This window comes from Corvus cornix, chromosome 1 (genome assembly GCF_000738735.6).
Source record: "Corvus cornix cornix isolate S_Up_H32 chromosome 1, ASM73873v5, whole genome shotgun sequence".
In the NCBI taxonomy this organism is placed as follows: Eukaryota; Metazoa; Chordata; class Aves; order Passeriformes; family Corvidae; genus Corvus; species Corvus cornix.
In genome coordinates this window covers 48,408,351-48,695,966 of record NC_046332.1, presented here as the reverse complement: position 1 = coordinate 48,695,966, position 287,616 = coordinate 48,408,351, and the positions used below count along the sequence as shown (strand labels likewise).

The window sequence follows — 287,616 nt, the reverse complement described above, 5'->3', positions numbered from 1 at the left end:
GTCCGGCCGGCCACACTACTCCTGATGCAGGCCAGGATGCCATTGGCCTTCTTGGCCACCGGGGCACACTCTGGATCATGTTCAGCTGCTGTTGACCAGCACCCTTTTCCACCAGGCAGCTTCCCAGCCACTCTGCCCCCAGTCTGCAGCACTGCCTGGGGTTGTGATCCAAGCGCAGGACCACACTCTTGGTCTCACTGAACCTCACACAATTGGCCTCAGCCCTTTGATCCAGCCTGTCCAGATCTCTCTGCAGAGCCTTCCTGCCCTCCAGCTGATCTACACTCCTGCCCAGCTTGGTGCTGTCTGCAAACTTACTTCCCACCCCTCAAGGCCCAATTTTGTTTTCTGTTGAACAGCACAGACAATTTATTTTTTTAGAGCTCTGTCTGACTTGCACACACTCTGGGTGGGCAGAGCCAGCCATGGACAGCCTCAGCCTGCTCAGCCAGGCTGGGCAGCTCCCTCTGCTTGCACCACAGCTCTGCTGGGTGCATATTTATATCTGGGTATATTTTGTTCTTTTCTTTCTAGAAGCCATAGTACGCATTTCTTTCTGAGGCATACAAATCTGACTAATCCCTCAGGAATGTCTCAGGGGAGGAACCTCCCACAGAAAGGCACAGTTACTTGCAGTATAAACTCCCACCAGATGCATCTGACCCTGGGACAAGACTTACACAATGTCAGGGAAAACTTTACTTACTCCTGTTCACCTCTTCATAGATACAGTCACAGATCTCATCACACTTTCCTTCTGCAAGGAAAAAAAAAAGCCCAATCCACTCTCATGTATGTCCTCTAAACGTTTTTGAGTTTTCCAGAAATTTGCAAACTGCTTGCCCCTTTTCAGGGCACTCAGATGGCGCCTGCTGTTGTAACCCCCTCTCTTCAGGCCTCCATCTCTGCCTCCTGCAGCCAGCCTAGCACAGGGCTCAAACACAGCCTTCTCTGCTGCAGGCACCAGCAAGAGTGCCTACAGAGGTGTAACCAATAGAAAAGGAAATGTAGCTTCACCCACTTCCATGGAGTCAAACAGGTGATTCCTGCCCCTTTGTGGGCATCAAGGAGCTCAAATAACTGCTTTCTTATTTCAAAATCCCACACTTTAGTTGTCTTAAATAAAATTTTTAAAAAATTAAAGGAAGTTTGGACCTTGAAAAGTAGCTCAAAGGATCTTCTGAAATTCTCACCCCTTGTCCCCACTTTCATGCTCTGGCTTTCTTTTCTGTTGAACATCATGGAAAAGGCATGTCCTTATGTCACCTTTGCTCAGATCTCTGGTCCCTGGCCAATACTACGATGCTGGCCAGAGGGTGAGTAGGAACTTGGATCTGTGTGTCTAGAGGCTGCATTTAAGCAGCCACTGCTGGGCGGATAGCTGCCCAGGCCCAGGCTGTGTCACCCTGGACACTGGTGGGTGTCACAGGAGAGGACAACCATCACATAATTTGCAAGAGCTGCTCTGTGCTTGTGTTCAGAGCACATCCCACCCTCTTCCATTGAGGGATGGAGAGTGGTGTTGCTAGCCATGTTTTAAGCCTGTGTCCAGTGATTTCCCACAGTCCCTCCTACAGAAACTGCTCCTATTTTTGTGGGAGCTACTCAGATGCTTCAGAGGAAGGCTGGAAGTCAAGTCATTTTAGGACAAGGGACTGAGGCCACCTTGCAGGGATGTGAGAGCCCAGTGAGCACCATGCCAGACCCTCTATCTTACTGGCAGTCCTCCAGGGCTAATCTAGTGGAAACTGCTGTGGCAGTATCCAGCACAGCTGCTGGGTCTTACTGGCACTTGAGTCATTCACCCAAGGGAAAGCCCACTGCAGGCTCTGGACTCACACAGCGCGATGGGAGTGGGAGCAGCATAAATAACAAAGTCATGTTCCTGGGGGCAGCTGCTGAGAAGATGCCTGGGATGTGCAGCTAGAGAGTGGGGTGTTAAATAAGCACAGCCTGTGCCCCCCACGCTGCTGAGGGAGGGAAGCATAGAGGGAGGGACGGCAGGCTGTGCTGTACATGCCCCAGGGAAGACAGGAACATGTGTAGCTGCTCGGCATCAGTTTCCCAATACATTAAGCAAATAGGACAAAGAAAGACAGGGCATCAGTGGCTCTGAAAACAGAGATAAGGGCAATGAGGCTTTTAGTCCTTGCAAGCAATGTGCTTCTTATCTGCCCCTGATATGGCATTCCTGCTGTCATTTTTGAGTTGTGCTCTCACAGGCTTCGGGGGAAAAACCCCAATGCAAAACATCCTCTCTCACCCCTTCTCCCCAGCTGCTCCTTTCCTTATTTTTAAGAGAAGAGCAAATGTATCCTCGGTAACACAAAGGGATTGCATGCCAGGTACATAAAAGCAAGCACAGAGCTCATCCCTGCTTGTCCTTGCACAAGTTGAAAACCAGCAGCTCTGGAAGTCCACAGAGAAAAGAGAAGGAAAAAAAGCTCAGCCTGCCTAGGGAGGGAGGTGGGAAGTGGGGTAAGAAACACTCTGTTCTTTGGAGCGTTTACAAGATGCAACTGCAGTGATAGCTTCAACACTGGCATCTCCCAGTTCCTGAGTACTTCAGATCTGTAAATGCCCATCCACTGCCAGCAACGGGCATGTGCTTATTTTTTACAGATTATATATGAGTTACACATTCAGATACTAAACAATTTCAGGAAATCTACATAGAAAAAACCAGATTATTGTATTGATGCCTTTTCCTGGTCTTAAAATCAAAAGTCAAACATGGTTAGAAGGGAAAAAGGGATTTTACCTTGGTGTTTATTTTAAGGATCCTTAGGTGCACACATCCAGGTCGAATGCACCTTGATGCACATCACAATGCACACCACAATGCGCACCCCAAAAGATCTGGTATAACACTATAGGTCTCACTAATTAGCATATCTATCAAAAATTCCCCAATGAGAGGCTCAAGTGAGCCCCCCTCTCCAAGGAACCTTCCCCTGGATGGTTCTATCTTAGTTTACAGAATGTGTTCTGGAGAGGGCCTTGGGATCTGGGGCATACTAACTCCTACCTACGAAGCTTCTAAAATGTTTAGTCTCCTAGCAGAACAAACAAGTCCAAGAGTGTAGGCAAAAAGCACTAAGAATACAGAAGTTGTAAAAAGGTATAACAGGGGTATAAAAGAAAAGGCAAAAAATCATCATGGCATCAGTATCAGTAGCTTCTACAGACCTCAACGGTGGACATATACAATATTTGATATAATCATTCTATGATTATATGATTTTAGCATCTTTAGATGTGTGAAGGTAAAAGATGGGTGCTATATGGCTTCTGATGTGCATGCCTGCAAATTGGCTGAAGTTTAGATCAGAACAGCTTCACGTTAAACAGTTCTTATATAAACCTGTGAGTGTCTTACTATGCCAAGTTAGATGTAAAGGTCCCAAGGCTCCTAACACCCGTGTTTTACAGAGTGAAGCGGTGAGAGTTCCCTCAGGAAGGTTTAGCCAGCAGAAGCAACCCTTCACTGAAGGAAGGCAGAGGTACTGCAAGTGTTTGCCTGAAGAAAGCAGCCCTTCCTGCTGGTTAGTATTGCTCTGTTGCTTCCTTGTGCCCCATCTCTGCCTGCAGTCAGCTCCCCTACAAACCCAAAGTCATCTGTGCTCCTGGCCTCCCCACTCTGATTGGGACCCAGCACATTTGTAACCAGGTTTGCAAGTGCCTTGGTAGCATATAGCAGTCCTGCAGGACCTTGCACAGAGTTGAAAGACCTGTGCACCTGGGAGCATCTGTGTGGAAAAAAGATGTTGTGGGATTGAAAGTTTAGGCATGAAGAACAGCTCCAGGCAAGTTCCCACTGAAAAGAGTTTGTGTTTCTGCAAAACATTTCTTTATAGAAGTGATTTTACCCTGGGGTTTGTATGAGCAAAAGAAGTGCTGTACTGAGAGCAATGAGCTGCTGTGCTGTGCCCTGGAGTGTCTGGCCATGTCTGAAGCAGCGCAACAGAGCTCACAGACAGCAAAGACACCAGTGAGTCCCTCCCTGCACTGGCAGCCAGGGCACCACAGCTCTGCACCCAGCTCTGTGCTGGTGCACCACAGCCCCTGGCCCAGCAAGTCAGGCACTGCCCAGTGCCCTCCTCCTGTCACAAGCCAGTCATAATCCTTACCGAGTGCAAATGCTTTTACTGCCTTGGGGGTTCTGAATACGGTCTGGTCCCCTGAAGCTCTCCTTGGAGGAGCTCTCACGGCCAGCCTCAAGGCTTCCCATTTCCCCTTCCTCTCCTTCACCTGCAGCTCAGTGTGAGGACCACCAATGGTACACCCTGGAAACCACCCTGAACACAGCCAGGCAGCTGCAGGGACCCAAGCCCCTGCAGTACCAACCGCCTTTCGTGAATTCAGCAGTGTGATCCTGAGTCACTGCACATTTCTCTTTTTTAATTTTAGAAGTACTTAACTCCTCTCCTTTTTATTATCTCGATGTATTCCTCCTCTCATACCCATAGGATTTCAGTGACTGAATTTCCCAGCAGCTGGCACAAAACTCTTTTTCTCTTTCCTAAAGCGTGACCGCAACCCCAGCTTACTGGTTCTTTTTTCACCTTTCCTTGAACTTCGTCAATTTCATTAGTGACTGTTTTCCTAAGCAGCAAGGTGGACTGTTTGCAGATTTGCTGGTGTCTGCACATGCAGAACAGGCACAAACTTGTCTTGTGCCAGCAACTCAGCAGCTCTGGGCAACGGGTAGCAGACGGAGACACTGTAGGGACCAAACGTTTCTAGAGAAAAGTTAGAAGTTAAGACAAAAGCAAACAATTTTCTCGTCTTGTGCCAAAACCAAAATTGTTTTCCTACTACAGGGAAAGAGGAGAAAGAAAAGCCCAGGACAGCTAGAAAGCAGCACCACAGATGGAGCTGAGGGCCTCTCTTCCTCTGTAACCTGGAAGCTGCACAGAGGCAGATACGGTATGTCTGCAACTTGCTGCTACCAAAAGGATTCCAGAAAACACTGCCACAGAGCAGAATAATTATCTATTAATAACTTTACAACCTTGAATTAGGCACACTCTTGTGGGTGGTGAGCAAGTGTATTGTGCATCACTTGTTTTGTATATTATTATTATTATTACTGGTATCCCTTCCTTTTCTGTTCCATTAAACTGTCTTTATCTTGGCCCACAAATTTTACTTTTTTTCTCACCCCTATCCCACTGGAGTGGCAGTGAGGAGCAATGTGTGAGTGGCTATATGGCCAAGTTAGCTTCCTGCCAAGTTAAACTATGGCATCAGGAAGATGAACTTTGAGACTGAGAGCAATAAGTGTTCACGGTCAGATCATGAAGCAAAAGTGTAGTTGTGATTGTGCCAGTGTCAGCTCCGTAGAAATCTTTATGTCTGCCTGCTGTCTGGTGAAAGGAAACCATAGACAATGTGGTATCAGCCTTGTCTCCGGTTACCACATTTAGGTTGAAAAAAACCCATAAACTTCTTGACATTTATTGGTTTTGGAGTGTAAATGGACCATTAACCTTGTGCACATCGTGCTGCACTGACAATAATATTTGAGTAACTCACAGTGCCGCTGTAAAGTAAGAGATGTGCTTTGCTTTGAGCTTACTGAAGGGAAGGTGCTATTCTTGCATATTATTACAACAAGAGATTTTGGGTATCAAAACAGCACCATTTTTTTTCTGCTGAGTGCATGGGGATGGAATTCAGGCATAGGGGCCTGAATTGGGAAGGGAAAGACTGAACTCCAGAGGTTTTGGGTATTCCATGTTCTTCATGAAACCCATGATTTTTAAGAGGTGTTGCTCATGTGGTTAGTCAGCAAAGAAGGTCTCTAGGTCACTGAAACATAAGGACAGTAACCTCATCATAACTGTTGTTCTGGATGGCAGTAAAGGATAGCTTAGGGAAAAAATATGACAAATATTGCACAAGCAGTTAATTTGCACTATTTCCAACAATTCAGCTAAGCCTAGAGAAAATAAATATATGGGTTAAAGATGGTTGCTATAGAAACCAGAGGAGATTTTATAGTTGCTTATGAGAGTAAAGAAGGCTCTGATTGATAAGACAATCACATTCAAATAGTCACTATGGAAACCCAAGGTGACCTGGAGGAGACGTGATTCCTCTCATTTTGTTCCTGTGGGCAGATGAAGACAGCCTGGGTGGGGGAAGGTCTGGGCTGAGTGATAAAGAACACCACAGCAAGGCAGCACAGAGCTCACCATGATGCTAGAGGTGCTCAGTGCTTCATATCACAAAGCTCTGTGAGCATTGACCTCTATATCTGTGAAATAAATTTATTTGCTTACCTTTGAAACAGCGGGGGTTTTTTCTCATTGAAGTCAGTAAGAACTCTGCAATTGATTTATTTGGGGGCAAAGCAGATTTGAGAGACCTTCTTATGTCTTCAGTGCATCAAAGCAAGGAAGCCCATTTTGCACATCTCTGATGGAGCTCAGTGCTCAGGAGCTGCCTGTGCCTGGCTGAAATGGGGCCATGGAGTTGCTGAGCACTTTTTGCCTTCACTAACAACACCTTCTCCCAGAAGCAGGACAGAAAAAGCCCTGATATATGCAAGCCTTCTTCTTGTAGACTGATTTTTCAAGGACCAAGGTGCATCAGTCTGCACATGACATAAACCAAAAATTGAGTAGTAGCTTTAAAATACCTCAGTAACCACTTGTCATTTGCTTCCAATATCCATTTTTTCAGACAGTGATAGAACGTTAGATTAAAGGGCAGGTGCTCAGCACTCCTGGACACAGATGGAAACTAAATTTATCCCAAATGTTTGGTTTTGTTAATGCCATGGATATCAGCTCCAGGTGTTTGAAGTACACCAGTTCCTCAGTAAGGATTCACTATGGGCCAGACCCTGCCTGGTTCCTCTGCCCAAGACTAGCCGCACTCTTTTCCTGTATTATTTAGAAAGTCCTGGATTCACACTAACCACTTTTGATCAAATCATAAATATATTAATCATCAGAGATTTTTATATCTTTATTATTTCCAGAGAGGTAAAAAAACTGGCTGTCAGTCTCAGGAAAACATCAATATTTCTGTAATTTCACCAAGTTTCCAGTGTAAACATGCAGATGGGGGAAAGAAGTCATTTGGAGAAAAAACCTGAGGATGGAAAGAGCAGAGCACTGAGCAGCACAGCTTCCCTGAAGCTCTTGCTTTCCTGGGTTAGCTGCCAAATCTGGTAAAAGTGACCAGGAAATTAGTCCAGCCCAACTGCCAGGTTACTGACTTTTCTAATAAGCTTTGATGGGTTTGGAAATTGCCTTCCCATGTAGCAAACCTAGCTGTGCTTGTACATTGGGTAATCTATAATGAAAAAGAAAATAAAAAAGAGAATACTTCAGCTTGCATCATCAAATGAAAAGTTTAAACCTGAGGCTGCTTCTAGAAATGCAGATAACACTGACAGACACTCTGTCTGTGCTCAGGCTGGAAGCAGGGAGAGCTGCTTGGACACATTATCTTGAAAGAAATTCCTACAGGTTTTAAAGATAAGTAAAGTTGTTACCTATTATTAAAGCTGTTGACTCCTGGCTGGAAATAGAAATTATTGCTTTAATGTAGACATAATGATTCAGATACAAGGAAGAGAATGAGATTAATATTGAATAAAAGATGCTCACAGAAAGGTGCAGTCTGTCAGGTAAGTTCCTGTTTAGGCTCTGTGTCTGTAGAAAGGAAATACATAGGTGAAATACATAGGTAAATAAAATGAACAAGTTAAGCTCTTTGCACAGAAGAAATGAGTGTAAATGTGTAACTGAGCCTTTTATCCTCAGCACTGCTGCTCACACTCTCCATCACCCCATGAGAGAGCAGATGATTTTTTACGTGATTTTAAATGATGTAACTCAATCTCTATGCACCTTTCAGCAGATATAAGTCACACTGGGAGAGAGAACAGCTGTAGCTGTTCTGGGAAAATATTCAGGGTGTAAAAGTCTCCCAAAGCACACATGGGAACCCGACAGCTTTCTACACTCATCAGTGGCCTCCTCACTGATAGACAGTGCTTCTCTACCAGTGCTGGGGATGGGTTGGGAAGATGCTTTTCTGAGAGCTTATTACCCTTTTTCTCTGGGCTGAAGAGGTCTCAGAGCACCCTTCCTTGAAAGCACATGCTGCTCAGTATTCCCTGCAAATCATCCCAACTTCATCTGGCTCCCCTGGGCCTCAGCAACTCCATTCCAGAGGTATAACCTGTCCCTTACAGCCTGCTTCTGTAAGCTCCACTTAAAAACCCATCTAAGGAGATGGTATGACTTGCTTTCTTCCTCTCTCTTTCCAGTTTTAAAGAAAAAAAACCCCAACAACAACACAAACCGCACCAATTATTGTGATAGCAGCAAAGCATCATTTTGAGAAAACAGTTCATGAAAACATCCAAAATCGTAGGGAGTTGAAATTCTAAAGCTCTCAACATTGTGGGATGTGTTTTGCTTTCAGAACCCAATCCTTCATCTCTCTGAAAAGTGACAAGTAGCTGTGAGCCTTACTGCTGTTCCCTGGTAAATACCATAAACTAACTGACGGATAATGTAGGGTTTCTCCAAGAAATGTGCAAAGGCAGTAAGCACCATCTGCTGGCTTCAGCATGAAAGAGAAAATCAGGAATTTTTCATCCAGTTGCATGTCTCTACAGCTCTTCTGCCTCCAGTTTTAGGGCAAACTCAAAGGAACTAATCCAAAAATATCAAAAAACCCAACCAGGATGAGTATGCCTAACCAGAACAAGACTGCTCAGGGAACATCAGTTATCCTGCAGACAGATCAAGGTAAGATAGGACAAGGAGAAGAAAGTTAAATGAAGTGAAAATTCACAATAATTTTGCCAGCATTCAAACTGAGCATCATTAAAGGCCCTAACTTTTCACTTGGCTTTGCATTGTGTTTGAAACACAAATGCTTACCTCTGCAGAGGACATGAGCCAAATATTGACACAGCCTTAAAAAAGAAACAACCAGGAAATGTTTTGCATGAAAATCATGTATGCAGACTTGTTTTGCCCCCTCAGTCCCTGGTCTCAAATAAGGATGCGGGAATTTGGCACAAATAGAGTAGGGCAGCATTTGGCAGATGGTTAATTCTCATTGTAGATGTTGGTTGCCAAAGGACCAACCAGAGAGACCTGAAGGCACACACTGGCTTGGCAAAACTTCTCAGCAATTTGCAAAAATTGAACCCAGAGCACCAATAAAATTAAAAAATATATGAGAATTGCTGGTTTCCAAATAGCCAACAGAGCCAGCCTCCACCTTTTACATTCAGAGCAAGACAGAAAATGCCACATTTCTGGTTAATTCACAGGAAGGCCCAGTCCTGCAGCACTGAGCCCAAAACCATGGCACGTGCCTGGCAGTGGGCATGCAGCCCATGCACTTGACCCATGTGGCAGTGGTGCCCCTCTGGTGTGAGGTGCCTTGTCCCCCTGCCATGGGGGTTGCACGGGCCAGCCAGGCCAGCATGCAGCAGCTCGGGAGAGATGAAGGGCGTCTGTGTGTATCAGAGGGGTATACCCCACTCCATCCCTCCCCAGGGAGTGCTGGGGTTTGTGCTGGGAAGCACTGATGGAGGAAGGCTTGCTCAGGAGCACCAGACCCGCTTTGCTCAGCCTGAGCGCTGTACACCCAGCTTGTTCTGCCAGGCAGGGATAACAGGAGCAGGACACCTATTTTGCTGGCTCTAATCAAGGGATAATTCTTCCCCAGAAGATGCTTCAATAAGCATTTGGAGTTGCCTCCTCAGACCACATCTGCAGTATGAAAATGTTGAATTTTAGTTGTTTTAACCCTACTCTATCTTTTGATTTCAAGATGAAGCACGGTGAGTAAGTCCATCCCAACTAAGTTCGTCTTGACAGCCAGCCATGGAAAATGGTGGCAGTGGCTGTCCCATGCTTGCACAGCACGAAAATTTAGGAGATGACTTAGCTCTCTGCAGTGCTGTGGTCAAGTCAGCGATCGCTGCAACATCTCTGCTCTCTGGTTTGATTATAATGAATGTCTCAGAGTTCCTTGCATCTACATCCTCTGACTTGTTGAGGATAACATGAATGACAAGTTTTCGAGGTTTCACCTCAGCACAAAACCCTCAAGCCCCTTAGTTTAGTCTTTAATTTGCAAATTAGAGAACGTAATGGTGTGAGAATGCCTTACTGAGACCATGAGCCATTATTTCAGTGTTACTCCCAGCACTCAGGACATCTAACATATCATTAAATACAGCTTAACCATACCAGTATCTTTAAGCACTATTTTTCAGCAAAATCCAGCTTCATTCCAGTCTCTGCTAAAACATCCTCATTAGTCCATGACTGTAGCTCCACAATAACGTGTACAAGCACTGCAAGGTTTATTGCTTTATCATCCCACTAACCCAATCTTTTGTTTGGCAAAGGTCCTGCCCTTCTACTTGTTTACAAACAAATAACACTCAGCTTCCCAGGAGCTTAATTGCTTCTGTTTGCAATACTACATCTTAACATGGGTGGTTATTTGTAGGTACTTATTATGTCTCCTCACAGTACCTGGTAATAAATTGTGAAACATCATGTGCAAAATTAGCTTGAACATGGCTTGTTAATTATAAAAGCTGTCATAAAGTACAAGTTTCATTTAACAAAATTATTAGTTGTAAATATTTTATTGGAATGGCAGGCTGTTTGGTACACCACACAGTAGTTAAACAGGGACATTTTCTTGCATTGGGTCCAACCCTACTTTTTGTCACTTGAAAGTAAACCCACTTACCCAGTGCTTGCCTCAGGCAAATGGACCCCAACTCCTGCAGCAGAAGGCAAAATGCCATTCTGTGGGAGATGTAGCACATTTTCCTCCATCCCCAGTGTAAAGCAGGGAACGGATAGGCATGAGGAAACTGGTATTGTCAATCAGTGTCACCTCCCATTTGTACTGAAAATGTCTTAGTGCCAAATATTTCGGAGGCAGGCCCTCAAAAGGCATTAGCTGCATTTCACGTTCACTCACATCAAGGGCAGGATGCACCCATACGTTACCATTCATGTCTGACTTCAAGGCCAATAAACATCCAAGCACAAAATGTGGGTAGAGTGATAAAATTAAGATTATAATGAAGAGAGACAAAGTGACCTATTTAACGATACAGCTTTGTACATCCAACAGCATATTGTGGAGGAACATCACATAAGGCTTGAACTGATGTCAAGGCCAGGGGGATCCCATAGTGCAAGCACAAACCACTTGCTCTCTTCCCAGAAGGAGTTTGTTGCACTGTGAAAGAGTGAGATTCAACACCCACTTTGGCTTCTCCTTGGCAGTCTTCTAAAAAAGCACATGAGGAGTTGCCACCCCCACGCTCCATGAGCAGACAAGGTGCTGCTGCTAGGACAGGTCTCTGTATGGGGCTGTCCTCTCTTGCAGCCGAGGGGATGCCCCAGACACCTTGCAGAGAGGGAAAGCAAACAGTATGCGACCACCACCTGAGTGCAGCATAGCAGCATCCCATTAAATACAATGGAGAAGGAAGAGACATCAAATCCACCTGGGATGAGCACCCTGCTCATCGCTTATGGCACAGATAAATCAGTTATTCCACAGCCCCCTTTTGTAATGGTGGGGCTGACCCTTGCCTCAGGCCTGCACAATGTATGGCTGCATTTGGGAGTGCCATGGTGAGGCTCCTGTGGTTTTTGGAAGAGTCTCCAGGAAGTGACTATTGCTGCACTGGGGAAGAAGCAGAGACAGTGATGTGGATCCTGCCTTTGGGTCAGTTTGGGCAGGATTAGGAAATTAGGATAATTTTCCAAATATATTGCTCATTTTGTACAAAACCTAAGCAAACTCACATCTAAAATAGAATGAAAAATTGTATATTACAGGAGAATTTTAATGTGACATTTGAATCTCATGTAATACTTCCTCTCTTTAATATACCATAAGCCTTTACTAAAATCCTATTTATGAACTTCTGAGGTTGCAGTTCTTATTCCTGAAGAACAAGCCTGAAAAACTTGTCCTCCAAGTGAGAAAAAACAAATTACAAGACCCCAAAGCGGTCCCACACACACACACACACACAGTCTGAATTCTTTCTGTTGCAATGCGGACTTTTCCATGAAAATCTTTCAGCTTGCCTATGACTTTGCAAAGTGTGTAAGACACAACGTTGCGATAGACGTGTTATGTGAGGAGTAGTTGCATTAGAATGCTTTATTTTCATGGCAGATTTTGACTCAGCTGGAAATAATAGGGTTTTGCAGTCTTTGTTTCCATGTTGATTTCTGGACAAGCATCAGAATTTTAGGAATAACTTTTTTTCCCCAAATATGGATCATCTTATGGTTCATTTTACATAAAAATGTCATATCTGTCAAGACCAAGCAAATATGAATGTAGCCCAATTTTGTTCAATACTGTTTGCAGAGTTATCCCACAGTTTTTGCTTAAGGCAAGCACCTCGCCCTTCCCCATTCCATAAACTAGTAACCACTCTGGAGAGAAAATGGGGAGAAAATGTATGTTTAATATATAGGTTTTCCATACTGCATATTTCTAAATTGCTAATATTCTGAGTTTCAGAGTATTCTGGGAGATTCATTGTCTACAACATTATACAGCTGTTGAAGGATCTCCTGTCCTCAGGATTAGGTCCACAGAACAGAGCTGTGCTTTAGCAAAAACCAGACATGTTTTTCAGGCTTTTAACAACTGCAGTTCATGGACAGTTCTATGTGGACTCATTTCTTTATTATCCACTTGAACTTCTCCACAGGCATTGACCTACAGCCTTTTCTTCCAACTCCTGGGAGTGGAAGACACATTCCCGAGAAAGGCTATTTTGGGTTTGCTTAAGGATCATTCATGACTGAGTGTGTTAATGTGAGCCTCCACTTCTGAACAATTCTCTCTAGAAATACAATAATTTTATTAAATCCACCATGACTTCATTATTCCAGTAGTTGATAAAATCCAGCTTTGCACTGTCTTAGGATCTCGGGAAGGATCCTCTCACCTGAGTCCAGCAGATCATGGCAATTGGGCTTAATTCCCTTCTTCTTTTAGCTTGACTATCCTATTAAATAAAGTGAAAACATATTTGGCTACTTTTTAGACATCTGTATACAGTGGCATAATTATTGTTTAATAATGAAGGAAAACAAAAGACAGGAAAGAAGCCTAGGGCTTTTTCTGCAGTACAAAACAAATTACGGTTTGCAACTTTGCAACTTGTGAAAAGTCTATGTACATATGGAAAAGTGCTTTAAAAGTATCATGGATCAGGTTAAGTTATGGATCTTTTGTGTACAAGAGTGGGACAATTTTTTCTGGACACCCAGAAAAGCCCATCCTGGAACTTGTGAGGTGAAGAAGAGCAGTTTACAAGCAGTGGTTGGCAGGTTAGACATGTCCCCAAGCACCTGGAAGTGCAGAGCAGTGCTCCCACTGCAGCCCCCACCTCCCTCTTGCCACGATACTCTAACCTGAACGTGGCCAACTTGTTCACACTCTTCCACTCTTCTGCCACCTCTGAAGCTTGCTGTCTGATTTGGGCTGATTTTCTTCCTTCTTGCATATCTTCCCTGGCTTCTGACTCTTCCTTCTCCCTGGCTCCTTGGGCTTGCTCCTTTAACTCATCTCTCTGTTCCACTTTTCCCCCATTCAGGTCCTCATGTCCACTCTTTTCTCATTCCTGAGGCTCAGCTTGTTGCAGAGTCCAGTCCACAGAGCAACTTCCCCGGAAAAAGTGGAGAAACTGGGTGAGCACTGCATCCTCTTCCCCCAGTCCTGCCCTCTGCACAGCCCATGTCAACTCCTCAGGCAGCCCTTGTCTCTTCCTGTCTTTGCTGTCCCCCGTGGCCATCAGGGCAGACTGAGCCATGACTCCATGGGCCAGTTTTGAGAGGTGTGACCATGTCAGGTCATACAGAAACCAGGCTGCCTATTTATTATTTAAAGGGTTGCAGCACTATCCCCAGAACTCCACAGCAAGAAATTTGCCAAATTAAAACCCTGCTCTTCTCATCACTGCCAAAATTCCCATGCTGGATCAGCATCCTGAGCTGGAACATAGCCGGGAGCACAGGCAGAGGTTTCGAACACCCCTGGTCTCCCCCACCCACAGTCATGTGGGAATCTCCCAGCACAGCTCCAGCCTTTCATCTTGTGAACAGTAGCAGGAAAAGGGATGTATTTAGCTGCCTGATTACAAACAGTTTGGAGGGTGAACAAAGGAATAGGACTGCCTCTTTTGCAGTACTGCAGCCTGCTTTGTGTAGGCTACCCAACCTACACCTGCCTTTCTAGGCAAGTGCCAGGCTTCCTCTTCCAGCAGAAAGGAACTTTCCCTTTTGACAGCTGTTGTCTCCTTCCCTCCTTGGCCCACTCTGGGCATTTGTTCTAGTACTCTAATACAGTTAATAATTTTGCTGGCAAACCCATACCTGAAATACAGAATTCAGCCTCTGAAATTCCTCAAGAGCCATTTACTGTCCAAAATTGCAAAGTAACAGAAAAAAGCAAGTGTTAAAGACAAAAGTCACCCATGGTGCTGTTAGTCACACTCACAGTGACGCTGCGCAGTACACTGCCCAAGCACCTGGAGTGTGTGCTTCTAGAAGGGGCAGGTCTGGATTAGTCACCAGACACTTCCTCTCAGATTATTTTCTTAAATAAATTTACTATACTTATGCAAGCAAGATCCCATTTATACATACTCCCTAAAAAAGACAATGAGCATACGACACTTTGAAGGGAGCATGCTATATTTAATCCACTGCTGTCTCCTCATTTCAAGCTGAGTGTGTCCTGATAGCTGCTGGAAGCACACTACACCCACAGAAACACAAAATGGGTCGGGTTGGAAGGGACCATAGTGGGTCATCTGGTCCAGCCTCCCTGCTCAAGCGGGGTCATCCTGGAGCACATGGCACAGGATTGCATCCAGATGGTTCTTGAATATTCTCCAGTGAGGGAGAATCCACAACCCCTCTGGGCAATCTGTTCCAGTGCTCAGTCACTCTTTAATATGTATATAGCTCCTAGTAAAATCAAATATGATTCCAGAGAAGAAAAATATTTTCTGTACCTTTGCAGTTACCCAAGGAAAGTGCTTTTGTCTATTTTCCCCTCCCTTTCTTCGGATCAGGGAGACATGGTGTTTGCTGCAAATATTCCATGCACTGTTATTCATTCAGCAGAACGACAAATATTTCAAATTTTCACAGAGCTGCTTTCATCAATAATTTACTGCACAAATAAGCTCCTTGCAGTAGTAATTAACAAGATACTGAGATGGTAAGTGATGGGGCAGAGCAGCACTTTGCTCCATTATCAGCACACATACCGCTGGTGGCATCAGCAGGGATCGATCCAGAGCCATGCTGTCAAATTAGTAACGTTGTACAAACAGCCTAGAGCCAGGATCCAACTGCTGAACCAGGAGCTGGGTAGATCCTGCAGGAGAGGCAGCAGGATGAAAGCAGACAAAGGGCTGGCCACAGCAGACATTTTTGTATTCTGCACAGGAAACCTTTGGGAAGGGATTTGAGGCGAGCAGGAAGTAAGAGGGGCAGTACTGGAAGCGATGCAAATTTGCTCAACTCTCTTCTCTTTCCAAAGGCAGTCCCAGCAGGATTGTACAGGCATCTCCAAGTGACTGCAAAGCCCAGCCCTGGCAGCTCCAGCTGCTGCTCCTGTTAGGTTTATCCCCTGCAGGAGAAGATCCCAGGCAGACTGGACTTTATTTTAACCGTATGTTATACCCATCCCAGCCTCGGCCCCCTCTCTTGCTGATACACTCAGGTAGAGTTGCTGGCTGGCCCCTTTACCTCTCTTTGTTGCATACCCTGACTGCATCAAAGCTAATTGTTGACAAGACAGGGCCCTGACACAAGCAGCAGCAATGCCTATTTATGCAGCCATCATAATAAGAGCATGCAATACTTAACATGCATATTAAGAATTTTGCCTCATGAGTAACAGATTAAAATTCTAATTCTTTCTCTCACCCCATCCTGCTTTCTTGAAAGTGAATAAATAATTGGCTGAAGAAAGAGATGGCATTTCTTTATTCAGAGAGGTCTGGCTTGTGGAAATCTGTTATTTATGTCATGCATGCTCAGGTCCTGCACACAGCCTCAGGATTGTTGTTCCCCAAGAAGCAGCTCATGTCACTGTGTCCTCTCAGAAATCCAGCCTGACTCAGAAGATGAAGCAGCCAACATTCCTGGACAGAAATTTCCTCCAGTTAGTAGTTTCTTCTATGCCTGTCTAGCTGTGCCTGCTGCCAGAGGATTCGCATCCTCAGTAGCTTTTCTTTTCTTCAGACAATCCTGTAGGCTCCAGCATCCCAGCTTCTCTGTCTCAGTGTTACTTCTTGCCCATCCCCACATTCTTTTATTTTCTCCTCCATCACTTGGAGGCTGAGCTCAGTCAGGAAAAACAGAGCTTTACCTCAGCTCCCCACTTTGTGGGCTCGTTGGCTTGCGGCCTGGCTGACACAGGCAAGTGTCTGGGAATGGCTTGCCTGAGCAGCAAATGCCCATTTGGGAAGCTCATACTATGAAAATGAGAGGTTCGATTCCTCTGTCAGATCAGAGCTGCTCATTGCAGAGCCAATATCTTGGACTATGTGGAGTTAGAATTGCATAGCCACTTAGATATGTTTTTGGCTTATACTCCATCTTCTACCTGAACAGCCAGCCATGTAATTCAGCATGCCAAACCCATGTTATTTTCACACATTAGTAGGTAATTAGGTTCTCCCAAACTGCCTCTGACAGCTCTGTGTCTGGCTGTCTGGCTCCTCTTTGCCAAGTCCTATTCACAGAAGAGGCATTTAGAAGTTGAGGTATGCACAGTGCAGCATTCATCACACATTTCCTTTCCAGAAGCTCTTTGCAGGCTTGAAGTGAGGCTGAGCACTTGTACTATCTGATGCGTTTATCGTGAGAGGCAATTCACAGGAGCATGTAGTGACAAGACAAGGGAGAGTGGTTTCAAACTGAAGGAGAGCAGATTTGGATTAGATATTAGGAAGAAATTATTTACTTTGAGGGTAGTGAGGCACCAGAAGAGGTTTCCCAGAGAAGTTGTAGACGCCCCTGGAAGTGTTTGAGGCCAGGCTGGGTGGAGCTCTGAGCAGCACAGTCTAGTACAAGGTGTCTCTGCTCATGGCAGGGGGGTTGGAACTAGATGATCTTTAAGGTCCCTCCCAAACCAAGCCATTCTGTGGTCACTAAGCTTGTTTTATTTGTATTCCCACCTTTACCATATAACATAGGTTTTCTTGTACTCATGTATGTGATACGTACCTATTGCATACATGTAGGAGCTTTGGTGGGCTGGACGGTCGGGACGGGAGATCTCTATAGTCAGATCTTGGAACATGTGGTTTATTGCAAAGGGCGTGGGTATAGGGGCACTGCTCAGAGCTGCAGCTGGCAGCTCTGAGCAGGCCCAAGAGAGCAAGAGAGTAAGCGGGCAAGAAAGGAGAGAGAGAGAGAGAGAGAGTGTAAGAGTGTGCGAAGAGTAAGAGAGGAATGGAATGGTGAAGTCCTGGTTACAATACAATAAATCATCTTCTGTACTGAATATTCTAATTGTCAGTAACCAATCTAATACAAGATACAAATCCTATAGTGTAGGTTACTGACGGGTTCGGTTGGGACGGTCAGTGACGGAGACGAGAGATCTCTATAGTCTGATCTTGGGACACATGGGGTTTATTGCAAAGGGCGTGGGTATAGGGGCACTGCTCAGAGCTGCCAGACTCAGCTCTGAGCAGGCCCAAGAGAGCAAGAGAGTAAGCGGGTGAGAGAGAGAGAGAGAGTGTAAGAGCAAGAGTGGAAGTAAGAGCAAGAGTGGAAGAAGTAGTAGGGAATGTCTGAAGTCCTGGTTACAATACAATAAATCATCTTCTGTACTGAATATTCTAATTGTCACTAACCAATCTAATACAAGATACAAATCCTATAGCATTTACATACAGCCTATAAGAGTTCTTATATTACCATAGAGTGTTACATCTTAACTTCTAAAAACTACTCTTTGGACCCCTTCTGCTGAGCTAGTAGGGTCTGCTCTGACCCTTGGACCTGCCTGCAAGCGGAGGGTATTGTTCAATCAAGAGGGGATTACGTTCAGTCGGCCATACCATTGTTTTCCAGTTGTTCAGTAACTAAGACTTGGTATTTCAAAAGTGGCTTTCATTTCGATGTTGCCTGTAGTTTTCATATTCCCAAAATCTTTTGTCAGGCAATCATATTTATAAGGCTTTCCTGTTTCATCTTCCCCAACATCTCCCCCTTTCTGATGAACAACTAAGATATTAGACACAGTCCTACTCGTCATTTTTTGCACACACTGAAGTATACAAGGTACTGCTACTAAAACTATAATTATTACTACTAGAATAATCAAGCCTATTTTACAGAGTTCCCTTAGCCAAGGTGCAAAGCTCCAACCATCAAACAAACTGTCTAGCCAAGACGGGTTATCTGTTGTAATTTGGTTAGCTAGGTCCCTTAGGTTTTGTAACTGTTTGTGAATGGAAACAGAATGATTGGATAGGTTCATACAGCATAATCTTTCAAAATCTTCACAGCCATGCCCATGTGCTAATAAAAGATAATCAATGTAAGTTTGGTGTCTATGGCTGGGAGTTGGAGAAATGTGATGATTATCATATGGCTAATATTTATCAAGAGTAACATTACCAAAACCTTCTGGAAAAGGCACTCAATAAGTTGAGAAAGGTTTGTCAGGGCTTGTGTCAGATAGACAGATGGTATCGGAGCCTGCAGATTTGGCTAAGGCAACCCAGACATTTGTCTTTGGTTGATTTACAGGTAAAGCTTCACTACAAAAACAAAAACAAAAGGTTAAAAGCAACATGCATCTACACAAATAATGCTAAAACTCCATTCTTTTCTTGAGCTGTTTCTAGCAGACAATCTTCTCTCAGTGGTTCTGCCTAGTTCACATTTCAGTGCTGGCTTCTCGGCTTCCACTCGCGGGGTCACTGGCTGAAGTGGAACCGACAATGGGCTTTGATGTGTGGTACAGCTTCACGTTCTTTGCTGGAATCCACTTGGTTCCTTCACCTGTGGAGAGACATGCAAATCCCTTTCCCCACACATACACTTCAGGTGTAAACTCCCATGGTGTAGCTCATCATTTAATGGTTTTATGGAGTCACTAGCTCAGTGGGTACCTGCTCCAGAGTCAAGGCTCCCACCTGTCACAGCAGCTACTATCAACAGGAACATGTTAACGCTGAAAGCAAAAGAATGATGCCCTGCTTTTCTTCCCAGCATGTACTCTATCTGCATCTATGAAAAACACACGTGAAAACTAAATTAGGGGAAGAAGAGAACTGTGATATAAAACACAATCCTGAAAAATTAGTTTTCAGGTGACAACAATGCTCATGCTGTGAGATTGCAGAAAAAGAATCGGTTTTGCCAGAAGAAGAGTCGGTGATTTCTAAAATGTTAGTAATCAAACACACTGTGTAGCTGAGAACAATATGCATGTAGCTCCAATCCCTATAATCGAAAACCAGCTTGTCTCATCCAGGCTCCAGCATGCAGGAAAACAAAAAAAATCCAAACATCACTGATACACACTTGAGCAGAGATTACAGCTAGCAGAACACTTAAAATCCCTGCCTCCTGTAAATCATGCCCGTGAGCATCCTTACAAAACTGCTTGATGGAGCTGTGGTCCATATTCCAGGTCATGTGTGAGACCATCCTGTAGCACAGTGTCACGGCTGGTCAGCACAGCTGAGCTTGAGTCAGTGAGGGGTTGCCTGGTTCGTGCATTACAGGGATTTTTTGTTATCTTTTGCAGCCACAGAGTGAGAATTATTTCTCCTAACACACCAGCAGTGGGGGAGAAGGCAGAGGAAGGCTGAACATGACTGCCACATTGAGTTGTTAGCATGAAATGCACACGTAAGACTAGAAGCAGGCCAAAAATCCTTGAGTCCTAAGCTGTTGTCACATAGGCTGGAATTTGTGTCACGTCCACACAGAAGCCAGTTACCAGAGTTACTTGAGCTGCAAGCACAACAGGGAGGTACCAGGAGATTTATTTTGTCTTTGACAGTCTGTATTGCTCCGCTGCCTGAGGTGCTACAAAGAGCTTAGAAAATAAAAACAGGGCAGGACAGTAGGGACAAAGTGAGGGAGAAGAAAGCTGGTCCAATATTAAATATTTTAGTGTTAAGAAGTTAACCAAATAGCACCAAACCCCAGAAGTGTCTGCTATGAACTGTATTTGTCTGCTGCTACAGTGCTTCAGCAAAAGTAAGTGCATGGCAGGGTGAGGAGAATGCTCCCTATCAAATTAAGCACGGGAGAGCAATTTCTTATCCTGTAGACGTCAGAAATTTCTGCAGATGTTGGGATTTTGAGGAAAAAAAAGCTACTTACAAAGTCTCTCGGTACTTTCCTTCTGTCCCTGTGCACCACTTCATTTCACAGCTCTTTGGTGTGGTCATACGCAGCACAATATTTCCCTCTGAATAATTTACAAGCTAAAAGCACTTAAGAAGGATATGACAACGTTTACAGAGATGCAAAAATGGTTTTCACTTGGCCATTGCAAAGTACTCTTTTTTGGGACTTATTGCCAAAGGAAGGTTCATCTTGCAGTGAATAACTGCTTTGAATGCAGATTAGTTTAATGAAATATGAAGTGTATTTTATGCTTTGTTCGGATCTCCAAACCTGTCTTGCTATTTGCTTAAATCTTCAGAACATGGGAGAAATAGGTGGCAAAATGTGTAAACTTTCAGTCAAGCAGTCGGCGTTCAAGACAAATTCCAGCAAATGGCAGCAGAATTAGGGGAATTGGGGGGACACGCTCTGCTGCACCCCAAATAGTCAACAAAACACACTCTTACTGGGACAGGTAGCACAGGTGGACTCTTTTTTTTTTTTTTTTAATTAAAACAGTTTTAAATGCAAGGAGAAAAAAGACAGAGTAGGAAATACATGAGGGTTTAAGATGATAGGTTTTTTTTTTAAATTTAGACATTTGTAAAGAATACTAATGGCTTGCTTAAAACGATTTTCTCTGTAGACTTCATGCTCACCGTGGGTGGTGAGCGATAGAGCTCAGTTAAGCAAAATATCATTAGTACTGCTATCAGCTACTGCTTTGGAACAGAACATTTTTTCTGGGTTCGAGTGTGTGCTGTTTTTTTTTTTTAAAAAAAGGAGCCCATATTTTATGTGAAGGAAAACAACATGTAATTAAGTGTCTGTTACCTAAAGCATCCCTCAGCCAAACTCATACAGAAATGGAGAGGCTTAAAAAATCATTTAAAGTTACAAAATTATTCTTTCCAGTTATCGATGCAACAGCTAAATAGATGAATAAAAGGCCTTTGATGAAGCTGTTGTCCAGCTTTATCCACCAGTCTTTGAAAATCTTCACAATACTGTTAATTTTTTTTTCCGGCACTCAGGATGTTCTTGTTATTATACATGTAATATATTTGATATTAGTATCAAAGGAAAATGGAAAAAAAACCCACTTCTTCCATTAAAAAGCAAGTTCCTTGTCCTTGTACCTACAAGGAAAAACCTGAAAACATGATCCAGATTACTTAAAAAGGAAATAGATTTTCAGATTAAGTCATTTGGAAGAAATTATTTTTGATCCAATATTATGATTTTTGTTATCTAATTTATGTTGTAGAACAGCTGCCACTATCAATACCAAATTTATTTTTAGGTAATCCACTAATTCTTTACAAAAAAAGATCAGCTGGAATGAGTGAAGTGTAAGAAAACTTTCTCCTTTTCCCCTCCCAACAAACAAGATGCAAAAATGAATCAAATAAATAATGCTCTAAATGTAAAAGATAACAGGCAGAAGAAAATGCTTGATGACTGAGGCAATTTAATATAATCCTTGTTGTATTTTACCTGTAGCTTATAGTTCACTCTGAAGAAAAAGTTGTAACTATTTTTCTCTATCACTTCTGCACAGACTGTTATTAAAGCCAAGCAGAATGAAACTGCAGAAAGAAGCCTGTAAAAAATGCCAATACTAAAACAGTCTGCTACTCTCACTTTGAAACAAATGATACTGATAATTTCATGTGCTGTATCATTTGTTCAACATTTTTCCAGCCACATACAAGCTTTTCATGATAAGCAGTGATTATTATAATGATATCGTTTATAAGAAAGAGTAAAAATAAAGATCCTTGCCCATAAAATACTGATGTGGTGCTACATCTACACCTTTTGCTGACAAACCTGTAAAAGCACAACTGAAAAAATACACATTTCCTGTGCAACTCTTCCAGACTCTCTCATTTTCGGTAATTCCTCAACAGCTCCCTGTAAGAACAGTTTCTCAATGCAAGGAAATTTTAGTGGCAAGACTAAACCCCAAAACAACCTAGATTCTTGGAAAAATCATCTAGAGAATGATAATCCTCTTAATGAGACACTTTTTTTTTAAGTTGCTGTTGAATGGTTGTAGAATATTGACTCCTTTAAGAAGAAAACCAGGTCAATGGGCATGGGGCTACTCAACAGTGAAACTGAACCTGTAAAAGCTCCACTAATGATGACTCACATTTCTTGACCACTTTGCTGTGAGACTGTGGCTTTCAGGAATTAAAGCATCAATTTAGGCTGCTGCCTTTGTGTGCACAGATAAGTGGTTGCATGTTTAGGTCTCTTCAAAGAGTGCTCTCAGTTTCAGGATCCAGAAGTGCCTTTAAGGCCCAGGTACCCATCACAATCACATCCTGGCTCCAACCTGGAGTGAGTTGTGCTGTCTGATGTGTTCTGGCCAAAGGCAGAACTTCACCTGACTTTGGTGATGGGAGACTCAGACCTCAGAGCACTCGTCCTCCCCACCATGTGACTTCAGGAAGTGGAATCTGTTTAAAAAATTGCTTACAACTTGTTGTAGGTTACAATGAGTGGCCTGACATTACTCTGTGTAACTGCTGCACTAATAATGGCAGATTTAAAACACAGACTGCCAGCTTCCCTCCTTTACCACTGCTAACAGGAGCAGTTTTTCAGGACATGAAGGTGCCATGGAAGAACATGGAACATAGAAGAGGAAGCTGGGGTGGGTGGTGAAGCACGAATTGCACACACATTTGCATGAGTAGAAAATCCCTCTGACCATGCTATTTCCACCCAGCTGCCAAAGACAGGATCCAGACAAGGGAAGGCAAGGAATTATTTTTCCCTTTGAGACTTTTTGATCTCATTGCTTGCAAGGAACAGCTGCTGTGCTCATGCCATACAAGACACATACAATGCCTTTTTATTTAAACTTGTACAACACAGTCACATCTATGGAAAAAGCGGAGTCTGAAGAACAAGCAAAAATAGCAGTTATAGGTTTAATATAAAAGCATTTAAATGTTTCATGACAGAGTGAGGACAACAAATCAACCTACCCCGCTCCAAAAAACTCTGTCTCTCTAGCCAGGGTCCTAATGCCAAACATGAGTGATGAAGTACGTATTTAGGGGCCGTATTTTCAGAAGTACTAAGAAGCCACAAATTCCATTAAGGTATGTAACAGTTTTGAAGATTAAGCTACTTGTATTTAAGTGCTTTAATGGATATTTAGCAACCTAACTTCATGAAACAAACTTTGAACGTTTCATTTACATACCAAGGGCAAACTATCCCAGTTTCAAGAAAAGCCTGGAGAAGGTGCTAAAGGTGTTGCTCATCCTCCGACCTGAGCAACTGGGGTGGCCAGTGCAGGGCCCTCGGCTGCCCCCAGGCATGGGGCTGCCTGCATGCAAGTGTGCAGCTGACGCAAGCAGGTAACCAGGAGAAGGGAGAGGAGAACAGCTCGTCCTCAGAGAAACAGTGTCAGCCCTGTATCTCTGAGCAGGTTGCAGCAGAGGTGCTCTGTTTCCCTCTACTGGTAAAATTTCAAGCGATCTTTTAAAAATTATTTCTGCAGGAGGCTTTCTGCTGGAAGTGTCCCAGGGCCACCATGGACTGTTTTGCTTGTGAGCCCTACTCAGACTTCTGTTGTTCTTCCTAAATCTCCCCCTTGGCTGATGTCCTTTGCTGAGCTCTGTCTTACATCCAGGTCTGTTTAATGTTATTGGCTTCAGCAGGGCTGGTCGGGAGTTTAAATTATTAAGAAATATTTCAAGGTGATTTATGGATATTTGGAAAGACTTCATTGATTTCTTAGCATGAAAGCCATTCCACAACACTGAAAATATTCTAGTCAACTTAACAAGTCTTTTAATGAATTGCTGCTCTTTGGTCGTGTTCAGAAGCCAGAACAGAGGTTCTGTTGTTGGAAAGTCTCAAGATTACGAGGTGGTAAGAAGATGCAGTAATTGTACCCTGAGTGCATTATCCAGGTGTTTCAATTGCTCAGCTAAACCACACAGCCCACAGCTGGCTCCAGTAAGACTTCATGCATGATCCCCTATTTGCGGCTGCCAGAGAAAACCTCTGTGTTCACATCCATTAGTGGCCTCTGGAAGTGTGCAAAATTAATTTGAGAAGGAGTTTTCTGAGCTTTCACAGAAAGCATCTTAAAGAGGTGTGGGTTTCCCATCTTACAAACCTCTGCTGCCTTGGAGACTTTCAGGATTTTTTCTTCTCTTCCACATGATCTCCCTGATGCCAGAGGTTTCCCATGCGCTATCCAAGCAAGTGCAATTTTGGTTTGCGGTAGCAGTAGCAGGAGTGATGTTTTAAACTGAGAACACACTTCAGTATTTCCATATGTAAACTTCAGTTTGTAACAAGAACAAGTGGAGAATTTTAACTCCAGAAAAACTAACTTATGGCTATATTTACTCAGATACAGAAATGCCAGCACTGTTCTTGAAACATCCAACCAGTCATGCTCAAGTACTACAATTTAATGTGACTGATAGACTGATTGAGCTACTGGACGTGTCTTGGCAGTATCTTTTAACCAGCTTTGGTTTGGCAAACTGTCAGGTGCCTTGAGTAAAACTGTAACTAATGCCTTACCAGCTAGTGGGTCTTGCGGGGAGTAGGAATTTAAATTACAGTTAAAGAAAATTATGGAAGAAGGAGAGGAAATTGAGTGCTCTGGGGCAAAGTTAGTCTGCAAATGCCTAAATACCCAATTACAATTTTCTTGATCATTTATGAACACATTTCTGTTACAGCAGCAGTTGGAGTTTTTTAGAGATACATTTATAGCTTTTGTGTGCACACTGAAATGTTAAAAATGTATCATAGGTTTTAGGTTCCACTGACTCTTCTAGTTTTCACATCAATTTGTAGTTATTTTAGTTTTTCTTTTTGATTTAATTGGAATATATAATTTAGGAGTGCAAATTACCAGCTCAGATGAAACAGAAGTTTAACCAAAAAGAGGAAAGTATTTAGTGGTGAGCAGTGTACACGTCCCTGCCGCAGCTGCCATGGTGTCCCCAGAGGCCTGTGGCTGCGGGCTGGGAGGTGCAGGCAGGTGGTGCTGGGGTGGGAAGCCTGCAGTCTCCATGCATGAGCAGGCATTTTCCTATCTGGAGTCACTTTTGGAGGTTGTCTGGACCGCAGGCTGGAGCACTGTGTTCTTGCAGCCCTCACGAAGGAGCGGGGTTACATCTGGACTACTCCCACTTCAACACACATACCTGCACCAGGACCTCACTGCTCTAGCTGTAAGAGCTCCAGTTTCTGGCCTTGTTCATGGTCAGTTTTGATCTGTTCAGTGATGGCTTGTATTGATCATCTTTAAACCAGGTACTTCTGCACTACTGAAGTTCAATGCAAATGAGTTTTGTCTGCTTGCATTGCCCTCAACACCCCACTTCTGAGCACACACATGCCAGCTGTCAATGTAGCCATGAAAACATGCACTCCACTGAAGCACAGAATCCAAGCCGTGTTGGAAAGTTGTTAACCCTGGATATTAGCCCTGCAACTTCAGTGTGTGGTAGAGGAGGAACTTGATGCAAAATAACTGCTTAAATCAGCCTAATCTCTACTGCTGAAGATAATGGGATTCCAGTGACATTACTCCAGATTAGCTGGAAGATCATGACTGCCTGCAATAACTGTGGGCATAATTTAGCTTCCTTCTGCACTGTTGTTAATGTGCAAGAAAGCGTGAGCTCAGACGGATGAGCTGATCTCTGTTTGATCTGCAGGATAAGTCATTAGAAGAAAAAACAATCATTTCATAGTAAACTGAGCACAATTAACAGGCATTTGGGGACAATAGACATTTTTCCAGAGACACTTCTGAAAGCAGAAAGGGCCACAATGGCAAAATCACATGACACAGAAATTCTGTAGGGAGCACAGTGTGAGAAAGAATGGTTCTTTTTGTTAACCCTCGGTAAATGATGAGAAAATGGGCAATTTCAGATCTCACTGCAATTTGGAAATGAGAAAGCTGAGTGATGTTGGATCATACATCTCATTACTCACAATTTCTCAGTATTCTATAATATATTTTGCTTGGCTGGAAGTCTCAATTTTTGTCCTCTTTTCCCCACTGTGATGTTAATGAACATGAATGCTTTAATCGTGGCAGAAGGACTGTTCTCTTCTTGCCTGATTCTGCTCCTTTTGGGGGTCAAACGTTTGCACAATGTGATCAAGCCTTATGTAATGAAAGGGGGAAAGGAGACACTGAGTCTTTTCCATTTAACATGATCTGATTCCAAACATGCCTAAGTTCAGTATCCAGAGTAGGACTCCCTGATGAGAAGTGCTAGACAACAACAATACCTTGAATACACATGCAGTAGTTTAAAACTTCTTCTTTCTCTCCATCCTTTTCTCTTTATTGCCTCTGTGTTTTGGTGCATGGAAATTTAATGCAGATTTCTATTAGAACAGGAAAAAGATAATTTGCAGTTAAAATTTGTCACAGGACAGAAAGACTTGGTGGGTGGATATGACAAGTCATGTGGTTTTACTCTCAGTTTTGCACTGATTTTCCATGTATCTGTTGTCTTTATTTCTGTGTCTGGAAAAAGGCAGGATTACCTAACCCTGTCTGTGAGGTGCTTGGTGCTAATGGGGAGAAAACAGGTAATATGAGCTCATATTCTCCATTTGTCAGTAGCAGTAGAACCATAAAATGAACCCAATGGAGGAATTCTGTGCCCAAGAAACTGAAGGCCTCTTCCATCCTGTAGGGTAGGGAAAAACTCTTACTCTCTTTTATGGTTTGCTATTGGACCTAAACTACTGAATGTCTGAAAAAACTTCTTTAAAAATTGGCTGAAATATGATTCAGCTGTTAACTAAGAAAAAAATGCGGGGGTCTATGTGTGAGAGAGGAATCTCAGCACTTATTACAGTCTGTGGAGATTATTTGGTACCATCAGCATAGTCTAGACAGTGATTCTAATGGCCACAACTGCAACCTGCCTTTTTTGCCAGGCAGGTTTGTTGGGAGAATGCTTGGTGATGCTCTCAATTAGTAATGAAAGAACACAATGGACTTCGGTTTAGGACAGGGAGCAGATGTCCTACGGTCAATATATTCACTCATTTGATGAGTTAATCTTTGATAATTTCACTCCGGTATGTGATCTAATTATTTTTACACTTTTTAGTCACAAATGCATTTAGTCCATGTTTTCCTCTTCTGCCACTGAAAGCTTCAAGTAAGACAGCAGAGATCTTGCTGAATTCTAGATATATAACTTATATTTCTTATGTTTCTCCTTCACTCACAAGACCTATCACGCAGAAGAGATGTGGATTAATTTGACAGATTGTCCTTGACAAATTCATATTATATCTTACTCATTTTCATGTTTAAAAATTGATAATTTGTTCCAGACTTCTTTTATTTTTCATAATTCAAAGTTTAAAAACCCCTATCCTATTGTGCTGAATTTGACTGGGCTTGATTTTCTTCAGTAGCTGGTATGGTATAGAGCTGTGTTTTGGATTTGGGCAGGAAACAGAGCTGATAACATAGGAATGTTTTTGTTGTTGCTGAGCAGGCCTTACACAGCATTCAGGTCTTTTCTGCTCCTCACCCCACCCAGCCAGTGAGTGGGCCAGGGGTGCACAAGGAGTTGGGAGGGGACAGAGCTGGGACAGCTGACCCCAGCTGACCAAAGGAATATCCCAGACCATGTGGTGTCATGCTCAGCACATAAAACTGGGGGGAAGAAGAAGGAAGGGGAGGATGTTAAGAGTGGTGGCTCTTACCTTCCTAAGTCACTGTGATGGAGCCTAGCTTTCCTGGAGATGACTGAACACCTCCCTGACCATGGAAAGCAGTGAAATACCTCCTTGTTTTGCTTTGCTTGCATGCATAGTTTTTACTTTACCTAATAAACTGTCTTGATCTCAACCCACACGATTTTATCACTTTTACCATTAAGATCCCCTCCATCCCACTGCAGTAGCGAGCAAGCACCTGTTGGGGCTTAGGTGCTGGCTGTGGTTAAACCATGACCCTTATAATTCTGTGGTCCTTTTTCTAACTTTTTTCTTTCAGTGACAAACCTGTATAAATCAAGAGCTACCCTATTGAGTAAGTATAAATATTCTGTTATAAAACCTGTATAAGATTAGGAGAAGCCAAGGCCATTTTCTTAGGGAACTGGTTGTGCCAGTACCCTAGCATCATTACAGAATCTGAAAAAAACTTTGCATGAAAAGCAATTTACTGAGAAAAGCATGATCTGGAATATATTACAAGAAGCTTTAACATAAATGAATTTGTTATTTAATGTGTTGGGAGTGACAAGAAAATGCATCAGCTCAGCTGGCTGCTCTCCTATGAGGGATCCTGTAATGTTTTTAACAGGATCAATGTGAATACAAAGTGCTGGAAGAGCAAAACACAATTGGACTTTCTTTGCCAGCCATTTTGCACTGTATAATCTTAAAACCCACATACTTTAATTCACAGAGATTATATGATGTAACAACATGGCAACTGCTAGAATTACTTTGCTTATATAATGTAAGTTGTATATGTGCTAAAATTACAGCTCAGTCCCACGGTGTTTTTGAGACTAACCATTCCAAGATGGTGCGAAGTACAAGAGGTTGGGTGCTTTTTACCTAACTTTTTACCTAATTCTGTCTTTTACAATTTCCAGTGATTTGGAGAAAAACAGCTCAAATTCTGTGACTAGGAATCTGAGGCCTTTGGGACAAACGTTCCATCTCCTCCAGTGGCTTCTACAGACCTTTGCACAGTGGGTCATCGGAACAGGAGGGACTTCTGAGTGTTGCTGTCATCATAGCGGGGGGCAAAGCCTGGCCCCCTTTGAGGGGATTCCCACTACTCTGCTTGCTCAGAGCAGCCTTACAGGCATCACTCACTAGGGTGTATAAACACACAGAATGCTGTGTGTTTTCATCTTGGTAGGAGCTACAAGAGGGATGTTTCTGTGTTAATTTTTCATAAGGGAATGCTAAGGAAACAACATTCTCCGGCTCTGGAAATCTCGTGTGGCTGAGACTGCAAAAGTTTTTGTTCATGTATCTCTCCTACAGAGTTCTCACTACATAGCAGCATGCTGGTAACTTTATGCAGATGTACATAAGAGAGGACAGATTCTTTGAACATTCAGGAGGACTTTTTATACTGAGTATTACAAACCATGCTCTTATATGTTTATCATTGTAAACTCATGTTGGGGGAAAAAAAATCACAAAATAAAAATAAAAGAATATAGAGAAAATATTGTCATCTTTTTTCAGACCACAGGGGTTTGTCACCATGGAGATCCTCCTGTTTTCTTCGAGAGTGATTCAAATCTTACAGATGGAGCATATGTGACAGAAGCAAAACAGCATCACCAAGAATTCACGTTAAACATTTCAGAAAGAGGTTTTTGAGCACCAACCAACATTCACAGACTGGTCATGCAGAAAAAAATCGTGCTTCCAATTTTTTTCTTTCTAATATTAAATAACTGAAAGTTTTATTTTTAAACATAGCTGGATTTTAAGGAGCTTGTGATATATGAGCTGAAGGCTGCAGTACTTGACAATTACATTGTGGTTTTATATAAAGAACTACTCTTTCTAAGAGCTGAAGTACCGTAAGGACATTGTGAAGCTAAAACCCCTTGAAAACTTGTTTTTGTATTACTTATGTAAGCAGAGTTTTTAACTGAAGGCAACCAAATTGTGCATGAGATGGAGCTAAGAGCAGGACAAGGTGGTTTGTCAGCAAGCTGCTGGCTGCCCCTGCAGCAGCTGGGGGCACCAAGCATGGGGAAGCTGGAGTGTGCTCGTCTCCAAAGCACTGGCAGCTCTGGAGTCGAGTCCTGACAGCCACGAGCAAAACTGCAACTTCAGGAGCACCTCTGGGAAAGAAGAAAAAGTGGGTATGTTCCTGTTGTCCTGCCTCCTGCAGCATATCAGACTGTGCCGCTCCACTTTAGTCACTGCTCAGCCTGCAGAAATGTATTTTTAAATGAGCGTGGAAGGCATTGCAATGACAACCAAGGACAAACTAAATTAGTCTGCAAAATGCATGACAGACTTTCTCCCTAGCCTGCCTTTCTGCTATGTTGCCCACCTGTCTTTCTGGTCTGTGGCTGAGGTAGAGCTGAACCCTCCCCTTCGTTACTTCCTCCACCAGTATTGCTGTGATGCCAAGCTGGGGCTCAGCTCTGGTACTGCCAGCAGTGCCGCAGGGCAGTGAGGGGAGCACAGGCAATGTGGGGCTCAGTTCAGGGCAGAAAAGAGCCCACTGTGCCTTCCAGGTCAGAGCTGCTGTTCTTAATCAGATTCCTGGAGAGAGGAACATCCTTCCTGTCAAACACCATTGTGTGTTGGTGGAGAGGGGGAGAAAATGCAGTCACACACTGTTAGAGCAGTGGTGCAGCCCTAAGAGATGTAAATCTGAGTTTAAATGGTCCAGTAATGAATCCAAACTCCTGCAGCCACGTAACAGGGAATAGGGGCAGTGTCCCCCCACCCTGGTGGGAGTGCACACTTCACACCTGACGGGGCTTGCTGTCAGCCTTTGTAATTGCATGCCAGAAAGGGCATCGCTTGTCCTTCCACAACACATGAGAAGATTGGGTGAATCATAAAGCCAGAACAAATATCCTGATGAGCTCAGGCTAATCTAATAGAAGGGAAATTGGGTATTTACCCTTAATCAGGATCAGATTTGTCCTGCTGGACCATGCGGTATTAATCAGTGTGGAGCTGCAAGAATAATAGGAAGATCTACTCTCCCAGTCCAGGGAGAAGCCTGGGCCACTCCATGGAGCTAGGCAGCCTCACAGAGGACAGAAAAGTGCAGGGCACCATTCAAGTGGGACAGGCTTTTCTGCAATGGCTTTACCCAAGGAATGTCCAGGACACAGCCCAGATGCTGAGATGGGGCTCTGCTTGGGTTTTTTCCCTCTTCTTTCTCGGTTATCTTGATAATAATGCAAAGGAAAGGTTCAAGGTATTTCCATTATCAGTGAACAAAATAATTATTTAGAGAAACTGAATGCCTTTGAATTCACAGTGTTGCAAACAACCTACTGGGGACAGTGCAGGAAATCTGAGCTGAAAACTTAGCAACATTTGTACTTAGCATACATAGATTTTGGAAAAATATGAACTAGAAAATCACTACAGTTAAGAGATTTTTATGAAGTTCATCAAACCAATGCTTCCTCTGCTTTCAAGAGGTCATCTTCATGAAAGTCAGTAATCAGGTTGTGCTGGACATGGTGAGTGATACCACTTAACATCTCTTTCATGAGTCCAAGATTATTTTGTTTTGTGCTCTCTGGGTTAAAATACTTCAATAAAAAAAATATCAACACAATAGTTCTATCTGACACCTTGTGAAAGTGTTTAAGAGAGAATGTAATGTTTCTTTTACTGGAGATGAACCTCCTTACAATCAGTTTGCACAAGTTTATTTGTGTTGATGATACCACCTGGTCTGTTGCACCCAGTGCTCTGCCCTTGCAGGCACCAGAAATACACTGTCTACGTTCAGGAGTACTTTGAAAAGATTTACATGAGCTAGGCTCAAAATAACTTGACCTACTTGTTCTCACTACCTTTTCTGAAAAATTATTACAGAATCCTTCTTCTGCCCTCTGATATCCAGCCAGGATGCTTTGGCAGCCAGTTTCCCATTTAGAAGAGCCCTTCTCTCTCTTTGTATTTACACCCTGTACTTGTTTCACTTCAGCTGTTCCCTGAAGCTGATCTGTGGGAATTGTACACTGTATTCCAGATAGTTTCTCAACACAGGCTTATAAATGGGTGTTAGTTTTGGGTGCTATACATGGGTAGTTTCTAATCTTTGTCCTGTACTGATTGTAAGCAGCTCCCTTTGCTCTAAGAGCCTTTTGCCATATTTTTATTGTTTTGTTGTTCCATTTCTAACTCACTTTAATATTTGGCAATGCTTACTTCTTCCCAGTACTTCTTAACCAGCAAGAGATGGCATATTTTGTTGTCTGTGTTTCCCTTTCGCTCTCAATAGGCTCTTTCCTTGTTCCTGGTGGTTTTTTTAAAACTATAAATTTTCATCCAGTTGACCATGGTGATCTTCCTTTTGCTTGGAACAAAAACTTATCATACTTAGTGCACAAAGTTTTTATTTCTTTAGAGTAAAGATACTCCCAGCCTTTTCCACAGTCAAGACCTATAGTTCTTAAAAGCATTAATTAACTCTTCATTTTATCAGAACTTATTCTTCTGGAATTAATGGCATTATTATTCCATAAACCTACTTGTGTTCATACGTCCCAAAATTTCAGTCATATCAGTTCAAAGTTATTTGCTCTGACCAGGTATTATGAAAGGTCCCCCCTATTCTCAAAATCTTTGTGTTGTAGAAAAAAATATGTTGACTAGCGTATCTTGAAAAATATATACCTGAGTGTTGTTAGCATTTTTGCACTGGACTATCTCTTAAAACTGAGAGTTGCAGGAGACAGTGATTTCAGCTGTCCTGTTGTGGCCTGAAGTAGAGTAACAGTGCTTAATAGTGTCAAGAATTAAGAAACTGTAATATCCTATTTCCTTCTAAACTCTGGTCCTGTTGCCTGTGGGAATATTAAAATTCTTTCTCAGAAACCTAAAGCAGTTTGGGCACTATCACTTCAGATTTCAGAGGGATATGTACATGAAAGGCTCTGTTGTCATGCTGCCACTTTACCAGTTGAGATTGAAGGCATTGCAGTGACACCTACAGACTTGTTTGCATGGATCCCCGTCTCAGGAGAGTCAGGAATGACCCTTCTTGGAAACATCCTAATGGGAGCTGTTTCTAACTGACTTCAGCACGGGGAGTGTTTCACCTGCTGGCTTTTCCCTACCCTGCCTTCCTGTTTCAAGGGTACTAGGATCCTCAGCACTTTCTTGTTCTGTAGCCATACCATTTCCCAATTTTCCACCTCTGAGTGCAGCTTACCAATAAAAAGGCGCAATCATGTTGATCAGTCTTGGCTGCTGAACCTGATGCAGAGGATAAGAGCAATGGACAAGCATTTGATTCCTGAAATATTTTGGTTTTAGAGTTCCTTAGGGTGTGAAGAGTGTGAGGCATCCTCAAATCTCTTCCGCTGGCTAATTTCTGTTTAAATTCCTGGTGCACATGGCATTCATTTGTAAGCTACAACACGTGAGCTGCAGGAGATAGGTGTATGAGCAGGAGAGAGTGTTCTGAGCACAGGCAGGAAGGGAACTGGCTTGGGGTCAGCAGCAATGAGGTCCACACATGGGCAGGCTGGGGTGGAAACTTGAGCTGGTGGGATGCAGGCATCAGGGATGAGAGATGCAGACCAGCAGTAGAGGAAGGCTGATTTCTGTGGAATGAGGCTGCTGAATCATGGTTCCCACAAAAACCTTTCAAGCAAGAAGGGTGTCCATGTGGTCTAGACAGCCTTATGATGGGGAAGTGCAGACACAGATGCATCAGGGGTTGTCTTCCTCTTCTCATGCCCTGCCCTCAGACATTCCCAGGGAGCATCCAGCTCTCACAGCTCAGCTGCTCCCAAGCTGACTTGAAAGACAGACTTTTGGGTCTTCTTCTATTAACAATATGCAAAAGGGGCTGAGGACGGGGAAGCAGAAATCCCCCCAGTCGTGGGCTGCTTTAGGCTGGAGCTGTACCAGTGAAGCCAGGGCACTGAGAGTTAGGACACCCTGGCTATTTCAGGACCTGTGCCGGTAGGTGGGTCTGGAGTGGCAGGGAGGTGTAGGGCCCTTCAGCTCCTGGGGACACTGAGCTGGGTATTTCCCAGCAGGGCATTTGTCAGCAGGAGGATACTGGCTTGGGAAATGTCTGTCTGGTTCCCTCCCTTTTGCAGATGCTGTCTCTGTGTCGAGTACCTCAGCCCAGCCATGACCAGGCTGCCCCAGGACTACTGTCACTTATGGCTGAGGCTCATGCATGGCCAGTCTCCCGAGGAGCCTGTAGTGGTGGCATGCCCATGACCACACACTCCCTGTGAGCACTGCTTTTAGGACAAGCTGCAGCTCACACTCCATTGCCACGGCTCTCAGTTCCCTGGGTAGGCGGCAGTGACAGCTGTGCTGCCTGAGTCATTCTCTGTGGGCATTAGCTCAGCTCTGCAGGCCTGGTGGCACTGCCTAGCCCTTGCAGAGCAGCAGCTCTGGTGAAGAAGACCCCAAAGGCGAGGGTTCCAGATAAGAAGGTGCCTGTGGAGCCTGCTAGCATCCTGAGAAGGGGCTGGCACCATCATCCTGCAGGCAGAGCTGCAGGAGAGTCCATAGCTAGGCTGGGCATGTGGGCAGCATGGTTGCTCTTGGGAAAGATGGAGGTAGCCGCAGATAAGGTGGCTCAACAGGTACTGAGAAGTGGCTGTGCTCTGGGTGATGGGCAAGGCATAAAATAAGGACAGTTTGCACCACACGGACCATTTTCAGCCAGGACTAGAGTCCAAAAGATCTGTTCAAAATCAACCCAAAAGTTTGGCATAGCTATCAAAAAAAAAAAAAAAAAATCAAGGTACCATTAGGAGAAAGCAGTGAAATAGTTCATCTGTGTGGGGAGAGTCTCCCCCAGTGACTTATTTTCGTACCATGAACAGACTTCTAAAAAAGCAGTAGAATTAAACTGACACTTGAAGCTGCCCTCTTGAGACTTGATTTGAATGTAATATATTTCAATTATTGTGTATTCGAAGTTCCCATGCTAATATACAATCTGTGGAGACTTATAATGTGTGCTGGTTGAAATCTGAGCTAAATTAATATAATCTTTTCATTAAAAAAAAAAAAAAGAGAGCTAATCTACTTGGCTGCAAGTGCCACAAGTAATATTGAGCAGAAAAAAGACAGAATAACCAGGGAGTGATTCAAAAGCAGCCCTTATGGCCAATTGCTCAGAGCTAGTGCCAGAAAATAAGGGAAACCTTCTTTTATTAAACATGATTGCTGTGACCTTCTCTGGTTAACCTACAGAAGGGAAAATGAGCTGTGCACTGTGCATGGTTTGTTGTTCTTACAACCGGGCAGTTTTTCAGTGACCCTGTAGAAGCTGGAATGTTTATTTTGATTTATTTTTGCCTCGTTTTTGCTCAAAAGAAGTGAAACACCTTCTAGGGTTGCACATGTGTACCCATTTCTCTTTGAATACTGTGACTGTGACTGTGAGCCCTGCTGTCACTTCCCCTGTGAACATCACAGCCATGCATATCCCTGGCTCCCTCCTTCCAGGTGTGGACAGACAGGCTCTGCAATAGGCATCGAGCACTGTCCTCCTCTCAGTGCAGAGATGGGAGCTGTACCTGACCCTTGAGGGAGGGCTGGTAAGGAAAGCTTTCTCTTAGCCTTCTTCTTCTGAGGCAAGCACCACTAGTGCTCCTCTGGGGATTGCATAAATGAGATGGAGAGCAGCAATCTGACAAATTTATGTGCAGCAGAGTCAAGAGGGTCCCATTGTGCCTGGGATACTCACGAACAGAGCTCCAGAAAGGTCCCTCAGTGGGGCACCACAGGGACAAAACACAGGCCAGCAGTAAGAGTGGAGGGACAAGGACAGTGCAGTCGTGGGCGTGCTTGTGTATTCTTGTCAGCCTCAGAGGTTTTTGCAGAGGTACACTAATGTATGCAGCAAAATCAAGAGCGTAAGAAAATTCCCACAGAATCCAGACTCAGTGAGCTAATTATGGATTAGGTCATTTTCTATGTGCCTTCCAAGATGACTGCATATACCTAATTAAGATGCCTAGTGTGTTTTGTTTAGCCCAAATGGTGATGGAGGAGGAAGGTTATTGGTCTGGTGTCCGGGGTATTGGCAGGGTTGACTTTTATGTGGGTTGAAATAAAGCAGGCTTTCAGTTTCCAAGGAATAAAGTTAAGAACAAGGCTCAGTCACACAGTTACTTCAAAGAACAGTGAAATCACAGAAAACATTTTCTGAAATCATAAGATTCCACTGATTCATCTTTCTGTGTCATTCCTTGGCCTCGGCTCTCACTTCAGGAAAAATATGCATTTGACTTAATTTTAAAACAAAGTTATTTAAAGAATACAACAATCATAGAATGTCTGAGGATGGAAGGCACCTGGAGATTAACTAGCTTGAGCCCTTGCCTTGCTCAGGCAAGGCCACCTAGAGATGGCTGCCCCGGACCACATCCAGATAGGTTTTGAATACTTCCAGGGACAGAGACTACCCAATCTCTCAGAGCAACCTGTTCCAGTGCTGGGTCACTTGTAGAGTAAAAAAATGTATTTTCTGTATTTTCAGTTGTTCCCATTACCTCCCAACTGTGGATACGAAAATGCTGCTAGCAAGGATTTTCTTGCTATTTTCTAAGTCCGTGAGAGACTTTTCTCTCTCACAGAAGAGGTAGCAGAGTTATGTAAACAACCAAACACCTGCTGCCTTGAAAAGTCTTGTTTATAGTATACTAGAAAAATATTTTAACAATGGATTTTTAGGATTTTAGCCAATCACCCCAAGGGGTGGCTGATCCTTTGTCCAATTAGACTATGAAGAAAAAAGTCTGTGAAAGAGTTTTTAAAATAATTAAATAAATCAATCTTGCTGCACGATTCCTGCCTGCTGGATCTTCTCTCCTCCTCCCTACAGCTTTGGGACACAGTGATATACCTTAGGGCATTTTTTTTATTTTTTAATACCCAACTGTTCATTTAGCACCAACAAGAAAAGTCTGGCTCTGTCTTCTTTACTGTCTTCCATCACCAGATATACATTTATAAGGCCCCCCTGAGCCTTCCCTTCTCTGGGCTGAACACTCCCAGCTCCTTCAGCATTTCCTGATATGTCAGGTGCTCCGATCCCTTGATTATCTTCATGCTCCTTCAGGGGACTCTGTCCAGTATGTCCACATATCTCTTGTGGTGAGGATCTCAGACTGGGACAGAGCACCCCAGATGTGTCTCACCAGGTCTAAGCAGATGGGAATGTTCACATCCATAGACCTACTAGTGACACTCTTCCTAATGCAGTCCAGGAGGTGGCTGGCCATCTATGCCACAAGGGTACACTGCTGGCTTATGGTCAGCTAGGTGTCCCCAAGACCCTCAAGTCCTTCTCTGCAAAGCTCCTTCCAGCTGGCTGCTCCCCAGTGTGGTCCATACCATTATTCCTCCCAAGGGGCCAAGCTTGGCCCTCCTCTTTGCTGAACTTGGTGAGATCCCTGCTATGCAATTTCTTCATCTCTTGAGGTCCCCCTGAATGGCAGCACAACCAGCTCGTGCATCAAACTCTCATCCCCATTTTGTATCCTCTGCAAGCTTGCTGAGGGTGCACTCTGTCCCATCAGTGAGTCCATTAATGAAAGTTCTACAGTGTTGGACCCAGTAGGAACCCTGGGGTACTGCACTAGGGTAGTCCTCTGGCAGGACGTCGTGTCACCAGTCACAGCCCTCTGAACTCAGCAGTTCAGCTGGCTTTCAGTCCACCTTAGCACTCACATGCCTAGCTTGAACTTCATCAGTTCTTCTGTGGAGAAAGACTTGACTAAAATCAGGGTAAACAAAGGCCACTGCTCTCTCCTCATCCACCAATCATCTCATCTTAAAAGGCTCTTGGGCTGGCCAAACATGATTTCACCCTCATAACCCTCATAAATCATGCTGACTTCTTCTAGTCATGGTTTTCTTCTTCATATATTTGGAAGTGGTTTCCAGGATTATTTGCTCCTTTATCTTCCCAAGTGTTAAGGTGACGCTGACCAGCCTATAGTTCCCCAGACTTTTTTCTTGCTCTTTTTGAAGGCAGGAGTCATATTTGCTTTCTCCCTATGCTAATCACCACAACCTTTTAAGTATATCTGAGAGTGGCCTTGTAGCTACATTAGCCAGCTCCCTCAGCACTCACGGGTGCCTCCCATCAGGTCCCACAGACTTCTATATGTCCAGTTGATTTAAATGTTCTCTGAACTGGGTCTCCTCCAGTGAGAGCAACTCTTCTTAACTCCAGACATGGAGTCTCAGGAGGCTGGGATTGCTGAAGGAAAGCCATACTGGAATGACCAAGACAAGGGTGGCATTGAGTACGTCAGCATCTTCCATGCCCGTTGTCACCAGATCCACTTCCCCCTTCAGCAGCAGGCCCACAGTTTCCCCTTTGCTGCCACCTCCCAGTGGCATTTTTCCTGTTCATCTCCATGCTTACCCTTTCACCATGAGATCTGCAGTGTCCAGGAGAGGCAGGTGACCGTCACGATGACATCAGGAAGAAGAGAGGGAATTCAGCCAGGCAGGGCCAGCCCTGCAGTACCCAACTCCCTTCTGCTTCTTCAAATCCACTGAATCCCTTCTCCAGTGTAGAGTAGCAGGTGAAGGAAATATTTTGGTAAACTGTCTCTAGCCCTGGGGCTGTATGTTGCACATACAGCAAAATGTGTACAAGATGGGTGGGGACTCTGTTGGATAACCACAAAATAAAATTGATTTTATATCATTGATGTGCGTGACAATTTAACTACATGTGTAAAATAAAGAGCAGGTAAAAAAGGTAAGTGCTGTCAGAGAAAGAAAACTTTCATGAGAGGAGATTGAGTTTCAAGTGATTTTCCAGAGGGAAAAGCCTGTGACAGTCTGTGAATGGCCAAATGCTTTTACATGACAAGTGGCAGGGAGCCAGTAGAAGTGAGAAGTGCCTGTGGTGTTTGACCAAAAGGACCACCCACACATGCTTTGTGCCCAGTGCTGCTTTGCAAACAGGGTGGAGGCAGTGCCTAAATAAATGTTACATAAACCATGAAGAGTTCATGTATGAAAAAACAGTGATCCTGAATGTTGACTGCTATGCAGCTTGAGGAGCTGTGGTGTTTGATGTCTCTGACAGGGCTCAGCTGCGCTTTCTCAGGCATCTGTAGTCTCATTTAAGCCATCCCGTCCCCAAGAAAGCAGTGGAGACTGCAGCCAGTCAAGACTCTTCGTGTTTCATGACCACTTGCCCTGTTACAGGGACATTTCTGGTGCCCTTCTGACCACAGCGTCATCAGTGAGGTCCGGAGCATCCCAGGGAACCTGGCGACCATGTGCCTGGAAGAGAACAAAAACTGCAGTAGTAGTGTCATTATGAATAGGGCTGCTGCCATCTGTTGGTTGAAATCTCATGGGGAGCTGGAAGAATCCTTGAACTGATGATGCCATACCTAAAATGTGGATATACTGAGAAAGGATATTTTAGTTTTAATGATAGGAGTGATATGCTCATGTTTTGGAAGTCAGAAGGAGGGAACGAGATTCTTGGTCTGCATGACTTTACCTACTTGCTGACCTGCATATCAGTTTAAGTCCTTGCTGAAGTACTGGCCACATTTTTAACTTTTCAAGCTGTAGGTCTACAAACATTTCTCATTGCAGCACTGCCACCATCAGCAGCTTGTGCTGCTAATTGCTCAGGGACATTCCACAGCTGAACATTTATTGACTGCCATCTCTGAGTCAGCAAACTGATATGGACCAGGAATAACCCCTCACCTCTTTGTTTTAAGATTACTAGTAAGCTGGATAAGTTTCCAGGACTGATTTCTATGTCCTCCCACAAACAGCACAACTGAAGGAGGCCACCCATTGAGGCTGCTGAAAGATCCCCTGCTGCTGTGAGAAATTTCTGCCTGTGTCATCAGGGCTCTCAGCAGAACTGAGAGAACACATCAGCCACTGCCCAGATGTGTAAAAATTTGGGACCAGCCTATGAAATGGCTGTCTCTCCAAAGGCTGCAACTATCCAGATTTCTGCCTCTCTCTCCTAAGCCCAGAGCAGTTCAGTATTAACATTCACTTCACGAAACTCTGCTCTATTCTCTGCCTGAAAGTCACAGCTACAAAATAACTGTCAAAAGTAAATCCTATAGATTGAGCAACCCTGAGAGATGACAAATGTTCACTTCTCAGCTTTCTCCACAAATTTGTTAAGCAAATCAACGTGCAACAAACATTTCCAGAGTGAAGGGTTTCTTCAGTGAGTTAAATCGAACCTGCAGTCTCCTGCGTCCCAAATGATGTGGGTATTAGAGGTTAATGCTCACATTAAACATCTCAAGCTGTACAGCAATTTCTCCCCTCTGCATTCTGCCAGGCTCCACTTACAGCTCCATACAACCTGCCTGTACCTCACCTGCAAAAAATTTCTTACAATGTTCAGGAATAGCTACTGAGCATACTGAAAAGGCAGGATACTTACCCTGGGATGTTTCTTGGCCTTTCATTGGAAATGTGCATCGGTAGAAGCACCAAGTTTTCTAGCAAATGTGTTTACTTTAGTCTTGGCAAATTTTGTGTTTGACTTGGAGTGGGGGGTGGTTTGGCAGTTTCCAGATTTCTTTTCATGTAGGTTGAATGGAAAGTGGAGTCCCCCAACCACTCCTGTAGCTGCCACTAATTTGGGTGGATGAGGAATTCTTCCTCATACATGATCTAGCAATTGTTTCTCCTCACACAGCTCAGGTCACACTGCAGCGAGAGATCCAGTTTCTTTCACAGTCAGCCATTCCAGTAAGTTATTGCACTAGTGTTTCCCGCTAACTTCCAATGGCCACAACATGTTTTTGAAATTTTAGGAAGTTCATTTCAATTTTTGTGTGATCTTGGCAGAACTGGTGGAAACCAGACAGAGAAGAACCAATTTCCCTCAGTAATTTAGAACTCCAGCTGAACTCTCACTCAAATTATAGGAAGTACTGAAGAAAGGCTCGCTTTCTGGAAGCTTGCCTGTGGCTTTCAGCAGAGATTTAAAGAAGAATTAGCTGGCTAGGTTAAACACTGCCTTACTCACTCTTGTAAATCACAGCTCTTAATTCTTATTTTGCTTTCTGTGCAAGAATTACAGGCTAAGGATATGTTCTTGTAATAAGGCAAATACATGAGTACCTATAAGGTTTATATAAAAACTATTGATGAATATACACTAGAGACATACACAATGGTTATGATGACAGTGATTAATAGAAGAGCAGATAATGGACCCTGAACATCTTTGACCAATTCACTGCTCAGTTTCTGGCTCATTCCTTCGTTCAGTTTTGCATGTGGTCCATCTAGCTCTTTGCATTTCAAAGCTCAAACAGGGCTCTGAAGAGGGCTCACTACCCTAAATGTGAAGAAGCACTTTTATCTATCTTAGACTAATCTACCACTAGTTTGATCATGCTTCCCCTAGTTCTAGGAATGAATAACCATTCTGCATTCACCTCATCCGCTGCCTTCATGATTTCAGTCACAACCCCCAGTCTCCTTCTCTCCAGAGCCTTCCTTAGAAGTTGCTTCATTACCTTGATCATTTTACTTGTCCTCTCTGCCCTTTCTCTAACTTCATTGCATCCTAGAAAGGATGTAGCTGAACATCAGTAAGAATGCCTTCCATGTGGGTTATGAAGTGCAATTCCCTAACTCCAGACACAGTAGCCCCCTGTGAAGTGTGCTCCAACCTTTCTGCCCCACAGGTCACCTCATCAAGGAAGAGTTTGGCTGCTCCCACCATGTTGCCCTGACCACATCTTACTGCACAGATCTGCATGGGCCAGCATGGACCCTAGACAGAAAGTCCTTCTAACTGTGTGAAAGTTTATGATAAACATAGGTGAGTTCATCCCCCTCATTCCCTTCTACCTACAGTGTGAAGTAACCCACAAAGGCACACAAGGGTGTAAAGAATAGACTGACTTTCTTACAATGCCCCTGCCCTTCTAAGAAGACAGATGAGTGCAGGGCAGTGGCAGCAGTGTCTGGCTGCTCTCTGAGGGATGCTCCTCTGAGGGCTGTGCCCCAAACGCAGGACCGCAGGGACAGCTGCCTGCTTCGTGAGACAGAACAGGTTTTGCAGCTAAAGGCAGAAGCTCTCTGGGATGTTTCATAGAGTCATTTATTTTCACAAGGTAGTATCAAAACCAAAACTCAACAGGCCAAAGAAATGAAAAAAAAAACCCCAAACAAACCCTCGCAGGACCAGGAAAGCACTTGGCGGTTACTGAAGATTTTTCTAGTAAGTTGAATGACTAAGGTATTTCTGGAAACTCCTGGCCCTCTTCCAGCAGCCAGCCAACTACCATGACCACTTGACAGCCCTGCCTTGGCTCTGGGGGAGCAACTGCTCCCCAATGCCCCTCAGCAAAAGCCAGGGGCAAGTGAACCTCCTGCCAGCCAGCAATATGAGAATGTTCAATTTTTCAGAGAGCTTGGAGCTCCATGCAACCCCTGCATGGGGTGTGAGTGAAACATGTGCAGGAAAGAACTGGCCTGGACCCCAGCAAATGTGCCCATGTGAGCCCACGCCGAAGAGCTCTCCCAAGGTCTGGGGTTAAAGCCCAGAGTGTGGCTGGGGTGCTGGGAGGGGAAGTTGTATGGCCACGCAAGCCTGGCTTGCTGGCTCCACAGCCCTTCCACTTTCTATGGAATTCCAGCATCATCATATCCATTTGTATGCGTGCATCCATCTCTGCATTTGTAGAATTGTCTCTATTACCCTTGCTGCAAGGCTTGGGCCCAATGGAGAAAAGAAAAATGTGGTTAGGAGGAAATAGTAATGAGTTCTTACAGATTGCTTTTGTCTGACTCAGCCCATTAGAATCTGTGTTTTACAACTGCATGATGCGAAATACGCCCATCATTTGATTGAACAGAAAAAGCAGTGCTTATCTACCTGCTTTAATGGTGCTCTGCTGAAGGTCTTCAGATGGACAAAAAGAAATTAGTGTCATCAAGAAATATATCTTGCACTTAATCTGTCTGTCACCCTTGCCCAGGGTCAGAGCTGAGGCATGAGATGTTGGGCCAGAAGCCAGTGTCTTTATTCGCTCTTGTGTCCCAACACAACCATGACATCAAGTTTATTGACACAGAAGAAAGGTCAGTTTTCATGAGAGAGGTCAGGTGGACTCAGGTCCATGCTGGCTATACCTAGTCTTTGCTGTGGGATTTAGTAATGGTCACGTCTTCCCAGTCCCTCTTGCTGCAGCTCCATTGCTTTGAGCTCACAACCGCACTCAGCTGGCATACAATGAAAGGAGAATCAAGTGCGGACAAAACACAGGCTTTTTGATCTTTTGGATTTTCTGTGATTATGTTTCTGTTTGAGTAAGAGTCAGTCTGCTCCCAGACAACTTTTGCCTTGCTTGCTGCCCTCCACACATCCCCCAAGGAAAGGCTAATTCCTATGGGCTGCAAACTGCCCAAAAGAGATTTTGCCTAACTTGAGAGAAGAGTGAAGACAGGGAAAGAGGATAAAGCTGCACAAAGGATTGACAGTGGTGGAAATTAAAATGGGGCCAGATACGGCAGCAGCGGTGATGAGGGGCAGTTCATATGCCATACAAGGCAGCAGAACAGGGTGGGGGAGAGCAGGAGCCCTGATAGCCTCCTAAGTCCTCCTTCCCATAAATCTGCCTCCAGCTGATGAAAGGTGATGTGCTCATCTATTTCCAGTGCTGAGGATGCCTTCCTTTTATAAATCTAACCTGATATTTCTTGTCCTGTCCTTGACTGTAAGTAGCTGTGCAACTTTTGTGCATGCCAAGAATGAAAATGGGAGTGGTGTAAAATTCTGTGTGGTGAATATTCGCTCGTACTGCTCTTCGTGCTTCTTTATCCCTCACTTTCCTAGATGCTTAATGCATGTCTTCTTCACAGGTCCTGTGAGAGTGCAGTCCTGCAATAGTTCTCTCTGTCTTCCTGTAAGGACCCTCTAAACATTAACCAACAGGTCTTCTGCAGGGTTTGAGTTTGTTCTTGGAAGTCACTGTTCTTGCTTTAGGATGCTCCTTCAGTGGAACAACATGGTCTGCCACAGCTCTGCCATATCTCAGCATTCAGTCAGGGCAATCAGATGCAATTTAGAACGACTCCATCATTTCATGATGGGTTTTTGCCTTGTCCTGACCCACTTCTCTGTTACTCTTTGTGTATGTGTGTTTGTGCCCTGTCTTTTTCTGGGATAGAGATAATTTTTTTCTTAGTAGCCGGTACAGTGCTGTTACAGTTTTGGATTCAGTACGGCAATGATGTTGGTAACACAGTGATGTTTTGGTTGTTGCTAAGTAGAGCTCACCTAAGTCAAGAACTTCTCAGTTTCCCATACTCTGCAGTGAGGAGCTGCACAAGAAGCTGGGAGAGAGCACAGCCAGGACAGCTGACCTGAACTGGCCAAAGGGATATTCCATACTGTAGAACATCATGGCCAGTATATAAACGGGAGGCTGTTGCCCGGGAGACAGACGGATACCTGTTCAAGGATGGGCTGGACATTGGTCAGCGGGTGGTGAGCAATTGTCTTGTACATCACTCGTGGGTTTTTTTCCAATTGAGTTTTATTATTTTTCATTATTAGTATTATTATTAATTTTTTTTTTTTTTACTTTGTTTCAATTACCAACTGAATCCTTATCTCAACCCATGGGGTTTTTTTCCCTTCCCTAGCTCTCCTCCCCATCTGATGGGTGTAGATAGCAAGCAGCTGCATGGTACCACAACAGTTTGTGCATGTGAACCATCTCCAACACAGTGATATACACCCATACGGGTGGAATAGGTGTATTTCTGATGAAAGACAGGTCTGATAATTGCATAAATAAAGTACCGATAATGGAAATGAAATCAATGTACCCAGGCAGGAAATAAGCACGTGCAATATGAAATGCACATTACACCACCGACAGGTATTTTAATGTAGATTGTGAATAAGGGATTTATTTATAAGGAAAAAAGCTAAGACAAAACCTCAGAGTCTAATTATTTATCCAGCTATGCAATTATTAGTTATAAATCTCTGGAATGGCTGAGAAAATGTTTGGGGAAATGCCAAGTCTGGCTCTGTGTGAAATGCTATTGCTAGGAACTGTGTTATTCCTAGCAATATATTATGGCCAAAGACACCAGAGACTTTCCACTTTCTGGGAGCTCTGCCTTTTTGCAGCAAAAAATGTGCTTTCAGTGATGGCTTTAATATCATGTTGCAGTCTTCAGCCACACAGGGGAGGAGGAATGGGGGCAGTTCCATTTAATCCAGACCTTTCTGGATTAAATGTCTGTTATGTGGTTGCAAGGGACAACAGGAGACCGGGTTTAATGGCCCAGGTGGTCCCTTCATATTCTGTACTCATATCCTCTGCTATTCAAATTGCTCCTTGGGGATCTCTGCCTGATCAAATATGAACGGCACTAAATCCTGAGACCTGTTGGGAAAGCACCGACCTGAGTGATATAAAACGTGCTGAGACAGAAGAGGAGCGTGTGAGTTAGCCCAGCTCAGCTTGTCTTACCCCAACCCCAAAACCACAGTATTTGAAGGCGCCAGACGGTGACAGGTCCTCAGGAGCAGGGGACACAGCTCTGCTTCCCTCGCAGCTACTGCACAGAGAGGTCCTTTGTCAGAAGCTGATACTGGCTCTGTTTCGGTGCTCTTTATATCTTCCATCCAAGGCACACCTACTCCTGTACCCAAAATCTCAATGTCACTAGACTTTTGCCAATGGTAAGCCAACAAACTCCGTAATGTAATCAGTAGGGTCTCCTGGCATAATGAGCACAGTACTTTGCCCCCAGAACTTTGGATATCTGTCATACTTTCATCTTTACCCACATATACGATAAGTACAAAGAGTGAGTTATGTACTTGTACAGCTCCCACAGGGCTAGACCATGACTGAGCACTTATGGTAGTTATGGATAACTTAAGCAAACCTCCCACAAGTTTCTACTGTGTTTTATAAGGAAAGACCAATAAACTGGACCAACAATCAGCTTTAGCTCTCTTGTTAGTGTAAAACCTATTACACTATTACATATAATACACTAGCCAAACATAGGAAAAAGCCAGTTGGAATTTGCCATCTGGGTTAGAAAACCCCACAAAGCAACAGTAAAAAACACTGACATGCTTGGAATGAAACTTTTAGGAAAAGTTGCCCAGCTGACACTTGCCAAAACCCAGTGCAGACTGGTTTGAACTAGGGTTAGGAAGCTGTCCATATACAAAGGCTTCCTGGGATGTCCCGCCTTCTCAGGCTTGGTACAGCTCCACCATAACAAAGAGCTGCAACAGAGCTGTGCTGAAGAAACCATTGCTGCATCACCCTCTGTGTTCTCTCAGCCCAGAAGGGAGGGGAGAAAATATTAAGGATCCTGCCAAATGTTGTCCCAAGATACACTTTCACAGCTGCTGGCCCTGGATTTGTTTGGGCTCTTCTGGAGGCACACATCTGACCTGTGTCTGCCCTGAGCCTGCCTGCCTTTGGTGGCATTTCTGCTGAAGGAGGCTGAGCAGAGGATGCACGGGGTGTGACTGTGTGGGTTTGTGTGAGCTTCCCCAAGTGGACTGGGGATGACAATGGGATGCTTTACTCTGTGGGCTGCTGCTCACCATCACCACAAGTCCCAGGACATGTCCCCTCACCCAAGCCTCGAGGAGAGTGTTTGCACCCACCTCAATGCTGTTACTGCCCTTGGGGCTGCAGCTGTGCGGAGCTCCTGCACAAGAGCTGTGCCATGCCCCAGGCCAGCAGAGGTCTCCTACCCTGGGATATGTTAGGAGATGGCTACTTCTCCACTGCAAGCCCTGGAGCAGATGGGTACCATCCAGTCTTGAGGTCTGTGTGTGACTTATGGTCATCAGGTGGTGGAGAGAGAAAACAAGCCCTACCCAGCTATGGTCTTGAGGGCCTGTGGACTAATCTTTCTCTCATTTACAGTGCTGAATTTTTCATGCTACACTAATAAAAGCCATTTGTACCATCCTGTAGTCATTTGCTGAATCGTTTGACAAAGGACTACATTTGGCAGGGTGTCTCTTAATTGATTTGCTGCATGCATCACCACCCTGTCCGCCTTGCTGGACAGCCGTGGTGTACTTTGCAAAATTGGCTGGGAGCAGAAATTCATCATAACATAAGATCAGCTGCACTGAGTCTGCCCAAAAAATGCTTGTTGATGTGTTCCTACCTCTGATGGTGGCTGAGACCAAGATCCCTGTGACCAAGTGTAAGCACAAGGCAAACAGAATGATACTCCCCAGGCCTCATTTTAATTCTGGCTGTGTTTAAAAGCAGCATTTGAGCCTGCACAGGATGAGCCTGCGCTGATCCCAAGTTCAATACCACAACAACCGAGGCATCTTTTAAGTGCGACTTCAACTACGCTAAGCTGAATACACTGCACAGATGCAGCTGAACACAACTTCCCACCCCGCAATTAATCTTGAAGAAGATCTGGCCTCTCAGGCTCTTTCTGCAGACAGCTGTAACCCTCAGAAATGAGAGGTCTTCTGCCATTTGAGGGGATGGAGTGGTTCAGGGAGAGATTTGCTGAGTGCTGGTGCTGAAGCAGAGGTATGGATGAGACACTGGGACCAGGACTGGGAAGGCAAGGGTTGAGATAAGCACACAAAGTTATGAACCATCTCCTTCCAGTGCCTGCAAGATATCAAATGTGCTCAGTGGTGTGTGAAACCGCAGCCTTTTCATGTGATGTGCTGCCTCACAACTCAACCTTACTTGCCACTCATAATTTGTGTGGTGGCAGCACATGGGAGACCCATCCAGATCCCCTCACACCCACTCAGCAGTGCAAAAGGTTCCCCTGGGGCAGCCCTGAGCATTATGTAGCTGTCTGTGGGTCTGAAATGCCCATGGCCACAGATGAGCATCTCTGCATCCCACAGGAAGCAAACACCCATCACATTGTGCCCAGTGCCTGACGAGTGCTGGGAATGCAGCCCTGGTGGGATCCCCCTGTTTCAAATTAGCACGTTGAGCACACTGTCATCTGAAAGCTCCTCAGACCACACAGGGCAGGGGAAAACCGGAATGTGTCTCAGGGGATCTGGCAGGGCAGAGGAAAGAGAGGCAAGGGGTGATTCAGCATGCCAAATCAGCCCACCACAGAATGAGTGGTGATGCAGGATACTCAACACCTTGGAAACCAGGTCAGACTCTTCCAAACACATTTTAGAGTGAAATGCTGGAGGTAGCTATTACTGAGGTGCAAATGTGGTAAGTCTTGAGCTCTGGGCTTGCAGCATCTGAGAAATGTCAGGCTTGGGGAAGCACACGCAATCCCATAGAGAAGTGCTGGCTCTGGTGGGATGGGGACTTGTCACCTCATGGGAGCAAACAGCCTGGTGGCTCAGGGCACCTCACTGAGATGGCTGGGCTGTGAACAGGTAGGAGTGTAGCACTGTTTATCCACCTTTCTGGTTTTCATTTCTGCTATGAAGGACTGTTTCCAAGGAAGTGTGAATTGTGTGTGAACAGGAAAAGTACAGCTGACTTCTGCCAAGGACTTGGAGCTAACGTGTTATTAGCAACCTCTTTAAATTTGAGCCAAGTCTTTGTTGCTGCCAGCCCTATCAGAAGGGCTACATCCTTCTATTTCAGTCAGAAAAATACCCCCAAACTTACAAACTAAAGACCCTGTTTGGGAAATGGAAGTACTCTTCTGAAATATAGCAGCCCAAGAACAAAACCAGCTGTGGGTGGGATGAGCAATGGCCAGCAGGGCTTTTGGTCCCCATGACACACTTGGGCAGTTTCCTGCTGCTATTCCACATCTGCGAGCAGTGTCACAGGTATGTCATGGGTAGGGTCTGTGCTGTCAGAGTTCTGCAACAGAGGTTGCAAGCTGGGAGAGAACCCCTGGTCAGTCATGTTTTCTGTGCTGCATGGGATGCTGTGTCAATCCTACAGACAGTATGAGGGAAGAGAAGGGGGGTTGGCCTCTGGGTGACTCTGTGTGCCTTGGTGTCAACAAGGGGAAGGAGACCTAAGCCCCATAGGAGCATCTCAAGACTGATATATCAGCACAACATTTACACCACACGGAAGGGGCACACTGCGAGCCCCACAAGGATCTCTGTCAAGGTCCCCACATGCAGCAATGGGGATCAGGGAGTTGAGGTAGATTAAAAACAAGCCAGTAAAGGGGGAAAAAAAGCTGTTTTCAGCCAGATCACATCCCTGTATGGCTTACCAGGTGGCTCTGCCAATAGGTGCATCGATCAGAAGGACGGATATGGAGGGTACAACAAACATGGGGAGGGACGAATGAGTGAGGCTGGCACTGAAGGGAATGCTTGGGAAGCATCCTGAAGGAAGCAGGGAGAGTGGGCACATGAGATTTGGAGAATGAGGTCAGAGCCGAACTGAGCAGTGGGGTCATGCCATGAAAACTATTATTTTCTGCTCTTCAGCAATGCCTCTACTGAAGGCAAGTGGAGCAAGGTACACTCCAAGAAACCTCAGTATTGTTAAACATAGCTCAGGACTGAGCTACAGCTTGAACTGTGATAAATGATGGCCTGCTTTGGTTTATGTCTGAAGCTGCCTAGGCTGAGAGAAGGAGGTAAATCTGTCCACCAGCAAAGGTTTGTGGTCCCCACAGTGGTGGGAGAGCACAGGGACAGATGACTGCAGCCTCACAGCTGCTGGCAGGGACCTCCACCATCCCCTCCCATCTGCTGAGGGCAGTGGGAAGGCTGGCACTGCCTTTTGAAAAGAAATTCCTTCGCTGCAGCAAAACAAATAGCAAGAAGCAGCTGGCCAGGAGGTATCATGCTGTTTTGTTTAATCCCAGAGCACCAAGGGGGCTCTTGCTGGATCAGACTGACGCCCTCTGAAGCGCTGTGCCAAAAGCACAGAAAACATTGTTTGGGGATGAAGGCAGCAGTGGCGCTCTCTTGGGAAAACACAGGAACAATAAATCAATCGTATGCTTGTACGAGTGGTGGCAAATAGCAGCACAGCAGGCATCAGCCTGCTGCTCCGAAGCCTCCCAGAGCATCCCCCGGCCTTGCGAGACGTCACGGCACACACACAAGTCCCTGCCAGCTCCCAAATGGCAGAAACAGCACTGCCATAACTCCAAGTTTAACTCCACTGCAACGTCATCACACCTTTACTTCTTTAGGTGGAAAACACATCCCACTTCCTCTCGGCACCCCACATCACAGCTGCCCCTTTTGGTGTCTGGTTCCCTTTCCCTGAGGATGAGCAGGAAGCTCCCAGAGGACAGCATCTGAGCAGCTCAATAGGCAGCCAGCACCAAGCCCCAGGAACTCCTCTGACTAATGAAATCATCTCACAGTGTGAAGATCCTTGCTGCTGAAATTGAAAAGTTATTTATTTCTCCTCTAAAGGGGAAAAACATCTCAGTCTCTGTGGAGGCTGTTTGTCCTTTGGGGCAGGAACCTCACTTTTGCCAGGTTCTATGTCTCTATGTGCAGGCTGGGAGCAGTGAGATGTTCTGGCAGGCAGGATGGAGCAGAGCTGATGCTCTCCTGCCCACAGACTCCTGCTGCCATGGCAGGTACACCGAGGGGCAGAGTTCAGGCACTGGGTTGAGCTATTCCTGTCCCTGGGACATGGGGATCACAACAGTGCTGCTACGAGCACCCTTTGCTTCACTGCAGCCAGTCAGCAATGCAATGGCTGATTCTCCACCCTCACCCCTTGAGCCACTGAGCTGCCTTGATAGGAACCACAGCTGAGATGTCCTGCACGCTTCCTGGCAGCTCCAGGGATAGCAGTCTTCATTCCCCAAAGGGATTGCGAAGCTTGTACCTGTATCCCAGGTGCTCCAAAGGGATACCATGGCATACAATATCCTTCCCTCTCCCAGGAGTCAGCATGTCCTCTGCAAGGGTGCTGGTGGGCTCCGCTGGGCTCTGCAGAGCCTCTCAAAAAGTGGCTTTTCCATGGGAAACATGGAAACACGAGACCAATTGAAAATCACACAGTGAACGGTTTTATCACTCTTCTCAGTTTTTATTGCCCTTTCACTTATCAAGGGTGGACTATTTCCAAGCATGGCCTAGTCTTGCTCCCAGTGCCATATGCAAGGAGCACACCACTCCCTTGGGACAGTGCTCAGTGCCTTGCAGTATCCCATCCCAACAGGGCATTGGAAAGGTTTCTGTGAATATTAAACCTGCTACTCTGCTAGAAGAAAGTAACCTCAGAGCAGGTGAGAGCTGAAGAAGGTGTCCAGGGCCAGTCTTTTCTCCATGCCAGCAGAATCACTTTCCCAATCCTCAGAGACACATTCGGAAACCTGACTTGGCAGAGGTGTGAGTTAGACCAAGGTGATACTGCACAGGCTGATTTTTCAAGCTCTGGGTAACTGGAATCTAGGAAATACTGCAGGAAACCCTTGTGGCTGGTGCACAGACTTTTCTTATTTCACTTGGATTTTACCTGCTTGCTTGGATCCTGTGCTAAGCAAGACTGCCTGCTTCGGCGTGGGTAAGGGAGGGTCCTGCTTCAGGACTGGGCCTCCTATTTATCAGAATAATAAAAAATAGCATTCAATAGTAACAATACACCTGTTCCAAAATGTGGATGCTTTTGCATTGCTGTCAGGCTTCAAACCTTGAGGGAACAGCTCATGCCATGGCCAGCAGCACCAGCGTGCTGATGGGGCCGAGTTTCCACTAGAGGGTTGTAGTGCTGTACGGAAGCAGATGCGGTTACTGTGGCAGAAATACTGTATGTATTCCAGGCCTTTGTCAGCAGATCAAAAGCAACCTGCGATATCCCGGCTTCCAGCAGTCTCTGCAGTCTCTGATGTACACAGCCTGCAAGCTGCGAGAGGGCTGGTGCCTGAGCAACCTTCTTCCCTGCCTTCCCTGAGCAGCCTCCAGCATTCACATGACTCAGCACCTACAACATGGTTAGAGACATAGATAGATAGATAGATAGATAGATAGATAGATAGATAGATAGTAAATACACTGTGCCTATGCACAGATGGAATATGCACACACGGATAGAATGTGTGTGCACCTGGGATTTCGATGCACGAACAGCCATGAGGTGTGGCAATGGCACACCGTGGCAATGAGCCAGGGCACCAGTGGTGAAGCAAAGCCCACAGCCTGGCAACACGGCAATTGGGACAATTAGCAGCATCAGCACAACAATAGAATCATGGAATCATTCAGGTTGGAAAAAACTTACAAGGTAATCAAATCCGACTGTTATCCCAGGACTGCCAAGTCCAACACTCAACCACATCCCTCAGTGCCTCATCTACACAGCTTTTAAACACCTCTAAGGATGGTGACTCCATCACTTCCCTGGGCAGGCTGTTCCAATGCCTGACCACCCTCTCAGTGAAGAAATTTTACCTCATATCCAATCTAAACCTCCTCTAGTGCAACTTGAGGCTATTGCTTGCTGTTTGGGAGAAGAGAGCTTTCAGGTAGTTGTAGAGAGTAATAAGGTCTCTGGCGCCTCATCAGTGCTGAGTACAGGTGGATGATTGCTTCCCTGATCCCGCCGGCCACACTGTTGCTGATCAGCAGAACTGGGAAGCGTTAGCTGTTCACACGTAGCTGTGACTCCAGGTCAGGAGCTGCCGTGCTGTGCATTGCACCAAACACGGCTGGTGGCTCCTGGAGCTTGCGAGCCAGCCTTAAGCAGGAGCCATCAGAGGGGACTGCCACTTCTGCCACCAGCCATGTTCCCATGCCCAGTGCAGCTCAGTAGGTCCTCATAGGTTCTTGTGTATTTGACCCCAGCGTGCATTTTTACAGTGGTGTTTGTATTTTTGCATGTTTACCTGTTGAATCGTAAAATCATAGACTGGTTTGGGATGAAAAGGACCTTTGAAGGTCATCTAGTGCAACCCCCCTGCAAAGAGCCTGTCTGTGTTTTCTGAGTAGCTGGTGTGCTAAGTGCTGACAACTGTACCAACAAGATCTGGGTGGTTTTGCTGCTGAAAACAGAAACTGGAGCTGTCTAACACTGTGGGAAAAGCCCAAATATCACTGATGTTGCCTTCCTTTCACAGAGAGAGTGGGAAGGCAAATGAAACCACAAGGCTTGCCTGTAATATGGAAAACACAGCATGACATTCACCAAGAATTTACATAGTCATCAATTTATGTAGTACCTGTTTGTCTGATCCTATCACTATTTCCATTTCCAATAGATGGAAAATGGATTTTGCCTACATTTTAATCTCTTTTGTTATCAGAAAGGTTTTGAGGAAGCAAGTAGGAGATATTCTTGCAAAATAAAACATTACAGCAAAAGATGGGCTTTAGGTCCTCTGAAAGATGACCTGACCATACCTAAGTACAAGTATGTAAAAACCAACCACCCATTTGAGAGAGAATCATAGAATATCTTGAGTGGGAAGGGACCCACAAGGACAATCAAGTCCAATGGACAGGCCCCAGAGTGCTGTGATAGGTTATCTGACCTAAAACAGACACTTGAATCCTCCTCCCTTTATAGCTGGCTGGTGGAGAGCTGCTTCTCATGCTGACAGGGGAAGGAGTGAGGTCAAGTGAGCTGCTTCTTGATACAGAGGACAAAAAGGCCCCAGGAGAGACTCAACCAACTGGGGAAACCTGCAAGGTGGACACATAGAGTTGGGAGAGTCACCTTTCACAGGTGATGGTTTCCATTGTTCTGGTCAAAATTAGAAATATATCCTCTGATAGAAGGCAGGTTACAACCACCCCTCCCCCATCAGGTTCAGGAAAAAATAAATCTTCCTCGAAGGAAAGTGAAAGAGATAAAAACTATTTATTTAACAAACACATAGGAAAAGGATAATAATGCTAAATAATAAAACCTCTTGCTCTGCTGAGAGAAACCTGGGGGAAAATTGAGAGTCCTTCTGTAGATCTCTCTCTCCCCCTCCTTGGAGCTGGGACGGGGTGGTGGGCCCCCCTCCAGGGCCAAGGCCTCGGTGGAAATTCCTCCCAATGTATTCTGATGTTGAAACAATCCAGCAGACAAAAAAAAAAAAAAAAGAAAAAACCAAAGTCTCAGGAAAACAAAAGTTCAACTCTCCATCTCTCTCTGGAGAAAAAAAAGGAGCTGAAAAACTGGCCAAAAGCAGGGTGCTTTCCCCACCCTCGCTCTGCAGAAGCAGACATGTTTTTATCTCTGTGTTCTCAGAACATGAAAACAAACTGCTTTGAAACAGTACACTTTTCTCTTTCCCCTCTCAGGCTCAGTTTAAAAGCATAGAAAGGCATATATACTAATTTCTGGGCATAGTGCAGTGATAGGGAATACAACATCAAGTCACCCCAAGACACCAAAAACAAGTCGCAGACCCCAGGGAGACCAAGCAGGCTGGAGAGCAAGGACTAGTGCTGGTGAAGCTTCTCCTGCTCTGAACTGGCCAAGGGTGGTGGGAGCATGAGCCTTTGCTGATCCCAGCAGTGCAGAAGAGCTCCATAGCTCCAAACCACAGGGCTTACACCCCTCTCCTCCTGGGTTGCTTCCATCCCTTGATGAGTGACACCATGGGGCAGAAGGGTAGTGGGACTCCACCAAGGATAAGCAGCTGGCATGAGCTATGGAGAGAGCTACAGCGGACAAGTGTGGTGTGACAAGTGTTTGGAGTGTGTTAGAAGGATGGAGGGAAGGAACATGAGTGCCCTGCCTGGGAATAAGGTGTCTCAGCAGCTATTGATTAGAAGGCTAGATTAAATTTTTTTAATTACTGATTCTAACCAGTGAGAACACTTATAACCATCATGCAACGAATGTGTCTATTACTAATCTTTCACATCTAAGATTCCTGTAGAAGCCAAAAAAAGGAAAAAGATGCATGTGAATGGCCAGCTGCAGAGGAGAGCAGCCTTGCAAAGCATCTCTGCCACATCAGACAGCACCAAAACCCTCCAGCCTCGGTGTAGTACAAAGGCAGATGGCTTTCTGCACCTGCTTTTGTGAACAGCTCTGCAAACCCTCTTCTCACATAGCGAGGAGTCTCATCTCCCCCCCGAAGGAGTCACGAAATACAGCCTTATCCATCCTGCATGTGGCAATCAGGCAGGCCTAAGAGCTTAAGCACTTGCAGGGTAGCAATGTTTAAAAAGTTTGCCGCTACCTGTTTGCCTACCTCGGTCTGCACTGCTAATCAAAGCGCTCCTCAGCGTGGACTTGCGGGGCACGTTGTCAGTGCTGGAAGCAGAGCACTGACCGTGCTCATAGAGGGGCACTTGTTAAACTCGCCCTTTTAGGGCCGTGCCCAGGGCCATCAGCTGCTTGCACGAACAGCCCGGTGCTACTGCCCTTGCTCCGCTCTCTGGCCGGCTGCTGAGCCACGGAGCACTGGGATCATGCACCGGGCAAAGAAGATGGCAGCAGACAGATTTCTTCGCTTTGGACTGTTTTATTAAACAAAGCAAATCAAAACAAAACCAACCCCGCCGGCAACACACTACCTCCTCATTTACACACTACTCCTTTTCCCGGCTCTGGGAGAACAAAGAGGCTGAAGTGTAAATGAAATCAGTGTGGTGAGTGTTACGCACATGAATATTTATCAAGGAAGACCAGAGAGGAGCCAATTTGCCACCCTCCTGCGACAGCAAGAGCTTGGTCATCAACAAGTCGGAGGGAAACGGTAGGTGAAGAGGCTGCTCCATGCCTTTATGCGGGCAGGGGCATGTGGGACGCCGGTGAAAGGCTGTTCTTGTTATCTGAGAGTGACTGTGGGAGCCATCAGTCAGGAACAACACTGAGAGGATCCTGGGTTTTGGGACAAAAGCTAAGTACAACACAGTTACGAAGCAAGCATACAATGTCCCTTCCAGTCATGCAATCAGCTTGCAAGCTGCACTTCAGGGAAAAAATTCTAAAGAGTTAACTGGAAGTTGTTACCATTCCTCGGGTGTGCCAAGTGCTGATGATAAATCATTTTTCTGAAGAAAAAAGCAAGGTTAAATCAAACTACAGAGCCCATCAAGCATGAGATTTACAGAGATCTCACTGGGTTATGGATTCATTTCTTAAACAGTTGAATTATGACAGCTTCTGGGCATTGATATACAAAGCGTGCTGACCCCCTCAGTGCTGTGGGGAGTTAGGGTATGAGCAGCAATGGAGAGATCGCGCTGGTTATCGTCTTAATGTGTATTTCAAAGTCACTTCCGAAAAAGAAGATGAGATAGTAGTTGAGTATTCCAGCCACAGACATGAGGAACAGGAACAAAATTATGCGCTTTCCAAACAAGTAACCAGGAGTGCTGAGGAGACAGAAATGGGGAAAAGCACTTTGTTAATGTGCATCACCTCATGGAACAACCCTCAGACTTTGGACTCTGCTGTTGAGAGCAGCTGAAAGACGTCAGGAGCTGAGAGAGAGGGGGCAAATTTCTTTTCTGTCTTGTATTGCCAGGCAGTTGCGAGGACTTAAATGTCATTTTCAGGATCCATTTGGGTCTGGATTTGGCCTTCTGTTCTCAGAGTAGGCTGCTGCTTACAAGTGTCTGTTCAGAGGGACTTGAATGTGTTTTCAGCCATCACAGGCTGTGGGACAACTCTGTTTCACATGTGTGTAATTTATTAATATAAATAAAATACAAATATTAATATAAAAGGACAATCTTGTGCAAGTAGTGGCACAAACATGCAAACCTGTGTTTGCAGAGTCCTGTGAGCAGGAGCTGCAGGCCCCCTGACCCCAGTGCTGCTACACATCCGACATCTCCCACAGCTACCCCCATTCCTCCAAAAGAGAGGGGCTTTCCTGCACTACGGAATGCCAGCATCTGTTGCAGGCAGCACCACAAGCCAGCAGCTGAGCCTATGGAAGTGGCAGCATCTGGCTGTGCTCCTACCACATTCTGGGTTTTGTAAAGAGGCTCTGCAAGTCCTTACCTCTGAGTCCTCTCCCCGAGGTAGCCCACAAAGTACTTCTGCCTCACAAACAAGTACATCAGGCCAGCAAAGGCAGCAGGAGCTGGGTAAATGATAAAACAGTGCATTAACAACACCAGCCCAGGTCTCACTGTATGTCTCCATCTGCTGCCTGGGTTGGAATGGGAAACGGGAATCTGCAGCCTTGGGTTATGGGACAAGCACTGGAACTGGGATGGAGACCTCTGCATGGGAAACAGAGCACTTGCCTTGCCCTCACTCCAGATTTTCTGAAGACTTTGCGGGTGTAATCGTGCTCACAACTGTGCCCACTGCAGAGCACACACTCCCTATCATCCTCTGAGATGCCTACAAGAAAGCTGGAGAGGAACTTTTTACAAGGACATGAACTCATAGGACAAGGGGAAATGGCTTTAACCTGAAAGAGAGCAGGTTTAGATTATATATAGGAAAGAAGTTCTTCACTGTGAGACTGGTGAGGCACTGGCACAGGTTTCACAGAGAAGGTGTGAATGCCCCATCCCTGGAAGAGTTCAGTGCCAGGCTGGATGGGACTTCAAGCAATCTGGTCTAGTGGAAGGTGTCCCTGCCCCTGGCAAGGGAGCTGGAATGAGATGATCTTTGAGATCTTTTCCAAGCCAAACCATTCTACGGTTTTGTGAAACCCAGTGTGGGTCATACCAGGCTCAGGAAAGAGAGTGCCAACTCAGGCACTGCCCTCACCAGAAAGAGAAGGCAGTTGGTAGATGTACTTCACTAGGAGCAGGTGGAGGATACACTATGGTCCAATACCAACTTCTGAGCATATAAAAAGGGGGTTTCCCCCATAATTCTAGCTTTTCCCACAACTGCAGACAAAATTCCTTCTTCTCCTGGTCAGGAAACACCTTTTTTTCCCAGAAAGAATAGACATGTACCCCAGGTACATGTATTCATCTTAATGTTAGATAAACTCACATTGCGTTGCAGGGGATCACAATTAGAAATGCAGGTAAACAGTCCTGGGTTGCCCTCAGCACAGGAGAGACCTGGCAGTTCTGGCAAATTAATAATTTGAGTCCATTTCCTGTCCCAAAAGTGAATAATGTTGCATCCAGCAACCAAGTACTAAACCCTTCACCCAAAACAAAGGGAACTCACCCATAATGCCAGTATGAGAAATGTCCCTGGCCTGGACTACCCTGAATCATGTCTGGGAACACATCTGTTGGCATAGCCACGTCATGAGTGTTAGCTCCAGGACAGGAGGGTAAGAGAGGTTCCCCTGCTGCAGGAGGGTTGGTCCCTGGAAGTGTAACTTCCAAAGCACTTGCCATCCCTTGCTGATTGTGGTGCCAAGTTGAAGGGAGAAAAAACCAAACAAAAGAATGTTACCTTGGCTGCAGAGGAGGCCAGCACACCAAAGCACAGCGAGAAACGTTGGGTACGCGTGTCCGCAGTTCTGGCTAGAACAGAATTTATAGGAGAGAAATCAGAGCACAGGCAAATAGAAACAAAATCAGTATGTTTCACCAGCAGAGAATGGTGGCAGGTGAATTTGGGCTGCACTAGTGCCATTGACAGTAGACTTTTATCCCAGAGCAGTGGGAGGCTCCTGATCTGCCAGGAGCTGGACTCCTCACCCACATCTGCTTCCCTGTTTCCTCACTCAGATAGCGGATGTCTTTGTGCTGCCTGATGAGGAAAACAAACCATCGTGTGCACCTGTGAAAGCCACTTTCTCCCTAACCTGTTCGATCATGATAGATGCTGTGAGCTTTATTGGCTTAAAGTCCTTTTAATTGAGTCATACTAATAAAGCTATTGGAGGAAACCAACAAATGTAGAATTGCACCACAAATAAGAGTGTCTCACAGAGTTAACATGTGTCTTTGCAGGGGAACAGGAATGGTTTCCAGCTGCCTCCTTCAGCTGGGATTGCTTTCTGAGGGGGAGAAGTGAAGAAGTTGAGAGTGATTCTATGTAGCAAAGAAGTGGAGAAGTGGGGAGCTGTGTGCCAAGGGATTTGTACAAGCTCTGCCACCTACTTGCTCCTCAGCAGGCTGACGTCTCTCTGCTGGCTCTTTCCTTTTGAGCCACAGTGCCCTTGGGACTCTGGCTGTGCTTGTGTCACACTTCCAGCAGGGAAGAGTGAACTGATTCCCAAATGAAGAGACACAGTACTCATAATGGCTGCAAGACCTATATAGATGAAGCACATGGTGGCAAGAAGGGTGCTGAATTCACACAGCAAATATATCCGAAAACCACAGGTCTGAACACTGAGAGCAGAAAGGGATTATGTAAAAAGTCTTCATCTGAGGGCATTTGGAATCCACCTCTGGCCCCTAAAAGGGTTTGGATTTAATGTTAATGAAGAGCATGATGAACCCCACTCTGCCTCAGTTGGCAGTGTCTACTCACTTGGCAGTGTAGACACGGTCGAAGGAGGAGGACCCCTGCCGCTGCAACCCCTTGCTGTTGCAGTGTCTGCTTTCATGCTCCACTTTGTTAGCAAAAAAAGCTGTTAAGGAAACCACAGAGTATTCAGTCTGAGATGTCATCTGGAGATATTGCAGAAGCTGGGCTTTGTGGGCTCAGCTCTGTTCCCATGAGCATCCAAGCTGGGCAGATGGCAGGAGAAGATACAGGTGCATGGAGGTGCAGGATGTGGCCAGTGTGCTTGCTGTCACCCGGGTTTAACCAAACCCTCCATGCATCCCCACATGTCTGTGTGTGACTGATAGCAGGCTCTCACCTCCAATCCCTGCTTCATCCCAACACTGCACTTCAGGCAGCCTGCATCTCTGCTGCAGAAGCCTTGCCCTGACCTGGTCCTTTGAGCTCCCAGTGGGAAAAGAGCTTTCCAGACAGAGCTGCCAACCCCAAATCTTGCTCTCCAACAGAGCAGAGAGACAAGGGAGTCTATTCTCTTTTAGTGAAACCCATTTGCCAAACCAAGGACATGCTGCAGGGCTGGTTCTTTTCCCAGAAAGGCCCACAAAAAGCCTGGTCTTAATGGCTGATCTGTGTGTATCCTCCTTTTAAGCAACAGAGTTGTGTCAGAGTGTTAGCTGCTGCAAAAATGCAGCACCACAAGATAATGTATCATACTCTTGACAAACACGTTTTATCTGATGACACTAAACCAGAGACCATCAATCATATGTCTAAATACACCAGAGAGAGCTCTGGCAGGCTACAAGCTGCAAGCTTTCTGTTGTCGTGCATCCCATCTCAAGTGCATCCAAATCACTCTGTGGCTTGGAATATTAACCAAATATATATACATAAAAGATAGCCCATCTGGAAATACATTATTATAACAGTAAAAATTTAACTACATAAGCTGCAGGATTTCATTCCTTCAATTGGAAGAGTTGCCTCCTTTTTCCCCCTCCATTGATGCTGTAGGTCTTTTGTACTTCCATTGTCTTTAATAAAAACTATGGACTTTTTTGGTTTCCAGTATTGTTTGATCCCCATGGTACATACAACCCTTCTGCAGAAAAAACCTCAGTGCTTTAAGTCAGCACCCCTACTCTGAGCCAAGCTGCAGACCCCCCCACTGCCACCAGCACAGTGCACTGGCCAGCTCTTGGGGGACCCAGACCAGACACCATCCAGTGGCCCAGCCACCGGGAGTTCCAGCACCCACATCTTCCCACCAGCCCAGCCTTTGGCAAGAAGTTACCCTGCCTACAGTGACTAAGAGGACCTAATTGAAGAGGATAGGGTTGATCAGCACTTTTTTGTCCAGTGCTAAGCTGCAGCGATGGGAAACCACTTTCTGTAGGTCTGGGACTGCATGGACTCACTGGAAGCATAACTTCTCCCTTTCTTTTATCATACATGTGAAATCTCTAGAAAATACCACAGCTTCCGAGAAAGCCAAGTAAGCTATTTATCTTCCTCTCCACTGCTGCAGGTGCTGCCACTTCCCAAATATCAGCTTGCTGCTAGAGAGATGCTCCGTGATGCCAGGAGGCAAGAGGGTGCTTTCACAAGCCAGCAGGAGAGGAGTGAGCAGAGCAAGACTGGAGTGGAGAGGTTTAATTCAGCTCAGCTGTTCCAGGAGATAATGTCCTGAGGCTCCAAGGCTGCACAGACTGCCCAGAGCCTGAACAGTGGCAGTCCCACTCTGACCAAGGTAATGTGCAAGGGTTCAGTGTAAGCCTGGTTGTTTCACAAGTCCATGCCAACAGAAACTGGGAACTGATGATCCAACCAAGCCAGTGCTTGCAAACATGCTCTTTTTCTCTCTCCACTTTGCTTCCTCTGTCCTGATCTGCTCAGCAATGATCACTGATTTGCCCTGAAAGCTGCTGGATTGCAACATCTCTCCGACAAAAGAACAAAACTTTAGGCTGCATGCGGCACTCAGTGGTATGCAGCCACATGAGTCATTGTGTGGGATGTGGAGATTTCCTTCATGAACAAGGTGACAGTAAATGGACAGCAGACTGGGGCAGCAACATAGCCCACCTCCATCTTTAGGAATAACAGCATTCACCCAAGTTGTTTTCTAGTCCTGCATCCTATGCAGAGAAGCATATAATCACAAATTTACATGATACTGACTTCATGCACTTAGCCAAGCAGATGCCCAAATGCTTTCCTGAATGAGAGCCATGGCAAGAATTCAGTACACCTGACACCCCTTGACAAACATTTCTACTGCCTTCCTTATTGCATTCACTGCAAGACTTTTCTAGACAGAAAGCTTGGGAAGAGGAAATCAGATGATGCAAGGCTTGAAATCATGGTTTAGGGCTGTCTGCCTCACGTGCTTGGCACACTCTGCCAAGCATCCTGCTTCCCCTTTGTAGCAGTTGGGTCAATAATATCACAGACAGATTTCCATGAGGTAAAAGCACATGGATGGAAGTCTGACATGTCTGAGTGAGAGGAAAAAACCCTTTATATAAAGTCATATGATTAAATAGCAAGAAATGCATATTTGACACATTTTCTTAATTATGGTACATGCTCTGGTGTTAATGTGCCATATTCTGGTGATGTCACACACTGTGCATTTACCAGAGAATAACATTGGGTTAAATGACATGGCATTTAGTGCCTATGTTGAAATTAATCAGTCTGCATCTCCCTTTTTTTTTTGTTCCTTGGCAGCAAGGCTCTCACCACTTCCCCTCTCTGCAGCAGCCCAAGAATAGCCCATTTCCTAGGAAATGTTCAGTGTTTGTGTTCAGTGGGAATCTCCCATTTGTAGTAAGAAGCCTTCACTAAAGATTTCTGGAATTTTCACCAGCCCCCATCCCACTGCTGAATCTCTTTGAACCTGGGCAAATTTAGTGCAGCTGAGGCAAAACTCAATCCTTTCTTTGTATTCTGGGCAGAATTTCCTGCTAAAGTAAGTATTTGTAAGAGAGGGTGATGAAGTTAAAATCAAATTTGCACAGGAGAGAGACTTGTTTTATTTAAAAAATCTTGAAGAATATACAAGGGACTATACACGGTCTGAATAAGACCTAGAGAAGGAAACTTCACCATCTCCGGAAATGTGCAGTGTTCTTGGGACCACAGTTAAAGGAGATTAGTTATACTGCAGGACTCGGAGATGCAGGAAAGCAGGAGAGCTGCCTGCCCACAAATAGCCCACACAGACTCCTCCAATTCTGTCCCCTTCACCCAGCTCCACACAAAGGCCTGACCCATTGCAGCCCCCCCAGGGACTCTTTCCCTGCCCATGGCAGCAGAACTCCAGCTGAGAGTAGCCCTGGCTGACCACAGCAGGGACCTAGGTCGGAAAAGGAGGTCTTAGTCATCAAATCAAAATGCATATTGCCACAGGGTATCCCAGCATATTAGTCCTTACATTAGCTGAAATGTATAATAAACTCACTCTAGAATATCAGAGAGCAGGACCATGTGACTGTCAGGATACTTCCACAATGGCACACAAAATTCCATGCTTAGAAGACCATTTCTAAAGCCAAAGCCATGCCTAAGCATGCATGCACTTATAAATAAAGATCATCTATCCAAAGATCAGCTCAACATATATCATCCTGAACTTTCCTCAGCTCCCTTTTATCCTTTAAATAAATGCTTGTTTTTATCTTACCATTTTGGATAACACTGATCAGGGTGACGATGGCAAGCAGGACAATGCTTCCCAGGGTCTCCTGGTCCATTTTGTGAGCGGGCTGTCAGGGTGGACGGTGCAGCCTCGGTGGCAGCTCAGTACTACAGACACAGAATGAGGAAGTGAAGGTCTTATCTTGAATCATGAAACACTTCCTACGGCTTCACAGGAGAGGGGCAGCACCCTCTGCTCTGATGCCTGTCAGACCAATAACCGCAGGCTCGCTCACTCATGGTAAACAGATGAAGCCCAGGCAAGCAAGAAATTACAGGTCTGTGATCTAAGAGGATACATAATGTGGAAAGATATCTATTGTCCTTCCTACCTGGATATCTAAAGTATGTCTAAGCATTTGGCCAGCTGTGTAGAACAGCAAAAGGCTGGAAGAAACCAGTCAGGCTATCATGGCATTGTCAGCAAGTGCCCTACCACTCCACAAGTAGCTGGGAGGAGAAATAATGTTGACAAGTCTCAGTAATGTTGTTGCTCTCATGCAGATGCTCTCCCTGGTCACATCTCCATCAGTCTCACCAGTGAGGACATTCCAGGCCTGTATGTCACAAGCCAAACTCCTGTACCCCCTGGCATACTGGAATGGGCAATGCACTAATGCTGTGAGCATTGCTGGTGAGCACAGAAATATGTACCAGGCATGGATCCTGCATCCTTCCCCCTACGAGTAACTCCTTGGAAGTCAGTGACAGCTATGTGCATTCAGTGTTTTACAGGCTCAGACTTCACAGTTGTGCCCCAGTTTTAGTGCTTGAAGCCCAATATAGCTGAGCACAACTGCTGCAGCATGTTCACAGCTCGGATCCAATCCCTTGGTGAAGCTGGCCCAGAAGCACAGGCTGCAGTGTTGGACAGAGTGGTGGGTTGACCTTGGCTGAACTTCAGGTGCCCACCCAAACCACTCTATCTCTCCTCTCCTCAGCTGGACAGGGAAGAGAAAATATAACAAAAGGCTAAGGGGTTGAGATAAAGGCAGGGAGAGATCACTCACCAGCTACTGTCACAGGCAAATCAGACCTCACTCTGGATGGGACACAGCCAGGTATGAGTTCCCAGCAGGAGCCAACCTGCAAACCCCATCTTTTTCAATGGGGACACATTTACCTACAATGGTGTTTTTACCCAGTCTCTCTATCATGCAAATTTTTATAATCTGTAGTCTTACATATGGAAAACTCTCATATAATTTGGGTATAAACAAATAAACGGAAATGTAAATGAAACTGGCTGAGAGGTCAGTGATTAACACTGTGAGCTGTGACATAGTTATCTTAATAGGAAAAGGCTGTCTTTCTGGGATACCTTCCCTACAGTCCATACAGATACAACTGTGTGAGAAGCAAGGCCATAAAGAGCATCTAGGTTTAGATTTGGCTTGTGGTATTTTCTTCAGAATGTAAAAATTTGCCAGATTTGCTTTAGGAAAAAACCTAAATCCAAGAACAAATAGAGAAGTACAACAGCTCTTTGAGAATGCTTTTATTCAGACTAAAGTTCTCTTTTTCCCCAGAATATGCTATTTTCTTACTTGAACATCAATGTTTATGTTTTGTGGTCTATTGAGCATAGGATTGTAGCTGGTATTTAGGGATGGTATTTAATGCTAAGCATCTACTAATCTTCTGAGAAGAAAAACCCATCACCTAAAAGCTGCTATGAAATTAAGTCAAAAGAGGAATATTGTCTAAGCAGAGATCAATGTTATGACTGTAAAGAGAGGAGTTGTGCATGGGCATGGGCAAGCAGGAGGGAGCTGCTGACAGGAGAGGGTGAAGGGGACAGCACAGGTCCTCGGGGCATCTATGGTAGGAGGATTCCCAGTCATTCTCCTGCAGCAGGCACCGAGCCTTCCCCTTCTGCTGCCTGTTTTACACCGGTGCAAACCTATCAGGCAGCCTGCAGCTTGCTTTTGATTTACAAGTGGCAGCACAAGCACATGAGCCTGCTCCAACTTGCCAAGAAAACACACATGCTTCCCTGCTATCAAAGACTTCCCAGAGGTGGCTTCTATTCAGCAGAACTCTTGTATAAAAAGGGGTAGGAATCAGGCTGCTGAGGTGTGAAGATGCCATAATGCAAAAAACCCCACAACACACCAGGAGTTTATGCCAGCAGGCTTTCCAGCTGGCTGACCCAAGCTCCCATCTCTCGCCCTGTGTGCGAGGGATCGTGAGAGCTGAGCTCTTGATGCCTTTGCTTTCTCCTTGTCCTGCTCTTTGTTTTCCAGCTCTTTGCTTTGCTGCTGCTCAGTGCCTCTCACCACACACTCGTCCCCACTTTGCTCTTTTGCTCTGCCCCTTCTGATTTCTCCCTGGCACCTCTTGGCATCACAGCACACTTTGGCATTTTGGCATTTGACATCCCCGGCGCTTTTCTGGAAATCCAGCCTGTTCCCTCCTCTTACCCAGTTTTGCTCCAAAGCCATCCCACGTGTATGTGTGGAGAAAAGCAGGGTTTTGCACTCCTCCCTGCAGAAAAAAAACACATGACATCAACTCCAGGGCTTGTTAAAATGATTTCTTGGTGTGCAGGGAGAAAAAAGCTTTGCCACCAAGAACCTCTTTGATATGGCTGCCTTAAGAAATGAACTGCAGAGTTTTGTTTTGCTGGTTTTTTGTTGTTTGGGTTTTTTTAAGTGCAGCATCACTCTGAGGGCTCTGCTTGAGGAAAAACAAGGAAATCAAGATGGCATGTGAGACATGGAAGAAGAAGTCCCTTTACCGTGGCAAGGTAACACTGTTGTATAGCCAGACAGAGCAGAAACCCTGCGTGGGGAGGAATATTACCTTTTCATACCCCTTGGCACTGGAATAGCTGCAGGGTACAAGGAGATTCTGGCAATATTTTTGCAGTTTGGGGAATTGCCTTGGCAAGGGAGGGCTAAAATGACTCTGATAACAGTTTTTTCCATATCTACACATTAAATTGTTCCTTCTCCCTGAGACCTAAACACACACACACAGGAGCACTGTCTGGATAAGACAAACCTGGCACCACTGGAAAACCTGGTCCACCTGGGAGAAAGATCAGTGCAAGACACCTCCATCATATCTCACTTGGCTGTTTGAAATAAGGGATTTTCCTGAGTAGACAAAAAAAGAAAAGGGGGTGTAGGGGGTGGGATACACACTTTGAGGAACAGTGCCTGCACCTTCTGTAACCCCCAGCTGTGGTCAGACCTCTTCAGGCACAGGTAATTCAGCGCTTCAGCAGCTGCTGTCAGACCCCAGCCCTTTTGCTTGCTGCATGGCTGTTTAACATCCACATTGTCCTGTCTGAGGAAGATAACCTTGACACAGTAAGCCATGAAGCTCACGAAAATGTGCAAAGCCAGCTAGCTTTTCCAGTTGCGCTGCAAGGCTTCTGGCACATTAATCTCCTCCTCTGGAATCTTGAACAGCCAGTCAAAATAACCCTTTTGTAGAATTGCTTTCATGATGAAGAGGAAAGGACTGGGAACACAGATCTATAAATATCTTTTGGGATGTTCATCTCTCCTCTCCTCTCATGCACTCTGATCAGTGCTCAGCAGCAAGGACTCCAATGAAAGTGTGTCTTGATAAAATAAAGGCTGCTTGTGTGAACCTCCCACATATAAATGCCAGGTGACACCCAGCTGTCATGCTTTATCATAAATGCAAGGAGACACAAGCCCCTTGGACTGGCTGGTTAATATTAGCACTCTGCTTTGCAAACTTCAAAAGCCACAGCACCACCAAACGTAGTGCACACACGCACACACACACACACACACGTGGGTGACTACCTGCCTCACGGCAGCCTGCTTCAGCATCGCATCCTTGCTGAATCCTGACAAAACCCCCACGGAGTGCATGAACAGAGCTGGAAATGTGAAGTGCAGCATGATGAAAAGGGCAACGCTGCAGTTTTTAAAATGCTGGCTTCCTTTTGCACAGCCCAGAGAATGACATTGTGGGAGCCAGCAGAGCACCACCTCAAAAACCCCTCCTTCTCCACATTTCACAGGCTTCCTCCTTTCACTTACTGTCTCCACATTCCTTTTGTACAAATTCAGCTCAAAACACAGAGTTGGAAGACTGAAACTGTAGTCCCTCCGGACCCCCTGGCACAGCCTTCTCCTCCTCACCCTCTGTGTCTCATTGTCATGGTTCAACCCCAGTTGGCAACTCGGCCCCACGCAGCCACTCACTCACTCCCCACCAGTGAGATGGGGGAGAGAATCAGAAGGATAAAAGTGAGAAAAGGGTTAGGAGAATCCACACATGCAAGCAAAGAAAAACAACAAATGCATTCACTGCTTCCCACAGGCAGGCAGGTGTTCAGCCATTTCCAGGAAAGCCAGGCTCCATCACACATAATGGTTACTGTGGAAGACAGCACCATCACTCCAAATGTTCTCCCCTTTCTCCTTCTTCCCTCAGCTTTATATGCTGAGCATGATGCCATATGGTATGGGGTAATCCTTGGATCTGCTGTCCAAGCTGTGTCCCCTCCGAATTCTCATGCACCCCCAGCCCACTTGCTGGTGGAGTGATGTGAGAGGCAGAAAAGGCCTTGACTTTGCGTAAGTCCTGCTCAGCAGTGACTAAAACATCCCTTTGTGATCAGCACTGTTTCCAGCACAAATCCAAAAGAGAGCCACATGCCAGCTAGTGGGAAGAAAATTAACTCTACCCACAGTATTTCAGAGGTGGCCTCACCAGAGCTGAGCAGAGGAGCAGAATCACCTCTCTTGAGCTGCTGGCAACGCTTTGTCTGATGTGACCCAGGGTACAATTCACCTTCTTGGCCACAAAGGCCCATTGTTGGCTCGTGTTCAACCTTCTGTCCACTAGGACACCCAAATTCCTTTCTGTCAGGTTGATTTCTAGATAGGTGCCCCCAGCATGTCTTGGTGCATATTTCTTTTGTCTACAGCTGCAGGACTCCACACTTCTCCTTGTTGAACTCCATGAGGTGCCCATCAGCCCATTTCTCCAACCCGTCAAGGTCCCTCTGGATAGCAGCATCACCCTCTGCTCTGTCTGCCACTCCTCTGAGTTTGGTACTGCCTGCAAACTTGCTGAGGGTAAACTCTGGCCCATCACCCAGATCATTAATGGAATGTTGTGCAGTATTGATCCCTGGGGTACACTGGCTTCCAACTACATCATGCCACTGATCACCACCCTCTAGACACAACAGCCACTTTACAATCCACCTCACTGTCTGCTTATCCAACCCACACATCAACAGCTTCTCTGCAAGAATCTCCCAGGAGGCAGTGTCGAAGGCCTCACTGAAGTCCAGGCAGACAGTATCCACTGCCCTCCTCTCTTCTACCAGGCTGTCACCTCACCACAGGAGTCTATCAAGTTATCGAGCATAGCTTCCCCTTGTTTGAGCCATACTGACCAACTGCTGGTGATTTCTGTGTCTTTGATGTGCCTGAAGATGGTTTCCAGGATTAGCTGATCCATCACCTTCCCAAGGATTGAGGTGAAGCTGACTGGTTCCCCCAGTCATCCTTCTTGCCCTTCTGGAAGATGGGGGTGATGTTGCTGTACCCCCATCCTTGGGCACTTCCCCTCATTGCCATGACTGATCAAAGCTGATGGAGACTGCAATGGATCTGCCATTTCTCTCAGCACCTGTGGGTATATGCCATCAGGATCAATAGACTTATGTACATGCAGGTTGCTTAAGTATTCCCAGACTTGGCCCTCATCCATCTGGGGTACATCTTCCTTGCTGATTTGGTTTTTATTTGCTGCCATTATCATCTTATTACCTTTTAGGTGACTGCAATTTGATTAATAATTCTGTTAATAAGACTGTTTAGAGCTGAGGCAAGGCTTCCTGGGCAGAGATTCCCAGGTCTTCCTCTCCACTCTGCTTTGAGAAGTCTCTTTTGCCCTGTGTCATTTCTGCCAGTGTTCCCGCTTTCCATTAGCTCTTGCAAATAATTATCAAAGGTCTTTGAATCAAAGGTCACTGTGTGGTAAATTTTGTCTCCTGTTAAGTCTCTGGTCACAACTAGTCCTTTTGGAACTCTAATTATCAGGAGGAAAGATGTTGGATCCTTTGGCCATGTTAATAATAGGGCAATGCTAATTTTTGCCTTCCTCATCCTTGGCAGGTACTCTCAGAGCTTCCTCTTGCCAGCTGGGCTGTCTCAGAGAGCAGCTTTCAGGCTCCTATCTGCAACTGTCCCACCAACAGGCAGAACTTCAAACACTATATTTTTCTGCTTGTCCACTCTTTCCCAATCCCTCAGGAAAACAAACAAAAAAGGCCACAGAGAAAACAAAACAACAGAGAAAACACAAAGAAAAGTAAAGGAAGGACCGTTCTTCAGATTAAAAAAGCAAACAGGCACCAAAGCTGGTGATGAAAAACCTCAACCCGCACACCCGCAGCCCCTGGAAGGAGCGGGCAGCAGCAGGAACACAAAGGAACACAAAGCCGCCCCAGCCAGAGCGGGAATCAGCGGTAACTCGGCGACAGAGCACTCCAGCGCGTCTCTGTGGCGCAATCGGTTAGCGCGTTCGGCTGTTAACCGAAAGGTTGGTGGTTCGAGCCCACCCAGGGACGGGGCGCGACTGTTTTGTGACGGGCGGTGCCTTTTTCCTTCCCTCCTGCCAGCGGCAGGGGCTGTAACCGGCCCGCGCCGCCTTTATACGGGCGGGAAGCGCGCGAGACCAGCTTTTGGCTCCGGGGCCTGGCTCGTCCTGCTCCGCCGACAGGTGTTCCACCCACAGCCGCATGCTCGCGGCGAGGCCGCGGGTGCTCCGTGCCATTGGTCAAGGGGGACTGCCGGAAAACGGGACAGTATGGAGGTTTCCGTAGTGTAGTGGTTATCACGTTCGCCTAACACGCGAAAGGTCCCCGGTTCGAAACCGGGCGGAAACACTCTGTTTTTTCCCCTTCCCGTGTCACTGCGGACGTCGTTCCTGGTTCCTCTTTTGGAACGCGCCAGCGGCCGCCTGGGGGGCACAACCCGCCTTCCTCGGGAGTGGGAGAGGGCGAGCAGTCTCCTGGGCTGCGGCGGGGCCGTGAGGAAGCAGCAGGGGCAGGGCTGGGGCCTGTGCTGAAGCTCAGCGTCGTTCCCGTGCACGAGCCCCTCGGCAAACGCGTTTTTCCCCGGAAAGATCGCCAAGAGGAGGGGAAACGAGCATCAGCCGAAACGGTCTGAACATAATCAGAAAACCTGGGACAAAAACTACAACCACTTGCCTTGGGCATTACAGAAGCCCACTTAGATACTAACTTACATAAGAAGAGTAATATAGACCCAGGTCCGGGGAGAAGCGTCTCCTGAGGGTTTCTTCGGCCTCTTTCTGGAAATATATGCTGGAGACACCTGGCCCCTACTTCCTTACACTCCTTTCCCAGCATCTCCTCTCCTTTGTGAGCCCGAAGTCTCCACCGTGCTGTCCTGGGCTGTGCAGCTTCAGCATCTCCCTCGCAAACAACTACACCATGTTTGTGCACAGTGTAAAACTAAGCATGCCTCAAACTCATCAGCCTTGTTATCCCACTCACCTTCTCTTCTCTCTGGCTCTGTCTGCACACTGTCTTAGATCTTTACTTGGACTGGAAGTTCTTCCACTCCGAGGCTGAATCCTGGTGGACTTTAAATAAAGCACAGCATACACTTTCGAGCATAAGCTGCTCGAAAGGTAACGTGCCTTGCTCTGAGCATGAAGGGGCTCACATCAAGAGCAGCTGTTTAGCTTTGCAAAAGGAACACAGACAAGACACAATGGCTCTCCCTGATATATTGTCAGGAAGAGAATAATTATTTAAAGCAAAAACAGTGATAGAAGAATAAATGGCAATAGCCAGCCATTAAAAACATTAAGATCAAAATCAGATTTGTAATCAGCACCACAGTAGATTTCTAGAGCAGTGCTCTAGCAGGTATGCAGCTAGAAATCCATCCAGGCAACTTTGCAGATGTGTTGGTTTATTGTAGGCAGGATGCAAGAAGGCAGCCCTTTTTTTCACCCTTTACTCTAAGAGGTGTTTGAATATATCATCAAGTAGTAAGATCTGAATCACAGTGCTGTCTCTGCAGAGCTGATTCCAAACTCTGAGTGCCACAATTATGCCTTTCCCAAAGCACAAGACACAGACTAACAAGGCTCTGCAGAGGGATCTGGAAAGGCTGGACTGAAGGGTTGAGGCCAATTTTGTGAGGTGCAACAAGGCTGAGTGCTGGGTCCTGCTCTTGGGTCACAACAACCTCATGCAGTACTACAGACTGGGGGCAGTGTCTGGAAAGCTGCCCGGCAGAAAAGGACCTGGGAGTGCTGGTCAATGGCAGCTGAACGTGATCCAGCTGCGTGCAGGGGGCCAAGGCCATTGGCATCCTGGCCTGTATCGGCAATGGTGTGGCCAGCAGGACCAGGGCAGTGATGGTCCCCTGTCTTTGGCACTGGTAAGGCCACACCTCAAATCCGGTGTTCAGTTCTGGGCCCCTCACTACAAGGACATGGAGGTGCTGGAGCGTGTCCAGAGAAGGGCAATGGAGCTGGGGAAAAGTCCAGAACACAAGTCTGATGAGCAGCAACTGAGGGAGCTGGGGTTGTTTAGCCTGGAGAAAAGGAGGCTCAGAGAGCTTATTGCTCTCTACAACTACTTGAAAAAATGGTGTAGCCAGGTGGGGGCAGGCCTTTTTACCTAGGTAGTAAGGAACAGGATGAGAGGAAATGGTCTCAAGTTCTACCATGGGAGATTAGATTGGGTGTTAGGAAAAAATCTCCTCTCTGAAAGGGTGGTTAGCTACTGGAAGAGACTGCCCAGGGAAGTGGTGGAGTCACCATCCCTGGAAGTGTTCAAAATACGTAGATGTGGTATTTGGGGATATGGTTTAGTGGTGAAGATGGCAGTGCTTGAAGCCATTAGATTTTGGGAAATTTATACTAGAACACTGATAAAACCTCCATAATCAGTGCCAGCTTCTGATCACTACCTGTACTTGCTATATGCCCACCTGGTGTACTTCCAATGACAGAAAACTACTACAATACTTTGTGCTCTCTTTATGGCAAATAATAAGCTGCATTTTAAAACTAGTCTTAATACAAAACATCCAGTAATGTTTCAAATTTCAACCAGTTTCTTTAGTCATGAGGTTTTTATTCAACCTCAGCTGAATTCCCACTTGCACAGGATCGGAGGCAGTAAAACATTTATGGAAACAAACAAATCCATACTGCATCATCTTTAGTTTTCTGTTTCAGAAAAAAAAGGCAGCCAGGAACATGCAGCACCAACAGATTTATTTTCATACCTACTTTACTCTCAAGTGCTATTTGTTTGCTCTTAGATTCTATATGTACCTGGATCCACACTGAATCCCACGCAGCTGCTGACCAAGGACTCCCAACTTCAGTTTGTGGAGGGAGTGCCAGTGGTGACCAGAGGTCCCTCCTTCTGTCTAGGTGTATCTGCACAGCAGGTGTGCCCCCACAACCTCCCTCCTCTGCTATGAACCCCACTATAAACCTCACCATCAGGACCTCCTCATCTTCTAGAGCAGGGTCTCTTCCTCCTGTTGCCTTGTGCATTCTGCATCACCAACCCTGGGCTTGCTGCTTTACTCACCCCCTGGGTCTGTGTTGTGTCCCAAGCTAGTGGTGAAGGAGCTCCCATGTCACAGCTGCAGGTCACTGCAACCCATTCATGGATAAGTCAAACTCTCATTGTGGTCAGCTTTTTTTTTTGTTTTAATTAGGGAATTCACAAACGGGCAAACATTTCACCAGCAGTATGCCAGCTCTTAACATTCAGAATCCATTCATTTGTTTTCTATTGTAACATTACCAATTACAGTATTTGAAACAAAAAACCAGCTCAAGTTCTTCACAAAAACTTACATTTCAAGAATGAAACTATTCACTGCCTGAAGTACCAGTTTGGTAACAATGTACCCAACTGCAGCAGAAATAAGTTGACACCGTGAGTTCAGGGCCAGCGATAGTTTTTCAAACACTTTTTAAACCTAGTTCAAACAATCCAAAACCATTAAAATCTGTAGCCATGCCTTGTAATAGCATTATGTTCAACTGCATGTACTGGAAAAATAAGACTGAGCATTTAATGTTTTGAACTTAGGATCTAAAACAATGAAAAAATGCAGAACAGCTCTAAAAATGCCTGGTATAAAGACTTGCTGATAAAATCCTTATTTCCAAGAACAAGAAAAATGTACAGCTAATCTAACTTGGCATATAATACCCTCAGCTTTGTGTCTATGCATTTAAAAAAGACTCCCATCTAGCAAAATGAAAGCTATACAAATCCTGAAACATCAAGGTGTGAATCCCTCTGCTTACTCACTGCTGTCTTGCCACATTTTTCCATTACTTTCTTCCTACTGACCTTGTCTCTCCTTGGCATCTTACATACGGATGGGGGTGCGCTGCTTGAGTCATGAAAAACTCAAGTGACAACAGTAATAGGCATTAACTTACAGTTAAATTAATTCTTAGAAACCTTTCTTTCATTAAATTATTTTGCAGCTCATCTGCAAGGTACATCTGATAGTGATGCAAACTCCGGACTGAATCTTACTAATTCTACTTTAAAAAAATAACCTGGCTCAGAAGAATATTCTGCCAAGTTATATTCACAGTTGCCCAGGATGAAGACTCAGTACATGCTGTAACTTTAAATAGGACATTTTCTACCATGTCTCCATCATTTTTTTGGATCCAAGGGGTGTATACATCAACAGGAGCTTGTAGAATAGTAATTCTGTAAGGAGTTGAACAGCAACCTAACAGAATGCCAGCTTTATCATTTGTTTATAATGTTACAAATGATCATCTTATCAGAGGATGCAAAATTCCCTAATTACAGAAGGTACCTAAAAATTTTTTTTTAAATGTTGGACAAAATAACTTCAGGAGTTGAGTGATCCCATAAAATAAATCACTACTACATAAACAGTATTTCTTACACCATTACATCATCAAGATTACAGAACTTAATTATTTCTCAAACTCACTAGAGTATGGATGTTTTTCATATTAAAAGCAGCAAAATTAAGACTCATAGGAGCTTTTAATTAAGAATCATTATCGTATCTGACAGCTAAAATAACTGCTTCTCAGAAAAATAAAATTAATTAAACCCTGATTTGCTTGTTACAATAAAATGTTAAGAAAAAAAAAATACCTCAAATGTAAATTGTTCAAGTACAGCCAGTGTGCAATTAAACTAGTTATATAATTTAGTAGTGCTTTGTTCAAAATATACATAATACTGAAAAAATACTTAAACCCAAGAAACTGAGTATTTATCAAGTTTCAAACAGAGTTTCATCAAAATGAGGTAAATCTATGTCACCTGCCATTGAGCTTGGTGCTGAAATGGAGAACAGGTCTTCGAGGATATCATCTCTTGTAGGACTTTCAAAAGGAAGTTTTTTCACACTGTGTTTGTTTATTGCATCAAGCTCCATATTAGTGTCCTTTACAGGACTGTAGTAATTGTGGTCCTCACTTGTCACTGCTGCCTGTGGCACACTGGTATTTTCATCGGACACGGTCGCTGCCACGCAGCTGTCCACCATTTCCATGTACATACACTCATCTTCGCTCTTTGGAGTCTTCAAGGAAGCGACAGTTGAAGTAGGGGACAGTAATTCCGCCAGTATTTCATCAGTGTTATTATGGTCAGTGCACCCTGGCACAGGCTTTGCATTAAATTTAGATTCATTACCTGTGACATCAATCTGATACTGCAGCTCCCTTAAAAAGCTCTGCAATAACTCACTGTCATTTTGAGATTCAGTTTGCAATGGGGTGCTTATGTCTCCACTCACAGGTTTTTCCTCTTTCATCTGTTCCACTGCTAATCTATCCAGTGAAGCCAATTTCTTCTTTTTAGCATTAAGTTTTTTTAACAATTTTAGGCGAAGTTTTTTTGTTTTGTCACTCTCTGACTCTTCTGCCTTCCCAGAGTTATAGCCAGGTGAAGGGAACTGAGTCACTTTACCTGAGGTACCCAGCGTACTTCCCAACTTATTCCATGTTGGACCTGCAATAGCGGTATGATTTGCTGTTGGAAGACAAGTGCTTTGAGAAAATCCTTTGAAATTTGGTAAAGGATGAGTATTATTACTCTGAGGAGCTAGTAACTTCAGCGTCTCAACTGTTTTCTTTGTACTTCTGCTTTCAAATCCACCAAAGTTACTTGCGCCCTTAATTGGCAGCCGTACTTCACTTGTTTTTTGCACTGAGGGAGTTTTGCAACTTCTCTCATTCTTGAGAGCTGAGGCACTTGAAGGCATAAAAGAAGTATTCTTGTTCAATAATTTTTTTACCCAGCTTCCTACAAATACTCCTTTTTTGTCTTTGTGTGAAGGCTGAACCGAATTATTGGCACCAGAAGGACTGCCAACTTGAGAATTAACTACAGTTTTGCTTGCATCTTTCAAATCAGGTGATTTTTGTATATTATTTTCTACTGCTAGCAACTTTTTGTTTAGCAGTAGTTCTGAATTCAATCCATGTTCTCTGTTAGCTAAATTAGTTCTGTCATTTGTTCGAGAAGGCGATGAGTCAGATGAATCAGGGTCATGTTTTTTGGGCACAGGAGGAGTAATATTTACTGGGTTCAACTCTTCTAGAGGTAAGCAAATACTGGAATTTTCATACAACATGGATTTATTGTGCATAGCTAGACTAGTTCCAGCAAACTCTCCTGGATATGGAGTGCTAAGTGAAAAAGCTGGTTCCTGCTGTTGTGGTGTGCCCCATCCATCAACAAGGTTATTTCCCACCATCTGTCCGTTCAGCAGCGATTTATCTTCCGAGTCAATTAGAACTTCTTCAAGCATCAGTGTAATAAGATCATCATCTCCCAGATTTTCTAAACCATGATGAACAATACTTTCATCCTCAGCTACTCGCTGCTGTTTCTTCTCCAGAGTCCTCACAGAATCCTCTTTGCGGTGTTCTGCAGGTGTTTTGCCTACAGTGTTATCAAAACCACAGTGCAACACTGTGGAATTTGACTGCACATTATTAAGAGGAAAATCTTCACTATTTTTACTTTGGAACTGTGAATTCAGTTTTTCTGGCACATGGGATGCTTTCTTTTCCCAGATAACAATATGAATCTCTGAAGGAGGAACTTCAAATCTTTTATGTCTCTTGCAATATGGACCCTTTAAATCATCACATTCAAGCCAAGTTCCTGAAAAATAGCAATCAGTGCAGAGACTCAGAGACTTTTAAAATTTAAGTCACTATCCTCACACTTGTCAAGTATTTTTATTAACCCATTCCCCTGACAAGCAGAAGATGGAGGGTTTTTTCCTCCAGAGAAAACTGGGAGACTTCCACTGTAAAAAGATCAAACACAAGAAGAACTTGCAGCAATATTATTACAGGTCAGAGTAGGTCAACCATAAAACAAAGCTAGCTGAGGGTTTTATCGGCTGACACATCTTGTCTGAAAATACCCTCACAGGTCTGAGGTAAGAACCACCTCTCAAGTTTCTCTGTAGACGTTTTCATTGCCTGGGTGGGAAGCACAGTAGCCAAAAAGAAACTGCTCATTTTAATACTCTTGTCTCATCACCTTCAAACTGTTCACAGATCATGAAAGAATATTTTACAGCTTTAAGAATTTGAAAACAGTATATATATGACACATAGGAGGTTCTTAGCTAGGCATTTCCCAGCTGCTTCCTCTTCCCATTTCTTTTTCGTCTCTGGCAGTGTGACTTAGACAATTTTCATACTGTCACAACACTTCATAAAACTGCACTCCATTCTCTCCACAGAGGCATGAATATCAAAATATCACCTTTTCACCTTCTCTGATTATGGATCTTTCAAATGGTACAAGCACCTTACTATTAGTAATGTTTCTAACATGGATTTGTTCCTCCCACCCCTGAGGTGCCATAAAGTTCAGAAACAAAAAATAACTTCATTAATTGCTCATAGTACCATAGGTTACCTCGCTTCCAGCCAAGAATGGATGAATCACTGGTTTAAAAATAAACACTATTTGCTCCACAGTCATAGTCAGACTGCTTTTTTAACTTTTACGAAGTTATGAAGGGAAAAACTCTATAGCTAAATTACTTTTTCCAGTGAATCCACTGCAGGACAGCACACTGCTGAACAAATCAGTTAAACCAAGCCAAAACCTTCACCATGAGAAACAAGTTCCCCCAATTATTCACAACATTTTAATATGAAGTTTAGAATGCAGACAAAAGAAATCTTTGTTATTATATATCAACGGTTGAGACTATTGCAGTAACCCATAAAACAGTATTTCATGTAGACTCATGAAATATTATGGTAGATAAGAACCATAAACTTTATCTTATCTCTCTCTTTTATGAGGAAAGGCTGAGAGAGCTGGGCCTGTTCAGCCTTGAGAAAAGGCAACTGAGAGGGGACCTCATCAGTGTCTGCAAGCATCTGACGGGAGGTGTCAGAGGACGGACCAGGCTCTTTTTGGTGGTGCTGAGCAATAGGACAAGAGGCAATGGGCAGAAACTGATGCACAGGAAGTTGCACCTGAACATGAACAAGAACTTCTTTACTGTGCAGTGACTGTGTACTGGAACAGGCTGCCCAGAGAGGCTGCAGAATTTCCCTCACGCGAAATATTCTGGATGCCATCCTGTGCCATGTGCTCTGGGATGGCCCTGCTTGAGCAGGCAAGTTGGACCAGATGACCCCCTGTGGTCCCTTCCAACCTGACCCATTCTGTGATTCTTACCATCAGGATTCAAAGACCAGCTTATGAAGTGCTTCTTATCTGTTTGGTATTGAACAATAGATGTTATTTGGTAGGTGTCCTCCTCAAACTGAAACGAGTATTTCTCCAGGTTGTTATGTGGCAAGCCTTCCACAAAATGGAACATTAATATTGAGGGTACTCTGACAAAGAAACAGAAAAGAACCAGTTTATTACAATAACACAGTGGCAAAAGTTCCTAATGAAAAAGTAAGGCATCTCTAAGAGTATGTGGTTCTGCCCTTACTATTCTACTTTCTCAGAGGACTCTTCAAATTGCACAGTAAGTGCAAAGGGAAAAGAATATCCCAACTGGACATTCCATTTCATTATAGATAGGGGGAAAAAAAAGACCACCAAGTAAGGGATTCGGGGAGTGGGGAAAAGTTGAAAAAAACCACCCCTGTGCCATAAACACAGTAGCAAGGGACATCGTTCCCAAGTCAGATAAGTAAACAGATGATCAAACAACTTTCATCCACAGCAGGGGCTGTGAAAAGGCTGACACTGGATATCAGTTGTCTGTATTTACTACTTGATAGTTAAGTATTTATGACCTAATTCAAACACATGTGCTGGTCAGCATGTTAAACACTGCTCTGTTTCATGTTTAGTAAACACTATTTGCCATTTCAGCTTTTAAGAATGATCTGAAATGTTTAATAATGAGTATTGATCAGAGTTTAAGGTTTAGAATCTCTGCAAACAGAGTAATAGTTTGTTTTCAAAAGTCATAGGTTCAATAAATGAAGTCTCAGAACTTTATGTATGTTACTTTTGAGTTCACATAATCGAACTTACTTTTCCAAGATCATCTGCTGTCTTTGAGATGTATCACCACAGTTATTACATGGTCCAATATGAATAGCGTTAAGTGGATGCCAATCAGCAATTATATTTGTGAATGTTGTCAGTGTTTTCTTCAATCTGGACACACACACACACACACAAAAGGAGTAAGCTGAGGTGGTGATCAGAAAACAATAAATATACATACTTTACCAGGAGAATAAAAGTTATAAAAACATTATGGCAAACCCCAAATTCTATTCATGTTCATGCCATTTGTGTGAAATTCACTGTGACAGCATCACATCCAAGTTAGCCCTGAATTCAGTTCTGCCAAACAGTATCAGTCACAATTTGTTCTCAGCAGCCCTGCGGCCTTCAGTTTCACATTATTTGCTTTTTCTCCCTCTTAATGTTATCTCTGTTTCCTTTCCAACATACAACAGAGTTTGTACCAGGATCTGCATAATTTACTAGCTAATACAGAATCTCGAGGAGAAAGCAGCAACAAATTACCTGGGAATCCATGTTATACAAGGCTTTGTTTTTAAAAACCAGTACACTCATAGCAGAAATTACAGAGAAGTTACATTGTATGAAAATACAATGTATGGGATATTAAAGTGAAGTAACATAGTTTATTCATTCATTAGCCACAGAAAGGACTTCCTCTATATTCAACTGAAACTACATTTTTCAACTATTAAAAAAGCACAGAAGGTAACAAAGGCTTTTCAAGACATCCTATTAACCAGGGCTACATATTAACTTTCAAGAGTAACAGATAGCATTAATCTCATTTCACTTGGGGATCTAGAATTTTATTATATAAACCTAAGATAGTGGAAAGAAACAGATGTTTTTCAAATAAAATTAGCTGTCTTCTGAAGGTGTCTCTCTTTTCCTTCTGACTAAAAGGAGCCTAAATTACTAGCTTGTACCTGCAGCTACACAGAACTCAATTCTCAAGAAATTACTCCCCTGTAATACTATTTTAAAATAGATAAACTATGTTAGAGAATCTCTGATTCTTTGTAACCCAAATGAATATTCCAGGTATTCCTCAATAGCAGAAGTGTACTAGGCATATATTCTTTAGAACCACAACAATTTGTATATTCTCAGCAAAATATCAGAGTGAGTGTGGCCAGAGACACACACTATTACTTATTGTTTCTTTCTTAATTCACTGAGTGAATAATAACGTGGTTTCTTAAGACATGGAATAGCAGTAAACTATTTGCAACTGAAAAAGCAGATCACGTAAAACTTCAACAACAAGCCTAAACTGTATAAACCCTGGAAATCTGAAGAAAACCAACTATCATATACAGACTTTAAAAGGTAAGGTGGAACAGCTATATAGAAGCTACTTATATAAAAATCTCACCGGTCCTGGTATTTGTGGCCACAACATACACATTCAAACTTCCATGAAAATGAATGCAAGAATAGTTTCTCAGCTGGTTGATCCAGTTGTAAGAGTAGCGGAAGTGCAAACACTGGATTCTCCATATTACCTTCAAAGATGGGGCAAAAAAAAAGGTCATTAAATATTTGAAATCACCTTTCAGTAACTCAAAAAGGAAGAAGACAAGCTTATTACTATGATTTAAATTTCAGTTATTATTTCAAGGCTCTATTTCTAATTCTCACACCAAAGGAACTGATCCATGTTATTAGGTTGTTATCAGTGACAATTTCATGACTATAGCAAAATTACAAAGACTACCTGCTCTCTAAAAAGTCAAAATGGGCAAAGGACAAACCAGCCAATCATACTGTAAAGTATGTGCAAGTCACCAAAAGAAACAAATGTATTTCCAAACTTTCTTGTATGCATACATATACACATACTTTTATGTATGACATAAAAGGCTTTACATCTAGGGTCTCCTGACAGTAATTACTGAGATGCTGCACTAATTACTTACCCAATTCACACCTAAGCTGAGGCTGAAGTTGTGTAAACATTACGTTTCTGATTTCATTGAGAAGAGATTCTGCTTTCGGAAGAACATCTAAAGAAAAAAATATGTCTTCATGTAGTCATGTGTAACAGCCCCCACACCCTTTCACACACATGTACCCCTAGCATGCACTCCCTCTCTGCAAACCAGTGCTTTTCATATTGACCCATACTTGCCTAAGACTTGTTGCTAGAACAGCCAATTCTTGGTATTAATTGATTTGAAAATTAGAGAAGAATTTACACAAGTTACTCACATTTTTACTGCGGTCTGCTGACTAAAATCTACTTGATATGACTTAAATTACAACTAAGAGCATGCACCAACAGCTACATAGTAACAATTTTTAAGTATAGTGAGACCACACATTAGAAATCCTGCAGATTCAGAGATTAAAAGAAAACTTTAAAACCTAAACACTAAGATCAAAAGCACAAAAATTCGCTTACATGCTTTCTAATGCTATACAATTCAAATAATAAAAGATTTAAAAGTATTGTTTCAGATTAAATACCAATTTCCTAAGTGAGCCTTTAAAATAGTAATTTTAAATTGAAAAACATTTTTTACTTTATATATTAGTATGTATTTTCATTCTGCATGTTGTTTCAACACAAGCACATTCTTTAAGTACAAGCAAGAACATAATTTCTAGTACACAATCATGATCATAACCTGCAGAAGTTAAAGGAAATATTTAGACTAGCTGTTGAAACCGTTTATAACATATAAACTCTGTGTACAGAAAAAAAAGAAGCTTCTTGCAGGTAAATTGCTTTTGTTTTTAAAAACAGCTGTATGCAAAAAACACTGTAAAATCACACAGAGGAGCAGAATAAATTCTACACCTATTCTCCACAACAACACTCTTCATCCAGTTCCCTTTCTACTGTTACCCAAATAAACCGATTTGTTTTGCAGCAATTGAAATGGAAAGGTTTAAGTTCTTTCAAACAACACTGTATACCAACACTTAACATTCCTATTTAAGGGTTACTGCTCATCAGAGCTCTTTTGCAAACACTGCCCAGCAGAGAAAAACACCTCAGACAGCTTCCGGCAGAGAGCTTCCCAGTAACAGCTGAACACCTAAACTCAAGCAGCCTGACTTTCTGGCAAGCACAGTACATGAACTAGTTCAGAATATTTTGGAGTTTTCTCCCCACTTTATAACATGGACTAAACCACTTTTGATACACATTATTTTTCCCAGGAAAGATAGGACATTCTTCAAGTTACCTGTTCTGTGACTGTGGTCTATATTCAAACACATAGAGTCCAACAGAATGTCCATTGAAATTCATGAGAGGTACTGGCTAACCAGAAAGCTTTATTACTTCTGTAACAGATGATGTCATAGAAGTTTAGACTTATGACACCAATGGTCCAGTTCAAGAGAAATAAAAACCCCATGATCTTAGTTTAAGAGTCTTAAACAGAATCCACAGAACAGAAAATGACTAAAGGCCACACCAGTAGAATACAGTGACATGTCCTCCTCTGAGTGCAGCTGTGCAGCCTCGAAGATTTCCCCCAGCTGCCCATCACAGCCCTGAGCTTGGAGGCTACAGTCCTCCAACCTGTTAAGCTGAGCTGACCTGTTAATCCCCTGTTAAGGGCTACTGAGTACTCACTAACCCTTTCCAGACCATATGATCCAGGTTAATGTGTTTGACTACTTCTGACTAAAACAGGTTAGGAAGTGCTGTCATCTACAGCAGCTTCCAAACCTCAGGGGAAGCATTCCTTCAATGAGCACAGCTGGAGCCAGAAAAGAATGTATGTTCCCAGTGATGCCTTAAGAGGCCTCCCAGAAACAGAGACTAGACAGGAGCAAGGGAATAAAGTAGGTATTTATTTGAAAGGCCTTCAAAGGTACCCCCTGGGGAGCCTGAAGCTATTCTTAAAATGGACCCCAAGATGGACCTCAGGTCACGAGTTCTTCACTGTGTTATAGGTTTGGTTCATTTGCATAGCAGGGTTAATTCTCCAATTAAAGCTTCAGTTTTCCCTGCAGCTTACCCCCCCATAGCAGCTCTTTGGTTTATACTTTTGAGCCTAGGACAGTCTTGGTGTCCTTGGAAAGCAGGGCCGGAGAGGCTTTGTTATGTCTGCCTAGCATGAGAGAGCAGAAATTAACAGGCTACAAGAAACTTCAGAGTCACACACCAAGCAGTACAGAATTTGAAAAATGTAAAAGTTAAAACCGAAGGCATCACCAGCTTTACTATTTTTGATGTGACAAGGCAACTCCCATTTACACAAGGATATAAAACACAACAGAAATTATTCTGAAGATTAAGATTAGAACAGTATCCCAAAATGTTAGGCAACACAGGGGAAGGAAACAAAGCAAGGGTGAACTAAATAAATAATTCATAAAATCTTTATGTTGGTTGTGACCAAAAAAATTCAAGAGATGCTTGGTGTTCAAAGACAGCATGTTTGCCCCAAGAAAAACAATTTTGGATGTTACCAGGATTTTGCTAGATAAAGCACACTATTCTGCTAATTCATGGTAATAGTTGTATCTTTTGTGATCTTGAGATACAATGGAGGCATTTATAAGCGTGCTGTACTAAATTCCACGTATTTGTAGCAGATCAGTCTGACTATGAGAAAACAGCAGCTATGTTTACTCACCTCTCACTTTGCTCCTTTTACAGGTATTCAGAAGAACAGATGCTTCATTATATTTTGTTAAGAGTTTCTGGAGTAAACATTTTCCATTGTTATATTCTTCTGCTAGAGCAAATTTTAATGTTTCTAAGTGTACCAGTGCTGACAAAATACAATCTAACCAACAAAGATTATGTATGTTTCTCCACTGAAGACACAAATCTCTGTCATTAGTGGAACCTTTATCCTCTTCAAGTGAAATTTCAGATGCTGTTGATAAAAGTTCAGAATTTGGCAACAGTTGTGTTTTGGGACTAGAAGTCTTTGGTGGACTTTCTTGGTAGTTGTTGGTCTTGGTGGCTGTTTCGAAATCCACCTTCGGCATGCAGGACCCCACATGGTTGCCAGGGTTTTGCTGGTCATTTTGTAATACATCATGTAGGCTTGCCTTGGGAATACACAAACTATTCTGGTAGCATTTCACAACAGAGTCTGCATTAATGGTGGGCTCAACACCGAGCACACTGTTAGCTCTTGCTTTTTTTGGATCTGCTTTGACAGCAGAAAAGTCACTGGTTTCACCCAATTTCCTTTTCTTATGAGTAGATGGAACTTGATGATTTTCTGAACCAGTAGATGTAATTATGCTGTTTAATGGTTTATAACCAAGTGGGTAGATACACTAAAGGAAAGAAAGAAGGTTACAGTGAAATCTTCAAAGAAATTTCAGGTGAACAAGAACTAAAGAAAGTACAAAACATACTTTCAAAATGGAACATTGAATCATAGTATCATAAAATAGCTTGGTTTGAAAAGGACCTTACAGACCAGCCATGGGCAGGGACACCTTCCAGTAGACCAGGATGCTTAGACCCCCATCCAACCTGGCCTTAGGGACTTCTGTAAACTGATATTTTAATTAAATCAATACATATATTCAACATGTGTATGACAGGAGGAAGGGTGTTACAAGACACTACTGTCTTAGAACCAACTGTGAAATAAATATATCAGTAGTGATAATTCAACACTACTTTTCCAGTAAGCTCTTCCAACCTCTGCAAACAACGTAGTTGTGCTAAGGAGAGTCCTCTTGCTTTATTCTGCTAAATCCATTCCTTTAGGATACAGATTGGACATTATTATCTCATGCCTAGGAGACTACTGGTGCCCAAACTTGCAGGGTATCTTTCAGGCTAGCTCAATGACCAGGTGGCAACCAGAATATAGACAAATCTCCATTTACCAGTCTCCAGAACTATACTATAATTAGTTAAAAGCAGGAAAGAATGGGAAAAGCAACTCTGAGACCCATATCTAGTCTAGTTTCTACTAATTTAAGGACACCAGTCTGTTTGGGATTGCTATACCCTCCCCACATACATGGAGCAGTGAAGGGAGAGGCAGCAAAATGACAACTCAAATATTAAGCAGCACAGAAATCCAGTTAGGGTTAAAATTTAAAAAAAAAAAGGGGGGGGGCGGGGGAAGGAAGGCAAGACATTGTAATTACAATTATAAATCTATTTGCATTACCCAGACTTAAAGAAGGAAAAATGGGAGACTCACATCTGCTAGAGTCATGCACTGGTTACATGGATCATCAAATATTCACCTTCTACTCTGACTTGTACAAAAATTTATTTAGTACCACTTGTGGTCCCTTGTTACATAAGAAGAACTCTCCTTTATTTCACTTTAATTTACTCTCTTTAATCCTTTAGGGTAGCTACCTGTGCTTAAACACTGCATATACACAGGTTAGTTCTGTTTTTCCCTATATGCAAGCAAATACCCTGCAGCATACACTCAGAGGGGTCCTATTTAAATAGTCTGCTTACCACCAACAAAATCATGGACTTAGAGAGGTGTAATTCCTGAAGGTAAAGGCCTCTGCAGGGCCAAGTAAAACTCTTTATTAGTGTAATACCTGAGGATTTTCACAAAGAAAAATGGACTCCTGAAAATTAAGGCGGTAAGTCCGTAAACCTTGGATCTGACCCTTCTCTTTGCAGACTGGACAATACTCATGTGCAGGTGTTTCCACAGGATTACAGTTCTAAAATAAAAACAAACCAAGAAAGATAAAGCAACATAAATGTATGTATTTCATACATTATCCCAAGGTAAGACATACTTATCAAGATACACAATCATTGTTCAACTTCTAGATATAATACAATATAAAAAAGCAAACTACATCAGTTTCTTTTTTATTATTTTTAATAGATTTGTATGGTAGCATGTTTTAAATAAATTTATGTTTTTATTTAAATATTCAAATAAGGTGTCTTTAACAACACAATTATGCACATTTTATTCTACTTGAACTGAACCATAGGACCCTTATTGCCAGGGAACACAAGCTCAGATCTTTGAAAGACACATCAATTTTCATAGGAATGCAAACAGTTGTAAAAATAGTGCCAATAAAAACACATAGGCACGTATTTACTTAAAATAATCTTTCGCCATTTTTATAGATTTCCGTGGAAAATAATTTTGGGGTTTTTTTTTTTGTTAAATTAAGACCAATTAGAAATCTCTCAAAACAGAGAAAAATATGAACTTTGCACATATGTAAAACAAGTTTCAACTGACTTTTCCCAAATACCCCACCATGTGGAGTGTCGATTTCCCTATACCAGTCCCTTCTCCAATCACTTGCAAACCATTTGTAGTCTTCTGGGTATCCATCATTCTGAGCCACTGGCTAACTTATGTCACTTGTAACAATGTCATGATCACTAAGGGTTTTTCAAAGACTCCTGAAAAATAAGAAGTGAATAAAACAATTAAAGAAAAATTAGATTGAAGTTTGGGAAAAAAAAATACGAACAACAATGCAGATTGCATAATTTGTGGAAATTAATTCAGAAGAGTAATTCCTAAACTGAAAGCACTTTTTTTTGTTCTAGTGCAGACTATTAATTCAAAACTTTGAATTAAGAACTACAGGGACCAAATCCTGCTCCTGTTGACTTGAAACCAACTAAAATAAATATATATCTCTTCAGGATGCATGAGGACATTAAGTTGAATTGCAAAGTCATCCATGTAGTATCTTTCCTTCAGCCATAGCTGTTGCCTTTTCATACTTCAATGGAAAACATTCTCTCCCACACCATGATGTCCTTTCAATCCTTTTATACAGTACAGAAACAAGTCCTCACAAAAAAAAAAAAATTCTCCAGGCATTCTTGAGACCAGTATAAATACTAGTTCAACCTAAACCTACTTATAATATTTGGCAATGAGAAACCCTACAGAACTGCATGGAATGCTAAAAACCAACAGAGCATGAATTTAAAAAGCACAGTAGAAAAACACAACCACTCATTTCAAATCAGACCTCAATGGCAACTTAAGAGTAGGTCAAAATGAGATGATGTCCTAATGACACTTTCAATGTGTCCAGCAGCACTTTTCAGAATTATCAGGCTGCAGCATGTAAATAGAGTATTCCCTGGCTTATGAAACTAATGTTTGTAATAGAAGGCAAGAACATAAAAATATCAATCCATGTGTCTTAGAGCACATTAGGCTTTCAAAGTAATGTGGTAGGGTGCACAAGGAACAGCACGGTCCAGGGCTCACACAAGGTGAAAATTAATGAATTAGCTCAAGGTATAAAAGCTTGTGTGAGTATAAAGGAAAGACAAGCACCCTGACTTTTCACATAGTGGCAACAGCACTACCACACTGCCACTCAACTCTGTTATCATGTATTTAGTCTAGCCAGGAAGTTGACTTGTTTTATACAAGTTGTACAGATAACAACCTTTATCATAGGATGTATCATACTAAAATACATAACTTTACTTTTCAAGGGACTTTTAGTCAATTCCTTGGTCTAATGCAGTCTCAGCTCTCCAGAGTAAATAAAAAACAGATCACATGACAGAAACTCCTGAGAAATTTCTCACCGCAAAAATTCAACACACACTCAAAAGGTTAATAACACTAAGAACCTGCAGGTTGTTCCTTTTTAAGCATGCCTTGGTTTTAGAAAACATACTTATTTCTTTGCAAGGCCCTGTTAACCCTGTCAGGTCTCTCAAAAGGAAAGTAAGTTGGTTTTTTCCGGTTATGTTCAGTTTGTTACTTCTGCGCTGTTCTTTTTAAAGCTTAAATCTTGAGATGTATAAGATGTTCTAAGATGCACAATACCTCCCCCAGCTATAATCACCCAGCCAATAGTACCACAGTACTGGAATAATGACTTTTGTTGCTCTTACAAAGATGATAACGTTTTTTAAAAATTATTTATCCTTTTAGTTCAAAAAGAAACACAACAAGCAAATAAAATGGGTCTGCCAGTACTAGATATACAGAGTGGTACGAAGAGGTCTGCTTGTACTCTTCAAAGTTTCTAATATTACAGGAAGTTATTGGTGATATCTGCACAATGTACAAAAATTGGGCATCAGATCAACATTGCCAAGAAAAGCAGCAAAGCAAAAGACTGCTGCATCAAGCACTGCAACATCTCATTGCAGCCACATGCAACAACTGCATTACAGATGGGAAAGTACACAGGAATGCACGTTCAAACTTACTGGGTCATGTTCTAAACAATTAATGCTACTTTCCATCTTTAAGTCTGAATATGGAAAAATGTAATGCAAAAATATGCTATGGATGTGACTTAATTACCCTCATGCTGTAGCTACGCTTCCTTGAGTAGATGAGTTGATCTAACAACTTGCTGCTGCAGAATAGGGGCATCTTTTTTCTATTTCCCTCCCCTCCACGATCCCTGACAGCTCACACCCTCATCAGACTTTCCATGAGCTAAATGAACTCACAAAACAGCAGAAAACTTAGTAAAGCACAAGTTTTTCTGCTATTCCAGGGAGTTAAATTGGCCTTCAATGACCTAGGAGGGCAGAAGACAGAAAATAAGGAAAAGATGAAGGATTGGAAACATATGGACTTGAACTGTTAAATGGCTAACAAACTGGCTGGATGGCCACATCCAAAGAGCCACAGCTCAATGTAGCAAGCACAAACCAGTAACGAGTGGTGTCCCTCAAGGGCCCATATTGGGGCCAATACTATCTTCAGCCATGAGACACAGACTGTGGGATCCGGATTCTGCCCCTCCACTCTGCTTTGCTGAGATCCCATGTGAAGTGCTGGGAACTGTGTAATGATGTGGACCTGCTGGAACAAGTCCAGAGGTGGGCCTCTGACAAAGACATCACAGGACTGGAGCGCCTCTCCTATGAAGAAAGGCTGTGAGAGTTGAGATTGTTCAGCCCAGAGAAGAGAAGGCTCTGGGGAGACCTTACTGCAGCCTTTCACTACTTAAAAAAGGCTTATAAGAAAGAGATAGAGAGCTTTTACCAGGATCTGTAAAGTACAATGTGCAGTTGTTCTAAATTAAAAAAGGCAGATTTAGATTGGATGAAAGGAAAAAATTCTTTACAATCAGGATAGTGAGACACTGGGAGAGGTTGCTCAAGGAAGCTGTGGATGTATCATCACTGGAAATGTTCAAGGTCAGGTTGGACAGACCTTAGAAGAACCTGGTCTAGTGGAAGGTGTCCCTGCCCACAGCAGGGGGGTTGAACTAAATGATCTTTAAAGGTTCCTTCCAGCCCAAACCATTACACAATTCTATGGTAAAAGGGACCTGGGCTTTTGAGGATAGCTGTACCTTGTGAAACAGTACTTTATGAATTAGAATGAGTTACAAACTGCAAAAAGAAGGCAACAACACTGATTACACTACAGTGAAGAGAACACCTCCTTGTTTAAAGGCTAAAATGAGGCTTTAAAATGACCTTTCTGTAAATCACCTTGCAAGTCTTGTTTCCTTCATCAAGGGCATATTGAAACGATTAAAAGAAACGAAAGTGAGGGGAAAAAAGTCTTGTTAGTTAGATTTGCATTCTTTACACAAAAAGAAATCAGAGTATTAAATTTTTTTCTTTATCTGAGGTCATAACAACAAATATCTAAATCACAGTCCCTCCCTCAAAAACTGGCAGTTTTGGCCACAAAATGTATTTTTTTATATGCAACAGTAACATCGTTCCTGTCAGAAAGCAACTCTCTCTCTACAGCACAGCCTGTAAGTACTGGGCAGAACTGCAAACCTCCATGGTGTGGGAGCAAACACAAATTCCTTTCCTGAAAATAGCCTAACATAGACTAAGCAAATAAAGCTGATGACATTGCAAAACAAACCAGCATGCAACATCATTACTCCACTGTTCTAAGAACTTCTTCTACAGTAAGACTTCTCTGAGACCTCTACATAAACGCTTTTATGGGTGTATGACAAGGGATGGGAACTACGTCTTGCTGACAAATCATTCAGTCCTTCTGACACAAAAACGCGAGTGTGGGAAAAACCCAGCCTAAACTAGTGCAGTTTATTATAGCTGCAGCTAAGAGATGCAAGATTTCAGGAAGGCAGGCGATCTGTGTCCCAAGGCAACATAAGTGAGAGGCACGGGGGGTGGATGTCACCTAACCAGCGGTCAGGGCAGGGCCGGCCCAGTGCGGGGCTGCTGCCCGCCCTCCCTCCCTCCCGCACCGAAACGTGCTCGGCTTTTTCAGATAAACATATGGTTAAACTGCCTCCTGAGTTCTTATTCCACATCCAGAGTGATCCACATGCTACCGAAAGACTGCAGAACGAAAAAGCGTTCACAGAGTAATCGCTGAAAACGAGAAAACCGTGCCACGGGCGGATGTGCGGAGACACACGCGGTACCTCCCCGGGCACATGCATCCCTGACGAGCGAGGCACGGAGAGCCCGCACCCTTCACCGCACTGCTACTGACATGAAATACTCAGTCGGCATTTCGGGACCCGCGAGACCCCCCCGCTCTCCGCCCCGGCCGCACCGAAGGGTCAGGACAGGCCAGGCCCGTCGCGCTCGGCGCCAGCCGCCTCCCGGCCCGCCGGGCTCAGCGGCCCCGCTCTCACCTGCGGCCCCGCTCTCACCTACGGCCGCCGCCGCTCCCGGCTCCTGCCGCAGCCCCAGACCCCGCCGCGAGTGGCCGCCGCCGCTGCTGCCCGCTCGGCCGCCGCCGCCGCCGCCGCCGCTGCGCAGCTTCCGGCGCTCCCGCCGCCATGCGGACGCGCCCCGCCCCGCTCCCGGCAGGCAGCGGAGGCGGAGCCACGGCCGGGCGGGCCTTGGGCTGCGCCGAGCGGGGCCAACAGCGCCCGAGGTATTTCCCGCTCCCTCCTTCTCTCCTCCGCGCCCTTCTGCCCTGCTTCGTCACTCACGCGGCGCGGTGGGAGGGCACGGCGCGGGGGCCGGTCCTGCGGCGCCTCCCCGGGCCGCCCGAGCAGGGAGGGCCCCGCACCTGCTTCCCCCGCCCACCCGCCGCAGCTGAGGGGCGGGAGGCGGCGGCCCCGCAGCGCTCGCCTCGGTGGCCGGGGCAGGGAGTTGATGGTTGAACTGCGGGCCATTGAATACCTGCCTAAAGTCGCGCCCGGGGTGTGGTTTAACCTTGTCTGAGGCTCGGTGCCTCGCGTGTGGCTCTCTGCCCGAGACCCTGGGGTGGCCAGTTTTGCTGCTGCCGCCGAAGCGCTGCAGGGATGCGCAGCTCCCTGTTGAAAATCTCTGCTCTAAATCTCAGCCTAGAGCTCGCCTCCCAGTCGTTTTTGGAGGCTTCAGGCTCAAGAGGTCGAGGTGATTGTGGGGGTTTCGGCGAGCGTCTCTGCACCAGCAGCCTCGGGCTGCAGTAGCTGGAGTGTTTGTGGCTGGCGCTTGAATCCATGCTGGCCCCGTTTCCTCGAGCTGAGCTGCAAGGAACTCAGCAGCCACGGCATTTAGGTCAGTGCTGCGCTTCTCTTGCGTCAGGAAAGCTGTCAGTGCGGCCCCAGCCAGCCTGCTCCCCGGGGCTGCAGGAGGGAGTGAGTCAGGAGATTGTTCTAGTGATAGCACAGAAAATACCTTCTCTCTTACTGCCTGCCGCTGCTTTCCTGACACTCTGCTCCTCGTTGCGTATTCAGAAAGCGTTTAGCACTGTATGATTTGCATTGTGAAATGATTTGTTATTATAACGGGACCGTTGTAACATCCGTAATCTAATTTTTTGCTGTAGTTATTCCTTTAATTTGTGCAGCAATGTTTTGAAGGTTGAATTAATGTTTGAGGGTATTTTGTTCTATTGGAGGAAGTTTTTTGCCTGACTGGAGAAATACTGCAATGAAATTTGCTAAGAATTTTGTTACGAGTAATTTTTTTTAGATTGATCTTGGGGTTTGTTTCATTAGTGCTTTCATTGTGGAGAATGGTTTTTTCTGTGTACGTTCATCAGGAGTGTAAAGCGCTTTTGGGTATGATGAGTAGGAGAAGGATCTCAGTTGCTCTACAGTCATTGAGATGGGTGTTCCTGCATACGTGCAGTGCATTTGATATGTATTTAATCTCTTTTCCAGTGGCTCTGTTTAACTTCTAAAACTGGTCAAATAATGCAATCTACTAAATGACATCGTGTAGTAGTTTCATTATAGTAGTTGTATGTATGCAGTGATTTTTCTTCTGGCATCTTGGGACTCCCAGAGTATTGTGGCTTTAGCCCTAGTAATACTTACTCGTGATTAAAATACAGTGTTTGGATGTATGAAAATTGATATAAGTTCTGTTTATTAATATCAATAACAAATTTTTAGCTTCTTGTCATTGTAGTGTAAGTTTTTACTTTTCCCAGGGGTAATTAGGGTCTGCCGTTTTGTTTTGGCCTTCCAAAAACTTTTTGTTCAAGTGTATACAGCCTAAGAGATAATGTGGTAAGAGGTGTTTGCTTGTGTGTGTTTGTGCCCTGGAAGGATTAAGTAGATGTTTTTTCTGCTTGTTAGCATGGTGGGATTTTGAAAAAGCTCTAGTACTAGATCCCAGTTCTCTGGTAAGTAAGAATTCACGACTCAATATAGTTAAGATTATTTTAAGCTATCTAATGCCTCCATTCTCTGCTTTGTCTCCTCTCTCCCTCCCTCCTGCCCCCAACTTTTTTGGTAAATTAACTTATATTTGGGGACAGATATTTCAGCAGGTCTAGGAAGAAATACTTCACAATGCGGGTGGTGAAACACTGGCAGGTTGCACATTCACAATGAGAGGTGGTAGATGTCTTGTCCATGGAAACTTTCGAGGTCATTTTGGTCAGGGCTCTGAGCAACCTGAGGTTGGACTAGATGAGCTTTACAAGTCCCTTCCAACCCAAAGTATTCTATGATTTCAGGTATTTTTCTATATACTGTTAAGTACCACAGTAGGATTTACTGGTATCTTTTTTTTTTTTCCCCTGACATTCAAGTTGATTAAAGGAAAGCTTGTGCCAAGGACAGAATCCAGAACCTGAGTTTTTCCATATGCTTGAGGAATAGAATTTGTGTTTTGGCAAAGAAACGAAGCTGAAGTTTTTCGCCTCATTATATACCATAGAACTTCATTTGTCCTATAGTAATAATTACTACATGGTGCCAACTCCACAGTCCCTAGGAATTGATTTGAGTGTTCCAGATGTGGACTGGTAATGACTTTGGGATCTAGTTAGGCTGCTGTTTGCGCAAATGAAGTTTTCTCTTGCACGTTGTGTAGCTTTGACTAGATTTGGTTTCGGTTTAAGTAACAGTGCATGAGCACATTACTTATTTCTTGTTTTATTGATTTCTATCTACCTTTTGAAACTTTTTTCAAAGCACAGAAAGAATTAGGAGGGTTTTACAATACAATTTTTGAAGCTCCTTTGGTTCAGGCAAGTGATTGAACATCCATGTCTGATTTAACTTCCTGAATCAGCAAATCATCCTCTTGTTGCCCTCTGTTCAAGCATAATTTGCCAGCTTTGTGATTACACTGACACAGTGAAGACTCAGAGTCCCTCCAAACCCCAAGGTGAGCTCTTGAAATGAGTGTTGTTTAAGGCTTGATATATATGTTGCTTTCAAAGAGTAACAAATCTGTACAAGAAACCGTTATCTGGAACATACTTAAGAATGTTGGGGAAGCAATATTCAAGGCATATATTTAGAAAATTGTATTCAGGCTGAGAGCATATGCTATTCATGTGTGTCTTCTAAAAATATTTTCACATTCAAATTACACACCCGCTAGCTGCTTAGTTCTAACCATGTTTTTGCTACATGATGCTCCCTGAGAAACTGAGTATGGAGTGGGAGGTACCAGCTGAAAACTTGCTCTGAAGGTTTTGTTTCTTGGATTTTACTTTTGCTTGACTTTCCTTCTTTTTCCAGAACACTTCCAAAATGGCACTTAGCAAGTTTAAATTTGAATGTATGAATAATAAAGTAACTAATTATATATGTACCTCTTTTTCTCTTTTTAATTCTTAAATATGTTAATCGTGTTCTGTTTTTCGGAGGTCTTGTACAGACCACAGGAAAGCCATTGTCTCACTTAGATAATTTTTTTGTGTATGTAGTCAAGGTGACTGTGATTGTAAACTTTCTTGCATTCCTCAACTATTTTTAAGCCCACACATTCGTAACAGTACTGATTTTAATATGTGTATGTAGTATCCTTTGGCTATTGTATTGCAGTGTTTTAACCAAAGGGAGGGAGATCTTTTCTAAGATCGTAAAATCAGTAGCTGAAATATGAGGCCAGGTTTTTTTGTCAACTGCTGCCTGTTTAAACCCTTTTTTTTCTGGAGTAAAAACCTCTTATATTTTTATGACTCATTTTCAAAAGTACAGGGGGGAAAAAAAAAAAGAGATGCTGCATTTTTTCCCTACTATGGTGCCTGTAGCCTTGACAGAAGAGGAGAAATCTATATATTGCTCTCAGGTAAAGGTAGACTTCTTTTTTTCTTCTTGGATCCTATATGAGTGCCTCTTATTTTAGCATCCTTAACAGGAGTGTGTTCTTTGCTCTGTAGAAAGAGAGAAGCTGAACACTTTAGACCTGATGCAGTGCTCTCAGAAATCACTGCAAAGATTTCCATTTGGGAATTGCAACTGGCCTCCAAAATACTTTTAAAATTTTCTTTCTATTCTTAAAGATATTTTGCCTCCATTTCCTACAGCCTGTAGGCTTTGAACCCCATTCTAGTAGGGAACAGTAGCCAAGACTTAACTTTGTATCCCTTGTGTTTTCAGAAATGAATTATTTTCAGGAATATTTCTAGTGGGAAAAGATAAATGATGAAATGTTGCTTCTGAAACCCATGGAAAGATGGGTGGTGTCTGATATGGTTGTGGTGGTTGTGTTGTGCATTTGTGTCCTTAGGATTCTTCCAGTAGTTAGGTTATGCTCGTGTGGTGTTGTGGTGTTGCATTGCTACTCTAGTGAAAGTCAGCAAAAATAGAAAACACAGCTTAATGTTGATGGAAGGATTTGGATGGGACTCAGCATGAGGTAATATAACAACAGCCAAACAAAATTCATGTCTCTGTAGTGGCAAAAATATTGGCTAGCTTGATGTTAAGGACTTGAAAAACTGATGTGAAAGTTTGCAGTTGCATTGGTTCAAAGATTTACAAAGTAAGAAGGATTACAGCAAGCCGAGTGTTTTGAAATTAAGTGAACAAATAGTATTTTCCCAGATGTGATATGTTGATTTCTGGTTTCATACATTAATTGGTGTTGCCCTGTTAAGGTAGGTTATATTTGACTGTCCTTTTTGTTTGGCTCTTAAACTGGTTTTCTCTTCCTCTCTGCGAAAGTCTGGGATTTCTAAGGTGGTTTTAGGTTTAACTGATTGACTTATGGCAGAATTCAAAGATGTGTTATCAGAAAGATTTCATTCATTTTGATTTTCAGCAATAGCCGCTGAAGATAGTGTTTTACAGGCCTTAGGAAAACTGGGATGGTGTAAAAGGTGCTATCACTCTTTTGTGGGTATTTAATAAAAGGGAAATTAATACCAAATTGTATCTACACGGGTAAAAAATAATTGATATAATGACACTTAGAAAAAGAATCTCAATTGTTTTGTTTTGTTTTCAAAGTAACTTTGAAGTCTGTTTTGTTTTCTTGAAAAAAGAAGTGGTAATCAAACATATTAGTTAAAGTTGTACCCTTGTGAATCTTGGGAAAAAAATTCCAAATATCTTGCTTGCAAAACCTGGTTCCTATGTTAGCAGAGCAAAGAGTATTAAGTAACGCACTCAGTGTCCAAGAAATTGGCCAGTTCTTTTTAATTTTAAGCACACTCCATAATGTGCTTCAAGATATTTCTTCACATATTCCAGTACTTTCAAAAGGAAGGAGTCTTTTCAAGTAGACTCATTCTACTAAGTTTGTAAGATGTCAGTCCATACCGAGACAGGAAAAAAGAGCAATGATCCATTTTGTGAAGTTTAAAAGTGACAGATTATCCATTCTTACTTATCTATTTAAACTTACACTGATGTAACATTACCTGTCCATTAGAGACTTTTCCCTCTGGTACTTGAAGCACTTGAGCTACATTTTATCACCATTATCTTGTGGTTCTTCTCTTATTTAGTCTTGGAGTTTTTTGCTTTCTGCAATCCCATTTGGTGAAACATCCTATGTAAGGAGGCTGGCATTGTTACAGCTGCTTTACACTATGCATGAACAGAGGCTCCAGCTTCTGCCATCTCTTTCTGGTAAGTGCTGTGTAAATGCAAAGAAAGACTGATGCTTATTCTGAAGATTTTAAAATGCCTGTCCTGTCTCCTCTTTCTGGAATTGCCAGCATATTGCATATTTCCCTGATTTCTCACAGAGTTGCATGAGTCTAAATAGTTTGTTAAAGTTGGTAGGACTAATTCTGTGTGAACTTAAAGCCTTTGCAAAATCTTTCCTCTTTCTGAATTATCCCTTGGTGGTTTTGGGGTTTTTTTTTTAGTGTCTGAAAAATGTATTTGTATATGAAGTCATTCCTTAGGTAGTGCTAATGAAATAAAATAACGTATCTTCATTAAGGTGTAGGACACAGATATTTTTATATGACAGTTTTTATTTGCTGGTGGTGCTGAAACACCACATAATGATTGAGTTTTGCTATGCTGGTTCCTGTAAGAATGCATGTGGTTCTTCACCCTCAGAAAGGAGACATTTTCTGCCTAGAGACCACTACCTTTTTCTAAGTAATTTTTTTTAATCCCCAAACTGTTTTTAGAGCATTTTTCTGTAATTCTTGGATCCTGTCTTGGCAGGGGGTGTGGGGAGTGGATGAGTGGGATCGTGGTGGTGGAAAAAAAAAAATTACCTTTTTCCCCTCAAGCCTAAAATACCAATAGTTCAACTTCTAGCTGAGACAAAATATTGCTGAGTTCTGGTTTGCTAATGTAAACTTAGCCCCCCTCTCATTCTCAAGTGGTGCAACCCATTGGCCTGTTAAGTGCATCTAATTGTATGTTCTCTTCCCTGTCAATCCCTCAACCTTCCTTTATACTTTAAAAGTAGTGATAATATGTTCCAAAGCTATGGTAGTGTTCAGTACTTGTTCTATGTAAAGCGTCATTTCTACCTTTGCCTTTAGAACAGAAGGGAATGGCTATAATTGTCCTTTTCAGCCTGATAGTGCTTTTTCCTTAGATCTGAAATGTTATTAACTAGCCACACAGGTAATTTTTATATAACCTGTGGTGTGCTAATGCAGAAGTTTTGAGGTGTGCTGATGTCATTCTCTGTACACAATACGGTATTATTGACACGACTCTTTTTCTCTTTCTCTTTTTTTGTTTTTTTGGTTTTTTTGGCTGCTTGTTTTCTAGTTAAGGTTTTCAGTAAAGTAGTTTTGCACCTTGGCCAAAACTCAAAACCAATTATCTGCTTTTTACATGGCAGCAGCACCTAGCAAGGTGTGGGCATACCTGTGTTGGCAACGTACCACAGAGCATCTCCTTGCAATTTGTTCGCTCTTCCCTCAGATGGTGCCAGGACTTGTTGCTTCGTAGTCAGGTGTTGAACTTCCTTTCTCAACTAGATTGCCAAGCAGTACACTCCTATAAAAAGTTGCAAACATGGAAATACAGTTAGTTTTGTCACAAACAACTATTCTTTAGCAAAATTTTTTTTTCTAAAACACCAGAGCAACAGTTTATTGTTAAAAGGGAACTTAAATATTTAGTAGAATCAATTACTCACCTTTATTAATCAGAAAAAATATTGAAATTTCTTAACACAAGTATAAAATAAAGATATCTAAGGTAGAAATTTGCTGGTGAAGATGCTCTGTCAGTTTGAGAATCTGACTGACCTCTCATTTTTGGCTTTAGGATTGCTGGCTTGATTGCTGTCTCTTTATGCTTCCTACGTGCATCTTTCAGCCATATCCCTCTTTCATGATTGTGTGATTGATGCATGTGCACCATCCTGTGACCTAACTTCTGCCACTTAAACACTGGTGGCAAATTCAACTCTTTTTGTGGATATTTAAGAGAAAATTGTTGGAGTATCCTGTAGTTTAAGTGAATGAGGTCAAATAGGGACAGGCCCTCTATGCAACCTAGCAAACAGCAGTGGCTATTAAAGAATGCTTGAGGAAGGCATGTAAATAGTGTCTGGAACTGTAGAATTTTAAAGGTTTTCAGTGTATTTAAAAATACCCCAGAATCCAGTGTTTTAAAATAAATGACTTTTGGATAGTCCTAAGACCAAGGTTAACAAGGCTGCTAAAGTAAATTTCTCTTTTTCTACATATCCTGCTGCTATTTATTTCTTGTTGCTGTTGTTACCACTTGAACAGTGTCTATATTGTTTACAGTAGTGTCCACAGTATTAATATTTGAATCTACTTAAAATAGCAGGTATTAAAAGTTCAAATAAAATAATTGTTTTGAAGATGAGCTTTTCTTTATTTAGTTTGTGTGGCAGAGTTCATGTATTGCCACACAGCGTAGATAAACTGTTACTGTATTTCATGCTTCAGAACAGAGGACATTACTGAACTAATATAAGGCAAATTTATTTTGTAATCCAGCTTGTGCCATTGGGTAATCATGGTTTTATAAAACATTTCAAACTTTTTTTATTATTACTTGTGGATTGTTTTAGTGAGGGTTTTTAAATAATTTTTTTTGTAATTAGCAATGCTGTACCATATCTCATGCGTGAAATAAAGGTGTAAACTTAAATCCACAATGGACATCCTTATCAGAGCAAACTGGAGGAACAAAACAAAATGGCAGTAGTAAAGGAGAGGTTTCCAAACTTGTTGCTGCCAGTGGTGTTAATTTCTCTTTATAAGTATTTTTTAGGTTTACAGGTATTACAGGTATCTCTCAGAGCAGGACCTCCATCCTATATTCATCAGCCTGTGAAACACCTGAAACCAGGACCCAGCCCTGTGCTTCTGCCTCGCTTAGGGGTTCATCACCCCCTACTTCACTCTGTCCCTTTGTCATCTATCAAAATTTACCCCTTTACAGCAGGTCCCCTTGGAAAACTGCTCTCATAACAGTACCTGATTAAAAGACATTTAAAGTGAAATGCAAGTGTGGTACTGGTTGCCAGTACAGCTGGGAAGTACTCTAATGTTCCATGCTTAGGAATAATGTGTGGCAAGTAACTTGTCCCACAAACCCTTCTGCAGATAAGTAATCCTATCAAAGGCAGTTGAGTGCATTTGATTAAGGATTACATGCGATTAGTGGTCTGCAAGGTTAAGAGTACAACTTGTACCATTAATGAGTATTCACATATTAATGCTGCTTTGAGCAGAGATTGAACTAGATGATCTCTGAGGTCTGTTCCAACTGGAATGATTTTTTGATTATCACACTTGTATTATGCAAATAGACACTTCATTTATAAAAAAATCCATTAGTTGGATAAGCTAAACTCTAGTAAGTTACTGCCGTTATTTTACCTAATTGGATCACGTTGTAGCATGGAGTTGCAAATTTGACCCAAGTTTAAGATTTAAAATAGTAAGAGAAATACACCCATGCCTTTTTTTGTGTGTTGCTTCAAATTCCTTGTATACAGTTTTATGTCAGATTGAATTCCTTGTATAGGAATTCCTTCCTGGCGTACAGTTGCCTTATTCTAGAATTAGTCCAGAACAGAGTGCCTGAAAATTTGATGCTTTATGTGCAATTGAGGTGTGTGAATGGATTTAAGCTTACTCTGCCTAATTCAGGAACCTCTACTACTGAGACTACGGTAGCAAAGGCATCGGTGCAGGTTAGCAGCCTAAGAAAGGCTTGAGGTCCTAAAAACTTTGCAAAGCAAGGACTCAGAATGTGAGAGGGCATTCTTGTATTTTAAAAAAATCCCAGACCCACTGCCACCCCAACAAAGCCCCCACTGTTAGAATATACTATGTGGGTTCTGAAAATATGTAAATGTTGAAACACAGCTGGTTGAGTTTAGTAAACATTAGTGTGGTCCTCCTCATGCAGGGGAATCATATGAATTTTCTTTCTGTGTTTGGATAAAATTTGTACCCATTGATACTTCTATAACTGTTCTCATTTAGTATTGTTAATTACTTACTTATAAGTGAGAAGCTGGTGATAAGAGAGGAAATCTCCAAATGACTGCCTGTAAAAGACCAATCATTTTAACATGCATGCAATTAGAAATGTTTTTATGTAACATTTTAACCCTCCCAATATTTGAATTAATCTCAGTAACAGGCTATAGTTGTTGTCATATCTTATTGGTAGGAGTGCATTTCAGGGAAACATTTGGTTGTATGCTTTTATTTAAAAATATAAGGAGGATGGTAACATCACAAGTAATGTGTTAAGGCCCTGGCAGGTCTCTTGGGTTTTTCGGGAGTATGGAAAGCAATTAGAAGGAGTAAGAGGTGCTGGGAAGGAGTGGAGTTATTTCTTTATGCTACTCTTCACCACAAGGATGTTGTGGGCATTTTATTCTTTTCAAATAATGTTGATTGGATGTTATGTGATTATGGGATTAGAGAAGCAAAAGACTGAATGCTAGAATAAAGTGCTAAAGACTCCTAAGTCACAAGGACTCAATGCTATTCATTCATTTAGTGGTTCTAAAGGATGAAGTGGCTGATCTGCTAAGAAGAATGCATCTCGTTAGGATGAGATGCTGTGCCAGAAGACCGGAAGCTGTCAAGTGTTGTACATTCCGTACTTTTAAACTGAACACAAGGAGCAGAGCTGGAATTTGCAGACCAAGGACTCATATTTTAATGCCACTTAAGTAGATTTGAATTCTGCATGGATAGTCAAGTAGTTCTGTGAGCTTTCTATGCAGTTGTATCTTAGAGGTAATGAAAAATACCAGCTGCAGCTGGGGTACTTGTAATGTGTCTCTTGCTTATTTGTTTGTTCCCTAATAACAAAGGCATAGGCTGCAGTCCGTACTTCAGTTTGGTTGGTTTGTGGGTTGGTCTTCTATGTCTACCTGCTCAGTACTTGGATTTCTGAAATCTCTGAATTCTTATTAAACTGCAAATGACTTTTCAGTTCTCCTTTTTGGTAAAGTTTGAAAGCAGGTAGTGGATTTGAAAGTTAGAAAAGGCCAGGCCTAGCCTAAGCAGACATGTTAAACTGCATTTATCTCTTCTGTGTTTAGCAGTCTAAACAATGACTAAGTTGTTTCTGTTGTTAGTAGACAGGAGAGGGATGGACCCACATATTGATACACTCACACACCCTGTGTAGTTCATCCCACCTGAAACTTGCAGTATATGGCCTTTAGCAGGAAATTGTGCCCCGGGCAATTTTGGTGAGGCTCTTCAAGTTGTCATTTTTGATGCCATTGTGGGGATTATGACCAGTGATGCAGTGGTGGAACTGAGAGTTAAAGCAGTCCAGTAGTATGCTTTACTGCTTTCAGTGGCAAAGCTGTGATTTACCTTGTAATTTACACTCAGGTGACAACAGCAGTTTCTTAAGTGCTGACATTTGTAGCTGCAATTAGCTGTGTGGTCTTGTTCCCTCACGTTCCCTCCTGTTGTACTAGCACAGTGAATTGTGCCATCATGCAGTGACTTGAATCATAAAACTGATCCTGACTTCAAGAGGAGTCTGTAGCAAGCAGCAATTTCTAACCCAAGCTAGTTCCTCGGTCTGGTCTAGTGGGTGGCTCTACCAGGAGATGGGATCATGACCCAAGGACAAGAACAAGCAGCAGGAGGGTCCTCTCTCTTTGAACTGGCATTTTACCAGAATAGATGCTCATCAGATTATGCCTTTAGAATCTGTGACTCATCTTGCCCTCAAATAAGCATCCCAAGTAAAATACTGCATACATTCCGTAAAATCAGAGAAAGTTGTGAGAAACTTGAGGGCAGTCTTCTAAAGCTGTCTGTATTAGCATGATGGTGGTAGATGACATTTGGTGTTTGTAGCTACAAAATAATTCATGCTGGAAGGAGTAACTTGAACTACTTGAAGATAATTCTATATTACAAGCTAATGTTCTGCAAAAATACCTGTATCGTTAAAGATACCCAGATGAAAGTTTCTTTGCAGAGAGGAAATATATACTATATAAGAAACAGCCCTAAAATGTACTGAAATGGTGCTCTGCAGTAGCACTAAATGGAAGTTCTTATCTTCTGCTCAGATGAACTGTCCATCTGGTTTAATGAATTCATTTATACTTTATCAGTCACTGCATATATATATATATATCCTTTATGTGTTTTAAATGTTATTGATAAGTAACAAGTTCTTGAAAGCTAAGTAAAATATTTTCAGTAACTTTACACAAAATAAAGTTGCTGTATTTCTTGCTTCCAGTTCAATTTCTTCAGATGACCTGTAAATTTTCAATAATGGCAATACGTTCATTCTGCCATTTGGAGGAGCCTGTGCCACAGAATAATGATCTGAAGAAAGCTCACTTATTTGCAAGGAAGAGTCTTCATTTGGGAATTAGCACCGATGCAACTCAGAGGTGTTTTTTCAAGTCCAGGTAAGTTTTCTTAAATTATACTTACTTGGGTTTGTTACGATGGCATTTCTTTTAAATTAGCATATATGCTGTGTCCTGTCAGACCTTTGTGTTGGTCATTTGACATATGAAGTATGTTGAAATTAAAAGGCACGTGTAGGAGCACACATACTTACGAGATGAGTGGAGGGAAATTGTCTGGAAAGTAATTCTAGCACCATTTGTTATCTCTGGAGTAGCTGTTGATGTAGGTTATGATCTTAGTGACACAATTCCCTTTTGCTGTGTGCTTTTTCAGAATTTTTGTATGTGTTTATTATATAAATTCAATATTTTGCTGAGCCAGAGTTGTTGTTTTGCATCAAAATGTTAGTTATTAAATCTCAAGTCATTCAGAGGAAATAAAAAGGAAGCCTCAGTCAGGTTTTCACAACTTGGAAAATTTTATAGTTAAAAAAAATCGGCTTTGGAATTTTCTGCCAATCTTATTTTATTTTATTTTTTCTTAAATGTGTCCTTAAATCTTGGCATTGTAACACTGGATCAGGATTTAATTTCAGATGAATGGTTTCTGTAAGTAGCGTTAATTTTTTTCAAGACATCCAATTATTTTTGTAACTTATTAATGACTTTGAAGCACAAGTTGGTTTCTAGTCATAATCTGTATGGAAACTGTATGCAATGTACATTCAATAAGACTTACTAGCGGTAGATTAATAAAATGATTGTGAACATTTAAACAGGTACTTGAATTTCTTGTGTTCTCATTGCAAACCGGGGGGATTCTCCAACTGGCAGTGGGTTTGGTGTTTCAGCCAGCAGCCAAATAGATGGTAATTTGGAAAAAAAAGCCCAGACAGACAAATGCTTCTTATCAGGCAGAGTACAGTTTGTCAGCCTTTTCAGTGGTACACCAATCAAGACTCTTTTAATGATACCTGTCTACTTTGTTAGACAAATTACGAGCTAAATTACTGGATTGCTTGCATCTTTATAGATGCATATATGGTCTGAGAAGGCTTAACAATATAATTAGTCTTGCTAAAAATCCTGCAGAATTGAATGTACTTGATTTCTCAAATATATTACTATGGTATCTTTTGGGTCTGGAAACAGAGGCTCCTCTTCTGCGTGTTTTCATGCACTTTTGACTTCTTATCAGTGCCTTCCTCATAGAGTACTGATGCTGAGAACTTTGGTGACATAGAAAGAGCATCATTTTTTTAAGTGTAAGCCTTTAGTTTAGTCCCCTCATACTTGTAGGAAACGTGAAGATATTGTTTTAAATAAATGGTTTCTAAATGTAATGGATAATTAGAAATCAGAAACTAGTTAAGAAAAGCTTTTGAACTGTTAGTGTACACCAAACAGGAACAGCAGTAGTGAAAAGGAGGCTGTTGCTTCAGTGAACTTCTAAAAATGGAAATGCATGTCAATAAAATCATCACAAAACAGAATTCATTCTGGAGATAATGCTTATATTTTCTGGTTCTATTTTGCAGTATGAATACTATGAATAGTGTTCACCAGATACAATTTTAAAATGGTTTTTTAAAAATGCTACAGAATTATACGAACTGAGGGCTTTGGTGTATCCAAATTTATTTTTAATGTAGTTGAAGAACAATATTTATTCTTAATCTTATTAGATTTTCCTCTTGGTCAGAATCCATTCTGGCTGCACATGAAGTCAAACTTTAATGGAACACAGTTCCATTGAACCCAAAGTAGGACAAGAGTAAAACTGAAACCAAGTTCAGTATTATTAATAATAATGCTTATGGCGTCTATAATACGGATATTGAGAGCAGCAAGTGGGTTTTTTTTTTTTCCAGACTCTTTCAGCAGATCTATTATTTTCCTGGCACAACTGCCGGTACAAGGATAAAACTGGGTTTTTGTCAGAGAACAGAGTCCTGTATCTGAAGAGTAAGAAGGTAAGGTATTTGAGATGATATAATTCCAGCAAGCACTTAACAGTCATTTCAGTTACTTGTTACTTTGCACACAAATATACAAAAATACTTGATTCATCATGCATCAATAAGTCTCAAACATTTTATATCAGTTCCTTTTTGCTGGTTGGGGTTTTTTTTCCCCTTTTTATCTCATGGGTGGAATTTCTGAAAGCATTCAGCTCTGCTTTCTAAATGTGTTTTCTGTGAAATCAATGTGCTGACCTGAGTGGGAATAAAGGTCGGTTTATCTTTGGTGAGACAAAGTTAAGTTGTCAATAACTGATGTTGAAATCCCATCCTTGAAATGCTAGGTCCTTGACATTCAGTGGGATGAGAGTCTTAGAACTGACTACTGGGGACTCCCAAGCTACAGATCAGGTAAATAACTTCTTTGGAGGAGGAAATGAAAGGTTTCTTCTTTTTAAAATTATGATAATTAAGTAGCAAAGTGTGCAACTTATACTATAAATATTTTCCACTTAACATTTAATTTAAAATAGACATGCCTATATTTGTGAGAGGATTTTTTAGTTGCAGTTTGAGCCTTATATAATTATCTAACATTTCAGCAGTACTGTTTCTAAAGAGGACTTCTATACTGACACAGACCATGAATGTGTATTTCTAATCCCATTTTCCAACATGTACCTGTGTGTAGCTGGTCCAGCTATTGTGGTTTCCATTTTGCAAAGGCAGAGATGTCTTTTGGTATTGAATGTATAATTTAGAAGTAACAGCTTCCGTATTAGATAAGTGATAGGTGCTCTGTTCAGATCATGGGATTAACTTGGTTTGTTTCCTGCTTCAGCTGGTCCTCACTTTCTCTGGGGATAGGGTGCCCCAGTTTATGTTGTGACAGCTCAGTATAGTTTGTAACAGAGAGCCTTAAAGTCACCCAGAGCTGGTGCTGCTATACTTCATTTCTGCTCTTGGAAAGTACAGTGGTGTAGCAGGTACTGCTACCTCAGTACTGGAGGCAGGAAGCTTGGAGAGGAACAGTGTGCAATGGCAGCAGGAACTGTTATGGCCATCTCCAGTAACTTGTCCTAGTTTATCATCCAGCGTCCTCTTCCACTCTGCTTTTTTGGGGGCATGGGGAGGAAAAAGTGGAAAATGGTATTGTAATTGTTAGAAAAAAAGCAATAAATTTTCCTTGTTAAAAAACAAAAAGTTTCTCTTCTGTTGTAGTGTTTCAAAGAGAAAACATTACAGATTTGTGTATTCAAGACTTAACCAAGTTCAACTATAGACTTACTTCCTTGCCACCTTCAAAACCAGAAAGATGATATAAAAGGATCAGTATTTTGAGATCAAGACCAAGAATAAAAATTGAGAGTATTTTAAGATAAAAGATTACAGCAAATCAAAGAAATACATGTATTACCTTTTAAGATTTATAACTTCAATGGACTGTTAACATCAATGAGATACATTTAGGGTTTTCTATGTTCACTTCTATAGGCAATAGAGAATGTGAGAGAAACAGCTGCATCTGAAATAGATCATCTGATTTAAGAAAGTAAGCACCTATTCCTGCCAAGCAATTGGTAAAAAAAACTTACTAAAATACAAGTGGTTTTGTAGTAGCTTTCTAATTAATTTAAGTAAGTAGGAGTATAACATGCTTGTAATAAATTGTGTGTTCCTAAGTGGTGAAGAATACAGTGTTTGGGTTTTTTCTCCCCTATAGAAATGAGTAATCCCTGTAATTCTTGCTACAGGATATACTAAAACAACTGGGGGAAAATTGAATTTGTAAAGTTGTAGAAAATCTGAGCAACAGTTACTAAAGGTCCTTTATAATTAAAAAAAAAAAATTATGTAGTACACAGTACATTCAATCTTAGAGAAGTGGCATATTTTAAGAGACAGTTCATACCACTGTAGGTAAGTTTGTGCTGTTAGCACTTTAAAACAGAAGTATCTGAGCAATACATAAGCTGTGCACGTACCTCTCTCTGTGGGTAGCCCACTGACATATTAATTTTATGAAATATCTTTGTTCCACTGTTCTTTGGAACACAATTAGCTTCCTGCCCCCTCAGAAAGATGCATCTTAACTTGTTCTTGGGACTTGTGTTCCAAGAATGTCTAAGAGAGGGCTCATGTGGGAGCTGATGTGTAGCTTACCTCAGGGCTTAACAACAGTGGCAGCACTGGATACCACCCAATGTGCTATGTTGGTTTTGGGTCCCAGCATCATGACGTTCTTTTGAAAGCAGGCCCAAGAATTTGTTATCCTGGTCATGAGCTTCCAAGCTTAAATGCTGTCCTCATGGATCCCACTCTTTTGATGTTGTCATTTTGCACTGGTTGGTTATATTTTTGAAGGAGGAGACTCTTTTGCTGTATCTGCAATAGAGCTATGGGAGTTCCAGGGTCTTCCAAGAGAGGATATCTCATTCCTGACATTCTCACCAAGCAGAGGTGATGAAGTTCATGTAGTGCCTTGAAGATTAACTTCATTATTGTGCTGTGGAATGGTAATTGTGTGGTAATTTCCATCAGAAAGAGGAGTGAAATTGATTTATAAGGAGTAGAAGTATTGCATCCTTCGAGATGCTTTCTGTAAGTTAAAAATATTTTAGATTAATTAAATTTTTTACAGAATTTCATAGTATTGAGAAATGATAATTTCTGTATATAATAGACTACATTTTCTGGCAGGTCTTTAAAGTGCTCTGTTAACGATTTGCAATGAGAATTTCTCTAAACAGAGATATCATTGTTAAATGTTTAACAAGATTTTCTATATAAGTATGCCCTTCACATTAATTTATGATAGGATGCTGTACAAGAATTGTAGTGTTGATTTCTATTTTTAATTTTTTTTCTTCTTACTGAGGTTGATCAACTAGCAAACAAAAACCCCCAGCTTTTAAGTGCTTCAATTTTCAACACAGATCCATCCCTAAGATGAGAACACTTATGCTATAAAAAGTAAATATTTTTTTTTAATAACTAATATATCTATCAGTACATATGCTAGGTTATGGTCACTGGACTTCTTATTCCATACAGTTCACCTTTAATAACTAAGTTACAATTGTAGATATTTCACTTTCTCCAAAGATTCCTGAGAGTAGAGGTCTCATTTTAGGGGGAGACAGAGATTGGGAGACAAAAACAATGCATGTATGTATTTCTCTTGAGTCTGTTTTGGAAGCTGTTGTAAAGAAGTCACAAGTAAAAAGGAAAACGTGTTCTTGTTTTATCAGGTGATTCTGGTGTGTCAACTCAGTTGTCTGGGAGTTACCATTCATAGGGTCCCAGAGATAACACAGTGGTTAAAACCATTTTTTTTCATTTGTTTTCTCCTTTAAAGAACACTTTGATAAATAACTAAAGTTTTTTACTTTAGAAGCAAAAAAGTTGTTTGTTTTGTTTTTTAACAGCACAGCTGGAATTGGGAGATGCTGTTTCAAACAACCAAGTAAAGTACAGGTGTCGGCGATTGAATGACGGAATGAATGAATTCCCAGACCGGCAGGGGATCTGAATCGTTTATTCAAAGCAGTGAGTTGGTTTTATACACTTTTCTAAGGCACAGTATTTCTATATATGGCGTGACCTATCCCACGTTGCCACATCAGCAGCACACTTTCTCAATGTCCTTCTGTGGGATGATCACTCGCTGTTCACCTGTCAGTCAGATCCCGGCAGGCTCCTCTCCGTAGGGCTCTGCCGTGTGACACCTCCTCTCCCCAGGGTCTGGTGCAGACAAGCCTCTCTGTGTGCTGCCATGTGCTCCTTTGTGCTGCCATGTGCCTCTGCAGGCAGGTTTTACAGCTCACAATTTACTTCTCTCTTATAATTCCCCATATACAGGTAGTGTGGAAGTACTATTGTGCAGCTGAACTAAAGGGATTTTGCTGGATAACTGCTTGCCTGTTATTGTCATTGACAAGTCACAGGTAATTGCAAAGCTGCAGTCTGGCAGAGGAGGAATAATTGCTTTTATGTGTATTTTTCAAGCCAAGACACACACTTTCCTTTTACCAGTGTTTTTACAAAGATTCAAAATTACCACAACATTGTTGCTAAAAAAAATATAGTTCATTTTAAAAGAAAAGGTGGTGTGAAAAGAGTAGTGACACCTGAGTGTCACAGAGAAAACTTTTGTCAGATGAACTCCTGACAGAATCTGGCAGAAATTCAAAGTCTGGTTTGTCTCTAGTAATTCCATTAGCATTTCAAAAGTTGGTGATGTTCTGGGAATGACACAGGAGGGATTATTTTTTGAGTTAAGAATTAGTACTCTAAAACGTTGCCTGCTCTAGGAATATTGTTCCTATCTTGTGATAGGTAAATGGACTATATCAGAGACACTCAATTTTCTATCAGACATTTCTCTACTTTATCTGTACTGGCATAATTGAAGTATCAGCCACCTTTCCCCAGTGTGAATAGAGTTGTATCAGTATAAAACTGTATCTCTTGGTAGCTTATTTCCACATAGAAGGAAACAGTCTAGGAGGGCTGGCCCAATTCCAGAAATTGTTTTTATTTATATTGCAGTTGCTGTGGTTGTATAAACTATTTCTATTGGAGATTTTGCACCAGATGAAAGTGACTTCAATCTAGTTTATTTGCCCTTATCCATACAGCTCCATAAAAAATTACACCACTTCCATTTCATAGGTTTGATTTGCCTTGGTAGACAAACTCACTCTTTACACTGACTTGTCTTCATTTATGCTAAAGTATATAAACAATGAGTGTTTTGACAATGAAAATGCATCTTTCATTCTGATATAAGCCTAATCTATTCAGTTAACACTAGAACAACTACAGTTTACTGTGAAGGTTAGAGTATATCCATCTGGCTGTGTGCACCAGTGTTGGGGTCCCTCCCCTGCCATGGAGCCCTGGGAGAGGGGCCCTGAGGGCACAGACACGGGGTTTCCCTGCCCCTGCTCAGCCTCGTTCCCATTGGTTGGTTTGTGTTCCCCAGTGTGGCCAAGGACCCTCGGGTCCCGTGATTGAGAGTTCCTCGGCAGATCCCGGCCATGGGGCTGGAGAAATAAACACCTTTGAAACATCTACCACAAATCTGTCCATATATATTTCCTTTCCACGGGACTCCTGGTTTGATATATGCTTGTTACAGTAATCCCCGCTGTAACGCACCAGAGCCTATAGAGCAGCTGTCCCCATCCCAACTCCTAACAACTCTGTTCTTCAGCATGGAGTACAATGTTTTACATATTCTTATCAACTTTCAACTACTGTTTTATAGATCAGTGTCTTGTCTCACTTTTCTGCTGTCCAGTATGCATTACCTAAGGAAGAATTAGGAAGGCTGAAGTCAGAATGTCAGAACTTGGATCACTTGCAAATACGGCTGATCTGCATGTGCTTGTTCTATACAGATATTGTTGAGCAGATTCAGATCATTTCTGTTTTAAAGCTACAAGTGAGGGAGAGATCTTTGATCCATCTTAAAAGGTGGGGAGGGGATTGTAAAGGGGAAAAGAACTGAAAATAAGTCTCAGAATACTGCTCCAAGCCTGGGAGCAGTAAAGAAAGGACCTTGCCAGAGACTAACTTGCAGGAACAGAAAGAGCCAAAAGCCCAGGGACCTTTGACCATTCAGAGAACATTCACTAGCTTTAATTATCTGTTCTCTGTCCTATGCTTACTGACTGTTTCTTCCACCTCTTGCTGTCCATTCTACCTCTTCACTTCTGCTTTGTTCCTGCATACGACATATGCTTCCTCCCACCCAATGTGCCCTCCTTACCCTGTACCTCCTTCTATGTTGTTTGCAAGCAAAAGCCACCTGCAGAGTAGAACTACTGTTACATTTACTGCAGTCCTGCTGTTTGTGCTGTGTGTGGGCTTTTCCCCTGTGCTGTCTTACCTGTTTAGACTTGTTTTTTTGTATGGTCGGGGATCTTTCACTGTTCTGTATATTTGCTCTATCCAGCATAAATGGAACTTCAATTTTCATAAGTCCTCAGAAGACCCTAAGTATGGTTTAGAATAGTGTTCCTTTATCCTGTCCTTTTATAAAAATCATTCGTAGGCAAATGACCACCCTTAATGAGATGAGATATATGAAATTCCATTGGATAAAAAGGAATTTTGCTCTTGTGGTTTTTCTATAGGTGAACCAGTGATTTAAAAGTATAATGTTACAGCTGTGGTTATATCAGTGTCCAGCATAATAGGATGAACACTTCAGAATGAATTTTCTATTGACTGTGTTTGCATTGCACTTGCAGTGGTTCACAAATTGCTGGTTTGTTTTCCATGTCTTACAGCTATATAATTTGCTTTCTAGAAACCATTTTGGTAGGTGTGGGTTGCTTGTCAGAAATCCGTTCCGAAGCTTGAGTGCAAAGGAGGCAGGGTACTAATGATGAATAAGAATGGATATCTTGAGGATAACAATGGATGTGGCATCTTCAAAAGCAGTGGCATTCTGGTAAGAGTTTGCGTGTAATTTATTAAACACTATGTGATAATTCTCAAGAAAATGTGTTTGTGTCTCTCTCTGAAGATTTGTCTGATGGAATTTTCTTCTAAAATGTGAAAAGTAGGAGGATTGCTCTATATCATGCATTATTTTAAATTCTGAAGCAGTGTACAACAACTTAGCAGTGACTTCTTGCATATAAAAACAGTGAAAGCATCTTTTTAGAAAAGTAAGTTATTTTAGAGAGGGAGTTAGTGGCCATTTATGGCTCACTGTGAGCCTGTTTCTCTGAATATTTAGAACTGAATATTTTTGAGTTTCTTTTTCACTCAGAGTATAACTAATCTCTCGTGGCATATTTCACCACTACACATGGGAATGTTCTAAAAGGCATTGCATCCAGCTTTGCAGGAGATATAAAGCACATAATTACTGACAAACTAATCATAGCTGGAAACTTTTAATCCTTGTATTGGTTAAAAAAATATGGCAGCATGCTAAGTTCCTGTACTGGTACTACTTTGTTGGAAGTTTCACACCATATAATGTACACAATTAGAAAGTGCAAGTAAAAACACCAGTGAAAGTTCTACTGTAACTGTAGTATAGTAGAAGAAGCTCCTTTAAATTTACTATTTGAAGTAACTTAGGCCAACAATTCCCTAAGCAAAAATCCTTATTTTCACCAAAGCCAGGTATATTCTTATATGTGTATATACTGACTTCTTGAAATTAACAAAGAATTTGTGCCTCTTTTTCTTCCTACTCTGAATTCCACTGGTGGTTGATATTGAAGTGGAACTGTTCTGGTAGCAGCTGGCAGTTCTTAAAGCTTCTTGGTAAGGGTATTTTGAGGTGCTGGATGTGTATATGCCCTGTAGTGAAGAGCAGCACAGACTGCACATTCTTCTGATGAGCCAGTTTCATAGCTGAGATAGCTGTTCCAGACCATGCTACTTCCACTGAAATTAGGGTTTTGACACACCTCAGGAACTCTTAATTTTGTCATGCCACGCAGAAAGCAGCGGTGGCTCCGGAGCTGATTCACAAGCAGATTAGGCGTTAATCGGATAGACTGTGTTGGTCAGAGGGGTGGTGGTTAATGTCTGAGAGTGGCAACAGCGTGCCTGTCAGAGGCCTTATCCCTGGTGAGAGGCAAGGATAAGGAGCTCAGACACATCCTTGTGCTAACACAGATACTTCCCATGGACACACAGTGAAAGCAGGAAAATGGGGGTGTATTTTTGTGGGTGTGAGTTCCGTAGCCAAGCTGACAGAACCCAGCTGCGCTGGACTTCATTGCACAGTATAGACGTGCACCATAACAGGTACCTAGGGCAGCAGCAATTGAAACAGAGCATCCTCACTAAGATACTGGGGGAGGAAGGACAGAGAGTGCCTGGTGGGTGAGCTCCTGAGAGGTCTGTGGCCCCACTCCAAAGGCTGATATAAGTTAGACCTAAAAAGATTAATGTAAGCAGTCTCCTTATTTGAAATTAGGTTGGCAAGGAAGGTGACTAAGAGTCACTATTATTTAATATCCCTTCTGTAACACTCAGTTTTTCATTTTTACTTTCGAGGTGGGAGGGAGATAAAATCTGGCCCTCAAAGTACTATGTACTCATTCCAGTGCCAAAATAAAAATCACAAATCAGCAACTTAAATTTAGGGGCATACTAGGTCCCCTTAACTGCACTGGAAAAATGTGCGCATTAGATATATAAATGTAAGCTTAGATATCTGGCTCAATATACTTATAAATGATTTTTTTAGCTGCTGTGATTCTGTAGGCTAATGTAGTAAGAAGCTAATGGAAAGGAAGCTAGGCTGCTTAAAACTTTTTTTTTTTTTTTTATTTTTCCAGGCTAATCTTTCACTCAGGTTCATTGCATGTCAAGTATTTGGTTAATTATTTTATCTTTTTATATTTTAAACCAACTTTTTGGGGGGGAGTAGGGGGAGAGGGGGCTAAGGGAGTGGTGGTAAGTTCTTAGTTTTAAGTTCCCTCAGATTCAGAAGTAGGATATCAGTAAAGAAAAACCTAGTTTGCAATTTTCATGTCGCAGAGGTATCTTATCTGTAGTTGCAGTAGTTACGAAAGTCAAGTCTGGAGTGTCCTTTTCTGTTGATCTTTTCTAAGATGACCATACTGACTGGTATGGTTTCAAATAAAAGCAGTTAAGTGATTGACTTGTAAAAGAGTTGACTGTCATTTACTGCTTAATTCCTCTTTTGCTGAATCATTTCTGTGATATTAACTTTATTTGTGACACTTTAGTAGGTGCAGGCCTGAGGGGGAAAATGTTATAGTTCTTTCACAATTCATTGGTTTGTGGATATTTCTGTTGTTGTTTCCACACTGAATGACTCATATGTTAAATGAACATGCCAGCCTCAAGGCATGCCCTCGCTATTGCAGCCCACAGTGCAACTTGATACCATTGCACATAAAAATGTGGAAGATGCTCATATCCGTTTGAATCCTTGGGAAGTTCTGTGCACTTCGGACAAGTGTGTTAGCAATTACTCAATGTACCTCGTTTCAAAAAGCTGCATTTTACAATGTCTGATTGCTCTTTTTCACACTGTTGATTTGCTGAGTTTGTAAGCTACATCTGTCTTGTGAGCCCAAGTTGGAACTGAGAAATAATGATTTTTAGTTGCCTTTTTTTTTTTTTTTAAACCAACATGGTACAGTCTCGTATTAATTTCTGGACTATTTGATGAGATACTATAGAAGCATCTGATTTATATTGCCACCTGTGTATTTTTTAATGTATTCAGACAGATTCAGCAATTGTTTTATTTGGGAAGTTGATAGCACAGTTCTAATGCTCTCCACATTGTGAAAACACTAATTAGTGTTAGACTGAACCAGTTGGACCCTGGTTACCTTAGCTCTCCTTGAAGTTTGGCTTTCTTACTCATTCAATTTTTTGTTGTTTAATAAGAACATGAAAGACAAACCAGGTTTGCCTATTGATAAAGTCACACAAACTATCACTTACATTTCAGAAGCTTCACATCAGAGTGTTGCTAGGAGCAGGTTCTTTAGTATCTGTAATAGGGAGAGATATGTGCACTCACAGCAATGAGAGGAAAGGCTTTGAAAAGCATATGAAGTAAAATGTTTCTGATATTGTTTTGAATCTTTAGGACATTTGGGCTTTTTTCATGGGCCATGAAAGCCTGCATTGATTTGTGTATTGGAAGTATGTGTATGGCTCCAGAATTTTTGTTCTCTAGATGACAGGGCTGTGGTTTTGATAGGAATAAGACAGATTCCTGTGACAGGATAGATAAAACATATCACAAGTCAGGTATTTTGGCTTTTAAATAATGGTCCTGTTCTGTCATGCATAGTGTGTAGTGGAGGAGTTTATGCCAAAGTGAACAGACTCATTTACAGTAAGACCACTCTTTAATATAAATTTTTCACTTAACACTACTCGTGGCTGTACATTGGGTGCAACTTTTTCTGTTCATGTCCCTGCTCATTTTTGGGAGGAGATTGTCACTGCTCACCTAACTATTTTCACTGATGAGGAGCTTGTCTGTCTCATCCTTTGGCAGCAAGACTGGGCACATTAATGAAAACTATGTGCAACTGCTAACAGAATTGATCACAATTTCCACAGGAAATGCTGGGAGGCAGTAAAAGCTACTGTTTCAATCCTGTTTGCAGTTCTAGCACACCTAGACCGAGTCATCTCAGGTCACTTAAGGGTGTCTCACTAAAATGGTATAAAACATATAAAGTTGTAACAGTTCTACTGTTTAATCTTCAAGTGGTGTTGATGTATAGGCAAGGAGAAGAAGGAGGCAGCAAAGTGAAAATACATCAGAAATTACTGATCTGGCCAGGCTGTTGTGTTTGAGAGAATGGTGTGTAGGTGCAGGGGGTGGTGATCTTGTACAGCTGCGTTTGCTTTTAATAGACCATAGCAACAACAGCCGGCCAGGAAGCGGGTAAGCTGGTGTATTCCACATCTACAGGTGTAAAAGCTGCCTCACCGGACTTCTTCTTGCAGTCTCCTCTGTTCCTAGTCTTTGGCTTGTCAAGAGCCTTCCTCTGTTTGCCAGGAGAGATCCTGGAATCCTGCTCGTATCTGCTGCAGCATGTACAGTTTTAGTCCTGCTCTCTCACTTTCCCACCTGTTTCAGAGTGTTTTTTCTGTTCCTGTACTGCGTGATGAAGATGAGCAGCTCTCAGGTAAAGCTCAGGGACTGAGTTTTGGCAAACAAATCCGGGTTTCTTGCAAGCGTAGAAGGTGCATTGATGTCAGCGGCTGCTGGTACCGTTCTCTTCCCGTGGAATCCTTTAGTGCTATTCTCTCGGGAGGGTGGTTTCACCCGTGGCTGTGCTCAGCTTTGCCAGTTACCGACACACGGACCGTGTTGCACGTGAGCACGTCCAAGTGGCCTTAGGGGGTTCTCTGTGAGATCTGTCCTGGAACCATCTCGGACAGAAATTTCTCCATTGGGATGACCCGGGCATCGCCTCGGTGCCTCCAGCCCGCCGGGGCGGGAGGCGAGAGGCTCCTGCCCGGGCTCGGCGACATTAGGACCCGGCGGGCCGTGCATCCCCTTCTCCCTTCTCCTCCCTGGGTCCCTCCCGGCGGCCCCGGGGAGCGGCAGCCTCCCGCAGCCGGCCGGGGCCGGGGCCGCGGCTGGAGGGACCTTTGCCCGCCGGCCCAGCCCCTGCCCGGGGCGGGCGGCGCGCCCGCTCCACGCTGGCTTCATGTCAGGTTTCTTTTGTTCATTTATAGCAGGAACTTAGATCTTCCTTCAGTGGTTATGCAGGGCTTCGTGGCACATGTTCGCGTTCAGAAACGTACTTTGGCGAATGTTAAAATACATCGAATTTAATGCCTACATGATATTCACACTACCAGACTTTTACAGCAACAACTATGTATCCAGCTGAACTCTTTGTGATATAATATTTGAAACAAGACGTTAAGAGTAAGAGTTCTGACCATTAAATTAGAATTAGAATGGAGCAAAGTTGTGTTATCTGACACTTGGCTTCTGTAGTGCCTGTCACAAAGTAATGGCTCTCTTAAACTGTACATTAATCATCAACAACAAGTTCCAAAATGTCTGTTTCAGTCCAGAAACACTTATTACCAAATAAATAGCTTTGGTACTGTTGAAATGAGCAAAGAAGTGTCCTTAACAAGAAATTCCTTTAAATCTAAATGAAGTAAGTTTACACCTTCTCTCCCATGAGTTTAGTTTATTGCTCTTGCCCACCTTCTACTTAAAAGGAAAAAAGCATCGGGCAATTTTGCAGGTAAACATCCAGTGAGGTATATTTCAAGTTATGTACATTCAGAACATAGTATCAAGTATATGATGGCTTTAGAAAAGCAAAATGTCCCTTTTATTTTAGAAAGTGACAGTATTTGTCAATTGGTTGTCTTATTAAAATGATCACAGATAGAAACTGTACAACTGAAAGGTAAATCTGCCAAGTGACAGTTTTTCACTCAAATACACAGCCTGTGAAAACAGCAAAACAGAGTAAGTTACCCAAGGAGAGTAATTTTTATGTTCCTGTAGTATCCTGGTGATGAATGGTCTGCTGCTTTCAGAACATAGATGATATTGCCTTTTGGGTTCAGAAATTTTATAGAGCCTTTCTGCAACCTGTTACTTTGCTTTTATTCCAGACAGCTTTCCTGTCATTTCAGGCACGAAGATCTTCTCAGACCCACAGCTGCCCATGGACTGAAGTTCCCTTCTCTACGTTACTGACGTTTTGAGTCTTCACTTTTACTGTCTGTTGTACTGTGTGATGCTTCAGCCTTTTACTTCTGCCCTGTTTGCCTGACCCAGCCCCTAAGCCCAACCTTGTATTGACAGTACTGGCAGCCTCTCCTGCTCCCCCACCTCCAGACAATATAATATTCTCTTTACCTTCCCAGATATGATGGGGAAAAAAAATCAAATGAAATATATGAAGCCACATCCTTATGCTCTCTTTCATTTTTACCATGCCTATCCTAACAAAATTAAGACTTTGCTCTTTGAGAAAAAATGAATAAATTATATATTTTATATTATATTATATAGGTTATAGTGTTATATATGTTTTTGTAATTGCTAATACAACAGGGCAGTGTGGGTCGTAGCATGTGCAGTGACAATGTGCATTTCAAACTAAACCAAGATGATCTAATCAAGATAACCAGCAGTATAGTTGTGGCATACTAAGGATTCAGTGCTTAAGCTAATTCTAGCTTGCTTGTCTGTGGGTGAACAGTAAGTAGTCAGTTTTTGGGTGCTTTGTTAGCAAGATCTGTGATGAGAATCCTTGTTAAAATAGTCGTTTAAAAAGTGATAAAGGGAAAACTGCTCAATATCAGGTCCTTGAAAAATAGACAAGCTTCTAAGAAACTGGCTGTGATTGGAAATGAGGGAAAAAATGTTTTAGGTAGAACCTGCAGTGATGGAGTAAACAAGTTTATGATCATGCTGGTTTTAATTTTGCACGTATTTGCCTTAACTGCTTACATAAAAGCTTAGTGTGTCCAAACCTTAGTTGTTTCAAAACTTTCTAAAGACAACTACTATTGTTAATGAGCTGTTAATAGTATTTAATGCAAACTGTAAGAAGAGTTACTGTGAGATTGTGAATAAAATTTCAATAATGAAATCAAGTCGCTATTCCTTTTTTTTAATTTATATTTTTACATAGGGATTATCATATTTGCTTTAGCCATAATAGTTTCCCATTTCATTAGTAAATACCTCCTAATGCTTCAGTTGATGTTAACTCCAAATAAGTTGCTTTCTGATTTCTTTATGTAGTAACTGGTTTAATCTATACTATCATTGATAGGAACATTGTATTTAGATTTAGTATTTAGATTAATAACTGGATTTCCATGATAATCAATATGAACGGATTACTTGTGATGTGAAAAAACATTTCTTCTGCTCAGTTTTGAATTTTCCACACTTTCAGTGCTTCTTTGTATTTTTTCTTGTGTTGTAAGATAGCAAGCATACAGATGTCTGATCTGACCTCTCTATAGCAATTACTTTACATATCCATGCATAATATTCTTGATTTGAAACTTCATAATTTCTCTTCATAGGATATTTTCTATGTTTATTATTGTTCACATTTGAACCCTATCCATATCTTTAGTATCTTTTTGGAGAAGGAGTGACCTGTATCTCATCTGGGATTTTTTTTTCTGGTAAGGTCAGAGCACTGATTTTTATAATCCTATTACACTGGTTTTCTTCTAATTGTCTTGCATTGTCTAAGCTGTCTGTTTTATTATTTTTATTTTGATTGTAATGGTGTGTTGAGCAGAGATTTTTTCACTAAACTGCTGAAGTGGGCCCTGGTTCCTTCCTGAGGCCAAAGCAACTGGTGTGTTTTCCCATTATGGGATAACTGATCTAATGATTGACTTCCATTAAACAGATGCAATCCTACCACCCCCTTGCACCTGACACTGGCATGTAGTGATAGGACAAGGGTTAATGGCTTCAAAGTGAAAGGAGATGGAGTTAGATTAGATGTTAGGAAGTAAATCTTTACTGTGAGGGTGGTGAGGCACTGGACCAGGTTTCCCAGAGGAGTTGTGGATGCCCCATTCCTGGAGGTGTTCAAGGCCAGGTTGGATGAGGCTTTTAGCACCTGGTCCGGTGAAAGGTGCTCCTGCCCATGCCAGGGGGTGGTTGGAACTAGATGATCTTTGAGATCTTTTCTAGACCAAACCATTCTATGATTCTATGACTTGTCTGTCAGTGATTTAGGGTTGATTTTTCTCTTGGTTTTCTCCCTGAGCTTAGCAGTGATGGCTGTTGCCGTTGTTGCAAGGAGAATAGAGAGGAGCATATGATGAGGGAGGAAGTAAAAGCGTGGAAGGTGTCCTTTACGTAGCAATCGGCATCAGGATGCTAGTTTATCTAGCATAAAACTATGCAGAATTGTAACACAAGTATTAAGATTGGTATAAATGCAGGATGGGTGAAAATGTGTAAGAAGAAGGTGAAAGAGTGAAATAAAGGGTTAAAGAAATTACCTCTACTGATAGCGAAGGACACCATTTCCAGGATGCCATTCCCAGCAGTACCTGTGTGCCACAGGACAGATGACTTTCCAGCTGTAGACCTTGCATCCTAACAGCAGGAGGATGGCAACAAGGTTGTAGTACGTCACTTACACGAGTCTTCTTTCCCCCTAGCCAAACAGGAGAAGAGACTGCTGACACATATTCCAGACCTATATACCAAACAAGAAAAAGCAGACAGTAGGCAGCAGCATGACCTAAGATTTATGTAAGGTGATGTAAGCCAGACCTGGGGGCAAAGAAATACCTTGTCCCAACTGAAGATTCCTGAAGGACAGCCTAAAGAATCTGCTCAAAAAACTAAGTTTTTATTGATAATTAAAACCACTTCTGAAATGGGGTGAGGACTTTATAGCTGACGGTCCTTGTCTTTTGTTTTTCATGTAAGTTATCTTGGCCAGACCTTTAAACAGATAAGTGTCAGTGCTTGTGAGTAAGTGAATGTAAGACTGTGAGGGAATTAAATCTGTGGGAAAATGAATGTCAGTGACTAACATCAATTTATCTGGAGATTTTGTAGGTACCTCTCTCTCTGCCTAGTACATTGAGTTTTATTGCACTAAGTTCCTTACAGTTGTGTCTTTAATTTGAAACCTCATAAAACACAGACTGTTTTTTTATGGGTTTATTTTAGTATGTGTCTGTTATCTATCTATCATCATTTAAACTTGATTTAGTGTTTCTGGGGTCCACTTACTAATTTTGGCTAGATTAATAATTTTCCTTGATTCTGAGTAACTGAAATAACTGCAGATTTTATGCCATGTTACTTGGCCCAGTTTCTAAATTATTAACAACTGTACCATAATACAGGACCAAATACATTCCTTTCAGCATTTTGCAGTTAACTCTTTGCTATTAATGAAATTTATTATAATGAAATCACATCATTTAATTCAGTATTTTTCCCTGGTTAGATTTTGATCAGATTTTGATCTATGACTGACTATGTCCTCATTTTTGTTTGTTTGCTTCAGGAGGCCTTTTCTTTTACTTTGGGCTTTGCAAGAACTTATTTTCTGTTATGTGGAGTAAGAACTAGATCATCACCAGTAACAGTTGTTCTATTCTGTTCTTTTTTTACATGGTGCCTGGTATGAATTTTGATTATTGTTTATGCAGCCCAATCCAATATCTAATCACCCTTTATGTGAAGAAATTCTTCCTGGTATCCTAATTCTTCCTAATGTTCCTATTCTCCCTTTTCTTCTTCTTTTGCTGTGTTGATTTGTCTTGAGGATTTGCCCGTGATTCACACTGGGGAGAAAAAAAGCTGGTGCCAGCCATGAACACATTCCAGGTCTTTGTTATAGGATTGAGGAATTTAGTAAATACCAGAGTTGAAGTTGGGGCACAGAGCCGTGCATCATCTACCAGGCATATGTGTGTAATGCTATGATAATTGCATGATCAGGATCTGTTTAATAAAATACTGTATAGCACTGTAAGACTGTTTTTGTGTAATTGTAAAATAACTAGTTCCTATGGTGCTTTGCATCATGGAGACGCTCTGGAAAGAATATCTGCAATTTTAAATCTTAGCAGTGTAAATATGATACAGCTGAAAGTAGAAAATATACACAGATGAGAAGGGAAACACTAGTAGTCGGGGGAACATTCATACTTTAGGGATCCAACTCATGTAACTAAATCAAAAGACTGATTTCCTTAGGCCATTTGCGCAGCTTATACAGAGACTCCTTCAGAGGACATTTTGTGGTGTTTCAGGAGTTCCTTCAACCAAATCGCTCCCAAGGAGCCTCTCTATTTACTGTAGGGTAGGATCTGTCTCCTACCTCCCACTCTTGCTTACTTTAGACATTTGAAAATAGGTAATGTGTATATAACTACTTATCACACATTTTGCTCATAGGGGCTGTAGGGGCATGTTAGTAAGCTGAATTTCAGAGAAAGCTTTGAACAACAGTAATGCAGTATATTTTCAAATATTTAAGGGAGTTTCCATAATGTGTAAGACAGGAAAATGCACAAGAGGTTTGTTTGAAAATATACCATGTGGGTGTGAGAGGAGCTGGAAACAGGACTCCTGACACTGAATGGCAGGTGGGAGATAGGAAGGAAAGAGATACAAGAAGCATCCCTGAATTTTATTTTTTTATCAGTAGAAAGTGGAGAGTTTTAAAAGTGTTTTAGCCAAACAGAACATATTAATCAAGTTAGACAGTATGATCTAATGGTCTTTTCAGCTTTATGTTTTATGAAGATTGGCCCAGCTTCAAACATGAGCAAACCACAGCTGTCTTCCTGACAATGATTAAGGAGCAGTAGGTGTGGTGGTGATAAGGAAGGATGGGCCTTGAAGGTGAAGACAAGTGGTAGATGCTGCAGAAGTAGTCAGGGGGAGCTGTGGAGACAGTGATGTGTTCTCAAAGTGATTAACTAGGAAAAGGGTCTTGGCAGCACTTTTCTGAGTGAATGTGTGTGGTATTAGGCTGTGTTTCTCAAAAGCAGAGAGAAAAAATGTTGCTGAATCAAGAAGCAGAGAGCAAAATCTTGCTGGATCAAAACATGATGATGATGATTAACCTGATTGAATACTTTAGCTGATTCGGAGGATTAAGAAAAATACCATCTTGGAAATGTTGCAATGAAAGTATCTGCAAATTATGAATATGAATCTTGGGATTTGGAGTATCTTTGGGATCTAAGGTGATGCTAGAGTTATATGTCTGAACAATAGGCAGGATGATGGTGTAGCTGTGCAGCTTTGTGTGTGTGTCACCAACAGTTAAGTCATTCATAGGAAAACTGTAAAGATCTGTCCTCAAATATAATTGTATTATTTATTATTTGACGTTCTTCACTCCTACAACTGCTTCCCACACAATATTGCTTAGAATATTTCCCCACCTGCCACAAAGGACTGGACATTAATTGTTGAGTTTGATTTGTAATGGCACAGTGGGGTGCCTAGCGTGAAAAGATGTATTTAGCTTTTGTGGGAAGGCACTGATCTTTTAATTTGGTTTTTAGTAATACTGAACGCAGATACAGTAATTTCCTTACAATTAAATTATGAAGTCAAGCCTTCTAATAACAATACTCCATAGTATTTCAGTAATAATTAATTGATTCTGTTCCTTGTTCTGATTCTGGCTGATGATAGAAGAGTTCCCCCACGAGAAGGAAGCTTTCAGTTCGCTTGAGAATTTTATAGCCGGGTCCCATACCAGCCACAGTCATCTTTTCCTTCCCCCTTCAGCCTGTACTGGAACTCACAGGTTGAGAAAGGACAGAGGAAATACATCTGCTCTTGGCTAGCTTTCCAGTGGTATGTAGTTGTATGGGCATGGTAGCAAACAGGTGTGAATTAGAATTGTTTCTAGGCTTTTGTCACTTAAACCAGAGATGAGGCAGCTTTGGTATCAAGGAGGCATAACCTGAAGAAAAAAATCCAAACAGCTGTTTAATTTTTTTTCTTATTGCTTTTTAATAGATTTCCACCAGGTGTGGAAACCTAAACTGTTAATGTATGTGTGCAAGAGCAAGAAAGGTTGTCTTAGGTGTCGAGTAGTTAGGTGTCCAGATTAAAAAGATGAAGCTTGTAGTATGCTTCAGGAAGAGAAATTAAAACCTGCCTTTCCCCAGAAACGTAACTCTGGCAAGGAATTTGATATTAATGGCCCATCAATTGTTTCAGGTTATTTGGAGAAAGAGCAGTGATAGTCAGATAAGGCAGTAAATTACTCTTTGCTTGCTAAAAATTGGTGAAATCATGAATTCATTGAGCAAATGTACCCCACTGGCACACTGGGCCCTGGGACTGGGACCTCTGCCTGTATGCAGCAAGGCTGAGCCCTGCAGGTTGCATCTTCCCCCCAAGCCCCAGCGTGCCTACAGAGTGACCCCAGGTTTGAGGCTGTAACACTCTGGAGATAAAATAACCAAAATCTGACACCACGTGTGAAGTCCAGTGTTGCAGATTCTTTACCGTGTGCCAGTTTCAGACATACATGTGGGATAGAACTGGGAATTCAACATTAAGATGGAAATGAAGATTTTGATATCTATACTGAGCTAACACCAATTCTAAGAAGACAAACCCATCTCCTTTCTTCACAAATTTTGGAAATCTCATCTGCCTTGCATATCTATGAGTTTCCTTATATATGAGTTCTAAGTAAAGTCACTGTCTCATCTTGGCAAAAATGGCTTCCTAATGTCCATGTGCATGGAAAACTTTGTATATAATGTTATTTTTTCCCATCTAGAAATAATAGCAGTTTGAGTCCTTATCTCTCCATGAGTGCTATAGGCAAATCAATGTCTCAGTGAATTTAAGGTGTTCGTGTCCTCATGTATCTTGAGGTAATTTTTAAACTTATTGATTTTTTTTTTCTATAAAGGATCTTGCTGCATCTTAAGCCATCCTGTAGGAGAAACAAAAGTAATCAGAGATTGTTGATTGTCTTGAACATTTTTTTGGGTAGAAGATGTATTTATATTGATTTGTCTGGTTACATGCCAATCTCTGAAGGTGTAACTTTGCTCTAGTAATGGGAAGAATGGTATCCTACTCCTGAACAACCTCATTCTATCTTTGATCTGGCTGTCTCAAAGAGGTCATGCTATTGAAGGTACAAGGTGCAGTGACATTTATAGGCACAGTGAAGTGGCCATTATAGCCTCTCAAGCTGAGAGAGAGCCATGGGAATGTCATAGGTGGAGAGGAAGCATGGACCCCTTCCTGGGGTGGATGATAAGTGCTGGTGTGGAAGCTTGGATGACACAGCACTCCACAGTGTAGCCTGTGATTCCATATGCTTGTGCCACCATAAATCTGATATTCCTGTAGTGTCTTCACTGCTGCTGTCACACATTCCTGCTGTGTTAAAGTTTATATTTCAGTGGGCAAACCTCATTATGAGATAGGCTTTTTTTTTTTTTTTTGCTACAGTCTATTTTCTCATTAGCAGTTGTATGATACTAGGTGCAAGCTACCATGGGGCTTCACTGAAACCTTAAGGAGACGCACTGCCAAGCTAGAACTTCTCACAACCTTCAGATAGGCATAACAATGACACTTCTTATAGAAATATTATTACTTTCTATCAGTTTTACAGTGTTTTAAAATACAGGGAGAATATCTCATTTTAGCTTTATCCATCGTGTTACTAAGAGGCTGAAAATGTACATGTCTAGAAATGAAGAGCTGATGAAGATAAATACATCACCTTTATTGATTTTAGACCACTCTCTTTTATTAAAAATAATAAAAAAATTGCATATAACAACAAAAAAGCAGCAGCACACAGGAGGTGAGCAAACACACTGCAGGTACTTGTGTTTGCCTGATGGGGACTGTGCTGTGATCAATTAATGCTCTATAAATCTCTTGGTGTAAGATATCACTGTAGCCTTTGCTGTAGCTGCAGTATTTTATGGTAAAGATATAGATCTTGTCATGGTCTAGGCACTCAGATTATTTTTCTGTGATTAGTTTGGCATCTCTTTAATTAGAGCTGTGTGCTGTGTTACCTAATTTCATCCTTTTTCTCTTTACCTATTTAGGTCCTAATCCTGCAACTGGATTTGTTGAAATGGATCTTGATAGCCTGAGAGCCTGACGAAGTTCATGGGACTCTATATGACTGCAAGTTCTCACTCTGAAGATCTGATTGTAGGCCTGAACCTAAATTTCTATTTTGTTCCCCTGTCTATTTGCTTCTAAATGGTGAAAATTATCTTTTAAAATGGTGTTGTCTTTCAGTCTCATGCACTGCACATCCACTTTAGTAGTGTTCAGACACCGTGTGCTTGGGATGTTGTCAGACATTGTTAAAATATTTCTCTTCTGTTGTGTGCCTAAACCTCATGATTGCTCTGATTATTGTGTTACATTTCTACATTTAGTGGCTTTCCACCTAAAATGGAGATCATCGTCGGTGTTTTCAATCATTGTGGTATTTCTCTTAACTCAGATTTTTAAATCAGAGTAACTGTTGAAACTGTTCAGGTTCTTTTTAAAGATGCAGATTTGTTTATTTCTTGCTGGACACAAAGTATAATATTTTATTTTGCTAACTTGGTAGCCTAGTACGACTGAAAGCTTTCAATATGATGATACCCTGATGTAATAAAAGAAGTAGGAAAAGACATTACCTTTTACTAGCTCTCCTGTTGCTTTTCTATTCCTGTGGCTGTAGTTACACAACGTACAACTGAGAGTGAAGATATTTTTATTTTTTGTGAGCCGGTGAATATCTTTTGTTGACAATGTGTGCTGTTCCCTGTCCTATTCCATATGACCATGTTGCAGTTTCACTGAATAGTAAAGTTATAGCCCTGATAAAAGCTGGAAAGGACTTTCCAAAATCACATTAAAAATAGTTTGAGAGGAAAAATAGATGTGTTCTATTTCTATACATGTTAGTATTTATAGTGTATATTTTTTTAAAGCAAGTATGTATTTTTAAAGCAGTATATGATAATTAACAGATTAAAAGATTCAAAACTTCCTTTATATATAGAGAATCAGAAAAACTTCTTTGTTTTTGTAGGCTTATTACAATGATATTAAGGAGCTTCACGGTATTTGATGAATTTTTGCATATTCCCAGAACAACAGAAAAGCACCACTGTCCTGTTTGACCAAGGAGAAAACTGAGCCACTCATTTAGTCACTAGTAAAATCAATGCTATTAATTGGATTCTCCTGCCTTTTAACCTTGTGCCTCTGGCTCCATTTTTCCCTCGAGAGCTGAACCTTCCATTATCATCATCTGCTTTGCATTTCTACGTAAAAGGCCCAAGGTGTTTCTGTTTGGACTGGAAGACAAGGTTGGTTGGCCATCTGCCAAAGGTGCGTGGTCTGACTCGCTCCTTGCTCGCGGGGGCTGCTGGTGAAGGCAGAGGCAGAACTGAGCATTCTGTGTGGCATTCAACTGCCTTAACCACATGCCCATCGCTCTCTTCCTGTAGTTGTCTGTCTTGTTCTCACCAAAACTCCTAGAGACAACACATTTACCAACCTATAAATAATCTAATTTGATGCACAGCCCTGATTCATTTCCTGAGCTGTGTCCTGCACACACGGGGCGGCCGCGGTCCCGTGGAAAAATTCAGCAGAGTGCACGAGGCCAAATATTGAGCCTGTTAAGTGTTTAAACTTTGCAATGAAACAGTGTTCCTTTAATGTCACTTACTATACCTATAACTTGAAGTATTTTTAACAAGGAACAAGAGAAAAATGAAAGCTTTTAGAACTGGTTGTAACCGATTCCCTGTCTAGCACGTGAACGTGACTATCCAGCTCAGTGAAACACAGAACATCAGCCAGTGGGAGGAGGCTGGCCACCTCCAGGGAGAAAGGGAAGGAAGAAGGCTGGGTCCTTAACACCATGGGTATACCCAGTTTGCTTCCAAGTCTAAGGGACTATTTGTGGAGCGTTGACCCCAGTTCTTTAGCTTTTGTGTTCTCTTCAGCATTCCCACCCCATAAAATTAGCTCTTCCATAGCTTCTCAGTGCAGTAGACATTGGGGGTGTTGCCACAGTCTTCTAATAATCTAAATGAAGAAACAGAAATCAAAGGCAGGATTTTCTCCTATGTTTTCCTGTTGAAAAATAAGAGGAGATGCTCCCAGTTCTCTCGACAATGAAGTTCAGGGGCTATCCTTCTGATCCTTGATCTCACAAATAGATGGCAAAAACTTTAATAATAGAAAATGCTGCTCTTGGCTTACCCCTTTAATCTTCTTCCTGGTCAAACTGTAGTGGCCTACTGTGTTTGCAAGCTACCAAGGGTGGTGTGTAGGCTCCAGTGCCAGAGCAATTGTGTTGGGAACACAAGCTCATCTTGTTGTCTTTTATATTAGAATTTGGTAGCATATTAGGTTTTTTTCAGAGAAATCTTGCCAGACCATGGGCTGAGTTTCAGTTTTTGTTAATGTCTACTTTATCTATGGATGGTGCTTGAAATTGGTCACCAAGCCTAGTGATTTGCTATGAGGAAAACAAAACAATCTCATACTTGGCTTTTGCATGTTTTTCTCTGGGATATGCATTCTTTTCTCACAAGTAATGCAGCAAGTTCCTGTACAAAGAACTGGTGGGAATACTGTTAGGGAAAATTTGGTCAACCCATTCACTGAAATTCATAAAAATCAAAGTACTTGCAAAAGTACATCAGTTTCACTGGCATTTTATTGCAAAGTAAAAATGAAAACCCTGATTTTAACACTGATTTTGGTTTTTTTTTTTAAATAAGGATCAGTTTTCAACATTCCATAGCTGTAGAGAAATTGTGGGAACAGGATGAAACAGTCTTGATATGCAGAATCACCTTAAGTCTGTATCTCAACTCAACACTTTGTATCATGAAACCATGGCCTGAAACCGCTGCCTGTCATATCAGATAATATTATCACTGATTTACTATGTTACTTCATCTTACATGCTTTTTGTAACCTTTTGGCAGGGATCAGTGGTTTTTTTCTATGTTTTGGGTGTCTTCTTTTGGCTTTGGGGTTGCATTTTTTTTTTGTTTGTTTGGGGTTTTTTGTTTTGTTCTTTTTTGCCAGCACCTAATAGAACCCTGATCCATGAGGGCTTCCAGGTACCAGGATAATACAGGTAGTAATCATGCCTGCTGCTAAAAATTTTCTACCTTATTTCATTTGCATTTTGTTTGCCTTCAGCTTCCAGCCATTGATTCTTGTTATGCCTTCTCTGATGGATTAAAGAGCTCTTTAGGACTCACTATTTTCTCCCCAGGACAGTGCTTTTACCATGTAATTAAGTTACTTCTCAATATTATTTTTTTTGTTGTTTGTTTGTTTTAAGAAAAAGCTAAACAGATTGAGCTTTTTAGGGTTCTCATTATTTTTTCCACATTCTTGGATGATTTTTGTGGCTCTTTTCTGTCCATAAAACTGTGTGTTACTAGTCATATACATAGAAGTAAAATTACTTCTCTAGGTACACTTGTGTTAGTATGGCTAGAAATTGATGTTTTTACAAGGTCAGGTAAAAAAACCCTACCTAATATGACTTCTACACATCTGAGTGTAGTTATTAGAGGACAGAAAAGGATGGATGATTTTTAAAACATGTAAATGTTTTTAAGTGATCCACAAATCAGCAAGAGTGGGTGTACAGGAGGGATGCAGAAATTATTTGTGTTGAGGTTTTCAAGGAGCTAGAAGTGAAAATAAAAATAATAATTTTAGTTGTAAAGCACAATAATACATCAAAACTTAAATGCTGTGTTTAGCATAGTACTACATACTTGCAGAAATTTTGTAGGATTGAATGAAAAATGTTTGTTATTAACACACTGTTGTGGGTCACTGGAAATAGAGACTGTGAGTGAATGTGAATATATATATCCCTTACATCCATTTAATTCTATAAGTAGCCACTTGCTTGTATTTGGAAACCCAAGAACAGTTATGTGATCTGTTATGCTGTAATAGAAGAAATAACATAGTATTAGCAATTCATTTTGTAATAAAAGTCATCACTATTAAGTCATATAAAAGTTCAAACAATCAAAACCCAGAGCTTCAAAGAGGCTCTTGAAAGTTTTACTGCTTCACTATTTCTTTCCAAAGGAATTGGTATTTATTTTGATTGGCATCCATACTTTAGGACAAGGTTAAGTTAAATTTACACGAAGGAGACTAATCAGATGCCTGTCGGGTCAAAACATCTCAGCCTACCCAATGACATTCATGCATATCATACATATCAGCATCTGAATTGAACCTGCACTCCCAGCCCCACACTTACCCCTCCTGGAAACCATCAGATTTTCATTCAATTCAACTACAGACTGTTTCAACTCTTGGTGCTGTGCATTAGTTTAATGTGAGTTTGTCTGATGTTGTGTCTGACAAAACTTTGAGGTCACAACATTGACTTTCTCTCCAAACAGATTTTGGGTTTTGACTTGGAAAAGAATGCATCTTTCCATTGTGGCAGCATTCCCCCTGTGAAATTCAGGGCATATTCCACACAGGTCTTCATTTGTTTCAGCAGAATGAAAGTTCATGGAAACATGGTAAATTAGGAAGAAATGAGATTTAAAGGAATGCAAAAGACTTAGAATCCTCTAAAAGTCATGGAAAAGAAGTAAAGGCAAACAAGATCTGAGTAGAAAGCCAAATGACATCTAGTTAAGAAAGTACTAAGCTGTATAGATTTAGACTACAAGCTTGTGTGTGTTAATGAAGACGTTATTACTAAGCTTTTGGTAACACTGGGTGACTTGGTGTAGAAGTTGTCCCTCTGCAATGATGAGCTCACAGAGCCCTTTTCAAAACAACCACCTGCTGTTGGAAAAGTCAAGAGAAGTGGGTATTCCCTTGAATATTTTTGGTACCACAGGCTTAGTCAATGTAAAGTATGTGATTTCTTATATCCTAGGTCACCTCTGTTTCTTCTCCTGAGTCTCAGAAATCCTGGAATAGAACCGTTAAATAAAAGGAGATGACATCACTGGGAAAGAAGATGGTAGAAGAAACAGGATGACTATGATAGAAGCTGGAGATGGTCTCTGTGAGAATGCTAGCATGACTTCATTTCTCTGAACAGCCATTTAAGAGGCAATCCTCCTTTCTGAACCAGTAATAAATTGGGATGGCTGCGTGTAATGGTAGGTGTTCGACCAATGCAGCACCCAGTGCAGTGCATACTGGGAAACTATTCTGGAAGTAGGGGGAGGGGGGGCTAGCTAGAAAATTACTTTACCATTAAATAATGGTACTGATGACTATTTGGTGAGCAGGTACAGCTGCCAGAATGCATTTTTCAGCCTATCTTTGCACAGGAGTGTGGACAAAAGAGGAGAAGAAAAAGGAGGCAGAAAGGAGAGAGATGGAGAAAGGATAAGAGTTTTTTGAGGCTGCTTCTGCTCTTCCAGGATATGTTCTTTGCCCTCCCTAGTGAGTGGTATACAGTGATGACTTGTAGTACTTGTAATCTTCCTTGAGCTTCCAACTCTCCTTGGGAAGTTAGCAAGTTTATGAAGTTCCTGAGTATGTGGATAACTCCTCAAATGAATGAGAAACACTTCATTGTGTTGTAAGGGATGAGACAGACACTACTCAGTGACACCCATGTACACTTGGCTGTATTCAGCAAAAGGGTAAGACTGTCCTGTCAAACTATGCAAGTTCCCTTTTTGAAGCTGTGAGCAAATGGTTGTTTCCTCCAGCAGTTCCTGTAACTGCTTGTACGCAGTCTACATCGCGGTAGGTCCTGTGTAGTTACTAGCTAGATGTGTGATGCATCCTGTTTCTTTGGATATCGACATCCCATAAATTCACATCATGAGTTTGTGGAAATAAGACTGTGCTAGGATTTCTAGTATCAGGGACTGTTTGCATTAAGGTGTCATCTTCATATCCATAAGCAGATGGTTTAGTCTGTGCTGCAGTCCCATATAAAGGATCAGAGTACAGGTCACATGATATCTCTATATTGATTTTTTTCAGAAAACATGTAGATAAGGGAATAGTAGCTCTGTCCCAGCACTATAACTAGCTCTAGGAACCTTTCCAATTTGACATGGAGCACTGAGGTCTGTCTGAAAGAGTCCTGGCTGTGAGAGAGCAGATCTTGTTAAATCTTCTGGGCTGGATACAATAGGAAGGAAGGGATTCTCAGGTATTTTTCATCACCTTAGGCCTGGTTGGATTCTGCCTGTTCAGGTGGAGAAGTCTAACAGTGGTGTCACCATCAGAAGCTTACCTGCCTCTAGTAAGTATTAACACCTTTAGAGCAGTGTCTGTGAAGATGGACAGCAGCATTCTGGGGTTATTAGAAGCAGCTGATAACTCTTATCTCAGTGGTAGGCTCGAGTGTACAATACATAAATGATCTGGAGATTTTGGAGGGGACTGAATATTTGATGCTGTGTTTCCACAAAGTTGAAGAGATAAGTGGATGTTGCACTGCATGTTGTGTTCTCAGCAAAGCAAGCATCTCAGCAGGTCAGCGATTTCAGAAATAGTGCAGTCCTGAAAGAACATTTTTGAACTCCTTTTTGCTGTTGAAGCTGAACGCAGTTCCATCTGTCTGAAACTGCACATTGAGAGCTTCACAGAGGCACTTAAAGAAGTTATGTACTTATGCGTAAGGAATAAGATGCTAAAGGAAACGTATTTCGTAAATCTATTAACCTTACCATAAAATTGTTACTTTCTATACACATAGTCACTGTAAAAAATGTTCATGGTATACTGATCAGCAGAGGAAGTCTATACTGCTGTATCTTCACCATCTTTGCCCGCTTTCTGAGCTGAACAGTGTGGCTATATGCTTTTGCTATGAAAATCTGTTTGCTTGATACTTTGCTGTACCTCTGTTAATTCCACAAAAAGTGTACAAATTTTCACGTTATCCATTTTGTGGATAAAAGCACTGTGTAAGTACTGACCCTGATTTAAGAATGTATCAGCTCTAGGAATGATGGAATTGTCTTCAGGGCTCACATGTCAACAAAAATCAGCTGGTTCACACGTGAAGCTTGGCAAGGAAAACGCTGCAGCAGTTCCAGTGCCATCCCTGCTCCCTGCCTACCTCTCCCAGACCGCTGCCTTTAGTCAGCTGAGGTTACCTTGCCTGTGTGCCACTGCCCCACAGTTACCACTTACACACACACCTGGGTCAGCCAGCCACTCATCCATGGGGAGCGGACAAACAGCCTTCTGAAACCCTGCTCACTGATGGAAGAGGGACAGCAACATATGCAGATTACTTGACACACTGTGAGCAAATCCAGATGGAAAGGTAAAGTAAAGCAAGTTCCATTCATTGGTACTGTTTGCAGACATGCTGATTCCTTTGAATAGAGTCTTTCTCTTCCAGAAATGATTTTAAGGAAATACTTAAAGTGTATCTCCCGATGATTTCGAATAGGACACCAGAGGAAAGGATTGGCTGCAAGTCTGCATCTAATAAGCAACTGAGAATTGTGTTCATCTGGGCTGTGCACAGGCTGGCACTGCAGCCTCAGGAAAAGGGCAAATATGGCCAGGGCTTTTTTTCAAATACGCTGTGAAAACCCTCCCTGCTGTAGGGCTGGAAGTGTTTGAAAGCAACAGTGACAATCTACATTACCAGCAGCTCCATCAGAAGTACATGTGCCCAGGTGCCCTGTCTCTGCAGATGTTTTGCTCTCGTTTTGAGCTGAAAATGTAACTTTTTTGTTGAGAAAGGCTTTCAGATCTTGTTAAAAATAGCCTAATAGTAGCTTTGGATTTGACTGACAAGCTAGTTGTTACTATGCCATTTTCACTGTAATAGTCTAGTAACTTTGACCCAAAGAAACAATGATCTCATTCCTTGGGAGGGAGGACAGAGTGACAAAATCTGGAGGTCCTGTGACGACACTGAATCTCTTTGTTGTCAAAGCAAGCTGTGAAATCATCTGCTTTCCTGCCAAACCCTCTGGGGAGTAAGCAGTGTCCTTCACAGAATACACATTTTGCAGGAGAAGATGGGGGCACTGAAGAACCACCTTCCTGCCCCATGGAAGGTGCGCTGCCCCACACCCTGTGACTTTTGGAATTGATGCAAGTGTGCTTTCCCACCTCTATCAGCAACCACAGCACTAAAGTGGGCAGAAACTTTCTAAGGTTCTTTATATACTGTGGCTTCGTCAAAAATTCTACTGGAGTAGTGTCACCAATGTGTTTCACAGTTATTTTGGGAATGGGGGAGAATGAGATCTCTGCATCTCTCTCTGAGTCAGGCTCCACTGCCAACCAGATAGTCTGTACTTGTTGGGATTCTCCATCCTTGTTTGTGTTTGCTAGAAATCTTTGGTTGTGAGCTACATGGAGGATGATAGGAAGTGAGAGGAAAATTTTAATAGAACTTTTTTCATCATTCAGTTGGAACTTTTCTGTTCCTACTCAGCAAGACATTGTTAAGAAGAACAGTTCTGTCTTTGGAGAGGCCTTCCTCTGTTATCTCTAAAGAAAACTGGAGAAAAAAAGGATGCTTTAAAAAAAGGTTGATAATGTATAGCTGATGTTTCCATTCAAGTTCAGCTCGCTTTACATGGAAAAGGAGTTGGACCAAAAGGCTCCTTACAAAGATTTCTACTGGTTTCCAAGTAAGTAGCTACAAAGGGTATCCTAAAACCTGAAGTATTTAAAAACATGTATCTCATAGAAATCATTGTTTTATTCTTGCTTTGCAGTATGCCATCCAATCTGTGTGTCTTTTCCTAAAGTATACCCTAGTTTGCAAAACACCAAAATTACTAAACAGGGGTTTTGAAACTTCCTCTGCAGCTACATACTTTTTTTTCCTGGAGCAGTTGTACTGGGCTGTTGTGACCAAAATATTCTGTGGGCAAAGCTTATATGCAAGAAGTCAAAGGTGTCCTGTGTTATCCAAGTGATCTCAGTGACTGCACCTGTCTAGTGGAGTGTAATTTAAAACAGATTTGAACTTCAATGAGGTTTGCAGAAGAAGGCATGTTTGTGAAGTATTAGAAGGGATGTGGCACAGCATGAACAAGAGAAGAAACATATATTGCTTCCGTAAAAAACACTACTGTCTGCAACTGATGAGTAAATTCTTTTGTATTTCTGTCATCAAGGGTTGCAGAAGAAACCCACTGAAGATGCAAACCTGTACAGGCCTGAGCATCTAACTAGCAGAGATGAAGGAAAACCTTTACAGGAGTGTGTCACGTAATCAAATTCTCCTCATCACTTGCCTTTTACTGAAGTTTTGGCTCTAGACAACAGTAAGGAATAAAAGCAATCCTTTGCCTTCCTTTCAGGTCTGGTTTTCACAGAAGAAACCTTAAAGAAGTTCAGTATGTGCAAAGCTATCAGCTTCTGCACACTAAACCACATAAATACTAGTGATTTTTACATTTTCTTCTGTTCCATATAAAGGTTTAAAGTATAGGATGCAAATCAGAAAAAAAACCAAACCCCAAACAAAACCTTTCATTGAGACAGAAACACAAGTGTTCCTTACTGTTCATGTATTTTTGCATGATTTTAGGTAGCAGAATCACTGTCTTCATATGTCTACCAGCACTTCTTCACAAATGAGGCAGTTTTAGAATTAGGGTAATTATTTAAAAGGATCTTTGACTTCCATAAAGCACCATGCCTTGTGAAACAATTGCTATCCCTTCTGTGTCAGATCACAAACCCTTCCAAAACTTCATGGATAGATTTTGAGAGTTCATGATAATTAAGAAATTATCGAAATCAGCTATTTACGCGCGAATATTTATGACCAGTTTAACTTAAGTTGTCTTAAGTTTCTGTTACTACAGTAAGCATGCTTACACTGCCTTTCGGGGCAGAGCAGTGGTTTTGGATTTTTCACAGCAGCACTCTTCCCAGCGTTGTTTGCACCAATAAAGTAGATGTAATCAGCGAAGCTGATGTTAAGGGGTATTTCTCCTGTTCGCTAGTCCTGTAACAGCTTCCTCGTGCGGTGCAGGTGACAGTAAAATAGCAGGGAGAGGAGCAGCAGCGGAGGACAGGTGAGATGTGGCTCAGCGCGTCCCTGCACCGGGATGCTCGGGACGGCGCCGGGCCATCACTGTGCACGATTGCTGAGAACGTGGCGCGGGGGCGGGGAGGGGGGAGCTGCCTGACCACTGCGGGCTGCTCCTTGTCACCCAGGAGGTAAAGGAGAAAGCCAGTATCTCCCGACTGGCATTCATACAGGTGATGAAGCCATTTCTGGAAAAAGAAAGAAAAAAACCCAAAAACCAAAAAACGACCCCACGAAACAACAAACAAAACAAACGCCCCCCAACCTCGGGTAAGGGGCAGAGCCGAACACGCCGCCGCGGCAGCGGAGAGAAGCCCCGTGCGCCGGCTGGAACCGGGCAAGAGGAGCCGAGACACGCGGGCTTGGCTCGGTTCCCCGCTGAGCCCCGGGTTCCGCGGTGGGGCGGCGCGGCCGCAGGGGCGGGCAGGCGGCAGCGCTCTGCTCCCCACCGCAGGGCGGACGCGAGGGTTCCCCCGGGGTGGCGGGGCGGCGGCGGGGGCGGCGGGGCCCGCGGCCCTCACAGGCAGCAGCGCAGCACCGGGCAGCCACCGCAGCTCTCCAGGGCCCGCCGCCGCCCGGCTCCCTGCGCTCACTTTTATATTTGCGCGCCCTTTCCCTGCTCGGTGACGTGTCCCGCGGCGCGCCCAACCCGCGGCGCGCTCTGGTCAGGACAATGGGAGCGCCTGGGCCAATCGGCGCGGCGCTCGGCTTGGCGGCGGCCAATGGGCGCGGGGCTGTGCAGAGAGTAATGTTACCAGCGCCGCGAGTGTGAGGAGGCTGCGTATCGATCCCGCGCTCAGCCATTGCGGTGCACCGGGCTGCACAGCGACCCAGCCAGCGCTGGGGCCGGGCGGGCGGCCCGCGGGAGCGTCTCTGGGGCTCGGGGCCGAGCGAGGGCTGCGTGCCGACTCTGTCTGACACGGGTGAGTACGCGCCGGGGGCCGCTGGGCCGGGCGAGCGCGCTCGCCCGCTCGCCCGCCCGCTCACAGCCGGGCGGTGAGCCGGTGGTGGCCGTCGTGCTGCCTCCGCTGCATGACCGCGGAGCGCGGGGCAGCGCCGGGCTCGGACGCCCGTACACAAAGGCGAGTGGGCTGTGCCCGGGAGACCCTTTCCCGGGCGGCGAGCCCCCCGGCCGGGGCGGGGCGGGGGCGGCGGGCGACTTCGGGAGAGCGGGGCGGCGGGAGGTAAGGAGCGAGGTGGGGAGAGAGAGGCGGGCAAAGGGAGCCGGGTGAACGGCTGGGGGTCGCCCACCGCGGGGGGCGAGGGCCGCGCCGTACCCCGCCGTAAGCCGCTTACACGGTACCTCACCGTAGCCATCGCCGCGGCGGCGGGGCAGGTGGTGGGGCAGCGGGGGCTCCGGGCGGGCCGCGCCGCGCCGCCGGGGCGATGGGGAGCGCGGGGAAACGGGGTGCGGGCCGGGGCGCCGCTGGCCCCGCGGCCGCCCGGCTGTAACATGGCTGACGGGAGCCGCGAGCGAGAAAACAAGGCGAGCGGCGCGGAGCAGCAGAGGAGGCGCTCGGGCGGGCGGGGGCGCAGTTCGGGGAACTTTTTTCTCCAGCAGCCGCTGCTCGCCCGGCCGCGGTGCCCGCGGCTCCGGGGCCGCACAGCTCGGTGGGGCGCGGGAGCGAGCGGGGGGTCCCCGCTGGGGCTTCGTCCGCGCTGCCGGGGCTTGGGCAGGCGCTGAAAGCGCGCTTCCCCCCCACCCCCCAATCTCCTTCCCCCCCGCTCCCACCCACCTCCCCCCGTCTCCCGCCCGCCCTCCCCCGGCTGCAATGGCTGAGCGTGTGCGCCAGGGTAGCGGCGCGCTCACACAAAGGGAAGGGAGGAAGGAGCCATGTTCTCTACGCGGCGGCGGCAGCGGGCGACGCCACAGCGGCCATTCCGCGCCGCCCGGACTGCGCTGCCACCGCCGCCCCGCGGCCGGGGGTCGCGGCCCGGCCCCGCCGCGGCCCCTCTCGGCGGGGGTCCCGCCGCCCGGGCTCGCTGCCCCGCCCGGCCGCGGGGGGTGTGGTGGCGGCGGCGGGGTGGGGAGCGGCCGGCTCTGCTCCTCAGCGCACAAAATGGAAGGAGGCTCGGTGGCGGGTGACCTCCTCCGCCAGGAGCCTGCGCTATGGCGGCCGCTCCCGCCGACACCGCCGCTGCGGCGGCGCGGCCGGCAGGGAGGGAGGGAGCGCAGGCCGGGGCTGCTTCGCCTCATGGCGGCCGGAGCGGGCAGGGCTGGGCATCGGGATGGCCCCCCCCGCCGCGGGGGGACGGGGGCGGCGGCGGGAGAGCGCTTTGTCCCGCCGGGGCCGGGGGTCGCCGCCTGCGGGCAGCCGCACCCCGGTGGGTGTCCGGCTCCTGGGCATGTGCTCGCTGCTACAAGCCTTCGCCTGAATGCGGAATAAAACTTTACACATGTTCTCCCGTATAACGGGACTCCTTTTTCTTTTTTTTTTTTTTTTCTTCCTCCCCTCTCACCCCCAGCAGGTCTCTTGAGGGACTTCTGAAGTTTCCCTCTGCCCCCCTCACAGGGGAAGCGTCCAAAATGGCGGGAAGCGGTAGGCTTTTAAACGCCAGCCCCTGGGTCGCGGTGCCGAGCCCTGCCCGCGGCCACCCCCTGTCCCCGGAGCCGCCTGCCCCCGCAGCCGCGGGCACTGGCCCGGCCCGGCCGAGCCCCGGGCCCGGCTAGGCTGGGAGCGTCTCCATGGCAGGCAGGAGCGGCTCCTGCTTCTTCAGCCCTCTTGTTTACTTGATAGAAACTTCAAACCGGACGTGTTTAGTCACAGAGCAGAAATCTGTTTCTGTCTATCCGCCAGACCGATAGGAAATACAGCTTCTGTGGCAATACAGGCGGGCGCTGCCTGCCCTTTTTTTTTTTTTTTCCCTTTCACGCTTTTTTCCTTCTTTTAATTCGTGCTGAAAAGCAGAGCTTGTTTGGGTGCAAGTGACTTTTCCAGGGAGCTATGAAGAAATACTCTGAATGTCTGACTTGGGTGTGAAAGTTCCAGGAAGGTATTTTTCAGTCTCTGAAAATGTCAGATAGTGCTCTTGCTGAGCACAGCTTTGCTGGCCATGCGTAAGTGTTGTACTTCTCCCTGTGTAGGTTGTAACATATTTGACCAAGTGAGCTGTTCCATTCCTGTATTTCAAGGTATACCTGCAAAGAGTAGTGTTTTGCAGTACACATAAAGAGGAGTCATAACATATGGCATAGAAAATCATAAAAAATATATTTTGTAAATAAGCACCCAGGGCCTACAGGGGAAGAGGTAAAAACACAGGCTGAAAAAGAAATCAGTAATCCAGAAGGCCACTGAGACAGGATACTTGGGTACTTTTCCCCTCCTTTCAATAGAGTTTATTCTTCCCAAGCATATGATTAATACACCAGTAATAATCATGGTGTGCAGTCTCCAGTTACTTGCCTTCAGATTGCTTGGTAGGATAGTTCTTGTTTGCTGGAGACCATAACTGCACATTTTGAAGGCCCTTTGAGATTTCAGGTTGCTTGCATCCAGGTCACCTCAGACAGGGATGACAGAACTCTTCAGTAAATTTTCCAGAAGGGAATCTTCTTCCCATTGTATGATTTCAGAATACTGCTCCAGCAGGTCTTGTTTGGCACGATCCTTGGTTGTTACTTACTTCCTGCCCTGGTTTGTTGAAAGTACAAGTTTTAAAGGTGTCTCATTTGCTTTATTACAGAAAATCAGCAAAAATGGGCAAAGGTGATCCTAAGAAGCCGAGAGGTAAAATGTCTTCATACGCCTTCTTTGTGCAAACCTGTCGGGAGGAGCACAAGAAGAAACATCCAGATGCGTCAGTGAACTTCTCAGAGTTCTCAAAAAAATGCTCAGAACGATGGAAGGTAGGAATACCTGCTTAAAAAAAACCCCACGAAACCTGAAATGTCTGCCTTGTGTGAAATACCATTCCAGATTTTAAATGATTTCTTTCGAATTCCAGGTTTTGGGTAAGTATCAAGTGCAGTTGTAAGATGAGTGGTAGCTATCCATTGTCCTTGTCTTACCTTTAGCTCCCCCAGCCGAAATTTTGGAATGGACTTTGGTATGTTTTTGAATCTTAATATACTGTTTTGATCCTTCTGTGTCCCTTCTGAGGTATTCTGTGATTCCAATTGCCTTCCAGACTATGTCTTCTAAGGAGAAAGGGAAGTTTGAAGATATGGCAAAGGCTGACAAGCTTCGTTATGAAAAAGAAATGAAAAACTATGTACCACCTAAGGGGGAAACAAAAAAGAAGTTCAAGGATCCAAATGCACCGAAGAGGCCTCCGTAAGTAGATTCCTGGCTTTAGGTTGTCTTGTTCGGGACCATCATGCTGGTGTGTGTCTATAAAATGGTAATTTTATCCAGGAGCTTCAGAAATACAAGAGCATGTGATTTTCCTCACCAGAGGTGTAAAAAATAGGTTGAAATTTTAGTTATGAAAGCTAAGTGTTTATTTACAGGCTGGCTGTCCCACTATCAAAGTTAGAGTAATGGCAGCCTTTAAAAGTAGATGCAAAAATAGACTGTGTGTGATTCTGACTGATTTTTCTAATTTCTGTTAAGAGGGCAGTGTAATACAGCAGTAAAGTACTGCAGGCCCTGCTCTCATTATGTGCTGGCCTGAGCAGAATTTTTGATTGGCAGTCGGTTTAAAATCAGAGGCTTTTGCACAGAACAGGTTAGAGGGGTGATCCTGCTCCAAACCAGCAAAATTAAAACTTCAGCCACTGCATAATGACAGCTGGTTTCAAGTTCATTTCCTACTAGACACCGGTACTTTATTGTGTTTGTATGTGTGTCTTTTAAATGGAGCTAATGCTGAAGGGAAGAGGGAAGTTCCTTTACAAGCTAGTGTTCTTATTTGAGCTGGTGCTGTTGTCTGGAAATTATTCTTTCATAACAAATATTGCAGCCTCCCACCTCTAACAGTTCTGACATAACATTTGCTGCCCTAGTGTCATTCACTTATTCTAATTTCTAAAGCTGTGTCTGGTATATAAAATCTGCCTGTCTGAGGATCCTGCGAAAAATGGGACCAGATGTGCAGCATTACTTAAGAGACAAGCATGCATTGAGTTTGCAAAGTGGCTCGTTCAGTTCTGATACCTTCTATCGTAATCAGTGTTTGTTTCACTTTTAGGTGCTTTTTTCAAAATGCTCTTAAGAAACGGTAACAGAGGTCACAAAAGCTGCTGCTGTAGCGGAGTCTAAAATTTAAATAATCTTCTCTTATTTTCCTGTGTAGTTCGGCTTTTTTCTTGTTCTGCTCTGAGTTTCGTCCAAAAATCAAAGGAGAACATCCTGGTCTGTCCATTGGAGATGTCGCAAAGAAACTGGGAGAGATGTGGAACAACACCGCTGCAGACGATAAACAGCCTTATGAAAAGAAGGCTGCTAAGCTGAAGGAGAAGTATGAAAAGGTAACACTGACGTTCATGGAGGTGCTGTGGGGAGATCAAGCCTCAGTTTAGATCGATTTTTTTTCTTACTGTGTCCTCTGATACCTGATGTTGCAAATTATAATATGCTAATGACATAATTCGTTATATTTGTTGAAAAACGTTGCATACAGGGGCAAATGGTTCATTGCCATAACTCTAAATTGGAGTCCTTTAGCTTGAACTGTTTGCATTGGTCTGTAATTTTGGGCTGTCACTGGTGGTTTAATAAATACCATGGGTTCTGTATCATTACTAAATCCATCGGTCACAGCAGAATGTGACTTAAGTTGGTAGCAGTAAGGAATGAACTGGTTCTCCCTGATTTTGGACATACTAGTGAGCATCCCTGAATGTTAGGATAATTGATGCACATTGATGATTTTTAAAATTTATTGCTGGGGTAATGACAAAACACAAAGGAAATGCTAGTTTTAAGCATGTGTTTTTCCTGGATCTACTTTGTGTCTGTCTCCTTTCTAGTAGTGAAGTTGGTTAATTATGCATATGAAGCAGCTTGTCATGCAATTTTTTAAATTATTAAGGCTAAATCCTGCCATCATAATTGGAGTTGTAGAATTGCTGTGCACACAGGATTGTGCTACACATGGTTTTATTTCTAGAGGCAGATTCCCATCCCAATATGTAGAACCCAAGGGAAGAAGAAGGATGCGTGTTGGCATCCCCTGACAATGCTTCACAAAGGGTCAGTGATCACCTACAGCTGACGTACAGCACCTCTGTCCATAGTGTGCTGTCACCTTCCTCTGGGTATTTCTCCTGCTGGCAAACAAATCCACTTTGGAATTTTTGCACTGTAGTGTGCAAGGTGGAACCTTTGAGCCCTGTGTATGTGCCAGAGAGGAGTTGCAGGTCTAGGAGCTTTTGTACATGGTGCTTTCTGTACAGCTTCATGGTAATTGCTGGTACACACAGCCAGAGCAACTCAGATGCTTCTTAAATGGTAGAATTATTCATCTGTATTTGCAGATATTATTTTAATTTCTACTAGTAATGTCTTTATTTCTTACACTTACAAATGGAGTTTTAAGGTGTAGTAATCTTCAGTATTTCACTGCTTGGCCTTTGACTTAGTGGGTATCATATCTTCTCAAAACTTCCTGCTAATCTTTAAGGGAATCCAAGTGAACAGTAAGATTAGTGGTGTAGTGTTTATTGGATGGGGAATATTTGAAGATTTGGACCATCTGTGTAAATGTGTTCGTATTTTTCTGTAGCTGGTGTGTGTAATCTTTGTAGATCAATTCTCCTACCTAATTGTTTTACTGTTTTGGCACAAAGTTGGGAAGTCTTGACTGCTTTTATGACTTCACCTTCCAGGTGCAGTTTTGACTTCCCTCTAACAGGAACTGAATTTTGTGCGTTTCAAACGACTAGAATAAATTTACTGCATGCAGAAGGTGGCACTGTCTACCCTTTAATCAAGTTCTTATACCTTTTATTTTGCAAACTTCTGTTAGGCAGAGTTCAGTATAACTGCTCTTTGCTGAGGCATAGCATTGCAGCTGTTAGGCCGGGTCATTCCGATATGTTCTGGGTGGCTAATCACAGTTTTGTTCCTCAAACAAGGGTTTTCCTGTGCGTTTCTTTAGGCATTGTAGGAGGTAGGGCTAAAAAGGGACCTTAAGAGGTCTCCCTACTTCATTTCCTTGTGGGATAGTGGGCTCAGCTGTGCCTTTACAGTCAGAGGCAGCAGCTTTTCCAGCCTGTTCCCAGAAGTCTGACAATGGAGATGCCTTAGCAGCCATAAGCAGTGTGTTCTAGCATGCCAGTGTAATTTCTGTGTTAGAAGGTTCCCATTTCTTTGGCGTCAGTTCGCCTCGGAGCTGAAGGCGCGGCTCTTGGTCCTAGCCCAGTGGATGTGCAGAAAGGGCAGGTGCCTGGCTGGCTGCTTTGACAAGTGCTCTTTGGAGGTGGCTCAAACCTCTTGGCTGGTTACATCTTTGAGAGATTCTTCCTGCTTTTCTTCTCCAAGGATATTGCTGCATACCGGGCCAAAGGGAAGGTTGATGGAGGCAAAAAAGTAGTTGCCAAGGCTGAGAAGAGCAAGAAGAAGAAGGAAGAGGAGGAGGATGAGGATGAAGATGAAGAGGATGAAGATGATGAAGAGGAGGAAGAAGAGGAGGATGAAGATGATGATGATGATGAATAAGTCTCTTTTAGAGCAATTTCTTTCTTGTCTATAAAGCATTTAACCCCCCTGTACACAACTCACTCCTTTTAAAGAAAAAAAAATTGAAATGTAAGGCTGTGTAAGATTTGTTTTTAAACTGTACAGTGTCTCTTTTTTTGTATAGTTAACACACTACCGAATGTGTCTTTAGATAGCCCTGTCCTTAGTGGTATTTCAATGGCCACTAACCTTGCCTGGTACAGTGTGGGGGTTGTAAATTGGCATGGGAGTTATAAAGCAGGTTCTTGTTGGTGCACAGCACAAATTTAGTTATATTTGGGGATGTAGTTCATTTCTCATCTTCAGTTGTCTCTGATGCATCATAAAAATAATTGTCATTCTGTTAACTGAATACCACTCTGTAATTGCAAAAAGGAAGAAAAAAAGTTGCAGCTGTTTTGTTGACATTCTGAATGCTTCTAAGTAAATACAATTTTTTTTATTAGTATTGTTGTCCTTTTAATAGGTGCCCTTGAGAATCATACTTTCTTTTCTTTTTTTTTTTTTTTTTTTTTTTTTTTTTTTTTTTTTTTTTTGAGGGGAACTCATCTTTTGCTTTATTTGAATGCCCGTATGGGATCATGGGAATATTACAGTTTTCATCTTTCATATAACCAGCTGATAAACAAAGCTTTGATCTGCATACCCTGCATTATCATGATAGGGTAAGAAAAGAAATATATAGGCCTATGATGAAAATATTCTTCCATAACTGGAAACAACAAAAAATTCAATCTCAGCAAACAGATACCTGTTCAGATTTTTGTGAAATGTAATATTCTTTTGAGTTGCATGAGTTTACCAGTCTTGGAGAGTTGAGAAGTATAGAGTTCAATTTTACAGAAACTAAATACTTTGGGGGAGGGGAGGGAGGGAATGTTAAATTTTGTCCTAGAAGGACCCATAGGAAGAGTGTATGTCCATCTGGTGTAGAGAAATTTACATGTGTGACTCTGTTACCATGTAATGGAAGTTATATTTGTAAATCTCTGAACACCTGGGAGGATGAGCGTACCTAAAATGTGTAAAGTTAAAAGCATGAAATGACCATATTATTTTTTGGTGACAGGTCTGGTGATGGCCATGGGCTTTATACCATGAGACTCCTGGTAGCAAAGGGCCCACAAGAAATGATTTTTTCTTTCTAAGATTTCTATAAATGGTACCATTATTATTTGTTAAATCTATGTAAATTCATATTTGTATTCTTGAAATTCTAGTTTTAGCCCTTTAAACAAAGTTGTATATTGTCTCAAATTGAAAATGAGATAAGATGTATTTTTCCTGTTAGGTTTTATACCGCACTCTTGATGTTTGCCCATTTTTAAGTTAAATATAGTTGTATGGAAAAGTACATTTTATTAAATTTTGCATTAAAAAGTTAAATGTTTATGGTATACCAACAATGTCTAATTTGGTCAAATACAGTTCTCTTCCAAAACCAAAGCTAAGGGGTTTTTTGCATATTTAGTAAAACTTCAAGTGCTGGCAGCTGTAACTATTTTCACATATACCTGCTTACCAGTTTGGGGGACAATTCGGCAATTTTGTGGTTACAAAATTATGGTTCTCTTAAGTGCCAGTGTTTAAAAACAAACAAAAAAAAGCATTCTTGTAATTTTACACGCTTTTGTGATGGAGTATTGTTTTGTTATACAATTTTGACTTTCAGATTCTTATTTCAATTTGCATTTATGTATAACTTCAGGAGAAATATTGAACATCTGAATCCTGGATGATACTAATAAACTAATAATTGCAGAGGTTTTAAATACTTAGTTAAATGGCTCACTTAATACCCTAAGGATTTGGGGGTTTTTGTGCGTGTTGGTGTTCTCAGATATGTACATCCCTGCTTTCTGTTTCAAGCAGAAGAATGATGCTGTTTGCAAGGTCTCAGTATAGAAAGCGTAGGACAGACAGACATTTTTTTCTCCTTAAACTGGATATGACACATTCAAATGCTCGTAACTGATGACAAATAAATTTTCTGTGCTGAAGGGTTTTTTTGTTTTCCCAGGTCATCAGAAGAAAGTAGACACATTTCTTGTTCTTGGAACAAGCATACTTAATGAGATCCCCATAATCTTGTGCCTTTGTTCTCGGTGCTTGATGTTGACAGAGGTAACCTAGAGGATTCAGCTGAACCTGAAAGATGAGTAGCGGGCGCTTTCCCAGCAGCCAGGCGCGGCCTTGGCCTTTCCTTTGACTTTAGCACGTTGGTAACAAGCAGAGCGTGCTCAAGGCTGGAGAGGGTAGGTAATGTAATTATCAGTGCTGCTTACTGAGGAACAGAACCCCCTGTATCTCACTCCAGAGGCTGGTGTTGGGTGGGAGATGCACCAAAGCTTCCCGAGTTCTCAGGAGCACTTGGAACGTGCCTGTAATTCAGCTGAGCTGACACATGGATTTCAGGCTGAAGCCTTCACCTGTGTTTGCTATAAAACTGCTTTTAATCAATGGAAGTGGTATTTGGTGAAGAGGAATGCCATAGGTAGATTAAGTCCCCTGTTTAAAGAAGAGCTGCTGAAGGTTGTTGCTGGAAAGGACCGTCCTGTTCCCCAGCTGTGCTCCCCTGCTAGCTCCAGCAGTTAAATAATCCTCTTGGTCAAAACTGCCCTAGTCTCTGTGCTGGTAGGTCAGACTTGGCCACTCCAAGATTACTTGATCCGAGGTCAGTTACTGCTGGCACTTCAGCTTGAATCTGCCTCCCCTTGATCTTTAAAAGTGGATGCTTGCTGTAAAAGAGGGACAATGAGCAGTGAAATTGCAACTGTGTAGGCGGTGGTTCCCTAGAAGGGAACTGACAGCATTGGCATCACTATCAAAAAGCGTCTCCTAGGGCTTAAACCTTCACAGAAATGCTTGTTGTAGAGGTAAAGAAGACTTCCTGTTCTAAACAACAACAAAAAACTGACTGGTCTGGAGAGAGCTTGATTGTTAATATGTGGTAGTTAACGATACCTTGAATCCAAATGAAGCCAGACTGATTTTTATGGTTGTTTATCTCAAGTTGGTCCTGAAAGGAGCTGCAGTTGCAGCCACCTAGATATGCTAGCTACGCTCTGTAATTTCAAGCTGGTTTAACTAGATGTATGGACAACATTCATCCCTTCTGCTGAGCTTTCAGTGATCACACCAGCTCTAGCAAAAAGTTGACAAAATGTTATTAACGTTTATTTAACAAAATGTTATTTAACAAAATGTTTCTGTCCAGGCAAACAGGGCCCCTGGAAACCTGAATTAACGGGTGTGAAGTGGCTGATTTCTGCTGCTTAATTAGGGCACCGCTGACGCTGAGCCTCTTTCCAGCTGCTTTTATCAGTGTAACCAGCCCATCCTGAAGGAGAAAAGGCTAGTAATAGCTGGGTCTAGGCTTGCTAGAAAGTGGGAAGCTGGATTTAAGTGACTCCTCCGGAAGAGGAGCCAGGCATACTGCAGCCACAGCATTAGGTTCTCTAGATAGGGTGACAAGCCGAGCTTGGAAAAAACCTCTCCTAATTCTTGCTAGCCTAAGGGTTAGACCTGCTAGTTAGAATAAACATTCCCATTCTTCCTTCCCAGCTATGCCTGACAGGAGATTAAAGGAATAAAGGCAATGTGCTACGTTGGGTTATAACACGTTATTCAATACAGAGTCTGGAATGGAGACATGGCAAAATACAAAGATAGTGTTTAATACAAGAGATGATTAATTTTCACCATTTCCAGGCTGTGCCAGTAGCAGCTGACCAGCTACAGGCTTTTAGGACTCAAATGTTTTGATCATTTTATTAACAGTAAACTGCCAAATATTTTCAGACATTCCTCCATTACATTCTTTAGCTTATGAGTCTGCACTTGACTACAGATCACATCTTTTTGGGGCATTTTAGCAGAAAATGACAGTGTGTGACATTTTCCTTTGGTAGCTGCAGCAGACATTATTTTAGCACCTGAAATACATTAAGGGATATTTTACAAATGTGCTAAGTGCCTAAATGTGGGTGTGTATTGATAAACTTTTCCCCAGACTTTGCTACTGGATTGCACCCTACATCTGAAAACCGCTTTGAGGTGGTCTTAATTTAGTCTAGAATAGATCCACTTTAAATTAACACCAGCCTTTATTCCAAAACAATGTACTTGCAGAGAAGCTGTCAGACTTTATTCCAGTGTTTGAGTAAGAAAAAGCAGGAAAAGTAAATCTCTCCGAGTTTTTTATCATTTTGCTGAAGTTGTCTTGTATTTTTATTTTGTATATGTTGTGCCCTGGCTTTTCTTTTGACAGTACTTCAAGCTGAAAAACAAAAGATGGATTTTTTTTTTTCCCCCAGTGAATTTATTATGAAGAATGAAGGTCAGATTCCTCTTACGGCTGCTTTGTGCTGTTGAAAAATACAGTGTGCCTTCTGCTTCAAGAGCACCTAATTTTGAAATCCATCTTGCTGAAGCAATTGCTATTAGAGGTGACCCGCAAGAGAGACGAGCCTTCCCTTTTGCCGCTCTGTGATGGAATAAAAGACTCGAGCGATAAATTAGCTTAGTCTACCTGTTTGCCACATCAGAAGCTCAAGCCTTCCCTGCAGCAGGAGTGCTCGAGATCAAGCTAAGCAGCAAGAGGCAGAGCAGCACGGAGCAAGGAGGACAGACAGGCAAATGTGGGGTTTTGTAACTACACCTTTTTAAATTTTGCTTCTATTGTTAAAACGTGTTTGACTTAAATGGCGGTCATTTGGCACAGAGGAAGTTTAGCCACGTGCTTCCAGCAGCCTTTCACCTATTAAGGCAGCAAAAGCTCAATTCATGTATTTCTGACCTCCCAAAAGTTCCTCAGTAAAAACAGGAAAGACCAAGCACTGCAGCTTGAATGCCTGGAAAGGACCCATCTCCCTGCACATCTTACAGCAGCAAGAGGTCACCATTTAAATGCTTTTTCCAAGAAGCCATTCAAAAAATCAGGCTTTTGGAGGGGAAACCGAGGACGTGTGCTGCTGTGTTTGGCGGGGGCATTTGTTACCAAGAATAAAACCAGTTTTGAACAAATGTCTGGGAAGACATCCCTGACCCCTCCTGCTCCTTCCTAAACTGAAATGTAAGGAAACAAAATAATACCTTTATGGGAAAAAGTCTCCCTTGCCAAAATGCTGGGGTTGACCACACTCTTCCTTATCCCAGCCCAGGGGACAAATGCCCATCCCCTAAACTAACAGTGCCCAGCTGCACTTCAGATGCTGTGGGGCACTGATGGCAGCTGGGGGTCAGTCCCACAGCCCTCTCCGTGCTGCCAGTTCACTCCTGGTGTTGGGGAGACACTGAGCATGAAAACTGCTGGGGAGAATGTCAGGTCATGGGTCATGCCAGGGCTGGGTGCCTCACGCCTGGCTTTGAAATGCAGATGCGTAGGGAGCGGGGGTGATGGGCTGCAAGTAGGGACAGCGGCACCGGCCCTCTGAAGGCTCAGCCATGCAGTTAAAAGTAAAATCAGGGTGCTCTTTAAAAAAAACCTCAAATTTGTGTAGTGGTGATTCCTGGAAGAGAGAACTTTCCTGCAAGTCGTGCGCTGGTGAATGATTGAATAACAGTGACTCACGTTTTATTATCATACTTGACTGTAGCGGCGCTTACGCTCGCTTCAGATTTGTTGACACACATTTCTCCTGACGCCTGCCAATAAGGAAGATGCTGTGAACGAGCCCTGCAATGTAAAACTGATACTGGAAAACGCAGGTGAGGGCTGATCACAGCCTGAGCCTCTCAGCACCGGAGCAGCTCTTGGGGACAGAGGGGTTGGTTTTGCTATACCAGCCACTAATGGAAAGTGCTGGTAGGTTTCTGCTCAGGGGCGCTGAGAGGCACGGCACCGACATGGATTGTCGGGGCTTTTGGCAGGGCTAATCCCTTGATCCTGCCTGAGACTGATGGCTGGTCCCAGAGTCACACTCCAGAATCTGTCAGTGGCTCCCAGTGAGAGGCTGCCAGTGAACGAGACCCCTCTTTGCACCAGCCCTGCCGTATCTGAGACTCCTTCCAACACTGTTTCCTTTGAGCTGGAAGAAGGAAGTGATCTATTTTTGGGGAGCATTCGTACCAGATGTTCGGTGATGGCAACACTGTCTCTATCACTGCGTGCTCTGCTTCCGCACAGGAGCACCCGGGCGCTGCCTCCCTGCCCCTGCCGCTGGTGACCCTGCCCCTTCCTCCTGCCCGGCCTGACATCCACCGCTGGCAGCCCTGCTCAGGAGGAAGGAGTGAGTTCACCTCCCCCGGCTGCTGCCGGCTGGATCTGCGCCCCCCAGGTAGGACAGGAGGGTTGTCCTGCCGCCCCACCACCCGCAGATAATCGATGCCATTCCCGTGGTGCCAGGGGTGCTTAGGGACACCCCTAATCCCGGGAGCAGCGCTTGCCTTCCACAGACCCGCAGCACAGAGAGATAAACCATAATGTTGCTGCAGCCACAGGGTGCAACATTCTCAGGATGTGCTGCTGCCTGGGATCGATCTCCCTGGTCTGCTGGCCTCGACACTCATCTTTGAGTCCCCTGTTCCTACTGACGTGGGTTTTTCTTTTCATCTGAATCATTCAGTATGACTTTGGAGCACAATGGGGCTGTGATTTTTTTCGAAGCCGCCAGCCTGCAGGAAACAGAAAGTCTCTGAATAAAAGAGAGGCTCTTGTTACAACTTCCCTCTTATTTACTGTTCCCAGTAGCAGAGAAGTAAAAAGACAATGAATGAAATGGAGGATTAATCACGTGTAGCACTGAAATATAAACAAGGAGACCGCACGTCCCAGAGCGCTGCTCCGAGCAGTGGCTCGTGCCCGCAGCGTGCAGAAATCCCTCATCACTGAGACCTCCTGGATTTCATGAAAAAAGCCAAAAGGCAGAGGAGGTTCCACAGGTGGTTTTTCAAAGGTAAACTTGCAAACTGAGTGTTTTACTTGGACTTTTCTCTGTTCAGTGCTCTCAAAACTTGAGTTCAAGTTGATATCCCCTGTGCTTAATCATTGCTCCGTGACTTTTGCAAAGGAAACTCCCTATTTTCTTATTTTTCTGCATTAATTTTAAAACAATAAAAGTTCAGGACAACTCCTTTGTCCCACAGAAGACTTCTAAAAATGCTTCAGAGAGAACCTACTGTGCTGCACAGTGTGTAGCTGTGCTCCTAAAAGGGGGATGTGGTTATTAGCCTTGCTCCCTTTTGCGCTTGCTTTTGGGTTGGTATCCAAACACCAAAGGATTACTAATCATGTTCCGTATTTATTTTTTTAATCAGAGATTTACCTGTATTTGATTTCCAGTTATGGATTTTGAGCATTCACACCAGCCTTTGCAAAGGTGTTGAACTTCTCAAGTTAATTGGTAATAAATTAACCTTGGAGGGTTTTTTTGTGAGGCAGGTTAGGTGCATGCAGCTTTGTGAAGGTTTTTAGTGAAGGAAAACGTAGGAAAGAAAGCTGGAAATGGATGCATGACACAATTCAAATTGCCTGAAATACCTGTAATAGATAGTTGTTTTATATCTCAATATCTGTGTCTCTCAGGTAAGTACCGTTGATTTTTTTGGCTTTAGGATGATGCATTTAATGTGAGGGTTGAGGCAAAGTGGAGTACATAATTGTAACACTGATAGGGAAGCTGCTCCCCATCCTTATTCAAAAGCTCCACCAAACCTCTTAGCTGTTCATTTCACAGTTCTCTTTAGAAAACACACATGAAAAACCTAGTGAAAGTTTATTTGGGCCACCTGCAATAATAAAATTGAAGTGACCCAAGTCTGAAAATACCACCATACGTCTCTAAGTGAGTATAAAAAGCCAGAGCATGGGATATATTTAAGCTAAAACACAACCCCCTCCCCCCCCCATGTGTGTTAGCACAAGACTTGGAGGATTATGTGAATACAAGTCTAGGTGACCAAAGAGGTTGTGCTGCTTGACTAATCCCTGCTGTAACCTTCTGCCCAGCCTTTGCCTGGGCCTGGGAGCCTGGGGCAGGCACTGGGCAGGCAGGAGCCCTTCCAAAGGCTCCTCCTGGCCTTGTCTTCCTGCCCTCCGGGGGCTTTCCAGCTTGCACTTTGTTTCACTTTCTCTTTCTGCTGTGTAGGGCTGCGCTGGAAGGGTTGCAACATCCTCTATCAATTATTTACACTGCTTGCATGAAAATCATAACAAAATATATATTCTTTTTAATATTAGGATTAATTTTTGTTAAATACTTCTAAAGCCATGCTGGTGCTTCATTAAACTAGTTGGTGATGCTCTTTTAAATGCCCTTTCTAAATACTTTTTAAGAGGGGAATTGCATTAACCTCTCAGCTGCAGCTTCCCTGTTTACACGCAGCAAAGGCACTGCTAGCCTGAACCTGCCTGGTCAGGAGCAGAAGGGTGACCCCTGCGGGTCCCACCACCCTGATCCCCTGGCACCTGCAGCCTCCAGGTGACTTGATTTGCCAGTGGTTCCCTGGTGGGGAAGAGGAGGTGGGGAAGAGCTGCCTGGGGTCTTTGGTCATGGTATGAGTGCTTCCCAGACAGGAGGTGCTTTGCTTGCCTTTGGTTTTATCTATTTTAGAGTAATTAATAACAGAGAGCTGAGCAACCCAAATTTATGCAGCCTTTGAAAATCCAGTTTAAAAATTCTGGGAAGAGTCTGTGTTTTTTGTCCTTCTACCCGCTACAGCAGAAGTTGGAAGATCTCAGGTCAGGATGGGGGTTTGCCACTGTGCCTTGCTGGGTCCCCTCTCTGATTGCATCCTCCAGGGTTGGCAACTCTACCACTTCCCTGGGAAGCCTGTCCCAATGCTCAACAAAATGCTAATAAATGTTGTGCTGAATTTTTTTTCTCTTTCCCCATAACTTTCTCGTTTCAGCAGAGATTTGATGAAGCTTCACGATAAGAAGATTCCCAAAGTTTACAGGGCTTTGCTTGCTTTTGGACTTGGTTTTGACTACTCCAACAAGTCACCTGGAATTTTATAAAATTGGCATTACGCAATAGATTGTAAGAAATAGATTAGCTATTGTTATGAGGTCTGAGGGCCTGTCCCTGCCAGGGCTCTCGCAGGCTTTAGTCTCTCTGCCAAGGCTTCTGGATGCAGGACCCGTGGCAAGGAGCCTTAAATCTCAACCCTCAAAATTAAGGGGAATTTCTTAAAGGGAAGATGTGTGCTCCATATCTCACCCAGCCAGGGTGAGGAGGGGCACAGGAAGAGGGGTGCAGGGTGTTGTTCCCTGGCCCAGACCGCTGGGCCTCTCTCCTTCTTGTGTCCCCTGGGGTGCTGCAAGTAATAGGAGCTGCACGATGTGGTGACAAGTCCCCAGCATTCCGGATATTTGATCTGAGGAAATCGCCAGTGAGCCAGGAAATGTCAAGATTATGTCACATGCATAATCTTTTAAAGCCCTGAAAAGGAGCTTGTTAAAATCTGTGTCTCTGCAGTGTGATCCCAGCTCCTTTTGTTTTTGCTCTGCTCTTCCACTTTACAGGAACAGGCAGGCAAATCCTCCCCCCAGATATCATTTTACTCCCTCTGACTTACAGCACTTTAGTTTGCCATGGCCTTGCCACTCACTGGGGCTGGAGGAGCAAGTCCCCACTTTGCTGGGCCCCCAGAGGAAAGATGTTGGGATGCTCATGGGCCACATAGCGCAGCCCATGGCTCCAGCACCCAAAGCCCTTGGCTGAGCACAGGCCCAGGGCCCGTGGGGATACAGCTACAGCCCAGCTTGTCTGCACTGGGAAAGAAGAGAGAGGATGTGGGAGTGGGGCTGCCTCCCCTTCCCCCTTGTGTTTGCTCATGTTCTGGGTGGGCTCCCTGGGCAGCCCAACAGCGCTGCAGGGAGGTGCCAAAATTTCATAGAGCAAAACTGCACCTCGTTATTCCACTGATTCTGCAAAACTATTAAGGAGCATCCAGCAGAGCATGTGACCCACACATATTTAATTTCTTTTACAGTTTCTGTTTTGATATATGCTGGATGTGTTTTTATAAAACAAAGATTTATTGGAACCTGGAATTTTATTACCTTAAGGTTTACTTGAGTCCAGATTGTGAGTTTCTCCCTTTGGAAGAGAAGGTTTAAAAGAGCCCATCTGCCTGTGGCACTTATGAAACCCTAGGCCAAGGATGACACCTTTTCCCTTAACTTCTACTATAAAGTCAAACAAAAATTTACTATCAAATATTATGCCTTCCATATGCAGTGCCCTGCTGTAGATACAGCTCACAGCAATTGTGTTGGGCTTCTTCCTTTCAAGTTTTTATCTGTGCCATAAGGAAGTCAGGCCTCGGTGTAGGGTCCAAGGAGGAGCAGCAAGAGAGGAAAAACTCAAACCATGTATAATTAATGACAATGTGCCTTCACTTGTGCTCTTGATTTTTCTTGTAGAAGCACAGTGATGCCCTTGCTGCCTGCAAGGCTGAGGAAAGCAGTGTATTTTTAAAACACAGTGCCAGTGTTCAGACAGCTCCAAGTGCTCTGGTAGGAAACAACCAGCATCCAAGGAAGCAGAGCCTGAGCCCAGCTCTCCGGTTACCACGACATAAGTAAACAAACAAGTTTATCACAAGTAATGAGGGCATTGTGCCAGTTTCAGTTAAAATAATGAAATAAATAAAAAAGAAATCAACCCCAAACCAACAAATCATTACAGCATGAGGAAAGTCCTGAATGAAATTGATTGTTCGTGCCAGCACCAGAAATATATCTTGCCATAAACTCGGGCCTCCACATCTGCTTCAGCACCAGCGGATTCTTTATAAACAGCCTCTTTAATTTTATCTAACAGCCTGTTAGCAGACATGCAGTCCAAAAATACATCTCCTTTTCTTCCTCGCACTATCCTGAGCTTGGCAGGGCACCAAACATGAGGTTCAGCTCCTCGTTCAAAAAAGCCCTTCTTTAAGCATTGAGTGAGCTTGATTTAATAAAAACTCTGTCCAGCTTCCTCCGGGCAGCCCTAATGGGATGCAGAGCCTGGCGCTTCTCAGGGGCTGCTCCAGACCTGCTGTGTGTTGGCCAGTGAGATTTTTTTGTGGTGAAACAATATTGCTCTGCAGTGGAGTTGGGGAACCAGCTGGTGTTCTCCAGAATGTCTCCCCTGAGGGGTGCAGAGCTTCACTTTCAGTGGTGCCACCCTCTGATAATGGGAGTGAGCAGGCAGCACCATAAAAGCAAAGCAGAGCCACGGCACGGGATGTCCTGGTGCCCCTGATTGCCCCAGGGATGCTCCAGTGCTGCTGGTACCCAGACCCCCTTCCCACTGGCCCTGCCTTCCCCAGGGAAGCATCAAAGCCCCTAAAATGACTTCCAACCCCCAAGTTCCCCTGGGGGCGAGATCTATCCGTCATGTCCCCAGTGTGGCACTGCCAGGTGTTTGTAGGTGCTCCTGAAGGAAAGACTGGGCATTCACTGAAATAGAGGGGGTGTTGCACTGGGGCTGGTTCCCAGAGGATTGCCCCAAGACCAGTGGCAGGACGACCACCTTCACACTTCCTGACGCTGGTGTTCCCAAGCACAACACTGATTTTCTGGCTGCTGACTGCCTGGAAAAGCTGGAAGGGACATTGGCTGACTTTTAATGCCAGGACGAGTGGTTGATGTCACCTTAGAAGGTGAAACACACCCCTGCTGTGAGAACTGCACCAAATTACAGGCCCAAATCTCCCAAGAAATCAGTGTGAGAAACACCACACAACATCACATTCACTGCAACACACGAACTCCTTAGCAGGATAGTTGAAAATGTTAATAATTATCCCATTTGACAAACCAAGGTATGGATTTGAAGCCTCAAAGTTTGCTGTGCTAAAGAAATATTAATGGCCCGGCATGTCATGATGTCCAGGGGAAAAGGATGTTTAATAGTTTCTCCTCATGGCTCAGTTGTTTATTTAAATGACTTGGAAACTAAATCAGCAGCAAACATAACCACTGCTGTTGCGAGGTGTGGTTAACAATAAGTAGATTTTATTTAGCATTACAGCAAAGGATGAAATGGAGTGAAATAAAGGAAAGAGAAGTTTCTTGAGTGGTCAGTGAGCCAGATCCCAATGCCAAGCCATGGAGGAGGATCAACAGAAATTCTGCAGAGCCCACCCTTTCACTTGGTTGTGCTGACAGAAGCAAACGAGCAGCGTGGCTACCAATGAAAGGGAACTACTGCATTTGGCAAAGGATGCTGTGGGTCTGTACTGATGGAGGGACTCTGTTGGCTGGTGTGGGGGATGCTGGTGGTGCCCTGAGGTTTTTCATCACTTCCTGGGAGGGATTTTCTGACTGGTCCTTGTGGTTGTGCCAGGGAGGCTTGAGAGCCTTGTGCTGCTCACCTGTCAGTCCTCAGTAACACTTGGCCTCCACAATAGGGAGGGATCCAGGATTTGCTGGGGGCTTGTGGTCCCTCCAGTCAGGTGCCAAATTTCACTTTACAAAGAGCACAAGCATTCATCCAATGGTACCTTACTGATCTGAACATGGCTGATGCCTTTCAGCTGAATTTCAGCTGAATATTTAAGAGAAACAAATCAAATGCCGACAATTGAACAGGAGAATCGGGTTTAGCTGCCCAGCTGTGAGCTGCAGTGCCCTAATCCTTCCCCTTATGTGCTACAACAGGGTGTAATTCAATCCTAAATTATTGAAAACCTTGATGTTTTGTAAACCATGTATCAAGGTATTTTATTTACACAAGCATCTACTCATTAGCAGTATCAAAATGCTGGCAATACTGTGCACACTCTGCAGGAGTTCCTGTCAGAATTACATTTCACATCTCCCTAGCACGGGCTCAGAGAACCCCAGCTGAGGGGTAGACATAGACCTTCCTGGCATCTCTTTTTTTGTCCAGTCCCATGACTGGTGGGGTCCAACGGAAAAGCCACTTCTGAGTGAAGAGGCCTGGAGGGATGTGGTGGGCGGGGGAGCAGGATGTGGGCAAGCACAGGCACCTCTACTCAGGTGGTGGCTCTGCCATCTTTGGAGACTTCCCAAAGCTGGCTCGATGGAGCTCTGGAAAACCCCATCGCTCTCCAAAGTCCTTTCAGCCTTGTTTACTCCTCCTGGAGCTTGCAGGCAGCGACAGTCTGGCTCCGAGCATTCTGTGCAGGTTGCCCCTAAAAGCTCCTAAAACCTTTCTCCCAGTGAAGGCTGGAGGAGCTGATGCTGCAGTAGGAAGGAGGGTAAGTAGGAGGCCTGAAAAGGTCACACCAAGGCTGCAATTTCCAAATGAGTGTGAAGGAACTGGATGCCTTAACACCCTCCAACTTAAACACTCAGTCTTGGCTGTTAATGGAGTGTGCTGTAAAACTGCATTTTCTTTACCTATTCAAGGAAAATTAATATCTCCTGTTAATATCCAGGAGAAAACTTTTTGGCTGTGAAGGCTGTTCTTCCCCACAGGAAGGTTGCTGGCAGAAAATGACAGCTTGTGGACAACCTGAGTCAGAGTGGCTGCAACAGCAAAAAAGTGGAGGAAGGGAAATGCAGCCTCAAATGAAACTGAGACAAAAAAATAGAGAAATAACCAGTCTGAGGCATCCATAGGTTTACTGAACTCACTTCTCTCATTTTCCAGCATTTTGCTGAGCACGATAGCAGTATTCAAGCCATTATTACATTAAGAAGTTTTTTGGCTTTTCTGCCTGCAAAAATAGTCATCACTTGTAAATTGAAGGCATCACTCTCTTATCTGGTCTGCAGCCAGAAGGGCTGGAAGCAATAGGAGAAGTGTGAACTTTCTCCTTCATCTCAGAGAACATTAACTTCAAAGCCTAGCCATAAACTTTCAGATGTAATGACTATTTGTCCAAAAGAGAAACACACCAGCTTGATCAATGAGTGAAAGGTATAAAACACAGAGGTTACATTTGCTAAACACTTGGGAAAAACGTGTGGTTATGCCTGGGTGTGTGGAGGGGGGAGTTATTTCAGAGTTATTTGGGCAGGCAGGCCCGGGGGGCAGCGTCAGGCTTGTTGTGGTTGGTTGTAGGTCCAGCACCAAGTGGCTTCTGTCCCAGAGGAGGCTGGGCTGCCGCGTCAGAGTGTGCTCCAGCGTGCCCTTGGGTGCAGACCTTCATCACCGAGTGGGGACCTTGTGGCTGTGCTGGCAGCCACACTGCTCTGCTTTTCCAATAAACTGTGGGAGCAAACATCTCTCCTTTCAGCTGCTCAAACAAAGCATTCAGGACCACCAGCACTTCCTCCTGTGCCCTTGCTCCAGCTGTGGGAACGCTGACTGGAGAAAACCCCCCCTGGGTGCACTGCCTTGTCCCCTGAGCATCGCTGAGCTCCAGGGCAAGGGTCCAGCAGTGCTAACACAGCCAGGCAGGTGCACTCAGAGATTTCAGTCACCTTTGGTACGATTGCCTACATCCTTCTTCCTTTTTTTTTAACATGCTTTCTATTTTTCTGATGCAAGTTCAATGGAAATAAAGAGTAAGGATGTCTTTTTGTTTCCATGGCTTGCATATGAGGAATTTAGAGGGAAGAAAATTTATATTATGTGACTTTTTTCCCGAGGATAACCATTGCCCTTCCTGATAACATCCCTTCTCCCTTGACCTGTATGGGCTTACAGAAGGAGCCTGGACCCCATCCTCTCCCTGGGCAGTGGTGCACGATCCTTGTGCATGACACACGGTGCTCAGGGAGGGCACTTTGTAGTGTTAATCAACTCTTTGGTGAAAGTGTTTTTAGAAGGAGTAATTGGGAGGACTTGCTGCTGGGCACCAGCTTCTGCTTGCCAGGGCTCTGGGGCTGGGGAATGAGGTCCAGAACTGTGCAATTCCTGTCTGAAGATGGAGAGGAGGAAGTGCCAGAGTATGAAGAGAGATTTTGAAAGGTCTGTAACATCTTCTGCCAACATCTTTTTTGAATCAGCCCTGCGTGAACAAGTGAGAGCCCGGAAGAGCCGCGTCATCCTTGAGGACAGCTGGGCTTGCTGGGGGACAGCTCCATTTGGGATGGGAGGAGGAGGGTTGCTGCCACTGTGGGGGGGAAAGAGATGTTGGTGGGGGTGCTGGCTGCTCCACAGGCTTTGACAGCACCCTGCTTTCCACCTGTGCTGTGCTTGCCTGTCCCCTAACTCCTCTGTGAGGTGCCAAAATGCCTCTACAGGGAACCAGAGAGCAAACCTAAGCCCTTCTTGCTCACCACACATCTTTGTGTCCCCAAGTCCCTGCTGGAGTGAATGGACCTGGTGGGTGCACCCCAGTTCCTCACCATGCAGGTGCTGTGGGGAGGAGATGGTGGCTCAGCTCTTGAAGTCTATACCTGCCCCTAGATGTGCTCTGGCCTCCAGGAGGTGAGTTACCAAGTGGCCTTCTCCAGGCTGTTCCCTCTACCTTCTGCATTCCAAACTGAGCTCCTCCCAGCATCCTGGGGAGCAAGCCTCAGGGATGGCCATGAAATGCTGGAGCTGGGGGTGTTGGTGGGGGTTGAGATGACACTCTTGAAATGTAAACAATCCATCTGGTCACCCACGTCTCTGTGGCATATCACCTGCCCTACCTTGGTCCCAGTGGAGACTCCAGGGACAAGGGCAGGTAATAGCAGGTAGAGGTGGGGCAAGAGGCGCAACAGGAGGGCAGCTAAGTAATTTATTTTAAGGAGCAGCTGGCTTTACTCAGGTAAAACCAGTGCAATGCCAGCAGGCTCCACATTCAGCAGATCCCCAAGGGTGTTGGTAGAGCAGTGCTCAGCTTCCCCTGCAATACCACTGTTCAAGGGAGGGAGCCGGATGCTGGGCTCCTTTTTTTCCCGCTGTGGAGCTGTACCTGTGCTTTGTAGGTGTGTTGTATATTTAATCTGGTCTTTGCAAAGGGAACCACTGTAGCAATCCCTTTTACGTGCCTGGAGTCCCATTTTCTACCTCCACTGGATCATGTCCTGGGCTTCAAAGCACATGGGGAGCAGTGACCTGTTTTATTACATGGTCATAAAGCAATGGCCTCTCTCTGTTCCTGTGTGAATAATAAATAGTAGTTATATTGTTATATTTTTACATGGAGGCCTGCCAGAGGCTCTTTTTGAGTATGAGACTAGAGACTTAGTCTGAAAAAAAGGAAGAAGAAAACAAGACTCCTGACAGCTTTCTACTTGGCTGTGCAGCTGCGCTGAGAGAGGTGCCCTGCAGATCAAAGGGAACCCGCTCCCGTTCTCCCCAGGTGCTGTGATGCTTCCCCTATTAGAGCAGATACTGGTTATCAGGCAGCAGTGCTATGAACGGCACAAATGTGCACTTTGCTCTCCAGAGGTTATGGCAGCCAGAAGGATGCCAGATTAGATTTAGGAAAGCACATATGGATGTATTGCCTTCTTCAGCCTTGCACTATTCCTTAAAATCCTCCGTTGCTCTGGAGGAAGACAGAAAGCACGGCTGTGGACAATCACAGCTGTAGAAGCGTAATTGCAATTGCTGTCTGGGAGCTGCTTAGTGCTTCTGATAATCCTTGAGACCTGCAGCGAGTCACTACAGGATGAAGGGAGAGCATTTGGTGGCAGGGATACAGCATAGGAACAAGTTTGCAGAAGGACTGAAAAAAAACCACCTCTAGTTTACATTTCACTGTATGAAAAGATGCTCTGAGGCAGTACCAGCACAAGTTCAGACTTCCCGCTCTGGGGTTTCAGCTGTTTGTAAAGTGTCTCTGACACCAAGTCCTATACCATGTCTTCCCCTAAAGGCTGAGCTGCCACCACAGCCCATCTCTCAACTCAGTCACTGGCCAGAACTACAGCACCAGCCCACCGACAGCAAATCCCACCAGTTCACTTCATGTTCACAGGGCTGTTTAGCTTCTGGAGAAGTAAACGGGAAGATGACAGGAGTGAGGTCTCGTTTCAGTGTTGGGATCAACTGTGCTTCAGCAAAACCTCCCTCTAAGCCCCATACACTGCGTAACAGATGCCACATCTGTTTCTATTTCCAGGGTGATCTCACTAATCACTTTTTAAGAATCCAGCATCCAGAGTTAATCAACATGCGCTGAATTACAGCAAAGGTTCCTACAGCAGTAGAAATATCCTGTGCAACTCCCTTTCCTCAAGTTATCCTCTTGGATAGTGGGGTTTATCCTCTGCCTGAATTCTGCCCAAATCCTCATGATCCCTGCAAAGCCAAGGCCTCTTTCCAAAGAGCTTCTTCCTCTCTGGGCCTTTGTCTATTTGACAAGGCAGATCTTCTAATAGTTGATTTTCTGTTTGGCAGCCAAACTAAAGGCTAAAAAAGCATGATACAGGTCCACCCCAAAACCTTGACAGGAATGGAAAGGGAGATTCCCAAGGAGACTTTGTTCTCGGCCATAAGGCCTATGAAGAGAAGCTATCAGCCACTACAATCCACTGCCTACGACACAGCCTCAGAGCACACAGGATGCAAATTCAAAACCCTCGTGTTTCTCATATGGAAAACAATTTTAAAAAGGTTTCCTGGAAGCAGTATCACAGCCAGTGTGCCAGGCAGCACCAGAGGCACATTGAGATAGAGCACAGCAAGGCAGGAGACTGGCTAAGCCTGGCCATGCCTACACTGCTCCGTGCAAAGGCCAGGGCAGAGTGGCACTGTTGGGCTCACAGGCACTGTGCCTAGAGCTTGCTTCCCAAGCAGAACATTTACCTTGGAAACAGCTACTTGGAGTGATCCAAACCAGACCCTCAGAGTTAGCAGAGAGCCCAGCAGACAGCAAACACAAATCCAGGGCTGGAGTCCATCTCTTCTTTGCTGATGATGCAGCTATGCCTGTCAGATGTGCCTACAATGCCAGAAACAGCTCCTCAGCTGACTGGGTCCTCATCCTTGATAGTTCCCATGGTGTCAGTCACCTATGCTGTCCTCTGGACCGGGACAAGCAGCTCCCTCTGGCCACCAAGTAGCGCTGCTCTGGGCATGGATACTCCTGGGACAACTTTCAAGAGCCACATGAACAAGCTCTGTCTCCCTTTCCTCATGATGTTCCTCCAGCATGGTCCCACCAGCCTTTCCATCCTCCAGCTCTCCTGAATGCTCTCATGCCTCAGTCCAGGGCATGCTACACACCCTATGGAATCCCAGCACTGGTGAGCTATAGCATCATCTTTGTTATCCTGGGCATTTTATGCTGGGATAAAAAGCCACCAAACTTACAAAAATGCTGGTTTGCTTAGGTCCATAGGCACGACACACAGGGCCAAGCTAAGCTGCAGCCAAGTGCCATGCTATGCTGTCCTTTTTATTGGCTGGCCCTTAGCAGCCAATGCTGCTCTGAAACAACTGCTCTCATCCACTACCAGCTCCCAGGCCTGCTCTTTGGGGCAGGCAGTTTAGTCCTGCAGATATTCCTGCTCTGTCTGGTCCAATAAACAGTGTAAATAATTATACCCCAAGCAAGAGGATTAGGAGAGCCCCATTGCAGGCTGTCCCACAGCCTGTGGTTTGGCCACACTGAAGATTCAGCATGTCGGGTAAATCCTCACTCCAGCTGAGGTTTCCTTTTGAGATCAGCTTCTAAAAAAAAGTTAAAAAAAACCCCAAACCAACAAAGCAAGCCATTTTGACGTTTCTAATTTTCGGGGCTAATTCAGATGAATAATTGCACACCAATTGGCAGAGAGCTTTGATCAGCCAGAAACTGCGCATTTCACTGAGTAAGCTGTTCTTCAGAAATCATTGGCTCTACTTGTACCCCCTTCCCACTGCCACAGGAGAGGGAAGGGATACTGTAGATCCTGCTCCATGTATGATCATCTCTGCTCTGGCTCTAATGTAGCCTTCAGATGGTCTCACCCTCTGCCTGCTCTTCTGCTTGGAGACATTAAGGATTTTCAGCAGTTATCATCTGTCACTCTGGGCAGCTTCTTCCTCAGCTGCACCTCTCCCACTGCTGTCACAATGGCCATGTCAAGACTTGCTTACTTAATTTCTGTATTGAGGATTTTTAGCTACTATCATTGGTGTTTCTATGTCCTCCTTTCAGGACACAAATCTTTATGATCCCATTAGGTTATGCCATCAGCTGTCTGTTACACTTTAAACGCCTTCTTAGGGACAGGTATGCTCACAGTGATGCTAATGTTTGTTATCAGGACACGGCAGGGGGGCTCCACAGGTGGCGTAGCTGAGAATGGCCACAAGTCACAGCATCCTAGAATGGCCTGAGTTGGAAATGACCTTAAAGATCATCTAGTTCCAACCCCCCATCATGGGCATGGATGCCACCCACTAGACAAGGCTGCTCATGGACCTGGAGTGTCCTCTGAGGACAAACCATTTGGCCCTGATTTTTTGCCACCTCCATCATCACAACCACCAGCATCTCCCAGAGCCCGCTGGAGCCATTAGAGGCTGGTAGAAGGGCGGCTGTAGCACTTGTAGGGCGAGCACAGCCAGTGGGGGTGACAGCCACATGTTCGTAGGGGCGCTTCTTTTAAAGCTGATTTATTTTAGCAGGACTTTTACGGTGTGAAGCTGGCAGTGGCAGCCAGCAGACATGGCAGTGTCCAGGCTCTGCTTAGAGACTGACAAGGAAACTTTGGGGCTGACAAGGGGCTCGTGGAACCCATTGGGGACCACCTGGTTAACCATGTTTTGGCTGACCTTCCTCAAGTAGAGGTCTTGGCCTAGGTCATCTCCAGAGGTGCCTTCCAACCTCAATCTTTCAGTGAGTCTTATTTAAACCTCTGGCATAAAGCAGAGATTGGATATTCAGGTGTATATATTCAAGTATTCCATAAATTCTCAACTCAGTACAGGAAATTTCAAGTCCAACAGCACATTAAACCTTTACCAGGATGTAAGGCCAGAGTTTCAGGAGACTTTTAACAACCTAACAAACCAGGGAAGTATGAAACGTGCCATGCAAGTCAGATGTTTCTATGCAACAACCATATGATCGAAAGTTTCTCAAACAAAACCATTTGCTGTCAGGACAGAATGGAGCCAAGTCAGTGTGATTCAAGTTTTTAGAGTCAATTTTGTAAAATGTCAGAAGGAGTTACTTAGTGCCACCCAGTGTTGGCAGCTAGAAAAAGGAAGGTTAAATATGGTTACAACTGGGTGTAGCCCAGTGAAACAGGAAAAAAAACCCAGCTCTTGCTTTCTCTATCAGGGGTGAGTAATGTCACAGCAGTTGGGCAGCACCAGCATTCAGGGGATAGGTGTTCCAGAGTTGAAATGAAGTTTAGCCATCTCGTTAAAAAAAAAACCCTTCTACTTTTCATATTCACTTTTCAAAGCAGGTAATCAGTTTGAGATGCAGATGGCCTCTTTTGTCACAAGACTCACTCCCCTAGTCTGACATCTGTCTAGTGAGAAAGCTGCACTGGTTAGATGTTCAGGAATTTAGATGAGACACAACTATATAAAATGTGTCTCTTTCCTAGAATAAATAGAGTACAGTTAAACATGACTCTTTCCCCTTTCCCGCCTTTGTGTCAGGTGCTGCATATGACTTGCCTTTTCCTTGAAGCCTTTAAAATTATACAGGATCTCATGTATATCAGGCATGGAAATAATCTCCCAGTTATGATCTTTGGATGGCTGAACAATTGCACGTATGCTTTTGTCCTTCAAAGGACTATATAAAATCACAGAACGATTTGGGTTGGGAGGGACCTTAAAGATCATCCAGTTCCAACTCCCCTGCCATGAGCAGGGACACCTTCCAGCACACCAGGTTGCTCAGATCCCCATCCAGCCTGGCCTGGAACACTTCCCTATAAAGTTGGTTGAGTGTCATGGTCCCATTTAACAGGCATGGAAAGTGAGATGCCAGGCAGGCAATTCCATCCTCATCACAGCCCCATCCCAGGAGATCTGGAGCCAAGAGCCCAAGTGGGAAAGAGAGGAAGGGGAAAGGAAGGCCCCCAAGATACCTCAAACCCACCAGATGTTGGCAGGGTGAGGGCATCCCAGGGTTGTGGCTTCACCTGTAGTGGCCATGGCAGAGAAACCCTCCCTCTACCATTTTGGGCTCCTTCACTCTGCCCTGAAGTATTCTCACTGCCCAGAGAGGAAAAAAAAAGACAACAGTGGTTTGAGTGGTACTCTGCTGGTTCTTTATTTCATCCCTATAAGATGAGGGCCAAGGAGAGACTGACACAGGAGTTTATCTCAGATTGATACAACAAAAAAGCAACAGTGAAGGGTGGCTGCCCTCTGAAACGACCTCACTTCCATGAGCTGCCACACTGGTGATCCATGCTTCTGGGTGTGAGGACAGGCATTTTTACTTTTTCCTCCTACCCATGGAGCCATCTATCTCCCAGTCACACAGCCTATCCCTTGGATTTGTGCTTGCTGACAAGTCTCCTTTCTCACTTTACCTTTCACTGACTGCTGGGAAACAGGCCAGGTAGTGTGGCCACAAGTCATGAGCCAAAAACTCATCTTCTGGGGCCAACACACTTGGGGTGGTTTTATCTTTTCCCACTAGTCCCGTGAGGCTCCTGGAGGACCTGGGAGCTGGGCTAGCTCTGCTGGCTTCTGTTGGAAGACCTCCATGATCACTAATTGCATTTGCATGTCTCACTAGGGTCCTACATGCCCTAGGTGCTCTCCACAGCTATTAGAATCTCAGTCTTCCTCCCATAGAGCTCACAGTTAAAACCCAAGGTGGGAAATCACTAATTCCTGTGATGGCTGCTCAGCCTTTGCCTCAGGAATTCATCAAAAAGAGAATTTTCTCTAAGAGGGCCACAGGACACAGTGTGCACAGAAAAAGTTGGTAGAGGAAGGAAACCAGACAAATACAGCATTCGTGAAAAAAAAAAAGTATCTGTGTGTATCCCCTCAGTTAGGAAGGTTTACAAAGTAGCTTCACAATGAGAGGCAGCGCCTGCTCCGGAGGTTTTACAGTCCCAGCAATGAGAATGAAAGAGCAGGAAGGGGAAAAGCAGAGGCAGGAGACCTGTGAGGCCTTACACGGAGCAACTGTGCTCAGTTTGCAGGTCCAAGGCATTTTTAAGCCTATAAATAAACTGGGAACGTTAATGATGCCATTAATCTCCGCTGGGCGCCGTCCCAGCTGTTTTCAGTGGCGGGGTTACCTTGTCTCTCCCAGCAGAAGCAGGTCTCGAGGGGAGGGTCAGGCGAGCAGCGGGGACGGATGCCGTGTGCCCGGGGCCACCGCCCTCGGCGGGAGGACACTGCCACCGTCCTTGGCAGCCCACCAGGAGGAGGTGTCCCAAGTGCCAGCCCTCCTGGCTCCCAGCCTGGAGGGAAACACATGAAAACAGACGTCAGAAAAGCAGAGTGCTGCTGGCTGCAGAGCGGGGCGGGTGACTGCTCCTGCCGGCAGCCCCTATGGCAGAGATGCCTTCTTCATCTCCTACAAGGAGACACCCCCAATGGAGACCCTCTGCTCCTCTGGAGCTGCTGGGAGCCTGCTCCCCCACCTCTGCCTTTCGAAGGACAGAAAGTGGCAGAGCCTGGAGCTACAGAACAGAGGGAGAGCCTGGGAGGGGCAGGTCAGGGCATCTCAGCATACCAGGTCTAGGGCAGGGAATGGCTGGGGTGCAAGTTCCTGCAGAGAACAAGGTCTGCCCTGAGACAGCTTCTTGCCCATCACACCAATAGTCAGTGCTTCCCTCACAGGCAAGAGGGGGAGAAGAGCTCCCTTTCCTTTCCACCCAGGGGGAGCAGGAATGTCATGTACTTGGATGGGAAAAGGTGCTTTTTCTCCTTCCTCCTATGAGGAGAGAAGCCTCAGGACAGTCTCTGCTTGGCAGAGGAGCAGCTCAGCATTTGCCCTCAGTGCTCACATGGCACCCAGAGCTGGTTTGCCTGTGGGCAATATAGTCCTGAGGTTCATCTTACACAGGTACCTCCTATAAATGCTTACCTCATCTTACAAAGTGTACCATGCTTTTGTTTATTTTAGTATTTCTGTTACAATATGCCAGGAAAAAATTTATTCCTAACAGTAAATGAACTTCACACTCACTGGAAATAGGTGCCTTTGAAAACCACATCTACACATTGCTTTCCTTTGACCTGCCCCTCAGATGTCCAAGATAGTCAGATACCACCACACAGGGTAAGAGAAATTAATGTTCCTGTATCACCAGAAAATAACACTGGCCAACTTTTTCTTTTCTATTCTGCAATGAGCTCAAGATGTTGAGACATTTGCCAAATAATATTACAAAAGAATTGTTCACACTCTGGTCCCAGGTGACATTTGGCTACTGAAGCTATTAGGACTTATTCTCCCAAAGCATTCAGTGGCACAGGACTTCTTCCCAATCTTCTCAGAAAATACACACAGTTTTCTGTTCTTTGTGTTATTTAGTAATGTTTCCTGAATTCTTAATATCTATAGTGGTCTGACTGCCAGTTGCTTATAACGTGCCATCCAGAAAGAATTAAGAGAAATTTGGATGTTTTTCTTACCTTCTTACAATGATATTTTGGGGCCAGAGGCAGAAATTTCTCTGTGGAAGATCCAGCCCACTTGACCTGGCTTGCAGCTTATAAACAACACAACCTGTTCTCTCTCAGGAACTGCTAAGAAATGCATTTCATTTACTTGAGTTTTGCTATTTTGTCTCAACTATATCCAATGGACAACCTGAAGGCACTACTGATGCTACAGCTTCCCTGCTGCAATTGCTGTCTGGCTTCCTTTAGGGATCATGCAGGATATGACCATTTGAAGGTCTCTGGAGGCCTGGGTGGCTTGTGCATGACAAGGTTTGGTTCTGTCTACAGCCACTTTGGCAAGCAGAGACACACCTGGATCCTGCACTGTGCACTGGCTCTGTGAAGCAGGGCTGTGGACTCACATGTCAGTGGCAATTTGAGACGCCAACCCCAGTGACAATGAACAGGAAGTTTCTTTCCTATTTTAATGAGTCTAAGCAGTGTTAAGCCATTTTTTTGCAAAGCTTTCACAAAGGCTCCTGTCTGATCCCTGCTGCCTGTAACTGGTACTTTGGGGAGCCCAAGGCTTGAGTGAATCATACATGCAACCCCTGACTGACAGAGCTGGTGTCTCCAGGGAGGCCTGAGGACTCACATCGATCTGCACATTTAGGAGAGCCAGAAAAGTAGTGATTTATCAGATCAGTCATAGAAATATGAAATTCTGTCTTGTTAATGTCGACAATGTTAACTCTTATATTTGCCTAAGGAAAATGGCCCTGGTACCTTTCCTTTGGGATGCTCTGCCTTCTGTAGGACCAGGACAATGCTGCGCTGGCAGGCAAGAAAATGATGTGGCTCCTCTGGACCTAAGTGAGTGCTGAGCAGGACACAAGAACACTGGAAATGCTCCCAGCTACATAAACGTGGTACTCCATCACGCCGCTGAAGCAGCAGAACCTCCTGCTGCTGCTGCTGCTCTGAGCGGGCTGCGTTCGCTGGTTTGGGTTTCTCAGAGCCCTGGAGGAGACGTTAGATAGTTGTGAGATTCAGTCTCTAATTAGGTCCCTGTAGTGGTGAGATTGCTTCCTTTATAATCACTCAGTGGGAACTGGTACTTTATCCTCTGTACTCAAATTTTTATGTCTTTCACCCTCATTTTCTCTCCAATGCCCAGAGTCTCCAGTCCACTGGATGACAGCTGCAAAAGCCTCTGACATTCACTTTAAGGACAATTCTTTTCAGCTGCTTCACATTTCCTTTTGACAAGCCCTTCCAGTGATATTTACTGCAACTAATGAATTAACTCACAGCTGGACCACTTGCTAGCCTTTTCAATCCAGAGCTGTTTTAAATCTTGATTAGCTGGTATGATTTGTAAATCTCATAGAACTGCTAAGTCCAAGCTGTCCTGTCTCACACTGTGATCAGGAGACAGTTCCTAGTCATGCAGAGCAGCAGTACACACATATTAGGCATTTGGGGGGACTCTACCTCTGCAGCAGGTGGTAAAACAGTGTATTATCCACAGGAAGTAGTTCAATTCACAAGGAAAGTTATTTGGATAGTGTGTTGGTTTTGCATGGCCTGGTTTTGGTAGCAGGGAGGGCACAGAGGGGGCTTTTGTGAGAAGCTGGTGGAAGCTTCCACCATGTCCAGAAGAGTGAATCCCTGATGGCTCTGAAGATGGACACGCTGCTGGCCAAGACTGGGCCAATTAGAGAAGATGATAACACCTCTGTGATAACATATTTAAGAATAAAATCAAAACAAAGTGTGTGTGCAATATTAATTCCAGCTAGAGAAGAGGAGGAGGTGAGAACATGTGAGGGAAAACAACATGGAGACACCAAGGTCAGTGCAGAAGGAGGGGGAGGAGGTGCTCCAGGCACCAGAGCTGAGGATCCTCTGCAGACCGTGGTGCAGACCATGGTGAGGCAGCTGGGCCCCTGCAGCCCATGGGGATCCACGGGGGATGCAGAGATCCACCCGCAGCCCGTGGGGGAGGTGCCCGTGCCAGAGCAGGTGGATGCCTGGAGGAGGCTGTGATCCAGCGGGAGACCTGGTGGAGAGAGGGCCCTGCTTCCAGGCTGGAGCAGCCTGTCCGTGGAGGGCTGCACCCCATGGAAAGAGAGAGCCACTCTGCAGCGGTTTGGGAGGGCTGTGTGCCCGTGGGAGGGGCTCAGGCTGCAGCAGGTGCGGTGTGGCTGCTGCTTGTGAGATTTGGAGCCCTGCTGGAGCAGTTCACAGAGAACTGTCTCCCGTGGGAAGGGACCCCATGGTCTCACAGGGGAAGGACTCCTTTCCCAGAGCAGCAGAAGAGAATCTTCGTGACGAACTGACCAAAACCCCACTCCCTGTCTCCCTGCACAGTTGGTGGGAAGGAGGGAGGGGGAAAAAGATGTTTTTAAGGGCTTACTTTATTCCTCATTACCCTCCTCTGATTTTGTTAGTAATAAATTCACTTAGTATTTCTAAGTTGAGCCTGTTTTGCCCTTGGAATGTTTTCTCCTGGTCCTTATCTCAACTCATGAAGCCTTCATTAAATTTTTCTCTTCTCTGCCCAGCTGTGGCAGGGGAGGGTGAGTGAGTGGCTTTTGTGGGTGCCTGGCATTCGGCCAGTGTCAAACCACAACAGTTTTGGTGGAGAGCGCAGGCAGTCATGAGGATTTTGAGATAAGGATATTAATTGGGAGAAATATTAGGCAAAACAAGTATTAAACCATGTTATCAAGTAGAATGATAGTGGGGAATTTGCATTGCAATTGTAGGGAAGGGTCTAAGAGTGGATTTTATGTAGTTCATCCATTTGTGTTCTGTGTCATGATGATGTTATTTTTGGATCTGGAGTGGGGAAATTTTTTTTCTTTTCTTTCTGTTTAGTTTTAGTTGTTTTTGTTGTTCTAACTGAAGGTTGTATGTTGAATGTAGATGATTTTTTTACTGCAGACTTCCATGGTCATTGCCAATCCTTGCATAAGCTGTCTGATACTATTAATAATATTAGGAAATACCATTGTTATGCTATGGAATTAATGGAATTTGTAGTCATCCTGGTGCAAGAGAAAACGTCCTTTAGGTGAGGAGTTATTAAAATCTGCCCTGAGGCACCCAGTTCCTGGGTGGAAAGGTGTGTGGAGGGATTTGGGCACGTTCCTAGGGCGGTTATCACCTCCCATTGCCTGGGACTTTACTCCTGAACAGGTAAACAACCCTAACACACTGGCCCGTTGGCTGATGGAATGCGAGCAGCTTCTCGCCCTGTACTGGGGGCTGGCCTGGGCATACAGAGCCTCTGTTCAATACTCCCAGGGGACTGCAGTGGAGGCAGGAACCCAAATTCTGTTTGAGGACACTATGGCTGAGGCAGGGACTCAAACCACAACAACTATGGCTGAGATAGGGACTCAAACTACAGCAACCACAGTAATTGCCCCAGTAGTGAGAACAAAAAAATGGACAAGGCAAGTTGCAGGCCCATACCACCGATCAGTAAGCAATGGGAGTAGGCAAGATCATGGGAGGGGACACAATCAGGCCAGCTGACCCAAATTAACCAAAGGGATATTCCATGCTATATGACGTCAGCTCAGATACATAAAGCTAAGGAAGGGAGAGAGGAGGAAGGGGGGCATTTGTGATTCTTCAGTGTTTGCTTCCCGGAGGAACCATTACGCATTCTGAAGCCCCGCTTCCCAGGAAGTGTCTGAACATTGCTGCTGAAGGGAAGTAGAGACTGACTTTTCCCTTCGCTTATGCACGCACAGACTTGTGCTTATTTCTTTCCTTTCACTGTAATAAAACTGCCTTATCTCACCTGCTGGTTGTTCTCCATCTTATTCTCTCCCCTGTCCCATTGGCAAAGGGAGTGATTGAGCAGCTTAGTGGGCACCTAGCACTCAGCCAAGGTCAACCTGCTACAGATAGCTGGAAAAGAAAGGGTCTTACTACTTCAAGCATGTGTGAAAAAATAAGCAATGCAACACATACTACATTTCACAAGCATCTTGCACAAGTGATATTACACAAATGCACCTTTCTCCACTTTATTTTGCAGATCCTCTTTTCTGTTTCTAGCTTCTGAGCACATCCTGAGCAATGAACAACAGCCCAGCATTTCAAATTAGGATCCTTATCTAAGTTCCTACACAAAATTAGTCTGATTTGTATAGATTCTGCCCTCTCAAGTCCCAAGACACTTACAGGGTCAGCAGGTGTTCAGCTGTCAGGTCATTTGTATTTTGGCAACTAACTGTGTATTTAGGCATCTGATTTTCAGTGATTTGAACTCCAGCTCCAAAATTCTGGCCTGGAGGTAAGCAGCAAACTAGAATTTGCAGCCTAGAGCTTGGGAATACACTAGTCAATGTAGTTGCCTAAGTTCAGGCTGAAAAGTCAAGGCTCAATGGAGGCTTTTCACTTACCAGAAGACTTACAGCAAAACAGGAAGTTATTAATATCAGAGCCCAAACTGACTTGAGAGTTAGACAATATCAAACAGAAGGTGTCTCCCCTTTTTCCTGTTTATCTCTTGCTAGCTCAGAAGACAAGGGAGATGAAGAGGCAAAGAGTTTCATAATTTGGTGCTACAAGGCAATGAAATTGAACCGGCAGGCTGTACATCATTACACAAAGTATATGGCACCACTTTCCTCAAGTCTTTAAAGCTTTTGCTGTACTTTTAAACAAACAGGGAAGCTATTTTGAAATGATGGGGTGGAACATGACAAAATAATGCAGTGCAATGGCATGCAGGAGTTTAGACAAAGTGAGCAATAAATGAAACTACAGGGAAGCATAATAGGTTGCCTCAGTATAATTATCTTAGGAAAACACCGGAACTAAAGAACTTTCTCTTGAGAAAGTGTCATTTGATTTTTAAATAACACAGGTCATTAGGACTACAGTTCCATGTCGTGTCTGCATGATGGTTTATCAAAGCAAGATGAAATTACTGGCACGGTCCTGGGAGGAACCTCCAGGGTAAAGGAAAAATACTGTACACAGTGGCTTACCACCACACAGTGAAGAAATAAGCAAAACTTGCTGGACTCATGGCCCAGCCTCATCACATCAGCACAGCACACACCAGACTGCATTCAGCTCTCTGTTTTCACTGCTGCCCAACACAGTATTTTCTTTCAAACAAGGGCAGTTTTAAAAATTGCCCTTTCTAAAAGGGAACTAGACACAGTCTCTCCTTGAAAGACAAGATTGAGTAGGAAACCCTGCACTGAGAACAGCTAGCAAGGTCAAAAATGGAGTGCTGACCTGTTGGGATGTGGGGTCACTGGTTGTCTGAGCTCTTCTGTGTTTCATCAGCCACTGTGGAGGTAACAGGGCCAGGGAACTGCCTCCCTGGCCTCCACGTTTGCAGAGAATTTATTAAAAGACACATATTGGGAACAGAAAAACTGGCACTGAGCAGGCAAAAGGCAAACCCCAAGAGTATTTATTTGTTTTGACTTACGATTGGGCAGGCCACAGTTCCTAGTGTAACTTGGCTGTTCTCTGAAAAACAACACACAAAACACTATAAGTAGGTGTCAGGTCCCTGGGAAAGGTTTCCTTTCTCTTGGAGAAACAGGAGATTTCATGTGAGGACTCGTTCACTGGGTGCTTTCACTCTTTCAGATATCTAGAGGTTTGGGCCTCTTTCTTTTTTTCCCATCCTATCTTGCTGAGACAATCACAGCCACACGAAATAAATTCCTAGAAGGAGATCACTCCCACAGAGCCTTACACCTCTCAGTTTACACTAGAAAAACATTGTTTGTACCTGCAGAAGATTTAAAAAAAATAGAGGTGCATCTTCTTTTCTGTCCTTGATAAGGTTTCAGCTGCAAACACAAGGCAAGAGTCATACTTTCTTTCCACTGAGATTGCAGATGTCAAAAAAACCATCACAAATTTTATTGCTGCTTAAAGGAGATCTGCTGTACATGACTTGCTGGAATCACTACCTCTGACAAGATTTGTTAGCTACAGTACTGATGTAAAGAGTATAATGCCCAGGGGAAGGCCCAGAAGTCAGCTGTCCCCACAAAATGGCCTCTTTTTTCCACTCAGGCCACTTTAGGGGTGCTGGGTAAAGAGGGGTTCAGCAAGCAGCTTCCAGGCTCCCAGCTACATGCTTTTGTGATCCCCTGAGCTAATGGGTGAGGAGGAGGAGGGAGGGAGGAAGAACAGTGTCAGATTAAATGGAACTAGGCAAGACAAAAGAGTGGTTGCTAGCAAAACAAAAATAATTCTATAAATAAAGATAGGAATAGTTTTCATGTGTAAGCAAGAAATGCAAGAGGTATGAAATGAAGCAAAATTAAGAGAAAGCATTCTGCAGAGTGAATTAGAGAGATTTATAGCACAGTATCAATTCCCTGTGCAGCTGAAGTCAAACATTGCTTTGCATTTTAAAGTCAGCTACACTGAGTGCTCTGAAGAATCCCCTTTGCTGTCCATTGCCGATGGTAAAAAGATAATGCAGACCAAACCACTTCAGGGCCTGATATGACTCTCTCCTACTATAACTGAATTCTTCACAGGTATTAATCTCATACACCTCAGGGATATGGAAGTACATTCTTCCTTGGAGAATGAGGGACAAAAGGCAGAAGGATGGGAGCAGCTTACACAAGGGAGACACTGGCAGAAACCTGGATGTAGATCACCCAAGTTCCAAGCTAGCATCTGAACTTCTAGACACACCCTCTTCTCCCTCAAAATGTGAGAAAAGAAGAAATAAAACCAAAACCATACCACAGTGGTTTGAGTCATTTGAGAGTCCTGGCTGCAACCTCCCACACAGCAATCACCACACAATCTTGGCTGCTTTCACCATTGCCATCTTACCTTTCCCTCTCCAGCTTTCTGTTGTGTTCTGACATTAACTGGAAGCTGCCTGAGGCAGAAGCTGTTTAAGCTTCCCCATTATTTTGCATGTAGCATGAAGTATCACAGGGTATCTTACAGGTTTTGACTCTGAATTGAGTTTTTGAGAGAGAGTCAAATTACTTAATGCCACTTGGGTCTGCCTTCTGAAGTTTTTCCACACCTAGGAGCAGCTGGCAGAAGCAGTGGAAGTGAGCAAGAGCCATCTGTGCACATTGCTCAGGTTTACTATTTCTGCTCACTCTGAGATTTTTGGTATCAGGGAAATTACTTAGGCTGCAGGACATAGCTCTTGAGGGCAACAAGGATCTGGCTAGTGAGTCTGTCCTTAGGCTAGGCAAGCCTAAAAGATGAGCATGCAGCAGAAGCTGCTTTGTAGGAATGAGGCCCTGCAAATTTTTTTATTCATACTGATGTCCGAAGTGTTGCTGTGAAGGATTTATGCAATAGATATGTGACAATGTGTTCCTGATCCACTGCTAACTACTCCTCTGTGTCTCCTCTCTCACTGCCCTTCAAGGCTTTGCTCTGAATATAGTGCTGCATACTGTTCCTGAGGAGTCTTGGGAGAGAGTGTAGGGGGCACAGATTTGCTTCAAAGCAGATCTTCAAACATCTGTTTGTACTTACAGCTCAAATATTCAGCTTGCTACAGCACATAGCTGCCTGTAGCTTCAAGGCAAACGCAAATGCTAAGAGGTATTAACCACCGATAAACATAAACAAGATAGCCTGAAGCAGCTTATCAGTTAGGTGGTAATGGGTGGGGAACGGCTCATTGTATATTTAAGGCCCAGGCATTTTCCCACTGATTTTTGCCATGTTAGTAATGAGCCAGGGAGAGGAAAACTCCCACTTGTTTTAGCCAGGAAATACTGCTAAGGTCAGTCCTGACTCTCTCCTGCAGTGGTTCCTGCTTGCTGCTGCACCAGGGTGCAAGGGCAGTCTCTGGCCAGGCACCCTCTGCGTCAGGAGAGGAAGGACAACTGCTCATGCCAGCTCCATTGCTGACGGCCGGGCCACCACGATGGCGGGTTACCCCTGTAGCAGAACAGAGGTTACACTGAAGGATAAGGGACTTCCCTAGCAGCAGAGCCGTGCTAGCTGGCCATACAGGAGCACCAGGGGAAGGCTCTGGCCCCAGGTTATTGGTTGGCTGGAAAACAAATGAGCAGATGAAGACACTGTCACCTGCTGTTGCTTGACACCACTCTGCCACAACAGGGTGGAGCGGCACTGAGACACAGAACACTTTTACCATTACCTGAGAGATAGGTATCATGATTAATCTGATAGAAGTTGGTGGTGTTTCAGTCCCCTCCACACCTTCTAGGTGAATGAGAAGAAAATTTGGCTGGCTTGAAGAACCTATATAATTTTGTATTAGCATCAGGTGACTGCCAGTTTTGGTGTAAAGCAGGGGACAGAAACATGGGGCAGGATCTGTTAGGACTTGAGGCACAGAAGCAGAGCTGTTCTAGGTGGGCATAAACCATTATGGACAACATCTCAGTATCTCTAGTTCACAGTCTTCTGTTTAGTCTAATCTCACCTCCTTGGAGATTTCAACTCAAATGCCATTTGGAGCAGCTCTGCCCTGGACATAAATTGTCGTTTGCCAGCTCCACTGCAGGGACTGTAATCTTTGCCAGCAGGGCAGTAAAAGCAGCTGGGTGGGTCACCTCTTCGGTCACCTCACCATCATTTGTTAGAGCTCATTTGTCAGAGCCCTAAATCACAACACAAACACTAGAAATCAGCCCAAAATGGATATGGCTAGACCACAAGACCCAAAAATTCTCTAAAAACGTGCAATCTAGTTCAATAAATAGTGCCTTCCCCAGGACAGATAATTTGGGTTTTCCAAACAAAATAGTGTCAACAAGAAAAGAATTTTACACCAATATTTTTGGCAGTATAGAAACCTCCCCGTCAATTACACAGTACTTACTACAAGGGCAGAAGCTTCCAATGTAGATCCACATTCACTTTTGCATTTCTGGAGGTGAAGAGGGGTTTTCAGTCATGCTGAGCTAATGCGACTGAGCCAACAGGAATTAAAGCTATGCCCTTTCCTGCCTGTTGAGACATGGTGAAAGAAAGCAGCTACCTTAAATCAAAGGGTCCAGATTCAGGGAGGTGCTCCAGCTAGAAATCAGAATGCAGTTTACAGATACTTTGATAACTTGAGCTTTTATCATTCCACAGACCCCCAAGATCAGTTGGTGAGGGCTGGATAAGTTTCCTCATATGGTATTTGAAGGCAAAGACAATCTACATTTGCTTCCCACAGGCAAGCCCAGGCAGCTACAGCATGTTACAAAAAGAGGAGATTAAATGCAAGTTTTGTAGCACTACTGTATGAAGAGATACAATCGGCTCTATCATTAGGAGCTTAGGAGTTAGAATTCTAAATCTGATGTAGGCACCTTTGAAGCACCAGTTTTGTTAAGAATATCTCATGCTTTGTTCCATCTTGAAAACTGACTTGTTTAGCTATTAAAAGAGATTAATGTAATCTCTGTGTCTATGAAATTGGATTTTGAAACTGTTTTGCTTACTGTACTATCTCCAGTGCAGTGAATGAGACCTCTGCTGCTTTTCACATTGCTCTAATTACAGGTCACACCATGTCTGAGCCCAGCGTGTGCTGGCATTGCCAGCGGGACAAAGTACCTGGCAGGCTGCAGGAGGAGGCTGGCAGGGAGAGGGAAGCGTCCGTTCCACAGAGGCCACTGGTGATGTACTGTGTTGCTTTGGACTGCTTTGCTCAGTGTGAGCAGGCCCAGTTAGAGGGTACTGAGATGGCTGGGGCAGAGCGTACGAGCAAGGAGCAGAGGCTGAGGGAGCTGGGTGGGTTTCTTCCAGAGACAGGGAGATGGATGGCTGATCCGGCAGCACGCTACTGCAAATCACACCTCCCTCAGGGGGAAACTGACAGACCAATCCATCCTGCAAGCAACAGATGGACAAATGAGGGGCAAGAAACCCAGGCTGGAGCCTGGGAGAAGAGAATGGACATTAGGGGAAAACATGCCCAGAGAAGGAGATTGTGCATTTTCCATCCTTGGAGGCTTTCAAGACTTGGCTAGACAATGCCAAAGCTGACTTGATGTAGTGTGATAGTCCTGTGGTAAGAAGGAGCCTGGATGACCGCGGGCCTTCAGATGACTCTTCCAACCAACATTTCTGTGTTTCTGTTCTTTTCTTAGTGAGGGAAATGAACACTCTTCAGCTCCATGGATACATGTCCTTTATGCTAAGGAGCTGGTCCTGCAGTCTTCCTTCCAAGAAGCTAACAGTAAAGGTTAAGAAATCCTAGCCCCTCTCCACCCCTCCTTCTCCCACAGGCAGCAGTGTGTTGTGCCCGCCTCCAGTCTCCACTTTGCTGCAGAAACATGGTCCTGTGAACACGGTCTAGCCATGAGTGTTGACAGTCCAGTTGCTTCACTCAGAACTAAATAGTAGAAGAAGAAATATCCCAGGGCAGGAGGCAATTACTGCTGGGACTTCTGCTTATCATCAACTAACCCAGGCCATGTCTCCTTGCAGCAGGTTCTGTTCACTTGAGGATCCTGGCATAGTTACTTTATTGCTGCTTCCACCCATGCACACCACAGACACTTCAGCAGGCTCCTTTTCTGCTAATAGAGGGATCATGAAGCATCCTCTGGCCGCCTGAAGCAACTTCTCTCTCTAGCCGTAGATCTGCAACTCCTTGCCCCAATCTTTGCAATGTTTGCTTGCCCTTTGCATCCTCTGGATCTCCTCTGCCTAGTCCCCCTCTCTTGGGAAAAAGGGATTTATTTGATGAGGGTTTTCTTTACTCATCATGGCAGACAAGCTTCTGACAAGCCATCTCTCTGCTGTGCTGCAGCCCTACAGTGCTGTCCTGCATGGGTAGTGGGTAAAAATAAAAACACAGGGTTTTAAAATGGTCATTCTTTCCTTTTTGCAGCAGATGAAAATCTAACTTGCTTTCTCTATCCCAGAAGTAATCTTGACTGCAGTGGCTTGAGAAGCATCCTGGCAGAAGCAAGGTTCTTGTTAATGACTGATTGCTGCAGGGCAGGGGATGATTTGGTGCTCTGATACAGGGAGAAGGGCAGAAGAGAAAGAAGTCAAATGAGCGGGTGCCTGTAGTTGTTATGCTTCTCCTGATGTATCTGGCAGAGACGGCAGAAATGGCTGTGTGACTAATGGAAGCACTTGTGTAATATGGGGAGCCCCACACCCCAAAACACCACAGGCACAGACCGTGTCAACACCAGCAACAAGCTATCCAACACTGGTGGAAGGGACAAAGAACCAGCATCTGTGTCCTCTGCTCTCAGACAGAAAAATAATCTTTTGTCTTCCTCTTTCTTTTGGACTTCGTAAACAGTTTTAGAGACTGTTTATATACAACTTTTTTTGTCCAGTTGGATACATCTGGGTTACTTGTTCTGTCTGTTCTCTTCAGTTTTAAGCACCTCCTCACTAACTGCTGTTTCTCTGACCAAGCTTTACTTTTGCCTTCTGAATTCCATAATGAATCAACAGCACACACATACACAGCCCCAATACCACCCTCAGTGCCTCCCAGGGCTCTGAGATGCCCTCAAAGCCAGATCCAAACCTCAAAGTCAAGACATGGCACAAAAGCGCTGCCTCAGGGCTTCTCTCCACCCATGAGTGTTCCGGCAGCCGAGTGCCTGTGCTAGCCTTTTCACCCCAAACTGCACTCAGCCCACAGTAACCTGCTCCCAGCAGCTCCGTTAGTTCTCCTCGCCTGGCAGACAGCAGCCCCACAGCCTCTGCTCACTGCGCCAGGTACAGGCAGGGCCAGACATTCTAGGGAGCTCTGCTGCAGCAGTTTATGGTGGCTATGATGAACCTAATTAAAACAGATTGAATGGACAGAGAAGCAAAGGAAAAGATGGCATCATGGAAAGGTGACACAGAGCAGCTACAGCTCCCTCAGAGCTGAACTAGCACCAAACACTGCACCTTGCTGAAGTGTGCTGCCATTAGAAAGTTGTACTAGTTTGAAAACAAACTAGTGGGAGACACCAAGTCAGAATAACAATTTAATAGGGAAATAAAAGGAGGGGGGAAGAACATAATAAAAGCAGATAACACTGAGTTAAACTGACAGAGTTAGGATACAACCTGGCACCCTGTTAGTCAGGGTGGTGGTAGCAGTCTGGTAGAATGGTGGCTGCAGTCCTCCTAAAGTGGCGATCCTGTAGAAAAAGGGTCTGCTCCTCCTCAGAGGGTCCAGTGGTGGCTGTGTAGCTCCTGTCCTCTGGAAATCCAGTGGGAAGGGTTGTCTCTGGTGTTCAGAGTCTCAGATTATATCCACGATGGGATGCTTGGTTCCTCCCTCTGGGTGGAGCATCTCACAATGGGGGTAATGAGTCATGAGGCCAAGTGTTGATTAGGCTCATTAACAGAAGATAGTCCGGAGGGAGTTATCTCTGAGTCAGGCGGCAGGACAATGATGGGCAATTAACAGAAAGATAGTCTGGGGGGAGGAGGCAAGGAAACACTGCCCCACCTGATTTCAACGGCTCATGAGGATGGTAATAGAATAGACTGCAACCCAGGACAAAAGTCCACCTGCATGTACCACATTTTCAAGTTTCAGGGAGACTGGCACAAGGTCTGGGGGGAGCTACTACATGTGGACATGCATACTACATATGCATGCTCTGGAGCTGAAGGAGTACCCAGTAAGTGCTGGGAACTGAAAACATTTTATATGTACACACAGCTTTACAAAGTCTTATTGGTATCTGAACATATGCTGCTGCTTAAAAGACAACCCAGTTCTGACCTACCTACAGAGAGGATCTTGGGTATTGATTTTAAAGGCACATGGATAGGCTGGAATGCAATCATAGAATCAAAGAATCGTTTAGAAAATAGTTATAACAGCATTGACTCCAACTATTAAACCAGTAGTTCCAAGTGCACCACTAACCCACGTCCCTCAGTGCCACAGCTACATTTCTTTTAAATACCTCCAGGGATGGTGACTCCACCACTTCCCTAGGCAGCCTGGTCCAGTGCTTGACAATCCCTTTGGTGAATAAATTTTTCCAAGTATTCACTGCAAAGATCCTTTTCCCCCTCTGATACAGGTGTACCCCATCTGTCACCAGCAGCCCTGCTGCCATGTAAACTGACCCATGATCAAAATCCCCCAAATTTTGCAGGTGACACCAGGCTCAGAGCCAGGTATTGATCTGTGGTCTCTTCCTATTTCTTTCCTTATCATTCCCTGCAACTGGTAGGATAAGGGAGAAAACTACCTGTGGTCCTGATCCCTTAATCAGTTGTCCCAAAGCCCTGAAGTGTCTCCTGATTGCCCTTGGACTTCCTGGTGCAACTTCACTGCCACCTACCTGAAAATCAATAGTGGAGATTAATCTGAGGGCTGTGTGTGGGTAAGAAGCTTTCTCTTCACATCTTTAACCCATGCCCCAAAGAGGCATCAGATTTCCCTCAGAAGTGTTCCAGCCAGCATATTGGGCCTTCTGCTCCCTTCAGACAGGAGTCTCCCATGGTGATGACCTGTCTCATTTTCTTCATGGAAGCAGTTTTGACACAGGCCAACTTAACCTTGGTGACAGCCCCATGCAAGATGAGCCACTGTCCTCATTGCTCAGTTCTGCCAGAAGAGCCTTGTACCCATACCTGCTCCTGGCTCTTTATCCACCCATTTTTTCTTGCAGTCAATTGCTTTGGAGCATGTATGTCTTGTTCCTTGCTGAGAGTCCAATGCAGCATGATCCTGGTTACGAGCATTTGCTCTCAGAGACTGTAACACTAACAAAACACCTGGTTATATTATTAATAAAAGCTATCCACATATCTATAGAATTATTAGTTAATACTGCTCTCTCTTTGACTAGTGTAGCATAGCTAGGTTATAAAGACAGATTTGTATTGATAAGGCTTCCAGACCAAAGAGTTAGATCATAATTCCCATCAGCAATGTGTTGTTGAGAGTATAAACTGAAAACTCAGTAGTCACCAACCAACAACATTGCCTGAGCACCAGAAAGGATGGAAAAGTTCTTGACTCTGGCCCAGTAGCGCTGCCACTTAGATATTTCTGAAATTTAATTAAGCAAATGTCATAATTCCTAACACAAACCATCTTGCGGTGAGCATGCTTTTGAGTGCTCAAAGCAAAGCAGAAAGGAGCACTGGAACCCTGAGGAGTTAGGAATTATTCCCATATTAGGTACTATTTTCACAATGAAATGCACTCCCAGTTTATCCATTTTCATTATGCCAATTTATTGTATTTATGTACTAGGGATGCATGTTTAGATTAAAACCTTGTTTTTGTAAGTGCTACATGAACAAGTCATGAAACAGTCCCTGTTCCTGCAGACTCCAATGCAGTGCCACAGTGACCTGGAAGCAGAGGATAAAGGACATTGCCAATGGGGAGAATGTGCAAATTGATGTGTCCAGGAAAAAACCACATTCTTCAGAGCAGGAAAAAATTTGATTTTCAGGAGAAAATTGTACAGTGTGAAAGTGTACATGGGCTATGCAGACATCTCATTTATATTTAACGGTGGGTGTAGTGCTTATGAAATGAGACAAATAAAAAGCCTGAGAAATTTCAGTCCTCTCCATCTAGAGAACAAATATATCAGGTTGTTCCACAGTGACCTGCCAAGCCTAAATTTAAAAGGATCTGAGAAGAGGACAGTTCAGGTTCTGTACCACTTGCAGCTTGCTCTCTGTGTTCCCACTTCCATCAACAGCAGGATCTTCACCACTGCCATCTCCCCATTCTCGGAAAAAGGGGCTAAGAGGACTAATACTTACAGACTTCAGATGTGACAATAAACCCACCCACCGTCTGCAGTGATTTTTAACAGCAACTTGCATTTTCCAAAGAGATTTTGGCATGGAGGAGCCTGAATGTATTTGTTAATGCGTGGAAGTCTCATGTAAATGAGTCTGTTTTGAAAACAGGGCTCAACCATGTAGCTAGAAAGCCATGAAGGACTTCAGGATATACCTCCACTGCACCAAGTGAAGGTGGTCTGCAGAGCCCAAGGTGCCCCCAGGGCTAGAATCAGCATAGCCAGGTTGGTCAAAGCCTGGCTGAACGAGCTTTGCTGTTTTGCTGCCACGTAACCCAGTGCTATTGCAGACACACCCCCCTTCCTGCCCTCACAGCACCCCAGCATGGCACTGCACAGCAGCACATGGTGGTCCCAGCTGGAAACAGCTGCCGTGGGTGTGGTGTGCACACATCTGCAAGTGCTCACATCCCCCATCTATGCTGGGACCTCGGTCACTCCTCACTTCTCAGAGATGGCCTCAGGATCTGTTTCACAGGAAATGGTAGAAGCCAAAGGGACAGGTGGGACACTCAAAATAGCTTTAAATTCAGTGGCGGGGTGGAAAGGCAGCTGAGAGAATGAGCAGCGGTGAGATCAGACACTGGAATCTGAAGGTATAGGAGCAGATTATTAATGAAGAGGCTTGTTTAAGTGTCTTGGTAATGTGGCAGTGAGAAACCTTATTACTACTGCTTTCAGCAAAGAGTGCATATACAACATGGTATTGTGGAATCTTGAAATCTTTGTACACAAATACAGTTAGGAGAAGAAAAAAAGGAAAACTTGGCCATATTTCTGAATACACTCTCTTCTTCTGAAAGAATGTCACAGCTAGAACAGGCCTGCTATATTCAACTCTCATGCACATGTCCTCATACCTGGCTTAAAAATCATAATGAACTATGAGTGGAAGGTAAATAGTCTTCATTCCACATCTCTGAGGATAATAGTAAGAAGGAAGAGATTTCAAACGTTGGTAATGACTTGTAGAGCAGCACATTGCTTAAAACATTGACTATGAGCCAAGAAATACCCCTCAAGGCGGCAATCAAAAACAGTTTTTGGCTCTGTGCTGTGAACAGAAACTTTATTTGATCAACAGAGTTATTGCAACAGACTTGCTGTTGAGAGTCTGGAAGCTCATCTCTAATGTGGCACCCCTCACTGCAGCTAAAGCTCCTGCATGGCAAAGCTCTGGGCTCATGAAATGCAGCTCTGGTTCACAGCTTCCAGTTAATTGTGGTGACCACTGAGCAGAGTCTTGATGCTTCCCCCTTGGCTGGCATAGAAGTCTCTGTAACTTTTCATGGGGAAATAAGAGAGATATGAGACTGGCAAAAATACTCCTCTCTGTTTTTGCAAGCAGTTGTTGATTTGGAAGAATGAAATCAGCTGAACTGGTTTTTGTGAAGAGCTTCAGCCTATTGCCCTCAGCAGCTGTGCAAGTACAGGGGCAATCCCTAACCTACAGGCCTTGCCAGCCTAAGAAGAAAACAGTTGTGTGTGAGCCCCCCTCCTGGCCAGAAAAAACCCACCTGCCAGAGAATACTGGCAGAGAGAAAAGGAAGGGACTGAAAATTATTTTTTAACAGTTTTTCAGAAAATGACAGACTTTCTCAAAGTATTTCAGACTTTTTTCTTTTTTTTTTTGAAATGTGAAAAGTAGAAATTTTAGTTGAAATCTGGAAAACTGAAGGTCTATTATTCCTATAAATATCTGCCATCAGAAATGTGTTTCCTGCTGGCATCACTAAGGAAAAAAAAAAAAGAATTTTGAGAAGAGAGGTGGTTGTTAATAGCAGAAATTAATGTTCAACAAGAAACAACAAGCTATACTGATCTGAAAAAAAATGAAAGATTATACTGACTGCTCCTGAATACAACACACTGAACCCTATCCAACTAATTGCTCAGGGACCTATGAATAATTGGCATCTCCATGCTGACGTTTTGGTGATCTGGCAAAAGAGAACCTTCCCCAACCATGGGAATAAAATTAAAAAAATAATAAGAGGCTCCTGTTCAGCAAAAAGAAACCACTAGCACACAGAGACCTCAGCCTGTGTCAGAGACACAAGAGGTCTGATGCAAACCAGACACGAGCTGCCTGAGATCCTTGGGAGTGAAGGAGGAATTTCAGACTAGCGTGGCACAGGAGAGAGTCCTAGAGCCCAGAGAAGCAACTGGGTGCTCACACAAGCCATGCCCAAAAGGACCAGAATACAGAAAAACTAAACAAGGTAGAAACAGACATATTTTGGGGGTATGATGTATGCTGACTGACACCCAACCACTGGAACAGCTTGCCCAGAGAAGTGGATGTCCATCACTGGAAATGCTAAAAGTTAGGTTGGATGATCCAGTGAAAGATGTCCCTGTCCACAGCAGTGGGGGTGGACCAGATGATCTTTGAAGGTCTCTTCTAACCCAAACAAAATTATTACTTTTATGATTTCTTATTTCAGCACAGAAAGCCTAAAATTTTCTGGTTCTGACAGTCTGAACTACCGTTAACAATGTGCCTTTTCCAAACACCATTTTTTTCAAACAGAAGAGCACTAACATGTCTATTTTTCTCCCCAAGGAATGGGGCAACTCAAGGAGTATGCAATGAGTTTTAGAGACTGTGACTTTCTTATTAAAATCCAGGCAATATGAAAAGAGGGGATGATAAATCGTTATGTTCAAAGATTTACCTTTCCAACAAGAGGGAAGATAGAGTGGCAAAGTACAGAAGAGGAGAAACACTGGGAAAGGGGAAAAGCAAGCATGTGTCTAGTGTTGCCTTCAGGCTTTATGTTTGAAGAAACAAAACAAGACACATATAGGAAAACAGAATGTTTTTCTGTATGGGGGAGATTATATGACTGTTACACGTGATTCCTACTTCAAAAACCATGCAGTGTCTCCATTGCTTGGTGATGGCTGCAGGTAGAAGTACCTACAGCAATTTAACACCAGTGAGCCCTGGGGAAAGAGTGGAGGGGACACCCCAGACTGCAGGAACAACCGCATGAGCAGCTAATGCCCATAAGGAAGGTTAGCACCTACTACTGTGAATAAAAAGCTCCTTTGTAAGTAAAAGCAAATCCCAAGAAGAGTGTGTTGCATCAGTTGGAAGCACACAGGAATTTGGGACAAACTGGGGAGATCTCTTATGTTGACACTTGAGTCTTCAGCCTCAATATGCCAGATCAGTATCTAAACACAATCCTGTGCCATGTGCTCCAGGATGGCCCTGCTTGAGAAGGGAGGTTGGACCAGATGCCCCACTGTGGTCCCTTTCAGCCTGGTCCATCCCATGATTATGTACCTGTAGTACTCAGGAATTACCACTGAGGTAGACACGAGCTTTTCACACCCCTTTGCTTCCCTGACAGGGTGCTGAAGACCAGCACTGCAGCACTGGTTCCCACTCTGTGTAACCATGGACCTGTGGCTGGACTCCAGGTTTGTAAATATGACACCTGAGATCAGGTGCTGGCCTGGTCCCCGGCCAACTCCAGCAGCAGAGCACTGCGTAGGTATCTCAAAGGCTTGCTCAAAGGCAGTCACTGACACAGAGGCTCCCCCCATTACTCACAGGAACTACTGAGACCTGAGAAGTGGCTGGGATGTGGCCCAGTGCATTGCACACTGGTCACAGGGAGACACCACGAGCAGGGCCACAGTTACTCCTACCCCCTCAGGAAAAGGGTGTCCGCCTGCTTTCCTTACACAGGCTCTGCATGGCCCCCTTGATCCCCCAGAGTTCCTGCCTGCCAAGGAGGGAAAGAGGCCTAATGACAACACTGTGGCTCCCTAGCATGGGTAACATTTGATCATTCAGGAGAGCTGGGAACAAAAACTAGGCTTGAAGCAAACAGCACCATCCCATCCAGCCACGCAACATGACTCAACAGATCCACACAGGCAGGGCTGTGCAGGCTGTGAGCGGAAACCAAACACAGAGCATGCAGCGGGCTGGCAAGCTGGGCTTTTTTTTTTTTTTTTTTTTTTTTGGTGGAGTCTTATCCTCTTGTATTTAAGTAACACTTCCAAGAGGAAGAAAGGCTGAAAGAAGCCACTGCCTTACCATGGGGGCCTCTCACCAAGATCTGCAGTGCAGCTAAGAGGGATTTTGCCTGTTTTCCTAAAAATGTGTACAACTGGTGCCTTTGCAAAAGGACAGAGAGAAGGAATCACGCATGCAGGGAGAAGGCTGAGATAGGCAGGATACCCTGTGGCACAGAGAAGCTCCTCAGCTTGTGTAACTTGCCAGGGTAGAGAATTGCTCTGACAAGTTACACAGGCTTCTACAGCAGCTATGAATTTGATCCTATAAAAAAACAAGTATCAACAACTTAATCACATGCCTGGGTCACATGGAAGCAAGGACAACACGCAGTAGCAAATGTTGACTTTTTTTTTTTTTTTTTTTGGAGTGTGTTTGTTTTTAACATAAAGTGGGAGTGAGGAGTGAAATTTGGGTGGGGCTTTCTACTATTCACTGGGAGGAAATAGACCGTGTTTGCAACAGCTCCTGTGGTGTTTTGCTCTCGCTGAAGAGCACAGGGCTGTCCGGGCTCTGCCAGGCTGGTAACACCGCAGTTTTTCCAGGACTCAGAGGCCCCAGGTTGTTCTGCAGCCCAGAGGAGCCCTCATAGCGTCTGACAAGGACTCATCGACTGAGCCGAGCTGGCGTGGGCTAAGGGCAGGAGCTTTGGCTGAGTGCCTGGCACAGCCGTGAGCGGCTGGCAGCAGTGCTTGGCAGCGCTGTCTTTGGAAAGAGATGACGGTATCCAGAGTAGGCGATGTCAGGATCGCGGCCCGGGGAGGGACGCGGCGAGGAAGGCTGTGGAGGGCAGCTGCGCGCCCGGGAACCTGAGTCATGGGGCTGCAGCGCGCCTGTGCAGTGGTGCAGCCCTCTGGAGCTGGCTGCGGCCCTCTGGAGCTGGCTGCGGCCGGGAGCACAGGCCTGCCGAGGCGGCACGCAGCTGACAGGGCTCCCATCGACACCTGCCTCTTCCCAGCAGCGCTGTGAAGGAAATCCTGGCTGGCACGCGTGTGCCGCAGGCGGGCCTCCCTGGGAACAGGCCTCTCACCCGCAGCTCTGCGCCAGACCCAGACGATCGCCGCCTGGTCGGGTTTTACTGGTCATGGGGGGGTTATTTTTTTCCAAAGACACACGTCAAAATCATCTTGTCTGAAACCGTCTCGAAGTGAAACAGTTTGTTTTAACTCACAGAAACCTCTGTGTTTCATGCTGTTCTGTCTCCACCTCTCTTCAGAGACCCCAGAGACTCAAATCAACCAACAAACCACTTTTATTTTTTTTACAGCTTTCAAATGAAAACCCTGTCTTTTCTTTTTCTTCTGTCATGCAGTATCTAGTTACAGATCTGCAGGTCTCCCACTTGTGGTCCATTCCCAACAATCCTGTTCACCTTGGGCATAGATTTTTGCAGTGGGCCAAAGTAACAGCAGGTCAGCCAATGCTCTACCTGCCCCATCCATCACAGGGAGTGCAGCAAACCAGCTCTCCCAAAGCTTTGCTGTCTCACACCATGATGGCTTTTATGTAGGTGCAGCTATTTTGGCAAAGCTTTACGGATGAATCTCATGTGCACACATGTAAAACAGCCCAAGTGTGCATATCTGAAGCTGGGAGAGCTGCATGGAGCCAGGCTTCTGCCTCCTCACACCGCGACTCACACAGCTCGGCCAGCAACCAGCTGTGGGGCACGCTTGGCTCAGTTCTTTCCTTTTAACTCCTCTGGTACAATTAAAGCAGCATAGACTCAAACGTGGCTGCAGTGATGCTGCTATAAAAATACAGGAAGGGAAACTAGATTTAACAGAGCATGACCCTTCATACTTGCGTAACTGTTCACACTGGTAGTTGTACCAGCATCAGTCTCCTTGTGAAAATCTAAATTATATCCCCAGCGGAAAGTCCTGCACAGGCACAGACACTGTGGGCAGATAAGACCCATGTGCTACTCAGTGGGAACAGTTTGTGTCTTGCAAACTATCCTTCTGGTTTAGAGGAGCCAGAAATATAAAAGAGAATATTTGCTTGCTTTTCTTTTAAAAATAGCTTGTTCTAAGGAATGTCTTTTTCAACCACAAGAGAATACAAGATGGAAGGGATACAGGACCTAATAACCCACCTGGAAATACTTTGTTTGAAAAAGCAGTTCAGCCGGTTTGGGGATTGTGCCAAAGAATTATCAGACAGGCCTTGCTTGATATAATTTGGGTTTGTGGCAGCTTTTACAGCCCAGCAGGATTTCCCAAAGCTGAGGTGCTTTTAAGCTGCCCATGTATGTGCCTGGCCCTTATTGCAGTCATGGCTTTTGTCCAAAGTGATTTCTGTTTGTGAGGGAGTGAACAAGTGAGGATCATAACAACTTGGAAGGAGCTCAGTTCTTGCTCGATGAGAACTCTGGAGACATAGAATGGGACAAAACAAGCATAGAAATGTATCACAGTGTGGGAGCTGATAAGGAGATGGCATGCTCCTGCAAATTTCAGCTATTTAGGACATGGTCTGCAGGCTCTAGGACAACTTTTATGCAGAAGTAGGTGAACCTGGATGCAGAAGCATAAGAGGTTTTCAGTAAGATCTGTGTGTATCTCCCACTCTGAGGCAATCACACATCACCAGATCTGTATTCTGATAAGGGGTGGCTTCTCCACAGGTGTGATTCTGTTCCTCATCCTTCACTGCCGTGAGCGACCATACAGCCTCAGAAGCAGCAGCACAGTGTTAAAAATTATGAATTTTCAGAAGTCTACAGCAGAGCCTCTGCTGCACTCTCTTCAAGAGGAGGGAAAAGCAGTTCAATGAAAAGGTAAGGATGGGACACTCTGTAACCCTCCTTGCCCCCCTAAGTATTTTTTCAAGGTACAAAAGGACTTTTAATGAAGTTATCCCACTGCCTGAAGGACAGAACAAATGAACTCTGACATCCATGAGGTACCCCAGGTAGCATTTCCAAATGAAAATTAATGGGTTTTTTAGGAATCTTATTTTGGAGTGAAGGGAAAGAGAGGAGGAAAGAAGAGAAGTAAGTTCCATGGAAAGCTGCCATTCTTCATTGAATCTAAAATAGAACTTCTTGGAAGTTTACCAACCAGGCATTTTTGTGTGGAAAACACTAACTGTGCAGATTGGGCACTGTCCAAGTTAAAATACACACCAGTACTGGATGGGAGTAGTGTTAGGGGTCTAGATGTGTTCACTCTGAAATACCTGCCAAAGAGTCTCTGCTATAGCAGGACATGGGACCTCACAGCAGCTGTTATTTTTCTACAGCACATTATAGGTCTGGCTTTGGGTCTCTAATTGTGCATCCTCAGGGTTTCTGGGAGGTGTCAGTGAGTTCTGGGGTGTAGCTTGCCCTTTACAGTCAGTGGAGATTCAATCAGTTCGCTAACCGGAGTCCCAGGAGTTTGTTTGGTTTTCTTATTCTGAGTCTGAGACCTGCATTTGGAGAGATGACTTATGCCCAGCACTGCACTTGCAGCAAGGGAGTGGGAGGGAAGGGATGTCAGAGTGTGGTTTTTCAGGAGTGGTAACAGGACTGTTTTGTTCAGTCCAAATGTCTTTTTTTGAAGAATAAATCCATGTCTAGCATGAATTAAGGCACAGAAGGAGCAGGAAACAAGCTAGGAAACTGGACATCCCCTGGACTGCGATGGTATTTGTCATTTGCTAGAATTTAAGGATTGTTAGATTGATATCTACTAGGGTTGGTGTTTCACACAATATTGATGCTTGCCATGAGTCTTTGGGCATTGGATGAGGACAGGGAATGGCAACACAGTTTTTAGCTTTCCTCCTGCCACTGAAAAGACCCAGACTTAACCATGCTGTACAATTGATCTCATGCATGGTAAGGAGAATTTTGAGGTTTTTTTCTAGCCCTCATCAAACTCTTCCTCTTTCTTCAATGCTTGCCATTATAATATTGGAGCACCCACCTTTTCCATCTGCTTCTCTGCAAACACCTGCCCATGCAGTTTGTCTGTTCACTTTGTGGTGAACGTGATGCTGTTCTTGGTGAGTCAAATCCAACAAGGCATCGAGATGATCTGACTTGCGTCTAGAGAAAGCATGGTGCTGAACTCTTCTTTGGTTCTGCACCATGGGGAACCCTTCATCCAGATGGGTTTGTGTTCACCTGCTCCTGCTGTCCCCAGTCTCGCATTGTCGCCCTTGGAGGTACACACTTCATGTACCTCAGCAAGCAGGGCTTTGCCACCTGGGGCTGCTCTGAGAATACCTGATTGTTTCACTGTAATTTGGAGGGAGAAGCATGTGTTCGTATTCTTGCCTGGGGCACAGCATAGCTCTTGAGCAGGACTTGTATTTCTGGTTTCTTCACAATACCAACTTTATCAGCCAGACAAAAGCTGAACTCCAGCTTTTCCAAAGAGGGTCACAACAAGCTTGGCTAGAGCCTTGTGCCAGTTAGCTGGGACTGCACAGAACACAGCCACTGGTTCAAGCAGTCTCTGTCATAAACACATAGAGCACCTCAGTATCCTCTTGCTTCTCTACTTTCATGCTCTAGTTGCTCACAATGATGCCAGAAACGGGACAGGGTGCAGTAGAGCCAGTGTATATATGGCTGTGTATATATGTACCTGTGTATGAAAGGTGAGATAACCATAGTTCTTGCTTTTGGATAGTGTAAAGCATTCTTGCTGGTGGTAACTTCCAAAGGATAAAGAGAAGGCACAGCAGAGCTGATCTCACATGTTGTCATCACTGATGGGGCATGAGAACTGGCCTCAGTTATACTCTTAGCAGATCAAAGCTGCATTCTCTGGTGGAAGCCAAGTGAAAGGTTATGTGCCTGTTTGGCAGCCTGTCATTTAGATCGGGATGAGCTCAAGACTAACGCAGAAGCTAATGAGAGGGAGGAGACTGGGAATGTATTGAACAACGCCTTGAGAAGAGAGGCAGGTGACACAGAGGAGCCAAGCCTGTCCCTCTGTCCAAGTACTGAAGTACTCAAGCTTGCAAGGACAGGAGTCATGCAATCTGTGCTGGAGTACAGGCACCTCTCCAGCACAGAGGGCAGATGCTGCACGAGGTCAGGATGTCTCATGGAGGGTGGTTGAGTGCTGGGAGAAGGATGGAAGGGTTTCAAGGAGTAGTACGACCTGTAGCTCTGAGAGGCAAGGTCTGGCATGAAAGTGTGAGCAGACTGGTGTTTTAGTTGCCCTGGAAGAGCTAGAGCATAACAGCTGAGCAGAAGAGTTAAACTAAGTGTTTTTTATCCACTGAGAAAGTACTGAAAGTGGTGGCTGACCCTTGGGAATACGGTAAGTGAGCCAGAGAGCTGCAATGTTAAGGAGGTAGAGGTGCTACTGATGCGCTCTCTCAAGGCTGAGCATGTGCTCCCTTGTGTCTGTGTGTCTAAACTTAGGGAGCTGAGTCTCTCTTCTTTTTTTTAAGGCTGGCAACTTAGGCTAGTGTAAGCAGATCTGTCTCAATGTTGTGGTGATGGCAAAGGAGTTTTTTGAGAAATGGGGAGTAGGAAAGGTTTGTGAAGTGGCCCATGCATTTCTGAGGTGTGAGGATAAGTAAGAGGCAGCTGGGAACCGGTGTTACGGCTTTGGGATCCCTGGGTGGATAAAAGGTTGGGAGGACATCAGTGGGGTCTTGAAAGGTTCTTGGCAGGTAGCTCTGGGTGAAGGAGGCATCTGTACAAGGTGGTCTTGCAACACTGCAGAGGCAGAGATGACCAAGCAACTTGAGCTTGGTGTGAAGTGAGGCATAACAGGATAGTGGGGAGATGGTCTGGCACATGCCTACACAACCCCCAAACCAGCCAACTCCATATTCCTCAAGGGACTTACTATAATTCAAAGGAGGATTATTTACTGAGACCACCTTTTTTTTTTCCTTTTTGAAAGAAAAATCGGTGCTTCATCAAAAGACAGTGTAAAGCAAACGAACAAAATAAAGTCGCAGTGCCAGGAAGTAAAACGAAATCCACATCCCATGAGATCTAACCTGCTTGTAGCTTTGCATCCAAAAATATTAGTCCATTTATTGCCCATTAAAAATTCCCTTTGTCTCTTCTCAGTTAAGGTGCATGCTTGAGATCTTAAAGATGGCACTGTCAGTCCTTAAAGCAATATTTGACATCAATTTACTCATTAACTTTCAAATGCAGGACACTGAAAACCTTTTCCTAAGGGCATCTTTGTGTTCTGTTTGAGAGAGTTACTGTTGTTTTCCCACCTCCCCTGAAGGGTTGTTTACAATACCATCTCTTCCTTTTAATCCTCTTTTCCTTTCATGTCTAACAAACAGTGTTAAACAGAAGACAGGGGAAAAAACAGATCTCACACATTATAATTATCTATAGTTAACTGAAAAAATGCTTCACAATTAGAGGTCTCATTTTGTAAATTATTGCTCAAGAAGCTTTTTCCTATGTTTTTCCAGATAAAACCTCTGTTCTTTCAAGCTCGAGGTTTGTATGTATAGTAGCTCAGATAAAGGGTTTCTGAGTTGATGTACACTCTATGCAGAGACTGAGCTGCCACAAACAGGATTTTCCTTATGAGATCCTGTGCAGAGGGATGTCTTGAGATGTAAGCACAGGAATGTGGGCAGTACCAAGATGTTGAGCCATGATAGAAAACATTACATTTCAAAACTGGCTGCTGTTTTTGCTGGTTATTTTTACAGTTTCCTTTAATTTCTCTAGCTCTTTTTGCCCTCTATCTGAGCACTAAGTCACTAAGTCTGTGAATATATTTATAGTCACAATTCTTCCGTGGGGTGGTGTGGGACTCCACATTATACAGATTTGAGAGGCTATCGTTTGATGAGCACTTCTTTCAGCAGCAGCACCAACATAAGCATCCCCTGATTTCCCCTTCCCCTCTGCCACCACTCACTCACCCCTCAGCTGTGCCATTTTCTGTGCTGTGTGGGAAACAAATCACAGAACACATCCAGGTTAAAAATAGCTGGAAAAGAGGGAGAGAGAGAGAGAAATGAATTCCAGAACCTGAACTAATATCCTATATGTACATCCAAAGCGGATACAACAGAGCCGTTTTAGCTCAGATTCCATCTGTCTGTCCAGCTCCATCAATAATTTGTACCTGATTTCACATAGGACAGAAAGGTAGAAATTTCAAAAGCTACTGATTTTCTCTCTAAATTTTGTGCAAACTGATTGCTATGTGAGGAGTAGGGACCTCAGTTAAAGAAATGCAGCCAGCAGTCACCTGGCTAGTGAGTGTGCATGCTGGCTGGCCATCTATGCATTAGCTGGCCAGCCAGCATATATGGCCCTGACTGCAGCCCAGGAAAGGGTCTTAGAGCATATAATGAGGGAATAGTGGGGCTCATTGTAGCTATTTTATTTTAGGAGAAGGGGAGAGAAGAGAGGTGACTATGAAGCAGTGGTCAGAGACCCACAGGAAACCAAGAGCCATTAGTTCCACTGCTCACAAAGCAATTTGTTTCAAAAAGGCCTGAAATTCCATAAAATAAGACCTCTTCTGCACATGAGCCTGTAAATCAAGTGAGCCTGTAAATCATACGATTTGTGAGGAAGCTGAGAGCTCAGCCTCACATTCCTGTTTAGACTTCAGCAACCACTTCTGCTTTTAGCACTCCAAACACCAGTGGAAACTACGGATACTGATTTCTTTCCCATACTCAAATGTTACTTAAAGCCCTTGTTTCTCCTGAGTAACTCTTCTAAGCGCTTGCTTCATCTCTCTTCCTACCTGCCTCCTTTCTAATCTACAACAGCTTGCCAAGAGCTCTGCTCCATTCTCTTCTTTCGTATCCTTCATGCCTCCTCTCTGACCAATGAATGGCCTCAAATTTGGTACCGGGCAGTACACAAAATATTCAGTGAATTGTACCTGAAAATGATGAGTATTTTGGTGCAAACCAAAGCTTGCTCATCCTGCCCACTCCTTCTCAGGGAGAAGAGACCTTGAATCTCCTCACTGCTTTTGCTGACCTGCAGAGGGGACTGGGTGGGACGGGAGCCACAGGGTGGAACAGTAGCCATGAGACACCTGTGAGCCATGGCTGTAGTTCATGAACAGAAATGGAAGGGTCTTTATGTTCCTGTTCTGAGGTGTTTTTTCAGTGTCTGGTTGAACGTGCAGGATGCAAGTGGAGCTGTGTGGCTGCTCACCTCTCTTCTTGGAAAGGGAGTAGCGGGCTGTGTCTGTGTCAGAAGCCCACACTTGTCAGGGGAGCTTTCATCAGAACAAGTGTCTGATAGAAACTGGGTCTATTCCTACCGTTTGTGGGTTTCCCCAGTAACAGAAATTATCATCACCATAGGCAGGTCTTGGGTTTCTCCAGGTGGGAGACCAGAGGTTTTGGGCAGTTGGAGATTTTCCTGGTGTGGGAAATCTCTGGGTGGCAATAATCCAGTGTATTGGGCTGTGTGCCATCCTTCCTGCAGACACCCAGGAACATTACTGGGAGTTGCAGCCAATGCGATCTGTTTGCAGATACTCCAGTCTCACCACAGGTATGGAATGAGGTGTGATGGGAAGGGCCTGAGAAGGCTCCCAGGGAATCTGCCTGCATTAATTCCCTTGTCATTGCTTACCTCTGGGTCTGCTCCAGTCTGCACACTGGGGGAGCTGCTAGAGCTCAGCTCAGCTCCTGAAAGAGAAGTGTCTTCCTAGACTCTCCTAGCACTGATTCCACTTCCAGAACTAGTTTCTGTAGGAAATTTTATTTCCCCAAATGGAAGAATGTGGCCATTTTGCAAGGTGCCACCAGGGACCTGTAAAGGAGATCTAAAGCAGAAACCAGGGCTGCCTTGCTGGAAGGGAGTACTAGAAGGTGCCATCCTCTCTCCTCACCAGGCACAGGAGCATGGGAGGTGCTGGTGAATCTTTACCAACACGGAGCAGCCTCATGCAGAGCGGAGCAGCCCTTACATCACTGTAAGTGATGTTAGGATCTTGCTTTATCCTTGGGTAACTACAGAATTTGGGGAAGTGGTGGCAGGGGAGAATGATCAGAAAGCTGGCAGAAATTGTGTAATTGATGTATCAAAGGTGTTTTTACTCTCCTCCAGTCACATTTTAGCAGTACCCTCTTTTATTCTACGTGCCAGTAAACAACAAAATTGTTACTGATAAAACTTGCCTTAAGCAACAAGACATGTGAACAATAAAGCACTGAGAGCCACATTTTCAAAAGTGTGTGTGCAGAAATCTCTATTGTACGATGTATAAGCAGCATGTGGTCTGGATGTGGCAAGCAGCAATGGGAGAGGAAAAGGGGAACAGATGGAACCTGTACATGAGTGACAAGAGCGGACGTAGGCTCAGATCAAGTTTTGTACTGTGCAGAGGCTGAGCTTTTGAAAAGCCTTAAATAACAACCACATTTTAAGGAGGACTGCACTAATGGGGCATGCAGATAAGCACGCCAAATGGTGCAACTGCAGAGCACACAGCACTGCAGACAGTGGTATATACAGAGCATATGAAAAGTTCGGTCTGATACGCCAGCCATGCGTACAATCAAAGGTGTGCACATTTTAGTAACATCAGCCTCCCTGAAACCTCAATGACTTAGCAACAAAACATCAGGAAATGATAACTCAGGGTCAGAAAGGTCTGAGAATTCCACACAGCTGAAATAAAGATTGAGCAAGAAGAATTAGCATCAAGAAATCAGATTCAGATGTTTAAAGCTGATTGTCTGAACCAAGTTAATATAACGCACCATGTGTCACTTCAAAACGTTCGGATCGTGCAGCTGGGAAGCCCTTCCCATGATTGTGAAATGCTGCAGTTCTCTGTATCTGAGAAGGCTGGGATGGACATGTCTGCCTGGACACGAGCAGGCTATAAATGATGAATTGGGATTACAGCCTTTACTGTCCCAGTCCAGTTTTACCAGTTCCCTGAACCACTAGCACAGAAAACAAGCCCTGCAGCAATGCCATATGAAGATTCTACCTTCACATATTGTGGACTTGCTCTCTGTCTCCATTCATCTCCCCATGGACTGAAAATGCTCACACTTTTTTTTCCAACTGTGAAGCACTCTGATGATTATCACCCCTTGCTCTCTTACTTTCATCCTATTTAAAAGAACCCCTATTCATCTACCCAGTCTTTTCAAGGAAAATTACCCTCTCTCTGTCCATTCTACCAAGTCTAAAGTTCATGGCTGTAGAAAATTATGTTTTCAAACTGTCAGTATTATGGGACAATCACATTTTCACTCATCCTCACACATGCACAGAAGGAAGCCTTTACCTGTACGAATGCAGATCAGCACAACAGCTGCCTGTGTGGGACACTGTAAGTCTGCAAAACTTGCACACTTTCACCACTAATTTTTTTATTCTCAGATGGATGTGTATTGTGTATGCTCTTTCAGCCTTGCAAAGTAATCCAAGAATCCAGCACTGGCCACCTGAAAACCACACCTCACAGGAAATGAGAATTCCATAGGTTTGAGGGGTTTGCAGAATGGCAACTTGTTTGTTTTGTGGATTTGTGAAATTATGTAGCTGGTGGGAGTGGCTCTTTCCTAGGACAAGGTCACACACTCATCAGTCCTTGGGTGAGAAACTAATTAACTGGAGATCAGCATAAGTTCTGTACTCCTCCATGCACTGTTCATGGTGACCGGTTCTGGATTGGGCTGATGGTGTACACACAGAAATATTTGACAATACAGGTATTAGGCTCTCATATCATAGATCTTTCCCCCTGCTCTATTCACATGCATTTTCATGGCAGCTGGACATGCATTATACAGCTATGGGCTAAAACTCTGGTACGTTTCTAGTGAAGCCAAAGAGACAAATGTGACACTGTGATTTATGCTGTGAACAAAATAGACCAGGGCATGTTCTCTCCCCCATCAGCAAGTGGCACAGCAGAGCTTTTATACATGGCAAGCTCCTCTCTCACAGCCACCTCCAAGCAAAAAAGGGTGGCCAGCCTAAGGAGCAGCATCTCAGGGAGGGCTCAGAGGCAATAGGTAGAGCTGTGCCAAGGGATGCTGGAATCTGGGCCCTCTCCTGGGGCAGATACAGCCAAGACAAAGTAATTTCTTTCACTCTATCTCCAGCACTTGCTGATTTCAGAAGACTCTGTGTAAAATTCAGCATCTTCTGTCACTTGAAGCTGAAGTGTGCAGCCTGGGTTTTACACCCATGCTATGGGAAGTTGTTTGGGGTTTGCTTTGTTGCTGACAGCTTGAAATTTCCATTTGCAGCTCCTTCCTGTTTCCTTTTCAGACATGCATCATACAAACCCAGAGAGGCTGCACAAATGTACCAAAGCAGTGAGAAGAGGGGACATTCCTTACCGCTATGAAGCTTTTAGTGTGCCTGAAGCAGCAGAGGCAGACCTGGGAAGGCATTTCCCATACCCACATCCTGCAGATACATATCTTGGTGCTGATGGCTACCTGAAGTCCACGTCCAAGCTCCCATCCCACCTGGGATGCCACCTGGAATACTCAGACATCAGAACTTAGGGACTGGGAACCATGCTGGGGCTTTTTTTTATTTAAAATTTGCAGCACTGCTGCTGCGTGAGAGTTGAGTCATTTACTGCTAGTAGTGAAAGGGACTGTGTGCATGCTGGGGTGGCATACATCCTGCGTGTCCTCAGCATGGGATGGGACCTCTAGGAGACGTCACTTGGATATATATATACACAACACATCCCTGATTTCATATGTAGGCCACATGGGAAGGCAGGATTTGCTGCCTGGAGCCCATACCTGCCCACAAGCCCCCCAGCCCTGAGATCCCCTGGCCACATGGCACCTTACTATGTCTGGGGATCCCCTAGCCATACAGCACCTCACCATGCCTGGCAGGGAGACCTGATGGAGCCTGTGGCACTGTCCCACCTTGCTGCAGCTGTGCACAAGAGCTTTGGTTGTCTCCAGTGTCTCTTCACCTCACCCCATCAGCACAGAGAGTGAGTGGTGCCAGCCACATTGTGAGGAGCAGGAGATGATGTATCTAAAACAAGGGAGGAAGTTTTACCCCCTTTACTTTCCCTTTGTCCCACCTGTATTGCACCTGCTATTAGAATGACCAAAATTACCCAGTAACATCATTCATCAGCCATAGAAAAGCACAAACCAGGCAAGTTCCCCATGGAAATTGCCCAAGGAAAGAGGCTTTCTAGGCTCTCAATGCCTAGAAGAACATCTCTGACCAGTTACTTCTCTCCCAGACATTTTATCAGGAACTGAAGCTCATTGAATCAGTGATTCACTCGCCACTCAGCACTGGCTGACTGCATTTTGCGTGCCTTGGGATAAGAATCACGTTATTCTTTGCTCAGGTCCAGGACGCCTCTGATATGTGTTAGAATATCTCTGGCTTGTTGCAATTAAAATTATTCCAAATTTCATGGGAGAGGCATTTTCATGCACTGCCTTTTTTATAGGGGACTTCAGCAGGGTCCACCCACACCACCAGATCAACAACACAAAGAAATCAATAAACACCTTAGCATGGAGCTTTCCTTGCCTAGGTTTGTATCAAGCTTGTTTACAGCCAGCAGGCCAGGAGAAAAAGGTCATTTATAGTATGTGCTGTGGCACTGCTCGCCTAAATTTTAGGAGTCAGCAACTTTGATAAACTCTTGATGCAGCTTGCAGACACAGTTAAGAATGTCTCTTCCACCTACTGCAGGAAGCTGTCAGTGTATCAAAGATCAAAGTTGCTCATACCAAAGCAAGAAGGTTACATACAAACAAAAAGTAACTACAAATGCTTGGGTTTGGATGCAGGATTTGCATGTATTGGTCTCTTAAATTTGACCATAAACCACTTGAATCAATTAAAAAAACCCAGACGCTGCAGCACCACCCAGATTACTCACAGGCTAATCCTCCTGTTGCAGGGACAAGATGCCCTGTTATCAAGATGTTTGATATGACTTTGAAAAGATTAGTTTATTGAAAATCGTATTAGAGACTTATTTCGAGAATGTCATGATCTCAAGTGGCTATGCCTTAAAAGGGCTAACAAAAGAGTATGTGACCTGAAATGGGCACATATTGCGGGGAAGTCTCTTCCCTCTGCTACACATACAGCATCTGCAGAACAGGCAAATATTTATCAGGAACTGAAGCTCATCAGATTAGTTAATTGTTTCAAAAAAGAACAGATTTTTTTTTAATATATCTCAAAAAATCACAAAGGTAGTCAGGACCTTTCCAGAAGTTGTTCCTCAAAGAAGTGTCCCTAGGATAAAACACAGTTAGGAATTACTGTTAAGAAACTTTTGGTCAGCTCTGACAGTTTTGATGCAAACCTGACTGCTGCTGGAGACACTGCTGCAGGACTGCACTGGGAGGAAAGACTGGCAAGGGAATTCAAGCTAGCATGTCTGCCCTCTCTTCTCCTCTCTTCTCCTCTCTTCTCCTCTCTTCTCTGCTCCACTATAGAATAAGAAATCAGAGAAGAGACAAGCCTGATTTTTAAATTGTTTTGGTGACTCTAGTGGGCTCTTGCACACAAACAGGATTCAAGAGCATTTTGGGTTGATTTCCTTTCAGTTCTGCATCCCTGCTCTGTTCTGGTTTACTGTTCTCCAGCTCCCTGTACAAACAGGATCTTTCCTCAACAATGTTCTGCCACATCATCTTCCTTCCTTTGTATACAGGCTGCTCCTGCCTGTTACACACCATGCGGCTTCCTAAGGCACCTCGTTTCTCAATGCTAGCAAAAACAGGAACCAAAAGCAAAGCAGCAATAAAACGCTAAATTCTCACCGCAGTTAAAAATGAAATCTTGAAAGTTTCCGATTCAAGATGACTTTCCTGTTAACGGATTATTTTTCTAGTTTAGTGCTCTGCAGAATATGTGCAAATGAGGTGCTTGTAGTATTTATCAGATTCAAATGCCTCTCCAGCGTGGTTTGCAACACTGACCTATGTTTTTCCTCCTTTTTTTTTTTGGTGTTGAAAAGTGAACCCCACTGAGCAGGGTGCACATTACTTCATCATTCACCTCTTTTCTCCCATCTTGTAAGGCTTTGCTGTCTGATTTTTTGCTCCAGGGAGGTTCAATAGCATGTGTACAGGGACAAGAGAAAACCACAGGCCGCAGCACATATTGCACAAATGCTGTTATTATTCTGAGGCCTGAAGAAACAAGGAAGGAAGCTTGAGGCTAGTGGTTTGGCAGGTGTGAGGCCTTTTTCACACAGACATCTGTTTTAAGTGGTAGCTCTGGGCTCGGGGATGAGCAGGGAATGCCTGTCACTCCCACCCCTTCTCTGTGTCACAGCACAAGGGGGTTTGGGCTCCTGATGAAGCGATGTCAGCTCCTTGCTCAATCTGTGCTTTGAGACTCTGCTCTCTTGTATTTGTGGGGCAGGGCTGCAAAGTGAAGTGATTCCTCCCTGCAAACTGCCTGAGACAGAGATGCTGCTGCTGCTGCTGCTGCTGCTGCTGCTGCTGCTGCTGCTGCTGCTGCTGCTGCCACGCCAGCGCACACAAAATGGATGGGGTTAGAGAACAAAATGGGTGAACAGCAACATGTGTGCAAGCTCAACAAGCCCAACAAGCTCCAAGCAAAGACCTGATGAAAACCGTTTGGATGCTACCATGTACCCCGCATCTAAGTGAACTTTTCTAATGCCACTAGATTATTTCTAGTGTTTTGGGCAACCCTGCTAGTGATCCCATTACAGTTTTGAGTAGACTGCTTCATTTGGCAGGACATTACAGCACACTCTCTGTGATGCCTTGTACTGTATTTGAAGGAATTCATTAGTGTTTGATGGTTAATTATCTGTGCAGTAACATAGAAATAATCGATAAAGAAACTGCAGTTTTTAGGGCTGGATCCTACTCTACTAAACCCATGTGTAGGGAGGAAAAAAAAGGTTTGCATAATATCCTCCCCGGCAGGGATTCTTTGGGACAAGTTAGTGTTGAGCCACATTGTTATTTTAAATGACAATCGGTTCTTTCTCCTGTAGTTCACGGCCAACTTTAATGAACATTTAACAACTTAATTATCTTTAGGACTGCTACTCTTCTGTTACAGATTGCTGACATTGGTCAGTGAATTTAGAAATTACTGGGGGAAGGGCAGATATGGAGAAAAGCAGAGACTGAGATACATGTATACAGCTGCCCTCATTTCCATAAGAAATTAAGCTGAAGCCATTTCAAGGTGAGGGACTGTAGTTAATCCCTCCCAACACACTCATTAATACATCTCATAACAAGTCTCCTTGTCCACTGACAAGGAGAGTCAATCAAGCACCACTTTAGTCTGGGCAGGAGAAAGGCTACAGTTTCATGGGGACTACTGGGTTTTATGGCTTCTTCAGAGGTTTTAAGCAGTGCTGTGCTGTGCTGATGTGCCTTCATTCAGAACTGAGCAAGGGGTAGGTGATGTGATGGGAGAACTCAGCTCCTGTCTTTGCTTCATGTTGCAAATGACATAGTAAAATCTGCTGATGTCAACACTAGAATGGGCAAACTCCTGGAAAAATGAAAGGCTATGTAGTATTTTGACATTCTTGAAAAGGAAGGCAGAATTCCTGACTTGAAGCATCCTTCTGCCATGCTTAACATGTCTCTAGTACCACTATGTCATCTGTGGTGGTGACTTGTCTGAATGAGCACCATTGAAACACTTACAGAAATCTAATAAACTTCAGAGTTGGACTGCAAGAAAAAAAAATTATTTTGTCCAGAGGATTAAAAGAAAAATAAGAAAAGCAAGCCACATGCAAGGATGCCTGATGTTCCAGCTTTGTTATTATAATTTTTTTTCTTTTTCCTATCTGACAAATATCAGCATGACAGCAAACAGAACCCTTCTAGTTCACATGGCAGCACAGCTTAACTGTGCTGGTAAGTGGTGAATTGGCTCTTTGCTCTAGCATGGCCCTAAATAGTACCATTAACATGTGGTTATAGTCAGAGAGCACATTTGGTAGGAAATGACACCTTGTTACTTCCCAGATTATCTGCTCTCTATGGGGTAAATATTTTAAACATCGTGGCAGGTTTTAGCAGCAACATCCCTATTAAAGTAGATGGGATCTGAGTGAGGGTAAATCCAAGCACGCAGTGCTGGGACGGTACACCTATAAATCTTCTGTGTCTTACGCTCTGTGCTTTATTCGCTGACAAAAGACAAGTGTTTGCTGCCTTTGTAAGGTTCCTAAAGCACAAAGGGAGGGTGTGTGCTCGGCATTACTTCCTGTAGCTCCGGCTGCTGCCTACAGCACGACAGCCCGAAGCAGGAAGGACACAGGGATCCTCAGCTCCACAGCTCAGGCTGCAGCCACACCAACGGGAGGAATGCGCCTTTCAAGGGCCAAGGAGTTCAGTTCACTCTGGTCCGCAGTTACTCGGTGCTAAAGTTAGTTTTGAAACAGCATCTACCTTTAAGCCAGGAAGTATTTTAGGCAACAGATACCTTGCAGGCCTCTTCAAGCTTACTGAGTATGTATTAAGCAATTTTTGTGTAAATTTTGTCTTCTGCTCATATCAATCTCATCACAGTAGTGATTGATAGCTGCCTCAGTTTACATAACAGCAAAGGCTGGGAAAGGCCCTTTCCTTAGGGTATCTACCTTAAAACAAGTAACTGGAGTTTGAAAAAAAGAGCCTGCTCTCTCCAGTAGGCATCGTTTCATGGTTTAATACGATAAATGTAGCCTACATGTGCACTGGATGTCTGGCAGCGTTCTTTGTTACTTCACTAGATGGCGTGTGGTGGTGCCTGGCAGGGGGGAGAGAAGGGAGAAGAATTAATTCAGTGTGTAACTGGCTGCACTGCACTCCTGCCTCTGATGTGCCTTTAACAATGTGGGTCTACGAGTTAATGTTTCAAGGGTGAGAATTGAATTTCCTGCTGAAACTTTTGCCTGAAGAGTACCCTTAAATCAGCAGTGGGGCAAGACTGGCGGAAAAGAGGTTTATTAGATTAACCTATTTCCTAGGCAAAACATGCTTTCAGAGACGTAAGTTCAAATCTAAAATAGGCCTGAAGAAGAGCTTATGTGTCTGCTTACTACAACATGGTCAGGTGGTAGATCTTATCTTTTCTATAAATTTTGTCATGCTTATAGCCTCACACCATCACTGCTGCTACACTACTGTAAAAACATCCAGAACTTGGTTCTTCAAAAGGCAAGCCATAAGGTTAATTTGTGCTCTCACTTTCCCTGGTGTATACCCTGGCATAGCTATCCTCTTTTGTTCTTCTGTTAACTATTTATGCCTCCCACTTTGCAAAAGAACAAGACCCAGCTCTGCCCTGAGGCACTTCCTCCAGTGGGATGACACAAAATCACCCTCGCAGGGCACTCACAGAGCACGTGCAGTAAGAATCTGCTCTTGTCTTGCTTGGGAAAGTAGGCATTAAATCTTCAAGACCTCAGACATGAATTGCGGAAGTGGCTGGATCCATTAGGGATGTTCCAGGCTCCCTAACAAAAACACTGACAGTGAAGCTCTCCACGGCAAGGTTTGTTGGTCAGCATGCCTGCTCTCTCGGCAGCACGGCGGCTGTGCAGTTTCACAACTGCCCTAAGCTGACCTACGGCTGGGCTCCAGCCAAAAGGCAGCTCTCCCCCTCTGCTGACTCTTGTGCTCCTTTGGCTGTAGGAACTGTGGTGCCAGGGGCTGATTGGTCTTGGTGCAATCCTCCCCTCCTGTTTTTTTCCCTTTTGGTAGAGTTAATTTTCAGTTGGCTCAGTTTGCTGAACTGGCCAACTGGTTGGGTGGATACTGGAGCTGGTACAAGGAGACGGCCGGGGTGCTGAGCTGGAAAGTGCGAGACTGGCCTTTCTGCCATCAGTGTGGGCTGAGCCATCAGGAGTCAGAGGGCTGTGCACCACAGCTTCTGCAGTGCCCCCAAAGTGCCCCAAATGCTGTGGGAGGTCAGGGCAGCCACTGCCTTAGGATGGGATGCAAGCATTCCTCTGCTCCTTTGAACACAGAGAAAAGGTGTTTAAAAACCATCTGTTAAAGAATGGTACCATGAGGAAAACACATCTCATATACATGCAAGTGTGGGGTTTTCCTGTGGTATTTAGGCCTAAGGTGTTTACTGTTTCACCATCCAGCTATGCACCCAAGCTGCAAATGCTTTCAGTGCAACCCATGCACTAGATTTAACACCTGCTGCACCATGGCTATAGCTACAACAGCAGCTTATACCCTGGCTGAATCAGCTGCCAGTGCTACAGCATGGGCAACACTCTCTCCAAAGAACAAAATTATGTCCAAAATCAAGTGTCTTTCTCTGTTGTTTACAGCTGGTGGCTGTTGCTGATGGGAGAGTGTATTTGGTAGGTGCCTGGCTTGGGGAAGAGCATCTGGTGAAGTGCTAGTGCTGCAGCTGTGTGGGGAGCTGTGCAGAAAAGGACCTAGTGCTCACACTGATTAGACAAAACAGGGGCAAACACTGGCAACCAGCTGAACAAGGGGCCCCTAGGCATTCCCTGAAGAGAGAACTCATTCTTCCCTTGTGAGTCAGGTTTGTGTGGTCCCTGTAAGATGAAGCTACAGAGTAAGACAAGTTCTGCCTGGGTTAAGCCATTGCAGCCTCTCCACTAACCTTCCCCTGAAGCAAAAGAGGTTTAAGATGTAAATGGGAGAGAAAAACTGGGGACATTGGATGGCTTATAATCAGTTCTGTAGGAGAGGCAAGTTGCTACCCAACTTGCTTCTGTATTTCCACAAAATGCACCTCCTTAGATCAGCTCACTCAGCTACCTCAGCCTCAAAGTGCAGTTGTCTTAGCTAACTCATTTGGTTCACATTTCTTCAAGTTATCACTCAAACGTATTAAGTTGAAACATCTGGATGAACCCAGAAAAAACTGCAAGAAATGTCCTTACTTTATTCCAAATAGCCTATGCTTTGAAAATCACCGCACATGCAACTCTTCCCTGCACACAGCCACCATTATCCCCTCAGCTCAGGCTCCTGGTTCAGGGTCCCACTCTGCTATTCCTTCACTCTGTCCCGATCGTCTCCCAGGGTTTAAACCTGTCTTACTGTCAGTATATTGTGTTTGAATTACAGAATTGTTCATATATGTCTCTCCCTCTAGGAAACTTACAGCAAAGAGTAAAGAATTGTTTGGGCTATAGAGAAATGCTGCCAACTACTGTAACAGGAAAACATTACAGCTCCCTTTCGCCCCAAAAATAACATCTTCTTGCTGTGGGTAAATAGCTATTTCAGTTCTTCTGGGAGCAATAATCCTGGCCCTCTCTTTCTCCAAAGGCAGCATGCAGTCCTCTATCTATAGAGAAGCTCATTTCCACAAGGCATGTCCAGACAGAATTGGCATCTGCCTAGGAGTGGGGATAGTAGAGGATGAGAAGAATGGCAGAGAGGGATGCTCTAAGGAAGTTGCTCGTACACATGACAGAAGCTAAAAAATCATTCCTCACCAGAACAGCACTCAAAGGACTTCTGGGCTCTTCCCTGCCTGTGAAGGGATCTTACTTGGTTTCTTCTCCCTCTACTCCATACCCTGGAACCTGTAATTCTGAAAGTGAATCAGTGTCTACAGAGACACCGGTGGCTGTATTCCATGCAGTGCCATCTCGTTTCTGCACCTTGAGGCAAGTCCCCTTGACTCTGCCATGTCCTTGCCTAGGTTTAATGCATCTGCTGCTCAGGAAGGTCACAGGGCCATGAACTGTGTGTTCAGAGCACCTATTGAACAACAGTTCACTGGGATTAGCTGGGATTTCCTAGTACAAGATAAAATAATTGTAAACCAAGAAAGTAATGACATCTATCAAACTCAGTTATACCACAAAGAGCAGACAAACAGATACCAAAATCAGAAGTCAGTCCTCCAGATATTAGTCTGATTTTAGTTGGTGTGAGTTTTGCCCTGAGAGGACCTCTTTCCTCACCAAAATGTACAGGTCTTGATCTTCCTGACATGATTGAAGTGTCAACCTGTAGTAATTTCCAAGCAGCTACTCAAGTTCCATTAGTATTGATCTAATTTGAGATGAACACTGGCCTCATTAGGCTTTACTCTGCTTCCCGCCCACTGTTCATCAGTGAAGGGTTGGCTGAGATAACACCTGAGAAACAATGCTAGTGCTTAGAGCAAAAAATCAGGACAAGTGAATCCAATCCCAGCTCTGCCACTGACAAGAGACAAATCCACATCCCTTTTGTTTTAACTTTTCCTATTTGTAATGGGAGTAATACAGATATTTCTTATGGCAGAGGCACAACTGCTTGTTTGAAGAACACTTTGAGATGGTGCAGCTTGGTGAGATCTCAACAAGGGTACAAAGTGCTACTGGTGTTTCTAAAGTGTGCGATGTGTGTCCTAAACTAACCCTTCCTGATCTGACACTTCACACATCTGATCCCCTATCACATCTCTACTATAAAACAAGCTATGATTTGGGTGAATTGTTTATCAAATATGCAACTTTAAAAGACTTTCAAGGGTCTGCTTGTTTTAAAATCACTGCATACTGCAGATATGAGCTAACCTGAGAAAAGCAATATATGGCCACAAGAAGAGTTCTTTGAAGATGCTCCAACCCTTCTATAGGTATGCATCAGGTTGGTGTAATGTAGCCCAGATCTTTAGGCTTTCTGAAGGCCAAGAAGCTGTGTAAGGTCTTTTGATCCTGACAACAGCATGAACAAGTGGTTACATAACTGACAAGCTAGTCACATCTTGGTAGGCATAAAAGCATTTATTTTCTTGTCACCTAGCAATATGACAACGGATTATACCTGCTTCTTGCAAGCCTTGCTGCAATACGCGCTTTGTCTGTGGACACTCATCCAGCAACAAAAGTGTACTGCAGAAGGGCACGTGGCTCTGGACTTCTACCATAGGGCCCTGACTCTGGGGCTGCAGATTGTCCTGTCAGCAACAAACTCATTTAAGATATACCCACCTCCCTTCATAGTTCAGCTGTGATGTTCCATGTTTAGCTGAACCCGACCTCCATCACGCTCCTTCTCCTCTGCACCACTTCAGCAAAGTGACAGGATCTCCAGCACAAAGCAGGTCAGGCCTGGGGTGGGTGTATTTGCACAGGTCCTCAGCACTGCCTCCTCCTCAGCATCATGGGGTCCCATGCAGCATGCACTGATCCTTGTCACTGATATGGCAGTGACCACGGAGCACTTCCACACAGGTCCTGGATGTGGGGTCCTGGACATAGGGTCCAATTCCCCCTCTCCTGCAGATGTGACTGCATTTATCCTAGGTCTGCTGGATATATAGAAAGCATGTATCATGCTCCTAGCAGACAGTGCTGAAGCAGGAAATGCCTTTGATATATACCTGGCCTTGCACTGTGCCATAGCAGAGCCACAGCTGTCTGCAGCACACTGAGACACACATGTCCTCTGCTCATCCAGAACTGCCCCACATTGTCTCTGCACATTACAGCTCAGCCTCTCCAGGGAACGCTGTGTTAGCTGTTACATTTGCACACCAGCCAGCACTTTGCTTCCTGGTTTATGAATGGTGTGTCCAGAAATTGGCTGCTATGCTGGTGCATTTCAGAGAAGATAATGCTGTCCTTTTCCCTGCTGTTCATCGTAACCCTAATTTCTGACAAACAAAAGGGATGAATTCTGGGCAATTTACCAATAATCAAGCACAGGGTGAGCAAGATGGCTTTACAATATATATAGCCCTATGGGTAGGGCTCAGCAAAGCCCTCAGATACTGGATAGCTCACTCACACCAGGCCCTTAGACTGATGAACAGCGATAACAGCAGCAAACCTTGTCTGCCCTGCAAATTGCAGCCAGAGATAATAAAACTTCCGAACTAGCAACACAACAACAGCATGGGAAGCCTATGACATTAAATACATGAAAGGGATGCCATGAGAAGAAGTTGAGTACCTTCAGCACAGAATGGGTAATCCTCAGGGGACTATTTAAAACTCATTGACTCATTATGCCTACACATAGCTTTGTCAGTCAACAGAGCCGTCAAAAGTTTGTGCAGGTGAAGTTTACTTAGGTACAGAAGAGCAGAGCAAGACTTTCGTTTTTGATCAGTTGCCTGGCTCTGCCCTTGGAGCAGAAATCCTTCAGAGATCTCTTGGGGTTTCTTTTGTCATTTGATGGGTTTGCCTCTGACATATGAAATCATATGAGTGGAGCTGCATGGCTGAGGCAGGGTGGTAATACCAGCTGCAGGCAGGAAGTGTGTGGCAGGGTTCATTTCATGCCAGAGACATAACACACAGCACGCTCCCTCTACCTGCAGTGCAGCCCAGGATTCAGGTGGAAAACTTGAGTGAACTGCTCCTCAGCTGCCTTACACACACAGAGCTCAGGACTGCGAACTGCACTGCCCTGTGGATGCCCAAGGGACAGACTGGGCTGTTTCTACTCTGCATATAAAGCATCCTGGCCCTTCCTCACACTGCACTGCTTCCTTCCCTCCACCAGCCTCCTTCATTTCCATTCTGTGGTGTCCCAGATCCCTCCCTCCTTACCAATAGCCATTCCTCAGCACCCAAACCCAGCTGGAAGGGTGATAGAAGACAGGGCTATCAGCATAATGCAGAGGAATGGTGGCAAGTAAGGGAAGAGCCTACAACAAGGTAAACACTCACCCTCTAGCCGTCTTATTACTGTTGGGATATAAACTGAACTGTTCCAGCTAATTCATCTTAGTCCCAGATACATGTTGCATGAAGGCAGGGCCTGAAAACAGCAGAGAAACCTCTAACACAGTCTGCACTGGGGTGATGCCAGTTATGTGGGTAGAGTTCATTGAACAAATGTTGATGCTTAAGCGGTAGGTGTCCATTTGGGAGTTAGTCACCTTAGGATGCCATTTTAAGTCAGAGAGAAACAGACACTTTTGGCATAAGATAGAAATTCACACTCAGTTGAGCTCAACTGTGCTTCGTGAGCTTCTGCTGCTCCCCGCTGATAATACATGGAGTCAGGCATAGCCAGCTCCCAGGTGAACGCCTGCGCGACACACACCAAATGACGGGCGAGATAAATCACTTTTTGTACAGCCGTGTTTTGACACAGGGATGCTACACGTTATGGGGCTGCAGAAGGGGGCTTTGTAGGGTGCCTAGTGGAGCATGCTCTAGCACGTAACTGCAGAGGCCAGGGAGCCAGATTCAGAGGAACAGAGACTCAGTGACAGACATAGCAAAACCCTTCGGGAACGTGGCTGCTGAAGCAACCATGACTTCATTAGACTTGCTCAAGATGCCCTCTAGCCTAGACCTTTCACCTCATTTAATGGTTTCTTGGCCTCAATCCCTTATAATTCTGAAATGAAAAAAAGAATCTCTTTTGACTCCTGTTTTCAAGCCAGGACTGTTTGATTTGGAACACTGCATTGAAGTCTGTGCTACTGATTGATTTCAGGTTTATTATATTTTCCCCTTTGAAAAATGCTACAGTAAAAAAACCCTACTTTGTCATTTTTCATGTAACCCCCCCCCCCCCTTTTTTTTTCCCAATCTTAGCAAATGCTCAGTCTTTTCCACTTCAATAGCTTGAAATTCTCCCCTGGGAGCCGTAAGCTCTTTAAATATTTTTAGGTTGCCAGATTTCTTATGTTCTCTCTCCAGGAAGCCAATTTTGTTTCTAAGCTCTTGAGAGTAGTCCAGCTTCATCTTTTGCGCACTCACTGCATCACAATAAAATGCTGCCTAATTGCTGCCTCAGCCGAGTCCCAAAGGTGCTGGAGTTTGTCTCTAGGCTACAGTTGTGGACAATAAATTCTTCTCAGACTGGAGTTAAGCCTTTTTATTATTTAAATCTGAGTCATGTAAAATTAGTTTACTAGCAAGTTACCCACAAAGATCTAGTATGGAAAGAAACTCCCACATATTGTTTTCCAACACAATGAGAGAATGATGAGATATAAAGATTTGCAAGTGGCTTGTAACACAAGACGTGTATAGAAACACCAATGTTTAATTTTGCCAAAAAGACATGAAAATGTTTCTGTGAGCCTAGAAGTTACTCTCAGACCTCGTCTGTTTGGTGTTCTTTACCTTCAAATTGAAACTGGTGGTATAAAAATCTTTCTTTTTTCTTCTAGCTCCTGAAATACCTATGAAAGAGGAAAGGCAGCTGAAGATAACAAATGCCAGATGGGCAAGAGCTTTCTGTTCTCAGTCTAGTACCACAGCAAGAGGATTTAGTGATCATTTTGATGAAAATAAACAAGAATATACTAAGACCAGACACCCAGGCTGCACCCCTATCAAATTTGAGAAGACCCCTGTAGCAAGGGACAAATGGACAGTACAGGGAGTGAGAGTGAACACATACTCTCTTTCTCATCAGGACCATATTCATCTATCCTCAATGGCAGAAGACATCTGTATATGGCATTTTCTCTCTTTGTGTTCCTTTTTGCAATCTGTATTTTAAAGTGTTTGTATTTCTGTTGTACAATATGGTTTCTGATGAAAGTGCATACTCCATAGACATTATATAAAAAGACTAAATGATCATTGTTTTGAGACTCTAATTCCTTAAGACAGCAGTTTCTTTGGATGCATTTGGTGCTGTATGTCCAAATCCATACTCTTAGTTAAGAGAAAAAGAAGCTGAAAGAGATTGCTAGATTTTCTCAAAATGGTTAGACTGTCCTTTAATTAAAAAGGTCAGGCATGATAACAGAGACCTGACATGGTTTTTGTGGTGGTGTCAGCAGCACATTTGCAACCTGGGGCACTCATGAGCAAGGACAACACACATCCAGGTCAGGGCAAGCCTGTTCAAAGGACTCTTTGCAGGGGTCCTTTTGTCAGCACAGAGAGCGTGCAGGCAGATGCAGGGATCTGCAGTGACTACAGGGACACTGTTAACCACACAACACACACTCACTGTGCAGACACCCCCTCCTGTTGCTGGGGTCTCTCATTCCTCACTTCTTGAGGAGGACATGGCAGGCATGGTGTGGCACGGGTGGTGTGACAGAACCTCCATTACTAACAGTGACACAGAAGATGGGAAGGATGCACAGGTCTGAAGCCGACTTTGGCAGGCAGCAGCTAGAAAAGCTAGGACGCAATTTTAGCCTTAATCAGATCAAAGGGAACTTTGCCACTGATTTCAGTGGAATGAAGACTCCGCTCTACATGTCTGCCTGTAATCTGAGAACATGTATTCTGCACATCCTGGAGACTCAGTGAAAACCAGACCCCACAGAGTTCACCTTAGATTCACTGTCTCAAATAAAACTACGTGGATTCTTTGTGCCCCTTTTAGTTATCTGTAAAACAAGTATGATAATGCTTTGAGTGCTAAACAGTACAATGTGTGTAGGAAGACAGTATCTTTTATTAGGCCAACTGAAATAGTTGGGGTAAAACAGACAAGCTTTGAGGCTTGCCTGAAATGCTTTGAGATGCTCTGATGAAAGGTGTTTGAGCTGTGCAAGGGATCATTAAATTACATTCTTCCTCTCTCTGGAAATCATTTAGTGATATTTCAAAGGAAAGATGCTGTACAGAAATAACTGATTTCTATTGCAAGTGCTGTCTGGAGCTAAATATCTTTCTTCCTCTCTCTTTATGAACTAATCTAAAGAAAAATATGTTTTAAATTAGCATGTTAAGAACAATTTTGTGGTATAATGTATAGTTCTGTGAAATGTTCTGTGTGAAGTGTAACTCACAAGATCCTTAAGCATGTTTTAGCACACTCAAACAAAATGGCTGGATTTCTGTTGAACAGTTTGTGGAAATTATGAAGGTATCACTGAAAAGAAATTAGAAAGCATGGAAGGGCAGTGAAAATGGCAAGTGAAAAAAAAGGCAGATACGAGTCAAAAAGGACATGACACTTGTAAACACTAGCTAACAAACCCCCAGACTGTCACTTCTGAGTGTGGACATCATGCCTTGGAAAGCTGTGAACCAGCTAGTGTCCATAGACATGTCAAAGAACCAAACACTTAACCCTCTCCTCTCCCTGATTTACCAGGAAGGAGCTGGGAGTGCTGAATTGAAATTAGCCAGGGCTGAGAGACCAACAGCATTATGGTGTCAAAACCGTGAGTGCAGCGGGATAGATCAGTGCTATCATGGACTCTGTGCACCACTGAGGTTACTGGGGGCCATGAAGGGGTAGGGGAGGGAAGGTTTAACTCTATATAAATCTTACTAATATCACTTCACTAGTACTTTAGTTCAGTGTCAAGACACAAATGATGTCAAGAAGAAAGAAAACTGGGGGCAGGGGAATCTTTAAATATGTGAAGAGTACTTGTAAAAAAGGATGACATAAACTTCATGTCTATCAGAACAAGAAGCAATAGGGATAAATTGCAGCAAAGGAGATTTACATCAAACCACTAGACAACACTCCAGGATTAAGGAAAATTAAGCATTGGTATAGACTACCTAGAGAAATGGTGAAACTTTCATCACTGGAACATAAAAAAAAGGCTTAAATAAACATCATCAAAAGTTTCACTACAGATGATCGTTCACTGAGGCAGAGAAGATTTGAAGATTCATCTGAGAAAGGTTACAATGTGTTACCAGGTCTTCCTGGATGTTCTTTTTACCCCCAGAAAGATGTTCTTGAAGATTTTCTGTTTGTGTGAGATTTTGAGATGCAGTCCTCTGAAAATATTTGTCTAAGAGAGGAGGGACCATTTATCTTCTGAAGTCTCTATTCCTCTCCACTGATCACAGATGCAGTCACAGATGACTGGCTTAGTATGAACACCTACTTATTGAATCTGCAAAGTGAGATGAGACAATTACCATCCTTAATGACAAATTGTGTCCTTTCTAATATATTCCTAAATATAACATTCAAATCTCCATTACTCATTCCAACTATAATTACTTGTTGTGCACGTATGAGGTGGCACCCATAACACATAATCATAATGTTATTTACTGTCCTGCATTAGTAATTTAGCACATTATATTTAGATGCCATATGGCCTGATGAAAAATGTAATAAAAGCTTCCTATGCAGTGGATAGAAAGCTCCTAGACAACAATTAATATAATCTATTCCACTTTTGCATTGCATTTCTACTAAGAATATCACTGACGTGTAGGCTATCTCAGGAAGGAAAATTTTATGTTTAGATCTAAGACCCAGCCAAAGCTCTGCCAAGTTGCAGGTAGAACTACTAACTAGGAATGTAAGTGCCTTTATTTCAGCAGTCTGAAAGAATAATGTGCTTTCAATATATGGTATTAACCACTTGTGTTTCCAAAATCTGCATACTGTAACACGTGCTCAGCTAATCTGTATGAATGTGTGTGTTTATAGTGGACTCATCCCACCACAGGACTAAAACTGGGTACGTAGGACATGTCACCACTATGTCCCACACTGAGGCCATTGGAGGAAGCCTGAGCACCCAACTGTCCCCTCTGCTGAATCGTAGCTTTCTCCTTGGGGACCTCTTCACGTACATCCCATGCATTCAAGACAAGGCATGGATCTTGAGTAGTTCACTCTCGAGATTGCCCCCAAATGGCAAAAAGGCCAAGAACATTATATTTGGCTCCCCCAGACCCACATTGTCTTCCAGCACTATTCCTGCAGGTTCCACACTGGGCAGAGATGGACACCACAGGGTACATACATATGAGATCCAGGGTACAGGGCTGTGTGGCATGGACAGAGCAGTCTGGAGGAGCCCTATGCATCCTGGGTGTGCATCAGCATGCACCACTGAGCCTTGGAATGGAAAACTGCTCCGTGTCTTGTGTGGATACAGACTTTGGAGACACTTGCAAATAATGACATAGGTTGTCTGCCCATATCAGCCAGCACTGCACTGAACAGTGGTACTGGAGACTGCTTTCATCAGGTAGAAAGGTCCCAAGGACTGCCTCAGCAGGAGGGGGATTTTTTGGTATCTCAGCAAAACAGAAACCCGGAATAAAAATTATAAAAGGTGACAAGGAGAAAGAGCACAGGGTCACCTTCCCCATCCTGAGAAATCCGTAGAATATTATTCTCCTGTGCACTTGGAACAACTTCTTTTAATAAACTTTGTTCTTCTTTTGTAACCTGTAATTATGGAAACCTCAATCTTTTATCTTATGCACAAGTACCCTCATCATACATGTATTTTTACACTGTCAAAGGATGTGAAGACTTAAGGTTCTTGTATTGGTTTTGGCTGGGATGAAGTTAATTTTCTTCACAGTAGCTGGTGCGGGGCTGTGTTTTGGATTTGTGCTGGAGACAGTAACAACATGGGGATGTTTTGGTTACTGCTGAGCAGCGCTTACACAGGGTTAAGGCCTTTTCCACCTCTCACCCCACCCTGCCAGTGGTGGACTGGGGATGCACATGGAGTTGGGAGGGGACAGAGCTGGGACAGCTGACCCCAGCTGACCAAAGGGATATCCCAGACCATGTGGTGTCATGCTCAGCATATAAAGCTGGGGGAAGAAGGGGAGCTGTTCAGAGGGATGATGTTGATCTTCCCAAGTAATCATTAAGTGTGATGGAGCCTGGCTTTCCCAGGAGTTGGCTGAACACCTGCCTTCCTGTGGGAAGTTGTGAATGAACTCTTTAATTTTCTTTGCTTGCTTGTGTGGCTTATGCATTACCTATTAAACTGTCTTTATCTTAGCCCATGGGTTTTCTCACTTTTACCCTTCTGATTCTCCCATCCCACTGGCCAGGGAGTGAGTGAGCAGCTGTGTGGGGCTGAGCTGCCTACTGGGGTTAAGCCACAGCGGGCTCATTTTGTAACTTCATTACATTTAAAAATGCATCAAACATGAAAATTAAATGCAACACTTCTGCTCCTTTTTTTTTTTTCTTTTAAGGTGACATGAAAAATTATTTAAATGAGGAAATGCATACAGGAAGACAACAGCATATGTAGGTTTAACTCCAGCTTAGCATATAGACTGTGCTTCCCTGTGGATTTTAGCTTCTTCCTTACTTGATTCTTTAGGAGTGTTTTGATTCTTACTTGCATGGAGAAGGACCAGAAAGAGGTGAGTACTTCAGCTAAAAGAAGTAATTAGGTAGGTCAAGCTATGGAAGGTAACAGATAAATATAATTAAACAATCTCTTCACAGGTTATTAAGATGCCTACCTACTGAACTTTAAAAAGCAGCACAAGATGACATGCAAAACTATTAAAAACTACTAATAGTTCTCTCACCTCATTGTGTTTGTGGCTAGCCTTCCTAATACATGCTTGTTTTAAAAGAATACTGTTTTATAACAGGATAGTTAATTCTGTAACAACATGAAATACCTTAACTGCCAGAGACTGCAAAAGTGTCCCAGTGGTGGACACCAGTAGCATCAAGTCTGTCTGAACTGGAATGAGCTTTAATAATCAGAAAATGAAGCTTTAGTGACATACTAGCAGCTGAGCCTGGGTGGTTTTAAAGGTCAGCACACAGGGCAGTTGAACCTCACTTCTTGTAGTCAGCAGTGCTCTGTGTACAAGGAGCAGCTGCTCAGCCTGGAGGTGGGATTCAGCTGCCCAAAAGTAGGTATTTCACATCTGAGTATCTCTTACGGGTCATGTAAAGCATTGTCTAAAAGGCCAGATTTTCCACTGATTTTGAAAAGAATTTAAGACAACTAGTTTACTAGCAGATGCCTGCATTGTAAACCATTAAAGGTAGGTACACTGCATCCAGTATGTCTGTTGAAACATTAGCAGCCCTTGGCTGATGGGTGGGGAACTTCTTAAGCTACTCCAGCTTGACTGCAGCTGCTCTATTCTAGTGGCAACACCATGCTTCTAGGCGTATTTATAAAGTTTGGCATACCTTTTCATGGTACATTTGTAAATCCTATAATAATTCTGTTTAAATTATGGCCACTTTTGACATGGATAACAGAGATACGTGGCTAGATTATATCTTCTTACAGTGATGCAAACCATAATAAACTTCCATGACATTTTTGAAACTGTAATTGTATAAAAATCATGTACTTGAACAGAACAATGCTTAGATACAAGACTCAGTCTCCTCAACTTACATCTTAAAGTTAAATATATCTTTTTCTTGGTGGCACACTTAGCAAATAGGTTCCCGAGGTCAACAGTGCATTTCTGTCCCTTGCTAAAGCTCATCCCTTCCTCAGACCTGTTTACAAGGTCATGCAATAAAGAAAATCACAGACATGACCTAGGTTAAAAGTTACACCTTCTTTTGCAGGGTTCCTTTCAACCCAGATGATTTCACCAACCTAGCTGGCAGTACCACCACATCCACCCCTGTACTAGCCCAAGAGACAGAGTGACATGTAAAGTAGAAGGCAAGAATGAGTGCTGAGGGGTGGAGACCAGGTAAGTCAGTTCAGTTGCCAAGGAAAAGATGCAAAGAACAGCACAGGAAGGCATTCAGAGTTGAAGAGGCTCCTCTAAATGATAATTCAGAGCAGAAGCCTAACTAACAGTCTGAACTGCTCTCTGGAGGAGCCTCTCTCACTCCTTCAACTATGCAAGGCATCTAGGGAGACAAGCCTTCTAATTTAGGCATCTAAGTTAGATGTTTAAATGTAGGCAGTGAATATTCCCCCTGAGAATGTGAATGGGATGTTATAATAGTTTAAAACATGTTTCGCTGAAGCTGTGATACCAATGTCTGTTCTTTTATGAGATACTGTTCTTTGTGCCACCGATCCTCTACTGACACAGCCATGTTCCTCATTTATTAGATAAATGAACAACAGTAACAGAATGCATATTGTTCAGTGATGGTCCAAATTTTGAAGTTAAAAAAAGATTCCAAATTTTACTCTCAAAATATGAACCAGATTAAATTGTTCACATGGAAACCACTGCAAATTCCCAGCAGTAATTGTTTTAGGGGACCAGAAAGGGAAAAGAGATTCTTCACAATGATCACCAGCATATATTTAACTTTATTGCTCTCCTCGAACATTTTTTCTTAATTTTTCAATTAGGAACCTTGATCTGTATTTACATCTTGTCTACATTGCTCCTATCCACTCAGAATCTTTTACATATTCAGTGATGGGGGTTTCAGAAGTTATCAATAAATGACAGAAGTTGTGAAGTTCTTTCAGCGCAGATGCATGGCTTACCTCCTGCCCTGCAAAATCTTGATACTTAGGCACACACCAGAACACCAATTTTCAGTGCGCCTTTTTTCTCCAGTGTAAACTCATTGCCATTGATCACAGCACTATTCAAAGAACTATTTGAGACAGTTGTGGAAGGAATGCTCTTTAAATGTAGCTGTCTTCTCTCCTGGACGAATATGTTTACAGGAGTGGATTGTTAAAACCAATTCATCTTCTAGTGTCTCACACTGTGGAACTGGAACTAACATGCCTAAGAAATCAAAAATGCTGGGCAAGCCATTAATATGTATGAGACCGTGCTCTGTTTATTCGAGTGGTTTGGGCATCTACACAGTGTGTGCAAAAATCTGCCCAACAGTTCCCTTATTTGAAACCACCACTGCTAAGTCAGGAAAACATCCATAGGGAAATGAGAATAATATACACCAGTATGACTTAAAATTAATGGCTGTGCCTGAGTTAAGGGGCTCAACTGATGTAACTGGTTCAAACTATCAAATCTTACTATCCTATGGCTTTGTATCCATTTCCACTTAGCTCTCATCTCTTCAAGAAATCTGCCAATGGATCATACACAGTATTGCAACTTGTGCACAGAAGTAGGTGCTGCAGGTATCCTTAAGTGGGGAGCTGCTGGTCATTTTACACATGCACACTGGGCAGCTTTTTGCCAGATGAAATCTACAGCAGCCAAGTTCTGCCTGCCTTGTGCTCAGCAGAAGCACCAACTGAGTGTATCTTTTCTACTGTGCTACTTACCACAAAACTAAAAGGAACTTGGTTAGACCTCCATCCTTTTGCAAATGCAGTTGAAACTGGCCAGTGAGGTTCAAACTTACAGCAGTGGGACAGACAGAGCAACCCCAGAATGCCACATCTTTAGAAAAACAGCTTGTAATTCAGACTCTACCATGAAAGAGTTGTACCAGCAAACAAAAGCATATCGCGAGAGATTTTTTCTCAGCTGTCAACCCCAGCAGACAGATTAAGGGAACTTTGCCACTTGACTGTCTAGTGGTCTGCCACAGGACTGAGATGGTGTAAATAAACTTTCTTTCCTGGTCCAGGTTTTCACTTAACAGCTGACACATGGCTCCTTGGGCGTGACTTTACTTTCTCTGAGGTTTCTGTCCAAGTCTTCCTCTGTCTTTGACTGCTGTAAGCTACTTCCTTATTCCTTCTCCAAAAAGTAATACTCCAACATATGCAAAATGCTTCTGTATGTAAAGGATACACATAAAAGAAACACAATATCCTAGTTCCTGTTTATTTTTCTAATTTTTTCCACAGACTCAAAGCAGAACAGATGGGGTTTTTTTCAGTGTACTGTGGGCTTGCTTCTACCCATTTCAAAGATGTGTCCTCTCTTCCACCTGTGCTTTCCATTAATGTGACTCTGGCCTATTCTTCATCATTTTAATCAACCTACTCAAAACTGCCATGACAGCTTTCTCTCTCTGCGGCTCTAACAATGCAACACACTGGGTGGGACTCCCGTCACCTACCTTTAGACATCTACAGTGCAAACACATTTATGTTGATCAGATAAGTCTGCTATAAACATGGAAAAAAATTAAGCACATTCAGGGCACAATCCACCTTGGTCAAAGCAGGAATTGTATCCCCAAAGTCTTAACTCAGAGGCAAAGGTCTACAAGACAGAGGTGTACATTTACCAGATAAATAAAAACACCCTTGTCTATTCCTCCTCTTGCCTTCTGACTTAATTGAAATCCCATTTGAAAATTAACTGCTTTCCCTTACACTGTTCTCTATTAACAATTCACAGCACTTCAGGATGTGCATTGTGGGAAAGATGTTGACTAAATCTTTCTCAAGGTTCAGACTCTGAGGTTCTTTCCTAGGAGAGAAATTGGTGGATGTGTCATACTGGTAAATATCATTCCATAAAAATGGAGAGAAGGACAATTACTATGTGTGTATGAAAATTAACAGTCCACTGATGCCTTTGCTGACTTGTGTGTAACTTCCCTTGGAAGGTTAATGGCCATGAATATGTAACATGCACCTTCTTCTCCCTACTGTTTCCCTATTGTTTTTCATTTTTCATTATTACAGCATTTCTCCATACAGCCTGTAAGACCTTTGGTAAAGAGTTATGTTTGCATGTGAGCATTAAAGCTTATTATGAAGGCACAATAATTCCTGTAGTCTAGTTAAATATAATTGCAAGGGGAAGAGAAGATAGAAGCAAAGGGCAGTTCATAATTCATAGACTTCTCACATGATTTCAACCTTCTCCTTGCAGAATTTTGTGGGTAGGAGGAGGTTACAAATGAAGCTCTCTGCTACTTTGTGCTAAAAGCCGGTGCCAGCCCTCTAGCCAATGGAATTTATGTAATGATAACCAAATCAATTCAGAAACCGGTTTTGTTAACCTGACAGACCCTAAGAGTGCACAGCTTTAAACTTCTCTGACAGTGTCGGCAATTACTCTAGCTGAAGAGACACTTCTGAACCAAATCTAATGTTCATGGCAAAAGAGTTACATTAATTTATATCAGCTTCTGATTGAGTTGACTAGAATAAATCAGAGTGAGTGGGCACACAGTCAGCTCTGCTGGCAGATTTGCAGATTGCTGGAAAGGGGCATGGTAAGTCTCTGGGGTCTGGCTGTGAGTAATGCTCTCCTCCACCAACACAGCTGGATCCTGCCTAACCACAGTCGCTGACACCCACCAACATCGTGTCTTATCCAGAACCGCTAGGTTTATAGCCTCTATCAAAAAATAAAAAGTTGTAATCCATGAGAATATACTCAGAGTAGAACAAGCTTCAGTGGCTTAAGGTGTCACCTCCCCTCCCAGCAATTTCCTTCCTCCTCTTTGCCTGAGATTACTGTCTCACAGCAGAATTGGTAGAATGAGACACACACACTAGTCCCAGCTGCTTCAAGGCAAGGTCCAGCAAATTAGCCTAAACTGCTTGTAAAATGACTTTAACATCATATTTTGCATTAAAATGGCTTAGAAACATTAGTGTTTTCCAATCCAGGGACTGCTGTGGAGGCAGGAACCTTCAGTAAGGAGGTCAGGGAAAGCAGTATTTTTTGCAGCAGTCCAGCCAGATTTGCTTGAATTTGGCCCAGCAATAGGAAAGACTATGAAATTTCACACTTACAGTTACCATTCTTCTGCCTTATTAACAGATTTATGAACTTCTGATTGTCTGTCTGGACTAGATGACCTTCTGAGGTCCCCTCCAACATTAATTACTCTATATACCTAGCGTGCATGGCCAGGAACCTGAAGAGGTGGTTCTTCCTGCTGACACAGTCACTTAGCATATCTTGGGAAACTGTGGAGACCCATGCTTACCAAACTTTGCCAAAGAGGAGCCAAAATAGGTTGACACTGGTATTGTTCTGGTGTTGAGCAACTGCTTTTCAAAAGGGAGGTCAGCTCTAATACAGGGCTGCTAGGAAGCAGCCCTGCTCGACTCAATCATTACTAAAAAAAGGGATGGGGGAAGAATACCCAACCAGACAAATAGAGATTATGCCCAAATACTCAAGCTTCTCTGTGTCACAGTTTCCTAGCTGGGGATACAATCCTCAGACAAAGCAGTTAATGCATTGCCTAATGTGATAAGAGGTACATAGTCTCGTGGGAAGGGGCATTATGGAAGTGCTGGGACAAGGCTGCTTATCATCTGCTCTCCCCTAGAAATGCTGAACTCTGTAAGGTCTGCACAGCATCTATGTTTTTGGGTTTGTGAAAAAACAGCAGGAATTGATGTCATGGGCAGGCAAGTTCGAAGAAATCTGGAAAAGCCAGAGTTGCAGCTGTTATGAATTCATCACGATTTTGGCCCCGGTTCCAAAATCCTCAACAAAGACATAAGAATCTCCACATGATTTTGAGGGAAGCAAGATCTGTAGATATACGGGTGACACATTCATGCATCCTGTATTGTTTAAGAGGCATACTGAGCTTTTAGTTTCAATCCCTGCTCTTTCGCTTGTGTCAGCATTTCTGAGAACCTTATTGTGAGACACAACCTCATGCTGCTACCTTAAAGTAACTACAACAGAAATTTTCCAGAGAAATCACGTACTACTACCAGGTGTGATCACAAGATCATCGTTACTGGGACACCTTCAGAGCTGTCACAAGGCAGTTCCAGCAGTAAGGGCTCACTGCAGTGAGTAAGGGCTCACTGCAGAAATACAGCTCAGATCCGCTGCTCCTGCCTCCACATCTCCTCTGCCTTCCTTGTGCCTGCGGCAGCTCTACAGACTCAGCTAATTCGGTAACTTTTTCCAGCTGAACTCGGTTAATTTTTTGGAGGAGCATAACTGGCTCTCCACCAGATCAGATCCCAGGCTTGCCTTGCCAGATGGCATCATCGGTGTTACTGCGGTGTAAGTAACAAACAGGAAGGCATGGCCATGATCAGAGAAATGCAGGACTGCCCCTTTTGGTGGCAACACAGACACAGGCTGGCTTGTATTAACTGTGAAATTACATCCTTAGAAAGATTTATAACTGCATGGCTCCCCTCGCAGGACACCAGGCTGCTCATATTAACCGTGAGCTGCACGCTACAGAAACGCTAGGTAAAATTCACCCTCAGGAGATGACACGAACTGGGTGGTGCCGCCCTGAGAGGCTGCCTGTGATCACCAAATACCACTTTGGTCCAGGAACAGGGCAAATCCCTAAAAATGTTCCTTTACTGTACTATAAAAGTGTATTAAACTGATAGCAAAGATGGTCCAGTGCCCTTCTGCGTGCCCATACAGGACAAACGTGTGCTCTGCATTTCCTAGACACTCCCACAGCCGAGGTGGAGGCAGATGAGGTTTGCATTCAGAGTGTGAATGAGCTCTGATGTGAATTCAGAGCTCTTCTCGGTGGTTCCAGCTACAAGGACACGACGCAAGGGCAGAAACTGATGCACAGGAAGTTCCAGCTGAACACGAGGAAGAACTTCTTTACTGTGCAATGACCGCGCACTGGAACAGGCTGTCCAGAGAGGTTGTGGAGCCTCCCTCACTGGAGCTATTCAAGAAGTGCCTGGACTCAATCCTGTGCCATGCGCTCCAGGACGGCCCTGCTTGAGCAGGGAGTTTGGACCAGATACTCCCCCGTGGTCCCTTCCAGCCTGACGCATCCCGTGACTGTGTTTTCAGCCTCCCCGATCCGAGCACTGGCGCAGCACAGCGCACAGCACGGCCGGCGCTCCCTCCCTCCTGCCCGGCCGAGCACTGCGCCGCTCCAGCTCCCGCAGCGAGCGGGACGCTCTCCGCCCGCCTCCGCCCGGGATGCTCAGCGCGGAGCCCTGCCGAAGGCTGCCAAACACGGGCTGGCCGGCGGCGCCCGCAGCCATCGCCGCCGGTGCCGCGGCGTTTTCCTTTAGGAAAATCCCTTTCCCCCGCCGTCAGGACAAGGCGGAGGCGCTCCGGAGGCCGGGGTGGCGGTGCCGTCCCCTCCCCGCGCCCGCCGCCGCCGCCATGGCAACCGCCCGTCGCCGCGCGCGCGCACCCCCTTCCCCGCCCGCCCCCCCGCGCCTGCCCCCCCCCCCCCCGGCCCCGGTCTGACGGAGCCGCAGCGCTGCGCCCCCTCCCCGCGCCGCTCCCGCCCGCGGACACGCACCCCCGGCTCTCCCAGGTAACGGCAGGGCCCGGGAACGGGGCAGCCCCTCACGGCGCTGCTGCCCGCGCCGGGCGGCGGCTCCGACCCCGCCACGCTGAGAGAGGCGGCGGGGATGGGGGGGCGACCAGAGGTAGAGGCTGGAGGAGGGCGGGGGCGCCCCCCCTCCGCTCCCGCAGAGCGTGCCGGGAAGTGTAGTCCGCGCCCCCCGTCTGGCGCTGGGGGCTGCCGGGAGAGGCGGCGGGAGGGAACTACAGCCCCCAGCGCTCTCGGCGGAGGGGGAGAGATGGGTGCTGCGGAGGGGACCCCTGTGGGGACGGGAGGCTCACTCTGAACGAGGACACCGAGGCGGCTCTTCCCTCCCGAACAGCGAGGGAGAGAAGCCCCTGTGCCGCTGCCGGGGCGGGAGGGGCTGGAGAGAGGGGCGGTGCGGCAGGGCCGGCTATGGGGGTGGGCGCAGGGGCGGTGCGGCGGCAGGGGGAGGCGCGGGGCAGGGGAGTGAATGGGGGGTGGGTGGGGGAGAAATACGGGTGAGTGTCTGCTGCGGTGAGGGGAGGATGGGCTGGGGGGGGGCCTCTGGATGCCAAGGGGGAGAGAAAGAATGCAAGGAAAGGGGCACGTGGGAACATAGGTGGATGGATGGAAGGGGAGAGATGTGCTGGAGGAGGAGTGGTGGAACAGATGGACGGAGAGGGCTGAGCAGAAGGCAGAGCAGACCGGAGGCTGGGAATGGGTACGAAGGAGGCAATGGTCAGAGGGAGCCCTGGAAAGTTTCCCCAACCAGTTTGCATTTCTAGTTTCCAGTTTCACATCTCCTACCACGCTTAGGCTCTGTTGAGCTTGTTGCACTACGTGGTCTAGACACAGTGTTACTTTTTAAAAATTATTTTGCTACATTTCTATTTTTTCCCCCGAAACTTCTGTCATGATGTCAGTATTGGCATTTGTCCCTTTTCTCTCTCCATTTCCTCTGCTAACAGTTCTAGTGTTATTCTTTATCTTGCATTCTCCCAACAGCCATGAGGGGGAATAAAATTACAGTTTCTCTACATATCATACTTAAAATACAGATGTTTATGATTGGTATATAAGGGGGTGTCATTGTTTGTTCCTGAAAATCTGTATCTTAAAAGCATCAGTGCATTAGTACTCCCTTGTATATGACTACTGAATGTCTATTCCTACTACAGTTTCACATTTTACAGAGATGGGTTTCTTTCCAGTGGATGCTTGATTTTTATTGCAGCTGCAGATTGTTGAGCAGTTTCTTTATTCTTCCTTTTCCCCCCACCCCTGTGTTGGCTATATCCTAGCAAGGCTTTGGCTTCTTGCAGCTCCTGGTACTTGCCAGACTGCAGAAGTGAACATTGCAGCTGCAGCATGCTTCCAGGGTGCTTGGCTCTTGGAGATTTTGGGTTTTGAGCAGGTAATGGGGAGAAATGGATCCTGCCCTGACCTAATCCAAATCAAAAGACAAGGAAGTAAATGGAATACAAGAAAACAATAATAGGCTTTTATCTGGTTTTCTGTGTAATTAATTAAAAAAAAAAAAAAGCTGATTCTTTTGGGGATGAGCTGAGAAATCTGAAGACTTGATGTCTGTAGCACTATCAGCAATATGCATATAAATGTATATTTAAAAACGTATATACTATTCTACTTAAATATTACATATTCTTAGTCCTAAAGAGCCAATTCTTTGAAATTCAGAGTGGGGTTTGAAAGGTGGAAAAGTATTCAGCCCAGGCTTCTGACCTTATGGGTCAGGGTTATAAACACATGTGAGTGTATTAAACCTGCAATTATTCATGGAAAGCTTATCTGGGTTGCAGACTGGCTGAGCTGGGGATGTCGCAGGAGCAGCACTGAGTCTTTGTGGAGCTGACTGTGGTCTGGTGGGGCTCATGGGCTGCAGCGCGGGGGGAACATGGGTGTGCTGTATCCAGGGCGCAGGAGCAGTTTCCCTGCCTTTCTTGGCACAGAGCCCAACCTCTGAAACATGCTGAACCCAGGCTGGCTCTGCACAGAGCCATCTTGGGAGTCTTTGGTGGCATGTTTGCTCTACCAGAAGTGCTTACACACATGATATGCAGAGAAGCAAGTGGCTCCGCAAAGGACCAGAGGGATTATTGACTTGGGCTGGGTTCCACTTTGTTGAGCTCCAGACAGACCTTCCAGAATCCTTCAAGTACTTGGGTCCTGCATCCTGTCAGAGGAAGGGTTGACCGATCCACCTCGGGCTGGTCCCACCTGAACACGGGCTTAGGTTTGATTTGATACTAATGCCAGAAGCCCTGGAGGCTGTCCTGGAGAGGAGAGAGATGTGTGGAGCCAGCCTGGGTCCAGCAGGGCTAAGATGGAACAGAAGCTTGCAAGCGTGTGTGTATGGAGTTACACTCCCCAGAGTTCCCCACAGCATTTTTTTAGCTCTTTTCGTTACCCAGCCTTGCTGATGAACACCTCATTACCCCAAACAATGGTGATGTGACCATATGGATGTGTCTGAAGCTGGTGTATGAGGTGCCTGGAGAAGGATACGATTTTAGGAATAGCACAGCTGTCTCTGATTCTCCTTTCTACTTCTTCAGAAAACTGTACTTCAAAGGCTCTGCAAATGGCCATTTCATTCTCCAGGATACTTTCTGTTTGGTTCACCAAACTAATGAAATCTCTAATTTAAATCTCTAAATTAATCTTTAATTAAAACACTGACCACCTATTTAGCGTTTTCTTATGTGTTTACTTTTAACTTGTGATGAATATCTTTAATTCATTTGAAGATTTTTTTTTCACTTGCATTCAAATAACTCTCTGTTTCAAGTTAAGTCTCAGAAGAATGCACACAAAAATAGTTTGAGGCCTGCATGCATGCTTCTTCTCCTTCCCACTTCCATACACATTTCCCCATTAACTCCATGTCTGCTATTGCAACACAGAGTTTCAGTGCAAAGAGGCCAGAAACCAGTTAGCAGAAAGTAGTTGACTGAATTGAGAGATCCCTTGGTGCTGGGTTTCCTGGACCGTGGTATGTGTGTGTATGTTTTATCTGGCATGTCTGCTGCTTTGAAGAGTGACATTACCTGCTGCAACCTCAGCGCTGCTGCTGCCATTGTAGCCAGTCTTGTCACTGCTAATGGACACAGCAAAAGGGAAAAACAGCACTGGCATAGCACATTTCTCATCTTTGATTCTTTTACATGTAGTTTAAAATCAAATCTGCTGGAACTGAGCCATGTCCTTACTTATAGGTATGTTCTTAGCAGGAGTTGTGATCCTGTGAGGTCACGATCACTGGTTTCCACACCAGTCCATGGGACCACAGCTGCATGTTTAAACAAAGCCGTGTTAACAGGGAAAGATGGATTTGGCTATGGAACTTGGCAAGCCTTTTGTTTGTTTGTATTTTATCTGACAATGATCAGTTAAAATGTTGTTTTTGTCATGCAAACGTAATGCCTGATAACTGTCTGCAGCATCAGCAATTGCTTCTGAACAGGGACAGTTAATTATTAGAAATGAAGATCAGTTGTTCTGCACCTAACAACAAAACAAAAGACATAATCTTTATAATAAAGCATGAAAGACTTATTTAATTTATTTTAATTATTGCATTTTTTAGTAACTTATTCTTAAAAATCAAAATGCATCAAGCACATGAAAAAAATACAGTCTGTATTTCAGTCAGAAATAGACTTCTGTAGGGTTCTGGTAGGAATCACATGTCATGCAGGGAAAAACACTTTTTTGTTCCTCTGACAATGTTCCAGTTAGTGTTGCTGTTTGTGCTTTTTCAGATAAAGCATTGTCATATTGTTACATGTCTCTATTTTAGCAACTTTTAAATTTGAAGAGAAGGCTGCAAATCAGATCATTGTACTATTTAAGTGAAGACATAATTGAGGCAGAAAGAGCTGTTTGAAACTGGTCAAAGCTGGCTTACAAAACCAATATGGCCTTAGCCTAAGAAGGGCAGGTCTCAATTAACTGTAACGAAAAGCTTCCAAGCAGTAAGAGGAATCAGAGGAAAGAACAACTTCAGTTTATTCCTTAGACTCTGACAATGGAAATGGGTGCACATGAAAAGTGGATAAATCCAAAAATCAAAACCTCTTAACACTGGAATTCTCTTCCTTGCTTTGCTCTGTGTGGCTATTGACCTGTTCTGGGATTGTGCTGTGGCAGAGAGTCATCCTGACTCTACAGTCATACCTCAGTCATATGCACTGAATTCAGGAGATGGTGCCTAACAGTGTGACTCTCTGTCTTGTGACATTTCTTGTAACTCTTACATTGCATTTCGGGATGCCCGGCATCATGCATGGCTGATTTACAGAAAATGAGAAACATCAGCGAATGTCCAGGCCTTTCCAGATGTTCAGTTGTCCAGTCAGCAGTACTGCAGGGCTGCTATGATGTGAGAGCATATGTCCAGCAATCTCAGGGAGTTGTGGAATGTTTTTGTTTTGCCTGGGTAAAATTTTGGTCAGAGAAAGACAAATGTCCCAAAGAATCCAGATATGCTATAGCCCTCTCAGTGAGGAATTAACGGCTGATTTAGCTGATAAAGTCTGATTAGTAGGTATTAAATAAGGCTTGATGTGACTATTGAAACAATAATAAAGCAAAAGTGTGTAACAGCTCATTTAATAAGAGTCATCCATCCTGTGCAAGAGCCAAGGACTTGTGGAGAAAATGGGATGCAGTTGTGTCACTGTGTCAAAATACATGCATAAAAGAGACATGTAAAGATAGCAGGTGCCTTCTATTTTGGCACTTGCAGAGTGAATGTTCAGGATCAAGCAAGAGGAAAAGCTCTGCTGCAGAGCCCCTCTTAGGGGAGGGCATTTGCTGCCTCTGGTAAGACTCTGCTGAGATAATGCTGAGAGAGATGGGTTGAAGGGGGTCAGTCCTGTATCCACTCCCACTGGTGTGGCACACAAGTTTGGAATAGTGTGCTAAGCAAGCTGTCCCCCTTTGCCTGTCATTCACACAGTCACTGTATCTGCCCATGGATATATTTTGTGTATATAATACTTTAATGTTAAAGTAGAGACTGTCTTTTGGATCTTGCTCAATTGTGTGTTGCTTTAGTTCTGGGAGAAAAATTCTTTTCCGACCCCAGATAGGGATCAGGTCAGCTTATGCTCCAAAGAATAGAGATTAATATCCCCTGTGACCTTTCTGCGTGGCTGCTGCAGGGCTTTTAACGAGTGGGCTTAAGACCCCATGTGTGGCAGCTATGCTGACATGGATGTCTGTAATGTCTCTTCTTGTCAATGATCCATGAACTAAGGAATCTCCAAGGATATCTTGATGTGCAGTGGAGCTGTTACGGTCTAGTGCAGGAGAGAACCACACAATGATAGAATGAAAAGCTGGTGTCACAAGTAATGTGTAAGTTGTTCTAAATGTACTTGACAAGAGTTGTCCCTGGCTGTATATTTACTTAAAAGATGTGGTTGTGATATGGTAGGAAAATTAAATATCTAAACAAAGCCCCAAGTAACAAACAACAAAACACTCTATTTATATTTTGTGGTTCCTTGGACGTTTCTGATTTTGTATGAACTCTATAATACAATGTAGAACAGATAATGAAGAGTAAGTACATAACACAAAAAACCCCTCACCTAGTTCTAGTTAATTCTGCATCCCTCCCCCATCTCTGACACTGAAGAGTGTGATGTCCAGAAAACAACACAGGAAGTAGTTCCTTCCTAAAAAATAATTTTTCCTTGATTTTGCACTTATTTGTTTTGATTTGCTTTGGTTATTCTGAAGTAACATTGCCATCACTAGTGTGCATACGAGGCTTGTAGTTTGTTTAAACCATTTTTAGCATTAGTTTTAAATAGCAGTAGAATCTCAGAGAACTGCCTGGGATTCCATGAAAGAACTGATTTAGGACTGAGGCCAACAGCTGTTGTTTCAAATATGGCTCAGGTAAATGGGTGATGTTATATACACCTTTTCAAGCTATATGACCTGCTTGGGTGTCTAGGGTAGGTGATAAGTGCCTGAGTCCAGGAGAAAGATCCAGGGGCTTTTGTCAGCTTAGCTCTGGAGGCAGTCACCGCTCAGTAGGTACATAGGTGTACATCTACCAGCCTCCCTCCGTGCTCCAAGTTTCAGTGCCTGTCAATGTTTTATAAGCTCTCCAGTGTGACACACCAGGCCTCAAGCTCATGCTTAAGCTTTGGCATCACCAGCATGAGGCTAGAAGCCCCCAAACTATTGGTGGCTGGAGGAAATGGGAGAGTCTTGTTTGCTTTGCTCCTGCAATTTTAAAACCATGTAAATTTTTCTGCATCCTGCTTCTCAGCTTCCTTGTCTAACCACTGTCCTGAAGTGGGCACATGTTTGCATGGCTCCTATGGCTTGCCTGCTGCCTGTCGATTGACCCAGCTTCCATCACAGACAGAGATAAGCTCCTGTCTCCTCTGGTGAGCAGGGGACTTTTCTGGAATTAAGGGGAGTTGGATGTATCAGCCCTCTTAAGGCAAAAGGCAGTTAAATATGCCCGGAGGGTGGGAACTAGCTGTAATAAAGAGGCAGGAGAGGTTGTAAAGCAAGTATGTGTTCTGTTTAATGGATTTCTAGGAACTGAATTCAGCAGTTCCTTAGAAATGTTTCATTTGCTCTCTCTGTTTCACTACGTATGGGGCAAACCTCCAGAGATTTGAGGAATGTTTTCCTTAATGGCGACAGGCTGGTTGTGAAGCAGATCCTAACCTGGATGTGTTTGAAGACAGGTCAATGGATTCTGCCCCAGATGGTGTTCTGTTCATTTATAAGTTGACTCATGAGATCTGAATGGGTTATAACCTATCTTCAGTTCCTATCATTTTATCCATTTCCAGTGCAGTGTGACATCACTTTTTTTCCCTATTAGTTATGATCTTCTGTATTTAAAAATTAAATGGTCATAGTTGCTGCTGATCTAGATCTCAGTAATGATGTATCCTGCCTATGTCAGGAAACAAAATTAGGGTTGGTGGCCTTTCCACCTTAGATTTTCTCCTGCCCAGTAGATTACAACAGCCAGTGGGAATGATGTGCAAGCTGAAATGTGCAGCACAGCATGAGGACAAGTAAAGCCCCAGTATGTCCTGCTGTGCTTGGTGGAGTGTCATCTGTGGGGTGGCAGCATGTGCTTGCCATCAAAGTCTTCGGCCACATGCAAGTTGTGTGACCTGTGGGTTTAAGTGAGGGTGGCAGGTTTCCATGGCTTTGTTGTAGGGAGCAGGTGTGACAAGGTGGTGGAGCAGACCTGGTGTGCAGCTGCAGGCAGCAGTTAGGACCATCAGTTTGGCACCTTTGGGAGGTGGAGCGTCTGTTTGCCCAGGGCAGAATGAATGTCATGTGGATATCTGTTTAAATTGTCAGGGGTTTGAATTTTGCTAAGCACAAGGGAATACAAAGGTGTAAGACATGTCCTCCTTAATGCCATCTTGCTCTTGTCTTGTCTGTTTATAAAACCTGCTAGCATTGTTATAACCCACTAGGACATAAAATGTTGTTTCTCCCTGTTCTGGCTTCTGTCTGCTACCACCTGTTCCTTCTGTGTGCACCCCTGTACCATGGGCTGTTTCCAGCTGTGCAGCCTGATCTGTGTTTGTATCCCTCCTTCCCAGTTTCTTCTCCACCTCCTTGGTCTTGCCAAACCCTTGATGCAGCTAGTGGACCACCCTCCAGAGGTGACCTCCTCCCTCTTGGTCAGTGCAACTCTGCATTGCACAGCTATGAATTGCAATTTTTTATTTTTCATTTCCAGAGGTTTGTATCTGGGTGAATGTCAGGGACCCCATGCACACTGAGTCAGAGAACAAGGGAAAGGAACTGATGCTCTTTTTGTGTGGTGAGGACCTAAACTTTGGGTCACACGAGATTTAGATAAAAGGGCAAGCACTGCTTCAGTCTTGAACCTTAAATACAAACCTAGATGTACAACACAGCTTAAGTCTTTCTTGAATGGTTACTGGGAAAAGCTGGGCTATGGGTTTGCCTTAAAGTCATGCTGCAATTGGAGGACTAGGGGAAGGTAATACTTTGAGAATCACTGTTCTTAGGAATGTTAAATTTGGACTGCTAACTCTGCCATAAATCCCAAAGTGACATGTTAAATTTAATGAAAAAATTCAAGTCAGCATGTGGATGTTGGAGTACTTTGAAAGAATATTTAAACAGAATGAGGCTCTCAACTTTGTCTATAGTAAAGCAGTCATTCAACCATATCATAATCTCATTAGGGTGCGGGCTCTTGAAAGTGTGAAGTGCAGACATCCCTGATGCTGGTTGGCACATTTAGGCACGTATGTAATACAACAGTATAAAAAGCAATTTAACGCCTCGTGTGATTTGTGATTCACAGCTCATGGCTGCTAATATATTGTGGTGATCTACAAATTAAAGTTTAGTTTGTTAGGTTCAGTGTGGGCAGGGCATTTAATTTTCTTGCATTAATTTAACAGGATTGGGGCCAAAGGCAGCAAAGAAGTTCGGCTTTTTTATCACTATAAAAGAGTTATGATTCATGATCTGAAACCTTAGGCTGGTAAAGAGACACTCCAGACATAAATGATTGTAGAAGAGCAGGACTGGATGGGAATGGCATTGGAAAGACACAATTCAGCTATGAGAGAAATAACAAAACTAAAGTGTCACTTACTGAATTATTCTACAGCATGTAAAATTCATTTTTCTGGTGATTATGTTCTCTTTTAGATTTCTGAGTGAAGATGAATTTAGCAGAGATTTGTGATAATGCCAAAAAAGGAAGAGAATATGCACTCCTTGGGAATTATGACTCTTCTATGGTATATTACCAGGGTGTCATCCAGCAAATCCAGAGACATTGCCAGTCAATCAGAGATCCAGCAATTAAGGGCAAATGGCAACAGGTAGGGTGAAATAACATTGCCCATATTCTATTACTTGATGTTTGAAAACCACATTATACTTCCCAAACCTTATAAGATGTAGAGGACTTATATTTCAGTGATGTTTGCAACATTTTTTGTACAATATTTTGTTGGTATTCATGGGAAAATATTTTTTGCATTGTGTTCAAAAGGAATTCTGTTGTTCTAAACGAATCAATTCTTTTGTTGTTTTCACTTAGGATATCTGTCTAATTCCTGGTCTGTTTGTGTTTACATACTGTCTGTGATTGCATAATTTTGAAAAAATTAAGGACTTCCTTTTCCTCTTGTATCTTTTGGTCATCTAATGTCCAGTAAGGTAAAATGTGAGTGGGTGGGTTAGCATCTCTAGAATGGTTGTCTGAGTAGCAGCTAACTGTATGACTATAGTGTACAAATTTGGATCAGGTTTCTCAAACTGCAAGTCCTACTCTTAGCCCGAGTCTTGCACACATCCATCTCCCTGCTAAACAGGGTTCTGTTGAAGCCGTGGAAGTAATCTGCTGGTGAAATGTAAGAACCCCCAAGGACACCTATTTATTACTTTCAGTATTTAAGTCTTCCTTACATTTTTTGGTGCCATTTTTCGTGGTACAAAATGTGTTCCATAAACATAAAAAAGGAGGAAAACCATATAAAGATGTTTTCTAGAATAAAGAATTCATATTGCATAAAGACTATGTTTTGAAAGAATGACATAGCCCCTATAAAAGATACAATTTTGCAGTAGGTAGCTAAAGAGATTATTTCAATAAATTTTTCTAAATATCATATGTTTAAATGATATCACTTAAAAACAGAAGCAAATTTTCCTTTTTATTGCAGCAGATGATTTGTTTATGGGTTTGTGTTTGAAACTTCTGACACTAACGTAGAGTATTTTGTGTTCTGATAAGTACAACACTGTTAACAATCACTTTGTAATAACAGTATTATTCATAGGTGTCTATCATAGAATTGTAGAAGTCTGTTCATGAAGAGCTTGTTTGCAAAACATGTGTGTGTACATGCAGCAGAGATAGTACCTAGTTTTCCTGGTAATGTAGTAAGCTGGATGTTGCATAGGAGATACTCACATCCAAGTACTGGTATTCAAGCTTTTTCCCACCCCAGGACGTGCTGATACAAGGTGTTCATGCCCAGTGCATGTCCTTAGTTCCTGCCAAACTTGCAGCTGATGTGAAAGTAGAGCATGAGGCTTTCCTCATTCTGCAGCTGCATTGAACCACTGCATTGTCTTCACATCTCGTATATAGTGTTTCCTCTGATGACACTGATTCTTCCTATAAACTTTCAACAGCTCTTGTCTTGTGAAGGTCACTCAAGTCTCATGTTATTGTGTGTTGTTTGAACTGCTTTAGAGAAGCCTGTGCACCATGGAATGTGTGCTGCACACTGGAGACAAACCTCAAGTACAAAAGGACCATTAACACAGTTCCCAGGATTATTCCTTGGGGAAGGCAGCTGGCTCTCTAGCAGAGGATCTGAAGTTGGCACCTTCTCAGAAATTACCCCCTTTAGGCAAAAGAAGAATGGCCCCTGACCATGTCACATAAATGCTTTAGAGATCTGTCCCAAATAAGATCTGCAGCAGGTGGGGTAACGTCTGTCATGCTGTGCGCTTATGTTAATTCTGAAACTTCCCAACACAGTAGTGGCAGATGAGATTTGTCAGAATATTGCTTTGCTGTTAGTGGTGCCAGTCTTGGCTCAGAGACAAACACCAAAATGTAAGAAGTGTGACTGAATAAAATAAAATAAGGGCTTCATCCCTAGGTTGTTTGCCTCCTCATTTGTTTATGGGAACAAAATGATACAGATACAGCAAACAATGCAGCCCTGGAACTGCTAGCTTTTCCATACCAGAACCTGAATGTATTGGTGAGACCTACAGAGATAGACCGGCTTTCTTACCCACTCTTTATAAATAATTGTTGTGCTTTCTCACTCCTTGAGACAGACTAAGAGGGAGTCTGATGATGTGGATGTTAGCACTACTTTCCAGCTCCAACAGCAGCTACATCCAAACTGTCAGTCACAGTCAAGGAGCTGTCTTGACAGACAACCTGTTCTGAAAAAAATTTAACCAAGAAGCTGGATCACAAGTAACATTCATTCACAATATTAAAATAATATCTAGATATTAATTTTAGATCTTTCTCATTAAAGAGTTATGCTATACACATTATGTAAGTTTAGCAAAATTCAGGTCAAACCCACTTGGTACCAGTAATATGCAGAAGCAAAATATTCCCATACCAGTGTGGTTCTTGCAAGTGGCTTGAGAAGCAAAGCAACCCTTAGGTCATGGTTAACAGGGTTAATGCAGTTGATTTTTACCTGAAATTCTGTCTCCTCTAGCATATGGAACTAGCCTGTTCTTCAGGTTCTTCAGCTTCTCCCATCATCTGAGGAATCTGGAGAGGATAATACCACTGGTACCTTTTGGAGGTGGAGTTTAGCAGTCACTAACACTGTGTGGGTAGAACTTTTACTCTTGAATGTCCATGTAGGTAAGTGCTCAAAGGAGAAGATTGTTACTTAAACCAGTTCTTCTCTGGGATGTACTGTCTGCATACACATTCACAATCTTGAACCTTCTTAAGGATTCCTGGAATGCTGAGTGTCAGTATGAAGCATCCCTTTCCTTTCTGTATGTTTGTGTGCAGCTCACTAACAGGGTGTTTGTCCTGCTGGTACTTCTGAGGCAGTGAGCACAGTTTCGTGTGTTTGTGGACATGTTCCCTTGTAAAACAAAAATGTTCATTTGAGGAACATCTCAAAGAATAGTTCCAGCTGTGGCTGTGCAGCTGACCAACTCACATCTCTTATGTCCAGCATTGTTCTTCCTGTTTGGTCTCTTCTCAACAGTGGGTGCTCCATCCTGAATAGGTACCTCATGCCTGGTGTATCTGCTTTGTTGCCTTGTGTATGACAAAGGATTTTTCCAGCAGTTTATTGAGCAATGTGGAAGCATGGGTGAACTGGAAGTAGTTGGGATTTTGGGTCAGATTCCCAAATGCTCTTTATCTACCTCTCTTTGCTTAGGTGTCATTGTTTTCAATTTTCTACAGTTTGGTCTAGACAGAATGATCTGTGCAAGTATTTCTTGGGCTGCATTTCATGTCAGACAGACAGCTTCAGCTTTGCAACTGGATATCTTGATTACAAGGATTCCTCTTGCTTGGAGCTGATGCTTAGGATGAGGAGGAATATGAACATGTTAACATCTTCTCCCCTGGGAACAACTGACTGGCTCAGTTACACTTGATGCAATACTGCTTCTGGGAATTCAAAATCAGTACTCAACAGGGAAGAGGGATTTTGTTACTAGTCTGGGACACCCTGCAGGACTTAAACAGGGCAAAAGATGCGTGCTGAGGATCCACCAAAGCAGAGACATGACAGCATAAGAATTCCTGTGACTTCATGGAAAATTCAGAGCCATTGATCATCTTTTGACTGGCTTGACTTGGGAGTATCAAGGGTGACCTACTCTTGAGACTCATCCTTGTTTTGCATCCAGGGAGTTCCCAGCTTGCTCTTGGGTGGCTGAGTGTAGCTCCATTCTTCATTCCTAGGCCTCCTGAGCTCACTTGAAAAAGGAAAAGTTACTTTATTGTGCTTTGTGGTTTGGCTGACAGGTGAGCATATTTATTCATGTAAATGCAGGCTGGGGCTGGAAAGGTTCAAAATCAGAAGCAATGCATCGTTACCAAAACTAAAAGGTAGATTTAGTCTCATGACCGCTACTGTGAACTTTACTTGTGCTGACATTCTCCCTGTTTATTCTGAGAGGGTTTCTTGGCTGTTGCAGTGTTTTTACTAGACAGCTGGCTTGTAGGAAAGAGCTGCTTCAGTGACAGTTGAGCAGCTGCAGAATGACAGCAGAGCGTGCCCCCGGGAGATAGCACTGGCTTACAGCAAGGCCAGCGGCTGTCGAGCAAAACCTGCTGCGTGTTGGAACCATGTGCTCTGTGTTGCACAAGAGCTGAGAGCACAGGGGCCTCCGCTGGAGCTCAAGCAGAAATTGAGTGAATCCCGGAGTGCTTGAAGCAGCCAGAAAGGCACCCTGACTGACTGTGGTCACTGGTGCAGGTGATTAGGTGCACTGTATTCCTGCTTAAAGAGTAAAGGGTGAATTCTTCTTTTTATTATTTCAAACACATTTCGGTCAATCTATGCTTTTGTTGCTTTTGCTTCGTGCCTGTTTCATTCACATTTAGTAGGTTACTTTGTGATTAATTAAGAAACATTCTTTGGGTAACTCATGAATAGATGTCATTATGGGAGCTATGCCTTCACGGATCAGACAGGGTTGCAGGGCATCTGTTTTGGATATGGTTTAGGGACTTGTTATTTTCACTTTTTAAAAAATGGAGCTTGTTGAATAACTAACACTAATTGCAGGCAGTAATTTCAGGTTTGGAAAACACTTTTAGATGAACTTGATCAGTTTTTCTTCAGCATGACAGAATAAACCCTCCCCTCCCCCCCATTATTTGTATTTACGATAGTACAAATACCCACACTTATTGCCATGGGTATAGAAGTACAAGCTCTAGCGTAGCAAATAAAAGCTAGTGATGGAAAAGGTACAACAGTTGCCAGATTATGAAATACAGAGGTATTCCTTGAAATGGTTTGTAACTACCACTAAGAAAGAGTGAACTCAATTCTTGTTCACTGTGTTTTATACCCATATGATAGGATGTGTTTTCTGCTTGGGTACTGGAAATTCTTGGGGTTGGCATGTCAAAACAAAGCTGTGGGGCCATCCTGTGGGCTGAAAGGCATTTTATTGGGCCTTCCAACATCACCAGAGCCCACAATGCTGCTTCTGTGGAGGAGGTGATGTGGCTGGTAGGGGTGGCTGCTGTACCAGAGCCTGGCTCTGGGGACCAGGCAGCTTCACATGGTAGCTGAATCCAGCTAACATCCTGCCATGCCTAGAGAGGCCAAGCTCTTCCCTACCTTGTCTTCCTTCCATCTGTGCCAGCTTCTCCCTCCTCCGCCCCGTCATTTTTTTTTCCTGAGATTCATCTGATCACAGGATGGTGTGCATGTGCAGCTTGCTAACCCAGCAGAAGTGTCCTTTATTTTCTTTTTACCCTCCTAGGCCAATTTTTTTTGCCATTTTACCAACCTGTCTTACTGTACTGAGATGCCAGAATTGAATCCAGAAGAGCAGGGGCAGAGTGTGGCTGGGGAGAAGTAAAGGGAGTTCCTCCTGTTTGGCAGTGGTGAGCTGCTAACTTGGCCCACACTATCTCTTGAAAATGCTTAATCATAAGTAACCTAAAAAGCTTTCTTCAGGCTCTCTAAAACCTGAGCTGGAGCCTCCTGAGGATTCTGGCTCATAAGGAAGGGTGTGTGTGATGGGGGGCAAAGAGACTGGGTGAGTCTAAATCAGTGATTTTTCCATTTGCAGCCTTTCTAGATTGCTTCAGAGTAGCACTGATCACTCAAAGACACTGCTCAGTCAACTCCATAACTATGGCACAGCCTTTTTGCCTCGTGTCTGCGTTGTTACTCAACTGCAAGAAGGTCTATCTGCACCTATTTCATCTGACTCGGTTTCTTTAAGGCCTCTAGGAGTTTATTCTGGTTTTCCTTTGTGGTCCACACATTGAGGATTCCTTGTTGGTTTATTTGCCAGGTATTGACTGAGGAATAGGGTGTGTATTTCAAAGTTTGATCTGCTCAGGTCTGGCTAAGAGATGGCTGGCAGATGTTAGTCTGTTTTCGTCTTCCAAAGCATCAAATGGTCACTTTCCCTCAGTTTTCAGATACCATCCTCCTTGCTGGTCCAGTGAGGTGAATGACTGCACGCTGGCTGTCAGTGCTAGAAAGTTGTTTTCCACCAATTTCTCTGCATGTGTTAGAAGACTGATAGAAGGAATTCTGTCAGTACTCTTGGAGCAGTGGAGTAGGAAGTGGCTGTCTCTTGTGGAATGGTGCCCTGGAGGATTTATGCTGTATCATTCCTTTGTACCTCACAGCAGCTGTTTGGCTAGATTTATTTTTGGACAGGAGGGGGATGTGTGTGAAGACAGTTTGAAGGAACCAAGTTAGTAATCAATCACATTTGTAACTCAGCTGGAAGCTCTCACACTGGGAAATGTGTCCACAGATTGTGTGATGAGAAAGCAAAGAGAGCAAAGCAGGGCAGGAATAATCCTGCCTGAGCTGGATGTCTTGTGTCTCTGGAAAGACATAGTTACCCCATCTGGAATGAGCAAGAAGGCTGCTTTGCCCTGTGAAATGATCAAGATCTTCCTGTACTTAAGGCTCTTTTTGTACAGGTGTACATAAAGCTTCTGGTAAAGTAAATGCAGTGTTGCAAGATCTGTGCAGGGCCTTGGGGATTTACCCTTCTCTTTCCCTCTGTCCATATCAGCATCTTGCTGATGACAGTCACATATATTAATAAAATCATGGAAACTCTCAAGTTGGAAGGCACTCGTAAGGATCACTGAGTTCAAGGCCCTGCTCCTCACAGCACTATCCATTTTAATGATTTGGCCAGTTTTATAACTAGGACATCAGAGACTGTAATCAGAGATCTTCTTTGCCAGAATAGTACCAAATTACTATAGATCTGCCAACACCACCCTAACTAGTATGAGAGTATGTGTGCATACATGTCAACATGCACACATAAATCCAAGCATCAGGACATGTTATGGAAGAGTGATCCCTGCCTTAGCAATCATGTCTGGTTGGGACATTAACAAGCAGGAAAATGAACTCGACAGAGATTCAGTTGTTTATGCTGCTGTTAAAGGTCTGTTATCAACCTGGTAGGTCTGGGGTTTGTGAATAGAAAGGCCTGGGAGTCCCTGCCTTTGAGGATAGCATGTGTTCTTGAGGTACTTTCTATGTTTGTTTGGTTCTTTTAAAAGTTTGAATTGTAACAATTTTTAAATAACATATGTATTTCTCAAGGTCCGACAAGAATTAGTTGAAGAATATGAACAAGTTAAGAGCATTGTCAACACTTTAGAGAGTTTTAAAATGGACAGACCTCCAGATATCTCTGTATCCTGTCAAGATGAGCCTTTTAGAGATCCAGCTGTTTGGCCTCCTCCTGTTCCAGCTGAACACAGGTAATGAGAGGGTCAAGCAGAGTGGGTGGAATAACGTTGGGTCACCATAATTTTATATTTGTTTTTGAATGCTATTGTAACATGAAAATCACATTTAATTTACACATTTACTACGTTTAATTTAGTCACTTGTAATAGAGAGTAAATCTAATTCATTGGGGAAAAAGTATTTAAACTACAGTCGGATTTATTGCTGACATTCTAAAGAGAGTCACTCCTTTATTCTGGTAGGAGTAACTAAGTGCCTGGAACTAGAGTCTGCTGCACAGGTAAGTGAGCTTTTGGTGACAGCTGATGTTCTCATGTGCAAGGTGAAAACTTTTCCATTTCAGTTTATTTAAATAAAATAATTAATTGATGACTGAGGAGTCTGGAAGGAGCTAGAACTGAAGGATCTTGAAGGACAGGGTGGTTAGGAATCACTCCCTAGCTACAGACAATTCAACCTATGTTTAATCCATTGGTTAGTTTAATTGCTAAACATGTTCTGTTATACATGGCATATCTCTTCTGTAACCATATTTAAGGTAACTTCAGTTAGCTAATAGATTTCTTAAAATAGATGCTTGTGCATTTTCTGAAATCCCTATTTTCAACCTAACAGAACTTGTTGGAAAAAGATGCAGTTTACAGACAAGAATAACATTTATCATGCCAACCTTTTTCTAACATAAGAGCACACAATTTTAATGTGTGTATACTCACATAAGCGAAGGAGCAAAGTAAAATGAGAGATCTTGGTTAATGGAAAGAAATGCCAAGTTTATTTACAATTTCCTGTGTTTTATGATTATCAAAAAGATCTTTGCTTTTCAAAAAAACAAACCCTAAGAATGTAAGTGTAAAATAATATTAATGCTGATTACTTTTGTGAGTGGTAGAAATAACTCAGATTTTCTATGGTAATGTAATGTAAAGTTCAGGATGTACTTATTTTTGTATTTTTCTTAGTGGTAAAGCCCCAGTAGTTCATCTGCTTCTTTTAAGCTGAAATTTAAATCTTGTGCAAATAAGTAAGGAAACTTAGCCACTGTTCTATGCTGTTAAGTTTGAAGAAAATGCATGAAAAGCAAAATGTTGCTGTTGTATCCAGCAGTGTGTTTAAGAATATACGCTTTTTAAGCCATATTCCAGGCAAATGTTTTTGGAGTTAAAAAATTCTGAGTTACTCAAAACAAGAATCAGTATAAGATTTAAGAGTGGACACTTACTAAATCTGGGTGACATTCCTGGCCGTTTATTTTAGTTCTGTATTTCAAATTCAACCCCTAGAGAAAAATGACAATGACACCCTGTCTTAAAACCAAATTCTTTCTCCTCATTCTACTGCTGAGTACTCTTTGACATTGTGGGTGATGTACACAAATATAGGTGGTTGCAGTTCAGCTCTGTTCGCTTTTGCTTTCAAGGCAATTTTTATGTTTTGACATTTTCACACAGGGGAATGAAGTCAGAGGTAGGCGGATTGTTTAAAATCCTCCCTCTTCTGTTTTGGGGCCTGTCAAAGCTTTTAGCCACCTTTTTTTTTTATTTTTTTATTTCTCCATTTTTAAAATTTTTATTTTACCATGAATGTCATCTGTTTGTGTGGAATTTGTGCATGTGAATGTAGCCTAATATAATCTCCTAGTTTGGAGTCACAAGAAACTTCAGTTTGAAGACTTTTACTAAATTGTTTCCTCTTTTGTTACATGGGTGTTGGTTTGTTGTAAGATTGGTTAGGAGTACTGATCTGATAATGTTAATTTTTTTCTTTTGTGCTTTTTCTTCTTACTTTGGGTGTCAGACAGAACCAGAAACATGGTGTTGGATTTGCAGATATAGGGAAATAAGTCTTAGGGTCTTGGCAGCTTTAGTAATAATATACTAAGGCAATTACTGAAATATTAGAATCCTTCCTTCTCAATGTTACTCTTTTTTCACTGTTTCTAGCATGTTTTTGTTGTGGTTGCTTGTTTTTAGGGCTCCACCTCAGATAAAACGTCCCGGCCGAGATGGAAAATCCCTGAAGAAAGACTCCCCAGGACTGCAGCCCCGTGGACCCGCGGGCAGAGCACACGTGGTGTCCAAGGGGGAGAAGCCTTCAGGCAGCCGTGAAAGGGAATCCAGAGCTAGAGGAAGAGATGACAAGGTAAGAAGTGGGAAAGGACTTGGCAGGGAGGTGTTGTGATGCAGCAGGTGGCAAAGGGAAGCACTCTTAGTCATTTAATACAGATGATAAAAAGTCACAATAATCCCATGCAGGAAAATTTAGTGCTTTTTTTCCCCCCATGATTAAAGCATGTATTGTGGTGATATTAATTAATAATTACACCAAGCTAAGAAAAGTTCTGTTTGCTCTGTCTTGGTGGGAGATTTTTTGAGGGAGGGAAGCATGGTGTCCTCCTGTTGCTGAGCACTTCTTACTCTTTGAGTGAACACCATAGGCTTGACTCTTGTCTCTAATTGTCATTCAGGCAGAAAGTCCCTTCTTATTTTCCTCCATGTTTGGTGGGTTTTTTTCTTTAGAGGAATCCAATTCAGGTCTTTTGTAAAGCTATTAATGTAAAAAGTGCAAAAGTGAGACCAGTGCCCTTCTCTAGACTTTAAGCATTATGAATGAAGTTCCACAGTACCACTGCCTCTGCCATACCATAGTATAATTTAGGCATGGCTAGGAGACCAGAACACTTCTGTAAATGCATTGATGCTAAGTAAATCTGTGCCAAATTATTTGAAGTTATATATTTGGAAATAATATGAGGGAGATGTATTAAAAGCAAACTCTTAGCAACTCCCATTTTCTTTGGTTTATGAAAAGGGTTTTGTATTTATTATAGTGTTTAGAAAGAAGCTTCTTGGAACTGTTTTGTTTTAAAACTAAAAGCAATGCATTAAGTTAGTCTAAGTTGGAGATACTTTTTTCTGAAGATCCATGAAAAAGAAGCAGTGCTGAAGTGAAAGCAAAGGAGAAACAGTGATTCACTATAAAGTGGTGATGTCAAAGACAGGACTGTTTTGTGGCTGGAAAAAATGTCAGTGTGCAAATCGCTGTTTCTGAGACACTTGTGTTTTTAAAATTAACTGTGGAGTTAGTTCCAGGAAGCCAAGGGCTGTGGTATTAGTTATACAAGTTGAGACTGTACTGAAGTGGCATTATTTTCCTGACAGACAAAGGTAAAAGACACACCTTCCTATGGGGGCAGACAGTACTGTACAGATCTTGATAGATGAATGAGAAAACAGTTAGGCCAGTTTCCTTCCAAATAGATTTGGAAGGTTAGTCCCTTCGTGGCCTATTACCATTCTTGATAGCTTAGGAATAACTCAAAGATACACTTTTTCCATCACAAATTGTTTTCTGATACACAGGAAAACTATTAAGTAATCCCAGCCCTTATTACCGTCAGAAGGTAGAGCCAGGCACATTTTCAGCACTGCCACTGAGTGACTGTACAGATCAAGCATTTTAGAAATCTCTCTACCCTGGATCAGTAAGATTTAAAATAACAAGTGTGCCTTCTGCTAGCTATAAAAATCTCGTGGAGATCTGTGAAATTATTTAAAGTTTTGCCAGCTATATGGGGAATTGGAGTCATGGTGTGTGACAGGTTCACCAGATGTGCTTGTGTAAGGCAGCCTTCAAAGTCTTAGCTCTAATGAGGGTGAACTCTGCTCTCCGAGCTTTCCGGTGATGAGCATTATAGGGCTTTACTATAAGGAGCCTACAACAACATGACTTGTATAATACTTGTCTCTGGGAATAATGTGATTAGCAGCACTACTGCTGTGAGGTGCAGGAAAGTCATGAAGGGGTTCCATTTAATATGGTACGTTTTAAACACTGCTCTTATCTGAATAAATTGGTCACTAGGTGGCAGAAGGAAAATATGTCTGCTCCTCAAAAAATTCCAGCATATGTGCTCTTGTATTCCCCTTTGTCTAGCTACTTGGTGGTTATTCTAGCTCCTTTGTCTGGGGTATGTAACTGAAAACCACCCCAGGTTACAAATCCTCATATGCTATATAATGGTTCTTGTAAGGAATCCATGATTTGCTTTTGGTAAAAATTTTGAATGAAAGAGGGAGTAGCCAGGTGTGGGAAGTGAAAGAAGTTAATGCAACTTCCTATATTTTGCACACAGGCATGAAAACAGGTTTACTTTTCCTTTCAGTTTTATCCTTTCTTAGTTTACAAATGTTTGTTCTTCCGTTTCTGAGTTTGAGCCATCAAGCAGCTTTCCTCTGTAGCCTGGTATGTCAAATCAAAGTGATTTGGTAACTCATCATGTTCATTTAAGAACGATAGGGCAAAAATGAAGCTTCAAATTAAGTAACCAGGTATCTTTTCGCCTACTAAGTGTTTCGGCTCTGTAGTTTTTGGGTTTGGGTGCTTGGATAGGACTACTTAGAACATATAATGAACTATCCATTTCCTAAGAAGTTGACTACAGTGTAATGGGTTGCATGCTGTCCTGGCTATAATACCACAATGTAATGCATTTTTTTTAAGGTAAATACAAGTATAGTATGTATGTTTTAGAAGTGTTTTGCCTCACTTGAAATAAATATCTTCTTTCACTGTTTCTCCTCTCTGCACCGTAACATCTTTTCATTCTGACAGTAGCCATCTTGGGATAAGTAATTTTAACCTGACTATGCCAATAAATTACCTTTTTTAGTGCTATATAAAATAATTTTGAACTAAACTCACTGGATGGTGTCTATCCACTAAATCCTCATGTGTCCTTTTTTTTTTCTAAAATACTGCTTTCAAGTGTTTCTTCTTTATTAGTTCCACTGGAAATTATTGGGCTTGTTCTCAGGGTACCTTCTGCTGGAGCTTCTGTTTAATAGTTCAGTTTAAAGAGGCAGCATGAATGCTACCTGTATGTCTTTGAGAAATTGCATAATACCGTATCTAAGCACTGGAACGCTTATTTAGAAGTACTCTTTAGATTATTTTAGATTGTCAGTGGATAAGGACAGTAAATATTATGAAGGATATGAAACAGCCAAAGGCTCCGCAGCCATATCAGTGAAGTGAATATTAACATCAATGAAGCTATGACTTAAAAAATTAAATTATTTTTGCATGTTTATTCTCCTGTGTATCACCAAATGTGAGATGAAGTGAGATGAGATAGTTGCATTTAGGTGAAAGCATAGACCTCCATGCATCGGGACTGGAAGGCTGCATAATCTCCATCTGAAAACACTGAAAGAACTGGTAGGTGAAATTGGTCTCCAGGGCTGGGAGCACAGATTTACAGTAAAATTTACTTGGTCTGCTGCTCTCTCATGTGAATGGTGAGTTGTGTTGACAATGCCTCTATTGAGAAGGGGAAAGGAAAAGTGATCCAGGCAACTGGAGTTGTTAATTTTGTCTGAACAGTACACTATGTTTTACAACAAATTTAGAGTGGATGAAAAGCTAAAGACTTGGAACTAACTGAAAAGAGGAATAGAATGAAATATGGTTTCTTAAGCAAAGGTGTTGCCTCTGCCAGGACTTTCTTTAGAGTTCTAGTTAATGTCTTATGGAAAGAAATTAATCTACCTGGAAACCACATGGGAAGCAATTTGTTAATCTAGTGTGTGGTGTAGAGGAATTGTAAAGTGGGATTAGGCAGCAAGGGGAAAGTAAACAAGTGGTACTGAAAGGAGAAGTAGCAGTCAACTGGAAAATCATTTTTGACTCTTGTTTTATATTTAAATTAATATTTTTGTGCCAATTTAATTTGGCACAAAGAAGAGGCATGCACTAACTGAATTTGCTGATGACAGCAAGGTGGGAAGCACCATCACCAGAAAAGGCAAATGAGGCTGTTGTATGGGAAGAACTGGGTGACTCTGTGCTGGAGTAATGGAAATGGGATAATGTTCAGCGGCGCAGAGCAGCAGGCTGTGTACTTGGAGACTGTGGAAAGAATTTCTGCTAGAAGCTGGAAGCTCAGCGGTAGAGGAGAAGACAGATTTGGATGTATCAGCAGAAACTGGATCAGGTTGAACTTCCATTTGGCACATTACCTTTTCCTAGTGGTGATGGGAAGGGCTGGCTGCCGTGGTGAGGCACAGTCAGGTGCCACCTTTGGCTTTGGCATCGAGGGGTGGAGAGTGCATGTGGCAGTTGTTATCCTGCATTTGTATGCAGTGGGAAGAACCTGCAGGAAAGCAAGGTGTCTTCAGGGTCCGGTGCTGGTCGTTACAGCCCTCAGGGTTACTCTCTGTGATTAGCTGCCTGAGGTTGCCTTTAAGGGGGCAGTATGATAATGCTGTGGGTGTGAATGTAAACAAAATCGCAGGCCCAGTTTGTTGAGGTGTTACCAGCAGAGAGAAGAGATATCTGTGCCATTATAGGAGGATCTGGTGAGAAAACAGCTGGAGTATTTTGTGTACAACCACACTCAAGAAAGATATGTTAACATTAGGAGGGAGAGAAAAAGAAGGGTTGCCAAAGTGAATGGGTAATTATGTTCAGTTTATGCTGCAAAAGGAGACTTACTTGGTTTGGTAAATGAAGGGAGAGCACAAGCATGACGTGAGTGTATCAGGGTGGTGGACACACCGAGGAGCGAACTGCTGAAACTAACACACAAACTTAGTACAAGAGCAGAAATGACATCAATTTTGGAAATAAGGTTTTTGATCCAGTGGGTTAGTGCAGGTCTAATAGCTCTTCCTGACAGCACAGCAGGTTTCTGAATGTTTAAGGCAGATATTGGTTTCCCGAAATTATGTGATGGGGGTGCCAAGGGTGGGAGTAGTCTTTTGCAGCCCTGTATACCTATCTGTTGGCATACCTTCTTAGAGAGAAGCCATCACAGCTTTATTTAAGGCTGTTTTGTGAAAGTAATACCCGAAGAAGAGATGACTGGAAAAATCATGCTCACTCCTGCTGCTTAAGTTTCAGGTGACATTTTAAAAAAATCATTTCTAGTCTATGCTCACTTACCTGCTGACTGAGGATTGCAGGTTGGACCAATTTGGGACCAGCATTAAAAATCTTATTACTTGTGAGAGCTACAACTACTTTAAATCTTGGTTTAATTCCGGAACTGGGGGGGAATCAGTGTTACTGCAATGACAGCCGAGGTGATGCTGAGAGCACGTCTCCCCGCTGGCCGCCCTTCTCCATCCTTCCGCTGGCGAGACGTGCCGCCGGGGCAGGAGAAGCAGCGGCCGCTGGTACTGCACGTCCCGCAGGAGCAGGCACCGGGGCCGGGATCGGGGCCGGGATCGGGGCCGTGCTGCCGCCCCGCGGCTGTGCCGGGGCTGCCGCGCCCTCCCAGCCCCGGGCGCTCCTTCCCCCTTCGGTTTCTGTTTTGCTCCGCTCGGCTGAGCTGCGTCAGGGGCGCGGCGAGCGGGCGGTGCGCGATCTGCCGGCCGGGCCTGGGGGCTGGAGGGGCTGCCTGCGGCCCAGCGTGCTGCAGCGAGCCGCCCTCCCTGCTCCTGCTCCTCAAGGCCTGCCTTAACTTGGTTTCACTCAGGAAAAAAGCCAAACAAAACCCAACCCCAACAACATAACCCAATTGTTTTGTGATGTGCAGAAAAATTTTTCTACTAGGAAAGCCAGTCCATTGCAGAACAAGAGGAGTATGTAGCAGGCAGCAAATACCTTTCATTTCATTGTGCTGTTTTTTTTTTTCTTCTTCTTCTTCTTTCTTCTTCCTTCTTCTTCTTTCTTCTTCTCCTTCTTCTTCTTCTCCCTTCTTCTTCTTCTTCTTCTTCTTCTTCTTCTTCTCCCTTCTTCTTCTTCTCCCTTCTTCTTCTTCTTCTTCTTCTTCTCCCTTCTTCTTCTTCTTCTTCTTCTTCTTCTTCTCCCTTCTTCTTCTTCTTCTTCTTCTTCTTCTTCTTCTTCTTCTTCTTCTTCTTCTTCTTCTTCTTCTTCTTCCTTCTTCTTCTTCTTCCTTCTTCTTCTTTTTTTTTTTTTCCCCCAATGATTACATTTGGATTCCATTTTATCTCTAGTGGAATCTTGAAAACTCTACAGGGCGTCTTTCTCCGTTTCTTTTTTACACCAGACCATTACAGGTTTTTACGCCAGGGTTTTCCTTAGACACAACTCTAAGCTTCGTTTCCATTGCAAAAAGCTGAGTTAGGAATACTAAACAACTCAAGAGTTCGCTTGGAAGCAAGAAATAAAAGTAGTGGGAAGATAAACTACTCCCTCACAGTCGTCGTGGGCAAACGGCAACTGGGAGGGGTGTAATTGCTACCTTTTTGTTTTTCCACTGCGAGGTTATTTGTGTGTCTCCAGCTGCCTCGCAGCCCGCCTTCGTCTAGGATGCTTTTGTCGAGCCAGCTGGGATTCTTTAACTTGCTGCTGATAGCGTTTAGAAGCTGAGTTAAGAGTCCTAAAGTAGCTCCCTACTCAGCCACCTCTGTTGAACTAGTGCAGCTGCTTTTCAGGCACCCCGAACGCTGGGAGGGAAGCGATTTCCTTCAGAACTGAGAGGGGAGAAGTGTGAGCCCTGATGCTTCAAAGGGAAAATGTTACTTCACCCCCATAAGCTGAACGGCACTGTGGAAGTATTAACCAGAAACTCTGGGCCATTTGAGGCAGAGGCTGAGTGTGGCTTGGTCACTGAAGTAGCACTGGTGTCCTGCAAAAATGACTGTAGTCTGAGAAGCCTGGGTGTCTTCAGGGCTTCTTTAGGGCTTTTGTGCAGTCCTTAAATAAATATGACCTTTTAAAAGCATTTTAATTGTTTATGGAGCTGGCCTGCCAATGAGAGGCAAGACATAGATAGTTTGTAGTTGAGGAGAGCAGGTATTGCTGGGCAGGAAGGCTTTAATGAAACAAGGGGAGAGAATCTTGGTTTTCCTCCATCAAAGACAGTGTGTGTGGCAGCTTCCCTGTTCTTTTTGGTGATGATAGTATCAGGTGTTTACTTCTGACAGGTAGGGTGGCAAGTGTAGCATCTTCAAAATCTTTGGATGCTCTGCTCTTCAGCTAGGACTTAACGTAGCTTTAAGTCGTGACACAGCCACCTTTGTGAGGCTGTTCCTGCATTCATGCCTTTGGTTGGCGAGGAAGTGTCTCAGTTGTGTAATGTTCTTATGAGCTTGTATGATTTTCACTTCTAGGGAAAGAAAATACCCCAGGAATTTGGTGATGGGGAAATTCCAAAATTTGATGGAGCAGGTTACGACAAAGACCTGATCGAAGCTCTTGAAAGAGACATTGTATCAAGGAATCCAAGCATTCATTGGTATGAGGATTTTCTCAACTCAAGTGTTTTTGCTAGTGTGGGAAAGGAGCAAAATTACCCGTCTTCAAACTCCTAAAATAGGGAGACAACATAATCTTCTACAAATAGGCAAAAATGAGATATTTTGCTTTAACAGTTTATTAATTTGATTAAAGTTAGGCTTTTGTTGCTAATTGATAATATGTGTAGTACATCCATTACAGGTACTGCTGAAATGAGCATATGCTCCAGAGATCTTTAAAGATACTGCTTTGGTCTTCACATTGTCCAAAACAATTTTTAATTAAGCAGCTCTGGGTAACTTGAGTTGAAAATAATTTTTTCCCTGTCTTCCAGAAGTGGATTCAATTTTAGGTCGCAGTATTATAGGAGTGCTCTCATGAGGCATATGCTTGCATGCAAAAAGAAATGCTACTAAGTGAAAAGCTTTTCTATTTTTCTTGTATAAAAATAGAAGAAATACAGTTGTATGAGAATTTTGTACAAGTTTCTTCATCTTGCACAGGGATGACATCGCGGATTTGGAAGAAGCCAAGAAATTATTAAGAGAAGCTGTTGTTCTTCCAATGTGGATGCCTGATTTTTTCAAAGGGATCAGAAGACCTTGGAAGGTGAGAATTTATGTGGTGTTGTAGTAAATGGCATGCTGTGTGTGTCTCCTGCTGTGATGTGTGGATGCCTGCAGCAGAAAGCTAAAAAGGTAAATGGGAGAGATCATGAATTTGTTCATTGAATCCTCTTATAATGATTCATGTAAAAGGCACTGAAAAAAAAAGCTGGAAGTGTATGTGGCCCTTACAGTAAACAGTATTTTTGGTTTATTTACTCGCAGCTTGTCAATATTATAATACTTCCTATATGTCAGTCTGTAGATGTGAGCATGCAGGTTATATTGACTGAAGCAGAAATGCTTAATAGACAGCTCTGCATAGGATTATGGTGGCCAGTTGTCATCAATTCCCAGAAGAAAGCAGTCCTTGGACTGTTCTGTTCCAAATGTTTCAACTGTCTCTTGCTCAGACTGCAAGCTGCAGCCTGGATGGTACAAGGAAGCAAGGAAAGAGGAGGCCAGTCTGGTGATTTAACTTTGCAGTTACATTTGCAGCTGGGTATAGTTGCAGCTGGAGTGAGAAGTTCAGAGTAGAAGAAGGAGTTGCAAGCGGGGCAATAGGAAGGATATAGGACTGAACTAGGCTGATTGACCAGAAGTGAGTCCAATCTGGGCCTTGCTTAGAGCTAAGAAGGAAGAGGAGGGAGGAGTTTGGCAGGCATTTCTGTAAACAGCAAACAAAATTATCTTGCTTCTGATGTGGGATGGATTGACACTTGTTTGGGGAATAACTAGTCACAACACAAGGCCTTTTTGGTTGCTGGGGAAAAGAGACTATTGCAAATTGTCTGTTATTCTGAGTGTGGAAGGCGGTGGCATGTGTGGGGAATGCTGGTACGTGAGTAGTTTCCTATTTAGTACTCTGGTTCAGCAGCATGTGTCGGATCTTGCTCTACTAACACTTGTCCCGTCTTTCCCTGATTGGTGCTTGTGCTTCCCTGGCTTGTACTTAGGTCAGACCCAGCAGAAGCTGGGAGATTGCTGCTTGAGAGCTGTTCAGGGAGGTTTTAGTGAGTTGCGGGGAGGGAACCCAAACCTAGTGCAAACCTAGCCCCAGGCTATCGGGCCTTTGGAGTTCAGAGTGCTTGTGGTCAGTACCAGTGGCCTTGTGGTTAACCTTAAGGTTAACTGAGCTGTCATCTTGGACAGAGCCTAGATGTTGTGGGTTACATGTGCAGGGTGAAATTTTAGTATATTTTGAACAGCTGAATCTCTCTCTTTTCTTCTTGGCTTAGAGGAAGTTGATCCATACTCTTAGTATAGACCATGGGGGCCGCATCTGTTTAGTGCTCAAAAACTTCTAATAGAGTAAAGATCTGCTCTGCTTTTTTTTCAGCTGTTACCATGCATAGAGGATGTAGTGGCCATCTGTCTTTAAGGCAGGTATCTCAGCAGACTGCAGAAAACATGAAAATTGCCACTGGCCTTGTCTCCAAGTGTTGTGGTAATGGATAAAGGAGCAATAGCTTGGTCCTTTAAAGAGTTACAATCTCCATCTCTTTGCGTTACACTACTTTTCCTACTGCACAATGTCACCTCTGAAAACCAGGTGCTTGTAGACATGGAAAAAAAAATTCTATTATTATTTCCTCTCTTCAGTCTGAAATGCAAATTGATTTCTGACAAGGCTATGAAGAGTCTTCATTGTTAGCCTTTTCCCTGGTGACTTGTGAAGCTGTAACTCTCATGAATTTATTTTTCACACAGAACAGCATGTATTTTCCCTACTGTTGACCTCTGACTGTGCTGTAAGGATGAGAAGTATTGAAGGGAAGGCTGTTTCTTGCAGTAATCAGTGTAGCAGCAGGCATTTGTTGAGCCTAGGAATTCAGGACATAATTCAGGGAAAAAGGCAGCCAGAGCTGGTTTTGGATGTTCAGACTCCCCTGAGAACAATTCCCAAGACAGCCCTCACAGTTTGTGCCTGTATTCAGAGGACGGTGCCTTGTCTGAAGGAGCCAGCTGTCTTCCCTGATTCAACACAGGTGCTACGTAGTTGCAGCCACGGGTTTCTGAGTGTCCATGGGTTTGCTCTTTCTGTTTCTTTGAACTGTTTTGTGCCAAGAAGGCCCGGTTGCTCACTGTGCTTCCCACTGCTCTGCTAGTGATTGTTACAACAACAAGAAGTAACCCTGCAGTGATTTCATCAAAACACTTACTCCCTGCGGTGCATTTCAGCTTCTTATTGGAATACTTTGGATTAACAGAGCCTTAGAGGAAGAATAAAGAAGTCTTTGTGTTTGTCAAGGATTTTAAATAGTAAGTGGCAGCCTCCTAGTTTGCAGAAAGAGCAACTTGATCCTCTGTGTTTCTGTTTGCAGCCATGCACATCTTGTTTTGCTGTGAACTTAAGTTATATATATATATTTTTTTTTTTAACTGGTATTTCTGTTGTCTCTCTCCCCAGAGAGCTTGTTTTTCCCCTGGCTTTACACCTGGTGTGGCTGCTTTGCACCTGTGTTATGCACATGTATAATGCCACCAGTATCATGTGCAAGGTAGCACTTCCTGTAATACTTAGCAGGAGGTGCAAAGCGACAGGCTTCAATTTTGGTGGTGAACAGCATGTGTACCTGAAGCCAGGATTTGACCTTCCAGAATAATGGAGAATTGAACCAGTATCCAAAAAATGTCATTACTTCCCGGTATCACCAGGTCCTGCACTAAACACAGTTTATCAAACACATACTTTGAATATGATTCAAATTGAGATGAAGCTTTTTTTAAAGTATTAAATGAACACATTTGAAGCTCAGAGAGAACACTAAGTCATCTCTGACCTGCATATTACTGGCTGAGTAATTTTCACCCAGTCACTCCAGGGCTGTATTTGCAAAATTGTTTTAATATCAGTATAACTGTGCAGCATCTCAAATCTGAATGTCTTGAGTGTTCATGGGGAGAAAAGAGAGTCCATTTACTTTTTATGCTTGCTGCTCTGGAGCTTGGGAAACCTTGAGCAGCCTGAGGAGTGACTTTGGACTGTTAGCTGTAGAGATGGCATGTGAACATTTCTGACTTAATTTACCGATGAATGTATGTTGAGCTTGCATTAGCTAAGTATTAAATGGCAATAAAGGTATTAAGAGTTAATGGAAAATGAAGTACAGAGAGGCTATTGCTTTTGAATGGTACATTTTTGAATAATTGCATTCCCGGTTGATTTGTTTTTATAGATCTCTTCCATGTCATTCTTTGTGCTTTTTGAAGTAAATTTTTGTGAGGAACAGATGAAATCTAATTTTCTCTATGGCTTGCATTTAACAGATATTTTATTGCTTGGCATTTTATGTAAGTTATTAATTGCAAAGCACATTATGATGTGCAATTCTAACTCTAGCTAATTTGATTAGCCTTGCAATACAGTAGTTTTAGGAAACTCTTGTTAGCATGTAATAAGATCTTGCAGTTGGGAGGGGAAAAAAACCCCAAGCTGCTTGATCATTACATTTTCACTGATTTGCTTAAAATCCCAGGACCCTATTCTAGTACTGTGCAGAACATGGACCGATGTTTTGTCCTTCTCCAGCGCTGCTGCTGAAAGATGGCTGTATTTAGCAGTATTACCAAGAGCAATTAACCCATCTCAGTGATACAATCTTAACATGGGTTCTGAGAGCACTGTGTGTAAAGACAAAAACCTGTTTGTGTAATGATGGGTAAATGTGCTGAGCTTCAGATATGTGCTCCTTTCTTTCAGAGACCACAGATGGAAAGATAGTCTGATGATGTGGATACCAACCTGGGACTTAACAATTGTTTCTAGTTTAAAGCTTTCTGAAAAATCGGAAGTTCGGATTAGGCTTTTGTGGGGCTAAGCAGTAGTGCACATGAGCCACAGTTGCTTATCTGTAAAATTGGAATAGCAGTGCAGTCCAGTTATCCAACAGCATGATGAGGATGGTGTTTCATCCAGGAATTGCTAAGATGCAGTAGCATGCAGTATTCATAGGAATATTGAGATAGGGAGATTAAGCAAAGACCAAACTGATGTATTCAGTGAATGCTCTCATGCAAATGTAAACATCAACCAGATTCAAAGGTATTGTCACAATGTTTTGGGAAGATGTTCTTCTGTAGAAAATTGCTCTACTGAGGGAACACAACTTCCTGAGAAAGTATTTTGGTTTCTGTGGAACTTTCTTCATGAAGGGACCTTTGTTTCGAAAAAAGAATTTACTGTCTTCATCTGCCTGTGCAGCCCCTTGTGATCTGGGAAAAGCCTATGTTCAAGTCTAGACTCTGTTTGATTCTGAGACAGGCTGTAAGTCTCTTGTCCATTTCCTAGGTGTTAGGTGCTGCTTAAGTTACTGGCTTTTGTGGTTCTGACTCCAGTGGAGTGGTAAGAAGAAATGGCAGAACACTTCCACACTGTCCTCGACAGCAGGATACTTGTCTTCTGTTTTCCACTGATCAGGATTATATTATTAATTTAAATCCAGACCTTGGCTCATATTGAGATGTTGTGTAGACTACCAATAGAAAAGTTTTCTTAATTTGTTATTCATTACCTTTGTTCTCACGTTTCAGGGTGTGCTGATGGTTGGTCCTCCTGGCACTGGCAAAACAATGCTAGCAAAAGCTGTTGCTACAGAATGTGGGACGACATTCTTCAATGTGTCTTCCTCTACACTGACGTCTAAATACAGAGGCGAGTCTGAGAAGCTGGTCCGCCTCTTATTTGAAATGGTATGTCCTTGATGGTGAGATCTGGGGCTCATTAAGGTGAGAAAGGACAGTATTCTTGGTTTCCTGTCCTTCCGGTAGCATGTTGGAAGCATGGAATTCATTGAACTGACACCCCCTCAGCCAATTAGAAAAACATAATCCTTGTGTTTCCAGATGTGGTATGTTATTGAGGACTAAGAAGGAAATGGTTTGTCACCTGTGTTTAGGATAGCATTTTCCAGGCTAAATAGAGAATTGCGACCTTAACAGAAATTCAGTACTTGTTTGGTTATGGGATAACAATGGAAGGGGTTTGGAACAGTTATTCTGGAAGCAATACATGTTTTAGGTCTGTTTCTGTTCTGAATGATGGTCACAAGCCTCTCAGTGAAGCTGTGGCTGCAGTATGTGAAGGACATGTCCATGTGGACTATACCTCTGGGAGCCTCGCTGCACTCCTGTAACACTCACAGCTAAAACCCTTCTCTCTTGAGATCACTGAGCTCGCTTCTGTCACTTATGCTTAATACTCACCAGCCCAAAACCTGGACATGAAAACTGCCTGTATTGTGTCAAGAAGACTCCTACTGTGGTAGTGTTTCTTTTCCCCTTTGCAATACTATTTGCTGGGGAAAGCCAACCAACAATTGTACCCAAGGAGTACAATTTAAAGTGTGTAAACCTCAGCATATGACAGACAGTTTATAAATCAATGTCTTGAATTCCTCCCTTGTGACAGGCAAGGAAGATATGTATGTAGTATGTCTAGCAGGGCTGGGTTGTGCACTGATGAGGGCCTGTGCTTGCTGAGCAGCCTTAGTAGTGATGTTTTCATTTGAATAAAGGCACGGTTTTATGCGCCAACAACAATCTTCATTGACGAGATAGATTCCATCTGCAGCCGCAGAGGCACGTCTGATGAACACGAGGCCAGTCGCAGAGTCAAGTCAGAGCTGCTCGTGCAAATGGATGGTAACAAGGGCTTAGATCTGGGTTTGGGGCTGGGATGCTGTTTCTTTACGGGTGGGAGCGTAAGAACGTGAGCCATCTGGAAAACCTGGCTTTATGGATAGAGGAAAAATGAGGCAGAACTTGAGATTAGTGTATTTTTTGAGTGTTCAACAGCAGATAATTGAAAAGGGTGTTCTGCTTTATTTTTTCTAAAATGGCTATTTTTAGGGTGACTTGAAAACCCATATTAAAGAGACACAGACTCCAGGAGAAGTAGATAATGGAAATTTGTGCAGTTTAATGCAGGTATTTAATTTGTATTCAGTTTAAACAAAATTCTGCCTTTTGCTAGAGTTTCCAACTGTGGAACCACATCGTGAGATCTGCTTTTGCTGTATTCTATGGTGGCGGCTAATATTACCTTTTAAAGTCAGATGTAGTACCTGTTTTGTACAGGGATACATGATGAGCATGGCCATCTGAGGAGTAGTATATGGTGTAGAGGTTTGATAACCACCTTTATACTGCAGCTATTATAAACTGCTGTATAAACTACTGTATATAAACTGCTATTTAAAATGTTCTCAGATTTCCAGATTTGGTGTGGTAGGCTCAGGACAGGAAACCTTTTGATCCAAAATGTTAGTTTCTTTGCAGTCCTCATTTAGTAAGCTGAGTGACTCCTATTTCTTCTATGACCAGACTCGACAGAGATAGCACTGTCAGTGGGACAAGTAGGGCTATACTCACATATGGCTGTGTTATTTGCACTGTCAAAGAAAGCTCTCCCCTGACTCAGCAAAAGAATGAACTGTCCCTCTCTCTGTGATAATGATGGTCTTGTGACACCTAGCTATGGGAAGTTTGGAAAGGGACACAGGACTATAGAGAGCTGTTGTTTAGCTTTGTCCAGGCTATGTTTGTCTGTGCAGTGTTTCTCAGCAAGCATCTCAATCAATAAGAGCTCTGGAGTAAAATTGCTCTGAACTGTTGTGCTTGCAGGGGTAGGTGGTGCTCTGGAAAATGATGACCCTTCCAAGATGGTTATGGTATTATCTGCTACAAATTTTCCCTGGGATATTGACGAAGCTCTCCGACGGAGACTGGAGAAGAGGATTTATATACCTTTGCCCACAGGTATGTTTGATAAGACCATTTTCCTTTCCTCTCTTTACAAGATGAGTTTAGGATTACTGCAGGACTGTTGCGTTTGTGAGGAATCCTGATGGTTTTATGATGAGCAGTGTAATTCAGGGGTTAATCATTTGTCTGGATTGCTTTATTTTTAAAGAGAGTGAGAGAAAGAGAAATATTGCTTGCTCAGGGGCTTAAAAGCAAAGAGCTGTGGCATTTCAATGCAAGCCATTGATGGGTTCTTATATTTTGAAAGAGAGTTAGTTTTAATGAGCCTGGAATTATTTTAAATGTTTAACAGTCAGTCCTTGAGTGATCATCAAAGGCAGCCTTTGGACATGTTCACAAATACTGCAAATGCACTCCATGCCCTTGCAGACAAATGCAAAGAAGTGGATCCATGAATTTTCACTTAGAGGCTTAGTTCATTGCAAATCACTGCTTGCTTGCGTTTATTACTGTGCTTCCAGTCACTCAGAATGCAGCAGGCTGATTGCTTTCCTGCCCTAAGACATCACAGCTTGTATTGTCTTTCCTAGCTGTCATTCACCTGTCCTATTAATTTTGAGATTCCTATCACTTGAAGTTTGCATAGGTTCGTTTCTTCTTGGTGCAGTGGATGCCTCATCTCCCTGCATGAGCACTCAAGGTAACAAGATGCATGTCCATGGTGACAGCAGCTGTGATTGAGTTTAGCAGGTCTAAGGACACTTAATAGTTCTACAGCTTGTCTTTGCAGCTTACAGGCAGTAACAGCTCCTAACAGGATGCCTGTCTTTATGACCAATTAGTTTAAAATCCTATCAGCTCTTCCTCTTGTTTCTAATTAAACCAGATTGTTTTTTAACACAGTGTATTATACCCTGGACAACATAGGAGATGTGATCTGGTTTTATTTACAGTCTGAGGTTCTGTTGTATATATTCTGCAAGTAAGAATGTTGTGCTATTCTGGGCAAGTCTGGGTGATGCATTTTTAACTGTGCTGTGTGATTTGATGTAGTCAGGCATTTTAACTGAATAAGTGCTTTGATAGCATATATATACCTGTATATTATGGAATTTGATGCAAGCATATATTGTGTAGTGTTTTATTTTCAAAATGCTGCACAGATTTGCTTAGCCCCACAGCAACAATTAGAAGAATGTTCTCTGATGCAGGATACTCTCTGCAGGTATGCTGTGTGTACATTGTGCTCTCTAAATAATAAATCCCCATTTTATAGCTAGTGCCAGTTGTGTGTAATGGGTAACTCTGTGCTCTTGACAGTTCTGCAAAGCACACAAAACCTGCAGCTGTAGACGAGCTTTCTATTTTCTTTTGTATTTCTCCTTCCCCAAAAGTTTTAAAAAAATAATTAGGGACATCAATAAGTAAAACATAATGTGTTTTATTGGACATTTCTTTAAGACATTTAGCCTTTCCTGCTGCTACTTCTTCTGTTGTGGTTGTCTTTTTTTACAGGTCATAAAAATTGATCACTTGAGGATAAAGATGCTGAGCTGGTGTATTTTTTCTGTACAGTGAAAGCCAGGAAACCAGTCATCCTCTCCTTTACCACCCTTGTGCAGAGTAACACAGAGGCCTAAACTGTCAAATGTGAATTCCCTCTTACAAGCTTAGGCTGCTTAACATATGTACCCAAATGCACATATGCACATGCCCTCTGCAAGAGAAATAGTTAATTGACGGCGTAAGTGCTCATTTACACAGCTGGTTATCACTCTGTGTGTACTGCATCTGGGTAGGAAAGTGAGATACTGGGACATTTGTATCATAAATATATTAATATATGTTTATTGTATTAATGTGTCTGTTTTCTATCAAGCTTCAGCAGATTCCTTGGGTCCCAACTGGATAAACCACTTAAACATATGCTTGAAGTTCAGCCTTAGTTGTTAAGGGGTTTGTGCTGTCTGAAGCTCTTTTAATAGAATCCTTATTGTAGTTGTTGTAATGAAACTGCATGAATTATATGCAGTCAAACCCTTGAACAGAGAGTGGATCCAAAGGGATGTGAGAAGAAACAGACATTTGTAGGATTGTGCTCTTGTGCTCTTGGGTAATATGTGACCAAATGCTTTATCACCTGAGACATAACAGATTTTTTTAATGACAGATCACTTTGACAAATACCTCTTGACCATGCTGTTTTAATATACTGCATTTAACCAAATTCTTCACTGTATTTGATTGCACACTTCACTATGACTTGTTCTCTCTCTTTTCTTACATTGAACTCTTTTCTTCATACTTGTCACTGAAAATCTAAGTTGTGTTTATATCTTTTTATAATGTAACTCTTGCAAGTCCTTAAGCAAGTATTTTAATGTTCTAGCAAAAGGCAGAGCAGAACTACTTAAGATTAATCTTCGGGAAGTAGAACTAGATCCTGATATCAGCCTTGAAGAAATTGCTGAGAAGATTGAAGGCTATTCTGGTGCTGACATCACTAATGTTTGCAGGTATCTCATTGCCCTTAATTTGCAAATAGAACTGCATGGAAAGTCATCATTTGCACTATATGATGAAAGGCAATACCCACTACAGCTGAAGCCATGCTCACAGTGTATGTGTTTGAGGCCCAAATCTATTTACTGTATTCATGTTTTACTGTCATGTGGAGTGGTCTAAAGACCATGAAGTCTTTCTGTGAGATGTGATTTTCTTGGATCTGAAGTGAAAAAAATTATCTGAGCAAATCTCATGTTACAATTGGCTGCATTTACTGTAGTTGTCTGCTTTTGTTAATGTAGTGCAAAGCAGATTGTTATTGGTTTTTTTAATCCCATTAGTTTAGGAGCTAGAATTCTGTAATCCAAAAAATTCCTTTCACAGAATACTTCTTTGGGACCTCTATATGCTGGATGTTTGGACAGCCACCAGTGCAGCACAGTCTTGGTGTCTACCTGAATCTCCTAGGTGAAAGGGTGATATAGATAGTTTATAATATTAGTATTTAATTTATTTCCATCCTGTTCCCGCAATTTGTTTCATTTTTGACAAGTAAGGCTTTTCTCGTTAAGGACAGGTATATGAAGAAACTTATCTGAAGGAAGTCTGTGTCCCTTAAGAATCCTGTCAAGAGAAATTGATCCTGTAGAAGAGCATTGCTTGGGAATCTTTTTTTTTTCCCCCTGCTGCTTTTCTGAAAATGTGAAGTCCTTCCACAGATTTGAAAACTTGGTGTGTGTCATGTAGTAGTGAAATTACCTGTTCTCCCTAAGGCTTGTGTTATGCCTTGCTGGGAAAAACCTGGGGAAAGAGAAAATGTAATTTCAGACTGCCTGTGGGCCACAGTGTGAGAAAATGAGCAGTGTTTTTCATGCCAATGGGCCAGGCTGGCAGGATCTGAGCTGGGGAGGAGTCGTGGAGCAGGCAGAGCATGAGGAGCCACAGGCACCGATGGCCTCAGCACGCATGCATCATCTCACATGTGGTGCTGTGTCTGATGCCTCCTGCTCTGCCCTCCACAGATCCAGGTGCTATGGACAAGCAGGCAGCGAGCTGGGCTGCACTCTGAACACTCACTGACTGTCCTTTGGGGCTGCACTGCAGGGAGGAAGTTGAAGTCTAAAAGGAACGGGGTGTAAAAATCCAGACTACTTAAAAAAAAAAGTCTTTGAGTGCGGTTTGTCTCCCACCCTGCCCTTTCCTGCTCTAAAGTTGTAAAATTTCATCTCCATGAATCATTGTAAAAGGTTTTCAGTTTTATAGTTTTAATTATCTCTGCACATTTACCATATGTTTAAATGGGTTTTGGTGCCAATGCATTCTTTATGTTGAATTAATGTAGTGATCTGGGAACATGGAAGCTACGAAAGATGTGAACTGCATCTTCTATGGTAAATAAATGCTCTCTTAAGTGTTCTGCCAGTGGTTTCTAGCAAGGGTATACAATCAAAATTCATAGGCTTACAGCACATTCTGCTAGCAATTAGCTCCCATGCATTGTCCTGTATTTCCAGGGATGCATCTTTAATGGCAATGAGAAGACGTATTAATGGCTTAACTCCAGAAGAGATTCGTGCACTTTCTAAAGAAGAGCTTCAGATGCCGGTTACCAAGGGGGACTTTGAGCTGGCTCTGAAGAAAATCTCCAAATCTGTTTCTGCTGCAGACCTGGAGAAGTATGAAAAATGGATGGCGGAGTTTGGATCTGCTTAATCTCAGTGACAGCTTTCCTTTGCTGGAGTTTTATGGTTTTTGTTGTTCTCACTTGCAAAATGAGTTAGAAATCTTTTTAAAGGTTTAATAAAAGGTCTGACTCTGCCCTCATCCCACCCCTTTCTGGTGACAGGATCTTTTAAGCTCTTTGCCTTTAAAGGGAATGAACACAATAATGAGCTGATATTGTAAAAGATATTTTATCTCTGAAATAGAAAAATAAGACAAACAGGAAGGGAAAAATCATACTTCTGAGGGTAGGCTTTTTATTTTTCAAATGAAGAGCAGTGTTACTTAACTTCCTCCTAGTCCTTTTTCATGGCTGGAGTCAATAAATCAGCTGGGGGATGTGACTCCAGAGAAACAGACAAGGGCTTGCTGTACCCCCTGCTCTTAAGTGCTGCTTCTGCCTCCCTTGAATGTGGCATCCAAGTTATTATTCTTTCTCTCTGTGCTCGGATATTCGGAGCAAAGCTTGTGGACTAATTGGCATTACACAGAGGAAATGAGGATCAGTTTTCCATCAAGATGTGGGCCTGACTCTCCTCTCATGAACGCCCATTTGGAATTGATGTCAGTTCAGAGTTATCAGTGTTACTTGCAATGACTTCTGATGGAAATGAGAGGGAAAGAAAAAGGCATGGATTGTTCTCAGTCCGGTTTATGCTTGTTCTCTGAACATAGTTTGAACCTGTTTGACCAGTAGGCACTTTGACTTAGGTTATAACTTGCACTTTTATGCTTATATATCATCCTGTGCTTTGTCTGTGCTATCTAAATGTAATTGTTACTACTATCATTATTTTAGTACTAAGAGTTTAATACAGTAAAGATGCTAATATCAAGGCTGCATTTAAAACACAAAACTGTCCTTAAAACAAGTGGCTGTGAACTTCCACTTCTGATTAGATATGAACTTTTTCCTAGCATTACTAGGCAATGGGACTTGTACCTGTTTATGTTGTAGAACTGTTCATGGTTAATTTTTTTTGGTGAGGATTTCTTAAAAGTGTATAATTATTACTGGTTTAGTAATATTTAGAAAATAATCTGTATGATCTTATTTATGTTTTAACTGTTTCTTCCCTTCTCTCATACAAGTCCAGTGATGAGAAGGGTTGAGTTCTAAACTAACATTCTCTCTAGAGTATACCTGTAACACTGACTATATGAGCTTTTCACAGACTCAGCCTGTGAGTCTGGCATATGAAGGTTTCCTGTGGAAATGTGAAGGAGTGGTCAAATGACAAGATTTACAGAGAAATATGCAAGCTCTCAAGTTTTTGGTGATGTTGTGATCTAGGGCATAAGTATCGTGGTGGATGTGAATGGCCGTGCAGCTTGGTAGGTATTCAACCCTTCAGCTCTCTGCTGAGACTCCTAGTGGCATAGACAGATGTGATGAACTGGAGTAAGAAACACGGCACCTCCTCTTCAATGGGAATATGTTCTTATTTGCTCCTTTTTGTTAGTTCTTGGAAGTTCCCAATAATGTCAGTAATTCAGCACACTGGTCTCTTGGGCTGTGACATGGTAACCACTAAGGCAAAATCACATACTTATTTTGGTCAGGGAAGTGGTAAAATCATCATCCCTTGAAGTGTTTAAAAAATGTATAGATGTGGCACTTGGGGACATGGTTTAGCAGTGAACGTGTTAGTGCTGGGTTAATGGTCAGATGTGATGATCTGAGAGGTCTTTTCCAACCTTAATGATTCTATGATTCCTCCTGGGGAATAACTGGATCTTTTTAGAGAGAAAGCTCTGAAAATATTGTTATGGACTGTAATTTCTTCCTTATTGAAGCTGTAGGCTGCTGCAGTTGTTCTTTGTTTGTTTTAACTGCAGTAGAAATTAGTAAAGCTACACAAATCTTTTGTGGCCGGTGCCAGATCAGCACTACAGGGTCACTCACTAAAGAGGCCACTGCTGCCCAAGGGGCTTAATCTACACAACCAAGATGTAGAAGGGAGTTGACATGAATGCCAGTAACAACCCTACTCAGCTGCCCAAGAGCAGTACTGGGATTCAGCAGTTGCTGCTTAGTAGGGTCTAAGTACCAGTTTGCTCAGTTTCACATTGCAAGCAGCAGTGACCTTCCTACTGATGAAAGCACAGCACTTGATGAAAATGTCAGTCTTTGATGAACCTTCTACCTTAAGGCATTAAACTTCCCTCTTGGCTGTTAAGCAAAATTCACTGTACTGGGCATTTCCTTTAGTAGGAATTATTCAGGTGCTGCAGTCTTATTCTCTAAAGGTCATGGTTTCTACCCCAGAAATGTTTTTACTGTACAGGTCCATTCATCCTTTACAACTGCAGAACAGAAAAGTGAAAAGTTTTCAGGCAGTAGATGTTTGTGGTGGTTGTGCCCCAGCATTACTGCCATGACTGGAGCCCTGCTAGATCAGGCACCCCAGAAGACTGAGACCATCCCTTCCCTGCTGAGACCTTTCAGGAAAGGGAGCTGTCCTTGTGTGCTGACACTTTCATCTTTACCAAGTCATGCTGGCACACTCACATAGGTGGGCTTGGAGACTGGGTTATTAACTCTGGGGGAGCCAGCATTGGATGCAGCTAGGAGCAACCCAGGAAGGAAGTGCAGCCAACAGTGGCAGCAGCTCAAGGCCCAAAGGATGAGCTTACTGCTCAAAGTAAGACCAGTTCACGTCCCACTGGTAGAAACCCTTGTGTAAGGATATTGGACTCCTTAGAGAGCACTGTACAAGCATGTCACAGCCTGCTGTGACACTGCGTTCAGCCTGCACCTCTTTGTGTATGGAGATGCTCCACACACGCGGGGGTACACACACACAATAGGTGGTGTTCAGTAGTTGTACCTAGATTACATCAAAAACATGTTTTAAAGCTGTGTTTACATGTTTTCTAAACATCTGTGAAGGCCCTCTTGGGTGGCACTGTTAATTTTTGTACAATATGCAATCTGGTTGTATGAAGTAATAAATGTGCGCATAGAGTCTGTCTGTCTCACTTGAGTGGGGCTGTGAGTGCTTTGCTGTTAACTGCTTCCAAAGGCTGCCATACAATGCAAATCTCTTCAGCGTGTCATGGTGCTTTTGGACTCACCAAAGTCCTGGATGGAGAGCAGTTAAAGCAGAGTCTGGGGTTTTGGATGAAGCTGCCAGCAATGCTCTCTCTCTAAATTGGCCTTTTGTTGCTACAAGCTATAAAGTGGGAGAACACTCCAATGCCCAGCAAATGGAAGGAGGGTGGGGGAGAGGAGAGGGGACGCCCCAGCAGATGTTCAGTGTTAGCACCTGATTCAGACCTCAGAGAGCCAGGCAGCCTTTTTTATTACTTGCCCCCAGGCTGAAAGTATAATCAGGCTCCAGAGAAGCTGTATCATCAGCTACCTGCTAACCAGGAGACTTTCAAGAGCAAAACTTCTATTAGGAAGGAGCTTTCAAACTTGGAAAGAGACCCCGTGTCTCCTGGGACTGAGTTGATTATTTGAATTTTCTCACTAACTTCCTTATGAAAGAATGGAGTTTCCAGTGTTTCATAATGCCTCAAACATGAAAGAGTGAGCAAGGGAAATGCTGATCAGGGGAATTCAGAAGAGGTCAAATCCTTGCATAGAAAGTTCAGCTCACCCCAGTTTAAAAGAGACTGGAATAGCAAAGGTGCACTGACTTGTTCTGATCATGGGGAAGATGAAAGAGCTTCTGTGCTGTAAAGAACTCCTCCATCAAATGAGCAAAGACTTCATGGTACAATCCAGGCATGAGGAGGTGGAAGGAGACAAAGAAATAGTGATCTTTTCTTGGTCTGTTATTGGAAGAAGCCACCCTGAATCAGATTGTGTATTGAGATGTTTTTTCAGAGCTTTAGTGACAGATAAGTGCATGATGAACATGCAGGTGACACTGTGCTGCTGGGGAGCAGGCAGGGAGCCTGGGAGTGCTAAAGCTACATGCTGGTGTAAAGTGGGTGTCAGCATCACGGCAGCAGCCCACCAGGCAGCATTGTGGTGCAGAGTGGAGCCAAGATGGACAGGAGTAATCTCAGTCATGCTCTGATAGAATAAAGCAGACTGCATAAAGCCACCCATGCTAGTGGTAGCAAAGGCAAGGGGATGGTGCAGTTCAGAGGATGTCTCACATGGTCATTTCCCTGCCCCTGTTAAGTGTTTCACTGGAGCTCTGTGCAAAAGCTTGGCTGTTACTGCCAATCCCTCAGTCACCCGTGTTCAGAGCCCAGCTACCACATGTGCCACAGCTAGCAGAGCTGCAGAAGCAAGTGGTGGTCCTGCATCCCACAGCACAGGGACATTTGACCCTCTCTGCCTTCTGAGCCTGCCTGGTTTTGTGTGCTGGTTGTGACCTGTTCTTGTGACCCACTTACCGCATACATGGTGCTTCAGTACCTCTAATAGAGGAGTTTCTTTTGTGCAGTACAGAGCTGCCTTTTGTTCAGCTAAAGTGCCATGCTTCTACACATGTCTGCATGTAGGTGTCTTGGAAACATTCAGGCAATTTTCATCTTCTTTAGAAGGCCCCAACTAGCATTAAAAGCAGATGGATGAAATGTCTTGGCTAGCCTGGTTGCCCAATGCAAGAAAACTTACCTCAGCAGCCAAGGAGGTGCCACAAGGAAAGTTCTGGCTTTGTTATGAAGAGTCAAAGTGTGGGGATATTCCCATTCCTACTGCACAGGCAGAGTTAGGGTTGTATCGTGTCCAAGCTCTGTTTCCTGGCTTTTGTGTATTTGTGGTTTCTTTGCTGCAGTAGGAACAGTTTTCTCAGAGTTAGGAGGAAGCCATGGGGTATTTGTTCAGTGGCTGGGTTAGGATTGTGGAGATCCCATGATCTGGTTGGTACATGAAGCAGCTGAACCCATTCCCAGGATGCTTACTTTTGGAGAAACTCATCGTGCATCCTGCCTGACTGTCTGGCTGTACAGTAAGCAGGGTAGCTTTTGCAAACTCAAATATAATACTTAGAATATTTGTTTGGCAAAGAGAGAAATTCTTACTGCCAGTTTCCAACTGTGTTGCTCTCATTTGTAAGCAGCCCCTTGCATATGTTGTTTAACTGAGGTAAAAGAAAATGTCTTGGAATTGAGAGTTTTTTGAACTTGACTTTGGAGAGCAAGAAAGGTAAAAAAGTACTTGCCTAGAGGAAGCTACAAGAGTAGTCAAGAGAGCTGAGAGCTGCAATTTCTTCTTTTCGTGGCTCTCTTTTTTGTCTAGCAGTTGCACTGCTGGGCTGTGCTTTCTGTTTCCAATTTGTTTTGAAATAATTACCATTGTTTATCTGCCTCTCAGACAGCCTTTGCAGATGATTTGGTTCCACAGAGCCCTCTTCTGCTTGGCGGTTGATGTTCTGGTGCGGCATGCTGTGTGACATCTGACTGAACGGCTGATGGCATGAGCTCTTCCCTGTGAAGGAAAGGTCACCCAAATGGTGAAGGTGAGAGGAACCGCGCTGAATACCAATCGGACTGGCGGGAGCAGAAACCATAGCAACTCTGCACAGGGTGTATAAATACAAGCAAAAGGAAAAGGGAATACCCTCCAGGAGATGCCGACAACACCGCAATGTGCATATCCATAGGGGTGTGGGTCTGTGTGTCACCAGTGAGGAGAATGTATGTGAGAGGGCAGAAGTGGCTCAAAGGAAGCCAATTGCAGGCACTGCCGACAGATTTCATCACCCAGCCTTGCTGCTTCAAAACACACCAATGTCCAGGGGCCAATTTGTTACTGCTGCTACAAAAGCTGCCTTTTAGATAATCAAATTGGACTTCCAAAAAGGTTGCTGCCCATCTTGAAATGTCTTCAAACTTTGGCATGTGGTGGGACTGGAGTTGTGTTTGGAGGGTGAGAAGAACAAGGCAGTGTTAATAGTGGTGTGTTTCTGTAGGGTCCTGGGGCTTTGTTGTGCTGGGTAGTAGCATTTGGGTGTGCGAGAAGAGATGCTCCAAATGCTTATGGGGAATTGAGATGGTAGAAGGATGGGGAGGGAGGTGGAAGGGTCCTGGGATCAGTGGAGGAGACAGAACTGTCCCTCTGACTCCTAGTTCCCAACCTTAAAGCAGACAGTAGTATTTTTCAGTTGCTTTTGATTTGCAGCCCCCTATCATTTTTTGTACTGAGGCTGAAGATCTCTGTATTGTGAATTAAATAGAGCAAGTTTGTTTTTCTTAAATACCTTTTGCAGACCCTTAATAGGTGCTTCCGTGGGCTACAGATGATGGTCTGAAAAGCACTGGCCCATGTCATCCTAAGTTTGCCTGAATTTCTTATGGAAGAGAGTCTATAATGGATGGTGTTGATTTTATTTTCTATTAGTTAGTTTGCTCAGAAAGATGAAGCTCAGTGAATGTGAGGTGCTTCTGGGGAGTTTATTTACAGTGTGTTTTTTTCTGTGCAGATTAGCATTTCATCAGCATATGGCACAGCCATTTAAAATAAATATTTGGCTTTCCTTAAATTATGTTTGTGTAGAAAAGTCCCTGAGTATGCATATCTATCCCTCTGTTGTATCTCATTAGACATTTCTACCATGGTGCTGGGGGACCAGACTCCTTCCCTCTCGCTGAGGAGCCAAGAGCCTGCTCCTCCCCTGCCTGAGGGATCTTCGTGCCTCAGCTCAGGGGGAACGAGGCAGGCAATCGGCCCCTTTCCTATGGGGCTGCCAGCCACACACCGGTGGCACTGCCAGGGCAGCCTCCCTCTCTAGACCCTGGGAATTTGGATTTATTTAAACTGGGAACTGCCCAGCTTAAGCAAAGGCTTGGCACTCTGTCCAGGCTCCCCTCCTTCACACGCCAAGGCAGCTGTGCTTTTGCAAAACACAACCCCGAATGAAGCCTGTGAGAGCAAATGTGAGCAAAAGGCTTGGGAGGAACTCAGGCGGTGTTGGGGGAGGATGGGATGCTGGGCTGCAGTCCTGTGTGCCCACCCAGTCTGGGCAAGGGAAATTGGTAAGGAGAGGGAACAGCATTCCCTTAGGCATGCAATATAGATATGGATGGAAGGAGAGCAGGAAACTTATTTTAAAACAAAGGAATAAATGACAAGCTAATCAGTTTTAAGATGGAGTGCAGCCTTTAACCCAGGAGGTCTTTTCCATCTCTTTGGCATATCCAGATGTCTTGTTTTCTCACAGATGATTTGGGACTCATTTGCAATCTAAGTTCTCAGTTGATTTGTATCCATCTGATCTTGTGCTGATAGTGCTGTCTAGCAAATATTTCTTACTCCCTGATATTTACCGTACATCCCTGAATGCATTCACAGAATCACCATATAAAGCAGCACCTTGTGCTTTGTTGTAATGTGTAAGCTCCTTCAGGCTCTTGTATAAGCTGGATCCTCCTCAGCACCCTTCCTTTCCGACTGAGCTTGTTGTTTATTTAACACAGATCAGCAGGAGCATACATGGTGGGTCCATAAGCCACACACAGCAAGTTACAGTAAGGCAAAGAAAACAAGAAAAAAAGAAATTGCTGTCATGGTACATTCCTGTAATCAAGCAAATAAACCAAGTATTTGGTTTTATGACCTGCAGGAGGGCAGAAGATTTGGGTGTATTATTATTGCACAGCAAACAGGCCTCATTAGATAACCGAGGTGTTCGTAGGCAGTGAGATACACAGGGAAGTGGAGGAAGATGCAGGAGCTCTCCAGACAGCAGTGAGAGAAAAGATGTGGATATTCTGTTTGCAGGGGATGCAGCTACATGCACCCACATGGTTGGAGACCACAGCATTTTTGTGGATGTTTGGATGCTGCCCAGACGAAGGGGAAGAAAAGATTTGGGACCAGCTAACACACTCCAGGATAGCACAGCCACCAGTAACCAGGGATGAATGTGAGTGTGGAGGGACAGGATGGATAGCAACTGCCTTCTGCCAGTCTCCCTTCCTCTGCCTTTCTCCTGGAGCCCAGGCACTCACACTCAGGTTCCCATTGCCATGAGTACCCAGTCACTCTGTGCAGGACCCTGCTGGTACAGGATTGTCCAGTGCATGCTCCTTGTTCTTGAGCTGTCCAGATGCAAAACCAAACTGCAGCCTCCCAAAGGGAGCTGTTAACCATTTGGCACCAGAAACCCTATTACGCAAAAAATGAACCCACTTAGACTGAGTCTGTTCAAGAGATTCCCTTCGTATCTGGTGGTGGCTCTTACAGCCAAGGTGGGAATAAAACTATTGCTCTTCTCCTCGGTGATGGGGCTGTTCTGCTGTTTTTCTGTTGTGTTGCTCTTCTGAGACTCTGTGGCTGTGCCAGCATCCTGCAGTGACTGTGTGTAGACAACCATAGCTTTGCTGCTTGGTGACCCTGCAAAGACTTTGTCTCTCATTAGAGACCCAGCAGCTCTACTTCTGAAAGATTTCTTCCAAACAGAGGTATTTTACACCATGGTTCAACTCTCAGTCCTTTTGACAGAAGCTGCCTGCAGGCTGCCTGGCCAGTCTTTTCCTCTAATGGTACAGGGTAGTTTTAAGAAGACAAAAAAACTATCACACTTGAGAAAAAATGCCTGGACAGATTTGGTAAAGGACAGGAACAAGGTTGTGTCTGAACCCACCTGGCAGAGCCCAGCTCACAGCTTCCCAAATGGGAGTCACGCTTACTTGAGATGGTGTTGAACACAATCAGGGAAGGACCATAGGACAGGATGAGGAAGATAGGTGGTAGGAATTCCTGCTGCTGAAGCTAGTTCTGGGATGATGATGCAGCTGCCCAAGTGAGGATCCATAGATGCTTTAGGGGTGTGAGTTTGGAACAGACTCGTAGTTTATATGGCTTTGGTAGTTAAATCATGATTTCTCATAGCTGTGAGTTTTGCTAACACTCTTCTCAAGGGAGGGGGACAGAGGGTCCCATGAAAGGGGTATTTCTAAGGCTACTGATCTTTCTGTGTACAGTGCATCTCTTCAGAGACCTGTGTTGTGCAAGGTGCTGGAGAGCCATGCAGGAATGACAGCCCCAGCCTGAACAAGGAACTGGGGACACCAGTGAGACAAGCCAAGATGGACAACGGAAGAGGCAAGAGCAGTGGTAGCAGATCCATCATGGGTGCAGCGAGAGTGTACTGATAGCTTGTTGCTGTCCCTGATGCTTGTTAGCAGACCTAGAGATGTGTCTTCCAAGAGCTGAAGTCAAACACAGCCTTTGCTGAAGGAAGCTGTCCAGACCACAGCCATGGAATGGTTTGCAATTTGCCTGGGCAGCTCTCAGGCCCGGCTGGGGCACTGTGGGGCATGAGCAGCTGGGAGCATGGGCAGCCTGCTCTTTGTGAAGATGAGGTTGGGACCATTTCCATCTGCTCCCAAAGAGAGATGGCGCAACATCTCCTGGCTCAGCTTCCTGAAATATTTTCTGGTCCCACCAGGATTTTCCAGCTGCTGTTGCTACACTGCACAGAGCTGGACCATTTGTGTCTCCAGTAAGCTCCGCTCTTCAGCTTCAGCTTTAACCTTGAGACAAACTCATTTTTTCCTTAAGAATTGATTTAGCATGCCATGAAACAAATGTTCCAGTATCTCCTCCAGTCGCTCAGGACTCATTGCAAATTTACATTTAAGCCTTTTTTTTTTTATTTAGGCCTTGGAGTTTTCCATGTAATTTTCCTGTACAGAGAGGAATGTGCAGGTACTGAGTGAGCAGAACTCACTTGCTCAGCCAGCACAAATCCCTCAGTGTTTTATATGCCATGTACATGGAGTTTATAACCCCTTTGATTTAGGGTTCTTGGGATGTGGTGCTCACACTGGATTGATAAATACTGAAATTTCTTAAGAAGCACAGAGGCTGCAGAGCATAAGAGCTCAGCTGGAAGGGATTCAGAGTCCTGTTGAGCTCTGAATTCTTGAAGACCACTTGACTCCTTGATCCAACAGAAACCTCCCAAATGCAGCCATCTGCAGAAATGTGTCCTTTAAGAGAGTAAGGAACTGTCGGGGAAATAAAGGGTTCAAACCGCTTTCAAGATTCATAAGCCCCTTGAGGAAGTTTTAAGAGCTGGAACATGTTTTACATGCCCAGCAGCTTTCTGTTTGTGCATCTAGCAGCCATATCTGGGGGATGGATGCAGCTCCCAGCCTTGGGGCTGGGCTCAGGCACGCGCCTCTTGCTCAGAGCAGCTTCAGCTTTAAAGCCACTGCGAAGGTTTGTGTACAAAGTGCTGACTGCAAACATCCATCACGAGGAAAACCAAGAGGAATGTGATGCACCAGGCTTGTTTAGAAACCGCAGATGATTTACAAAGTGAGCTTAATTGGAAGTTTCTCTTTGCGGCTTTCTGACGTGTTATTTTTCTGATGCAGATGTGTAGGAGTCTTTTAAAAGGTCCATGTTTACTAAAGAGGAGTTGCATAATTGGGGATATATTTATGAACTGTACATGTGCAGGGTAGGGAAATGACCTGAGCAGCCACAGCAGTGCAGGAAAGAGTCTGGGTGTCTCAGGGCATCACCAGCCAGGCATGAGGGACCAGTATCCTTTCCTCTGGTTGGAAGAAAGGGTTTCTTGTCCTTAGCCCCTGGGCATCTGTTCCCAGTGCTGGCACTATGGTTATGAGAACATTGGGGATCTGAGTGCCTCCACAGAAAGGCAGTAAGAAATAGGAGAGGTGAAAAGAAACAGTCTGTGGAGGAAGGTGCTCAGAATGAGAGTCACTAAATTTTTAAAAAGAAAACTTTAAGGGAGGTTAATGACATTTTTTTTAAAGTCTGTTTTTAAACCTAGTTTCAAAAACTCTTTAGAAGTCTAAAAGTTTTTGAAGAGAGAGAGGATATACCATTCTTGGTGTCCACTGTGGGGAAGGCAGAGGGAAACAGGCTCAAGTTAACATATGCGATATTTGTGTTAAACATCAAGGGAAAAAATGCAAACATCCCTACAGCAAAAATTGGAAGTGTTGTGGAGACACCGTCCCAGTGAGATGTGTCTGAACTAAAAATTGTCCCCCACAAACAGCACTGGAGGAACCATCCTGCCTGTGAGCAGAGGAGTGGACTAAGCAGTCGTCTGGACCTAGTTCTGATGAGTTCTGCCACAGTTTGGGCTTTACAGCCTTTACCCCCTTCTCCTGTAGACCAAAGACATGAGTTTGTAAGTGCTGCTTCATGGAGTTGCTGCTGGCACCCACCAGCAGAGACAGTGGGAGAAGTTCAGTTTCAGGGGCCTGATGACACTTTTTCACACCAAGCTGCATGGGCATTTCCATGCTGGCCAGTGTGGAAATACTGGGGCCGGCTGGGGTGCTGGCATTCACCCCCGTGCTCCACAGTCCTGAAGGTGTTCACATGGCAGCAGCCCCACAGCATGCGTCCTCACACCTCCCTATATCCCCCGCAGCCTTAAAGTGACCACTTGGCCTGTTTATTAATACTTCAGGGACTGAGTTGCCCTCCTGCCACAAGGATTTTGTCCAAGAGCATGATGGGCAACAGGAAAAAAAGGCATATAAAACAAAATGTGGAATTCTAGTTTTTGTGAAGGTGAATTCTGTTGCCTCCCAGACTGTAGTAGGGCAAACTCACCTCAATTTCTATCCCCTAGGTATCCCTGCCTCTATCCTGACATGTGGAATTAGCATCCAGTCTTGTCTCAAACACCTCAAGAAGTGCAGTATCCATCACTTGCTGGGCAATTTTCTCCAGGAGGTTAATGTCCTTATGGTTAAAAAGTGTACCTGATTTCTAATTCAGCTCGGCATGTTCTCCAGTGCCCATCACTGTGTCTCTGTGGGCCTTTCTCAGACTAAATTTTTAGTACCCCCTTAGCATCCCATGTTTTCTCTCCAGACATGTACTTATACACATCATCAGATCACTTCTCAGCTTTCTTTCTGACAAGTTACAGAGGCTGACCTCTAAAAGTCTCTCCCTGGAAGTGATCTTCTTCAGCTCTCAAACCATTTTTTATGTCTCTTCTTCTTTACCTGCTCCAATTTTTGATATGCTCTTTTAAATATGGCACCTCAGCAGGGTGCGGTATTCTAGTGTCAACCTGACCAAGGACATACACAGAGATAAAATCGCCTTCTATTCCACTTCACAGTCCTGTTGCTTATGCACTGAGGAACCAAATTAACTCATTCTGCTGCAGCAGACAAAAAAAAATAGATCCCACATTTGAGAACCAGAAGGCCAGATAGTGGTATTAAAAAGAGAAAAATGGAGCCAACATGAAAGCAGAATTAGAAACCGGGGCAGGATTAATAGCACACTGGGATACTCGCCTGAACACATTAGTTGAAATAAATGCTGAAAAAACAGTTTCTTCCAGTTCAGAGCCGCGTGCAAGGCAGTGCTGCTGTGAAGGCTCCTCTGTAGTGGGCAGGCTGTGCTCCGGGCAGCCCCGGGGAGGGTGAGTGGCTCCGGGATCGAAAGGCTGCGCTTGGACACCCTGGCTAAATTGTGCCCCCAGGCTCTCTGAGATGCGAGGCAAGCTCTGATCCTTTCTAGGCTCAGCTGGGTGTGGATAGATCTTCCCTGCAAACTGTGTGATACTATCGGGGCTCCACATAGAGGAACGCACCCGCAACCCTTTGTGCTCTCTGTCTTCTGCATTCAAAATCTTTCACAGGCAGGAGGGTTTTTCCTTAGTTCCCGTGCCTGGTGACACTTGCTGAATGCAGAGTCACTGTGTCATTTGCAGATACATTTTCAGTACACATCCTCAGCATAAGCCTCATCTTTCTGTATTAGAGACAGTGACCTGACCCCAATTGCTCTAAAATCTCTGAGGGATTCCCCGAGGCATCTCAAGGGTAACAGGCCCCGTGCCAGTGGTCAAGTCTCCTGGTCTTTGAAGGCTTTCTGTGAGATACCTCCTTAGTCTCCTTCTTCCTCATTTATATACCTGTAAAATAGATTTAAAGGTCTTGGGGGTTGATAAGATGCTCAGATCCCATCCTAAGTTTTTCTGTTTGTGCTGCTGCAAACCCTGTTGCACTGCTTCTGTTCTCAGAACGAGGGTGACAAGGTGTCTCCTTCTCCCTTGCTGACCTGCTGGTTTGGGGTTTTGACCCCTGGTGCTTGGGCACTCCAGGAACCTGACACTGAGGGCACTGTCAGTCTGTGCTTGCTGCATGTGCTTCTTGTTAGACACATGTGGGAGGATGTCCTTTCCCCAGGGGATGAAGCAAAGCCAGGGAGGGGAACACTGGTGTATAGAGACAGTTGTTGTTTGGGGATTGATGGACTGGAGAGAGACTGGTGGAGGTCACCAAGATGGCTGGTGCACCTTGAGGTACCAGGAGATGGTGAGAGAGCTGAACTTATTCAGCCGTGGGAGGAGAAGGCAAAGGAAAGGTCCAGGTTTTGCCTGCTGCTACCCTAGGAAGATAATACAAAATATGAATCCAGACCTTTACAGGCCATACATGGTGAAAGGATGAGAGACAGCTCAGGAAATTCTGTGTAGATATAAGGCATCAGCTTGGCACTGTGAGAGTGGTCAAACACTGGCACAGGCTGCCCAGAGAGGTGGTGGTATCTCTGTCCTTGGAGGTGTTCAAATTCGTCATGGCCCTGATCAGCTTGCTATAACTGGACCTACTTCGACCTGGGCTGGTACCTGATGACTTCCAGAGGTTCCTTCCAACCTCAGTTATTCTGTCATTCTCTGACACACTCAAAGTAACCTGCAGGGCAATGACAGCAAGGAGGCAATGGCCATGATCCCTTGAAATGAAGGCTATGCAGATGGCTTATTGGCATAGGAGTAGGATAAAATTTAATCTTCATGCAGCACCACTTTTATTAAAGAAGGCAGTGTAATCCTGGCCCATGGAGCAGCATTTCACCTTGGACAAGGGCAGTGCACAAAGGGGCTGAAGGAGAGCTGTGCTGGTAATGGCTCTTTGACCAGAGATGCCCCAGGTGCCCTACAAGCACTGCTGGGAGCTCTCATAGAGGCAGCAGCTGCATCAAGGCCCTGGAAACAGACCTGGACAGATCTGGAATTCCATAGTTGTGACCTCTTGACCTGTGATCCTAATTAATGCTCAGGTCATTGGCAGTGATGAAGAGAAGACTAATAAACATCATTTGGCCAGATGGGGGTGATGTGAGGCTGTGTGAGGTGGGAGTCATGTCACCTCACTTCAGGTCTTGGAGGCAGGGCTGGAGCCCAGGTGGCTCACTGGGTTCTCCCTTCCATCAGTGGAAGCAGATGTGCTCCTGTTGGAGGATTCAGCTCGTCCTGAGGTGTGTGTCTAAGACTGGTGAGTTGATAGTGTTGGTGATGGTATTTGGAGTTTACTGTCTTTCTTTATTGGCTACAGAGTGGGAGTCTAATCTGGAGATTAGAGGGGCAACCATCTTAGACTTGGCCAGTGAAAACAACCCATTTTGGGGTCTGATTACAGGTGCACCTTAAGACTCCATAGGGCTCAACATTTCTGAGAAGGAACCAACTCCCTGTGAGGGCCAAGCTCAGCACTGAGGCAATATATTGCCTTCATGGGATCAGGAATCAAGAGTTTTATATGGCTAAAGCTAGAGAGGGAAGTCCAATTCCTGATGCCATGTGCCACTAGCCTGAACTTCTGCTCTTTCAGAGTCAATTTTTTCATAATGAGGAGCTGAAGAGCTATGCTTCCTCTTGAAAAAAAAGTGTTCACCTTTGGTGGAAAAGCAAGACCTCAGCTTGATTTGCCCTGGCCAGGCTACCAAAGACATCCATGTGCATCATTCTCTTCCCATTCCTTCTTCTGTTCTCTGATTCCAGACACCTCCCCAATTCCCCTCACATTTCTCCTAAATGGTATCTATCATTTTGTTTGCTGACTCTTCGTCCTGTGCCAGCAGTGCCTCCTCCCTCTTGAGGCCCAGCTACCACGTTATGTACTGCAGAGTCTGCCTCTCAAGACTTCAGAAGAGCTTTCCCTGCTATTCAAAGAGAGGAGTGTATTGCTATTTGATTCTCAAAGGCAGCCTGTGTTTTGGTCAAGAAAAAACCTAATCTGGCCTATGAGTGCAGTAAGACTGAGAATAAAGCCAAGAATACTGAGCTACATCTAAAAAAGATGTGCTCTGTCAGCACAAATGTGACAGATACATTTTGTGCTTGTGGAAATCCCAAAAGAACATTCTGGAGTGTTACAGTGGGGATTACTGTACACGCATATATCAAACCAGGAGTCCCGTGGAAAGGAAATATATATGGACAGACAGATTCCTGATAGCTGTTTCAGAGAGATGTTTATTTCTCCAGCTGCATGGCCGGGGCTCTGCCCAGGAACTGTTCCAGTCACGGGACCCAGGGTCCTTCTGCCCGCGCAGGGAACACAAACCAACCCATGGGAACGAGGCTGAGCAGGGGCAGGGAAACCCCGTGCCTCCCTCCCAGGGCTCCTCCCTCAGGGCTCCATGGCAGGGGGAGAGACCCCAACACTGGAGGATACCTACAAGTGTCCAGACAAACCACTGTGCAGGAGCAGGCAGTTTGCAGGGAAGGCTCTGTGTCCCTCAGGACTCCTAGCAAAGCAGCAATGCTGGTGACCCTGACACCCAACACACTTTCATTCATTGTAAACAGTGCTGATGGAAAAGCAGATTTGAGCTTGTTCCACAGGGTACATTAGATGAAATGTTACTTACAGAAATTGTTCCACCACTGCAAAGCTCTTCCTGGATTTTAAGCGTATTATTATGCACTTTCAGCCCTGCGTAATGTCATGAGGGATTACAGTGTTTCATCCCTTGCTCAGTATCTCACACCTTTGTGAAAAGTCAATCTTTCGGCTTTAGATCCTAGGGACAGAGCAGTGTCCTCTGCCCATGAGACTGCTTGAGGGAGGACAGATGTTAGTTCATTTAGTTCAGCTATTAGACTGTCTTCACCAAGTTTTCTTATTCTCCCCCTGAATTGCTACTCAACAGCACTTCAGCCCTGGGGCTTCTGCTCCATACCGATCTCCTGAGATGCAAGCTGCCAGCCAGCTCCATCAGTGGCATGTCCATGGGTCTGGCAGGTGCTGAAGCCACGGGTCACACAGGACTGCTGATTGCCAGACGCTGGGAACTGCTCTGGAAACAGTGTCTTGAAAGCAGAGCCTAATGAAAAACCTCTCTTCTCGCTGCCATAGAAACTGAACAGACTTAACAACTTGTTACTTCTTTCATCTCCAACAGCTCAGCACCTGAAGTGACTTGACCTATGAAGATATTTGCATTAAGTATCACACAATTGCTGAAGAAATGGGATTGAATGGAAAAACAAAAGAGAAGAAAAATGTCCCAAAGGTCCTTTGAAAGCTGCTGGGCAAAGGGAGAGTTTTTGAGAAATGGTGGCATTTCTCTGGAATGAGAATCAAGGGAACAGAGAGGCCAAGAAGAGATTGTTGGCCAAGAAGAATTCACCATGGACATGGAAGAAACCCAGCTCAGTGGCGCCGAGCTTTGCTGTGACCCAGCAAGCTGCAGGACCAGCAGAGCTGCAGGCTTCATGGGTATATTGCTCCTGGACAGCATTTTTCATCCAGCACCCTGTTTCTTCTTCAGATAGCCATACCAGTGTGAAGCTGCATTTCCTGGGGAGCAGTGATTGTTGCTGGAGTCCCATCTCACAAACAGCTCCCACAGTGAGATTGCTGGACTCCAACATTCACTGCAGCTCTTGCGGGATCCTGCAACAGCCAAACTTTCACTGGGAGAGATTATGAAACAATAAGTTGTTGGTTTATTTGTTGAATATGGTAGTAAATTAGAGGAACTCTGCATTTAGTTGTGAAGCTCAAAAATCCAGATATTATCCACGAGCCCTGACATCTTCCCAGTGATATTTTTTGCAACCCCATGGCACAGGCTGCTCAGAGTTGATCTCTTTCCTCCCAACACATCTTTCTCATAACCAGGGAAGATGCTCTCCTGCCTGTGGCAAAGCCTTCAGGAATAAACCTTCTCACTGTGCCCTGCTGACACCAGACCCCACTTCCCTCTTGTCTCTTCCCACTCTGCTGTGACTCTTTGCAGCAGGCACTGCTCAGATCTCAGCCACATGTGGCCCTTTGGAGGCTGGGATGGACAACCTGTCTGTCTGGCAGCATCCCTGAGCACTGCTGCAGCTCAGTGTGCTGGTGACAGCCTGCAGAGCAGCATGGAGGCTGTGGCTGTGCTGGGCATGGGCAGGGCTCTGGGCATTCTCCTTTGGCCCTTGTAGTTTTCCTGTTTGCCCCTGCTGGGTTTGCCCTGCAATGCCCTGGGCAAGCCCAGCCAGGCAGGCATGGACTGGATCCAGAGGCTGTTCCCTGATGGAGCAGTATCATTTGTTTGGCTGAAGAAGCTGCCCCACCTGCTCAGCTGGGTGCCTCCTGCCAATGCAGTGGAAACACTGTGTGTGAGTCCCTTCTCTTTGCCAGAGACTGCCAAGAGTGGGGCTGTTTTGGGTGGGACAGCCCACGTAGGTCAGAATTATTCACAGACACAGAGTGCCTTTGAGAGAGTCACAATTCATTATAGGTGTCATCTTTGTCCCTTGCAGGTACCACTGTGCCTGCTTGCAAGCACGTGGTCAGAAGCAGCAAACCCCACGAGCACCTTGGCCGTGTAGCCATTATCTGTGCCACATCCCCTCCCTCAGTTCTCACACCAAACTGGGCAGCATCCTGCAGTGGGTGCTGGGGACTCAGCTGTGATACCCTGGTTCAATATCACAGCTCCTGGACCTTCTCCAGGAGTTGTTGTTTGGGGTTTTTTTTTCCACTGGTTTTGGTTTTTTATTTCTTAATTTTTTTTTTTTAATTTTCTGCTTGTTTTTGTTATGTTTGTGTTTTAATCTCATGCTGAAATTGTTGGCACCCTCCCACTGGAGGCTGGGCATACGTATACCCAAGCAACTCCCACACGGACTCCATTCTGAAACAAAAGGATTTAATTCTGAAAAAATAAGTTCAGGACTAAAACCATTTTTGCTTTACCTAATCAGCCAACTGCTCTGGAATGGTTTATTCAGAGCTGGTTATTTCAGCCTGGTTTTCCATGAAGATACTGGATTGCATGTGCAATGTACTGAATAATGATGCTGGCACCATGAGATGGTCTCATGGGTTTTGCACAACAAATTATTCCTAAACATGGGGTGTCCCAAAGTAGTGTCTCCCAAGAGAATGCCTTCCAAGCATGAGGTAGTTTACCCAACCATAAGTGGTCGTATTATTGTTGGACAGCCTCTTGGATCAAACATTAGGAGTTTGGGGCATGGTTTTGGCATAGCAATAGCACTTCATAAAGAGGAAACAGATGATGGTTCTTTTCCTGTGTTAGTTTTGGCATGGGTCAGTCTTTCTCACTAAATAACCAGTTTAATTAAGCTAATGAGGTTTCAGACTAGACAGGCCCTCATGGCATGCAGTGGAGGGGAGGAAGAAGGTGTATCCTGTTGGCTGTGCTCAGCTGTGGAGAGAGATGCATACCAAACAGCCACTCAAATGCACCAAAATTATATCCAGAGTAAGTCCAAGTTGTCCCTGCCAAGGCCCAGCCGTGGCATTTTCCTCAAAACTCCTGCACTAGGATGATGATGTGGAAAAGGTTGTGGACGCTCTGCTGCCTTAGGGCAGAGACCCTACAGGGACTCAAAGGCAAGTGGGGGAAATCACCAGGAGGGGATGGGAGGTGACTTCTGGGTGAATGCTACCCAAACACACATCTCTGCATCTCTGGGCAAGGATCTGGTATCAACCCCCTCAGGGAAAGTGCTGGGGCATCCCCTGGAAGGATTTGGAAGAATCCTGGTCCGCATGGATGAGCCATGGAGGGACACTGACGTCTAGTCCCAAAGAATGCTGCCTACCATGCTCACAAGGAGGATGTAGCTAGAGAATATCCAGCTGACAGGATATGTGAAGGAATATTCTAAATTTCAGTCCAGCATAGGTGCATTTTGACTTGTTCCTGTGAAAACCACAATAAGCACTAGTGATCCTATGATTCCACATGCAATTTTTGTCTCAGAAGGCACTACTGACTGCTGCCTTCTCGGCAGCACAGAGGGTGCCAGGGGATGGGCACTGGTTGGGGCTGAGGCTTCAAGTGTGTTAATTAATTTGTGGCAAATTATTTAGGGAAATGGGGGAGATAGCACCAGACAAGTGATGGTGCCAACAAACTTTACCCATTTGTGTGCCCTACCTCACCAGATCTTTTTCTCTGAGTGCCTGGGAAGGGCTGAGTTCAAGCTGCCCCATTCAAGTTGTCCCCACAGCATCGCCTGCACCTCACACTTACTTAAAAGCAATCCAGACAGATGCCCAAAGTGCTCAAGCAAAATCCTGCAGTGTGCATAACAAAACTCAGGAGCTGCTTTGTTCTACACCCACCACTTCTGTAGCCAATAGCTCTGGGGCACCAGTGACTCGAACACTTCTTTTTCATGGCTGAAAAGTGATTCTATTTATTGAACATTTGTTTTACACTTGAGAGTGTAAAAACTTCCTTTTTCCACCTCCTGCTGGAGACACAGGCACCTCCAGCACATAACCAGGAGAAGTGCTCGATGACTCATGGAGATCCGCTCCTTGCTCAGCCTGTGGGCTGTGATGTCCATGCAGAAGCATCTTGGTTCCTGTGGAGTAGAGTCCCTCTGAAACTGCAAAGGTCTTTGATTTGGGGCCCTGTGGCAAATGCCCAAACAGAAAAGCTCAAGGACAGCGAAATAAAAATGTGTGTTGGGTGGCAACACCAGTGGCCAGGTGCTCAGGCTCGGTGGGTGTGCCATGGCCAAGGGAGCATCACTGGCTACCTGGATTTTGCTTCGAGGATGTGTAACGAGTCTTCAAGAGGCTCCAGAACTTCCCCAGCCTCAGGGGATTATAACATTTCACCCCTCCAGGGCATGTTTTGCCAGGGAGGACTCCTGCTTCCCTTCCTGGTTTACCTTCTGAGTAAACTGAAAAAAACTGAGTTTACTTTAACGTGTGTGATACCGTGTGTGAGACGTCCTGGCAGCACTGCTCAGCAGAAGCCAACCCATGTTACCATCCCCAGAAATCCTTGCCCCAGAACTTGAGGCAATGGGCACAAAGAGAAACAGGAGGCTCTGTCTGAACATCAGGAAACACTTTTGCACCATGGGGGTGACCAAATACTGACGTTGGTTGTCCTGAGAGTTGTAGAATCTGTTTTTCTGATAAGAATTAGTTTGTAGATAATTGATTTAGTTACAATCCTCTACACATGAGAAGAGCCTTGATTTCTCAGGTTAGTTCAGAATATACAAAGCGACAAAATATTACATTACAATATCCACATTTCATTTAAAACCACAAAAAGTTAAACAGTTTTAAATACTATAAGAGAAAATGAGAACAAGCTGAAGTGGAAAAATAAATCAGAATGCAACTTGTTATACTTTCATTGCTAAAAATATCCCAGACCATCCTGTAATATAGTCTAAGTTGGGCATCACTTTGTTCTGAAAGCAGCATGTTGGTGAAAAATAATTACAGCTACAGTCGTGATTTGCACTGTAAAATTTTGGATTCTTTTGTACATAATTCCAAGCTGTCATTTGAGGAAATGCATGCTTAAGAGAGAACTGCAGACCAGGTGTATGTGCCAGGAAAATTCATTGTATATACGATAGGTTACACTTTATTCATAAATAGTGTATTCATTGAAAACCATTCAGAGAACCTGAGCTGAATGAGAATTTGTGTCACAGTCAACAAGTAGTGTCAGGTAAATGAAGACTGAGAATGTTGTGTTATAGAATCAGAGCATCATAGAACTGTTAAGGTTGGAAAAGACCTTTAAGCTCATGGAATCCAGCCATTAACCCAGCACTGCCATCTTCACCACAAAGCCGTTTCCCCAAAGGCCACAAACACACGTTTTTGAACACTTCAAAGGCTGGTTCCCCCTTGTCTATGGCTGTGAGGAGCCTCCAGCTGCCTGTGGGAGCATGGTGCAGTGCACACTGGGTCTCCATGTACCTTTTTGCCCTTAGGACAAAGGCCTTGTCAAAAGCTGCTGAAATCTCTGGCTGTGACTGTGGAGGGAGGGGATGGGGGTGTGCCATGGTCTGGTCTCATCCCCATGGAGGCCTGTGGCTGTAAAAGGCAGGAGAACAATGGGGCAACCCCCCTGGCTCACCATGGGCAACCCCTGCCCAGGGCTCTGTCAGATTCTTGATGCCTTGACTTGCTGTCCATGTCCTTTAGAAGGCAGCCAATCTGTCTGTGTGGTTGAGCACAGGAATGTGCCATGGCCTGGGCCCATCCCTCTCTGGGCCTGTGGCTTCAAAATGCAAGATAATATCAACAACCAAAGGAAGCAGCCACCTTGGCTCACCTGGCCAGCCCAGGCTGTCGGACCCACATCTCCCCAGCAGACAGGAGACACTTATCCCATGGTGTCACGGGCTACCATCAGGCAACTGCCCGCTCTGGCAGAGCCACCACACCAGTAGGTTGGTGCCAGGAGCTGGTGTCATTTTTGATTGCTTAAGTCGGTGTTGGTGTCCTTGTAGAAACTGGGAAGTCTCTGGCTGTGTGGCTGAAGAGGGGAGTACACCAGGCTCCTCATGCTGTGATGCTCCTGAAATTGCTTGTGGCCATGCTGCTCTGGCACAGCTCGGGTCAGGAACATGTGTGTGACATGTCTCTGGTCCCACTGGTGTGCACAACACCTTTGGGACGAGCAGTGTGTCCTTCCCATGTTTTCATAGGAACATGGCGAAGTACCAATGAAAGGAGCTGCAGGTGTGCTTTCTATCCTGGAGATGTAAAATTGCCATGGGGATTTTCTAATTAATTGTCATAGTTAAATATTTTTCCCAGTGACCTCTTTCCTGCTGACTTTTCAGTTTGGAAACATGGGCTGTCTCCACCAGCCTTCACCAGCACTGTATGTTGCAGATGGAAACATGATGGTTGTGGTTCCTTTTTGCTGTATGATTGTTTTTAGAGTTGAACCTTCTGGGGAAGTACCCACATGCAGATTAAGTGTGGCAAAAGCCAGGATGTAAATCCTGGAACGGATTTTAGGAAAGAGGAGAAAGAAAACACTTGTGACAGAAGATGGGTGCTGGCAGTACACCTTAGCCTTTGGGAAGATAACAAAATTACTGCTGAAAGTAGCAAGAGTTTCTAGTCCAAGTTTGTTTGCCACACAAAGATGGGATCACCTAACAAATTGCCTGGGTCACAGGTATTGGGAAAGAATGGCTATAAATTATTTCTGGGATAAAATTTCTTCCACTCACCCTCTTCACTGATGTTTATGTAAGAGCTGGGACTCCTCTGATATGTTTACTGAGGGATGACTTGCAGAAAATGCCCCTCTAACAAGGTTGTGCCCTTCCTTACGGCTCTGTGATGCATGGTGTGTTCCTGTCCCAGCTTGCCACTTCACTTAGATGTGGCAGCGAGTGCTTGGAAAGGGGAACAGCGGGGAAGCCTCCACTGTCTGGGGGGGAGCCCACCACACTGGGGAAGGTGAAAGGCATTCACCCAATTTCTAGCATGGGCTGCATGGACTTTTTCCAGGAAACGTTCAATCCATCCCCATCAGGACCAGGATGAGGACAGCATCCCTGCTGCCCTGTCATTCACTCTTCGGTCTGGGACCCCGCACAGGCACAGACATCGACATCCGCCCAACCCATCCTTTCCTGCCGAAAGGCAGTAGCTTCAGCGGGGGCGTCTCAAGGACCAAATCGAGCCCTCGCCGGACAGCTGGACCACGCTGGAGCTCCAGCAGCCCCGGCAGACACGATGGTCGGCAGCATTTTGGCCACTCAGATCCCGAGATTCCCGGCAGAGAGGGCAGGCGGGCTCCGCCCTGCACAGAGGCGCTGAGGGTGGGGAGCGGGGCAGCAGAGGCGCCTGCCAGCACCATCCGTGGGCCCCAGCCCGGCGGGGAGAGCGCGGCCAGCCGCTCCCGGCACGGCATTCCCGGCGTTTGGCAGGGTGCAGCTGCCCTCTGCCGGCCTCCCGCCGCACAGCCTCCCGCTCCCGTGGAAAACAGCGGGGATGCGCTGCTCCGCGGCCAGCAGGGCTCCTTGGGAACCAGCCAGGCTGCCTTCCATGCGGTGCCACACCTGCCCGCTGAAGTGTTCGGAGCTGGTATTTCTGCCTGCCTTTGCCCGGGCTCAGCGGTCCATTGTGCCATGAGCGGGGAAAATTAATCTGTAGCCATAGGTGCTGGAGCGCCTGCATTGCATGGAGGGGGTGAGAGAACGGAGGTGCTTAGCGCTCGGTTTCAGATGCTTCAGTGTCCCTGGATGCTCCTTACACTTCTGGGTTTTCTCATATGTCTGTGTCATCCCCAGCCATTTCTGCTCCCGGCAGCGGAGAGCTGGCTTAGTCCGATCTAAGTCCAAAGTCCCTGGAATAGAATTTAAAAAGCATATTTAAATCCTAGTTTTGAAAGCAAATGTCATCCTTTGTCCCAGAGGAGAATTGGGGATGGTGTGTTCAGCAGTCAGTGTTTCATTGCTGGTGAGCACCAGAGAAAGCAGAGGTGATGAATTCTTTCACACTTACCCGCATCACTGTTGGCATTTTGGGGTCTGGAGGCTCAGTGCTGCAGAGCTACATCAGCTGCAGGCAGGCAGCAGTGCATCCAACCTGGGTGTGAGCACGCAGGTGACAATGCTGGTGTCTCCTGTGGTCTGCACTGAAGGCAGCTGGCTGACCTGGCAGAGCTGGTCCTGATAGCTCACACGTTGCTTGGGTGCTCCAGAACCTGGGTTCATTTACACCCCATGGCCAAGAAGCAGAAGGACAAAGTCCCAGCTCTATCTGTTTTTTTCCTGCTAGCTCTTCCCAAGGCATTTCTCAAGGATGCTGTGAGTGGTCCACCCATCCCAAGATGTGAAAACAGATGGGGAATGGAGGGGACAGCTGTGACTGTAAACTGAGTTTTGAAGTTGCACTGCTGTTTAGCTTCACCTGACACAAGGATGCAGTGTTATCCCAGGTTTTCTGTAAAGCCTCTTTCCATGCAAATGTCAGAGAGAGGCTGGAATGAGATACCATGTGAAAAATAACTGTCTTTTTAGTGCCCAGATGGGTATGATCTTCAGCTGTGCACAATTCCAAGCAATGGCTATACAGGGAGAGCTCCAGAAATGCAGTTTTCACTTATCATAAATGATGAGTCAAACCAGGAAGGCCAGGCACAGAAAGAGGCAGCCCCTGCCACGGTGCCTGTGGGCTGTGGAAAGCAGAGGAGCAGAAGCACTGTTGTGCCAGGATGCACAGGGATGCCTGTGTGAGATATTAGACCACAGCATCCCATGGAGATCTCAGGTCCACTATGGTGTGTGACAGCATCCTTGTGCAGGCAAATTTCTTCTACTGAACTTTGTTTTCCTTCTCTTTCCTCTCCATTGCAGTCCTGGGTGTCCCAGCCAGCTCCACTGGGTGCTGGCTGGGCAATGCCATGACATCTCCAAATTCTTGTCATTCTCAAAGGAAAGTCCCCACACCTGCTGGTGCGTGCAGAGCATCAGCAGCAGGAATAGAAGAAATGGGGCGTTGCAGTCTGGGAATGCTAGCAGGGAAGAATAGAAACTGTATTTCTCTTGCTCTACTTGGAACAAAAAACATGATTTAAAGTGGAACCATCCCTCTCATGCTTTCTAATTTAATGTGATTGATGATAATTTGGTTGGACAGCTACAATTCTCACAAATACTTTGGTGTCATTTTGGGGAATGGAAAAAGCATTATGTTGATTTGAGCTGCAGAATTACCAGTGGTCACTGAAGTGTATAAATAAAAATAACTCTTCCAGGGTAGCTTGGGATTGGAATACTAAATGCAGCAGTGGTTTCTGTTTTCAGGAAATTGTAGATAGAGTGATTCAATATTAACTGTTTTAAACACAACTAGCAATACAGGAGAGTTTTAATTAAAATTGCCTAGAAGTAAGTAATTATTTTAGCAATTCAAGTAGGAGCTAAAAATGATGTTCTCACCCTTTTGTAAAGCAGGACACTGTTAAAGGATGATCTTTTCTTTCTGAAGAATTTAAGTTGTTATTCTGGGTCTGAAGTGGCAAAAAGACATGGGATTATAATTTTGCCCAAGATGAGACAGCAATAGGCATGGGGCCTGAAAGAGAATGATGTCCCCACTCCAGCTCCTGGGCTTTGAGGCCAGGGTGTTCCAGTCTGGCAATCCCGAGAGGTGCTGCAGAACCAGGATTTCCATGGCCAAGGCAATTTTCCCTTGTTGTGTGTTAGGAGATTTCTGGTGGTGGAGATCTGGGTCCCAAGGCCCGGGTCCTGTCAGAAGACACCTATATCAACTGCGGGAAACCTCTTCAGGACAAAATTCTTTTGAGAAGGAAGAATTACTGCTATCTCCTCCCTGGTAAAGCTCCATCAACTCCTGACAGCCTCTGGGGCTGGTGTTTGGTGGCAGCTGGCATGGGATCTTGCCATGACTGTGAACCACAGGTGTTTTTTGCTGGTCTGGAACCTGAGCTCATGAGTGAAGCTGAGCATCTGCTTAAAAGCTTCGATGCAGGGATGTCTAAATGAGAGCTGGAGATTTGCTCCCCTCTTCAGACCTCACAGACATTCAGCCTTCTCTGGCCTAGAGTTATTCAGACTGCATGGGACAATTATCCACCTAAACCTGGCAGCAGCTGCGCTCTGTTCCCTTGGATTTCAGAAAAAAGTCCTCGTCCTGGAAGTTGCACTTCCCATCCCAAAGATAACCAACTTTCTGCCTAGGTGGCAACACTGCAATAGCAGGAGTGATGGAAAGATGAACAAAGATGCTATTATTGATGCATTTGTTACTCAACTCTTGTTTATAAAAGTGAGTATTTGTAGTCACTTCCCACCAGCCCCTCTGTAGGGAGGCACTGATACACGCTGTGTGACATTTTCTGTGGGTGCCAGATTCCTCGCTCTGCCATGCTCTCGCCCTTCTGGCCCTTTGCTGGGGCTGTGGGTAACGCTGTGGATCCCACCCCATTCGTAATTCCAGAGATGCCTGTGCCAGTGTCGCAAACTACCGGACGGAGAGCACCTGACAGCCTCCAATTGCACCGCCAGCAGCAGAGGTTTCCCGCAGTTGGTGCAGGTATTGCGGCTGGAGAGGGCGGCAGTGGGCACAGGACAGGGAGGAAGGCTTTGCTGTCCATTAGCGAGGCGTGGGCCCCGGCGTTTCTGCGTTTTCTAAGTAGTTTGTCTGTTCTGAAGAGGAGCAAAAAGCAGAGTTGGGTGAGAGATGGGAAACTGGTGGCTGGGCGAGCACGTGCTCAAGTTTCATTGCTACAGCACAGTCCTGTGTGAGCCTCGGTGCCCTTGGGGGCTGTGGGAGCAGCTGAAAGGCTACCACAAATAAAAATATAAAAGTGCTTCAGGCTCACCCCTCCGCTCAGAGACTTGTGAGATGTCAGACATCCTCTGCCGGGCAGTGGGATGCAGGTGAGGGAACTGTTCCCTCCTTCCTGTGGAATCCCCACCCGGAGCCCCAAGATGTGTGGGCTGTTCCCCACCCCTAGCAGGGGCGAGTGGCAAGTGGGGAACTGACCCAGCCTGGGGGCAGTAACCCAGCTAGTGGGAGCATCCCTGCCCACAGGATGCCCTGGGGGAGCTTGCATCCCCAGTTCCCCTAATTCCCCCGTTCACCAGGAGCCCGGAGGTGCCCTGCAGGTGGGAAGCATCCCCAGGCAGTTTTGGTTGGGGCTGGAGGAGTCGCTGCTGCAGGACTGTGCCTGCTTCCACTCTGTCTCAGCCAGGCAAAGATCTCTGCAGACGTGCTTGGCTCATCCTGCTTTGTCAGGGAAATTTTTTCAGACATTCAGCCTACATTTCTGCTTTCTTAATCTCATTCTTAATGTTCTTTGCTTAAGCCCTTGGGGCAGTAAATAGGAGGCAGTTTAGCAGGAATAGCTAAGTAGATGTAATGAGATTTCTGCTCAGGACAGCCTTGCCTCTCTGTTCGTCTGCGTCATGCCACTTCTGCTTGAGTCAGCGTCCCCTGGAGACGTGCTGCTTGCTGAGGTCTTCCCCCAGGATTTATATTTAGTTCTTTCAAATCACGACCAATTAGCTTTAGATGCCTCTCCCTCTGTTCCCGTGGTTGACTGTAGGTTGTTCAGCCCCTAGCAAAAACTGGAGACCACAGGTCCTTCCCACCTGAAGTTTGTCTGTTCTCAGTTACAGCTGCTCCTCACAGTGTGGCTGTTTCCTGCAGCATTTCCAAGTGTAGGAATAGGGTCCGTGTTGTACTCCCTTTGACCTCAACTTCTCAAAGACACGGGAGAGCTTTTGTAGGTCTCAGGCTTCCTTTCTGCTCTAACAACGACTCGTTCCTTCTTATTTCCGAGATTTACAAATTCCTTTAAGTGTTCTGCAGTTACTGCTTTCAGTTGATTTTATTTACTTTTCATTTTTGTCCCGCCTCATTCTTTCTCACCTTGCAATTAAGTTCCCTGAACTCCTGCCCAGTCTTTCTCCTCCTCCCCTTTCACACCTCTTTTTCCTCCCAGGAGTGAGATGCTCACTGGGGTGGGCAGCAGCTGCAAAGGTCCACAGAGAATGGAAGCTGCTCTTAGCCCTAAAACACAACCATAAATGAGGGCTAACATTCCTGTACCCCCTGTTTCACCCAGCTGATAGGAAATTTGCCTCCTGAGCCTGCTGCAAACAGCTCCCAATTATCCTGATGGTCCTCCAGTGCTGTAGTCCTGCAGTCATTCTTGCCCTTGGATGCCCCCCAAAGCCCTTCTGCTACACCCCAGGGAACAAAAAACCACACCCTTGGTACCCATTGCTGTGAGAAGGCACCACACTGGCAGGTTATGACATAGTCCTCCCATTTTTTCAGACTCTTGGAACTGGAAAACATGGAAAAACAACAATTAATGACTGTTGGGGCACAGTGCAGGACTTCCAGCCTGGGCCAGCTCTGAGAGGCCAAGCCACCTTCCAGCAGGCTGGGCACAAGCCACTGTGTGCCCACGGAGATGGGGATGCTGTCCCTGGCTCGGGGAGGAGATTGAGGTGGCTGCCATCAGATGGAGAGGTGCCTGTGTTCACAGCCACAGAGCTCAGTCTCGCTAAGCAACACCAACAGCCAGGGCTTGAGCAGCTCAGGCACAAAGTCACCTGAAACTGCAGGGTGCTCAGCTGTGCTGCTCCAGTTGTCTGAGCTCACCTGGACCAGCCTCTCCTGCAGCGCTCACCCCAGGCAGCCAAAGCTCCTGGGGGGCAGGTGGAGGTGCAGAGCAATCTGTAGCAGCAGGGAGGTTTGCTCTGCGTGTGGCAATGAATAGTAATGGATGCAGTGTTATCCACTTCTCCTCCGGCACTGCCTGGCCTCCTGCTGACCTGCCCAGCCTGCCCTCACCTGAGCACCAAGCACCGGCTGGAGAGTGGGATGGATTTGTTGAGGGGGGCTGTCAGGGAGCTGTCTCCACACAGGATTAAGCATTTTTCATTCAACATATTCCCTGCTATTGCAGGAGGTTTTGATGCAGCAGGGTGCCTTAGCACAATCTAGCTTAGAATTAATTTTTTTAAATAAGAAGTCTGAATTTTGTTGTGAGATGCTGGAAGCTTTTTCTGGCCTGTGGTGTGCAGGGAGATGTGAACAACTCATCCTGGGGTCTCTGTTGCCCATGAGTGTATGGTCTCTGATGGATATTGTTCCTTACAGGTCCATACCTTTGCCAGTGTGTTTCAGCCTCAGCCCAGCCTCCTCCCATAATGTTTATCACCTCTGAAAACACCCACAGCATTTGAATCAGTCTGTTTGGGAAGTAATTGATGTTATCAGATGTATGTGTCAGAAGGAATTTGTCCCTAGAGCAATTTGGTTGGTTGGTTGTCTTTCATGGGATCTCTCTTGATTTATATAAATTGCAGTAAATATAGGCTTGGCCTCCTGTTAGTCAGGCTGGGACTGGTCTGACCGGGGTGATGAAAAGCTCCTGGGTTTAATGTCTCTGCATATTTTCTCGTAGGCGAGCTCCTATGTTTGCTGCCGGCACGTGTGCACGGATGGTCAGCAGTGGCCCTCCCTGAGCCCTGCAAGCAGCAGCTGCTCACTGCAACACAGAGCAGAGCAGCTTCACACCGCTCCTGAGCCATCATCTTGGCACAAAATGGGCATGTTTGCTTCAAATTCCTGCTCAGAGCAGCTGGCACGAGATGCCCCTGTTTGGCTCTTCCTGTTATGTTGCAAACTGATGTTCAAATAATAAGTGATGTGAAATGATGCCCTTCCTGTGACAGCTGCGGAAGAAGTCTGTGTGTATCGTACACAAACAGGCCCTGACCCAGGCACCTCAGGGTTTGAGTAAGCCTGTTGATGGGCTTCAGATATATCATGTTAAGTGCCTCCTGGGTGAAACCCTAAGGAAATGCCTGCTGGTTCTGGAAGGCAAAACAGCCACGGGATGTGCCGAGGCAACAAGCAGGGTAGAAAGCCACCCCAGGATGAGAGCATTCTCTAGCCCCTCTTTAACCAACCAGAATAGCTCCCGTGGATCTCAGGTCTAGAGACCTCCATCTTGCAAACCCTCTGCTCTGGAGGGGGCAGGAAGTCACATCTCCAGTCACAAAGAAAAGTAATATATTTTCTCCTCTGGGGAGTGGTTCTGGAAGAGCTGAAATTGTGCCAAGCCGGAGCTGTCCCTGTCTAGCAAAGCCAGTTTGCTCTCACAGACCAGACCTCAGACCTGCCCTTTCACAAGTAGCCGGGTCCACCCAAACCCTCCTGCCCTTGTGGTGCCTCCTGATGGTGACATCCATCCCTTGCCCTAGCCAGGGTAGATCTCACTTGTGTTGAGCTGAGGTTTTCAAGTCTGGTTCTGCCACCGCAGTGGTTTGGGAAAAATGTAAACCAACCAAAAAATGAAGCAGTTCTCAGGACCCAGCTGCCGAGGCTGGGACAGCTCGTGGGCATGCACTGTGTCCCAGAATGACTTCCACCCCAGCAGCAATCACGGTGAGACACCTCTTGTGTCTTGAACTGCTTCCTTCCATTGTCCCCACACTGCCCCTGCACACTTCCAGTGTGCCCACACTGCCCCTGCCCTGGGCCCACATGGAACAATGTGCCATTCCCACTGGTGTAGGTGGGCGCATTCTGTGGGACCAGGGGCTCCCTCATGACCTGTTTGCAGCATGGAGGGGACTTTAGCATTTTCACCCTTGCTCCTTGTCTCCCTGCACCCAGAAGCAGGCACTCACCACCAAAGCAGTGCCATCACAATCATCTTATACCTGGTGACACTGATCTACACATGTGCCCTTGGCTTACCCCCCTGCACCAGAAAGTACTTCCAGTGAAACTGTCTGCTGAACATAATCACAGAGAGGTGCTGCAGCACAGCTGGCAGGTGCCAGTAACGTCCTAAATCAAGGTGCCACTGTTACCCAGGGTGCAGAATTATAACTTGCCCAAAAAGAGAAATCTTGACCATTGTCAAGTAATGCCTTAGTGAGCATTGCTCCTGGCGGTGCTCACGTATCTTACTGCCTCTGAAGCATCCTAAAATGCCTAAGAGGTTGTATAAATACATATTCTAGACAATATTCATGCTTCACATGTTAACACAACTGTTAA

At 44.1% G+C, this 287,616-nt stretch overlaps 5 protein-coding genes, 1 long non-coding RNA gene and 2 other non-coding genes across 23 annotated transcripts; 5 read left to right on the top strand and 3 right to left on the bottom strand.

The window, feature by feature from the left end:
* Positions 1–55,503: 55,503 nt before the first annotated feature.
* Positions 55,504–63,212, bottom strand: LOC104689905 (arachidonate 5-lipoxygenase activating protein). Its single transcript, XM_019286303.3, has 5 exons — positions 63,081–63,212; positions 59,417–59,516; positions 58,388–58,458; positions 57,014–57,095; positions 55,504–56,379 (listed from the first exon to the last, which is right to left on the bottom strand). Exons 1-5 carry the CDS (start codon positions 63,148–63,150, stop codon positions 56,217–56,219), a joined length of 486 nt encoding a protein of 161 aa, XP_019141848.1. The 5' UTR covers positions 63,151–63,212; the 3' UTR covers positions 55,504–56,216.
* A 6,382-nt stretch (positions 63,213–69,594) lies between these two features.
* TRNAN-GUU lies at positions 69,595–69,668 on the top strand. The gene has a single exon. It is a non-coding gene; the product is annotated as a tRNA-Asn (tRNA).
* A 245-nt stretch (positions 69,669–69,913) lies between these two features.
* Positions 69,914–69,986, top strand: TRNAV-AAC. The gene has a single exon. It is a non-coding gene; the product is annotated as a tRNA-Val (tRNA).
* A 2,798-nt stretch (positions 69,987–72,784) lies between these two features.
* On the bottom strand, positions 72,785–90,235 carry USPL1 (ubiquitin specific peptidase like 1). Of its 3 annotated transcripts, none has more exons than XM_039566058.1 (9): positions 90,192–90,235; positions 85,832–85,998; positions 85,161–85,289; positions 83,255–83,912; positions 80,576–80,662; positions 80,032–80,161; positions 78,654–78,779; positions 77,835–77,995; positions 72,785–76,286 (listed from the first exon to the last, which is right to left on the bottom strand). In XM_039566058.1, exons 2-9 carry the CDS (start codon positions 85,928–85,930, stop codon positions 74,386–74,388), a joined length of 3,291 nt encoding a protein of 1,096 aa, XP_039421992.1. In that variant the 5' UTR covers positions 85,931–85,998; positions 90,192–90,235; the 3' UTR covers positions 72,785–74,385. The 3 variants fall into 3 exon arrangements, with proteins under 3 accessions (XP_039421992.1, XP_039421999.1, XP_010398593.2); XM_039566065.1 differs by lacking the exon at positions 90,192–90,235 and adding an exon at positions 90,174–90,188; XM_010400291.4 differs by lacking the exon at positions 90,192–90,235 and having other exon boundaries at positions 85,832–90,152.
* A 129-nt stretch (positions 90,236–90,364) lies between these two features.
* On the top strand, positions 90,365–133,891 carry LOC104689903. 11 transcript variants are annotated; one of them, XR_005603719.1, is made up of 9 exons: positions 90,365–90,418; positions 95,672–95,795; positions 101,865–102,039; positions 103,854–103,955; positions 104,288–104,354; positions 105,438–105,495; positions 107,372–107,492; positions 110,263–110,406; positions 124,026–127,213. It is a non-coding gene; the product is annotated as an uncharacterized LOC104689903 (long non-coding RNA). The 11 variants fall into 11 exon arrangements; XR_751879.4 differs by lacking the exon at positions 90,365–90,418 and adding an exon at positions 90,427–91,029 and having other exon boundaries at positions 92,906–95,795; XR_751878.4 differs by lacking the exon at positions 90,365–90,418 and adding an exon at positions 106,822–106,916 and having other exon boundaries at positions 90,448–95,795.
* An 828-nt stretch (positions 133,892–134,719) lies between these two features.
* Positions 134,720–143,392, top strand: HMGB1 (high mobility group box 1). 2 transcript variants are annotated; one of them, XM_039566007.1, is made up of 5 exons: positions 134,720–134,916; positions 137,681–137,843; positions 138,125–138,270; positions 139,232–139,406; positions 141,421–143,392. In XM_039566007.1, the coding sequence occupies exons 2-5, from the start codon at positions 137,694–137,696 to the stop codon at positions 141,595–141,597; spliced, it is 648 nt and encodes a 215-aa protein (XP_039421941.1). In that variant the 5' UTR covers positions 134,720–134,916; positions 137,681–137,693; the 3' UTR covers positions 141,598–143,392. The 2 variants fall into 2 exon arrangements, with proteins under 2 accessions (XP_039421941.1, XP_039421932.1); XM_039565998.1 differs by lacking the exon at positions 134,720–134,916 and adding an exon at positions 135,043–135,075.
* On the bottom strand, positions 142,674–223,447 carry LOC120410312 (formin-like protein 5). The gene is made up of 6 exons (XM_039555528.1): positions 223,418–223,447; positions 220,341–220,913; positions 190,590–190,657; positions 170,404–170,444; positions 163,619–163,783; positions 142,674–144,356 (listed from the first exon to the last, which is right to left on the bottom strand). Exons 1-6 carry the CDS (start codon positions 223,445–223,447, stop codon positions 144,340–144,342), a joined length of 894 nt encoding a protein of 297 aa, XP_039411462.1. The 3' UTR covers positions 142,674–144,339.
* Positions 220,276–273,997, top strand: KATNAL1 (katanin catalytic subunit A1 like 1). Of its 3 annotated transcripts, none has more exons than XM_039565974.1 (12): positions 220,276–220,355; positions 229,062–229,237; positions 236,207–236,367; positions 238,330–238,498; positions 245,437–245,561; positions 246,067–246,172; positions 250,702–250,860; positions 251,685–251,811; positions 252,793–252,927; positions 255,263–255,389; positions 256,893–262,523; positions 273,212–273,997. In XM_039565974.1, the coding sequence occupies exons 2-11, from the start codon at positions 229,076–229,078 to the stop codon at positions 257,089–257,091; spliced, it is 1,470 nt and encodes a 489-aa protein (XP_039421908.1). In that variant the 5' UTR covers positions 220,276–220,355; positions 229,062–229,075; the 3' UTR covers positions 257,092–262,523; positions 273,212–273,997. The 3 variants fall into 3 exon arrangements, with proteins under 3 accessions (XP_039421908.1, XP_039421916.1, XP_039421920.1); XM_039565982.1 differs by lacking the exon at positions 220,276–220,355 and adding an exon at positions 220,679–220,764 and having other exon boundaries at positions 273,212–273,296; XM_039565986.1 differs by lacking the exon at positions 220,276–220,355 and adding an exon at positions 220,773–220,787.
* Positions 273,998–287,616: the final 13,619 nt, after the last annotated feature.

Bases quoted from the DNA above. Each gene is read 5' to 3' on its own strand.
- LOC104689905 (XM_019286303.3), bottom strand. From the start codon at position 63,150: ATGGACCAGGAGACCCTGGGAAGCATTGTCCTGCTTGCCATCGTCACC. The intron at 58,459-59,416 runs GTGAGTAGACAC...ATTCTGTTCTAG, and splicing joins GACCGTGTCTACACTGCCAA to CCAGAACTGCGGACACGCGT. The intron at 56,380-57,013 runs GTAAGGACTTGC...CTGTCTCCTCAG, and splicing joins CTCGGGGAGAGGACTCAGAG to CACTCCTGGTTACTTGTTTG.
- USPL1 (XM_039566058.1), bottom strand. From the start codon at position 85,930: ATGATGGATACCCAGAAGACTACAAATGGTTTGCAAGTGATTGGAGAA. The intron at 80,663-83,254 runs GTGAGTAAACAT...TTTTTTCTTTAG, and splicing joins TAAAAGGAGCAAAGTGAGAG to ATGTTCTTCCGAAAGCAGAA. The intron at 77,996-78,653 runs GTAAGTTCGATT...TTTCTTTGTCAG, and splicing joins CAGCAGATGATCTTGGAAAA to AGTACCCTCAATATTAATGT.
- HMGB1 (XM_039566007.1), top strand. From the start codon at position 137,694: ATGGGCAAAGGTGATCCTAAGAAGCCGAGAGGTAAAATGTCTTCATAC. The intron at 137,844-138,124 runs GTAGGAATACCT...ATTGCCTTCCAG, and splicing joins AATGCTCAGAACGATGGAAG to ACTATGTCTTCTAAGGAGAA. The intron at 138,271-139,231 runs GTAAGTAGATTC...TTTCCTGTGTAG, and splicing joins AATGCACCGAAGAGGCCTCC to TTCGGCTTTTTTCTTGTTCT.
- LOC120410312 (XM_039555528.1), bottom strand. From the start codon at position 223,447: ATGGCAGCAGCAGCGCTGAGGTTGCAGCAG. The intron at 220,914-223,417 runs GTAATGTCACTC...CTTGGCATCCAG, and splicing joins CAGCGCTGAGGTTGCAGCAG to AGGCCCCCCCCCAGCCCATC. The intron at 170,445-190,589 runs GTGAGTGAGTGG...GTTGTTTTTCAG, and splicing joins GAAAATGGCACAGCTGAGGG to AGAACAGCCAAGTTACACTA.
- KATNAL1 (XM_039565974.1), top strand. From the start codon at position 229,076: ATGAATTTAGCAGAGATTTGTGATAATGCCAAAAAAGGAAGAGAATAT. The intron at 229,238-236,206 runs GTAGGGTGAAAT...GTATTTCTCAAG, and splicing joins TTAAGGGCAAATGGCAACAG to GTCCGACAAGAATTAGTTGA. The intron at 246,173-250,701 runs GTGAGAATTTAT...CTCACGTTTCAG, and splicing joins GGATCAGAAGACCTTGGAAG to GGTGTGCTGATGGTTGGTCC.